Source organism: Salmo trutta, chromosome 18, assembly GCF_901001165.1.
Source record: "Salmo trutta chromosome 18, fSalTru1.1, whole genome shotgun sequence".
Taxonomy (NCBI): domain Eukaryota; kingdom Metazoa; phylum Chordata; class Actinopteri; order Salmoniformes; family Salmonidae; genus Salmo; species Salmo trutta.
This window is the reverse complement of record NC_042974.1, coordinates 15,042,648-15,297,607: the sequence shown is the minus strand read 5'-3', so window position 1 is coordinate 15,297,607 and position 254,960 is coordinate 15,042,648. Positions and strand designations below refer to the sequence as shown.

The 254,960-nt window shown below is 43.7% G+C and overlaps 1 long non-coding RNA gene across 1 annotated transcript; it reads right to left on the bottom strand.

Annotated features, from left to right (window-relative positions):
- Positions 1-113,618: 113,618 nt before the first annotated feature.
- On the bottom strand, positions 113,619-220,182 carry LOC115152877 (uncharacterized). The gene is made up of 3 exons (XR_003867594.1): positions 220,063-220,182; positions 140,895-140,934; positions 113,619-114,486 (listed from the first exon to the last, which is right to left on the bottom strand). It is a non-coding gene; the product is annotated as an uncharacterized LOC115152877 (long non-coding RNA).
- Positions 220,183-254,960: the final 34,778 nt, after the last annotated feature.

Here is a 254,960-nt window from a genome sequence, read left to right as displayed (position 1 = left end):
CCGTAAGAGGATGGGGTCCAGAATGTGACAGCGAGGCACCAAGCAGCGCTCCTCAGGCCCGTATCCTTCCCCAGTCCACCAGGTACTGCCAGCCACGACCCCGACGGTGCACGTCCAGAAGCCGTTTGACGGTATAGGCAGGATGGTCATTGATGAACCGAGGGGGTGTAGGAGCTGCTGCAGGAGGAGACAGGGGACTGGAGCAGACAGGTTTAAAGAAACAATCTTTGTCCAGTTCGAGGTGAGTAATTGTTGTTCTGATGTCCATAAGCTCTTTCGGTCATAAGAGACGGTAGCAGCAACATTATGTACAACATAAGTTACAAAAATTGTGAAAAAACACATAATAGTACAGTTGGTTAGGAGCTCGTAAAACGGCAGCCATCCCCTCGGCGCCATTATTATGTAGTGGCTTATTTTCAGTGGCTTTTAGGCTATGCGTGGAAGCTTGGAGATGCTAAATGTGCTCAAGTTAATTAACGATCAATTACCGTGAGACAAAATGTCATGACCGCCACAGCCTTAGTCCTACCAGCCCTACACCTACCTACCCCAGCCCTAGTCCTACCAGCCACAGCACTAGTCCTACCAGCCACAGCCCTAATCCTACCAGCCACAGCCCTAATCCTACCAGCCACAGCCCTAGTCCTACCAGCCACAGCACTAGTCCTACCAGACACAGCCCTAATCCTACCAGACACAGCCCTAATCCTACCAGCCATAGCCCTAGTCCTACCAGACACAGCGCTAGTCCTACCAGCCACAGCCCTAATCCTACCAGCCACAGCCCTAGTCCTACCAGCCACAGCCTTAGTCCTACCAGCCACAGCCCTAGTCCTACCAGCCACAGCCCAAGACCTACCAGCCACAGCCCTAGTCCTACCAGCCACAGCCCTAGTCCTACCAGCCACAGCCCTAGTCCTACCAGCAACAGCCCTAATCCTACCAGCCACAGCCCTAGTCCTACCAGACACAGCGCTAGTCCTACCAGCCACAGTCCTAATCCTACCAGCCACAGCACTAGTCCTACCAGCCACAGCCCTAGTCCTACCAGCCACAGCCCTAGTCCTACCAGCCACAACCCTACATCTGGAATGGTGCTTATTCAGCGGTTTCATTCCAGATGCCACTACTGCTTGCACACACACATTTTGTTTTTCTATCCTCGTGGGATTGATTTCGATTCAAATACCTATTTCTCTAACCTTAATCCTTACCCTAACCCTAATTCTAAGTCTAACCCTAATTGTAATACTAATCCTAAACTTTGTCCACATGGGGATGTTGGACATTTTCCCTTGTGGACACACACACAAACACACCACCTTCTTGCATGTGGGTGGGCTTCTTCTTCACCCTCCCATAACCCTAATCGTCCTAAATGAACTCCAGCTCACTGATCACTCCATGAAGCATAACCTTTCATTCTTAAGTGAGGCATGGTGCATAATGCACTCATCAGTTTCCCCATCCCTCCCCCACTCCCTCCCTCACCCTCCCTCCTCACTGAAATGGCAGCGAATCGCTTAGAGCTGGATGATTCTGAAGATGGGCGAGGTAAGGGAGCAAAGGTGAAAGGGGAAGAAGATGAATGAGAGGGGAGGTAGGGAGGCAGGGTGGCTTAAGTTGGATCTAGTGCAGGGGTGTGTGTAGGGAGGCACATGTGGACCAGGGTCAGGGTCAGGGTGGACTGACTGTGTCCCCCTAGCCTAGTTCTCTCCCCGGCAGTGACCAGGCTCCCAAAGTGGAGTGGGACGTGGAACACGAGGATATGAATGCAGAGCTTTGTCCAGCACACGGTCATCACATTCCACTGGAGCCACTGTGTGTGTGGACTCAGAGCGCAGCAGAGCGGAGGAGAGGGCTGGAGTGTACTTGCCAGGCTGGGCACAGAGCCACAATGTAGCACCAGGGATCCAGCCAGGGTCTCTCCGGTCATCTGTCCCCAAAACACATACTGTAGCAACATCACAGGCCTCTCTCTGACATAGTCGTTCTGTCCCTGAACAAGGCAGTTAACCCTAGGCCGTCATTGAAAATAAGAATTTGTTCTTAACTGACTTGCCTAGTTAAATAAAGGTAAAATAAAATAAGTCTGTTTTGGAAACAACTCTTAGTTATGAGGGAATAGTTATCAAAAGAGAAGTGAATTTAACGTTGTGGAAAAGTGAATTCAGCACTATGGTAAAGTTTTGTGAATAAGGGCCTAATCGGAACACCTATCTTGGAGTCAAAGGCCATACTGCATTATTGTTGATATTTACAGGGTGCCATGTTGAGAAACATGAACCCTCCTTGCCTCTTTGGGTCTGAAGCGCTCACAATTAATGTGATTTAGAATAGGACAGCGAACCCATAGGTCAGTATGTGGTAGTACATCGCAGTGCTGTTGAATGATGTGTGGTGTGGTGGGTTACAGTGTGGAGTAATAAAGTTCTTCATGTTTTAATCCCAGCCTGGGTCCGGACCAGCTATGGAAGAAATTAGGCATTGCTTAGCAGAGCGCTAAAGAGACAGAGGATTGGCTCTGGCTCTCTCTGCCAGTCTTCTGATGTAGCTACATATATCCGAAGAGTGGAATTCAGAACGAAGGAGTGATACAGTGGTCAACTTCAGTGTGTTTTATCTCTTGGATGGCTGTGTGAAAACATGCTTTCCCCATATCAAACTATTTAGTTGTCTTACAGACACCTCCACATTTTGCCCACACTCTCTTCTTGTATGATGTTTTGTGGAAATACAATAAAATAATATTTAATATATCCCTTCAATATTAAACACACTTTTGTATGAGTTGATATAATGGCTGTGGTCATTTCTGGACAAACAAGCAGTTTTATGATGCCCTGTGCTTGACTCAGTAGGATCAAACCATGCATGGGGGTGGTCGTGGAACACAGACATTTTACCTCAAATTTATGAAAACTGCTTTGTGACGGCACATCATGAAGGAACGAGGCAGGGCAAGTGAAAGACTGAGTCCCAAATGGCACCCTATTCCCTTTATAGTGCACATATACAGTACCAGTCAAAAGTTCGGACACACCTAATCATTCAAGGGTTTTTCTTTATTTTTAATATTTTCTACATTGTAGAATAATGGTGAAGACATCAGAACTATGAAATAACACATATGGAATCATGTAGTAAGCAATAAAGTGTTAAACAAATCAAAATATATTTTATTTTTCAGATTCTTCAAAGTAGCCACCCTTTGCCTTGATGACAGCTTTACACACTCTTGGCATTCTCTCAACCAGCTTCATCAGATAGTCACCTGGAATTCATTTCAATTAACAGGTGTGCCTTGTTAATTTGTGAAATGTCTTTCTTTCATAATGTGATTGAGCCAATCAGTTGTGTTGTGACAAGGTAGGGGAGGTATTCAGAAGATAGCCCTATTTGATAAAAGTACAAGTCCATAGTATGGCAAGAACAGCTCAAATAAGCAAAGATAAATGACAGTCCATCATTACTTTAAGACATGAAGATCAGTCAATGCGGAAAATGTCAAGAACTTTGCAGTCACAAAAACCATCAAGCTATGATGAAACTAGCTCTTATGAGGACCGCCACTGGAAAGGAAGACCCAGAGTTACCTCTACTGCAGAGGAAAAGTTCATTAGAGTTAACTGCACCTCAGATTGCAGCCCAAATAAATACTTCACAGAGTTAAAGTAACACACATCTCAACATCAACTGTTCAGAGGAAACTGTGTGTATCAGGGCTTCATGGTCAAATTGCTGCAAAGAAACCACTACTAAAGGACACCAATACGAAGAGGAGACTTGCTTGGGCCCAGAGATACGAGTAATGGACATTAGACCGATGGAAATCTGTCCTTTGGTCTGATGAGTCCAAATTTGAGATTTATATATTTTTGAGACCCTAAGTAGGTGAAGGGATGATCTCCGCATGTGTGGTTCCCACCGTGAAGCATGGAGGAGGAGGTGTGATGGTGTGGGGGTGCTTTGCCGGTGAAACTGTCAGTGATTGGTTACACTTAACAAGCATGGCTACCACAACATTCTGCAGCGATATGCCATCCCAACTGGTTTGTGCTTAGCGGGACTATCATTTGTATTTCAACAGGACAATGACCCAAAAACACACCTACAGGCTGTGTAAGGGCTATATGACCAAGAAGGAGAGTGATGGAGTGCTGCATCAGATGACCTGGCCTCCACTATCTTCCAACCTCAACCCAATTAAGATGGACAAAGGGTGGACACTTTAACGAATCTAAAATACAAAATATATTTTGATTTGTTTAATACTTTTTGGTTACTACATGATTCCATATGTGTTATTTCATAGTTTTGATGTCTTCACTATTACTGTACAATGTAGAAAATAGTAAAAATGAAGAAAAACCCTTGAATGAGCAGGTGTGTCCAAACTTTTGACTGGTACTGTAGATTTACAGTATTTGACATATAGTGTGTGCCCAATGGGCACTGGTTAAAAGTAGTACACTAAAAAGGGAGTAGGGTGCATTTGGCATAGGGACAATGAGTCAAGGTTCTAGAAGCCCCTGATCTGATGTTTGTATTGTGACTCATAATCATGGAAGTCATCGTCAGTCAGAAGAATATCTTCCGACTTCGTCATGAGGAAATACTATTCTTTTTTTCTCCAGAAGGGCAAGGGACTGGTTCAACATGTGTTGTGGTGGATCGCAGGTCGTCCACGACCAAACAGACAAATAAAGAGAGGAAGGAAAGGGGTAAATCGCTCTCTATGCCTCTCTCTCTGTCTATGCCTCTCTCTCTCTGTCTCTCTCTCTGCCTCCCTCTCTGTCTATGCCTCTCTCTCTCTGTCTCTCTCTCTGCCTCCCTCTCTGTCTATGCCTCTCTCTCTCCCTCACTCTGTCTCATGCTCTCTGTCTCTCTCTCTGTCTCTCTCTATGCCTCTCTCTCTATGCCTCTCTCTCTCCCTCACTCTGTCTCATGCTCTCTGTCTCTCTCTATGCCTCTCTCTCTATGCCTCTCTCTCTCCCTCACTCTGTCTCATGCTCTCTGTCTCTCTCTCTGTCTCTCTCTATGCCTCTCTCTCTATGCCTCTCTCTCTCCCTCACTCTGTCTCATGCTCTCTGTCTCTCTCTCTGTCTCTCTCTATGCCTCTCTCTCTATGCCTCTCTCTCTCCCTCACTCTGTCTCATGCTCTCTGTCTCTCTCTCTGTCTCTCTCTATGCCTCTCTCTCTCCCTCACTCTGTCTCATGCTCTCTGTCTCTCTCTCTGTCTCTCTCTCTGTCTCTCTCTGTCTCTCTCTCTCTCCCTCACTCTGTCTCATGCTCTCTGTCTCTCTCTCTGTCTCTCTCTCTGTCTCTCTCTCTGTCTCTCTCTCTCTCTGTCTCTCTCTCTGTCTCTCTCTCTGTCTCTCTCTCTGTCTCTCTCTCTGTCTCTCTCTCTGTCTCTCTCTCGGTCTCTCTCTCTCGCTCTGCTCCCCCATTTTCAATTGCTTGTTAAGTGTTCAATTTGCTAATTTCCCTCTATCCACTTTAAAGCCAGAGAGAGTCAGCCCATGTCCAACATACATTGAGGTGGCTATCAGAAGTTGGGCTGGATTGGGGCTGTTTGGTTGCTTCTGTCGGGACTGGACTGGTGCTGTATGGCTGCTGCTACTGGGGCTGGACTGGGGCTGCCAGGGTGGACTGGGGATGTCGGGGCTGGACTGGGGCTGTATGGCTGCTGCTGTCGGGGCGGGACTGGGGCTGTATGGCTGCTGCTACTGGGGCTGGACTGGGGCTGTATGGCTGCTGCTACTGGGGCTGGACTGGGGCTGTATGGCTGCTGCTACTGGGGCTGCATGGCTGTTGCTGTTGGGGCTGGACTGGGGATGTCGGGGCTGGACTGGGGCTGTATGGTGTCTGCTGTCGGGGCTGGACTGGGACTGTATGGCTGCTGCTACTGGGGCTGAGATTTGAGATCTCACATGTGGTGAAGTTTGAGGTTGTGTATGAATACTATGTTTACCCTCATACTGAGTTGATAGACAAAGCTTTTACTACAACAGCTGCTACTTTGTTTTGTGACCTTCCCAACGTTATGCAGAGAAGGATGGGCTTAAAGTAAAATTTTCAATTGTACTTTTCCTATATCAGGATAGGCCCTACGGTGTGTAATGGTCTGTAAAAAAGCTATTTTGTGTGAAGCGTAACGAATTTTGTGACTTTGGCTCTCTGCATTCCTCTCTCACAGATCACTCTGTATCCAAGCAAAAGGCCAACCCAATATCCAGTATAAACATTGAGGCGGAAAAAGAGGAATGCAGAAACATTCCTTTTTTGTTCGCCAACATTTTCCGCCCCCTGCCCCCTCTCTCTCTGTCCCAAATGCCGATGTCTGGTTGGGGAGAGCTCCTCACAAGCTTTCAAATTGTTCTCCCCAACTCAGCCAAATTGTACTGAAGTAGAATAGGGCTATTCTTCTCTTTCATGAAGGAAGGCAAGAGCGGAACTGCAAAGCAGCCATCTGCACAGCATTACAACCCAACAGAAATACACAGAGTAGGATGGTCAGCCATTTTGCAAAAGTCAAGTTTTAATGACCTTCCCTCCTTTTTGTGGACGTAGGTTGAGCTGATCGGAAAGTCATTCAGGTTGTTGGTATGCCGAGAGGTGCCAGGATGTAAGGGCGATGGTATGTGGCAAAGAGGGGCACTCAGCCCCTTATTTAGGTATTGAACAGATATCCAAGTAAAGAGCATTAATACCAACTTATTTTAGAGGAATTCCCAACAGCCAACACAGCACTTTACTTTAAACCCACCCTAAAGCCTTCCTCCCCACGATACTATTCCTGATCATAGTGATGGTGTGTGTGTGTGTACATGTCAGGTACTTGGGCCATGTCAGTAGTAGTGACATGCCCTTGTGTTTTAGTGGACCCTAGTGGCTTCAGAGCAGGCCCTAAAGGTGTGTGTGGACATGCCTTTGTGTGTTAGCTAGACCCAGGCAGGCTGTTGGCCCCTGGTGGCTTCGGAGCGGGCCTCATAGTATGTGTGTTAGTTAGCCCCAGGCAGGTTGTTGGCCCCTGGTGGCCTTGTGGTAGCTAGGGCCTCATGGTGTGTGGACAGTCTAAAGGATGCAACAGGAAATGCACCTTGACACTGACAGACCTCACTAGGAGGCAAGGTCACCACTTCATTCGGAGACAGTGATGCAGGGTGACCAACGGACACTGTGAACCCCAATGTTATGTCATTACTCAAAACTTTTCAGGAAACCCAATGCACTTAGTATATCTGAGTACAGTTACTTAAAGTGATTTCCAGGGATCTTCCAACCTGGGAAATTTCGCAGAATTTTGCAATCCTACCTGCAAGTCACATAATACTGTTTTGTAAAGTGATGTGTAATTCCTATTGGAATCCAGCCAAGGTTAGGATAACCAACAGTTCATTTTAGGAACAACCATTTCAGTAACGGGTGCAAAACAATTCTGCAGTGTTGAAGGTCCCCAAAAACACAGTGGCCTCAGTCAATCTTAAATGGAAGAAGTTTGTAACCACCAAGACTCTTCCTAGAGCTGGCTGCCTGGCTGAACTGAGCAATCTGCGGAAAGGGCTTTGGTCAGCGAGGTGACCAAGAAGCCGATGGTCAGTCTGACAGAGCTCTAGACTTCCTCTGTGGAGATGGGATAACCTTCCAGAAGGACAACCATCTCTGCAGCACTCCACCAATCAGGCCTTTCTGGTAAAGTGGCCAGACGGAAGCCACTCCTTGGTAAAAGGCACATAACATCCCACTTGGAGTTTGCCAAAACGCACCTAAGATTCTCAGACCACGAGAAACAAGATTCTCTGGTCTGATGAAACCAAGATTGATCTCTTTGGCTTGAATGCCAAGCGTCATTTCTATAGGAAACCTGGCACCATCCCTACGGTGAAGCACGGTGTTGGCATCATCATGCTGTGGGGATTTTTTGGGAGACTAGTCAGGATCGAGGGAAAGAGGAATGGAGCAAAGTACAGAGAGATACTTGATGAAAACCTCCAGAGCGCTCTGCACCTCAGACTGGGGCAAAGGTTCACCTTCCAACAGGACAACGACCCTAAGCACACAGCCAAGACAATGCAGGAGTGGTATCGGGACAAGTCTCTGAATGTCCTTGAGTGGCCCAGCCAGAGCCCGGTCGTGAACCCGATCGAAAATCTCTGGATAGACCTGCAAATAGCTGTGTAGCGACGCTCCCCATCCAACCTGACAGAGCTTGACAGGATTTACAGAGAAGAATGGGAGAAACTCCCCAAATACAGATGAGCCAAGCTTGTAGCACCATACCCAAGAAGACTCGAGACTGTAATAGCTGCCAAAGGTGCTTCAACAAAGTAATGAGTAAAGAGTCTGAATTCTTAGGTAAATGTGATATTTCAGTGTTATATTTTTAACAAAATTGCAAAAATTCTAAAATCCTGTTTTTGCTTTGTCATTATGGTGTATTGTATGTAGATTGTTGAGGGGAAAAAACTATGTGATACATTTTAGAATAAGGCTGAACAAAATGTGGAAATGTGGAAAAAGTCTAGGGGTCGGAATATTTTCTGAAGGCACTGTATATATGTTGAAGAAGGTGGGGCTTATGTTTTGTATTCAATTGTTTGTTTGTCAATTAGGGTGTGCAGGGTGAATACTTGATTTGTCGTACGGTAATTTGGCAAAAAGCCTATTTGACATTAACTCAGTACATTGTTTTCACTGAGGAAATGTATGAATCAGCTGTTAATGATAATGCAGAGGATTTTCCTAAGGTTGCTGTTGATGCATATCCCACAGTAGTTATTGGTGTCAACTTTGTCTCCACTTTTGTGGATTGGGGTGATTAGTCCTTGGTTCCACATGCTTGGGAAGATGCCAAAGCTAAGGATAGTGTAAAAGAGTTTAAGTACAGCTGATTGGAATTAGTGGTCTGTATATTTTATAATTTAATTTAGGATATCATCAACCCTTTTTGGGTTGGAGGTTTGGAATTTTGTCCTGTAGTTCATTCAATGTAATTGGAGAATCCAGTGGGCTCTTGTTGTCTATAATAGTTGATTTTAAGATTTGTATTTGATCATGTACGTGTTTTTGCTGTTTTCTTTGTTGTAGGGCCAAAAAGACAGGAGACGTGGTTTATCCATACAGCAACATTTTGGATAGATAACTTTTCGTGTTGTTTATTCAAATTTTCCCAGAAGTGGTTAGATTCTATGGATTCTTCAAATATATTGAGCTGATTTCTGACGTGCTTTTCCTTTTCTACTGCCAAGTTTACACCTTCACTATTATAGTGAAACGTTTTGTCCAGGAAGTTGTCTAAAAGGGATAGAATTTGTTATTGCCTAATAGTTTTTTAGTAGGTTTCTACACTACTTTCCTTCTCTCTCTCTCTCTCTTGCCCTCTATCCGTCCCTCCCCCTTGCTCTCTCTCTGCCCCTCCCCCTTGCTCTCTCTCTGTTGTTTCCCCCCTCTTCTCACTCGCTGAATTCAATTTCAATTCAAGGGGCTTTATAGGCCTGGGAAACATAAGTTTACATTGCCAAAGCAAATGAAATGGATAATTAACAAAAGTGAAATAAACAATAAAAATGTACACAAAACATTACAATCACAAAAGTTCCAAAATAATAAAAACAATTCAAATATCATATTATGTCTATATACAGTGTTGTAACGATGTGCAAATAGCCTCTCTCTCCGAGTAGAGGACTCACATGGGAACCTGAGGAGGCACTTTCCGCCTCTCACCCAGTGCATGCAGCGCCCCGGGCATCACATGTGCCCACAGTACAGTGTGCCACATTTGCCAGGGAGAACAGGGTGCAGTATCACCTCGGACTGGGTTTCACTCTCCTGGCTCAGGATGTTAGAACCACAGAAACAACCGTTTACCTCTCATCTCCCACCCTACACAGGGCAGCTGTAGCATCCTATAGCCTAGGCCTATCAAAGTGAAGGCTTCCACTCCATTGTTGGGGTCAGCTGCTGCTATGCTGGGTGCTTTCTGTATGGTTAAGTCTGTGCACATTTGTAAACTACAGCTGGTGCACGAAATCTGAGGAAGTCTCTAGATTTTGCTCACCTGAAGTAGAGTATATTGTGATAAATTGCAGGCCACACTACTTGCCTAGAGTTTTCAGCTATACTTTTCGTAAGCAAACAGGAAACCACTCACCCAGAGGCGGCGCTCCTAGTGGCCGGAGACTTTAATGAAGGGAAACAAATCAGTTCTACCAAATTTCTATCAACATGTTAAATGTGCAACCAGAGGGAAAAAAATTCTAGATCACCTGTACTCCACACACAGAGACGCGTACAAAGCTCTCCCTTGCCCTCCATTTGGTAAATCCGACCACAACTCTATCCTCCTGATTCCTGCTTACAAGCAAAAATTAAAGCAGGAAGTACCAGTGACTCAGCCTATAAAAAAGTGGTCAGATGAAGCAGATGCTAAACTACTGGACTGTTTTGCTATCACAGACTGGAACATGTTCCAGGATTCTTCCGATGGCACTGAAGAGTACACCATATCAGTCACTGGCTTTATCAATAAGTGCATCGAGGTCGTCGTCCCAACAGTGACTGTACGTACATACCCCAACCAGAAGCCATGGATTACAGGCAACATTCGCACTGAGCTAAAGGGCAGAGTTGCCGCTTTCAAGGTGCGGGACTCTAACCCGGAAGCTTACAAGAAATTTTGCTCTGCCCTGCAACGAACCATCAAACAGGCAAAGCGTCAATACAGGGCTAAGATTGAATCATACTACACCGGCTCCGACGCTCGTCTTATGTGGCAGGGCTTGCAAACTATTACAGACTACAAAGGGAAGCACAGCTGCGAGCGGCCCAGTGACACGAGCCAACCAGATGAGCTAAATCCCTTCTGTGCTTGCTTTGAGGTGTCATGACGTGGCCCTCATTGGGTACAGCGAGCACCATCCCCCTCTCTCTGCACCATCCCCCTCTCTCTCACCACCTCTCTCTCTTCCCCCAACACCTAGGCTCTGTTATGCAGGTCATAAATTCCAAGTGGAGCTTCTCTCCTCATGGCCAGAGTTTAGAGAGAGTGAGTTTCACAGGTGAACAAAGGAACCTCTTCCACATCACAGAACTTAAGAACTTAACAATGTCAATGTTTTGGAGAATGTGTACACGGTCGGGGGAGAATCCAGCTACGAACTGGTTCGTTTTGTACAATTTGTGAAACTCGTGAGAGACAATACAGCCACATTGCCATAACTCTGTTTATACAAGTCTCTGTTGTGAGGCTTGCATCTAATTGTTGTATAAAATGAAAGTAGTAAAGATGACACTATTTGTGAAATGATGTAATGTGATTTTAAACTGTTTAATGAAAGAGAATCCAATTCCCTTTAAAGTTTAACTAAATCATTGGCCCGACCCATGAGCACAGACATTGATCTGGCGTCATGGAACAGCCCCTTTCTACTGTTACAAATATAACCCCCACTTGGAGGAATTCCCTTCAGACCAGCTTACCTTGATTACCACGAGAGGGCTAAGGTTTGAGTAGAGACCAGTACCTCATCACAGAGGGAGCAAAGGTTTGAGTAGATTGCTGAATCTTTTAACCATACCACGTGGTTAAACTCTGAGACTATAGATACCGACAGAATAAGAGCAAATCTTTGATACTAATTACTAGTCTGCAGCTAGGAATTCTATACCATTGAATGCGAAGGCCGAAAACCGCCGAAACATCTATTCTATAACAACATTTCTGAATAGGACTCTGAATAGGACTCTCTGAATAGGAATAGAACTATCCATTCTATCCATGGAAGAGAGGGAGAGAGCGGACAAACTCTCCAACAGAAACAACATTTCCAATAGAGATCACGACAACACTCTGAGCGTAAATATATATATTGATTGCAATTATTCCCGAATGAGTGAGCGTTCATGTGCAAAGTATTAGCATTTCAATTGTTAGAATTATCAACTGTGTAGTGTCTTATCTTTCGCGCCCTTCTCAGTCCCTTTGTCTACCATGCCGCGATGCCGGTTTAGCCCACTAGGGCACATCCCCTATCATTTCCCTGTAACCATATCTGCTTTTTTTGTTTGTGTGTGCATTTCTGTGATTATTTAGTTAGTTAATAAATAAATGATTGAGACAATTGATGTACGGATGATTCATAGTGAAGACTGGGTTCGTGCAGATAACCAACAATTTACAACGTTTGGAATGAGACTAACGTTAGGTAAAGAATAATTCATTAATTAGAAGACTAATTGATCAGATATTAAAATATCTGAAAGTTATATTAGGTGTCATAATCTTCGTCGTCTGAGGAGGAAGAATCATCGGACCAAAATGCAGTGGATAAAGTGCTCATCTTCGTATTTATTAAAGAACCACACTTAAACACAAAAACAACGACGAAAAACAGTCCAATAAGGTGCACTGACTATACAAGGAAACAACTACCCACAAAACCCATGAAGAAAAACCCCTACTTAAATATGATCTCTAATCAGAGGCAACGAGGATCAGCTACCTCCAATTAGAGATCAACCCAAACATACACAACATAGAAATAGAAGAACTAGAAAGGAAAACATAGAAATAGATAACATAGATCAAACCCAAAATCCCAAAACACACAAAACAAACACCCCCTGCCACGCCCTGACCATACTATAATAACAAAATAACCTCTTTACTGGTCAGGATGTGACATTAGGAAAATTATAACTTTGTAATCTGAATATTTTTAATGGTGCCCCAACTTCCTAGTTAATTGCATTTAAATGATTAGTTAATCACGTAACAATAATTGCAGAGAATTGATTTGATAAACTAACAGTCTTCAGTTTAATGATACCAAAGACACGACAGAGGCAAGCAACACTGAGGCATGCATGAGAGCATCAGCTGTTCCGGACGACTGTGTGATCACGCTCTCCGTAGCCGACGTGAGTAAGAACTTTAAACATGTCAACATTCACAAAGCCAAGGGACCAGATGGATTACCGGGACGTGTGCTTCGGGCATGTGCTGACCAACTGGCAGGAGTCTTCACTGACATTTTCATGATGTCCCTGATTGAGTCTGTAATACCAACATGTTTCAAGCAGACCACCATAGTCCCTGTGCCCAAGAACACAAAGGCAACCTGCCCAAATGACTACAGACCCGTAGCACTCACGTCCATATCCATGAAGTGCTTTGAAAGGCTGGTCATGGCTCACATCAACATCATTATCGCAGAAACCCTAGACCCACTCCAATTTGCATACCGCCCAAACAGATCCACAGATGAATCAATCTCTATTGCACTCCACACTGCCCTTTCCCACCTGGACAAAAGGAACACTTATGTGAGAATGCCATTTATTGACTACAGCTCAGCGTTCAACACCATAGTACCCTCAAAGCTCATCACTAAGCTATACCATACCATCTACTGCATCTTGCCATCTTGACGTAATTAGATGTATCACTAGCCACTTTAAACAATGCCACTTTATATAATGTTTTCATAACCTACATGACTAATCTCATATATATATACTGTACTCCATACCATCTATTACATCTTGCCTATGCCGTTCGGCCATCACTCATTTATATATTTTTACGTACATATTCGTATTCATTCCTTTACACTTGTGTGTTCAAGGTAGTTGTTGTGGAATTGGTAGATTACTTGTTAGATATTACTGCATGGTCGGAACTACAAGCACAAGCATTTCACTACACTTGCATTAACACCTGCTAACCATGTGTATGTGACAAATAAATTTGATTTGATTTGATTTGACATCACCAATAAACTGGAATGGTCCAAAAACACCAAGACAGTAGTGAAGAGGTCACAACAAAGCCCATTCCCCCTCAGGAAACTAAAAATATTTGGCATGGGTCCTGAGATCCTCAAAAGGTTCTACAGCTGCAACATCGAGAGCATCCTGACTGGTTGCATCACTGCCTGGTATGGCAATTGCTCAGCCTCCAACCGCAAGGCACTACAGAGGGTAGTGTGTACGGCCCAGTACATCACTGGGGCTAAGCTGCCTGCCATCCAGGACCTCTACACCAGGCGTTGTCAGGGGAAGGCCCTAAAAATTGTCAAAGACCCCAGCCACCCCAGTTCTCTCTACTACCACATGGCAAGCGGTACTGGAGTGCCAAGTCTAGGAGAAAAAGGCTTCTCAACAGTTTTTACCCCAAGCCATAAGACTCCTGAACAGGTAATCAAATGGCTTCCCGGACTATTTGCATTGTGTGCCCCCAACCCGAACTCTCTTTTACACTGCTGCTGTTCTCTGTTTATCATATATGTACAGTCACTTTAACTATACATTCATGTACATACTACCTCAATTGGGCCGACCAACCAGTGCTCCCGCACATTGGCTAACCGGGCTATCTGCATTGTGTCCTGCCATCCACCACCCGCCAACCCCTCTTTACGCTACTGCTACTCTCTGTTCATCATATATGCATAGTCATTGTAACCATATCTACATGCACATACTACCTCAATCAGCCTGACTAACCAGTGTATGTATGTAGCCTCGCTACTTTTATAGCCTCGCCACTGTTTTTCACTGTCTTTTTACTGTTGTTTTTATTTCTTTACTTACCTATTGTTCCCCTCATACCTTTTTTGCACTATTGGTCAGAGCCTGTAAGTAAGCATTTCACTGTAAGGTCTACCTGTTGTATTCGGCGAACGTGACATATAAACTTTGATTTGATTTGACTCGTGTATGACTGGTGTGGTCTTAGAGAGATTTACTGTCAGACCTATGGCAATCAACATCTATAATAATACAATAATATATACCATTTAGCAGACTCCTTTTCCCTCACAATATGCATGGTTTAGGGTGTACAGGTGCATAGGATCTCTCTGATAGCAAGAACACTGATGGAAATAGTTCATTTTGGGCTTATATTGGTCCACTGTGGCATTTCCCCAAATACAGACAGCTGTTCATAGAAAGTGACATGTTAGTACAGTAAAGTTGCTTGCGAAAGTATTCACCCTCCTTAACAAAATAGGAAAAATGCTGCCTTACAACATCGAACTAAAATGTATTTTTTGGGGGGTTTGTCTCACTTGATTTACAACATTCCTACCACTTTGAAGATGCAAAATATTTTTTTTATTATGAAACAAGCAAGAAATAAGACAAAATAACAGAAGACTTGAGCGTGCATACCTATTCAACCCCACAAATTCAATACTTTGTCGAGCCACCTTTTGCAGCAATTACAGCTGCAAATTTCTTGGGGTACGTCTCCATAAGCTTGGCACATCTAGCCATTGGGATTTTTGCCCATTCTTCAAGGCAAAACTGCTCCAGCTTCTTCAAGTTGAATGGGTTCCGCTGGTGTACAGCAATCTTTAAGTCATACCACAGATTCTCAATTGGAATGAGATCTGGGCTTTGACTAGGCCATTCCAAGACATTTAAATGTTTCCCCTTAAAACCTGTTGAGGATCTTATCCCGATCTTATCCCGGTATTGGGATTCATTGTCATGTGACCATGGCGGGGAATTCAAAACTGCAAGAGTAATCATTTCAAATACTAAAATAATCAACTATTTTCCTCCATTTGAAAGATACACATCTAAACCTAACCACGCTGTCCGATTTTCAAAGAGGCTTTACGGAGAATGCATAAAGTTAGGTTATGTTAGGAGAGTACATTGACAATAGCTGTGTGTAATGTTTAGCCAATTCAAAGAAGGGCATCAACAGACAGAAAACTAGCTAGAATTATGCACTTACCTTTGACAATCTGCATCAGATGACACTCATAGGACATTATGTTATACAATACATGCATTTTTAGTTCCATCAAGTTCATATTTATATCCAAAAACAGCATTTACAGTCGCGGTGAAATTCAGAATTTTTTTCGGCTCGAATGCTCCCAGTGAATCCAGCATTACAAATCACGGAATTACTATTCGAAAACATTGGTAAATTATAATATTGTCATTCAAAGAATAATATATTATCATCTCGTAATTGCTACCGAATGGCCAGATCTCAAAATAACTTTACTGGGAAATCACATTTTGCAATAAACGGGGTACTATGCTAAGAACAATAAGCTAAGCTATAAGCTAAGCTATACAGTTAGCATCATCTAATATCGATAATAACATTGTAAATATCCCCTTACCTTTGATTATCTCCATCAGAAGGCACTGCCAGGAATCCCAGGTCCAGAACAAATGTGGTTTCTTTTGACAAAGTTCATAATTTATGTCCAAATAACACCAAATAGTTAGCGTTCAGTAGGCTCCCACAAAACCTGGTGGGGGGGTGTAAAGTCACGCCGAAAAGCTAAAAAAAACCTAGTAAATAATCTATTTACGTTCGTTCAAACATGTCAAACGTTGTTTAGCATTAATCTTTTGGTCCATTTTTAACGTGAAACATCAGTAATATTTTCACACAACCTATCAAGTGTCTAGATAAACGATTATGACGAACACACCCTTCTCAGATTTATGCGCAGGCGCAAAAAATGAAGTGATGACGTGTCAACTTCCCTGCATTCTAATTCGGTCTGTATTCATCACAGATGCTTCAAACAACTTTATAAAGATCGTTGACATCTAGTGGAAGCCGTAGGAGTTGCGAACTGAATCCTTTCTCACTATGGTATCTATAAAACAATGACACTAAATAGTACAGTCACAAAATTCATTTTTTTTTTAAATCTATTTTTCATAGGTTTTTGCCTGCAATATGAGTTTTGTTATACTTACAGACACCATTCAAACTGTTTTAGAAAATTCAGAGTGTTTTCTATCCAAACCTGAACAATAATATAAATATTCTAGCTTCTGAGTTGGTGTAGGAGGCAGTTAAAAATGGGCACATATTTTTTCCAAAATTCTCAATACTGCCCCCTAGCCCAACTCAAGTATTGCTTAAGCAGTATGCTTAGGGTCATTGTCCTGCTGGTAGGTGAACTTCCGTCCCAGTCTCAAATCTCTGGAAGACTGAAATAGGTTTCCCTCAAGAATTTCCCTGTATTTAGCGCTATCCATCATTCCTTCAATTCTGATCAGTGTCCCAGTCCCTGCCGATGAAAAACATCTCCACATCATGTTGCTGCCACCACCGCGCTTCACTGTGGGGATGGTTTTCTCGGGGTGATGAAAGGTGTTGGGTTTGTGCCAGACCTAGCGTTTTCCTTGATGGCCAAAAAGGAACATTTTAGTCTCATCTGACCAGAGTACCTTCTTCGATATGTTTGGAGAGTGTCAGACATGCATTTTGGTGAACACCAAAGATTTTTGCTTATTTTTTTCTTTAAGAAATGGCTTTTTTCTGGCCACTCTTCCATAAAACCCAGCTTTGTGGAGTGTACGACTTAAAGTGGTCCTATGGACATATACTCCAATCTCCGCTGTGGAGCTTTGCAGATCCTTCAGGGTTATCTTTGGTCTCTTTGAGCCCTAGGACCATGCCTCGGGACTACCTGGCATGATGATTCCTTGCTGTCCCCAGTCCACCTGGCCATGCTGCTGCTCCAGTTTCAACTGTTCTGCCTGCGGCTACGGAACCCTGACCTGTTCACCGGACGTGCTTGTTGCACCCTCGACAACTACTATGATTATTATTATTTGACCATGCTGGTCATTTATGAACATTTTAACATCTTGACCATGTTCTGTTATAATATCCACCCGGCACAGCCAGAAGAGGACTGGCCACCCCTCATAGCCTGGTTCCTCTCTAGGTTTCTTCCTAGGTTTTTGTCCTTTCTAGGGAGTTTTTCCTAGGGAGTTTTTCCTAGCCACCGTGATTCTTTCACATGCATTGCTTGCTGTTTGGGGTTTTAGGCTGGGTTTCTGTACAGCACTTTGAGATTTCAGCTGATATACGAAGGGCTATATAAATAAATTTGATTTGATTTTGATTTGATTTGTTGCCTCTCTGATTAATGACCTCATTGCCTGGTCTGCGAGTTTTTGTGGGCGTCCCTCTCTTGGCAGGTTTGTTGTGGTGCCATATTCTTTCAATTTTTTTATAATGGATTTAATGGTGCTCCGTGGGATGTTCAAAGTTGTGGATATTTTTTTACAACCCCACCCTGATCTGTACTTCACCACAACTTTGTCCCTGACCTGTTTGGAGATTTCCTTGGTCTTCATGGTGCTGCTTGCTTGATGGTGCCCTTGCTTAGTGTTGTTGCAGACTCTGGGGCCTTTCAGAACAGGTGTATACATACTGAGATCATGTGACAGATCATGTGACACTTAGATTGCACACAGGTGGACTTTAATATAACAAATATTTATTTGAATTGCGCGCCCTCCAATTTCACCGGATGTTGTCGGCTTGTGTCCATTAAAAAATGGAAAGAATATGGCACCGCAACAAACCTGCCAAGAGTGGGACGCCCACAAAAACTCACAGACCAGGCAATGAGAGAGGCAACAAAGAGAGCCCTAAGAGGATTTATTTAACTAATTATGTGACTTCTGAAGGTAATTGGTTGCACTAGATCTTATTTAGGGTATTCATAGCAAAGGGGGAGAATACATATGCACGTACCACTTTTCCATTTTTAACATGTTATTTTTTTCATTTCACTTCACCAATTTGGACTATTTTGTGTATGTCCATTACATGAATTCCAAATAAAAATCTATTTAAATTACAGGTTGTAATGCAACAAAATAGGAAAACGCCAAGGGGGATTAATACTTTTGCAAGGCACTGTAACTGTCATACTGGGTTAGAGCTGCTGAACCAAGGCCACATGGAAAAAAGCACGCGTCATTTTCTCTCATATCTCTATAATCTGAACAGATGCAAGATGGCTCACATTTGATTGATGATTATTTGCCCAACTTGGTTTATTACAGTAAAAATCTCCCTTTTGCTTATTTTGGCCCGTTCAGTGCAAGCATCCCTTCACAATATTATGAATGGTTTGTTTGAAATTTGGCAATCACAGATGATATTCCACTGGCATGGTAATACTGCACAGAGAGATCACAGCCTGTTCTTATGAGGTTCCAACTCCAAATCATGAAGGTCCTGCTGGAGATAGCCGAGAGACTAGGGAGAGATGGGTTTTCTTTATGCGGGTGTATATGGGTGTTCTTTATGGGGGTGTATATGGGTGTTCTTTATGGGGTGTATATGGGTTTTCTTTATGGGGGTGTATATGGGTGTTATTTATGGGTGTGTATGTGGGTGTTCTTTATGGGGGTGTATGTGGGTGTTCTTTGTAGATGGTGAGATCTGTTTCTGGCTGGGCAGCTCTGTTTGTATGTTGAAATAACAGATGTTCCTGTATGTCAGAAAACAGGGTTGTTAGACTGTATGACACATTGCTGGGTTTACCATCCTCAAACTCTCTCTCTCCCAGTCACAGTCTCAGTCTCTCACTCGCTCAGTCATTCACACACTCCCACACTCTCTCTCTCTTTCTTTTACATGTATGCACACGCGCACACACACACATGCACACACACAAACACACACACACACACACTCAAGCACACTGCCTCTTTTGGCATCTTCTATTTAGCTCCAGATGATGATGAATGCAGCAGATTGGTGTGAGAACAGACCTCAACAGTCCTGGTTTGAACTCTGACCTCAACCCTCCTGGTTTGAACTCTGCCTCGTGCATATAAGCAACTGTACAACGACAGGAAATAAATAAATAGTCAACTGGACAACATATTAAGTGTCACTCAGGGAGTTGGTTGTTAGCTTCTCACACACATCTCCAGAGTGTTTTCTGGGAAAGCCACACACACCTTTTCTCTCCTCCGGTCCTTGGCTGTGTGTCTGGGGCAGAGAGAGGAGGCGTGAGGAAGGCTGCCCAGTGCCCCTGTCTGTAGAGAGAGACAAAGAGCTGCACTGTAACACACACAGATCAAGAGTCTCTTCAGCACTCTCACCAATGCCCCCATCTCATTGTCTATGCTGTGTTATTATCCTACCCACCCTCCTCCCACCTCCTGCATAGACAGCATACCAGCATCCCACAACTGACAGTAATTGGTGTGTTTGAGAGAGAGAGAGAGAGAGAGAGACCCCAACCAGCTGAGACCACCCCCAAACAAACCCTGGCCACACCCTATTTAGGCCCCTCCAGATCAGACCTATTAACCCCCATGCCCCCCCGCCCTTAAAGCAAGGACCTCAACATGACAGCAGGACATATGTGACTCACCACCTTAATTCGGTCTTATATAGCAAAATCTGAAATTGTGTTTTTTAGAGCTACAAAATGGTATATCATACACTGCATTTGAGTAACAATAGGAAAGTAATTCTGCTTTGAAAGTTGATCAGCATGTAAACTCAGTTTTGAGAAAATCGCCTTTGAATGTTTTGGTATCTAGTGAAGAGCTCTTCTTTGTCTACACCCATTCAGCATCGTTCACACCCTCTTAAGCTTTAGCCCCCGCCATCTCGTTTCGCTCTCTGAGCGCACACTTGATGCTCTGGCCGATTAATTGTTTACCTCTGGATAACATGAAAACAGCCTAACCAGCTCTGCTGGCAACAATTTCATTACGCTTTTTTGCAGATGTTTACTGACACCGGCCATCTTCAACAGTTGTTGACCACACGTCACGTAACTTTAGCTAACAAGCCAGCCAGCTAACGTTAGCTAGTTAAACATCAATGAACAAAGTACCAACAATGCCACAGCGCTGGGAGCGAACCGACTAGGTCCAATGTTAGTTAGCTAACATTAGGCTCTAACTAGAAAAGCAAACAACTCTGCGAAACAAATAATGTCAGCTAGGTAAGTAGCCTGCTAACGTTAGCTAGCTAGCTAACAGTACAATTTAGCTTGAAATGAAACCCCTTTCTGTCAAAATTCGAAACATGTAATGTCTGAAAATGTAGCTAGCTAACACTAGACTATCTTACCTGTATACATCATCATGCAACCATGGTATGGAATACCATACCATGGTTGCCCTTGGTTTGAAGATGTAATCCGGAGACATCTCTTTAGCTATCATATTCTATTTCCACTGATTTCAAAACCTGATCCTCCAGAAAGTGGAGAGCAACAATTTTGCAGCTGCACTACACAATACATTTTGAAAAAAAGACCCGTTTGACAGGATTACCAACACAGACTGATGAGCTCAAATAGACCAAAGCCTTCAATTTGGCAGATCAATCCGAACTTCTCTCTCGGCATGTCCAGCCCACTCATTATCTCAGCCAATCATGGCTAGTGGGAAGGTTGCTAACTTTTTCTGTGGCTTAACCAACAGGGCTTGTAATTTAACAATTGTATTCGTATTTACAGATGGCATACAAGTTTGTTATTAAGGCACATGAAAGTTCACATGTTCGAGAAGGCATTTCTGCCCAAAAAAACTCATTTTGATAAAAAAAACATTTTTTATGTTCAAATGGCTCTCCTGTGAAGTCGTGACTTGCGACACACGCCAAGTTTCCTGGATCGGGTCACATTTGCCCAGGTCGTGAGCAGAGCAACAGGCCCAACCCCCACTATTGCACCCCCCCAAGCCCCATCCTGCGACCTAAGAGCTATGTATCAGATGCTCAACATGCTCTGCTCACACCTACTGTACTGGACCGGGACTAAACCACACGAAAACAACAATAGATACTATGGAACACAAAGCTTTAACTATCTCATCCTGTAATATATAAGGTCTGAGGACATCTGCCTTTAGTCTAAAGAGCAGGAACCCAGACTTCATCTAAGAAATTGGAAATACAGACATTGTCATCATACAAGAAACATGGTATAGAAGAGACGGACCCACTCATTGCCCTCTAGGTTACAGAGAGCTGGTAGTCCCTTCCATCAAACTACCAAATGTTAAACAGGGAAGAGACTGAGGGGGTATGCTAATTTGGTATAGAGCAGACCTAAAACAGTCTTTTAAATTAGTCAAAACAGGAACATTTTACATTAGGCTAGAAATCAATGAGCAAATTATCTCAACAAAGATGTTTTCCCCCCAGTGTGCTACTTATATAGCCCCAATAGAATCCCCCTACTTCAATGATGACAGCTTCTCCATCCTAGAGGGGGAGATCAACCATTTCCAGGTCCAGGGACATGTACTTGTCTGTGGCGACCTAAATGCCAGAACTGGACAAGAACCTGACACTCTCAAGATACAGGGGGACAAACACCTACCTGGAGGTGAAAGTATCCCCCCCAAATAAGCCCCCCTAGGCACAACTATGACAAAACAACCAACAAAAATGGGTCACAGCTCCGGCAGCTCTGTCACAGACTGGGTCTGTACATAGTTAATGGTAGGCTTTGAGGAGACCCCTACGGTAGATACACCTACAGCTCATCCCTTGGCAGTACTACTGTAGATTACTTTATCACTGTCCTCAACCCAGAGTCTCTCAGAGCGTTTACAGACAGTCCACTAACACCCCTATCAGATCACAGCAAAATCATTGTCTACCAAAACAGATCAATACTCAATCATACTCAAGGAACTGCACAATATTAATAAATGCTATAGGTGGAAGGAAAGTAGTGGAGAAACCGACCAAAAAACAATTAGGCAACAACAAATTCAATCCCTTTTAGACAACTTCCTGGACAAAACATTTCACTCTAATAGTGAAGCTGTAAACTTGGCAGTAAGTAGAAAACATAAACAGTATTTTTGGCCTCTCAGCTTCCCTATCAAATATAAACATTTCAAGCAGACAACCTAATAAAATAAAAAACAATGACATATGGTTTGATGTAGAATACAAAATCCTAAGAAAGAATTTGAAAAACCTATCCAACCAAAAACATAGAGACCCAGAAAACCTAAGCCTACGCCTTCACTATGGTGAATCACTAAAACAATACAGAAATACACTATGGATAAAGAAGAAATAGCAAGTCAAAAATCAGCTCAATGTAATTGAAGAATCCATAGACTATAACCACCATAGACTCTAAAACACTAAACAAACAACAACACAAAGAGTTTTCTATGCAAAATGGAGGCGTATGTGTAAACCAGTTCTCCAATCTTTTTGGTGCTATAACAAAGAACAAACAGCAAACACATATACATGAGCAAATACAAATCTTAGAATCAACTATTGAAGACTACCAGAACCCACTGGATCCCCCAATTACATTGAATGAACTACAGGACAAAATACAAACCCTCCTTCCCAAAAATGCCTGTGGTGTTGTTGGCATCCTCAATGAAATTCTAAAATATACAGACCACAAATTCCAATTGGCTATACTAAAACTATTTAACAGCATCCTTAGCTCTGGCATCTTCCCCAGTATTTGGAACCAAGGACGGATAACCCCAATCCACAAAAGTGGAGACAAATTTGACCCCAATAACTACTGTGGGATATGGGTCAACAGCAACCTCAAGAAAATCCTTTGCATTTTCATTAACAGCAGACTTGTACTTTTCCTTAGAGAAAACAATGTACTGATCAAATGTCAAATTGGCGTTTTACCAAATAACCATACGACAGACCACGTATTCACCCAGCAGACCCTAAATGACAAACAAACAAACCAAAACAAAGGCAAAGTCTTCAAAAAAGCTTTTCACTCAATTTAGCATGAGGGTCTGCTCTACAAATTGATGGAAGGTGGTGTTGGGGGAAAACCATACGACATTATAAAAACCATGTCCACAAACAACAAGTGTGCGTTTTAAAATTGACAAAAACACACACATTTCTTTCTACAGGGCCGTGGGGTGAAACAGGGATGCAGCTTAAGCCCCACCATCTTCAACATATATATATCAATGAATTGGCGAGGGCACTAGAACAGTCTGCAGCACCTGGCCTCACCCTACTAGAATCTGAAGTCAAATGTCTATTGTACCAATTAAGATCTGGCAAAAAATATTTTAATCAGTTATAGAACCCATTGCCCTTTATGGTTTTAAGGTCTGGGGTCCGCTCACCAACCAAGAATTCACAAAATGGGACAAACACCAAGCAGAGTCTCTGCATGCACAATTCTGCAAAAATATCCTTAGTGTACAACGTAAAACACCAAATAATGCATGCAGAGCAGAATTTGTCCGATAGCTTTTAATTATCAAAATCCAGAATATACACATTAAATTCTACAACCCCCTAAAAGGAAGCGTTTCTCAAATCTTCCATAACAAAGCTATCACCTACAGAGAAATGAACCTGGAGAAGTGTCCACTACGCAAGCTGATCATTGAGCTCTGTTCACAAAGCTGGATACTCATATCTCCCTCCCTAACTTTAAGCATCAGCTGTCAGAGCAGCTTACAGGTCATTGCACCTGTACATAGCCCATCTGTACATATCCCAGCAAATACCTCATCCCCATATTGTTATATTTTTTTCTCTCCTTTGCACCCCAGTATCTCTACTTGAACATTCATTTTCTGCACATGTTTCACTCCAGTGTTTAATTGCTAAATTGTAATTATTTCGCCACTACGGCCTATTTATTGCCTTACCTCCCAAATCTTACTTCATTTGCACACACTGTATATATACTTTTTCAATTGCGTTATTGACTGTATGTTTGTTTATTCCATGTTTAACTCTGTGTTGTTTGTGTCACACTGCTTCGCTTTATCTTGGCCAGGTTGCAGTTGTAAATGAGCACTTCTTCTCAACTGGCCTACCTGGTTAAATAAAGGTGGAAAAAAATAAAAAATAATGTAATATTGAGAAAGAGAGAGAGGGAAAGTGAAAGAACTGTGAGTCTGCAAGATAGGTGTACCACATAGCTAGTATGTACTGTACCTACAACATTAACCCCTACTCTCATACTCATACATTGCAGAACAGCCATGGACAACCTGGGAGGACTGAGAGGGTAGAGGAGAGACTGCAAAGAGCGGAGGGGAGGGAAGAGGAGGAGGGAGAGAAGGGAGAAGGGGCTGTCCTGAAAGAGAGTGGAGGAGGAGAAGAAAGGGAAAAGACAGGAGAGGAGTCTGGAGTGGGGAGAGGCTGGAGAGAGAGAGGAGAGGGGTCTGGAGTGGGGAGGGAGAGGCTGGAGAGAGAGTTGGGAGGAGTCTGGAGAGGGAAGAGGCTGAAAGAGAGAGAGGAGGAGTCTGAAGTGGTAAGAGGCTGGAGAGAAAGATGGGAGGAGTCTGGAGAGGGGAGGGAGAGGCTGGAGAGGAGTTTGGAAAGGGGAGAGGCTGGAGAGAGAGAGGAGCCTGGAGTGGGGAGGAACAGGCTGGAGAGAGAGATGGGAGGAGTCTGGAGAAGGGAGGTGTAGGCTGTAGAGAGAGAGGAGAGGAGGCTGGAGTAGTGAGAGTCTGGAGAAAGGAGTCTGGAGAGGGGAGGGAGAGGCTGGAGAGAGAGAGGAAAGGAGTTTGGAGAATGGAGAGGCTGGAGAGGAGTCTGGAGAGGGGAGAGGCTGGAGAGAGAAGAAAAGAGTGTAGAGAAGAGATAGGCTGGAGAGAGAGGAGAAGAGTCTAGAGAATGGAGGGGAGAGGCTGGAGAGAGAGAAGAGAGGAGGCAGGAGGAAGAGAATGGGCTGACCCAACAGGGAGAGGAGGAGAGGCAGAATATGGAGAGGTCAGAAGAGGGGACAAGGAACTAAAAGTGAGGGGGGATAGACAGTAAACTGGATGGAGGAAATGAAAGAAATCTTGTGTTGCTGTAAATGTCAAGCTCTGTGCAAGACGCTGGAGATGATTATTTATTCATCACTGAAAATGGAGATTTACCGTTGGTCCAGTCCCCATGGAAACAACCTCTAGGTTTTCACAGTGCGATGGTCTGCCACCCCTGTGACTTGTTAGCGGCTGGAAGTTGGGTGACTCCCTTGCGGTCTGAGTGACAATGGTAGTGTTCCCTCCTTTTCTCCTCTTGTCACTCTCCTGCTGGTCTCGGACTGTGTCAGACACATACAGTTGAAGTCGGAAATTTCCATACACTTTGGTTGGAGTCATTAAAACTCGTTTTGAACCACTCCCCAAATTTCTTGTTAGCAAACTATAGTTTTGGCAAGTCGGTTAGGACATCCTCTTTGTTCATGACACAAGTAATTTGTCCAACAATTGTTTACAGACAGATTATTTCACTGTATCACAATTCCAGAGGGTCAGAAGATAAAATACACTAAGTTGACTGTGCCTTTAAACAGCTTGAAAGACACATTCTGTCTCCTAGAAATGAACATACTTTTGTGCGAAAAGCGCAAATCAATCTCAGAACAACAGCAAAGGACCTTATGAAGATGCTGGAGGAAACAGGTACAAAAGTATCTATATCCACAGTAAAACAAGTCCTATATCGACATAGCCTGAAAGGCTGCTCAGCAAGGAAGAAGCAACTGCTCCAAAACTGCCATTAAAAAGCCAGACTACGGTTTACGGCACATGGGGAAAAAGATCGTACTTTTTGGAGAAATGTCCTCTGGTCTGATGAAACTAAAATAGAACTCTTTGACCATAATGGCCATTGTTATGTTTGGAGGAAAAAGTGGGAGACTTGCAAGCCGAAGAACATCATCCCAACCGTGAAGCACGAGGGTGGCAGCATCATGTTGTGGGGGTGCTTTGCTGAAGGAGGGACTGGTGCACTTCACAAAATAGATGGCATCATGAGGGAGGAACATTATGTGGATTTATTGAAGCAACATCTCAAGACATCAGTCAGGAAGTTAAAGCTTGTCGCAAATGGGTCTTCCAAATGGACAATAACCCCAAGCATACTTCCAAAGCTGTGGCAAATTGGCTAAAGGACAACAAAGTCAAGGTATTGGAGTGGCCATAACAAAGACCTGACCTCAATCCTATAGAAAATGTGTGGGCAGAACTAAAAAGCGTGTGCAAGCAAGGAGGCCTACAAACCTGACTCATTTACACTAGCTCTGTCAGGAGGAATTTACCAAAATTTACCCAACTTATTGTGGGAAGCTTGTGGAAGGCTACCCGAAACGTTTGACACAAGTTAATGAATTTAAATGGCAACGCTACCAAATACTAATTGAGTGTATGTAAACATCTGACCCACAGGGAATGTGATGAAAAAAATAAAAGCTGAAATAAACCATTCTCTCTACTACTATTCTGACATTTCACATTATTAAAATAAAATGGTGATCCTAACTGACCTAAGACAGGACATTGTTACTAGGATTAAATATCAGGGATTGCAAAATGTTTTTTTTTTAATGTATTTGGCTAAGGTGTATGTAAACTTCTGACTTCAACTGTAGGTGATGTTGGAAGGCCAGCTCTGGAGGTCAGGCAGGCAGCCACTGACCGGTGCAGCAAGAGTCTATAACACAGAGCACGGTCAGAGTCATCACATGGAAGAGCCTGGTACACAGAGCAGGGTCAGTCACCACATGGAAGAGCCTGGGACACAGAGCAGGGTCAAAGTCACGACATGGAAGAGCCTGGAACACAGAGCAGGGTCAGAGTCACCACATGGAAGAGCCTGGGACACAGAGCATGGTCAGAGTCACGACATGGAAGAGCCTGGGACACAGAGCAGGGTCAGAGTCACCACATGGAAGAGCCTGAGACACAGATCAGGGTCAGAGTCACCACATGGAAGAGCCTGAGACACAGAGCAGGGTCAGAGTCACCACATGGAAGAGCCTGGGACACAGAGCAGGGTCAGAGTCGCCACATGGAAGAGCCTGAGACACAGAGCAGGGTCAGAGTCACCACATGGAAGAGCCTGGGACACAGAGCAGGGTCAGAGTCACCACATGGAAGAGCCTGAGACACAGAGCAGGGTCAGAGTCACCACATGGAAGAGCCTGGGAAACAGAGCAGGGTCAGAGTCGCCACATGGAAGAGCCTGAGACACAGAGCAGGGTCAGAGTCACCACATGGAAGAGCCTGGGACACAGAGCAGTGTCAGTCACCCCATGGAAGAGCCTGGGACACAGAGCAGGGTCAGAGTCACCACATGGAAATGTCATAAATTGACTTTTCCACCTCACAGGCTTAGCTAAACCATCAACTCTATAAAGTCATCCATTAATACTTCTGCTACGCAACAAATTATTTTTGTTTTCTATCAGAATATGTAAATGAGTGCAGAATGTTTATTAACCTGTTCAGTGGTATTAGTGCATGTCAGTAGTCTGGGTCTGGCAGTTAACTCAGTAGTAGTCAGTAAAAGCCAGCATCTCTCTCAGCCGCCGAGCTAGGATTCTTTTTCACTATTGCTTTCATTCAACATGTTTTACCAAGAGTGGAGGGCAAGGGTTAAGAGCTGAATGTGTTCTACCTCTTAGTGTCTGTCAGTTCTTGTCAGAGGAGAGGATTCCAGGGATGTGGTTGGCTGTTCACAATTACTGACCAATCCGGGACTGTCTGGAGGTGACCTTTAGTTTTTAAACACAACCTCATGGTCATTATCATCCCTGTTACTAGCCTGGCCATCCTGCTCCTAGACTGCAGCTGCTGCGGAAAGAGGGAAGAGTTGCTTTGGGATGAACTGTTTGTTTTTCAGGTTGTTGCCATTTTAAAAACAGATTGAACTGTACGCTGTGTGTAAGTGTGAATAGAAGCACATTTAATCATCTCAGTGTGACGTGTAGTGTACAATAAGGGTGCTGTTGATCAGTGTAGTATAGCAGGCAGAGCAAGGCAGTCAGTTAAGTGATTATTATCATATAACTTAGATTGTATGAGAGAGTTACAGTGCATTCCTTATTCTAGCTATACGACACAGTACTGTAAATTTGCTTGTATTTGACTTTCATAAGAGGCCCCTCTCTTCCTGCCTCAACCAAAATAGGTTAAAAGTACTAAAACAGCACTGAAGGGACACTTTTATTTTTTCTTAATATCTAATTTCCTGACTCCAAGGCCCAGTCAAACACATTTTTCAACTGTGCTCATAAAACACTCTGTCAGAGAGGGGAAGTCAAGGGCATCTGGAGCTACACACACTGAAAACAAACCTACTATACCAGGACAAAAACAACCCACAACACACACTGAAAACAAACATACTATACCAGGACATAAACAACCCACACTGAAACAAACCTACTATAACCAGGACAAAAACACCCCAGAAAACACATCTCCACATGCAAGGAATGTTATGATCATAAACAGCCCTCTCTAACCCTTTAGGAACCATTTCCTCCCCACTGGGTTGGTGAAACTGAGAATTGAGGGTCATATTCATTAGGGCACATTGTAGCAAAAAGTTGTACAACATTAAAAGAAAATAACAAACAGAAAATCCTATTTTAAGAGATGTGGTAAAGAGGCAGAGGCGCCTACAATATTGATGGGCTTCATTAGGTTGACTTTCTGCTCCTTGTTACTATCATCCATGATGTCACTTCTCTGTCCTGCATGATGTCTCTTCTCTGTCCTGCATGATGTCTCTTCTCTGTCCTGCCTGATGTCCCTTCTCTGTCCTGCATGATGTCCCTTCTCTTTCCTGCATGATGTTTCTCATCCTCTCCACTATTCTCTCTCGTCCTCCATGCTATTCTCTCTCGTCCTCCACGCTATTCTCTCTCGTCCTCCACGCTATTCTCTCACGTCCTCCACGCTATTCTCTCTCGTACTCCACGCTATTCTCTCTCGTCCTCCACGCTATTCTCTCTCGTCCTCCACGCTATTCTCTCACGTCCTCCACGCTATTCTCTCTCGTCCTCCACGCTATTCTCTCTCGTCCTCCACGCTATTCTCTCTCGTCCTCCACGCTATTCTCTCTCGCCCTCTTCGCTATTCTCTCTCGTCCTCCACGCTATTCTCTCTCGTCCTCCACACTATTCTCTCTCGTAACACGCTATTCTCTCACTTCCTCCACGCTATTCTCTCTCGTCCTCCACACTATTCTCTCTCGCCCTCTTCGCTATTCTCTCTCGTCCTCCACGCTATTCTCTCTCGTACTCCACGCTATTCTCTCTCGTCCTCCACGCTATTCTCTCTCGTCCTCCACACTATTCTCTCTCGTACTCCACGCTATTCTCTCACGTCCTCCACGCTATTCTCTCTCGTACTCCACGCTATTCTCCCTCGTCCTCCACGCTATTCTCTCTCGTCCTCCACGCTATTCTCTCTTGTCCTCCACACTATTCTCTCTCGTCCTCCACGCTATTCTCTCTCGTCCTCCACGCTATTCGCTATTCTCTCTCGTCCTCCACGCTATTCTCTCTCGTCCTCCACGCTATTCTCTCTCGTCCTCCACGCTATTCTCCCTCGTCCTCCACGCTATTCTCTCTCGTCCTCCACGCTATTCTCTCTCGTCCTCCACGCTATTCTCTCTCGTCCTCCACGCTATTCTCTCTCGTCCTCCACGGTATTCTCTCTCGTCCTCCACGCTATTCTCTCTCGTCCTCCACGCTATTCTCTCTTGTCCTTCACACTATTGTCTCTTCTTATGCGTCTCTGTTGTCTGCTTTATATGAGAAAAGGAAGTTGAGAGGAGGATTGTTCTTCTTTCTCTCTCTCTTGGCACTGTGAATATCCCCTGAGCCTTTTATCTGGAAAAACTTCTTGCCTGGTCACACAACCCAATGGTTAAAGATCGGCTGGCTGTAAGGATGGGCTCCAGTGAATGGGACTGGAGGCCCCCGCATCTGCACAGGGCCACAGCCTGAGGAGGGGATTTTAACCACTGTCTCTGTCAATAATCTATTATTGCTTGCTGCATGTAAATGACAGAGAAAAGGCTACCAATATCCTCTTTTGCTTTGGCCGGGTGCTTCTTACTAAACTAATTGGAAACAGCCTTTTTTTTAGCTTTCTTCAGTCCTCTCCTAAACAGACCCCTTAGAACCCCTGGAACAATCACATTGAACCTCATCATGGCCCTCAGTCCAGCTGTAAGCCTACAGTATCTTTATGGGGGACCATTGAAAGGCAGGCATCTGCTAACCTTCAAAGTAGGTTTTAATAGCAGTATGTGCAACTCCCACTTCCCCACTACACCTTCCTCATCTATGCCAAAGATCTGCTTCTCATTCATCTGCTGACAGGGCAGGAAAGGCTGGGAGCTGGAATTCAGAGACCTTGACCGTGGTGGTATTCCTGGTCCTCGGTACTGTCAGGAGTTGGGAGTTCAGAGGGACTGTCTGGCTGTGAGTGACTGTGGTTCTCTGAAGGGCAGGAGAACATGAAGGTCCTGGGTTGAACCTGCTTCTTAAGCCCTCACACATGACTTATAGCCTTGTGGCTCAGTGGGCTAACACGGTCTTGTGGCCTAGCTAAAGGAGGTTTAAATTTCAATTGGTCACAGCTCTTCCCCTTTTATTCTCTCGGTTTGAGAAATGGAGATCCATGCCCTTGTCATGCATTAGTCTGACATTTTACTGCAGATTCTGAGGCTACAAATAAGCAGGCTGGATTGTTGGTTTTATTTGAAACAGGAGATGGACGAATGGAGGAATGGAAACTTAACATGAGGCAGGCTTCAGTAAGAGAAAGAGAGTGGGAGAGGTAGAGAGAGTTGGAGAGAAGGAAGGAGAGAGAGCAAAATAAGCTGTAGTTTTTCACCATGTGTCTTACTGTTGCCCCCATAAAGAGGAGGGCAGTGCCCCATGATCTGGCAACCTATCCCTGCCAGTCAGAATATCGTAGCAGACACACCCATCACTTACATGCCAGGAATCCAAACCCCAGCCTCCAATAGAAACCTTATTAAGACAACCTTGGCAACCTTCCATTAGGATCACTAGGACTTGTTTTTCTTTTTTTCCCCCCTTTTTCTCCCCAATTTCGTGGTATCCAATTGGTAGTTTTACAGTCTTGTCATATCGCTGCAACTCCCGTATGGATCCGGAAGAGGCGAAGGTCATCCGAAACACAACCCAGCCAAGCCGCAGCAATGTGTCAGGGGAAATACCATACACCTGGTGACCGTGTCAGCATGCGTTGCAACTGGCCCACCACAGGAGTCGCTAGTGCGCGATGGGACAAGAACATCCCTACCGGCCAAACCCTCCCCTAACCAGGACAATGCGGGGCCAATTGTTCACCGCCTCATGGGTCTCCTGGTCGCGGCCGTGCTTTTTTATTTTACCTTTATTTAACCAGGTAGGCTAGTTGAGAACAAGTTCTCATTTACATTTTACATTTACATTTTAGTCATTTAGCAGACGCTCTTATCCAGAGCGACTTACAGTAGTGAATGCACACATTTCATTTCATGCATTTTTTTTATTTTATTGCATTTATTTTGTATTTTTTTGTACTGGCCCCCCGTCAGAATCGAACCCACAACCCTGGCGTTGCACACACCATGCTCTACCAACTGCGACCTGGCCAAGATAAAGCAAAGCAGTGTGACACAGACAACAACACAGAGTTACACATGGAGTAAACAATAAACAAGCCAATAACACAATAAACAAGTCATTGACACAGTAGAAAAAAAGAAAGTCTATATACAGTGTGTGCAAAAGTCATGAGGAGGTAGGCAGTAAATAGGCCATAGGAGCAAATAATTACAACTTAGCAGATTAACACTGGAGTGATAAATGAGCATATGATGATGTGCAAGTAGAAATACTGGTGTGCAAAAGAGCAGAAAAGTTAAAATAAAACAGTATGGGGATGAGGTAGGTAGATTGGGTGGGCAATTTACAGATGGACTATGTACAGCTGCAGCGATCGGTTAGCAGCTCAGGTAGCTGATGTTTAAAGTTGGTGAGGGAAATAAAAGTCTCCAACTTCAGCAATTTTTGTAATTTGTTCCAGTCACTGGCAGCAGAGAACTGGAAGGAAAGGCGGCCAAATGAGGTGTTGGCTTTGGGGATGATCAGTGAGATATACCTGCTGGAACGTGTGCTACAGGTGGGTGTTGTTATCATGACCAGTGAACTGAGATAAGGCGGAGCTTTAGCTAGCATAGACTTATAGATGACCTGGAGCCAGTGGGTCTGGCGACGAATATGTAGCGAGGGCCAGCCGACTAGAGCATACAGGTCGCAGTGGTGGGTGGTATAAGGTGATTTGGTAACAAAACGGATGGCATTGTGATAGACTGCATCCAGTTTGCTGAGTAGAGTAATGGAAGCTATTTTGTAGATGACATTGCCGAAGTCGAGGATCGGTAGGATAGTCAGTTTTACCAGGGTAAGTTTGGCGGCGTGATTGAAGGAGGGTTTGTTGCGAAATAGAAATCCGATTCTAGATTTGATTTTGGATTGGAGATGTTTAATATGAGTCTGGAAAGAGAGTTTACAGTCTAACCAGACACCTAGGTATTTATAGTTGTCCACGTATTCTAGGTCGGAACCGTCCAGGGTGGTGATGCTTGCCGGGCGGGCAGGTGCGGGCAGCAAATGGTTGGAAAGCATGCATTTGGTTTTACTAGCATTTAAGAGCAGTTGGAGGCCACGGAAGGAGTGTTGTATGGCATTGAAGCTCGTTTGGAGGTTTGTTAGCACAGTGTCCAAGGAAGGGCCAGCAGTATACAGAATGGTGTGGTCTGCGTAGAGGTGGATCAGGGAATCGCCTGCAGTAAGAGCGACATTGATATATACAGAGAAAAGAGTCAGCCCGAGAATTGAACCCTGTGGTACTCCCATAGAGACTACCAGAGGTCCGGACAACATGCCCTCCGATTTGACACATTGAACTCCTTCTGCAAAGTAGTTGGTGAACCAGGCGAGGCAGTCATTAGAAAAACCAAGGCTATTGAGTCTGCCGATAAGAATACGGTGATTGACAGAGTCGAAAGCCTTGGCCAGGTTGATGAAGACGGCTGCACAGTACTGTCTTTTATCGATGGCGGTTATGATATCGTTTAGTACCTTGAGCGTGGCTGAGATGCATTCATGACCAGCTCGGAAACCGGATTGCACAGCGGAGAAGGTACGGTGGGATTCGAAATGGTCAGTGATCTGTTTAATAACTTGGCTTTCGAAGACTTTAGATAGGCAAGGCAGGATGGAAATAGGTCTGTAACAGTTTGGGTCTAGGGTGTCACCCCCTTTGAAGAGGGGGATGACCACGGCAGCTTTCCAATCTTTAGTGATCTCAGATGATCTGAAAGAGAGGTTGAACAGGCTGGTAATAGGGGTTGCATCAATGGCGGCGGATAGTTTTAGAAAGAGAGGGTCCAGATTGTCAAGCCCAGCTGATTTGTACGGGTCCAGCTTTTGCAGCTCTTTCAGAACATCTGCTATATGGATTTGGGTGAAGGAGAAGCTGGGGAGGCTTGGGCGAGTAGCTGCAGGGGGGGGGGGGGGCTGTTGGCCGGGGATGGAGTAGCCAGGAGGAAGGCATGGCCAGCTGTTGAGAAGTGCTTATTGAAATGTTCGATTATCATGGATTTATCGGTGCTGGGAGGAGGTGCTCTAGTTCTCCATGGACTTTAGTGTCCCAAAACATTTTGGAGTTAGAGTTACAGGATGCAAATTTCTGCTTGAAAAAGCTAGCCTTTGCTTTCCTGACTGACTGTGTGTATTGTTTCCTGACTTCCCTGAAAAGTTGCATATCGCGGGGACTTTCGATGCTATTGCAGTCCGCCACAGGATGTTTTTGTGCTGGTCAAGGGCAGTCAGGTCTGGAGTGAACCAAGGGCTATATCTGTTCTTAGTTCTGCATTTTTTGAACGGGGCATGCTTATCTAAGAGGAAATTACTTTTAAAGAATGACCAGGCATCCTCGACTGACGGGATGAGGTCAATATCCTTCCAGGATACCCGGGCCAGGTCGATTAGAAACGCCTGCTGGCAGAAGTGTTTTAGGGAGCATTTGACAGTGATGAGGGGTGGTCGTTTGACCTCAGACCCGTAGCGGATACAGGCAATGAGGCAGTGATCGCTGAGTTTCTGATTGAAAACAGCGGAGGTGTATTTCGAGGGCAAGTTGGTCAGGATAATGTCTATGAGAGTGCCCATGTTTACGGATTTAGGGTTGTACCTGGTGGGTTCCTTGATGATTTGTGTGAGATTGAGGGCATCTAGCTTAGATTGTAGGACTGCCGGGGTGTTAAGCATATCCCAGTCGAGGTCACCTAACAGAACGAACTCTGAGGCTAGATGGGGGCGATCAATTCACATATGGTGTCCAGGGCACAGCTGGAAGCGGAGGGGGGTTGATAGCAGGCGGCAACAGTGAGAGACTTATTTCTGAAGAGATTTATTTTTAAAATTAGAAGTTCGAACTGTTTGGGTATAGACCTGTCACGGTTGTCGTAAGGATTAGACCAAACTGCAGCGGGAATGTGTATACTCATCTTCTTTTTAATTGGCAGAAAGAAGGAAAAACCATAACAAAAAACACACGTATACAAAGATAACGACGATAACAGTCTTGTCAGGCACACAGCTAAACAAGAAACAACTACCCACAAAATCCCATAGAAAACACACCCCTCTTAAATAGGACCTGCAATTCGAAGCAACGAGGAGCAGCTGCTTCCAATTGAAATTCAACCCCAACTAGAACGAACATAGAAATATACTAACATAGAACATTAACCACAAACCCCGAAACACATAAAACAAACACCCCTCTTACTTAAGAACATAGCCCAACAAACCCCAAAACACTCTAAACAAACACCCCCTCTTACGTAAGAACATAGCCCAACAAACCCCGAAACACTCCAAACAAACATCCCAACCCCCTGCCACGTCCTGACCAAACTACAATAACAAATAACCCCTTTACTGGTCAGGACGTGACAAGACCTGGAAAGTATGACAGAACTTTGCAGGCTCTCTCTGCAGTAGATTGCAACTCCTCCCCCTTTGGCAGTTCTATCTTGACGGAAAAAGTTGTACTTGGGTATGGAAATCTCAGCATTTTTGTTGGCCTTCCTAAGCCAGGATTCAGACACGGTAAGGACACAGGGTTGGCGGAGTGTGCTAAAGCAGTGAGCAAAACAAACTTAGGGAGGAGGCTTCTGATGTTGACATGCATGAAACCAAGGCTTTTTCGATCACAGAAGTCAAAAAATGAGGGTGCCTGGGGACACGCAGGGCCTGGGTTTACCTCCGCATCACCAGAGGAACAGAGGAGGAGTAGGATGAGGGTATGGCTATCAAAACTGGTCGCCTAGAGCATTGGGGACAAAGAATAAAAGGAGGAGATTTCTGGGTGTGGTAGAATAGATTCAGGGCATAATGTGCATACAGGGGTATGGTGGGGTGCGGGTACAGCGGAGGTAAGCCCAGGGACTGAGTGATGTTAAGAGAGGTTGTATCTCTGGTCATGCTGGTTATAATGGGTGAGGTCACCGCATGTGTGGGAGGTGGGACCAAGGAGGCATCAGAGGTATGATGAGTGGAACTAGGGGCTCCATTTTAAACTAAAACAATGATAACTAACCTCAACAACAGTATACAAGGCATATTGATATTTGAGAGAGACATACAGCGAGGCATAAAGTAATCACAGGTGTTGATTGGGAGAGCTAGCTAGACAACAACAGGTGAGACAGCAACAGCTGATCAGCTAAAACAACAACAACAGGTAAAATGGCGATGACTGGGCAGAGAGGGTCGGTTAACTACACACAGAGCCTGAGTTCGCGGCTGGGGCCGACAGATAAACAAAAAATAAACATTGAGTACTGTGATTAATGGACAGTCTAGCAAGCATCAGCTATGTAGCCAAGTGATCATAGGGTCCAGGGGGCAGCAATAGAGGGAAGCCGCGGAGTAGTCTCTGCTACGCTAGCACGCGTGCGAAACGGGGTTTAAAGTTAGTAGCCCAGGGCTAGTAGAAGCGTCTGCTCTGACGTCCGACGGAGGCAGTTTGAAGGCACAGCGGATGGAGTATTCGTCGGCAGACCAGTCGTGGTGGTGCGGTGGGGAGCCGTGTCGACAAAGGATCCAAGCCAGATGGCGAAAGAGGTATTGTAGTTGTAGTAATTTAGTTTGCTAGCCGGGAGATGCGCCTGGCTCACTGCTAACTGGTGCTAGCTTCGGGGAAGGGGCATTAGCCACTATAGCCACTCGGTAGCAGTGGTGATCCGGTGCCAAGGTCCAGAGCTTACGGCGAGGATCCGGTGGAGTAGTGTGTTCTAGCCATGTTTGGGTGGAGTCCGGGTGAACAATTGAGTAGGCCGGGAGGTGGGCCTCAGGGATAGCTTCAGTACTATGTAACTCGGTGGGTGCTAGCTAGCTGTGAGGATCAGAAGTAATGGTCCTGGGATTACGGCAGGAATCCGGCGTGGTAGTGGAGAGACAGTCCGATACTGGTAGGCTGGTGAGTATTATCCAGGCAAAAAAAAAGGGCTGGTATCTGTGCAGAAGGTAAAGGCCGCTAGCAGTGGCTAACAATGACTAAATAGCTTGTAGCTAATTAGCTGGTTAGCTTCTGATGGCCAGGTGTTTCTTGCTATATGGTCTAAAAATAAAAATAATAGTGATTCCGTATCACATTGGGTGAGGCAGGTTACTGGAAAAGAGACTGAAAATAAAATTGAAATAAATACAAAAAATGACAAAAAATACAAAAGTACACGAGAGGACGAACAAAACACGTCTGCACTGCTACGCCATCTTAGACCACTGCAGCACTTGGGAGGCCAGGACTTGTTATTTCAGTTGAAGATATACCACATTGACATCAGCCTCAACAAGACGAGGACTAATGTATAGTGATGTGGATGGGAGAGGAGCTGACTGTGTTTCTCTATGGTACGTTATAACCATGTATCTAATGCAGAAGGCTTCAGGAATTTAGCTTGGCCTTTGGTGGCAGGTCTGATAACATCCCAACCATCTGTGGCAAGATAGGCTAGGCAGGCTTGGCTAGGCAGGCTTGGTTAGGCTAGGCATGCAAGGCTAAGCAGGCTAGGCAGGCTAGTCTAGGTAAGATAGTCTAGGCAAGCTATGCAAGGCAGGCTAGGCAAGGATAGGCAGGCTAGTCAAGGATAGGCAGGCAAGACACTTATAATTATACTCCTCTAGCACTAGAAAATCTGAGAAAGCCATGTGGACACAAAACAAATGTACTATACATTTTAATTACTCTGCTTTTAAAAGAAATCATGCTCTATTTCAAAAGGAGGGTGGGGGGGGAGGGTTAGAAGGATTACTTAATCCTATCCAAGGTATTCCTTAAAGAGGTGGGGTTTCAGGTATCTCCGGAAGGTGGTGATTGACTCCGCTGTCCTGGCGTCGTGAGGGAGCTTGTTCCACCATTGGGGTGCCAGAGCAGCAAACAGTTTTGACTGGGCTGAGCGGGAACTGTGCTTCCGCAGAGGTAGGGAGGCGAGCAGGCCAGAGGTGGATGAACGCAGTGCCCTTCTTTGGGTGTAGGGACTGATCAGAGCTTGAAGGTACGGAGGTGCCGTTCCCCTCACAGCTCCGTAGGCAAGCACCATGGTCTTGTAGCAGATGCGAGCTTCAACTGGAAGCCAGTGGAGTGTGCGGAGGAGCGGGGTGACTCCACACATGACCAGCTGCCAGCTGCGATGATCTAGGTGAAAAGGTTCAGAGCTTGAGGTCAGAGTCCGGAGATATAGAGAAAAATAAGTCTGATTTGCTCTGGTTTGAGTCGCGCTGTGAAGACTGGCGAGAGATGTCCGGGCTAAAGGTAGCTGATGACAGCTAGCAGTGGCTAGCTGACTACTAGCTAGTAGCTAGTTAGCTGACTAGCTTCTGTTGGGGGTTCCGGTTCAAAAGTTGCAAAAAATAGCAAAACCATACCACATTGGGTGAGGCGGATTGCAGGAGAGAATGTTGAAGTTGAGGTTAAGAAAAATATAAGCGAAGAAAAAATATAAAAAATATATATACACGGGACACGACAAGATTAGAACAAAAGACATCTGACTGCTACGCCATCTTGGACATAAATAATATACTTTTCATTAGTTTAAAACAAATATTTTCATCTTCTAATGTTACCTAAAACCTTCATAAACACAACCAAATAGATTTTTTCCCAATAGCATATATGAAATTGATTTATTAGACTGTTAGAATGTTGACGTTCAAAAGACATTCGCTCAAAGGTGGGGGGCTCCCGAGTGGTGCAGCGGTCTAAGGCACTGCATCTCCGTGCTAGAGGCGTCCCTACTGACCCTGGTTCAATTCCAGTCTGTATCACAACCGACCGTGATTGGGAGTCCCATAGGGTGGTACACAATTAATTCACTTGCCCAGTTAAATAAAGGTTAAAAAAAGGGGTCCCTCGAGGCCAGGCTTTTCTGGTGTTAGACATTAGATAAATTCACTGAGGTTTGCTTTAAAAAGCGTAGAGTTATAAGTGGTAATAAGTGTGTCTGTCTGTGTAGGCAGTCAGCCAGATATCTGTGTAAGATATCTGATGGGTCACAACTAGAGTACGTGTCATCTTGATGTGCAGCGCTCCATGCATGTATATTTATGGCAAGTGAGGAACGCTAACCCTAGCATGGACGTTATGCAACTCTACAACTTAAACTGACATGAGAGGATAATATGCACAAGCAGGCACACTTCTTCATCTCCCTCCATCTTATATTTAGGTCATGCACACAACTTAGCAACGACAACTCAATCATGACAGTCAACGCAGGAGCTTTGGTCCTATTCATAAGATCTTACACATTATGTTTGTCCAGTCTGTTTGTCCAGTGTTTTTGTCCAGTCTGTTTGTCCAGTCTAAGTATTCAAAGAGCTGCTTATTTATTTTTGTTGCGTTGTGTCCTAATGTACTGTGAGATAGAATTGGGACCTCCCTCTGTCTGACTGTGACAGGAGATGACTCCCAGGTAGACATCTGTAATGCATTTGAGGTTGGGAGAAATGAGAGCAGGGGGATAGAGCGTTGTAGGCCGGCAGGCAGGGTGGTGCTGGTAGGGGGGGAAATGCATTAACAGCAGATGCAGGGACCTGGGAGCCGCAGCTGCAACCCATTTCAGTGCCAAGATCATTGGTCTAGTGGGGGACCAATTCTGGTCCCTGCAAGTGTTCAAGGAACAGTCCCCCACTTACAGGCCTGGTGTTTTAACATTTCTAAAGAAGTCAGGACCCCTCCCAGGACCCCAAAACTTAACAGGACGACCGCAAAGTATGCCCACCCTGTTTGCAAGTCCAGAAAGAGATTAAGGGCTCTCTTCAATCTGAATCACTGAAATGTTACAGTGTGTGTGACATTTAACCCTTCATTTTTGTCACTAAACAGTCTCCATATGCTTCCATACATTTTTTCAACTGTTACCGGGGGGACCATCAAACAAGTCTTTATGGTAGTCCTGTTGCCTGTGGGCATCTTAGTCTCACCTTTCCACAGAGGGGTCATATTAGTGTCTAGCCCAAACTCTGGACGCTACAGACAGAAGTTGGCAGAACCAACTTCAGGCGAGTCATAAGACACTTGTGGTTGTCATAGAGCAAAATGGAGAACAGCATCATGTTTGTGAGAGTCCCATCTTTCCATAAAGGGGTCATAATAGCAGGCCAAACCATTCTGACGCTATAGATGATTTTGTGAGAAGATTGATTTTCGGGATGTCTCAAGGTCTGAGAAACACCACTCTAGCTCTGTTAGCTTTTACCACAGATGTGGAAATGGATTGAGATGCATCCAATGTGGACACAGACACAACCTTAGGGTCTGAACCCAGTAAGAGGATATATAGTTTCCAGTGGCTTTATGGTCATCCAGTGTGATAAATACTAGAGGCTTGCAGTTTCACACCCCCTAATGAAGGTTAGCACTGAACACCTCCAAAATAGCTGCTTTGTTTACACCAGAGGAATGACTAGCCTTTTGACCTACAGCCACACGCTAAGGATTGTGGACAGTACCTTAAAATGGCAGTTCCTATGCAGCTCAGTTGAATAAAGTCACTGTATTATGGTTAATGGAAAGAAATATAGGAGATTAGTTACACATTCAAAAAAGTATTTGTTCTAGGCTACACCATTTCAAATGTATTGCTCAAATGATGTTGCCTTAGCTTGATGGTGGCTAATCAACTGTGTCAATATGAGCGTTTGTTTTGTGTTTTTGGTTTTACTATCCTTGTGGGGACCAGAAACCTTCACCAGGAAAAATTTTTTTTTAGGCTTAAGGGTTAGGTTTAGGGTTAGGGTTACAATTAGACTTAGGGTTACAATTAGGGTTTAGGTTAGGAGTTAGGTTTATGGTTAAGGTTAGGGGTTTGGGGTTAAGGTTAGGCGTTTGGGGTTAAGGTTAGGGTTATACAGCACGTTTCATCTCTGTGTTTTAGTGAAACCACATAAACCTAAAAGTGTTTCAGGAGAAATACACATCCTAGGTTAAGACGGGCTGGCCGGCCGGGCTGGTGTGCATATGGAAAGAAATACACTCTTAATCAATCTGTGTGTGTGTCTGTGCAGCCTGGCCTCATAGACGTAACATAGTCAACTTAATTCTGTCACAGTCAGTATATGTACAGTATATAGTTACATAAAACAGAAGGTTACTTAAGCCTAAAACAAAAGGAAGGAGGTTGGTTGGGGCGGATGGGTAGGCGTATAATGTGAATGTCTAGCAACCCAAAGATTGCTTGTGCGGATCACATCACAGACAACTGTAGCATTTTATTTAATTAGCAACTACTTTGCAACCACTAACCCTAACTCCTGATTCTAACCTTAAACCCAAACCCTAACCCTTACCTTAACCACCTAGCTAACGTTAGCCACAACAAATTGGAATTCAGAATATTTAATACGTATTGCAAATTCGTAACATATTGTACGATTTGTAACTCATAACATATCATATGAATTGTCATTCATAACATATCAATACGAAATGGATTATGGACATCAACAAATTAATATATACCATACAAAACTTAACATAACATACTAATTTGAGTGTCACATATATATGTTTACTATGTTACCCCTGAGTCCAGGGTGGTGTGTGTGTGTGTGTGTGTGTGTGTGTGTGTGTGTGTGTGTGTGTGTGTGTGTGTGTGTGTGTGTGTGTGTGTGTGTGTATGTGTGTGTGTGTGTGTGTGTGTGTGTGTGTGTGTGTGTGTGTGTGTGTGTGTGTGAACGTATTTAACTATACTTGTGGGGACCAGAAATCCCCAAAATAATAGTAAATTAACAAAACATTTTTGTTAGTGGAAAGAGGTCATTTGACAAGGTCAAATGCTTGGGGGTTTAGGGTTAAGATTAAAATTAGTGTTAGGGTTAGAATTAGGTTTAGTGTTAGGCGCTAGGGCTAGGGCTAGTTCTAGGGTTAAGGTTAGGTTTTGGGGTTAGGGTTAGGCTTAAAATTAGGGTTAGGTTTAGGGTTAGCAATGCAGTTCTTGAGGTATCAGAAGTTTTAATGTCTAATTAAAAACATTCCCACTTTGTAACAACTTTGAAAATTATAAACTTCTACTCTTGTTACTTGAGCCACGAACTGAAACATTAAAATAGTAGTTTTCAGAAACATTCCCTGTTGAATTGAAGGGTAATGGTATACTATATAAACCCCTGCCCTCACCATCAAGTGGAGCTGTGAGGTTGGTCTGTGTGTGGTCGTTCTGCAGCACTCTTCCCCCTCTCACTAGAGAAAGAAAGATTTCTGGAATAGTGCACTAGATGATTGAGGTGGGTCATCACACCCTTTTTAGTTTTCTGTTGTGAAAACTAAATCCAGCATCATTCCCTTGGACATTCCGGACCTCCCACTACTGCACTCGTACAAGTTTGACCTGTCAGCGAGGGATAGCCTGGAGTACTTTGACCTGTCAGCAAGGGAGGGATAGCCAGGAGTAATATGACCTGTCAGCAAGTGAGGGATAGTCTGGAGTAGTTTAACCTGTCAGTGAGGGATAGACTGGAATAGTTTGACCTGTCAGTGAGGGATAGCCTTGAGTAGTTTGACCTGTCAGTGAGGGATAGCCTGGAGTGGTTTGACTTGTCAGCGAGCGAGGGATAGCCTGGAACAGTTTGACTTGTCAGCGAGTGAGCGATAGCTTGGAGTAATTTGATCTGTCAGCGAACGAGGGATAGCCTGGAGTAGTTTGACCTGTCAGCGAGCGAGGGATAGCCTGGAGTAGTTTGACCTGTCAGCGAGCGAGGGATAGCCTGGAGTAGTTTGACCTGTCAGTGAGGGATAGCCTGGAGTGATTTGACCTGTCAGCGAGAGAGGGATAGTCTGGAGGGGTTTGATCTGTCAGCGAGCGAGGGATAGCCTGGAGTAGTTTGACTTGTCAGCGAGGGATAGTCTGGATTAGTTTGACCTGTCAGCGAGCAAGGGATAGCCTGGAGTAGTTTGACCTGTCAGCGAGCGAGGGATAGCCTGGAGTAGTTTGACTTGTCAGCGAGGGATAGTCTGGATTAGTTTGACCTGTCAGCGAGCAAGGGATAGCCTGGAGTAGTTTGACCTGTCAGCGAGCGAGGGACAGCCTGGAGTAATTTGACCTGTCGGTGAGGGATAGTCTGGAGTAGTTTGACCTGTCAGCGAGTGAGGGATTGCCTTGAGTAGTTTGACCTGTCAGCGAGCGAGGGATAGCCTAGAGTAGTTTGACCTGTCAGCGAGTGAGGGATTGCCTTGAGTAGTTTGACCTGTCAGCGAGCGAGGGATAGTCTGGAGTAGTTTGACCTGTCAGCGAGTGAGGGATTGCCTTGAGTAGTTTGACCTGTCAGCGAGCGAGGGATAGCCTAGAGTAGTTTGACCTGTCAGCGAGGGATAGCCTAGTGCAGTTTGACCTGTCAGCGAGCGAGGGATAGCCTTGAGTAGTTTGACCTGTCAGCGAGCGAGGGATAACCTAGAGCAGTTTGACCTGTCAGCGAGCGAGGGTCAGCCTGGAGTAGTTTCACCTGTCAGCGAGGGATAGTCTGAAGTAGTTTGACCTGTCAGCGAGCGAGAGATAGCCTGGAGTAGTTTGACCTGTCAGTGTGGGATAGTCTGGATTAGTTTGACCTGTCAGCGAGCAAGGGATAGCCTGGAGTAGTTTGACCTGTCAGCGAGTGAGGGATAGCCTGGAGTAGTTTTACCTGTCAGCGAGGGATAGCCTAGAGTACTTTGACCAGTTAGCAAGCAAGGGATAGCCTGAAGTAGTTTGACCTGTCAGCGAGCGAGGGATAGCCTAGAGTGGTTTGACCTGTCATAGAGGCCTTGCCTAGAGTTGTTTGACCTGTCAGCTAGGGATAGCCTGGAGTAGTTTGACGTTTCAGCGAGCGAGGGATAGCCTGGAGTTGTTTTACCTGTCAGCGAGGGATAGCCTAGAGTAGTTTGACCTTTCAGCGAGCGAGGGATAGCCTTGAGTAGTTTGACCTGTCAGCGAGCGATAGCCTGAGGTAATTTAGCTACTCTACACTATAGAGCTACCAATACCTTTACAACAGAAACAACACAACAGTTTGTCAATGGAATATGCATCTGATTTGTGGAATCTCTCTCTTACACACCCAGTCTGAGCCAACAGTTGAGAGCTCACCTTTCCTGAGGCAGTGTGTCTGGGTTAGCTTTGTATCTGATATGGTCTGACTAATATACGTGGTGTCCTATCTGGTGCCGCTGCTCCTTTGAGAAAACTTTCCTACCCATCACAATAACTGTCAATGAAGTTCATTCAAATGCTTCTCTCTGTGTAGACAGACATCCTGCCAATGCCTCATCTCCTGGTCAAACTTCTACCCCAGCGCAAGCCTTCGATTCCACTAAGCCACCCTGTTCAAGTCTATGTTGTCATGGTGATTGTACAAAACAACTAGACCCTTCCTGGCAGCCACTGTTGGTGCGTGACCCTGGAGGCTGGCCAGCCCAGTGTTCCAGTGTTCCAGTGTTTGCAAATGGCTGGCTAAACGGCTCATTAATCCCCCAGTGGCTGTGACTGCTGTCAGTCAGCAGGGGCCTGCAGGTTGGCAGAATAAATGATAGGGGTTAAGGATTAAACACACAATGTTTACAAAGGCTAAGGACACAACGCAGCCTGGGATGGGAAGTTTATTATGCAAAGTAAGGAGAGTACAGGAGAGCCTAGGTAAACAGAAGTAAGGAGAGGCCAGGAGAGGCTAGGTAAACAGAAGGAGAGGCCAGGAGAGGATATATAAACAGGAGAGGCCAGGAAAGGATAGATGAACAGAAGGAGAGGCCAGGAAAGGATAGATGAACAGAAGGAGAGGCCAGGAGAGCCTAGGTAAATAGAAGGAAAGGCCAGGAGAGCCTATGGAAACAGAAGGAGAGGTCACTAGAGGCTAGGTAAACAGATGGAGAGGCTGGGTTAACAGGAGAGGCCAGGAGATGCTAGATGAACAGAACTCACTAGGGGCTGAAGAGATCAGGGAAACAGCTACATTGTAGTATACTTCCTCTTCCTGTCTGTCTTTAGAAGTACATAATAATGAAATAATCTATTTAATTCCCACATACAAACCCACTTAAAATGGTGCATTACTTAACAGTGTCATCAATGAGTTTGCTATGTGCTGTTGTACACTGTACTCCTTGTAATGAGGTAAAGCTGACACAACCACTTCTCCAACACAGACATACTGAACAAGGTAACACATATCGAATTGGTGGGGAGAGAAAGAAAACGGATTAAGTGAAACATCAACCACCCATGATGACAATCCACCCCTTAGATGAAATGACTGTTTGAGTGAACCCAAACACTCCGCCCCTCTAGAACGTTGCGTCTCATGGGAACTCTGTCTGCAGAGCGATGAGGACCCAAAGCCCAGGCCGCATTCTGGAGTGTTGGAGTCAGGTCACACGTGTGTTTGATTAACCAGAGAGGCTAAGGCATCGGATAGTGTGTGTGTGTCTGTCTGTATCATTTTCCAGCATTGGGAACATTGGATGTGTACCATGGGACAGGATGAACTGATTGATAAAGTGGGACCTAACTGCCCCTGCTGGGATGGGGAGAGTCCTCAAGGCCTTCAGTCTTTTAGGCCTGGAGCCTGGAGCCTCTGCCAAAGCCCTTCCTTAGGGAAGACACACACACACACACACACACACACACACGCACACACACACACACACACACACACACACACACACACACACACACACACACACACACACACACACACACACACACACACACACACACACACACACACACACACACACACACACATACACCTGCTGAAAATAACCACGTTAGAGGAAAAGGAGGAGCAGACAATGAAGTTGCAAGGTATGGTCCGTTTCCTCCTTTCTCTCTCTCTCTGGGTTTTGGGTTTTACAGTCTTATCTCTAGCCCACCTCTCCTCTCAGGGCTATGAGTGAAGGAGAGGGAAGGAATGTGCAGGCCGGGGCCAGGCGACATGCCTTTGTTTTCTGTAAACACTGTGTGTCTCCTTTTACAACACCACCACCACCCTCCCTAAACTGCTATTGCTCCCCGATACAGCCATGTACCTCCTCCCTCCCTCCCTCCCTCCATCCTCCATCCCTCCCTAAATGGGAAGGAAGCTAACCCATTCCACCCTGCTCGACTCAAAGCCTTTAAAAGAGGGTGGGTGGAGGAGAGGATGCCTTTCACGCAGACCGGGCCCGTACACTGACAGCAGGAAAACCAGGGAGGACAAATGAAGGGAATGGTGGGTCTACTTCTCCATGGCAACAGGCAGGATATGTAGTGTCAACAGTGTTGTCCCGGATGCTTGGCCATGCCAGGGGCTCTGTGCTCGCTGCTTCCATCAAAACAACCGTGCCACAGTCCGTCCACATAGTATCTCTATTGTGTTGAGTGTGGTGGTTAACAACTGGCATTCTAACAACAGCTTACTGGTGTGAATCTGTCTGGTCAGCCCTGGCATCAAGCCAGACATCAGTACATACAATACCTGTTGAAGTATTACTGAGTTCAGTCTAATGGCACAGACAGGGACCGTATCAGTCCACATATCTCTGAGACATTCACATCGGAGCACATCTTTGAGCGCTAACGCTTACCATGCTTTAGTGGCTTGTAATCAGCTGAATTTAGTGTAGTGTAATTTCTGCACAGATTGTGAAATATTAAAACATTTCTCTCTCCCTATCCCTCCCTCTCTCCCTAGATTTCTTACAATCTTACAGCTAAAAGCAGAAGTAGACTCATTAGACTGGGTTTGTACTATAGGTAAGTCTGACTCATTAGACTGGGTTGCACTAAAGGTCAGTCTGAGCCATTAGAATGACTCACCAAACAATGCTCATTATACCTGCAATTATGAGTCAGACTGACATCTAGTACAACCAAGACTAACAAGTCAGACTGACCTCTAGTACAAACCCAGTCTAATAAGTCAGACTGACCTATAGTACAAACCCAGTCTAATGAGTCAGACTGACTTCTAGTACGAACCCAGTCTAATAAGTCAGACTAACTTCTAGTACAAACCCAGTCTAATAAATCAGACTGACTTCTAGTACAAACCAATTCTAATACGTCAGACTGACCTCTAGTACAAACCCAGTCTAATAAGTGCACTTCTGGATGATTTTAATCCAAAGTCAATTATATGCTGGAAATCTACTTCAAATGTACAGTGCGCTCTAGGTGTGGGCATTATAATGACCTGGGAGGTGCCTCCATCTTGTGGATATAAGTAGTCATGACATATGCTAAATTCTGCCAAGTAGCATTGCGCACTTGCTGAAAGTTTACTATCTAACACTGTAGCCATGTGGTGAGATCTGAGTATGACAGACGAATGCTTGTCTATCAGGGCCTGTATTCATAAAGTGGTTTAGATAAGGATGCTGATATAGCCTCAGATTTGATCCTAGCTCAGGCTAAACTGATCCTAGCTCAGCACACCTACTCTGAGATGCTTGATGCATACGGCCCCAGAAATCCACCTCAGTCAAATACATATTGATCACAAGGAGACAGACAGAAGATGAGGAAGGGCGTGGTGGGGGGATGGAGGGTCTACGTCTAAATATCTTCCCAGAGCTTCACTGAGTGACCATTTTGTCTTATTGAACTGTGTGAGAGGCCATTAACTGTCTGTGTGCCAGACGATCATTAGTCTTTACATACATCCCAGCTTGTTTGCGAGGAGGGAAGGAACCCCACAGTCATTTACATGCAGTGTGTGTGTGTGTGTGTGTGTGTGTGTGTGTGTGTGTGTGTGTGTGTGTGTGTGTGTGTGTGTGTGTGTGTGTGTGTGGTGTAGCTGCGATGTCTGTCTTGCTAAAGGACAGTAATGTGTTCCGTGTTTTCTCTGTGTTTCTGGTCCCTATACCCTTCAGTCAAAGTAACGAATGATCCTCTATTGTCCAACTATGAGGCTATGTTGAAGTTTTATGGCACAACACATCATTGAGTAGAGTCAGGACAGTCAGGCCTGTGGTGACAAGACAAATGCTATGCAACACTTGGCAACATTTGGGACATGTTTCATATTTCCCTTACCCTAACCCTTTGTTGAGAGGTTCCTTAGAGCGTTTCTTGTGGTGTTAAAGACGTAAATTAGGAAACCTTAATTTTTTAAATCTGAATTAGGCCTACTAGATCAGTGGTGAAGGATTCTGTAGTACAAGCATAGAGGACAACACAAGAACAAGAGAGGTAAAAGGGAGGGGGGGTCTGGATTAAAGCAACATGGGAACCCCAAGCATCACTGATGTCTTTCTCACTCTGGGAGTGATTGATCTATAATCTGATCTGCCACCCCTACCCCCCTCTACAATCTGGGGTTAATTTTATTGAGTGAACCCCCAACACTCACTCACACATTTACAGACACACATCCACCCGATCCCCAGGCCTTCCATCAATCAAGCTTCAGGACACATTACTACGGATGTGTATTAGGACGGACGAGACAGACATCAGACAGATTAATCATTTCATAATAAACTAACATTTTGTTAGGGCTCGGCCAAATCAGATATACTCTTCAGATGAAGCATATGGTTCTGTTGAAATCATTGGAATTATACTCTCTCCAACACTGCTAAAAAACGCTGGTTCTTGGCTTCAACAGGTTAATTCAGTACTTTTTGCTCTGTCCGCTCGACAACGTCTATGAACTTGTTCGTCTTTCTAATACCCTACTCTTGAACGGCCATCATTTCTGAACATTAACAAATAGACTTTTAAAGCAAGTCAATACATTGATAATTATTACTCATGATGTTGATTGGCAATATTTTGTCAACACCTCAAGTGGTATCCTTGTCTCATTCATGGGGTCAAAGAAAAGACATTGAAATAAGCACTTTTTTTCCCATTCATTGTACCCCAACCTCCCCCAACGCCTTTTCCATGTTACCATGCCCAATATCATTATTACCCTGCAGCCCCCTTTTCGCTTAGGGTCTATGGGGAGATAATATTGTTTAATTTGTGTGTGTGACAGGCATAACTTCGCCAGGCTGGTGGGGTAGGGAGCGGGGCGTAGGGTGGGTTAGGGGACAACAGACGCAAAAGGCTTAAGGCTCATGAAATGGACATTTCGTTGTATATCTCTCTCTGCCTCATCTGGCCCTGTGACCATCTGCTTGATTTCACCCCAGTAAAGGCTCCTTGGGATGGAGGTAAATTGTAGCTTTAATCATTTTCTCTCTTAATTAAAAAATAGGGAAGGATATAGAGGGCTAAAGGGGGCAAAGACGTGCCAACAAGATCTGACACTGTAACTTCAGTATTCAATGTTTTTCTGTAAGATTCCAACTTGTTAAGGCAAGGGTTAAGGTTTGGGAAACCTGACCACGACTCCATTTTGTTGCTCCCAGCCTATAGACAGAAACTAAAACAGGAAACGCCCGTGCTCAGGTCTGTTCAATGCTGGTCCGACCAATCTGATTCCAAGCTTCAAGATTGCTTCGATCACATGGACTGGGATATGTTCCGGATAGCGTCGAGCAACAACATTGATGAATACGCTGATTCGGTGAGTGAGTTTATTAGCAAGTGCATCGGTAATGTTGTACCAACAGCGACTGTTAAAACCTTCCCAACCAGAAACTGTGGATTGATGGTAGCATTCGCGCAAAACCGAAAGCACGAACCACTGCTTTTAATCAGGGCAAGGCGACTGGAAACATGACCGAATACAAACAGTATAGCTATTCCTTCCGCAAGGCAATCAAACAAGCTAAGCATCAGTATAGAGAAAAAGTAGTCGCAATTAAACAGCTCAGACAGGAGAGAAATGGGACAGGGTCTACAGTCAATCACGGACGACAAAAAGAAAACCAGCCATGTCGCAGACCCAGATGTCTGGTTTAGTTGGCAGCAAGTTGCTGTCTGGCAGCAACTTCTTCGCCCGCTTTGAGGACAATACAGTGCCACCGACACAGCCCACTACCAAAACCTGAGGACTCTCCTTCACCGCAGCCAACGTGAGTAAAACATTTAAATGTGTTAACCCTCGCAAGTCTGCTGGCCCAGAAGGCATCCCTAGCTGAGTCCTCAGAGCATGTGCAGACCAGCTGGCTGGTGTGTTTACGGACATATTCAATCAATCCCTATCCCAGCCTGCTGTTCCCACATGCTTCAAGAGGGCCACCATTGTTCTTGTTCCCAAGAAAGCTAAGGTAACTGAGCTAAATGACTATCGCCCCGTAGCACTCACTCCTGTCATCATGAAGTGCTTTGAGAGACTAGACAAGGATCATTTCACCTCCACCCTACCTGACACCCTAGACACACTCCAATTTGCTTACCGCCCCAATTGGTCCACAGAAGACGCAATCGTAATCACACTGCCCTAACCCATCTGGACAAGAGGAATACCTATGTAAGAATGCTGTTCATCAACTACAGCTCAGCATTTAACACCATAGTACCCTCCAAACTCATCATTAAGCTCGAGACCCTGGGTCTTGACCCCGCCCTGTGCAACTGGGTCCAGGAATTTCTGACGGGCCACCCCCAGGTGGTGAGGGTAGGAAACCACATCTCCACCCCGCTGATTCTCAACACTGGGGCCCCACAAGGGTGCGTTCTCAGCCCTCTCCTGTTCTCCCTGTTCACCCATGACTGCGTGGCCATGCACGCCTCAAACTCAATCATCAAGTTTGCAGACAACACTGCAGTGGTAGGCTTGATTACCAACAACGACGAGACGGCCTACAGGGAGGAGATGAGAGTCCTCGAAGTGTGGTGTCAGGAAAACAACCTCACACTCAACATCAACAAAACAAAGGAGATGATTGTGGACTTCAGGAAACAGCAGAGTGAGCAGCCCCCTATCCTCATTGACGGGACAGTTGTGGAGAAGGTGGAAAGTTTTAACTTCCTTGGCGTACACATCACGGACAAACTGAAATGGTCCACCCACACAGACAGCATGATGAAGAAGGCGCAACAGCGCCTCTTCAATGTCAGGAGGCTGAAGAAATTTGGCTTGTCACCTAAAACCCTAACGTTTACATATGCACAATCGAGAGCATCCTGACGGGCTGTATCACCGCTTGTTACTGCAACTGCTCTGCCCACAACCGCAAGGCTCTCCAGAGGGTAGTGAGGTCTGCACAACGCATCACCGGGGGAAAACCACCTGCCCTCCAAGACACCTACACCACCCGATGTCACAGGAAGACCAAAAAGATCATCAAGAACAACAACCACCCGAGCCACTGCCTGTTCACCCCGCTATCATCAGGAAGGCGAGGTCAGTACAGGTGCATCAAAGCTGGGACTGAGAGACTGAAAAACAGCTTCTATCTCAAGGCCATCAGACTGTTAAACAGCCATCAATAACATTGAGTGGCTGCTGCCAATACTGACTCAAATCTCTAGCCACTTTAATGATACAAAATTGGATGTAATAAATGTAACACTAGTCACTTTAAACAACGGCACTTATATAATGTTTACATTCCCTACATTACTAATCTCATATGTATATACTGTACTCTATACCATCTACGGCATCTTGCCTATGCCGTTCGGCCATCGCTCATCCATATATTTACATGTACATATTCTTATTCATTCCTTTAAACTTGTGTATATAAGGTAGTTGTTGTGAAATTGTTAGATTACTTGTTAGATATTACTGCATGGTCGGTACTAGAAGCACAAGCATTTTGCTACACTCACATTAACATCTGCTAACCATGTGTATGTGATCAATACAATTTGATTTGGATAGGGTTAAGCTTTTCCTTTATCCCCAACCACAACACCCCAGTAAGCTGGTAAACTTCTTCGGGATTGGTGTCCCTTCCACCGGACGGTTGAGCTAACGTAGGCTAATGTGATTAGCATGAGGTTGTAAGTAAGAAGAACATTTCTCAAGACATAGACATATCTGAACTTTCCTCTATCCCCAACCACAATGCCCTAGCATGCTGGTTAATCGTTTCCTCTACCCCCAACCACAACACCCTAGCAAGCTGGTTAAGCCGTTCCTCTATCCCCAAACACAACACCCTAGCATGCTGGTTAATCCTTTCCTCTATCCCCAACCACAAAACCCTAGCAAGCTGGTTAAGCCGTTCCTCTATCCCCAAACACAACACCCTAGCATGCTGGTTAATCCTTTCCTCTATCCCCAACCACAAAACCCTAGCAAGCTGGTTAAGCCGTTCCTTTATCCCCAACCACAGTGCCCTAACATTCTGGTTAAACTTTTCCTCTATCCCCAACCACAATGCCCTAGCATGCTGGTTAAGCCTTTCCTCTATCCCCAACCACAACACTTTAGCAAGCTTCCAGCCTACTAGATGGTAATAGGCACTCACTATGCCCCTAGTGGGCGGTAGTGAAGGATTCTCCCGATGTCAAACGTTGAATCCTGAAGTCGTTCTGATGTGACTTGCCTGGACATGCAGCTGGGTGAGAATAGAAAGGTGGCTGTGATCTGAGATCTGACCTTGCTCACTTTAAACACACGCACACACACACACACACACACACACAGGCAGAGACACACAGACATATCACCCAACACACACATACACAGTTCTTGTGCTTTCACTTTGCCGTCCTCTTCAAAGGTGACCCTTGCTCAAGGTGCACCTCTTTCCCAAAGGGTCTATAAATCCATAAGGGTTGGAGTCTGAGGTCGGTGGTTGTTGAAGAACATGATCTCGGTCAGCTGTGGCTCTAGTCATCACGTGTAACCCAGGAACAGGTACATTTCATGGGCCCTGATAGACCTAACCCTGCCCTCCCCAGAGTGCTGTTTGAAGAGGTGGACAGGCTGGGTTTTTCCCCCATCTCTCCAGTGGCAGAGACAGTTATTCATCATGAAGGGGAAAAGCCCAGAGGCCCACGCTTTATTGGACCCACCTGGCCATTGAACCGCTTTTCTGGGGGGTATCAGGCTCTCCAAACTCTCTCCCCAAGGTTCCCCAAGGTCAAGACTGAGCCCAAGGTCATCGTCACACAGTTCTGACCTCTGACCTTTTAGGTGTCCATCATGTCCCGGCCATAAAGGAAACTCTCAGGGCTGATGCAGTGCCTGAACTAAATCAGCTAACCCCTTCTCCCCCTTCATCAATCATCAATCAACCTCACTTATGCAAACACACACTGTCTCGCAAGTTCTAATCATTTTATTGGCTGTGAAACAGGAAGGCAAGGAACTCTGCATGATTGACAACACAACACAGAAGAGCAGCTTTTGAGGCTGATTTTAACTGTGTCCAGTGGTGAGGAAATATAGGCATCTCAATACTCAATCTATACTGTCAACTGCATGACTTCAACATGGCTACAACAGATGGAAACAGATGGGGAACATCAGTGTTAACATGATATCTAACAACTGGGTTTCTGTCCATCTAGTGAGACATAAAGCAGAGCATTCAGGGTCGTTAAAACGATGACTGGTACTAAAGCTGAAAATACTCCCTTCGACACTAGTACATCTACAATGACGTCTGAACGATCTCACATACTTGTTGTAGTGGAAAAGATGGCACAGCATACATAAAGAGAAACAGAGGAAAGCACATGCCAGCCCAGCGAGCACATGCCAGCGAGCACATGCCAGCGAGCACATGCCAGCGAGCACATGCCAGCGAGCATATGCCAGCGAGCACATGCCAGCACATGCCAGCGAGCACATGCCAGCGAGTGGCTATTTGTAGCTTTTAAAAGATAACTTAGTTGATCAGGGACTGATGAGTCTGTTGCCTTCTTATGAGTAAATAATACTGGCACCATGCCAATGTAATTATAGAAACACACACGTGCATGCACACAATATGCACACGACATGCACACACACTGACATACACACACACCCACAAACACTGGCATACAGACACACACACACACACACACACCCACAAACACTTGCATACAGACAGACCCACACACACACACACACACACACACACACACACACACACACACAGTCAATCACGGATTACAAAAAAGAAAACCAGCCCCGTCGCAGACACCGAAGTCTGTGGGCTCTCCTTCACCGTGGCCAATGTGAGTAAAACATTTAAACGTGTTGACCCTCGCAAGGCTGTTGGCCCAGACTGCGTCCCTAGCCGCGTCTCAGAGCATGTGCAGACCAGCTGGCTGGTGTTTTTACGGACATATTCAATCAATCTCAAAGAAAGAAAGGTAAGTTCCAAATAAAGCTAAGGTAACTGAACTAAATGACTATCGCCTCGTAGCTCTCACTCCTGTCATCATAAAGTGCTTTGAGAGACTAGTCAAGGATCATTTCACCTCCACCCTACCTGATACCCTAGACCCACTCCAATTGCTTACCGCCCCAATAGGTCCACAGACGATACAATCGCCATCACACTGCACACTGCCCTATCCCATCTGGACAAGAGGAATACCTATGTAAGAATGCTGTTAATTGACTATAGCTCAGCATTTAACACCATAGTACCCTCCAAACTCATCACTAAGCTCGAGACCCTGGGTCTCGACCCCGTCCTGTGCAACTGGGTCCTGGAATTTCTGACAGGCCACCCCCAGGTGGTGAGGGTAGGAAACAACATCTCTACCTCGCTGATCCTCAACACTAGGGCCCCACAAGGGTGCGTTCTCAGCCCTCTCCTGTACTCCCTGTTCACCCATGACTGCGTGGCCATGCACGCCTCCAACTCAATCATCAAGTTTGCAGACGACTCTACAGTGGTAGGCTTGATTACCAACAGCGATGAGATGGCCTACAGGGAGGAGGTGTGGGCTCTCGGTGTGTGGTGTCAGGGAAATAACCTCTCACTCAATGTCAACAAAACAAAGGAGATGATCGTGGACTTCAGGAAACAGCAGAGGGAGCACCCCCCCACATCCCATCCACATTGACGGGACAGTAGTGGAGAAGGTGGAAAGTTAACTTTCTTGGCGTACACATCACGGACAAACAAATGGTCCACCCACAACAACAGTGTGGTGAAGAAGGCACAACAGGCTCTCCAGAGGGTAATGAGGTCTGCACAACGCATCACCGGGGGCAAACTACCTGCCTTCCAGGACACCTACACCACCTGATGTCACAGGAAGGCCAAAAAGATCATCAAGGACAACAACCACCCGAGCCACTGCCTGTTCACCCCGCTCTCATCCAGAAGGCGAGGTCAGTACAGGTGCATCAAAGCTGGGACCAAGAGACTGAAAAACAGCTTCTATATCAAGGCCATCAGACTGTTAAACAGCCATCACTAAAAGAGTGGCTGGTGCCAACACACAGACTCAAATCTCTGGCCACTTTAATAAATTTAATACATTGATTTAATAAAAGGTATTACTCGTCACTTTAATAATATTTACATATTCTACATTACTCATCTCATATGTATATATTGTGCTCTATACCATCTACTGCATCTTGCCTATGCCACACGGCCATCGCTCATCCATATATTTATATGTACATATTCATCCCTTTACATTTGTGTGTGTATAAGGTAGTCGTTGCGAATTTGTTAGATTACTTGATAGATATTACTGCATTGTCGGAACTAGAAGCACAAGCTTTTCGCTACACTCGCATTAACATCTGCTAACCATGTGTATGTGACCAATAACATTTGATATGATTTGACACCCACACACACCGGCATACACACACACACCCAAACATACACACGGTAGTGTAACGGTCTTCGTCATCCTCAGATGAATGGGAAGAGAAATCAGACCAAAATGCAGCGTGGTAAGTGTTCGTCATTTTTAATGATAAAACTGAACACTAAATCCGACAAGCAAAACAAAAGAACAACCCGTCCCGTCAGGTGCAAAACACTAAACAGAAATTATCTACCCACAAACCCCAAAGGAAAACAGACTGCTTAAGTTTGACTCCCAATCAGCGACAACGAATTACAGCTGTCCCTGATTGAGAGCCACACCAGGTCAAAACAAAGAAACACAAAGCATAGAAAAAAGGACATAGAATGCCCACCCCAACTCACGCCCTGACCAACCAAAATAGAGACATAAAAGGATCTCTTAAGGTCAGGGCGTGACAGGTAGACAGGCAAAGTTCTGAGAGTTGCAGTCTTGAGATGAACAAATATGAATTTGTTAATCACAGACATTAATTTTATGCCTCACAGGAATAAACAGACACAGAGAGAGAGAAAGATTGACAGACAGACAGGGCGAGAGGGAAAGATTGACAGACAGGGCGAGAGGGAAAGATTGACAGACAGGGCGAGAGGGAAAGAGATTAATGCAAATATAGATTTAGCTCTGTCAAAGGGATGGCATTTGTTAACAGGGTTATTCTTCATCCCTCTAGACAAGGCATTCAGAATGAGACTAAGTTTGTGTATCAAGTGGTACCTTTTTCCCTATATAGTGCACTACTTTTGATCAGGGTCCATAGGGCTCTAGTTAAAGGTAGTGCATTATATAGGGAATAAGGTGCCATTTGAGACGCCTCCCTAGTACTTGCTTGGCCCACACTTATGGAAAAACCACATGATTTCACATGTGGAAACTATTCTCATCTGACATTTACAGGTATTGCACAAGTGAAATCATGTGTTTTTGGTAGACTTCACATCTGATGATATTTCACATGAAGTTTCACATGTGGATTTTCACACGATCACATACATTTTCACATGAGATTTCAGAGGTGATGCTCTAAAAAAAAATGTATGATACACGCTGTGTTTTTAACATAGTGTTTTCAACTACATATTTGACAGACTTTGACTACATTTTGTATGTTTATTTATACAATAATGATTATTCAACATGTATTTACAGTACATTTGGAAGAATTCAGACCCCTTGACTTTTTCCACATTTTTTTAGGTTACAGCCTTATTCTAAAATTGATTAAATAGTTTTTCCCCCTCATCAATCTACACACAATTCCCCATAATGACAAAAAAGAAATGTTTGCAAATTTCCCAAAAATAAATAACTGAAGTATTACATTTACATTAGTATTCAGACACTTCATGCAGTACTTCGTTGAAGCACCTTTGGCAGCAATTAAAGCCTTGGGTATGACGCTACAAGCTTGGCACACCTGTATTTGGGGAGTTTCTCCCATTCTTCTCTCCAGATCCTCTCCAGCTCTGTCAGGTTCGATGGGGAGTGTCGCTGCACAGCTATTTTCAGGTCTCTTCAGAGATGTTAGATCCTGTTCAAGTCTGGGCATTGCTTGGCCACTCAAGGATGTTCAGAGACTTGTTCTGAAGCCACTCCTGCATTGTCTTGGCTTTGTGTTGAGTGAACCTTCACCACAGTCTGAGGTCCTAAGTGCTCTGGAGCAGGTTTTCATCAAGGATCTCTCTCTGTACTTTGCTCCATTCATCTTTGCCTCGATCCTGACTAGTCTCCCAGTCCCTGCCACTGAAAAACATCCCCACAGCATGATGCTGCCACCACCATGCTTCACCGTCAGGATGGTGGCATGATTCCTCCAGACGTGACACTTGGCATTCAGGCCAAAGAGTTAAATCTTGGTGTCATCAGACCATGGTCTGAATCCATTAGGTGCCTTTTGACAAACTCCAAGTGTACCTGTCATGTACCTTTTACAGAGGAGTGGCTTCCGTCTGGCCATTCTACAATAAAGGCCTGATTGGTGGAGTGCTGCAGAGATGTTTGTCCTTTTGGAAGGTTCTTCCATCTCCACGGAGGAACTGAAGCTCTGTCAGAGTGACCATTGAGTTCTTGGTCACCTCCCTGACCAAGGCCCTTCTCCACCAATTTCTCAGTTTGACCGGGCAGCCAGCTCTAGGGAGAGACTTGTTGGTCTCAAACTTCTTCCATTTAACTTCTTTGGGATAGGGGGCAGTATTCGGAAGTTTGGATGAATGAGGTGCCCAAAGCAAACTGCCTGTTACTCAGGCCCAGAGGCTAGGATATGCATATAATAGCATTCGATAGACAACACCCTGAAGTTTCTTAAACTGTTAACCTGTTATGGATAGGGGGCAGTATTTTCACGGCCGGATAAAAAACGTACCTATTTAATCTGATTATTACTCCTGCCCAGAAACTAGAATATGCATATAATTATTAGCTTCTAAAACTGTTTGAATGGTGTCTGTGAGTATAACAGAACTCATTTGGCAGGCCAAAACATGAGAAGATTCTGTTCAGGAAGTGCCCTGTCTGACCATTTCTTGCCCTTCTTGATTATCTCTATCCATTACAGAGGATCTCTGCTGTTACGTGACACTTCCTACGGCTCCCATGGGCTCTCAGAAGGCGGCAAAAAGCTGAATGACGTAATTCCAAGCCCTGGCTGAAACACACGAGCGCTTTTGCTAAGTGGTCTATCAGCGGACAAAGGGACTCATGCTCGTGCACGAGACGACACCATGTTTTTATTCTATCGTCTCTGAACGGATTCAACAACTCCCGGTCGGAATATTATCGCTTTTTTTACGAGAAAAGATTTTAAACAGCGGTTGACATGCTTCGAAGTAAGGTAATGGAATATTTAGAAATTTTTTGTCACGAAATGCGTCATGCGCATGACCCTTATTTACACTTCGGATAGTGTCTTGAACGCACGAACAAAACACCGCTGTTGGAACACAACTATGGATTATTTTGGACCAAACCAACATTTGTTATTGAAGTAGAAGTCCTGGGAGTACATTCTGACGAAGAACACCAAAGGTAATCAAACTTTTCTAATAGTAAATCGGAGTTTGGTGAAGGCTAAACTTGCTGGGTGTCTAAATAGCTAGCCCTGTGATGCCGGGCTATCTACTGAGAATATTGTAAAATGTGCTTTCACCGAAAAGCTATTTTAAAATCGGACATATCGAGTGCATAGAGGAGTTCTGTATCTATAATTCTTAAAATAATTGTTATGTTTTTTGTGAACGTTTATCGTGAGTAATTTAGTAAATTCACCGGAGGTTTGCGGGGGTATGCTAGTTTTGAACGTCACATGCTAATGTAAAAAAGCTGGTTTTTGATATAAATATGAACTTGATTTAACAAAACATGCATGCATTGTATAACACAATGTCCTAGGGTTGTCATCTGATGAAGATCAAAGGTTAGTGCTGCATTTAGCTGTGGTTTTGTTTTTTGTGACATTATATGCTAGCTTGAAAAATGGGTGTCTGATTATTTCTGGCTGGGTACTCTGCTGACATAATCTAATGTTTTGCTTTCGCTGTAAAGCCTTTTTGAAAACGGACAGTGTGGTTAGATTAACGAGTCTTGTCTTTAAAATGCTGTAAAATAGTCATATGTTTGAAAAATGGAAGAGTTCGGATTTTAGAGGAGTTTGTATTTCGCGCCACGCCCATCATTGGATATTGGAGCGGGTGTTCCGCTAGCGGAACGTCTAGATGTAAGAGGTTAAAGGGAACGCAACACCTTGCTACACTCAACTCCCCGTGGAGTGAAAGAGGTATGTGGGTAAGGATGACAGAGGCAGAGAATATTACAGTTTACTGGGAATTTATTTCCTTAAGACCTAGGGGGCAGTATTTTCACGTCCAGATGAAAATCGTGCCCAAAGTAAACTACCTTCTACTCAGGCCCAGATGCTAGGATATGCATATAATTGATAGATTTGGATAGAAAACACAAAAGTTTCTAAAACTGTTAGAATTATGTATGTGAGTATAACAGAACTTATTTGGCAGGCGAAACCCCGAGGACAAACATTCCAGGATTTTTTGTTGTTTTTGAGGTGACTGTTTTCAATTAGGTTTCTATGTGAATCTAGATTTCTGAGGCATCTGGTTGCAGTTCATATGGCTTCCACTAGAAGTCAACAGTCTTCAGAAATGTGTTGATGTTTTTCCTTTGAGAAATGAAGTAGCCGCCATTTCCTTTCTAGGTGTATAGCCAAGTGGACTGTTTTGTTTGGGGCGCGTGACCTGAAACTCGCTCCACTTTCACTTTATCTGCTATTGAACACAGTTTATCCCATCTTAAATTTTATCGATTATTTACATTTTGAAATACCTAAAGTTGGATTAGGAAAGTTGTTTGAAATGTTTGGACAAAGTTTACAGGTAACTTATTAGATATTTTGTTGTCATGTTGGGCGAGTTGGAACCGGTGTTTTTATGAATCAAATGCGCCAAATAAATGGACATTTGAGATATAACGACGGAATTAATCGAACAAAAGGACCGTTTGTGATGTTTATGGGACATATTGGAGTGCCAACAGTAGAAGCTCTTCAAAGGTCAGGCATGAATTATATCATTATTTCTGAGTTTTGTGTCGCGCCTGGTGGGTTGAAATATGATTGTCATGCGTTTGTTTGATGGGGGGGCTCTCCTCAGATAATCGCATGGTTTGCTTTCGCTGTAAAGCCTTTTTGAAATCTGACAGTGGCTGGATTAACAAGAAGTTAAGCTTTAATTTGGTGTATTGCACTTGTATGAAAGTTAAATATTTCTAATCATTTTTTTCTTAAATTTTTCGCGCTACGCAATTTCACCGGATATTGTCGAAACGTTACGCTAGCGGAACCCCCAGCCGTAACAGGTTAACACGGTAATGTGGGGAAAAGGAGCTGGATAGAACCAAAGCGAAGAAAGTAAAAGTTAGAGTCCCCTCTCCTACATACCCACTACTTACCTAACCTTAACGCCACCTGGGGCGCTAACCAAAATACAGGGGCTGTTCCACCCAGGTCTACTGTGCATTGACAGAGTACATACTATGGGTATATGTATGCCCGCAGGCCTCTTGCCTAACCACTCCCAAGATGCCTTCCGATTCCCCCCTGGAAACAAATGAAACAGAATACTACAAACTTAAAGTGAACAATTTCAATAATCAAAAACACAGTCCTTTTGACATAAACATACCTCAGCAAGACCAGCTACAAAATACATTACGACAAAATATACCAGACCAACAACCAACACAGGACATACCAAGAAACTCTCTCTCCTAACAAAGGAACACTGGCTTTTAAAGCTGCAGAAGGAATTGGTAATTGCAGACAGCTCTATCCCTTGATGAGAGGCCGGGGTCAGAGCTCCACTCATCGATGGGGCCGATCAATCAGCTGCTTAGAGTCCAGGAAGCCATCCTGAAACATATACACATCCAAACACATACACCACAGAAACTGGGGAACGTAACAAGTTCATGTTGAGATATGTCTGTAACTTGAACTCTGTGAAGCATTTATTTGGGCTTCAATCTGAGATGCAGTTAACTCTAATGAACTTATCATCTGCAGCAGAGGTAACTTTGGGTCTTCCTTTCCTGTGGCGGTCCTCATGGAAGCCAGTTTCATCATAGCGCTTGATGGTTTTTGCGATTGACTGACCTTCATGTCTTAAAGTAATGATGGACTGTCATTTCTCTTTGCTTATTTGAGCCGTTCTTGCCATAATATAGACTTGGTCTTTTACCAAATAGGGCTATTTTCTGTATACCACCCCTACCTTGTGACAGCACAACTGATTGGCTCAAACGCATTCAGGAAAGAAATTCCACAAATTACCTTTTAAAAAGGCACACCTGTTAATTTAAATGTATTCCCGGTGACTACCTCATGAAGCTGGTTGAGAGAATGCCAAGAGTGTGCAAAGCTGTCATCAAGACAAAGGGTGGCTACTTTGAAGAATCTAAAAAATAACATATTTTGATTTGTTTAACACTTTTCTGGTTACTAATTTACATGATTACATATGTGTTATTTTATAGTTTGATGTCTTCACTATTATTCTACAATGCATAAAATAGAAAAAATAAAGAAAAAACATTGAATTTGTAGGTGTGTCCAAACTTTTGACTGGTACTGTATAGAAGTTGTAGAAGAAGAGGCTGTACCAACTTCAGATGAGTCTTTTGAGGCTTGTCCTTGAGTGGCCCAGCCAGAGCCCGAAATAGCATTGATGCTCCCCATCCAACCTGACAAAGCTTGAGGGGAATGGGAGAAACTCCCCAAATACAGGTTTGCCAAGCTTGTTGTGTCATAACCAAGAAGACAATGTACTGAGTAAAGGGTCTAAATACTTATTTTCCGTTTTTTTATGTGTAATAAACGTGAAAAAATGTCTAAACATGTTTTTGCTTTGTCATTATGGGGTATTGTGTGTAGATTGACAAGGATACATTTTTTAAAATCCATTTTAGAATAAGGCTGTAACGTAACAAAGTGAGGGGGTCTGAATACTTTACGAATGCACTGTAAGTTCAAATCCCAGCTAAGGCTGAGTGCCAATTGTGGTCTCAGTACAATATTTTACAGTAATTTAAATCAGAATACAGCAGCATACTATAATTTTACAGACATAACACCAAGTTGCTATATATATTTACTTTATTTTCAACTTCAGGCAAAGTGCAGAAATGTATTCTTGCCAATCTCTCTTATGTCAACAGACCTGGTGGCACAGCTGGAACTTCAGGTAGCAACTAACCAAGAGGATGTGAGATCAAATCCTAAGGGAGGTTGAGTCCCAAGTTCTGGGTTGGCCCCCCCCCCCCCCTTGGGTTGTGCCATGGCGGAGATCTTTGTGGGCTATACTCGGCCTTGTCTTAGGACGGTAAGTTGGTGGTTGTAGACATCCCTCTAGTGGTGTGGGGGCTGTGCCTTGTCTTAGGACAGTAAGTTGGTGGTTGTAGACATCCCTCTAGTGGTGTGAGGGCTGTGCTTTGGCAAAGTGGGTGGGGTTATATCCTGCCTGTTTGGCCCTGTCCGGGGGTATCATCGGATGGGGCCACAGTGTCTTCTGATCCCTCCTGTCTCAGCCTCCAGTATTTATGCTGCAGTAGTTTATGTGTCGGGGGGCTAGGGTCAGTCTGTTACATCTGGAGTATTTCTCTTGTCTTATCCGGTGTCCTTTGTGAATTTAAATATGCTCTCTCTAATTCTCTCTTTCTCTCTTTCTTTCTTTCTCTCGGAGGACCTGAGCCCTAGGACCATGCCTCAGGACTACCTGGCATGATGACTCCTTGCTGTCCCCAGTCCACCTGGCCATGCTGCTTCTCCAGTTTCAACTGTTCTGCCTGCGGCTATGGAACCCTGATCTGTTCACCGGACGTGCTTGTTGCACCTTCGACAACTACTATGATTATTATTATTTGACCATGCTGGTCATTTATGAACATTTTAACATCTTGACCATGTTCTGTTATAATATCCACCCAGCACAGCCAGAAGAGGACTGGCCACCCCTCATAGCCTGGTTCCTCTCTAGGTTTCTTCCTAGGTTTTTGGCCTTTCTAGGGAGTTTTTCCTAGGGAGTTTTTCCTAGCCACCGTGCTTCTTTCACATGCATTGCTTGCTGTTTGGGGTTTTAGGCTGGGTTTCTGTACAGCACTTTGAGATTTCAATTGATGTACAAAGGGCTATATAAATACATTTGATTTGATTTGAAGTAATCAGCATAATGTCCATGAATGCTTTAATTTAGCTGTAAAAATACAGTAGCTAGTTGTAGATTTACCGTATTTTCACCACAAATAGACAAAAACCTCCAGGGGCCCATAACACAAGGTTCTGGAACAAACCAGGAAATGGGAAAAACTTTCAGGGGGCCATGACTGTTTCAAATTAATGTAATTTATGCCTTTCAATGTAACATTTTCGAAATTACATTTGACACGTGGGTTTTCACATGCTCAAATGTTGTCACGTGAAGTTTTATGTTGTCACATGTAAATATGTTGCATCCCCATGTTGTCAAATTTATTTCACATTAATTTCACAAATTACATGATCACATGAGATTGCTTGTTATCACGGGCAGTTTTATGTTATCACAATGCTTCCCATGTTGTCACATGTTATCACATTAAATCACAGGTGATCACGAGATCACATTTGTTCATGTGAAACTGATGTGTTTTTTCCGTAAGGGCAGTAAACTCCTGATCCCGGACGGACAGTAAAACCCACTGAAAAGCTAAGAAGCCTCATAATCTCTCCACTCAATTACACATACAGCCTTTTATGGGAATTAAATACTAAGCAGTCATGTTATTTGGGGCTTTGCCACATTTTTAACAGGAGGATTATCAAGATGCTTTTTATGATATATGCCACAGGAGGCTGGTGAGGGGAGGACAGCTCATCATAATGGCTGGAATTGAGTAAATGGGTTGGTATCAAACACATTCGTCTGATACCATTACATTCATTCCTTTCCAACCATTACTATGAGCACTTCCTCCCCAATTAAGTTGTCATCTGATATATTGGCCGACACCATCCCCTCTCTCGGAAGACACACCCAGACGAGAGAGACACACACACACACTGTAAATAATTCAAATGTATACTCATCTGTTTCTGTCCTGTCCTCTGTCCTGACCTGTCCTCTGTTAGGTTCTCTCTCCTGCCCTCTGTCCTGTCCTCTGTCTTTTGATTTTGCCAACTGGCCAGACGGTGGAAGTAAAAACCATATGATTGTTTTGCTTTAATGTTTCTCCCTTATTCTCCTCTAGGCTTTAGCTCAGTTGACTGACATAGTTTTGTGGCACACTGATGCCTGAGGTTCAAACCTAGATCGTCACACTTCCTTTGATTGGGTTTTAAAGTGGCAAGCTCATGAGGTATTAAAATATATATTCTTCAAGAATCAATCAATATACAGTATAATTAACTTAAAAGTCCAAAAATGTATGTACCAAACCCGGATAACCCTTTAATGCAGCTATTTTTCAGATGTTATTCTGAGCTGAATGGAACCCTTCAAGCAGCAGTGCATGCAGGAGCCATGACAGTTAGGCAGTTTAATTTGAACCTCTTATTATCCCTGATCCCAGATCTGTCTCCAATTTATCTCTGCTTCATATTCCTGTCTTTTCGTGTTCCTTTAGCCTGATTTAAAGCCTGTGGGTCTACTTACCAGTTAAGTCCAATGTTTTGGTTACGTAATGTCATTATCTTATTGCTCTCTCTCTGTGTGTGTGTGGGTGGGTGGGTGGGTTTTGCATATCACCACCACTAGATGTCAGTAAATGACCATATTTCATTCTGCATCAAAGCCATGAAGACATACCTTGGCCATATGACTTGAAGGTGACTTGTGGCTGTCACTTATACAGACTGAGTCACTCAATGCTTCAAACTGCTTCAAAATGCTTCAAACTGTCCCGCATCCAATACAGACTATAGGCTGTTTTTGTTTCATAAAATGATCATTATTTTATTTTATTTTTTTAACCTTTATTTAACCAGGTAGGCTAGTTGAGAACAAGTTCTCATTTGCAACTGCGACCTGGCCAAGATAAAGCATAGCAATTCGACACATACAACAACACAGAGTTACACATGGAATAAACAAAACATACAGTCAATAATACAGTAGAAAAAGTCTATATACAGTGAGTGCAAATGAGGTAAGATAAGGGAGTTAAGGCAATAAATAGGCCATGGTGGCGAAGTAATTACAATATAGCAATTAAACACTGGAATGGTAGATGTGCAGAAGATGAATGTGCAAGTAGAGATACTGGGGTGCAAAGGAGCAAGATAAATAAAATAAATACAGTATGGGGATGAGGTAGATAGATGGGCTGTTTACAGATGGGCTATGTACAGGTGCAGTGATCTGTGAGCTGCTCTGACAGCTGGTGCTTAAAGCTAGTGAGGGAGATATGCGTCTCCAGCCTCTGTGATTTTTGCAGTTCGTTCCAGCATGTGTGGAAAAATAATTACATGTTTGAATTCTTATCATTGAAAAGTATTTAATAATTTTCTTTTTTCATAATAATAAAAAAAGAAGTTCCCAAGGACACCCTGCAATTATGCCAACTGACATGTCATTCAACACAATGCTGCTCACCTCCTTCTTCAGTTGGGAGTAGGGCTGGTTCAGGGGTATGGGGATGGAGAGATAGGGCTGCTGAGACATGATACTCCACCGGCACTCCTCACTCACAATTCACTGCTAGCAAGTACCGTTCACGCCTGGTTTGCGGGCGTTTCATGTAAATAGGGGGGGGGGTGGTGCGGTGCAATACAGAGGCTCTGCTGACAGAGGCTCTGCTGGCTCTGCTGACGTTTTTTGCCAAAAACAAGAAAACAAAAATAACTTGTTTTATTATTACATTGTAAATAAAATGTTCTATTAATGATGATAGGTTAATAATTTAATATTGAAAAAAAATACCTAATGTTCTAATAATTTTTTAGGGCCACTGCCAGTCACAGGCCCGTAGAATTGTTCCTCTGCCAAGTTCTCTGAGGTGTGTCTCTTGCTGATCTCAAAGCAGTCCAGAAGACAGCTAGACATCGAAAAAAATTAAATAAATGACATGTAAGAAGTGGTTACCCTTGATGTCCAGCAGTCAGTGGTAAGGCAAACTGCAGTAGCTTTTTGGACTCTTTCCCGCTCTGAAGCCTGTGTGCTCTCGTACAGTTATGGAATAAGTGATTTTGAAAGGGTTTTCCTGCTTGGAATTGTGTTGATTGGATTTAGACTATTGCTATAATTTCTAAAACCTCTGTCCTCCATGATCAGAAATGGGGGATATTGGTGGCAATCATTTTAGCCAATGCATTATCAATTTGGCCTTCTTTTTCTGGAGACTCGGGGCTGCGGACCGTCGCTGGAGACTCGGGGCTGCGGACCGTCGCTGGAGTCTCGGGGCTGCGGACCGTCGCTGGAGGCTCCGGGCTGGGGAGCGTCACTGGAGGCTCCGGGCTGGGGAGCGTCCCTGTAAGTTCCGGACAGGGGACCGTCGCTGCAGGCTCCGCACCATGGATCCGTCTCTGGAGGCTTCCTGCCATGGATCATCACTGGAGGGTTCGTGCCATGGATCATCTTTACAGGTTCCCGGGCCATGGATCATCCCTACAGGATCCGGGCCATGGATCATCCCTACAGGCTCCGGGCCATGGATTATCACTGGAGGCTTCGTGCCATGGATCATCCCTACAGGCTCCGGGCCATGGATCATCACTGGAGGCTTTGTGCCATGGATCATCACTACAGGCTCCAGGCCATGGATCATCACTGGAGGCTTCGTGCCATGGATCATCCCTACAGGCTCTTGGCCATGGATCATCACTGGAGGCTTCGTGCCATGGCTTATCACTGGAGGCTTTGTGCCATGGATTATCACTGGAGGCTTCGGACCATTGATCATCACTGGAGGCTTCCTATGTGGAGGTGGAACCGGTCTCACCGGACTGGGGAGACGCACAGGAGACTGGGTGCGCAGAGCAGGCACAGGGTATACTGGGCCATGGAGGCGCACTGGAGGTCTGGAGCTCTGGGCTGGCACACCCCGTCCTGGCTGGATGGTTATTTTACGATGGTTATTTTACACTGTGCTGGTGAACGGGGGGTTCCGTGCGTAGAGCTGGCGCAGGATAACCTGGGCCGAAGAGACACACCAGAGACCAGGAACGCTGAGCAGGCACACTCCTTCCTGGCTGAGTGCCAACTCTAGCACGGCAACGGTGAGGAGCTTGCACCGAGCACACCGGGCTGTGAGTGCGCACTGGCGACACAGTGTGCATCACCGCATAACACGGTGCTTGCTTGGTCACTCACTCCCCACGGTAAGCACGGGGAGTTGGCTCAGGTCTCAACCCGACTTCGCCAATCTCCCCGTGTGCCCCCCCCAAAACATTTTTTTTTTGCCGCTGCCTCTCGGGCTTCCGTTGTTTCCTCCCAGTTTCGCCGTTCCGCTTTTGCTGCCTCTATCTCTTCTTCCGGACGGCGATACTCCCCAGGCCTTGTCCAGGGTCCTGCCCCATCCAGGATTTCCTCCCAGGTCCAGTCAATCGGCCCACGCTGCTTAGTCCTTTGGTGGTGGGTAGTTCTGTTACGGCCGTCGAAAGGAGGGGATCAAAGCGCAGCGTGATGAGTGTTCATAATATTTATATTTATACAATGAAAACACTATAACAAAGAAACAAACCGAAAACAGCCAAACAGTTCCGTCAGGTCACAGAATAACAAAACAGAAAATAACTACCCACAAAAAACATGTGGGAAAAGGCTGCCTAAGTATGGCTCCCAATCAGAGACAACAATAGACAGCTGCCTCTGATTGGAAACCATACCCGCCCAAAACATAGAAATAAAATTCATAGAATGCCCACCCCATATCACACCCTGACCTAACTAAACAGAGAAAAACGGCTCTCTCATGTCAGGGCGTGACACTGAGCAGATAGTCAGAACGAATATGTGTGCGCTTGAGCATTTAGGCCTATATTATTTTATTTATATAATTGGTTATTTGAATTACTTAATTCTATTCATTTAAATCTTTTGATTATTCATATCTTCATTTTTTAAATTTATTTTATCAATAGATTCAGCTCTTCTGATATGCGAGCCGGCTCCCAACGTTCACCTACAAGAACCAGCTTTTAGAGCTAACTCGCTCATGAACGACCCATCACTAATACGGCACGCCTGTGTATGTATGCCTTTTATTTCAATGCATGTGTAGGATTTATCTGTCAGAGTTTGCATTCCCAGTCAGCTGTTTGCATTCGCAACACCCCCAAATACTTCACCCCCACCCACAAACTACTTCCCGTGGCTATGGTTACCAGCAAAAATATTGTAATCAGAAAACAGATACTTATGAAAAAACTAGATCATTACTTCTAGGATTACTTAAGAAATCATTAAAAAAAATATTTGACACTTTTCTGTTTTCTCAATGACATTCAAATCCTCATTGAAAAAGCCCAAATTTTACATTTTTTGCTTGAGCGAGTCTGACTAGACCACTATGATGACATACCAAATTCATTTGATGGATCGTGGCAAAAGAGCAGAAATCGTATATATTTTTTTGCGTAATAAGTCCTTATGTTGGGTGATGCTCAGGTAAAAGTATTTGGTTAATCCATACTGCCATATTTCCAAGTCCTATTCTTTAAGATTAATATGATTTTTATTTAATTAGATTGACTAGAATGAGAGACTTTGGCTTTTAATGTAAATATATAGCCGTATTCTGTTGTCGTAGAAAGAAATGGTTTAGAAGAAGCCTGCATAACTAACCCATCAAGTAAATGCAACATCCCTTTATGGCCAGCCATGTAAACTCTAACATTGATTTATCCTGCAATAGATGTTGTTCAATTGGTAATTGCCTGCAATGACAACAAGCTCATTCCGATGATGCTGTGACACACCGCCCCAGACCATGATGGACCCTCCACCTCCAAATCGATCCCGCTCCAGAGTACAGGCCTTGGTGTAACGCTCATTCCTTCGACTATAAACGCGAATCCGACCATCACCCCTGGTGAGACAAAACTGTGACTCATCAGTGAAGAGCACTTTGTGCCAGTCCTGTCTGGTCCATTGACGGTGGGTTTGTGCCCATAGGCGACGTTGTTGCCGGTGATGTCTGGTGAGGACCTGCCTTACAACAGGCCTACAAGCCCTCAGTCCAGCCTCTCTCAGCCTATTGCGGACAGTCTGAGCATTGATGGAGGTATTGTGCATTCCTGGTGTAACTCGGGCAGTTGTTGTTGCCATCTTGTACCTGTCCCACAGGTGTGATGTTCGGATGTACCGATCCTGTGCAGGTGTTTTTGCACGTGGTCTGCCACTGCGAGGATGATCAGCTGTCCATCCTGTCTCCCTGTAGTGCTGTCTTAGGCATCTCACAGTACGGACATTGCAGTTTATTGCCCTGGCCACATCTGCAGTCCTCATGCCTCCTTGCAGCATGCCTAAGGCACATTCACACTGTTGAGCAGGATGCTGAGCATCTTTCTTTTGCTGTTTTTCAGAGTCAGTGAAAATACTTATTTTAGTGTCCTAAGTTTTCATAACTGTGACCTTAATTGCCTACCGTCTGTAAGCTGTTAGTGTCTTAAAACCCTTTACACTGAAGATCTGTGAAGTTTTGGTTTTTTTTACGAATTATCTTTGAAAGACATGGTCCTGAAAAAGGGACCTTTCTTTTTTTGCTGAGTTTATAAGTAGTTATTTATAAAACCTTACTTAGATGTGGAAATGATCTTATCCCTACGTAAAGTCTAGACTTGACGTAAGTGATCTTCCTGCTGGTTATGTAGGGGTATTGCAGTTTGTGGCGCATATGCGTCCAAGTCTGTGGTGAACTTTGCATTAGCTTTATGAACAATTTGTTAGGAATTATCAAAGGTGTGAGGAATTAATTGCCAGACGCAAAGTGTTTTGAATTAAAAACAGGATGCGATGTTCTATAAATAGTGTGTCAAATTAGAAAAAAGTAACCATGGCTGTTCCTGCGTTATTGGAAGACATTGAAAATCATGCTTTTAGAAGGGATAGAGTTTTCAGAGACCGGAATACATTCTTTTTTTCCCTTTTTTCTTTTTGCGCATGATGATCCATGGCTATTCCTGACTAAACCCTCATTTGTGCTAGCATTCTATAAGGGGAAATCGCTGATTGTAAGGCACGTTCAGGTCCTGTCAATTTTAAGTTAATATGAGATTTATAGATCACAGGTGCGTAAGTTACAAATGGGCTTCTTAGAACCTGCATAAGCAAGGTTTTTTTATGCTCAGTATCTTTTATGAATCGAACGTAAGCACCCCGTTGGAAATTATCTTACGGCTAAGTTCAAGTATAAATCGAAGAACATTTTTATAAATGAGGCCCCAGGGAACCAGCCCTTCATATTCTATTCATATCTATTTTTATAACTTGAAAATGTTTTCTTTATAAGGTTTTAAGGTATTTTTATAAAGTCAAAAAGTATACATTGGACATTGTACATGTTTCATTATATCAACCTAAATGAAAATTTTATATTTGAACTAAAGCTGTTTTCTTAAAATATTTGTAACTTTTATGTAATAAAACACTTTAAAACCTAACCCAGCCAAAGCTGACTCCATACTGTCCAAGTGATGGTATGTATGTAGGTTATACCCAAGGGCAGGTGAACTTGGATAGCCTTTAAACTATAAAAATATTTCCAAACATTACAACCACAACATCAGATCTGTGTCCACAACAGAGTAGGCTTTTGTATATCATGTGACTGTAACGAATAAAGCCGATAGCACACTCTGCTGTTTGTCTCCCTCCAGAGGTTTTCTTCAGGTATTATTATCAGTGGTAAGAGATTCCTGCATCTACTCCAGCTCAGTCATCTGAGCACCTTCATTACCAGTCAAAAGTTTGGACACACCTACTCACTCATTCCATGTTTTTTCTTATTTTTTTTACTATTTCTACATTGTAGAATAATAGTGAAGACAACACAACTATGAAATAACACAAATAGAATTATGTTGTAGCCAAAAAGTGTTAAACAAATCAAAATATATAGTGTATTTTAGATTCTTCAAAGTAGCCACCCTTTGCCTTGATGACAGCTTTGCTCACTCTTGGCATTCTCTCAACCAGCTTCAGGAGGTTGTCACCTGGAATGCATTTCAATTAAGAAATTAAGGTTTGTCAATCCAGAAAATGGCAAGAACTTTGAAAGTTTCTTTAAACATTTTTTTACTCAACTAGGCAAGTCAGTTAAGAACAAATTCTTATTAACAATGACGGCCTACACCGGCCAAACCCAGACGACACTGGGCCAATTTTGCGCCGCACTATGGGACTCCCAATCACGGCAGGTTGTGATCAAGACTGGATTCGAACGAGGGTGTCTGTAGTGATGCCTCTAGCACTGAGATGCAGTGCCTTAGACCGCTGTGCCACTCAGGATCCCGAGTGCAGTCGCAAAACTCATCAAGCACTATGATGAAACAGGCACTCATGAGAACACCCAAAGGAAAGGAAGACCCACAGTTACCTCTGCTGCAGAGGATAAGTTCATTAGAGTTACCAGCCTCAGAAACTGCAACCCAAATAACTGCTTCACAGAGTTCAAGTAACAGACACATCTCAACATCAGCCGATCCGGGGAGACTGCGTGAATCAGGCCTTCATGGTTCAATTACTGCAAAGAAACCACTACTAAAGGACAACAATAAGAAGATGAGACTTGCTTGGGCCAAGAAACATCAGCAATGGACATTAGACCGGTGGACATCTGTCCTTTGGTCTGATGAGTCCATATTTCAGATTTTTGGTTGTCAGTGATTTATTTTGATTTCAAGCACACTTAACCAGCATGACTACCATAGCATTCTGCAGCGATACGCCATCCCATCTGGTTTGCGCTTAGTCCCACTATCATTTTGTTTTTGAACAGGACAATGACCCAACACACCTCCAGGCTTTGTAAGGGCTTTTTGACCAAGAAGGAGAATGATGGCATGCTGCATCAGATGACCTGGCCTCCACAATCACCCAACCTCAATCCAAATGAGATGGTTTGGGATGAGTTGGACCGCAGAGTGAAGGAAAAGCAGTCAACAAGTGCTCAGCACATGTGGGATTTCCTTCAAGAATGTTGGAAAAGCATTCCAGGTGAAGCTGGTTGAGAGAATGCCAAGAGTGTTCAAAGCTGTTTTGATTTGCTTAACACTTTTTTGGTTACTACATGATTCCATATGTGTTATTTTATAGTTTTGATGTCTTAACTATTGTTCTACAATGTAGAAAATATTCAAAATAAAGGAAACTGGAATGAGTAGGTGTGTCAACTTTTTACTGGTACTGTATGTCAGTTACTGACTTCTCAAAAGTCTGTAACCCATACTCTCTGAACTTTCACATCAAGTTTGGGTTTAGCAAAATATTTGTTCAATAGACTTGTTTAGCGCCGCTTCAACTGCTTTTGTGATTGCTTCTTTTAATTCTCCGTCTCCTGCTTGAACATTGTAGATAGCCCAGTTGTGATCCTGGATGGTATACTACACAGCAGGATGAATGAGTATACCCCTCTGGTGTTCAGTGTTCTCTGTTTGTTCCTGAATGGTATACTACCTAACAGGATCAATGAGTATACCCCTCTGGGGTTCTCTCTGTTAGTTTGATAAATAGCTTGATGCGTCTGGTCTTGTTCTTCTCCTGTGTTTATATTTTAGGTCAGTGTTTGCTTTTATCTCATTGGGAAAAAATATCAATTGATATTTGCATGCCTCATTCCGTCACTCATCTGGAATTGGATAGCTCTATTAAAGTCACTGATTCTTGAAAAATATAGGCCTAACTTATAAATGCATCGTAAGGTGGCACCTTAAACATCCAATTAAAGCAAGTGGGATCATCTGGGTTTGAACCTGTGACGTCAGCTTGCCACAAGACTGCTAAAGCCCAGAGGAGAATAAAGAGGGAACTTGTGTACAGTACAAAAGACAGGGTTGCAGGTACCCCAATGCCTAACAATCATATGGGTTATACTGCCAGTATCTGACCCGTCAGTGAAATCACAACTAATAGTATCATATCTACGGTATGTTCTGTTACCCTTTTTTCAAACGGTTCAAAACAAAACAAGGAGCCCAATGTCCTAGACCTCTGGAGTGGATACTGTGTGACAGGCAGTGTCCCTGGGTTGCATTTACAGTGTTAAGATGCCCGTACAGAACTCATAAATAAATGATCCTTTGAACAACAGCGCTAAATATGCTCAATAAGAGCAATGACAGGTGGGTGCCATTACAGCCCCACATAGAGTCAGAGACGGAACGAGGCTGGACCTAGTCTGCTTCCCAAATGGCACCCTATATCCTAAGTAGTGCACTACTACCAATAGGGCTCCCATAGGGCTCCCATAAGGCTCTAGTCAAAAGTAGTGAACAGGGTGTCATTTGGGACACTGTCCTAAAGGCTAATGAAACAATGATAAGTAAACCTAATTATCCCCAGTACCTTCCATTCTAAAGCCTTTTGGATCACCATTAATCTACATGGTGTAGAGAGTGATTAGTGGAACCACATGCTGTAATCTCCTCTCAATGCTTTTCTCTTACTCTCTCTCATGGCCATCAGGAGTTGGCTGGCAGGCAGGCTGGGGGTGCATTCCAAATGACACCCTATTCCCTACATGGGCCTTGGTCAAAAGTAGTGCACTAGGGAATATGGTGCTATTTAGGATATACACTGGGCTGATGGTAGGGTAGCAATTGTTAAAATGCCCAGGTTAATCAGCATTTCCACTGGTACACTACTCTTCAGAGCCCACATAGCTTGGATGCTGTGGAATCACTCCCTGGACAAAGACCGCAGCATAGCAGAGTGGTAAGGCTATGGGGAGATAAGGAGGCACAGACAGGCAGAGACAGACAGACAGACATACTGAACATATCTGACACAAAGCACATGACACACACACAAGCTGACACACACACACACACACACACAAATGCATAGCCTTTCATACTCAATGGTTAAGGGTAGACCATAAGTCATAATCACAGATTGTGATAGGTAGCGGTCAGACATGTGACCCTGTGTGATTAGTCTGACTGGTTAGAACAATCAGTAGGCAGCGGTCAGACATGTGACCCTGTGTGATTAGTCTGACTGGTTAGAACAATCAGTAGGCAGCGGTCAGACATGTGACCCTGTGTGATTAGTCTGACTGGTTAGAACAATCAGTAGGCAGTGGTCAGACATGTGACCCTGTGTGATTAGTCTGACTGGTTAGAACAATCAGTAGGCAGCGGTCAGACATGTGACCATGTGTGATTAGTCTGACTGGTTAGAACAATGGTGTTGTACAGAGCATAGAAATATGATGACTAGAAGGGAAATTTCGTATTCAAAATAATGCCATAATGGGTAGATTGCATTTCTATGGTACTGAGCTACTGGTTTGTGTAACCAACCGTTGGACAAGTCCTCGGAGGAAGAGATCTCGTCTTCACAAGAACTGTTGCACATACAGGTCACTGCACTAAATCACACACACACACACACACACACACACACACACACACACACACACACACACACACTCCGTCCATCTGGATAATGTTCAGACTGCCGCCATTCATAGGCCCCTCGCGGCATCAGGGGAATTCGGGGTCCCCCCTTACCTCCACACCCCTTTATACCTTCTCTCTCCCTCTCTCCTATTTCTCTGCGTAACAATCAAACACCATATGGAAAATATATTCCTATGGTTCATTGGCTTGTATAGCTGTTAATTAGAGAATGGGCCTTGGCAGTGGGGGGTGTTCCGGCAGGAGTCTGAAGAAGTAAATAATATAGCATGTCAATGTTGGCCATTAAACACACTAAAATTCTATTAGCCCAGTTATCCGCCGCTCGGGGACTATTGAAACCACGGTGGTTAATTAGGAAAGAAAAACAGAACTACGTTACATGTCTTTAAATGAGTCTGACTCAAGTTATGCATCTACACAGCAGCATTTGTTCACTTGACAGACGGATTGGTCACTTCTGCTATGTAGTCCAATTGATTTAGTCAGTTTACTGCACAGTGGAGTGTTTTCATTGGGAGAGTCGGCAGTATGTCTGGATGGATAAACAATAACTTGATATAGTCTGCTTTGGTTATACTTTGCAGGATAAAGGTGACACTTCGGTCATGTTTTATGTATGCATAAAGCCAAACCCATCTCCACTTGTCAATGGTTTGTACTGCGTTGTTTCCAGGAGCTGTGCTAGTACATGGCAATTGTTGTTCACACTCATATAAATGTTTTCTTGTTCTCTTTGGAAGCTTTTGGAAACTCTGCCCTCTACATTGAGTTAGAACACCTAGTGACATTACTTGTCTCAGAATAACGTGTTGAGTTTACCACCGGTGACATCATAAAAAACAGACCAAGCACAACCTCAGAAGAAAAGGCTGAATTTCGGAACTCCGGAAATAAAATCTTAAACTCCAGAATTCAATCTTTCTGTGATTTCATGCCCATTCGGCTCATTCTGCTAGGTGGGGTATAGAGTTCGGCCCTCTCCTTTCCATTGAGGGTTTTAACGATGGGCCGTAAATCAGTCGGACAGAGGCCTGCACCCCGTCACTGACCCGCATCTGGACAGCATCTGGGGTCACAGGGTCACTCTGACAAGTGCTAAACCATCTGGAGACTTCCTGCTCTCCCTGGAGTGGACAGAGAGGAGAGAGGGATGGAGGGGATTAGGATGGGAGAAGGAAATAAAGGGGAAATATATGAATGTGAAAAGCGACAATAACAAATATAGTATATTAATTCAAGTCTATCATCAATTTGTCATATACACTTTTGTTTTGAAATACTCTGAAAGTTTGGCTCCACCACATATGTTGTACCAAAGCAGCCCTTCACATACGGGTCTGCTCCCTTTACCTCAGACTCCAGCAGCCTTTTATATAAGGGTCTGCTCCATTTACCTCAGACTCCAGCAGCCTTAAATATATGGGTCGGTTCCCATATTCTACAGACTCCAACATGCAGCTGCTAATAAAGAAATGATTAGATCTAATTATTGGGCACCCACTGGCATCCTCCTCTCTCTAAACACACTCTCTCTCTCCTTCTCTCTCTCTCTGTCTGTCTGTCTCTCTCACTCTCTCTCTCTGTCTCTGTCTGTCTCTGTCGGTCTCTCTCTCTCTCTCTCTCTCTCACTCTCTCTCTGAAGACACCTTCTACAGTATATTGATCCTAGCCCTCTCTGTTACCAGTGACAACTGTTCAGCTCTGATGAAGAGGCTTCATGATCAACTGTTCGTTAACTCGCTCTCATGCTGCTCTGGCCAATGTGAAAACTGTGTGTGTTTATGCTTGTGTGTTTGCATGCATATGTATGTATGTGCATGTTTGTGTGTATGCATTTTTGTGTGTGTATTCCAGCTGAATCCAGCTTCAACACCTCTACACATCAAAGCCTTTCACCCTCATGTTTGAGCTAAATATTTCAATATTCAACATTTCTATTCATATTAATCTACCCACTGGACTTTGACAAATCAACAAACCCCATTCTCAGATGCTGCCTGTCTTTGTCTCCTTGGATTATTATATTATAATGGTCTAATGGCCAGGCTGTCTGGAGATGGAACCCTGGAGTCTGTCCCGAATGACACGCTTTTTCATTACATACTGCGCTACTTTTGACCAAAATCAATGGGTCCTGGTCAAAAGTAGTGTAGGGCCATCCTTGACCAATGGCATCCTTGACCAATGGCCCTCATACTGAGTGGGGATTGGTTACCCCAGAGCTCCGCTAGACAAAGCCTTTCAAGTGTCTCAAGCAACTTGGGGCATCGGGTGCTTTGTGCCCTCCTGAGAGCTATCTCTCTCCTCTCCCTTCTCTCCCTTCTCTTGTGTTCCTGGGATGTTTTTCACCTGTTTTCTTTTGCCCGACACCCGTTCACCCAACGGCCAGTCATCTTAAAGCCACTTGTTTTCTGGAAAACAGTTTGACACCAGTATGAATGGATAACATTATGAATGGATAACTGTATGACAGTATAACAGGATAACTGTATGACTGGGTAACTGTATGACTGGATAACAGCATGACTGGATAACAGCATGACTGGATAACAGCATGACTGGATAACAGCATGACTGGATAACAGCATGACTGAATAACAGTATGACTGGATAACTGTATGACAGTATAACTGTATAACCGGAACACTGTATGACTAAATAACAGTTTGACTGGATAACAGTTTGACTGGATAATAGTTTGACTGGATAACAGTTTGACTGGATAACAGTTTGACTGGATAACAGTTTGACTGGATAAAAGTTTGACTGGATAACAGTTTGACTGGATAACAGTTTGACTGGAAAACAGTTTGACTGGATAAAAGTTTGACTGGATAACAGTTTGACTGGATAACAGTTTGACTGGAAAACAGTTTGACTGGATAAAAGTTTGACTGGATAACAGTTTGACTGGATAACAGTTTGACTGGATAAAAGTATGACTGGATAACAGTTTGACTGGATAACAGTTTGACTGGATAAAAGTTTGACTGGATAACAGTTTGACTGGATAACAGTATGACTGGATAACAGTATGACTGGATAACAGTTTGACTGGATAACAGTTTGACTTGATAACTGAATGACAGAATAACTGGATAACTGTATGACTGGGTAACTGTATGACTGGGTAACTGTTTGACTGGGTAACTGTATGACTGGGTAACTGTATGACTGGATAACTGTATGACTGGATAACTGTATGACTGGATAACAGCATGACTGGATAACAGCATGACTGGATAACAGCATGACTGGATAACAGCATGACTGGATAACAGCATGACTGGATAACAGCATGACTGGATAACAGCATGACTGAATAACAGTATGACTGGATAACTGTATGACTGGATAACAGCATGACTGGATAACAGCATGACTGGATAACATCATGACTGGATAACAGCATGACTGGATAACAGCATGACTGGATAACAGCATGACTGGATAACAGCATGACTGGATAACAGTATGACTGGATAACTGTATGACTGGATAACTGTATGACTGGATAACAGTTTGACTGGAAAACAGTTTGACTGGATAACAGTTTGACTGGATAACAGTTTGACTGGATAAAAGTTTGACTGGATAACAGTTTGACTGGATAACAGTATGACTGGATAACAGTATGACTGGATAACAGTTTGACTGGATAACAGTTTGACTTGATAACAATTTGACTGGATAACAGTTTGACTGAATAACAGTTTGACTGGATAACGATACGACTGGATAAGTGAATGACAGAATAACTGGATAACTGTACGACTGGGTAACTGTATGACTGGGTAACTGTTTGACTGGGTAACTGTATGACTGGGTAACTGTATGACTGGATAACTGTATGACTGGATAACTGTATGACTGGATAACAGCATGACTGGATAACAGCATGACTGGATAACAGCATGACTGAATAACAGTATGACTGGATAACATCATGACTGGATAACAGCATGACTGGATAACAGCATGACTGGATAACAGCATGACTGGATAACAGCATGACTGGATAACAGTATGACTGGATAACTGTATGACTGGATAACTGTATGACAGTATAACTGTATAACCGGAACACTGTATGACTAAATAACAGTTTGACTGGATAAAAGTTTGACTGGATTACAGTTTGACTGGATAACAGTTTGACTGGATAACAGTTTGACTGGATAACAGTTTGACTGAATAACAGTTTGACTGGATAACAGTTTGACTGAATAACAGTTTGACTGGATAACAGTTTGACTCGATAACAGTATGACTGGATAACAGTTTAACTGGATAACTGTATGACTGGATAACGATACGACTGGATAACTGAATGACAGAATAACTGGATAACTGTATGACTGGGTAACTGTATGACTGGATAACTGTATGAATGGATAACTGTATGACTGGATAACAGCATGACTGGATAACAGCATGACTGGATAACAGCATGACTGGATAACAGCATGACTGGATAACTGTATGACCGGAAAACTGTATGACTAAATAACAGAGTTACGGGATAACTATGTATGGATAACTGTGTGACTGGATAACTGTATGAATGGATAACGTTATGACTGTATACCAGTGTGACTGGATAACAGCATGACTGGATAACTGTATGATTGGATAGCTGTATGAATGGATAACATTATGACTGTATAACTGTAAGACTGGACAACTGTATGACAGTATAACAGGATAACTGTATGACTGGATAACTGTGTGACTGGGTAACTGTATGACAGTATAACTGGATAACTGTATGAATGGATAACTGTATTACTGGATAACTGTATGACTGGGTAACTGTATGACTGGATAACAGCATGACTGGATAACAGCATGACTGGATAACAGCATGACTGGATAACAGCATGACTGAATAAATGTATGACTGGATAACAGTATGACTGGATAACTGTATGACCGGAAAACTGTATGACTAAATAACAGTGTGACTGGATAACAGTATGACTGGATAACTGTATGACTGGAGAACTGTATGACAGGATAACTGTATGGCTGGATAACAGTATGACTGGATAACAGTATGACTGGAAAACAGTATGACTGGAAAACAGTATGACTGGATAACAGTTTGACTGGATAACAGTTTAACTGGTTAAAAGTTTGACTGGATAACAGTATGACTGGAAAACAGTATGACTGGAAAACAGTATGACTGGATAACAGTTTGACTGGATAACAGTTTGATTGGATAACAGTTTGACTGGATAACAGTTTGACTGGATAACAGTATGACTGGATAACTGTATGACTGGAGAACTGTATGACCGGAAAACTGTATGACTAAATAACAGTGTGACTGGATAACAGCATGACAGGAAAACAGTATGACTGGATAACAGTTTGACTGGATAACAGTTTGATTGGATAACAGTTTGACTGGATAACAGTTTGACTGGATAACAGTTTGACTGGATAACAGTTTGACTGGATAACAGTTTGACTGGATAACAGTTTGACTAGATAACAGTATGACTGGATAACAGTTTGACTAGATAACAGTTTGACTGGATAACAGTTTGACTGGATAATAGTTTGATAACAGTATGACTGGATAACAGTTTGACTGGATAACAGTTTGACTGGATAACAGTTTGACTGGATAATAGTTTGATAACAGTATGACTGGAGTTTGATAACAGTATGACAACAGCTTGACAGGATAACTGTATGGCTGGATAACTGTATGACTGGTCGGCAGCGTAGCCTAGTGGTTAGAGTGTTGGACTAGTAACTGAAAGGTTTCAAGTTTGAATCCCCGAGCTGAAAAGATACAAATCTGTCATTCTGCCCCTGAACAAGGCAGTTAACCCACTGTTCATAGGCCGTCATTGAAAACAAGAATTTGTTCTTAACTGACTTGCCTAGTTAAATAAAGGTCAAAAAATAAAATGTACTTTCTTTTTTTAATTACCGGAAAACTGTATGACTAAATAACAGTGTGACTGGATAACTGTTTGACTGGATAACAGTATGAATGGATAACTTTATGACTGGGTAACTGTATGACTGGGTAACTGTATGACTGGATAACAGCATGACTGGATAACAGCATGACTGGAAAACAGCATGACTGAATAACAGCATGACTGGATAACAGTATGACTGGATAACAGCATGACTGGATAACAGTATGACTGGATAACTGTATGACTGGATAACTGTATGACAGTATAACTGTATAACCGGAACACTGTATGACTAAATAACAGTTTGACTGGATAAAAGTTTGACTGGATTACAGTTTGACTAAATAACAGTATGACTGGATAACAGTTTGACTGAATAACAGTTTGACTGGATAACAGTTTGACTCGATAACAGTATGACTGGATAACAGTTTAACTGGATAACTGTATCACTGGATAACGATACGACTGGATAACTGAATGACAGAATAACTGCATAACTGTATGACTGGGTAACTGTATGACTGGGTAACTGTATGACTGGATAACTGTATGAATGGATAACTGTATGACTGGATAACAGCATGACTGGATAACAGCATGACTGGATAACAGCATGACTGGATAACAGCATGACTGGATAACTGTATGACTGGATAACTGTATGACCGGAAAACTGTATGACTAAATAACAGAGTTACGGGATAACTATGTATGGATAACTGTGTGACTGGATAACTGTATGAATGGATAACGTTATGACTGTATACCAGTGTGACTGGATAACAGCATGACTGGATAACTGTATGATTGGATAGCTGTATGAATGGATAACATTATGACTGTATAACTGTAAGACTGGACAACTGTATGACAGTATAACAGGATAACTGTATGACTGGATAACTGTGTGACTGGGTAACTGTATGACAGTATAACTGGATAACTGTATGAATGGATAACTGTATTACTGGATAACTGTATGACTGGGTAACTGTATGACTGGATAACAGCATGACTGGATAACAGCATGACTGGATAACAGCATGACTGGATAACAGCATGACTGAATAACTGTATGATTGGATAACTGTATGACTGGATAACTGTATGACCGGAAAACTGTATGACTAAATAACAGAGTTACTGGATAACTATGTATGGATAACTTTGTGACTGGATAACTGTATGAATGGATAACGTTATGACTGTATAACAGTGTGACTGGATAACAGCATGACTGGATAACTGTATGATTGGATAGCTGTATGAATGGATAACATTATGACTGTATAACTGTAAGACTGGACAACTGTATGACAGTATAACAGGATAACTGTATGACTGGATAACTGTGTGACTGGGTAACTGTATGACAGTATAACTGGATAACTGTATGAATGGATAACTGTATTACTGGATAACTGTATGACTGGATAACAGCATGACTGAATAAATGTATGACTGGATAACTGTATGACTGGAGAACTGTATGACCGGAAAACTGTATAACTAAATAACAGTGTGACTGGATAACTATGTATGGATAACTGTGTGACTGGATAACTATGAATGGATAACAGTATGACTGGAAAACAGTATGACTGGAAAACAGTATGACTGGATAACAGTTTGACTGGATAACAATTTGACTGGATAACAGTTTGACTGGATAACAGTTTGACTAGATAACAGTTTGACTGGATAACAGTTTGACTGGATAATAGTTTGATAACAGTTTGACTGGATAACAGTTTGACTGGATAATAGTTTGATAACAGTATGACTGGATAACAGTTTGACTGGATAACAGTTTGACTGGATAACAGTTTGACTGGATAACAGTTTGACTGGATAATAGTTTGATAACAGTATGACTGGAGTTTGATAACAGTATGACAACAGCATGACAGGATAACTGTATGGCTGGATAACTGTATGACTGGGGCGGCAACGTAGCCTAGTGGTTAGAGTGTTGGACTAGTAACTGAGAGGTTGCAAGTTTGAATCCCCGAGCTGAAAAGGTACAAATATGTCATTCTGCCCCTGAACAAGGCAGTTAACCCACTGTTCATAGGCCGTCGTTGAAAACAAGAATTTGTTCTTAACTGACTTGCCTGGTTAAATAAAGGTCAAAAAATAAAATGTACTTTTTGTTTTTAATTATCGGAAAACTGTATGACTAAATAACAGTGTGACTGGATAACTGTTTGACTGGATAACAGTATGAATGGATAACTTTATGACTGGGTAACTGTATGACTGGGTAACTGTATGAATGAATAACTGTGTGAATGGATAACTGTATGAATGGATAACAGTATGGCTGGATAACAGTATGGCTGGATAACTGTATGACTGGATATCAGTATGAATGGATAACATTATGAATGGATAACAGTATGACTGGATAACTTTATGTGCTCTATTTTGACAGACCTAAAGCAATAGTACATCTAAACACAGGCGGTAGCGTTATAGTTTCAGTGGTATGTCCGAAATATTTTTGTTATTTTCATTATTACAATTATTGTTTTTTTTTAATGAATAAACAAGTTGTGGGCGTGTCTAGGCTTGGCCCCTCACTGGCTAATCAGATTGTGCTCCATGGCCAAATATGTCGTTGCAACAAGTTGTTTATATATGGTATTTTATGTATTGCCGTGGAATCAACTCCAATTCCATTGTTAGTCCATTATAGTTTGTTAAATGGTTTACAGAAACAAAATATCAAAATGCAGTGCTATCTTTGCTAAATATGTTAACTTCAATCTATTTGCATTCCACATTGATCTAAGTAATTCCATGGCTTCAATATCATTCACACTGATATAGGGGCATGGCCTACTGTAAATTGCGTTATGGCTAAGCATATACATGCCAAACATTGTCAATAAGCAAGATTTAATTAATTATTGATAAGGCCTAAAAGGAGAATGAATAAGAGAATAAAATAACCACTTGTTTTAAATACGTTACGTCACACTTACAGGCAACTTCATTTCTCCCCGTGGGCATATGATATTAAAACAACGCAGACCATGGAGGGTTTTACACACATCCACATTTTTCACATTTGCTGGATAAAGATCCAATATAAAGAGACAGGGAGAATGTCCACTCACCGTTATACTGCCCCCCAATATGTTTTATGAACATAATCAGAACCATCTTACAGGTCAGATTGCATTCACACATCTCCAGAAGTTGCATTCCAAGCACGCCACGGACGTTGTCACAATAATTCCAAGAATGTGAATCATTCTAATAAGTTTGGTTGTAATATCATTACACGAAAAAACAAGCAATACGCTTTTTTAAAACAACTACAACAATAAATACATGTAAAATGTAATGATATCATAAAATGGCAAAGATAAATAAAGACAACCAATGCGGCTGATCCAGCATTCGTTATAGTAGGCCTAAGGGAGGGCTTGGGTTTTGAACGTAAATATGAAACAGAAAACAACCCATTTTTACAGGTTACAGATCATTTGTAAATTCAAGGTTCACTGGTATTCAGCTAAGGTACTCACATCTCATTTCATGATGGGCATGAACACAGCCTACATAATGGCCCATATTGGGCCTGCCTACAATGCATAGAAAGCAAGGGAATGTCAGCTCACTGTTTTACTCCTCTCAAAGTTTATATTTTAAATAAAGCTTTGGTGATTAATACGTCTCAGGAGCCAAAATGTTTATTGACAGTCTTGACTACTTCTCAATAAAAAAAGCCTTAATTGAGATGAGGGGAGGCTTGGTTTTTAATCAAATTAAACTAAATTGGAAAATAAAACATTAGTTTATGTTTCTAAATAGAAAGCATACAGGCCCCAAAATCTCATTACTATTGTTTCACATTAGGCTACTCTTGTTCCAAATTAGGCTACTCTTGCTCCACATTAGACTCTTGTTCCATGTGCATATTATTGGCAGTACACTTCACGGATGGATAGGCTACATTTCTGCTGCCTAAATTCATACCATAACCAACTGCTTTACCACTAAAACCAGCTTTTGATGTGTCTTAAATATTCCTATCAGCGCTGCCTGAAATTGGCACTTTGGTTTATGTTTTTAAGGACACACCAAAGATATATCCACCCAGCCCATCTGAGTGCAAGATAGCTGATATAAGATAGGTAAATTGCCAAACCTCGCGTTTGGGCTGTAAACCCCAGTGTGTCAGTTTTTACATGATTCAATTACAAACTAACGTGCATTTGCTACCTTAACACGAAAATAGATGACTGGATAACTGTATAACTGGATAACTGTATGACTAGATAACTCTATGACTGAATTGTCCTAATGCACAATAGAGGGCCTAACAGAGTTCAAACTACAGGGCAAACATACACACAGTTCTTGTAACATTAAGGCCATTGTGCCAGGCTAGTGTCCTGTCTAGGTGGTGTCCTTGTATGTACATTAAGCTGCCTCACGCTATAGAAACAGGATATAGGCTTCTACCATATGGGGCCTTCTTGCTCGGACAAGGCTATACTTTATCATGTTAGACTTCATCAGATGAAATCAAGATTGACAGATTGGGAGCGTCTGATTGCTCTGATGTTCTTTACTCTGCTCCGAACCCTCTGGATCAATAACCACTGGCAATCAGATTCACCGAGAGTAGATCTATTGAGCCGGCTTTAAATGTACTGGGACCACTAGATGTACATCTCGTTAACACAAACAACCTTTTAATTATGTCTGTTCTCATTAAAACTAATGATAAGAATTGATCTTGTGGATGTCCAGTGGTATGTATTGATTGACTGTTGTTTGATTTCAGTTTGCCTGGTTACAGTGGTTAAACTGTAAGCTTGCCTTAAGGTGTGACTAATGACCTTAGATGTGTTGTCACGATATTAGCTACCATACAAAGAGAATGGTCATGACGGTGATGGGGATGATGATAATGCTGATGGTGATGATGATGGTGATGATGATGATGATGGTGAACCATCAGATCCTCCTCTCCACCCTCTCCGAGTTGGGCATCTCCGGCGCGGCTCACTCTTGGATTGCGTCCTACCTGACAGGTCGCTCCTACCAGGCGGCATGGCGAGAATCCGTCTCCGCAGCACGTGCTCTCACCACTGGTGTCCCCCAGGGTTCAGTTCTAGGCCCTCTCCTATTCTCGCTATACACCAAGTCACTTGGCTCTGTCATATCCTCACATGGTCTCTCCTATCATTGCTACGCAGACGACACACAATTAATCTTCCCCTTTCCCCCTTCTGATAACCAGGTGGCGAATCGCATCTCTGCATGTCTGGCAGACATATCAGTGTGGATGACGGATCACCACCTCAAGCTGAACCTCGGCAAGACGGAGCTGCTCTTCCTCCCGGGGAAGGACTGCCCGTTCCATGATCTCGCCATCACGGTTGACAACTCCATTGTGTCCTCCTCCCAGAGTGCTAAGAGCCTTGGTGTGACCCTGGACAACACCCTGACGTTCTCCGCTAACATGCTCTACAACATTCGGTTCATGCTCTACAACATTCGCATAGTATGACCCTGCCTCACACAGGAAGCGGCGCAGTTCCTAATCCAGGCACTTGTCATCTCCCGTCTGGATTACTGCAACTCTCTGTTGGCGGGGCTCCCTGCCTGTGCCATCAAACCCCTACAACTCATCCAGAATGCCACAGCCCGTCTGGTGTTCAACCTTCCCAAGTTCTCTCACGTCACCCCGCTCCTCCGCACACTCCACTGGCTTCCAGTTGAAGCTCGCATCTGCTACAAGTGCTTGCCTACGGTGCTTGCCTACGGAGCTGTGAGGGGAACGGCACCTCCGTACCTTCAGGCTCTGATCAGTCCCTACACCCAAAGAAGGGCACTGCGTTCATCCACCTCTGGCCTGCTCGCCTCCCTACCTCTGCGGAAGCACAGTTCCCGCTCAGCCCAGTCAAAACTGTTCTCTGCTCTGGCACCCCAATGGTGGAACAAGCTCCCTCACGACGCCAGGACAGCGGAGTCAATCACCACCTTCCGGAGACACCTGAAACCCCACCTCTTTATGGAATACCTGGGATAGGATTAAGTAATCCTTCTAACACCCCCCACCCTCCCCCCCAAAAAGATATAGATGTACTATTGTAAAGTGGTTGTTCCACTGGATATAATAAGGTGAATGCACCCATTTGTAAGTCGCTCTGGATAAGAGCATCTGCTAAATGAATTAAATGTAAATGTAATAGTGATGGAATGATGTTGATGGTGGTGAGAGTGATACTGATGATGATGTGATGATGATGATGATGATAATAATGATGGTGGTGATGTATTTTTCGGGCACCCCACGTTTTCTGAGCAAAAAAATTTGTATTTAGATATTTTTCTTTTATTTTCATTGTTGGACATGAAAGACTGTTAGAACACCAGGAAACAAGCTCCAATTGAGCCAATTGTGATTTTCTGAGGTCCCTCTTTGTGGCACCTGCCCACATGGCTGAATAGCAGTCCAGATGCGACAAAACTAGAGCCTGTGGGACCTGCCTTCTTGATAGTGTCTTTATTAAGGGCAGACTTCTCCCGATCTTAGATACTGTTGTATCAACATGTCTAGACTATGACCGTTTTACAATCCAGGGTTACTCCAAGCAGTTTAGTCACCTCAACTTGCTCAATTTCCACATTATTTATTGCACGATTTAGTTGAGGTTTAGCGTTTAGTGAATTATTTGTCCCAAATGCAATGCTTTTAGTGTTTATGACTAACTTATTCCTTGCCACCTATTCTGAAACTAACTGCAGCTCTTTGTTAAGTGTTACAGTGATTTCATTCGCTGTAGTAGCTGACGTGTATAGCGTTGAGTCATCCGCATACATAGACTCATTGGCTTAACTCAAAGCAAGTGGCATGTCATTAGTAAAGACTGAAAAAAGTAAGGTGCCTAAACAGCTGCCCTGGGGAATTCCTTTTCCTCTCTGGATTATGTTGGATAGGCATCCATTAAAGGACACACTCTGCATTCTGTTAGACAGGTAACTCTTTATCCACAATATAGCAGCGGGTGTAAAGCCATAACACATACAGTGGCTTGCGAAATAATTCCCCCCCTTGGCATTTTCCCTATTCTGTTGCTTTACAACCTGTAATTAAGATGGATTTTTTGGGTGGTTTGTAAAATTTGATATACACAACATGCCTACCACCTTAAAGATGCAAAAAAACAATATTGTGAAACAAACAACAAATAAAACAAAAAATTGTGCATAACTATTAACCTCCCCAAAGTCAATACTTTGTAAAGCCACCTTTTGCAGCAATTACAGCTGCAAGTCTCTTGGGGTATGTCTCTGTAAGCTTGGTACATCTAGCCACTGGGATATTTGCCCATTCTTCAAGGCAAAACTGCTTTAGCTCCTTCAAGTTGGATGGGTTCCGCTAGTGTACAGCAATCTTTAAGTCATACCACATATTCTCAATTGGATTGAGGTCTGAGCTTTGACTAGGCCATTACAAGACATTTAAATGTTTCCCCTTAAACCATTTGAGTGTTGCTTTAGCAGTATGCTTAGGGTCATTGTCCACTGGAAGACTGAAACAGGTTTCCCTCAAGAATTTCCCTGTATTTAGCTCCATCCATCATTCCTTCAATTCTGACCAGTTTCCCAGTCCCTGCTGATGGAAAAACATCCCCACAGCATAATGCTGCCACCACCATGCTTCACTGTGGGGATGGTGTTCTCAGGGTGATGAAAGGTGTTGGGATTGCACCAGAGACATAGTGTTTTCCTTGATGGCCAAAAAGCTACATTTAGTCTCATCTGACCAGAGTGCCTTCTTCCATATGTTTGGGGAGTCTCCAACATGCCTTTTGGCAAACACCAAACGTGTTTGCTTATTTTTTTCTTTAAGCAATGGCTTTTTTTCTGGCCACACTTCCGTAAAGCCCAGGTCTGTGGAGTGTATAGCTTAAAGTGGTCCTATGGACAGACACTCCAATCTCCGCTGTGGAGCTTTGCAGCTCCTTCAGGGTTATCTTTGATCTCTTGTTACCTCTCTGATTAATGCCCTCCTTGCCTGGTCTGTGAGTTTTGGTGGGCGGCCCTATCTTGGCAGGTTTGTAGTGGTGCCATACTCTTTCAATTTTTTAATAATGGATTTAATGGTGCTCCGTGGAACATTCAAAGTTTCTGATATTTCTTTAGAACCCAACTGTGATCTGTACTTCTCCACAACTTTGTCCTTGACCTGTTTGGAGAGCTCCTTGGTCTTCATGGTGCCGCTTACTTGGTGGTGGCTGGGGACTTTCAGAACAGGTGTATATATATACTGAGATCAAGTGACAGTTCATGTGACACTTAGATTGCACACAGCTGGGCTTTATTTCTCTAATTATGTGACTTCTGAAGGTAATTTGTTGCACCAGATCATATTTAGAGGCTTCATAGCAAAGGGGGTGAATACATTTGCACGCACCACTTTTCCGTTTCCATTTACTTTTTTGAAACAAGTAATTTTTTTTATTTCACTTCACCAATTTCAACTATTAAGTGTATGTCCATTTCATGAAATCCAAATAAAAATATATTTAAATTACAGGTTGTAATGCAACAAAATAGGAAAAGGCCCAGGAAGGCCCTGCATTTGGAACTTCGATTTTCCTAGATATGGCTACTATATTGTGATCACTAAAGCCAAGGGGTTCAGATACTGTTTTAAAGCAAATTTCTGCAGCATTAGTGAAGATGTGATCAATACATTTTGATGATTTCATTTCTGAACTATTTGTAACTACTCTGGTAGGTTGACTGACTGAACCAGGTTGCAGGCATTGACCTGAACTACACCATATCTGTCTCCCAGCTGTGGCCCCTGTCTTTGCCTCACCCCTCCCAATAGCCTGCAGGTAGAGACTGAATAAACTGACAGGACAGAGTCTGGGGTCCTGACACCTCATTAGCTGCCTGCATGTGTTCAGGGACCCTGTGGCCCCTCAGCAATCGTTACAAAGGGCCCAGGGCACTGTAGGATGTCCCCAAATGATCTCCCTTCTGTCTGGAGCTCTGGTCAAAAGTAGTGCACTATATGGATAATAGGTTGCTGTTAGGGACACAGCCTCTGCATCTCTTGATATGCTAGTGACTGTGTTTATGAAGATGTCTAATGTCTATGTCTTATTTGTAACAGATTTGGCCAATCAATGGAGGTTCTTTGGTTGCTATGGCATTTCTCAGCAGGAAGTATCTGGTATCAGGGAGGTGGAGATGTGTTCTAGAGGCGGCAGGTGGACGGAGGCGGCAGGTGGATGGCAGAGGCAGGGTCATATGTGTCTGTTGTGTGTTCTCCTCATTCCTTCCTCCTATACCGTGTGGAGCAAACAGCTGCCACACCAAGAACCACGGAGAGGTCAATGCACCCACATTCACTTTACTCCTTTGGAGACAGCCTTAGTTTTGAGCAAAGAACAGCTAGTGCACAGCTAACTAAGTAAGTTAATAGTTTCGTCCACAGTTAGCCAGTATGTTTTTCTAGCTAGCTAAGGTTGTGTACAGTTAGTTAGTGATCACTCCTACCCTCTTTTGCTAGCCACGGTAGTGCTGGCGTGTCAGACACCGGTCTTTGCAAATGACAATGTCTACAGTTGTGTTTACATTTAGCGATTGTGACGCACCTTCAATGCATATGCACTTTACATGTGTAAAATAACAATGTTGTAATGTATGCTATTCATCTTTAGCTACATAAAGCTACCCAATAGCTGTGTAAAATGTTACATGAGAACATGTTACAAATACAGAATAGAAAACTGCCCTTCTTTAGTTGTGTGCCTTTGTTTCTAAATGCTCCTGTATATTCAGATTGAAGTTAAAAACCGCAATGCATGCAATAATATCTCTAACAGACAACTGAGAAAAATAACTAAGATGCCTTTGAATGAGAATGTAAGGAAAGCAGAATAAAAGAGAGAATGTAAGGAAAGCAGAATAAAAGACCCCCTTGTCTCTCTTTCTCTCTGAGAGGCCATAAGTACCTTAGTACCTACCCAACGACCTCTTGAGAGCTCAACCTACCACTTTCTCTTTTTTAACTGTGGCCTGACAATGGGCTCGCACCTCTTTTCACCGGCCGATCAAATCAGTCATTATTCCTGTAAAAACACATTGTCTTTAAGAAAGGGGAGCGGTGGGGAGGGAGCGGTGGGGAGGAGGCATTCATCTCAATAGAACGTTTCAGGGTGTAGAGAATTACCTTCATATGGCCAGAGGAACGCCTGGGCCTCAATTAGATGGATAACAGAGAGAGAGGGAACAATTTGGCTGGTCCCTATTAGCAGATGAAAGGGCTATTCTCTATTCTTCCTCTGGTCCTGGTGGTGGTTTAAGTTGTGGGAAACCTCTGGGTTCCTTCAGCAGGAGGAGTGACTTGGTCTGCTTCCCAATTAGAACCCTATTCCCTATATAGTGCCCTACTTTTCAACAGAGCCCTATGGACACCGGTCAAAAGTAATGCACTACATAGATAACAGGGTGCCCTTTGGGATGCAGATAGCTGGGAAATGGGGGTAGAGGAGAGGCAATGGGTTTAGATATCTCCTCTCACTAAGTCCTACACTATAGAGAAGGTAATGGGAGAACGACTAGAATGGACTTACTACTATAATTTTTGTTGTTGTAATTTTTACCACCTTTTTCTCCCCAATTTCATAATTACCATCCTGTCTCATCACTGCAACTCCACAATGGGCTCGGGAGATGTGAAGGTCGAGTCCTGCGTCCTCTGAAACATGACCCGCCAAGCCACTCGCTACTTAACAACCAGTAGCTTAACCCGGAAGCAAGCTGCACCAATGTGTTGGAGGAAACACAGTTCAACTGACGACCAAAGTCAGCCTGCAGGCGGGACTTATGGTCATGGGATCAAACCACAGGCTGTAGTGATGCTGCAACACTGCGATGCAGTGCCTTAGACTGCTGCACCACTCGGGAGGCCCCCTAATGGACTTATTCTATAGCTAATTTCATTTATCCTACCATTTTCTGTCCTCGAGCAGAGGAAAAGTACTTTCTCATGCTGTAAATCAAACATTGTGGAGATCATTGGCTATTTGAGAGTCTCTCACACAGATACCGTCGGGGTTCACAGTGCACTTTTGTTTCAGAGAAACTCTACTGAAATGTTGGACAAAAACATCAAAACAATATGGTCAAATGCAATAGCTCCGTCCTTAACCCTAGGAACAAGGCACAGATGCTCCCCAAAAAAAGCAAGGTGGTCTTTATACTGTACTGTAATCAGAATGTTTGTCATCTTTACCCCAAACCAGTGTAACAGTCGTCTAGGGATCCCACTTAGAATGTTGTGGTGTTCCAGAGGTTCTAGAGTGGGGATTCCCAAACTTGGTCCTGGGCCCCCCTGGGTGTACTTTTTTCCCCCTAGCACTACACAGCTGATTCAAATAACTAACTCATCAAACGTTGATTATTTGAATCCGTTCTAGAGCCTCATCAAACAATCATTCTTGCCATGGCTTGCTGTGACAAGTCAGTCCAAACACTGGAATCTTGGAACCATCATATAAAACGATAATAAAAAGCCACATACAATTTCCACTTATTAGAAATGAAAAGGTGCAGTAGTTAAATGTTAAATGTCATGGAATTTAAGCACTCTGTGGGTGATAGACGTAGGCACAAAATAAAATGAAATGAGCATCATTAAACGAAAATAAAAAGCTACAGAGGCAGGGGGTACCTGCCATACAAAGGAGGCACTTCTTTCTGGCTGGTTCTATATTGTGTGTGAGTTATTACCCCTAGACTGAGTCAAATAAGGTCCTAAACAATTAGCCTTGTTTAAGGGACCATGACCATGATGCATAGACCGAAAGGTCCTCAATTACTCAGTCTTACCCATAGAGATCCTTTTAAATTACTAGAGGGACTATGTCATAAACCCTCAAAGTTCCACAATGTGGTCAAAATGGTAGCTATATTGGTCAGGGAGAAATCCAAACCAGAAATGAATGGCAGTAGAGGCATAATCCAGATTTTATTTATGCAGGAAAATAAAAGTAAGGCATGTGATATGTGTAACGAGTGCGTTGAGAGTCAGGAAGCAAGTTCAGGGAGTGAGTGTTTTAATAAATAAACACAACTAAATACAAAACAAGAAACACAAACAAAGCACAGACATCACGCTGGAACAGAAACAATGATGCCTGGGGAAGGGACCAAAAGGAGAGACATATATATAGTGCAGGTAATCAAGGAGGTGATGGAGTCCAGGTGTGTCCGAAGGTGACAGGTGTGTGCCATAACGAGCAGCCTAGTGACCTGGAGGCCGGAGAGGGAGCACACTTGACAATATGTCAGAAATTGTGTAATATAATTAATTATTGTCAACCTAAAATAAATAAAATTTTTACAGGTTTTACGAAAACTGTCTTTATACTGTAAATATTCTCTAAAATATGTGTAAACAGATCATACATGTCTACATTTTGGTTTTCTTGGAAAGCTGTAATTCCTTTTATATCATACAATATCAGTACTTGTTGCATTTGCAACTTTTCTAAGTCCTATCATCAACTGATGTTAGTCAGTGTATGGCTGTGGATTGACTGTATTGTTTGAATGAAATGTTGGCATATTGGCAGTTCATTTAAAAAAACTGTCTGGCTAGCTAACTCACAAAGATACAGTGTGGATAAATTCTATTAATAAATACAAATATAGAACTGGCAAATTATGGTTGACCAACTTCCTGACCAAAATGGCAGACGTATCCCATCATAAAAGGTTCATGTCCACTCTAGTATTCAAATTACTAATTCTATGGGCTCAACTCACCTCTGCCTAGACTTCACCCCCCAACCCTGCGCCAACCCAACTACCCTATGCCACTCATGATTTGTAGTTGCCAAATTAGGACCCAATTAGAAGCAGTCTGCCTTGCACTGTAACATTTATTACCATCAGGATTTGATTAAGCACCAACAAGGTTTACTCTGATTGTTCTGTCAGTGGGTAAAGCCTAGCTCTTATGGTTGTTAACTGTTTCTACACATGACAGAAACCTTCAGGAACCAGCCAGCATAAGGTTTACTTCATTGACTTATTTTGTTTTGGACAAACTGTTGTGTAGAAATGTATAGTGTAGAAAATGGAGATAAATTCTATGGAGCTTGTGCGTTACGGCTCGCAAAAGCCAAGTCTTGTACAAGGCTACCTACTTAATTGGTGAGTTGCGTCTGATCCTCGGTCAAAGTTCAGCTATGTTTGGTGTCACACACACACTTGAACACAAAAGGCAATTTTCCTTTAAATCAGCCCAGTTGAGTGTAGTTGTGTCTGTAATCATTACAGCTGTTCTGAATATGTTATTCATAATTTGATTAAAGGTGAATTTCACTCTGGCTCTGCCACGGCATATAGTCATTACTATATTAACAACGTTACATTTTTATCATAAACATCACAATTATCCAAACCACAAGCTAGAATTAGCACATTTTAATTTCAATGGTAGAATCAGGAAGTTTCAACTCCCTGTGTAATTGTCTGCTCATAGTGAACCACAAAGTCCGGCATTCATAGCGAATGCTTATCTCGCCCACTAGGTAAAGGGGGAAGTGCCCACAAATTTGAAAAATGGCATTGTTTACTTCGAAAGACCAACACACAGTGATCTCAGAACTTCTCTAGGCACGATTTGTTTGAAAACATTTGTTTTTCACTGTTTGTCATCATGCCCGTGTGGTGTTCTGTGCCTGGCTGTGGTAATTACAAACAAGTGCAAAAATGTGTTATTTCACCATTCTACCTACCAAAGATTCAACCCGATTCTGCTAGAGGCTTGCTGCAATCAAAATTGATGCTGTGACCAAAGATAATCAGAGGGATTTTCAGGCTGAACTGAACTTTCTAACCACAGTTAGAAAGTGATGTGATACCATCAATGTGATACGTGATGTGTGATACCCAGGGCAGCTGTGATACCATTGATGTGATACCATCAATTTTCCTTCACAACAAAACAGAAGATTCTTAATTAGAGAACCTAACATTAGCTAGCTCGATAGCCTAGCTGGGTAGGTATTGAACCAGCTATCTTTTGGTATACACACTGTCAATCAATTTCTTCTACGCCATAGTAGTCACTGCCAAACTGGTAGCTAATTTCAGTAGAGTAAACATGTTTGTTTGTTTGTTCTTTTTATGACTGACATTAGCTAACATAAGCTAGCTAACATTACTCTTATTTGTTATCTCAATTTGGTTGCCATCTATTCCACCCTTGTCTGGAAAACACTGTTACTAAAAATATAATTGTCAATATAGCTAACTCACTCTGTTTGTGATGAATGTGTATAAATCGTCTGTGGTTGGTTAGTTGATACTCAGCCAGTTAGCTGGCTAGAAATCTTGCTACCAATTTAGTGATGTTAGTTAGCTAACAGCAAGCTGACAATACTGAAATGTCCATGTTAAGTATGCTTAGATAGCCAGTCTAATGGAGATCAATACAATTTGTGGGGTGGTTAAATTGTGCATACTTGCGAATTTTGTTGTAGGTGGTACATAATCTGATTCCACCAACATGTGCTTCCAACCCCTAGCTCTGAACAAGGTGAACCTAAGTAGGCCAAAATATTTACAAGCTGATGGCTAAGATTGCTCAATTTACGGTAAGTGTGGCATACACATGAATTTGGTAATGTTTGTATGGTTTGTGTTTCTGTTATGGGGTTACAGGTGGTTAGAATTAGCCTGAGGGCCACAGAGTACCTCCCAGACAATGTAATCAATTTAGTGTACTTCTCTTTTTTTACTTTTATTTTAGTTAAAAGTTATCAATAGTCATTCCACAGTGCCCTGCTGAAAAATACCCCAAAGCGGGGGCATTTTGGGTACACAAGCATCAGGGAGCGGACATACCTTGCGGTTATGGAGCACAACAAGATTGTGGGACAGAAACCAGCAAGGGACACTGAAAGTTATAAAATCAAGACTACAACAGTAATGACACAACCACCTCAATATTCTCTCTGCAGATTCTCAAAACACAATACGAAGACTGTGAAGGGCTTTGAAGTACTTTGAGATGAGGAAAGTGGTTTAGTTTTGCAGGGTTGTGCTCAGACAGTAAATGTATTGTTGTGTATGAGAGCAATTGCGGTGCCATTTCTCCTCAATCTCCCATACACAATAAATCATACTGTGTAAGAACTGCCCTCCAGCCCATTCACTTTGTTGACTGATCTTCACTCTAAAAAGCAGCACCCAATGTCTCCTCCTTGTCCCTAAACAATACGCTAGCCGGTTGCTTTCGGTTGATAGCTTTACCAACAATGGCATGTTGTACTTCTACAAAAAGTGTAAAATGCGAAGACCACAACCATGTATTTCCAGGAGACGTGCAGTACCAGACAGTCTTCTGCAACAGAACCAAATACTTGGTGGTTAAAAAGCTCTACACCAGTCTTATCCATCTGGCCATTCACCACAGACAGGCCAAGCCCATCGCTATAAGCACAAAGAGTCTCAGCTTCCCAAGTCCACCATGCCGAACACAATTGCCAGTGTACCGGAGCCGGATAAAGGACTATGGCTGCGTTTTCACAGGCAGCCCAATTCTGATTTTTTTTTGTTCATTAATGGGTGTGTCGTGTCTTTGGCATCATTAAACTGAAGACTGTTATTTTATCAAATCAATTCTCTATAATTATTATTACATGATTAAACTAATCATGTAAATGTAATTAACTAGGAAGTCGGGGCACCAAGGAAAATATTCAGATCAAAGTTAGATTTTTCCTAATATAACTTTCAGATATTTTAATATCTGATCAATTAGTCTTCTAATTTTTAGTGGCTGTTTATTTACCACCATAGACGGATGATGACACTAAGACCGCACTCAGTCAGCTGTATAAGGAAATGAGGAAACAGGAAACCTCTCACTCGGAGGCGGCGCTCCTTGTGGACGGGGACTTTAATGCAGGGAAACTTAAATCACTTTTACCTAGTTTCTATCAACATGTTAAATGCGCAACCAGAGAGAAAAAAAATCTAGATCACCTGTACTCCACACACAGAAACGCATACAAATCTCTCCCTCGCCCTCCATTTGGTAAATTTAACCACAATTCTATCCTACCGATTCCTGCTTAAAAGCAAAAACTAAAGCAGGAAGCACCAGTCACTCGGTCTATAGAAAAGTGGTCAGATGAAGCAGATGCTAAACTACAGGACTGCTTTGCTAGCACAGACTGGAACATTTTCCAGGATTCTTCCAATGGAATTGAGGAGTACACCACATCAGTCACTGGCTTTATGAATAAGTGCATCTCGGACGTTGTCCCCACAGTGACTGTACGTACCCCAACCAGAAGCCATGGATTACAGTCAAAATTCACACTGAGCTAAAGGGTAGACGTGCCGCTTTCAAGGTGTGGGACTCTAACCCGGAAGCTTATAAGAAATCCTGCTATGCCCCACGATGAACATTCAAACAGACAAAGCTCCAAAACAGGGCTAAGATTAAATCACACTACACCGGCTCTGACGCTCGTCTTACTGTATGTGGCAAGGCTTGCAAACCATTACAGACTACAAAGGGAAGCACAGCTGCGTGCTGCCCAGTGACACGAGCCTTCCAGACAAGCTAAATCACTTCTATGCTCGATTCCAGGCAAGCAACAGTGAGGCATGCATGAGAGCATCAGCCGTGTGATAACACTCTCTGTAGCCGAAGTGAGTAAGTCAACATTCACAAGGCCGCGGGGCCAGACGGATTACCAGGACGTGTGCTCCGGGCATGTGCTGGCCAACTGGCAGGTGTGTTCACTGACATTTTCAACCTCTCCCTGATTGAGTCTGAAATACCAACATGTTTCAAGCAGACCACCATAGTCCCTGTGCCCAAGAACACTAAGTCAACCTGCCTAAATGACTGCAGACCTGTTGCACTCACGTCCATAGCCATGAAGTGCTTTGAAAGGCTGGTAATGGCTCACATTAACACCATTATCCCAGAAACGCTTGACCCACTACAATTTGCATTCTGCCCAAAAAGATCCACAGATGATGCAATCTCTATTGCACTCCACGCTGCCCTTTCCCACCTGGACAAAAGGAACACCTACATGAAAATGCTTTTCATTGACTACAGCTCAGCGTTCAACATCATAGTACCCTCAAAGCTCATCACTAAGCTAAGGATCCTGGGACTAAACACCTCCCTCTGCAACTGGATCCTTGACTTCCTGACAGGCGGTGTGAGTAGGTAACAACAGATCCGTCATGCTGATCCTCAACACTGGGGCCCCACAGGGGTGTGTGTTCAGTCCCCTCCTGTACTCTCTGTTCACCCACAACTGCGTGGCTAGGCACGACACCAACACCATCATTAAGTTTGCAGACAACACAACAGTGGTAGGCCTGATCACAGACAATGATGAGACAGCCTATAGGTAGGAAGTCAGAGACCTGGCCGGGTGGTGCCAGAATAACAACCTATCCATCAACGTAATCAAGATATTGGAGATGATAGTGGACTACAAGAAAATGAGGACCCAGCACGGCCCTGTTCTAATCGATGGGGCTGTAGTAGAACAGGTTGAGAGCTTCAAGTTCCTTGGTGTCCACATCACCAACAAACTAGAATGGTCCAAACACTCCAAGACAGATGTGAGGAGGGCATGACAAAGCCTATTCCCCCTCATGAAACTAAAACGATTTGGCATTGGTTCTCAGATACTCAAAAGGTTTTATAGCTGCAACATCGAGAGCATCCTGACTGGTTGCATCACTGCCTGGTACGGTAATTGCTCGGCCTCTGAACGCAAGGGACTACAGCGGGTAGTGTGTACGGCCCAGTACATCACTGGGGCTAAGCTGCCTGCCATCCAGGCCCTAAAAATGGCCGAAGACACCACCCACCCCAGTCATAGACTGTTCTCTCTACTACCACATGGCAAGCAGTACCGGAGTGCCAAGTCTAGGACCAAAAGGCTTCTCAACAGATTTTACCCCCAAGCCATAAGACTCCTGAACTTGTAGTCACATGGCTACCCAGACTATGTGCATTGTCCCACCCCCCAATCCCTCTTTTACGCTGCTGCTACTTTCAGTTTATCATATATGCATAGTCACTTTAACTATACTGTGCATTCATGTACATACTACCTCAATTAGCCTGACTAGCCGGTGCCCCCGCACATTGGCTACCCGGACTATCTGCATTGTGTCCCGCCACCCACCACCCGCCAACCCCTCTTTTACGCTACTGCTGCTCTCAGTTTATCATATATGCATAGTGACTTTGACCATACCTACACGTACATACTACCTCAATTAGCCTAACTAAGCGGTGCCTGTATACAGCCTCGCTACTGTTATGGCCTTGCTACTGTATATTCGGCGCATGTGACAAAACAACTGACTTGATAAACTTACCTGAATTTGTCCAATAAAAACTCTCATTTGCAACTGTTGGACTAATAATTACACCCTAGATCAGCTAGATACAGACATGTATGTGCAGGCGGTATTGATTGTGTCACTGTCTGTCCATGTGTCACTGTCTGTCACTGTAACGCCCTGGCCATAGAGAGGGGTTTTTTGTTCTTTATTTTGGTTAGGCCAGGGTGTTACATTGGGTGGGCGTTCTATGTTCTTTTTCTATGTTTTTGTATTTCTTTGTTTTGGGCCGTGTGTGGCTCCCAATCAGGCACAGCTGAAGTTCGTTGTTGTTGATTGGGAGTCACACATAAGTGCATGTTTTTCCGTTGGGGTTTTGTGGGTAATTGTTTCTGTTCAGTGTTTCACCTGACAGGACTGTTAGCTGTCAGTTTCTTATTTTGTATTTGTATAGTGTTCCATTTTATAATTAAATATGATGAAGACTAACTCCGCTGCGTTTTGGTCCACTCTCTCTTCAGACAGCCCTTACAGTCACCTCAAATTTTTCTCTCGACCTTTGTGCATTTACGTTAATTTATGGGCTAGGTTTTAGCAACCTCATGATGGGTATAGGGAAAATTTGAGAATCATATTGTAGCCTAAACCTATCGATAGTACATTGACCTGGGTGGATGGAAAATGAATAACAGTCATCTAATATGCTGTAATAGAAATAAGGCTATGCTCATGAAAAAAAATTATCACCATCCCTCATCACAAACAACACCAACCACCACTGCATTAGACATGGAGAAACCAGTTGGAGATCACATGGCCTGCATACAGACCAAGTATACATTGCGCTTTTCATTGTGCCTTACAGTAAATAGTTTAATAAAAAAACTCTAAGCAATAATATCCTGCAGGTGATAAGATGGGTTTGAAAAGGAATGTCAGTGGAGAGGAAGGGAAGCAAAATGACGGCAGTGGACAGGAAGGAAAGAATAAAAATACAGAGGAATAGAATGAAAAGGAAGGGAAAGAGAGGGCAGTGGAGAGGAAGTGAAGGAAAAGAGAGGAGTGGAGAGGAAGGGAAAGAGAGAGGATTGGAGAGTAAGAGAATGGAAAGAGAGAGGAATCGAAGACTTAAAAGAGGGAAGAGTGGAATGAAGAGGAAGGGAAGGGAAAGAGAGAGGAGAGGAAGTGAGAAATAAAAAGAGAGACAGTGCATCTCCATATAAGAGCATTAGACTTGTTCAGTGCATCTCTACATCGGGCATTACACTTGTTCGAGCATTTCCATATCAGAGCATTAGACTTGTTCAGCGCATCTCCACATCAGAGCATTACACTTGTTCAGCGCATCTCCACATCAGAGCATTAGACTTGTTCAGTGCATCTCTACATCGGGCATTACACTTGTTCAGCGCATCTCCACATCAGAGCATTAGACTTGTTCAGCGCATCTCCATATCAGAGCATTAGACTTGTTCAGCGCATCTCCATATCAGAGCATTAGACTTGTTCAGCGCATCTCCATATCAGAGCATTAGACTTGTTCAGCGCATCTCCATATCAGAGCATTAGACTTGTTCAGCGCGTCTCCATATCAGAGCATTAGACTTGTTCAGCGCATCTCCATTGCAGAGCATTAGACTTGTTCAGCGCATCTCCATAGCAGAGCATTAGACTTGTTCAGTGCATCTCCATATCAGAGCATTAGACTTGTTCAGCGCATCTCCATTTCAGAGCATTAGACTTGTTCAGTGCATCTCCATATCAGAGCATTGGACTTGCTCAGCGCATCTCCATTTCAGAGCATTAGATTTGTTTGTGTCATCAAAGAGCCATCAGACTTCCAGCTGTCCACCCTCAGGGCTCTAGACGTCTTTACACACATAACTACATTCATTGATTCACCCCTTGCGCTTAATCAAAGCAATGGACCTTGGATGTTCATGGGTCCAATCATTACTCTGTCCACAGACACAGACCCTCTCCCTTTTTCTTTTTTAAGCATTGTGGTTTTTCCCCATGCCACTCCTTCATAGTCCCTTCTCACCCCTCCTTCTCTGTCTCCTTTTAAATAGCATAGTCACCACCTGGTCTCCATTCAATTATTGATTGCTGCAGGCTATGGTGATCAGCTGTTCCAGAATCAGTATTTAGCATTTATAATGCCCTATACCTTCAAAAGAACCCACACGAAAAATCTAGATCAGCCCTCCCTTTGGACCTCCTCACCTCTCTGATCCGTGTTCTGTTGCTTCACCGTATGAACAATCCCTGGCCTTCTATTCTCCTCCTCTCTTCTCCTCTTCTCCTCCCCCCGTCGTCTCCTCCTATCCTCTCTCTGCTTTTATTCATTACAGTCCTAGATCTGTCATCAGAGAAAAGATGAATCAAGACTTTTTCATCATTATGATTATATCAGTGGTCAGCCTTGACCTCTTCCTTTTAGGACTGGCTTCTTTCAGAAGTACCCTTGTTATTAGGCCAGGCCCGGTCTTTTTATGAAGTACCCTTGTTATTAGGCCAGGCCCGGTCTTTTTATGAAGTTGCCTTTTTATGAAGTACCCTTGTATTTAGGCCAGGCCCCGTGTTGACAGGTTGAGGAGCCGAGTTGCCAATCAACCACTCAACCCCGGACCCTTCTGTGATTCCATTTTTCCTTCTTGTCCTCTGTTAACAGAATCCATCACACTGAGGACAATTGGACAAAAGGGTGCTGGTCTGTTGCAGGAGGTGTTGGGGGGGGGGGTCCTCTAATGGATCCCACTAGAGTAATGAATGCTGTAAATTACAATGTGTAAAGTATAGGCCTAATAGTTTTACTAACAATTAAATACTCCATGTTTAGTTACAAGTGTGTAAGAATCCATTCATTTACTTTCCCAATTTAACTCGACATTAATATCACCCTTAGATTACAAATTTTTTATGAAGTTAACATATAGGATTAATTAAAGAGTAATTTTCACAAATCAAGTGTTAATGTTGCTTGTTCTCTCTTAACCATGTTTCCCTGTCTTACTTTAATTACAGTGGTGTAGCAAGGCCTCTTGCTGCATTCGTTAATGTAACCAATTATTTAAGAACATTAATTTGATTATAGAGACCCAAGTATGTCTTCATAGTGCACTCCTATATGCCCGGGTCAAATGCAGTGCACTATATAGGGAATACGGTGCCATTTGGGATGCAGAAGGGTGTCAGACAAAAGGATGCTGGCGCTGCAATAGGCTGCTAATAAGGTTATTACTTCCTTGATTATGTGTTAATAACCTCTGGATTCAATAAAGCGTGTAGGGGAGCTCTTTTCTCTTTATCCGCTCACTTCAGTGAGGGTGTTTATGGGAACAGAGAGGGTGGTTATGGGAAGGCTTAAAACACCACTACACTACACTACAGGGAAGATGGACCTTAGTGGAAATATATGATGCTTAATGGTCTTATACGGTAGTCTTATAGTTTTGAGTGTAACAATTATAGATGTTCTTTTAGGCGGGTTGGCTGACAACGTCACAATGTGGTCGAAAGGCATGCGTTGTTATGATTCTGAATGGTCCTATAACTAGCAACAATGATAATAAGCTGTCATGTAGGGAATTGCAGGTGGCTTGTTTCAGCTCGTTGAGGAATTGTTAGATACTGCTGGACTGTCGGCTCTAGAAGCATAAGCATTTCGTTACACTCGCAATAACATCTGCTAACCATGTGTATGTGACCAATAAAATTTGACTTGATTTGATTGATACCATGTCTTGTTTTGAGCTGTTTTGACCGATGTCATGTCTATGCTAATATCATTAAAATATTTAATAAACTTTGGAGACGATATATATGTTGTCAACAGTCTAAGGCAACCCTGTCTGTTTTGCCCCATACTTCTGCTAAACAACCAACCCATCTTTATGCAGGAGGTAAGCAGCACAACAGGGAAGACATAGCAGAGTCAGAGCAGATTATTGTTGGCACGATGCTCATACAGGACATTAATGACACTTCATGTATGGCTCAGTTGGTAGAGCATGGTGCTTGCAATGCCAGGATTGTGGGATCAATTCCCAGGGCCACCCTTAAAGTACAATGTATTCCCGCATGACTGTAAGTTGATTTGGATAAAAGCTAAATGGTGCTTATTTTCAAATCAGATCCTCACTACACTGATGCCATGTTGTCACGAAGTGACCTTGATTGAAAATAAGTTTGCGTGTGAATTGCAACTTGAAAGTGGGTCGATTGCATTAAGTCCTCATCTTCCTTCCTACAACTCAATTATCAGTTTCCTTTGTGCTGTTTAGCCAAACTAACTCAACTTTAATACAACATATATACAATATTTATTTATATAATTTAACCTTAATTTAACTACAGGGTAAGTCAGTTAAGAACAAATTGTTATTTATTATGACGGCCTACCAAAAGGCAAAAAGCCTCCTGCGGGGACGGGGGCTGGGATTAAAAAAATAAATATATACACTACCGTTCAAAAGTTTGGACTCAATTAGAAATGTCCTTGTTTTTGAAAGAAAAACATTATTTTTTTGTCCATTAAAATTACATCAAATTGATCAGAAATACATCGTAGACATTGTTAATGTTGTAAATGACTATTGTAGCTGGAAACAGCAGATTTTTTTTATGGAATATCTACAGAGGCGCACAGAGGCCCATTATCAGCAAGCATCACTGCCGTGTTCCAATGGCACGTTGTGTTATCTAATCCAAGTTTTTAATTTTAAAAGGCTATTTGATTGTTAGAAACACTTTTGCAATTACGTTAGCACAGCTGAAAACTGTCGTGCTGATTACAGAAGCAATAAAACTGGCCTTCTTTAGACTAGATATCTTGAGCATAAGCATTTGTGGGTTCGATTACAGGCTGAAAATGGCCAGAAACAAAGCCCTTTCTTCTGAAACTTGTCAGTCTATTCTTGTTCAGAGAAATGAAGGCTATTCTATGTGAGAAATTGCCAAAAAACTGAAGATCGCGTGCAGCGCTGTGTACTACTACCTTCATAGAACCTCGCAAACTGTCTCTTACCAGAATAGAAAGAGGAGTGGGAGGCCCCAGTACACAACTGAGCAAGAGGACAAGTACATTAGAGTGTCTAGTTTGAGAAACAGATGCCTCACAAGTCCTCAACTGGCAGCTTCATTAAATAGGACCCGCAAAACACCAGTCTCAATGTCAAAAGTGAAGAGGCGACTCCGGGATGCTGGTCTTCTAGGCAGAGTTCCTCTGTCCAGTGTCTGTGTTCATTTGCCCGTCTTAGTCTTTTCTTTTTATTGGCCAGTCTGAGATATGGCTTTTTCTTTGCAACTCTGCCTAGAAGGCCAGCTTCCCAGAGTCGCCTCTTCACTGTTGTCATTGAGACTGTTGTCATTCAGTCTAATAGGGATTCACAAAGCTTAGTTAATGTATCTACCCCGCCTGGCTAGAAGTGGAAGTAACTAGAGCACAAATCAAGGTGGCTCTTCAGAACTGAAGATCATCTTTAGCTAAATCAGGTTGAACTTTGAAGTTGTGGAGAGGAGGAATGAGGAGAAGGCTGATCTAGCTAAAGCTCCCCCAGTGTGAGGGAAATTAAAACCCTCTGAGGTCTCATCCACAGTCAGGGCCACGTGACAGGGTCCACGTCCCAAATGGCATCCAATTCCCTATTTAGTGCACTCCTTTTGACCGGAGCCCTAAGGGGTAAATAGGGAAATATGGTGCCATTTGGGCCACTGCCAGAGTTAAGGGCCAGCATTTAGATAATCTCTCATTTACCTTCCTGGAAACTGGGCTCATTCGACATGAGATAGGCCCTTTCATATCATTGAGAGGAGAAGGAGAGAGTAAGGGGAGGGATGGAGGGAGAAATGGATGCAAGTGTTGATTGTAGAAGTGCCTTGTTATCTTCAGTCCCATTCAATATTTCAGTTTTTTCCCTGTTCTCTTCCTTCTTCCTTTAGAATGTTAATGGCATTTGGCTTGGTTTGAAACCTTTAGATTTGCATTGCAAAGCATGTATCTTTCTCTAAACAAAGTGGCCATGCTCATAGCGGAGGATTTTAAACCAACAGCAGAAAAGATCAAGAGATGCTATTCTTCTTTTTGTCTGGGAGATAAATAATTATTCTCTACTGGCTTTTGTATGGACCCTTGTACTTCTCTCTGCCATATTAAACACTTATATGGATCCCCTCTACTTATCTATAACACATTAAACACTTGTACGGACCCCTCTACTTCTCTCCGCCTCATTAAACACTCGTATGGACCCTCTACTTCTCTCTGCCTCATGTAACACTCGTATGGACACCTCTACTTTTCTCTGCCATATTAAACACTTGTATGCACCCCTATACTTCTATCTGCCACATTAAACACTCATATGGACACCTCTGCTTCTCTCTGCCTCATTAAACACTCGTGTGGACCCCTCTACTTCTCCCTGCCTCATTAAACACTCATATGGACCCTCTACCTCTCTCTGCCACATTAATCCCTCGTATGCACCCCTCTACTTCTCTCTGCCTCATTAAACACTCGTATGGACCCCTCTAATTCTCTCTGCCTCATTAAACACTCATATGGACCCCTCTACTTCTCTCTGCCACAAGTTTGTGGAGAAAGATGACGTCAGATGTCAACAAGTGAAGACAACACAAAAGGCTTTGATTGTTGACTGTCTCCTTTCCTTCAAAGAATCACAGTGCTCTCTCTGTCAAGACATAATTTTACAAGGGGAGTACCCCACTGTTTATGTCTACTGTAGATAACTGGGGCTTGGAGGGGATGTGACAATGACAGAGAGAGAGAGATAGCGAGGCAGAGAGAAAGAGAGAGATAAATAGACATGGATGGAATATCAAATATCTCCACAACTCCTCCTCTCCTCTCCTCTCCTCTCCTCTCCTCTCCTCTCCTCTCCTCTCCTCTCCTCTCCTCTCCTCTCCTCTCCTCTCCTCTCCTCTCCTCTCCTCTCCTCTCCTCTCCTCTCCTCTCCCCTCCTCCAAGGCTGTGGTGGTTATCTATCTGTTGAATGTTTGGTCCTTGATGTGTTTGAGGGGATTTGAGGCTTGAGATTAAGTAATCCCAATTTTGAACATGAATCAGTATCCAGGAAGTCATTCTTATGATAATGCCATCGAGCTTATCATACTGGGGCAGCTTGTGTGTGTCTATGTGTGAGAGAGAGACACTTAAAGAGCATGACCGAAAGAGAGAGTGATTGAACAGGTGCCCGTGGGTGGGAGGTACAAGGGGTCTGCACTCTGTGAGCTACATCATGTGAGCAATACTCTGGGCAGAGCTGTGTGTGTGTGTGTGTGTGTGTGTGTGTGTGTGTGTGTGTGTGTGTGTGTGTGTGTGTGTGTGTGTGTGTGTGTGTGTGTGTGTGTGTGTGTGTGTGTGTGTGTGTCAGTCTCTGTCCATGCTGACTATGATAAGGACTTGATACAAGTATACCGGATGAATATGTCAACAGCATGGGGGACAAGGTGGAAAGCATCCAGTTTGAGGGGGTTAGGAGTGTATTTCATCCCCCTCCTCACAGTATCTGTCTGCATCCCAAATGGCCCCCATATTCCTTATACAGTGCACTACTTTTGACCAAGGTCCTAGGGCTCTGGTCCAAATTATTTCACGACATATGTGATACTCCAAATGGCACCCTTTCCTTATCTGTATTTCTTTCTACTAGGCCATCTCTGTAGAGTACATGGAGTATCACTATAGTACTATACAGTATCTTCTGAAAAAGTCTGAAATAATATTTCTTCAAAGACTTCATAAACCCTACTTCTTCAAAGGCAACTGAAACCCTACTTTTTCAAAGACGTCTGAAACCCTACCTCTTCAAAGACATCTGAAACTCTACCCCTTCAAAGCTGTTTGAAACCCTACATCTTCAAAGACATCTGAAACTCTACCCCTTCAAAGACATCTGGAACTCTACCTCCTCAAAGACATCTGGAACTCTACCCCTTCAAAGCTGTTTGAAACCCTACCTCTTCAAAGACATCTGAAACTCTACCCCTTCATAGCTGTTTGAAACCCTACATCTTCAAAGACATCTGAAACTCTACCCCTTCAAAGACATCTGAAACCTCACCTCTTCAAAGATGTTTTAAACCCTACCTCTTGAAAAACATTTATAACCCTACCTCAGTGTGTGATCACTATATATTGCAGTCAGTATGTGATCACATATTATTTCCAGTCAGTGTGTGATCCCTATATTTCTTCCAGTCAGTGTGTGATCACTATATATTCCAGTCAGTATGGGATCACATATTACTTCCAGTCAGTTTGTTTCACTACATCTTCCATTCAGAGTGTGATCACCAGATCTTCCAGTCAGTGTGTGATCACTATATCTTCCAGTCAGTATGTGATCACTTATTACTTCCAGTCAGTATGTGATCCCTATATATCTTCCAGCCAGAGTGTGATCACTATTTAACCTTTTAGGGTATAGGGGCAGTATTTTAATTTTCGGATGAAAAGCGTGCCCAGAGTAAACTGCCTGACCTGCCTAATACTCGGGCCCAGAGTCAAATATTTGCATATTATTAGTAAGTTTCTAAAACTGTTTGAATGATGTCTGTGAGTATAACATAACTCATATGGCAGGCAAAAACCTGAGAAAAATCCAACCAGGAAGTGTGGAAATCTGAGAATTGTAGTTCTTCTTTTGAATCCCTATCGAAACTACAGTGTCTGTGGGGTCACGATGCACTTCCTAAGGCTTCCATTCAGAAGCCTTCAGAAAGTTTTTCCATCACTCTCCTGTTACTGGGCAGAGAATAGTAGCTCAGTCAATGAGTGGACTGCCTGAGGACAAAGGGCTTGACAGCGAGCCCCTCCTTCTTTTTCTTCTTGAATGAACACGCTATTGTCCGGTTGGAATATTATCAACGTTTTATGTTAAAAATACCCTAAGGATTGATTGTAAACAACGTTTGACATGTTTCTACGAACGGTAATGGAACTATTTGACTTTTCGTCTCTGGTACTGCGCTCGCGCGTTATGCCTTTGGATAGTGATCTGAACGCACGAACAAAACTGAGGTATTTGGACATAAATATGGAGTATTTCGAACAAAACAAACATTTCTTGTGGAAGTAGGAGTCCTCGAAGTGCATTATGACGAAGATCAGCAAAGGTAAGAGAATATTTGTAATACTAATTCAGAGTTTTGTTGATGCCAGAACTTGGCGGGTAGCTGTATAACTTGCTTTGATGGCTGAGCTATGTACTCAGAATATTGAACAATGTGCTTTCTCCGTAAAGTTATTTTGAAATCTGACAAAGTGGTTGCGTCAAGGAGTAGTGTATCTATAATTCTTTAAAAAACTGTTGTAAATTTTATCAACGTTTATGATCAGTATTTTTGTAAATTGATGTGCATATTCACCGGATGTTTTGGTTGGAATACATTTTCTGAACATCATGCAACAATGTAAAATTCTGTTTTTGGATATAAATATGAACTTTATCGAGCAAAACATACATGTATTGTATAACATGAAGTCCTATGAGTGCCATCTGATGAAGATCATCAAAGGTTAGTGAATATTTTAGCTGTACTTTTGGTTTTTGTGATGCATGTCCTTGCTGGGAAAATGGCTGTGTGGTTTTTCTTGTGAAGTTTATGTCCTAACATAATCTAATTTTATGCTTTCGCCGTAAAGCCTTTTTGAAATCGGACAATGTGGTTAGATTAACGAGAGTCTTATCTTTAAAGTGGTGTAAAATAGTTGATTGTTTGAGAAAATGAAATAATGAGATATTTGCTGTTTTGTATTTCTGTTGAATAGTGTGTCCTGCAGGTGGGATGGTGGCGTCCCACGTAGCCCTGACCTCCAGTGTCACGTCCTGACCAGTAAAGGGGTTATTTGTTATTATACTTTGGTCAGGACATGGCAGGGGGTATTTTTTTCATATGGTTTTGAGTGTGTGTTTATGTAGAGGGGCGTTTAATTTATGTATTCCGGGGTTTTGGTTTAGTTCTATATTGTATATTTCTATGTCGATTCTAGGGTGTTTATTTCTATGTTTTGGTATTGGGATTGGGGCCTTCAATTGGAGGCAGCTGTTTATCGTTGCCTCTGATTGAAGGTCCTATAATTAGGAGTATGTTTGTTTTGGGAATTGTGGGAGGTTGTTCTTAGCACTGCTGTATTTAGCATGCAAGACTGTTAGTTCATACGTTTCTTGTTTTGTTTATTGAAGTGTTCACTAATAAAGTTAAGATGAGCACTCGACCCGCTGCGCCTTGGTCCACTTACTACGACGAACGTGACATCCAGTCAGTATGTAATCATTATATCTTCCAGTCAGTGTTATAACTATACTGCTCAAAAAAATAAAGGGAACACTTAAACAACACAATGTAACTCCAAGTCAATCACACTTCTGTGAAATCAAACTGTCCAGTTAGGAAGCAACACTGATTGACAATAAATTTCACATGCTGTTGTGCAAATGGAAAAGACAACAGGTGGAAATTATAGGCAATTAGCAAGACACCCCCAATAAAGGAGTGGTTCTGCAGGTGGTAACCACAGACCACTTCTCAGTTCCTATGCTTCCTGGCTGATGTTATGGTCACTTTTGAATGTTGGCGGTGCTTTCAATCTAGTGGTAACATGAAACGGAGTCTACAACCCACACAAGGGGCTCAGGTAGTGCAGCTCATCCAGGATGGCACATCAATGCGAGCTGTGGCAAGAAGGTTTGCTGTGTCTGTCAGCGTAGTGTTCAGAGCATGGAGGCGCTACCAGGAGACAGGCCAGTACATCAGGAGACGTGGAGGAGGCGGTAGGAGGGCAACAACCCAGCAGCAGGACCGCTACCTCCGCCTTTGTGCAAGGAGGAGCAGGCGGAGCACTGCCAGAGCCCTGCAAAATGACCTCCAGCAGGCCACAAATGTGCATGTGTCTGCTCAAACGGTCAGAAACAGACTCCATGAGGGTGGTATGAGGGCCCGATGTCCACAGGTGGGGGTTGTGCTTACAGCCCAACACCGTGCAGGACGTTTGGCATTTGCCAGAGAACACCAAGATTGGCAAATTCGCCACTGGCGCCCTGTGCTCTTCACAGATGAAAGCAGGTTCACACTGAGCACATGTGACAGACGTGACAGTCTGGAGACGCCATGGAGAACGTTCTGCTGCCTGCAACATCCTCCAGCATGACCGGTTTGGTGATGGGTCAGTCATGATGTGGGGTGGCATTTCTTTGGGGGGCCGCACAGCCCTCCATGTGCTCGCAAGAGGTAGCCTGACTGCCATTAGGTACCGAGATGAGATCCTCAGACCCCTTGTGAGACCATATGCTGGTGCGGTTGGCCCTGGGTTCCTCCTAATGCAAGACAATGCTAGACCTCATGTGGCTAGAGTGTGTCAGCAGTTCCTGCAAGAGGAAGGCATTGATGCTATGGACTGGCCTTCCCATTCCCCAGACCTGAATCCAATTGAGCACATCTGGGACATCATGTCTCGCTCCATCCACCAACGCCACGTTGCACCACAGACTGTCCAGGAGTTGGTGGATGCTTTAGTCCAGGTCTGGGAGGAGATCCCTCAGGAGACCATCCACCACCTCATCAGGAGCATGCCCAGGCGTTGTTGGGAGGTCATACAGGCACGTGGAGGCCACACACACTACTGAGCCTCATTTTGACTTGTTTTAAGGACGTTACATCAAAGTTGGATCAGCCTGTAGTGTGGTTTTCCACTTTAATTTTGAGTGTGACTCCAAATCCAGACCTCCATTGGTTGATAAATTGGATTTCCATTGATTATTTTTGTGTGATTTTGTTGTCAGCACATTCAACTATGTAAAGATAAAAGTATTTAATAAGATTATTTCATTCATTCAGATCTAGGATGTGTTATTTTAGTGTTCCCTTTATTTTTTGAGCAGTGTATATACTCTAGTCAGTGTGTGGTCACTACAGTGGTTCCTCCTTTAAAAGATACGAGCTAACACAGCAGGACTTAGAGGTACCCAGCGTCATGGCTTCATTGCTCCAGACCACCGTAAAGGGGAGTTAGAGCACTCATTATGCATTTGTGTCCCAAGGTTTTTATATGACCAATCATATCTAGTGGTTCCAATGACAAATTTGACACAAGCCATCCGTCTCTGGTGACTTTCTTCAGCAAAGATGGCTGACAAAACATGACAGTGGAAGCAAATGTAAGAAATGATAACGTCATAACGAGTCAAGCAAAACATATACAATTGAGAGGAATATGTTAGTTAATGTAGAGACAAATGATTGTGCATATTCTTTTGTCATGAAGTTAATTTGCGAAAATCGCTATTTAGCAAGTTAGCTGACTAGCTAACATTAGCCAGCTAGCTAGCTAGTGTTATGACATGAGTATGAAATTGTAATTTGTGTTGTTTAATGTTTTAGGGACTCCTGAGAAAACTAGCAAACCAGGCTGTCATCTTGTGAAACAGTGGATGTAAAGAATCTAGCTACCTAAAGCATTTACTGCAAATTGAATGTACAATTATGTAAGCTTGCCTTGCTTATATTTGCCATGCAATGCATCTGAAGTAACATATTTATTTTCTTATTGTGTAGTGGAGGATAAAAATAACTGTATGCCTATGGATGTGTAGCTATCTACAGTATGTAGCTGTTCTGTGTATGGACCCTAAAACGTTTGGTATGAATATTAGTTCAGAATCTATGTACCTCAGCTATCATATTTGTTGTATCGAGTTCAAGTCTGAATGACATTAACGAAGCCTATGGATTGAGTAGAATATAATTACTTTATTGTGCCAAGGATGCAAGTCCTATGTACATGTACTGTAGTTATTACCATGCATGAGATCCCCACATTGTAGCCTGTACATTGAATATATTCACTGATCATGTACTCTTCCTTGGCAAATAAAGGTGCGGTTTGGGTATGAAACCCTTTGAGACATTTTTTTTCAGTAATTTACAATACCAGGTGTATCAAAATCCATTCTTTGAATGATGCTGTGTCTGCATGTATGTATTACAATTATACACTTCAACAGTGTCTACCACTCCTGCTCCTTGGACATCAATGATTACACATTGTAACTATGCACTAGACTAGAAACATGATTTAAGTAAAGGCTGATTTGTAATTCATATATTCAGAAGAAAAACACTACAATTCATATATTCAGAAGAAAAACACTACAATTCCTATGCATATCTACCTCCCTTCATCTGCATTAATCTGAGGACACAGGATAGGTGTAGTATTCCAATGAGATACTTAATTTCAACCAGTGGAGAATGCGAAATGAATCATTGAAAGTGCATTATCCAGGTGTTATAAATACAAAAAACATGCATTATAAACATTATAATTGTAATATTATATTATAAATACAAGTTCAATCTGTACTTCAATGCACATATGGTGTGCATTATAAAAAAAGAGTAAGAAAGAAGAGGTGGGAAGAGAGGTGTAGAAGACAGAAAAGGAAAGAGGTAAAACAGAGGAGCAGGGAAGACAGCATATGATTAATGAATTACTGTGCTGCCCTAATATTCTCTCAGTTCATCACAATTACATAGTGTCTCTAACCAGCCTTGGGCACCCAGTCGGCCTGAAGGTTATCTCAAGAGCGGGTGAGGTGGCGATGACGGGACTGGCTTCCTCTCTCACATCAAAACATACCTGCAGACGAGAGACAGATGGATAGAAAGAGAGCATGATTAAGCAAACATCTCCCCATAAGCGTTCCACTCTAACAGAGAGAAAGAAAATATTTTGTGGGGGGAAGGAACTTAATCTATGTGGTCCTGTGGTCTTCCTCCATGAAAAGTGAACACTGAGGTGGGTCTGAGGTTATAGAAATGCAAGTTGTGTGTGCCTCTGTGAGTGGTTACTGACTGTATGTGACGCAGACACCTATCTGAGTGTACCTGAAACATATAGAGGGCTATGTGTCTCACCACTTGGTTATTGTAAGGCTAACCCCCAGGGAAATCATGACGGAGCAGCAACAGGGGCTTGATAGTCCAGTGAAAATGGCTAAGTGTTTATGTTGTGTAAATCTGAAAATTAGCAGCTGACATTTTAATAAGGGTTTTTAATGAATGCATGTGAGACAGGTTCCATGTACAACAAGACATGCAGGGAGGAAGAGAGAAAAAGAACACAGAACAGTTTAATTACCTCTGGTCATGGACACTTTTGCCAGCAATAAAGCTTCCTCAGACAGTGAACATACATCTGGCAATATCTACATTTTCTAACCCTTGATCATCTCGCACTCTGAAAGTAAAGAAAACAGCTTAATTTTTGTAGATTTGAAACAAATAACTTAGATATGACTGTTAAATCTAAAGCAGCAGATGTCATTTACAGGATACGTCAATACAGCACAGAAAGCTTAACACCAGACTGGTATTGTGGTTGTTCATTAGGTGATAGGAAATATGCAATAGGCATACAAAATAATATACTTACCTTCCTTGAAAATCCATCTACACCACCAAAGAGTGGTATCTTGAAAAATTGCATTGGAATTAAAAGTGAAGTGTTTAACCTATTAACCTGCTTCATTATTTATGTATTACCAGTTGAAGAAGAACATCTCCAATTTAATACACCTTAGTACCTTATCAATTTATGATTTGTATCAATGTTTATGAGAGACATGGGAGCAGGAACAGAGTATTTTTGCCAAGCAATGCAAGGAAGCCGGATCATTCTGTCAATGATATCTGCACCATCTACATATTGCAAAGACTCCCTAACTCTTCGCCATTGTACACGATAGCCCATTGCTTGGAGACTTTCTTTGACCATTCTAAAGCCCGCATGGGGCCTCCTTGCCTTAATTGCCCTGACTTTCTGGTCTAACTCTTCATCTGACATATCAGAATAGCATTCCTTGACAGACACATTGTGTTCTTTCATCCTTCTGTAAAGAAAGCTAACCATTACACTGTCATGAAATATGATTATATATCGACTATGAAACAAATAGGACATGGCCTGCTTATCAGTTCCCATGAAAGAAAGTTAGATGAATTTAACTGATATTGGCGAGAACAGGCGTCCATAGTTAAATGTTTTTGGTTAGCTTGAGAATAATAATTGCATGATTTACCATTCTATGGTAAGTATGTATGTAATATAATAGAACGTTATGAACCAACACTGAGTCATAGGAGCTAACTACTAGCAATGTAGAAGTTGGACGGGAGAACGACCAGTGCTGCTTACCTGAGATTCCATCATCACACAGTCCTTCGTAGGTGTTTGTTATGACTTGCTTTGTGTCGGAAAGAAAGGTTGAACAGTATTAGTTGTAGCTGACACTCAAAAAATGGCCAAAATGGAGAGTGGTTGATAGCGAAATTAAATTTGAGTTTTGCTTTCAAATACATAAAAATATGTTTGGGGAATAAACTGCATAAAGTTTTGAGCTCTATTACAACATTTTTGATTGAAAAACATTTTTGTTTGTTACTTTGAAGCCTTGTTTTTGCTTTCAGAACAATTATTTTTGATTGAAAAAAGTTTTGCTCTTGACAAAAAGACACAAATATACATCCATAGCATATACCTATTCCCCCCCCTCCTATCACTGACCAGATTTGTCCTAACGACCAAAGGGGAGTTAGACCACTGATTTATGCTTTTGGGTCCCAATGCACTACTGTGTCTCTAACTGACAATGAATGGGCAATATAAACCAAATAATAAACTGATAATTGTGCACGACTTCAAATGAAACAAGCAGAGAGCAGGTTTCGAACCCTCAACCTTCTTGCCTGAAGTCCAGCACGCAATCGACTGGGCACCAAAAGCATGCTCAAGCCACAGAGTTGATATAGTGCGTCCTAACGGTTGCTTGCTACTCAATGTAATAAAGTAATGACTTTTCAAATAAGTTACCTAACACGTTATGTTGGCTGACAATTTGTTAGCTACGCTGTCCTTACGAACCACATAGCATATCATTACAGGAGTATGTAGCGTTATGTTAGCTATCTACCTAACGTTAGTAGTTATACATCAAATTTGACAGTATTTATACTATAGACTGTCTAACTAACCAATGTTTATTGACTTGATTAATCCTGTCATTCTTAGCTTAACTAAATGGTATAGTCATTGTGCATTCTCAATGGACATTCAGGTGCTTTTGTAAATTCACCATTTACAAAAGCACAACGACTATACCAATCTATTACGATTTCAGAGCACTCTTGTCTGAGTGTACCAGAGCACAGAATAATGAATTTACGAGTGCTCAACACCTGTTGAATATGGCCGGTGTCAGTAAACGTCGGCAAAAAGCGTAGTTAAATTGTTTCAGTCACCAACAGTTACAGTCACCAACGCTCTGGTTAACACGAAAACTGCCTAACCAGCTCTGCTAGGGCGAGTAAAATGGTCAGAGTGGTCTCATTTGTGTCTGGAAGTAGCTAACTAGCTAGCCAACGTTAGCTTGGGTGCTTGATTGCCGTTGTACGGCCAGAACGTTCAAATCAACCCTACTCCTCGGCCCAAACATCTAGTGTGCGCTCCGAGAATGAAACGGTCTGAATTTACAACTGACAATCTGACAACGCTCTGAATTTACGAGTGCAGGCACTCCAGATTGAATATAAGAACACACCCAAAGTCAAAAAATGTCTAACTAGTCATTTGTTATGCTAACTAGCTAGCAAGAGGTTGCATAGCAACAGCATCAACTTCCGGTAGAGAAGTAGAGAAGGCAAGTACGCTCAACTGAAAGATCGGTTACAATACAATTAGGGAGTGGAAATTTTATGCCCCTTAGATATTAATTTAGAATCCTCCAATCCTCTTAGGCTGTAGCCTACTCCCGGCCGTCATGTTGTACAGCGCCATATTTTCCATTCCATCCTAACGGAAACCCTGAGGTTTTCTTTTTTCATTTTTCTCAGAATAGAAACACCATAATATTAATCAAATTAATTAAGCCGAATTTATTAAAATCAATCCCATATACTATATTATTACAAAAAAGGTTTTACATTCTCTGGTAATGCCAATGTGGAAGACTATCAAATGCTTCTCAAAGATGCCCTCTGGTAGTCAAACTAACACTAACTCGCATTAACAGAAACAAATGGCTGACAAATATAATACATGACACAGAATGCTGCAGCAGCCCACAAGGTGTGCTGCAGTATGACACAACTTTTAAAGGAGGAACCACTGTATATCTTCCAGTCAGTGTTTGATCACGATATCTTCCAGTCAGTGTGTGATCACGATATCTTCCAGTCAGTGTGTGATCACGATATCTTCCAGTCAGTGTGTGATCACAATATCTTCCAGTCAGTGTGTGATCACGATATCTTCCAGTCAGTGTGTGTTCACGATATCTTCCAGTCAGTGTGTGTTCACGATATCTTCCAGTCAGTGTGTGATCACGATATCTTCCAGTCATTGTGTGATCACTATATATTCCAGTCATTGTATGATCACGATATCTTCCAGTCAGTGTGTGACCACGATATCTTCCAGTCATTGTGTGATCACTATATATTACAGTCATTGTATGATCACTATATCTTCGTCATTGTGTGATCACTATATCTTCCAGTCAGTTTGTGATCACTAAATCTTCCTTTCCACCCTCCCTTGCTGAGCAACAGAGATGCTCCTTCCTAATGTGACTATCAGAGCTACTATACAGTTGCTAACCTATACCAGCCCTCCCTGGCTGCCTCCCTGTGTCTGGGCTCAGTCCTAATGTAAGGCTTTTATCACTGAGGAGAGAAGGGGATTGAGAAGAGGACTAAGGGCTGGACTGCATGGAGATAAGAGCAGCCCAGCAGAGCTGCCAAAAGTAGGCTTGCAAAATTCTGGTAACCTTTCCAAAATTCCCCGATTTTCAAAAAATCCTGCTTGAACGATTTCCTGCTTATTTCCTCCTGTTTCCAGGAATCTTCCAACTGGGATCTCTGGAAATCCTGGGAAATTTACCAACATTTTGCAACCCTACCTGCAAGTAGTGACGTTATGTTTGATAGCTGAGCTCTGAGGCATATGTTGAAATCACTACGCAGTTTACTTGGAAGCAGTGTGCCGATGCCTGTATCACTTTATCAGAAGCACTGTGCGCACTCAGTACAGCTTGTGGGGCGTCATCTATAATAACCCGCAACCTGCATTCAAATTGACTGTCAGGGTTAGGGACATTGTGAGGAGACTACCTAAACCATTTAAACTGGAAAAACCATTCCATCAGGAGTTTCCTGGCTGCAGGCCGTATCAGGAGGTTCCGGGCTGCAGGCCGTATCAGGAGGTTCCGGGCTGCAGGCCGTATCAGGAGGTTCCGGGCTGCAGGCCGTCTCAGGAGGTTCCGGGCTGCAGGCCGTCTCAGGAGGTTCCGGGCTGCAGGCCGTCTCAGGAGGTTCCGGACTGGGAACTGTCGCCGAAAGCTCCGGACTGGGAACTGTCGCCGGAAGCTCTGGACTGGGAACTGTCGCCGGAAGCTCTGGACTGGGAATGCACACTGGAGGCCTGATGCGTGGGGCTGGCACAGGTGACGCCAGACTAGTAACACGCACCTCAGGGCGAGTGCAGGGAGTAGGAACAGGACACCCCTGACTGGGCAGGCGCACTGGAGGCCTGATGCATGGGGGTGGCACAGGTGGCGCAAGACTGGTGACACGCACCTCAGGGCAAGTGCGAGGAGCAGGCACAGGACGTACCAGGCTGGATAGACTCACTGGATGCCGCGTATGTGGGGCAGGCACAGGATATACTGGGCCGTGGAGACGAACCGGAGGTCTCCAGCGCATAGCTGTCACAACCCGTCCTGGCTGGATGCTTATTTTCACCTGGCAAACGCGGGGAGCTGGCACAGGACAAACTGGGCTGTGATCTCCAATTAGAGACAAAGAGGACCAGCTGCCTCTAATTGGAGATCATCCCAAACAAAACCCCAACATAGAAATACAAAACTAGAACTTAAACATAGAAATAGAAAACTTAGAAAAATAAACCCTGTCACGCCCTGACCTACTCTACCATAGAAAATAACATCTTTCTATGGTCAGGATGTGACAATCATCAAAGGTAAGTGATTAATTTTATCGCTATTTCTGACTTTTGTTACTCCTCTACTAGGCTGGTTACTGTTTGTAATGTTTTGTGTGCTGGGCGCTGTCCTCAGATAATCTCATGGCATGCTTTTGCCGTAAAGCCTTTTTGAAATCTGACACAACGGTTGGATTAAAAAGAAGTTAATCTTTAAACCGATGTATAACACTTGTATGTTATATGAATTTTTATTATGAGTATTTCTGTTTTTGAATTTGGCACTCTGCAATTTCATCGGATGTTGGCCAGGTGGGACGGTAGCGTCCCACACCCCCTAGCGAGGTTAAACAATTTGTCAGCCGTGTAGGCACCTCTGCACGCTGTCTGGTCTAACGGCCTATAGAATTGTAGCATTCCAATGCGGGGACTCCGTCCCGGGGTTCTCTGACTTAATGTACATTTTGTAGGAAGTGGGTTTTACACTGTGAGGAAGAAGGGGGTCTTCCATGACGCCGACGTAATGTCTGTGCTCACGTGGGTGTGGTCACTAACTAGGTCAATACTTCACATGTAAGACAATTCTCTCATTTTAAAGGTTAAGATCACATTACATAATTTCACAAATAGTTTCATCTGTAATCATTGATTTTATCCAACAATCAGGTAGAAAACGGATAACTGAGAAATATATACTTCCAGTGCTATAGTTATCTTGTCCTACTGCCCCTCCCTGATGTCACATAATTAAACAGGTCAACATTCACAAAGCCGCGGGGCTAGATGGATTACCAGGATGTGTACTCCGAGCATGCGCTGATCAACTGGCAAGTGTCTTCATTGACAATTTCAACCTGTCCCTGACTGAGTCTGTAATACCAACATGTCTCAAGCGGACCACCATAGTCCCTGTGCACAAGAACACTAAGGTAACCTGCCTAAATGACTACTGACCGGTTGCACTAACATCTGCAGCCATGAAGTGCTTTGAAAGGCTGGTCATGGTTCACGTCAACACCATTATCCCAGAAACACTAGATACACTCCAATTTGCAAACCACCTCAACAGATCCATAGACGATGCAATCTCTATTGCACTCCACACTGCACTGTCCCACCTGGACAAAAGGAACACCCACGCGAGAATGCTATTCAACGTCTACAGCTCTGCGTTAAACACCATAGTGCCCTCAAAGCTCATCACTAAGCTAAGGACCCTGGGACTAAACACCTCCCTCTACAACTGGATCCTGGACTTCCTGACGGGCCACCCCCAGGTGGTAAGGGTAGGTAATAACACATCTGCCACACTGATCCTCAACACGGGGGCCCCTCAGGGACATGTGCTCAGTCCCCTCCTTTAATCCTTGTTCACCTATGACTGCATGGCCAGGCACAAATCAAACACCATCATTAAGTTTACAGACGACACAACAGTGGTAGGCCTGATCACCAGCAACGATGAGACAGCCTACAGGGAGGAGGTCAGAGACCTGGCCGTGTGGTGCCGGGGTAACAACCTCTCCCTCAACGTCATCAAGACATAGGATATGATTGTGGACTATAGGAAAAGGAGGACCGAGCACACCCTCATTCTCATCGGTGGGGCTGTAGTGGAGCAGGTTGAGAGCTTCAAGTTCCTTGATGTCCACATCACCAACAAATTATCATGGTCCAAACACACAAAGACAGATTTAGCATGGGTACCTCAGATCCTCAAAAAGTTCTACAGCTGCACCATCGAGAGCATCCTGACTGGTTGTATCACTGCCTGGTATGGCAACTGCCCATCCTCTGACCGCAAGGCAGGACTAAGGGTAGTGCGTACAGCCCAGTACATCACTGCGGCCAAGCTTCCTGCCATCCAGGACCTCCATACCAGGCGGTGTCAGAGGAAGGCCCTAAAAATTGCCACCCTAGCTCTAGACTTTTCTCTCTGCTACCGCAGTACCGGAGCACCAAGTCTAGGTCCAAAAAGCTTCTTAACTTCCCTGGGCTTGCGTCCCATCTAGTCAACAGCCAGTGGAATCGCGTGGCGCGAAATACAAATACCTAAAAAATGCTATAACTTCAATTAGCCCCAACAGGTTTTAAACCTCAAATTTTAGGAATTACGAGTTTGGTAAGAGAATAATGTTGTCACGTGCGCTCCCTCTCCGGCCTCTAGGTCACCAGGCTGTTTGCTATGGTGCACACCTGTTACCAGCCTTTACGCACAACTGCGCATAATGACACTAACCTGGACTGCATCACCTCCTTGATTACCTGCTCTATATATGTCACTCCCTTTGGTTTCTTCCGGAGTCGTCATTGAACCTGTTCTATGTTTGTGCGCTGTTCGTGTTTCTTGTTTAGTTCATTTATTATTAAATGTAATCACGCCCTGAACTTGCTTCCCGACTCTCAGTGTACATCCTACAGCTACAGCATACAATGACATTCTAGATGATTCTGTGCTTCCAACATTGTGGCAACAGTTTGTGGAAGGTCCTTTCTTGTTTCAGCATGACAATGCTCCCTTGCACAAAGCGAGGTTCATACAGAAATAGTTTTTAGAGATCGGTGTGGAAGAACTGGACTGGCTTGCAGAGATCCCTGACCTCAACCCCATCAAACACCTTTGGGAGGAATTAGAACGTCGACTAGTAGCCAGGCCTAATCAACAAACCTCAGTGCCTGACATCACTAATGCTCATGGCTGAATGGAAGCAAGTCCCCACAGCAATGTTCCAACATCTAGTGGAAAGCCTTCCCAGAAGAGTGGAGGCTGTTATATCAGCAAATTGGGGACCAACTCCATGTTAATGCCCATGATTTTGGAATGAGATTTTCGACAAGCATGTGTCCACATACTTTGGTCATGTAGTGTAAGTCAGGCATGGATTCGCCATGTCATAAGGTTTTTCCCCAGAATATTTACAGCAATTTCGATGAGAGCCAATGGCCAAATGCACAAGACAGGCTTGATGCAAACTAGTGCCTGCTAAACATGTTTTTTTAAGTTATTTAATTTGATTACATTGTGAAAGATGTCTTCAATGATCACACCTTTCATCACACATGGGATAGAAATTATGAAAAAGGATGTTCAGTCAATTTTTAATGGGTAGTGGAAGTGTATTGCCTAATGTGAAAACAGTGTAATGTACTGTAGTTTACAGTGCTGTAGCATACTACATTTAAAGGGCAATTTTGAAACATGTATCTTAAATTGTTGCTATTAGATTAACTGGTTGTTAATTAAACTACATTGAGAAGATATCATTATGCTGTGTTTTGGTGATTAAACCAATGTACAACTTTTCTGTCTGCGGCTATGGAACCCTGACCTGTTCACCGGACGTGCTACCTGTCCCAGACCTGCTGTTTTCAACTCTCTAGAGACAGCAGGAGCAGTAGAGATACTCTCAATGATCAGCTATGAAAAGCCAACTGACATTTACTCTTGAGGTGCTGACTTGTTACACCCTCGACAACTGTGATTATTATTATTTGACCATGCTGGGCATTTATGAACATTTGAACATCTTGGCCATGTTCTGTTTTAATCTCCACCTGGCACAGCCAGAAGAGGACTGGCCACCCCTCATAGCCTGGTCCCTCTCTAGGTTTCTTCCTAGGTTTTGGCCTTTCTAGGGAGTTTTTCCTAGCCACCGTGCTTCTACACCTGCATTGCTTGCTGTTTGGGGTTTTAGGCTGGGTTTCTGTACAGCACTTTGAGAAATCAGCTGATGTAAGAAGGGCTATATAAAAACATTTGATTTGATTTTATACTCATTATATTTCACAGTAAACTTACATGTTGTATCAATGGTGTGCTGAAACAAAAGCAATGCTCAATGAAAGGTTTTGAATGTAAGACTGGCTGTGTTACAAGTGTTACCTGTTTGGAGTGTTGCATCAAAATTTCAACACGTACGTGTGAAAAAAGTTACCAAAGCGAGGAAACAAAATCTGTAATTTTGTTACAAACGTGCCTTTTTAGGGAACCACCCCAGTGACAAAGCCGTTAGTTCCTTTTAGTGGGCAAAAATGTATCATTGTACCTTATGGTGGGTATTAAAGGTATTGAAGGTTCACAAAATATGTTTGTACCCTGGGAAACAGAACTGTACCTTCAAATTGTACCAATTTGTTTGAGTGAGAGTATGATGATTATACCTTTATATTCAACATATGGGGTACAAAAAATGTACCATTATTTTTTATTTATTTTATTTCACCTTTATTTAACCAGGTAGGCTAGTTGAGAACACGTTTTCATTTGCAACTGCGACCTGGCCAAGATAAAGCGTAGCAATTTGACACATACAGCAACACAGAGTTACACATGGAATAAACAAAACATACAGTCAATAATACAGTAGAACAAAAGAAAACAAAAAGTCTATATACAGTGAGTGCAAATGAGGTGAGGTAAGGTAAGACAATAAATAGGCCATGGTGGCGAAGTAATTACAATATAGCAATTAAACACTGGAATGGTAGATGTGCAGAAGATGAATGTGCAAGTAGAGATTCTGGGGTGCAAAGGAGCATGATAGGCCACACAAAAACACAGGCCACACAAGCCACACAAACGCTTCACACCGCATGGCCGCTGTCACTCTAACATGGAGGTCCCAGCGCGCACGACCCACGTGGAGTTCCAGGTCTGTGGCAGCCTCTGGAACTGCCGGTCTGCAGCCAACAAGGCAGAGTTCATCTCAGCCTATGCTACCCTCCAGTCCCTCGACTTCTTGGCGCTGACGGAAACATGGATTACCACAGAAAACACTGCTACTCCTACTGCTCTCTCCTCGTCTGACCACGTGTTCTCGCATACCCCGAGAGCATCTGGTCAGCGGGGTGGAGGGACTGGAATCCTCATCTCTCCCAAGTGGACATTCTCTCTTTCTCCCCTGACCCATCTGTCTATCTCCTCCTTTGAATTCCATGCTGTCACAATCACTAGCCCATTCAAGCTTAACATCCTTATCATTTATCGCCGTCCAGGTTCCCTTGGAGAGTTCATCAATGAGCTTGACGCCTTGACAAGTTCCTTTCCTGAGGATGGCTCACCCCTCACAATTCTGGGTGACGTTAACCTCCCTACGTCTACCTTTGACTCATTTCTCTGTGCCTCCTTCTTTCCACTCGTCTCCTCTTTTGGCCTCACCCTCTCACCGTCACCCCCTACTCACAAGGCAGGCAATACGCTTGACCTCATCTTTACTAGATGCTGCTCTTCTACCAATCTCACTGCAACTCCCCTCCAAGTCTCCGACCACTACCTTGTATCCTTTTCCCTCTCGCTCTCCTCCAACACTACTCACTCTGCCCCTACTCAGATGGTATTGCGCCGTCGCAACCGTCGCTCTCTCTCTCCTGCTACTCTCTCCTCTTCCATCCTATCATCTCTTCCCTCTGCTCAATCCTTCTCAAACCAATCTCCTGATTCTGCCTACTCAACCCTCCTCTCCTCCCTTTCTGCATCCTTTGACTCTCTATGTCCCCTATCGTCCCGGCCGGCTCGGTCCTCCCCTCCTGCTCCGTGGCTTGACGACTCATTGCGAGCTCACAGAACAGGGCTCCGGGCAGCCGAGCGGAAATGGAGGAAAACTAGCCTCCCTGCGGACTTGGCATCTTTTCACTCCCTCCTCTCCACATTTTCTTCCTCTGTTTCTGCTGCTAAAGCCACTTTCTACCACTCTAAATTCCAAGCATCTGCCTCTAACCCTAGGAAGCTCTTTGCCACCTTCTCCTCCCTCCTGAATCCTCCTCCCCCTACCCCCCTCCTCCCTCTCTGCGGACGAATTTGTCAACCATTTTGAAAAGAAGGTTGACGACATCCGATTCTCGTTTGTTAAGTCAAACGACACCGCTGGTCCTCCTCACATTGCCCTACCCTATGCTTTGACCTCTTTCTCCCCTCTCTCTCCAGATGAAATCTTGCGACTTGTGACGGCCGGCCGCCCAACAACCTGCCCGCTTGACCCTATCCCCTCCTCTCTTCTCCAGACCATTTCCGGAGACCTTCTCCCTTACCTCACCTCGCTCATCAACTCATCCTTGACCGCTGGCTACGTCCCTTCCGTCTTCAAGAGAGCGAGAGTTGCACCCCTTCTCAAAAAACCTACACTCGATCCCTCCGATGTCAACAACTACAGACCAGTATCCCTTCTTTCTTTCCTCTCCAAAACTCTTGAGTGTGCCGTCCTTGGCCTGCTCTCTTGCTATCTCTCTCAGAATAACCTTCTTGATCCAAATCAATCAGGTTTCAAGACTGGTCATTCAACTGAGACTGCTCTTCTTTGCGTCACGGAGGCTCTCCGCACTGCTAAAGCTAACTCTCTCTCCTCTGCTCTCATCCTTCTAGACCTATCTGCTGCATTTGATACTGTGAACCATCAGATCCTCCTCTCCACCCTCTCCGAGTTGGGCATCTCTGACACGGCTCACTCTTGGATTGCGTCCTACCTGACAGGTCGCTCCTACCAGGTGGCATGGCGAGAATCCGTCTCCACACCACGTGCTCTCACCACTGGTGTCCCCCAGGGCTCAGTTCTAGGCCCTCTCCTATTCTCGCTATACACCAAGTTACTTGGCTCTGTCATATCCTCACATGGTCTCTCCTATCATTGCTACGCAGACGACACACAATTAATCTTCTCCTTTCCCCCTTCTGATAACCAGATGGCGAATCGCATCTCTGCATGTCTGGCAGACATATCAGTGTGGATGATGGATCACCACCTCAAGCTGAACCTCGGCAAGACGGAGCTGCTCTTCCTCCCGGGGAAGGACTGCCCGTTCCATGATCTCACCATCACGGTTGACAACTCCATTGTGTCCTCCTCCCAGAGTGCTAAGAGCCTTGGCGTGACCCTGGACAACACCCTGTCGTTCTCCGCTAACATCAAGGTGGTGACCCGATCCTGTAGGTTCATGCTCTACAACATTCGCAGAGTACAACCCTGCCTCACACAGGAAGCGGCGCAGGTCCTAATCCAGGCACTTGTCATCTCCCGTCTGGATTACTGCAACTCGCTGTTGGCGGGGCTCCCTGCCTGTGCCATCAAACCCCTACAACTCATCAAGAACGCCGCAGCCCGTCTGGTGTTCAACCTTCCCAAGTTCTCTCACGTCACCCCACTCCTCCGCACACTCCACTGGCTTCCAGTTGAAGCTCGCATCTGCTACAAGACCATGGTGCTTGCCTACGGAGCTGTGAGGGGCACGGCACCTCCGTACCTTCATGCTTTGACCTCTTTCTCCCCTCTCTCTCCAGATGAAATCTTGCGACTTGTGACGGCCGGCCGCCCAACAACCTGCCCGCTTGACCCTATCCCCTCCTCTCTTCTCCAGACCATTTCCGGAGACCTTCTCCCTTACCTCACCTCGCTCATCAACTCATCCTTGACCGCTGGCTATGTCCCTTCCGTCTTCAAGAGAGCGAGAGTTGCACCCCTTCTCAAAAAACCTACACTCGATCCCTCCGATGTCAACAAATACAGACCAGTATCCCTTCTTTCTTTCCTCTCCAAAACTCTTGTGTGCCGTCCTTGGCCTGCTCTCTTGCTATCTCTCTCAGAATGACCTTCTTGATCCAAATCAATCAGGTTTCAAGACTGGTCATTCAACTGAGACTGCTCTTCTTTGCGTCACGGAGGCTCTCCGCACTGCTAAAGCTAACTCTCTCTCCTCTGCTCTCATCCTTCTAGACCTATCTGCTGCATTTGATACTGTGAACCATCAGATCCTCCTCTCCACCCTCTCCGAGTTGGGCATCTCCGACACGGCTCACTCTTGGATTGCGTCCTACCTGACAGGTCGCTCCTACCAGGTGGCATGGCGAGAATCCGTCTCCACACCACGTGCTCTCATCACTGGTGTCCCCCAGGGCTCAGTTCTAGGCCCTCTCCTATTCTCGCTATACACCAAGTTACTTGGCTCTGTCATATCCTCACATGGTCTCTCCTATCATTGCTACGCAGACAACACACAATTAATCTTCTCCTTTCCCCCTTCTGATAACCAGATGGCGAATCGCATCTCTGCATGTCTGGCAGACATATCAGTGTGGATGATGGATCACCACCTCAAGCTGAACCTCGGCAAGACGGAGCTGCTCTTCCTCCCGGGGAAGGACTGCCCGTTCCATGATCTCACCATCACGGTTGACAACTCCATTGTGTCCTCCTCCCAGAGTGCTAAGAGCCTTGGCGTGACCCTGGACAACACCCTGTCGTTCTCCGCTAACATCAAGGTGGTGACCCGATCCTGTAGGTTCATGCTCTACAACATTCGCAGAGTACAACCCTGCCTCACACAGGAAGCGGCGCAGGTCCTAATCCAGGAACTTGTCATCTCCCGTCTGGATTACTGCAACTCGCTGATGGCGGGGCTCCCTGCCTGTGCCATCAAACCACTACAACTCATCAAGAACGCCGCAGCCCGTCTGGTGTTCAACCTTCCCAAGTTCTCTCACGTCACCCCACTCCTCCGCACACTCCACTGGCTTCCAGTTGAAGCTCGCATCTGCTACAAGACCATGGTGCTTGCCTACGGAGCTGTGAGGGGCACGGCACCTCCGTACCTTCAGGCTCTGATCAGTCCCTACACCCAAAGAAGGGCACTGCGTTCATCCACCTCTGGCCTGCTCACCTCCCTACCTCTGCGGAAGCACAGTTCCCGCTCAGCCCAGTCAAATCTGTTCGCTGCTCTGGCACCCCAATGGTGGAACAAGCTCCCTCACGACGCCAGGACAGCGGAGTCAATCACCATCTTCCGGAGACACCTGAAACCCCACATCTTTAAGGAATACCTGGGATAGGATTAAGTAATCCTTCTAACCCCCCTTCCCTCCCCCAAAAAAGATATAGATGTACTATTGTAAAGTGGTTGTTCCACTGGATATCATAAGGTGAATGCACCAATTTGTATGTCGCTCTGGATAAGAGCGTCTGCTAAATGACGTAAATGTAAATGTAAATGTAAAATAAATACAGTATGGGGATGAGGTAGGTAGATAGATTGGCTGTTTACAGATCGGCTATGTACAGGTGCAGTGATCTGTGAGCTGCTCTGACAGCTAGTGCTTAAAGCTAGTGAGGGAGATATGAGTCTCCAGCTTTAGAGATTTTTGCATTTCGTTCCAGTCAGTGGCAGCAGAGAACTGGAAGGAAAGACAGCTACAGCTGGGATGGCGGGAGGAGTAGTGTGTCCCTGTGTTCCTGTTCAGGCTATGGGGCCCATCATCATTATTCTTTATCCGCACATGTACCCTAAAAGGTACCGAACAGTCCCATTTGAGATTATAATATAATGTGTACCTCTGAAGGTACAATGTGTATTTTTATATTTTTGTACACATTTTGTACACATTTTTGTACACCAAGAATACTGTACCCTTATTTCTAAGAGTGCAGATATCACTTCCCCCCTCATCGCATTGGAATGGCATGTGGACCGTACCAACACAGCAGGAATCCATGCATGCACTCACTTCTGTGTGCGTGCGTGCATGTGTCTGTGCGTGTGTGTTTGCGTACATGTGTCTGTGTGTGTGTGCATGTGTCTGTGCGTGTGTGCGTGCATGCATCTGTGCATGCGTCTGTGTGTGTGTGCGTGCATGTGTCTGTGCTTGTGTACGTGCATGCATCTGTGCGTGTGTGCGTGCATGTGTCTGTGCGTAGGTGCGTACAATGAAACATGATCTCCATACTTCATACTCAAAGACGAGATACATGCATTATATTTAGGACCCTGGGATCGATTTACATGGTGTGTGACATATTATTGTGACAATAACACACCACGTCATTTTCCCATTGAAAGGAGAATATTAAAGGCAAAAAGTTGCTAGGGTAAATGGTTGTTGGTAGCATGTTGCTAGGGTAATGGTTGTTGGTATCAGGTGCTAGGGGAAATGGTTGTTGGCATTAGAATGTCACTTATTGGACTTCTGTAGCTATGATCAAGGCCAAGACATGAGATTGAAGCCCTCCTCCTAACTCTAGAGGATAATGGATGATTAATTTGTGTAGGAATGGACATGGATAAAGCTTGATCTCTTTATCTACAGGAAAGGTTCTGTTACCAAGTACTTCTGCAGTGAATGGACACTAGAGCAGCTACTTTAGAGCAGAGCTCTGAGCTCACTTCAACTACATATAGCTCTTTTCTTATTCTCCCACTCTTTAATTATCCACTTCTCTTCAGAGCGTTTCTGAACTTTACATTCCCTTCTTCATTTTACAGACTGAAAAGAGAGAGAGAGAGAGATGGATAGAGAGATAGTTTTAGCAATTGAGCGAGAAAAGACAATGCAAGAGAGAGAAAAAGAGAGTGAAAGAGAGAGAGTTACAGCGAGAGAGAGTGAAATAATTTACGTTGGTGACTTTCATTTGTCCTGTCAGTTAATTTGCATAGGCTAAATTTTACAACACTGTTAATAGCTATCACAGTGGGGATAATTATTCTGGAAGAACTTTATAAAGTGGATGGAAGGAGAGCCACGCATGGTGCTGAACTCCACTGAACAGTCTCTCTCCCGTCTTATTGCTGTTATCAGTAGAACTCTGGCTGGGGCTCAACACTGGAGTAAAGGTGTCTTTACCCACACGTGCACATAGTAGCATTTACATTGTGTGTGTGTGTGTGTGTGTGTGTGTGTGTGTGTGTGTGTGTGTGTAACTGTTCACATGACTCAGACAGTTGGCTCCAATTAGGATCAAGCCCAGATGAAAGTGCAGTTTTGTTTCGATGCTTCATGATTAGTCTGATAGATAAATTGATGTCAGCTGAAGCTGTTGTTTCTGTCCTTACAGAAAACAGCCATTAAAACCATAGCTCCTCTCCATCAACGTCCCCTCACACACACACACCACCGTCCGCCTCACCCTGACAACTCAGGGCATCAACGCATTGGGATATTCCTCATCAATCATCAATTACCTCAGATCTTATTTTTTCAAGTCAAACAAACTTTTGTTGACTTTTACTCACCCCCTTTTCTTTTCTGCTTTAATTAGGGACGCTTCTCTGTGGTGCCGGCAAATTTAACAGTGCAGATGTACGGATCAGCGAGAGAGAGAGAGACAGAGATAGAGAGTGTGACTTCCTACAGCGTGATCCAGGACCGGTGTAAAAACAGGCCAGGTTTGGAGGGAGGGATGGAGGGAGGAGGAGTGTGTCCCTGTGTTCCTGTTCAGGCTATGGGGCCCAGGATGTAACTACTTCATGCTAGAAAAGCCAATTAATCATATCCATCCATCCATCCCTGGAAGCAGGGATCTTACTGCTAACCTACAAAGCATTACATGGGCTTGCTCCTACCTATCTTTCTGATTTGGTCCTGCCGTACATACCTACACGTACGCTACGGTCACAAGAAGCAGGCCTCCTAATTGTCCCTAGAATTTCTAAGCAAACGGCTGGAGGTAGGGCTTTCTCCTATAGAGCTCCATTTTTATGGAATGGTCTGCCTACCCATGTGAGAGACGCAGACTCAGTCTCAACCTTTAAGTCTTTACTGAAGACTTATCTCTTCAGTAGGTCCTATGATTAAGTATAGTCTGGCCCAGGAGTGTGAAGGTGAACGGAAAGGCTGGAGCAACGAACCGCCCTTGCTGTCTCTGCCTTGCCGGTTCCCCTCTTTCCACTGGGATTCTCTGCCTCTAACCCTATTACAGGGGCTGAGTCACTGGCTTACTGGTGTTCTTCCATGCCGTCCATGGGAGGGGTGCGTCACTTGAGTGGGTTGAGTCACTGACGTGGTCTTCCTGTCTGGGTTGGCGCCCCCCCTTGGGTTGTGCCATGGCGGAGATCTTTGTGGGCTATACTCGGTCTTGTCTTAGGACGGTAAGTTGGTGGTTGTAGACATCCCTCTAGTGGTGTGGGGGCTGTGCTTTGGCAAAGTGGGTGGGGTTATATCCTGCCTGTTTGGCCCTGTCCAGGGGTATCATCGGATGGGGCCACAGTGTCTTCTGATCCCTCCTGTCTCAGCCTCCAGTATTTATGCTGCAGTAGTTTATGTGTCGGGGGGCTAGGGTCAGTCTGTTACATCTGGAGTATTTCTCTGGTCTTATCCGGTGTCCTGTGTGAATTTAAATATGCTCTCTCTAATTCTCTCTTTCTTTCTCTCTTTCTTTCTTTCTCTCGGAGGACCTGAGCCCTAGGACAATGCCTCAGGACTACCTGGCATGATGACTCCTTGCTGTCCCCAGTCCACCTGGCCATGCTGCTGCTCCAGTTTCAACTGTTCTGCCTGCGGCTATGGAACCCTGACCTGTTCACCGGACGTGCTTGTTGCACCCTCGACAACTACTATGATTATTATTATTTGACCATGCTGGTCATTTATGAACATTTTGACATCTTGACCATGTTCTGTTATAATATCCACCCGGCACAGCCAGAAGAGGACTGGCCACCCCTCATAGCCTGGTTCCTCCTTTTTGGCCTTTCTAGGGAGTTTTTCCTAGGGAGTTTTTCCTAGCCACCGTGCTTCTTTCACATGCATTGCTTGCTGTTTGGGGTTTTAGGCTGGGTTTCTGTACAGCACTTTGAGATTTCAGCTGATGTACGAAGGGCTATATAAATACATTTGATTTGATCTTTTATGGCCTTCACATGAGTCTTTCTTTAGAGATGTTAATTTTACATTATTAATAGGAAAAAATCCATACAATTAGCTTCGGTTAGTGGAGATGGAGGGGACTGAAACAAAAACATATTCTTAAAGTACTCTTTCAAAATATCGGTGAATCATGAGTGACTCCTTCATTTGTAACAAGTTTCAATAAAACATTTTTGGTAGCATTTCTATGTTGAAGATTGAAAAATAATTTTCTGCATTTTTCCCCATATTCCATCCAGTTCTCTTTATTTTTATAATATAATACACTGGATCTTTCTTGAATAAGTTCCTCCATTTCTTTTAGTTTTTCCTCTAACTTATTCTGTGCCTCTTTGGTACAGTTTTTATTGCTATCTAACTGTACTGTTAGTCCTTTAATTTCCTTTGTTAATTTGGACTCTTTTGATCTAAATTGCATTTGTTTTATAGAGTACTGAAATGCATGGCCTCTAATGGCACATTTAAAAGTGTCCCATACAATCTGCTGTAACTATGTTATGTCGGAAAAAGTCAGTTATAAATTATTCTGTACTAGTTATAAACAAGTTATCATCCAGTAGTCTTTGATTCAATTTCTAATATCCTAATGTGTTTTTGTTACATTGGATAAAAGTAGAGACTTTTTGTATATTGGATAAATGTAGAGCGCTAGAAAATTGTATATCATACACTACAGTTTGTATTTTTGTATTTGTATTTATTATGGATTGTTTGGAGAGCCCTGTCCTATGGTATTTCTATTTAATGGGGATCCCCATTAGCAGCTGCTTCCTGGGGTCCAGCAAAATTAAGGCAGTTATACACACTTAATATTTTGTGAAATCTGAATATATTGTACTGTTTTAAAAAATCTATAACTGCCTTAATTTTGCTGGATGATAACTTGTTTATAACTAGTACAGAATAATTTATAACTGACTTTTTCCGACATAACATAGTTACAGCAGATTGTATGGGACACTTTTAAATGTGCCATTAGAGGCCATGCATTTCAGTACTCTATAAAACAGCCCTCAGGCCCCTACTCTACTACCACCTATCTACAACATAAAATCCATGTGAACGTGTATGCATAGTGCGTATGTTATCGTGTGTTTGTTTGCATGTGTCTGTTCCTATGTTTGTGTTGCTTCACAGTTCCCACTGTTCCTTAAGGTGTATTTTATCTGTTTATAAAATCTAATTTTACTGCTTGCATGGGTAACTTGATGCAAAATAGAGCTCCATGTAGTCATGCCTCTATGTAATACTGTGCTCCTCCCATAGTCTTTTCTGGACTTGGGTGTGGTGAAGAGACCTCTGGTGGCATGTCTTGTGGGGTATGCATGGGTGTCCGAGCTGTGTGCCAGTATTCAAACAGACAGTTCGGTGAATTCAACATGTCAATACCTCTCACAAATACAAATAGTGATGAAGTCAATCTCTCCTCCACTTTGAGCCAGGAGAGATTGACATGCATTTTATTAATGTTAGCTCTCTGTGTACATACAAGGGCCAGCCATGCTTCCCTGTTCTGAGCCAATTGCAATTTCCCTAAGTCCCACTTGTGGCACCTGACCACACGACTGAACAGAAGTCTAGGTGAGACAAAACCAGAGCCTGTAGGACCTGCTTTGTTGATAGTGCTGTTAAGAATGCAGAGCAGAGCTTTAGTATGGAGAGACCTCCCCATCTTAGCTACTGTTGTATCAATATTTTTTGACCATGACAGTTTACAATCTAGGGTTATTCCAAGCAGTTTACTCTCCTCAATTTGCTCAATTACCACATTATTTGTTACAAGATTTAGTTGAGGTTTAGGGTTTGGTGAATGATATGTCCTGAATGCAATGCTTTTATTTTTTGAAATATTTAGGACTAACTTATTCCTTGCCACCCATTCTGAAACTAACTGCAGCTCTTTGTTAAGTGTTGCAGACATTTCAGTTGCTATGGTAGCTGATGTGTACACAAAGCCAGTGGCATGTCAAAGCCAGTGGCATGTTGTTAGTAAAGATGGAAAAAAGTAAGGGGCCAAGACAGCTGCCCGGGGAATTCCTGATTCTACCTGGATTTTGTTGGTGAAGCTTCCATTAAAGAACACCCTCTGTGTTCTGTTAGACAGGTAACTCTTCATTCACAATATAGCAGGGGTGTAAAGCAATAACACATATGTTTTTCCAACAACAGACAGTGATGAAGCAGATGCTAAGCTACAGGACTGTTTTGATAGCACAGACTGGAATATGTTCTACGATTCTTCCGATGGCATTGAAGAGTGCACCACATCAGTCACTGGCTTCATCGATTGATGATGTCGTCCCCACAGTGACTGTACGTACACAAACCACCCAGAAGCTTTGAATTACAGGCAAAATCCACACTGAGATGAAGGGTAGAGCTGCTACTTTCAAGGAGTGGGACTCTAACCCGGGAGCTTATCCTGTTAGGGATAGGGGGCAGGATTTTCACGGCCGGATAGAAAACGTACACAATTCAATCTGGTTATTACTCCTGCCCAGAAACTAGAATATGCATATAATTATTTTAACCTGTTGGGGATAGGGGGCAGTATTTGCACGGCGGATAAAAAACGTACCCGATTTAATCTGGTTACTACTCCTGCCCAGTAACTAGAATATGCATATAATTGTTTGATTTGGATAGAAAACATCCTAAAGTTTCTAAAACTGTTTGAATGGTGTCTGTGAGTATAACAGAACTCATATGGCATATGGCAGCCCTGTGATGCCGGGCTATCTACTTAGAATATTGCAAAATGTGCTTTCACCAAAAAGCTATTTTAAAATCGGACATATCGAGTGCATAGAGGAGTTCTGTATCTATAATTCTTAAAATAATTGTTATGCTTTTTGTGAACGTTTATCGTGAATAATTTAGTAAATTGTTAGTAAATTCGCCGGAAGTTTGCGGGGGGTATGCTAGTTCTGAACGTCACATGCTAATGTAAAAAGCTGGTTTTTGATATAAATATGAACTTGATTGAACCAAACATGCATGTATTGTATAACATAATGTCCTCGGTGTGTCATCTGATGAAGATCATCAAAGGTTAGTGCTGCATTTAGCTGTCTTCTGGTTTTTGTGACATTATATGCTAGCTTGAAAAATGGGTGTCTGATTATTTCTGGCTGGGTACTCTGCTGACATAATATAATGTTTTGTTTTCGTTGTAAAGCCTTTTTGAAATTGGACAGTGTGGTTAGATTAACGAGAGTCTTGTCTTTAAAATGCTGTAAAATAGTCATATGTTTGAGAAATTGAAGTAATAGCATTTCTAAGGTATTTGAATATCGCGCCACGGGATTACACTGGCTGTTGAGTAGGTTAAGAATTATAGATACAGAACTCCTTTATGCAATCGCGGTGTCCGATTTTAAAATAGCTTTTCGGTGAAAGCACATTTTGCAATATTCTGAGTATATTGCCCGGCCATCACGGCTAGCTATTTTGACACCCACCAAGTTTGGCACTCACCAAAGTCAGATTTACTATAAGAAAAATGTTATTACCTTTGCTGTTCTTCGTCAGAATGCACTCCCAGGACTTCTACTTCAACAACAAATGTTGTTTTGGTTCCAAATAATCCATAGTTATATCCAAATACCTCCGTTTTGTTCGTGCGTTCAAGTCACTATCCGAAGGGTGACGCGCCGGCGCATTTCGTGACAAAACAATTCAAAATATTCCATTACCGTACTTCGAAGCATGTCAAACGCTGTTTAAAATCAAATTTTATGTGATTTTTCTCCTAAACTAGCGATAATATTCCAACCGGGAGACGTTGTATCCGTTCAAACACTGATATAAGAAAATGGAGTCGTCACACGCACGCGCGCGCCAGTGTCATTGTTCTCAGAAGTACCACTCTCCAAAACCCCTACTGTTTTTTGCCCAGAGACTGCAGAGTTATCATTCAACGTTCTGGCGCCTTCTGAGAGCCATTGAAAGCCTTAGAAAATGTCACGTTACAGCAGAGATCCTGTATTTTCGATAAAGAGGCTACAGAAGGCCAAGAAATGGTCAGACAGGGCACTTTCCATATAGAATCTTCTCAGGTTTTGGCCTGCCATATGAGTTCTGTTATACTCACAGACACCATTCAAATAGTTTTAGAAAATTTAGAGTGTTTAAACTTTAGGGTGTTTTCTATCCAAATCTACTAATTATATACATATTCTAGTTTCTGGGACGGAGTAATAATCAGATTAAATCGGGTACATTTTTTATCCGGCCGTGCAAATACTGCCCCCTATCCCTAACAGGTTAATGTTTGCAACAAAAATAGGTTGGACAGGGTGGTTAAGGTCGCCAGAATGGTCATCGGGGTGCAACAGACACATCTTTCCGTGACATTCAGAAAGCATGTGGTGAGGAGAGCTAACAGTATCCTAGACTGTCCTGATCACCCTCTCCTTGACCATTTTGCACTTCTCCCCTCAGGTCGTTGTTTTAGACTTCCCAAACTCAATAGCAACAGATACAATAACTATTTTATCCCACAGGCCATAAACCTTCTGTTTCTGCACATGAAAGAAAATGTCTATTTATTGCTGCACTTGTGCACAATGATTACTCTTTTTTATCCATCTCACTGTTTCATGTTATGAGTCTCCAGACTATGATCCTTGCTCAGCGTCATTCAATCTGATTCCCAGAAATATGGCAATACCCCTGACGATAACTCTTTCCCAACATATGTCCTCCCATTCCCATAGCCTCATTGCCACACCTTGGCATCTCTATAGCGACCCCAGTTCAGCTGGGATATTCTGCCACACAACACTCCTTCTGTATCTCTGTCCCTTTCCCTTCTGTTTGGTTCCCCCTCATTCTCTCACTCTCAACATTATCCTGCATGTGATTTGAATATAAATGTTAAATGTACAGGACACTCCAAAATATTGATATTGAGGTATATTGATTATGGAACAGGGTATCATTTCACAGTGCAAGACTACTGGCTTCTTTTCATGTGTAATACTGTATTTCTGATAAAACTTAAACAACTGAAATACTTATTTCAAGGCAACTAAATGCATGCTCTTCAACCGATCGCTGCCTGCACCTGCCCGCCTGTCCAGCATCACTACTCTGGACGGTTCTGACTTAGAATATGTGGACAACTACAAATACCTAGGTGTGTAGTTAGACTGTAAACTTTCCTTCCAGACTCACATCAAACATCTCCAATCCAAAGTTAAATCTAGAATTGGCTTCCTATTTCGCAACAAAGCATCTTTCACTCATGCTGCCAAACATACCCTCGTAAAACTGACCATCCTGCTGATCCTCGACTTCGGCGATGTCATTTACAAAATAGCCTCCAATACCCTACTCAACAAATTGGATGCAGTCTATCACAGTGCCATCCGTTTTGTCACCAAAGCCCCATATACTACCCACCACTGTGACCTGTACGCTCTCGTTGGCTGGCCCTCGCTTCATACTCGTCGCCAAACCCACTGGCTCCAGGTCATCTTCAAGACCCTGCTAGGTAAAGTTTCCCCTTATCTCAGCTCGCTGGTCACCATAGCAGCACCCACCTGTAGCACGCGCTCCAGCAGGTATATCTCTGTGGTCACCCCCAAAGCCAATTCCTCCTTCGGCCGCCTCTCCTTCCAGTTCTCTGCTGCCAATGACTGGAACGAACTACAAAAATCTCTAAAACTGGAAACACTTATCTCCCTCACTAGCTTTAAGCACCAGCTATCAGAGCAGCTCACAGATTACTGCACCTGTACATAGCCCATCTATAATTTAGCCCAAACAACTACCTCTTCCCCTACTGTATTTATTTATTTATTTTGCTCCTTTGCACCATATTATTTCTTTTTCTACTTTGCACTTGCTATATTGTATTTACCTCGCCACCATGGCCTTTTCTGCCTTTACCTCCCTTATCTCACCTCATTTGTTCACTTTGTATATAGACTTATTTTTCTACTATATTATTGACTGTATGTTTGTTTTACTCCATGTGTAACTCTGTGTTGTTGTATGTGTCAAACTGCTTGCTTTATCTTGGCCAGGTCGCAATTGTAAATGAGAACTTGTTCTCAACTTGCCTACCTGGTTAAATAAAGGTGAAATAAAATGTAAAAAAATAATATCGATGGAAATTACACATTGCCTTTTTTCAGAGGTCAGACACCAAGAGGCCAAATGAAAAGCAAACAATGGGGGCTGTAGCTGTATAATCTTGGAGGGTCCTGTAGATACAGAAGCTACCACTAGGGAGGCTCTACTCCACAGGATTCTTCTCTTGCGTCAATAACCAAATACTTCCATCACAGTATGTAAACAGTTAGTAAATTGAAGCCAGAGCCAGAATAGAAAGGATTACATAATGAGTTGTATTATTTATATTGTATGTATTCTACTGATAGATCACTCATGTCTTGACAGGATGACAAAAGAAAGGATGAGAGCAGGGAAGAGAGAGAGAGAGAAACATATTGAAGTCAAGGCAGAGCAACCCAACATTAATCAGACATGTGCCATTGGGCTGGTTCTCATTTGAGAAGAGGGAATGTCTTTTTTTTTACTCTCAAAGAAAATATGATGATTGCTGTACAGAACTGTCTGCTGAAACAATAAATAAAATGTAATGTCTTACTCAATGAGAAGATGATGATTGTTGTACAGAACTGTCTGCTGAAACAATAAATAAAATGTAATGTGTTCTTAATCTCAAAGAGAAGATGATGATTGCTGTATAGAACTGTCTGCTGAAACAATAAATAAAATGTAATGTAATGTCTTACTCTCAATGAGAAGATGACGATTGTTGTAGAGAACTGTCTGCTTAAACAATAAATAGAATGTATGCTGTTTTATGAATTGAACTGACTGTAAAAACTACATGATAATGTACAGGTCACATAGGTAAGATGTGTTTCTTCATCTTCTCTTCTATATGAAGCTAGAAGTAGCTTTGTTGTTGTTAAAACTCTGTACCTGGGGCATATCTTATGTAAACAACATCTAGAGGAGGAGACATGGCACTGTGACATCATCGACATTACAGTTTCAGAGTTTAATGTAAACAACATCTAGAGGAGGAGACATGGCACTGTGACATCATCAACATTATAGTTTCAGAGTTTAATGTAAACAACATCTAGAGGAGGAGACATGGCACTGTGACATCATCGATGGTAACAGGGTTGCTGTTTGTTGATTTTATAATCTAACATGGCACTGTGCCTTTCTGGGAGATGAGGCCACGTCCTCCAGGATCTCTCGATCAATGTCACACATTTATTTAACTGAGTCTGTGTCAGGAAGGGAGGGAGCTCATAATAAGAAAGGGTGAAGAGGGGATAGATTCACAGAGAGGAAAAGAGAGGAAGAGAGATACAGTTGAAGTCGGAAGTTCACATACACTGGGGTGGCAGGTAGCCTAGTGGTTAGAACGTTGGCCTAGCAACCGAAAGGTTGCTAGATCTAATCCCCGAGGTAAAAATCTGTAGTTTTGCCTGTGAACAAGGCAGTTAACCCACTGTTCCTAGGCTGTCATTGAAAATAAGAATTTGTTCTTAACTGACTTGGCTAGTTAAATAAAGGTTAAATAAAATAAAAAACACTTAGGTTGGAGTCATTAAAACAAATTTTTCAACCAATCCACAAATCTTTTGTTAACAAACTATAGTTTGACAAGTCAGTTAGGACATCTACTTTGTGAATGACACAAGTAATTTTTCCAACAATTGTTTACAGACAGATTACTTCACTTATAATTCATGACAATTCCAGTGGGTCAGAAGTTTACATAGCCTAAGTTGACTGCGCCTTTAAACAGCTTGGAAAATTCCAGAAAATGATGTCATGGCTATAGAAGCTTCTGATAGGCTAATTGACATAATTTGAGTCAATTGGTGGTGTACCTGTGGATGTATTTCAAAGCCTACCTTCAAACTCAGTGCCTCTTTGCTTGACATCATGGGAAAATCAAAAGAATTCAGCCAAGACCTCAAAAATTGTAGACCTCCACAAGTCTGGTTCACCCTAGGGAGCAATTTCCAAACACCTGAAGGTACCACGTTCATCTGTACAAACAATAGTATGCAAGTATAAACATCATGGGACCACACAGCCGTCATACCGCTCAGGAAGGAGACGCGTTCTGTCTCCTAGAGATGAACGTGCCTTGGTGCGAAAAGTGCAAATCAATCCCAGAACAACAGCAAAGGACCTTGTGAAGATGCTGGAGGAAACAGGTACAAAAGTATCTATATCCACAGTAAAACGAGTACTAAATCGAGTTAACCTGAAAGGACTCAGAAAGGAAGAAGACTACGGTTTGCAACTGCACATGGGGATAAAGATGGTACTTTTTGGAGAAATGTCCTCTGGTCTGATGAAACAAAAATAGAACTGTTTGGCCATAATGATCGTCATTATGTTTGGAGGAAAAAGGGGAAGGCTTGGAAGCCGAAGAACACCATCCCAACCGTGAAGCACAGGGGTGGCAGCATCATGTTCTGGGGGTGCTTTGCTGCACTTCACAAAATAGATGGCATCATGAGGTAGGACAATTATTGGGATATATTGAAGCAACATCTCAAGACATCAGTCAGGAAGTTAAAGCTTGGTTGCAAATGGGTCTTCCAAATGGACAATGACCCCAAGCATACTTCTAAAGTTCTGGCAAAAAGTTTTGAGGACAACAAAGTCAAGGTATTGGAGTGGCCATCACAAAGCCCTGACCTCCAATCCTAATTAAAATGTGTGGGCAGAACTGAAAAAGCGTGTGCGAGCAAGAAGGCCTACAAATCTGACTCAGTTACACCAGCTCTGTCAGGAGGAATTGGCCAAAGTTCACCCACCTTATTGTGGGAAGCTTGTGGAAGGCAATGCTACCAAATACTAATTGAGTGTATGTAAACTTCTGACCCACTTGGAATGTTATGAAAGAAGTAAAAGCTGAAATAAATCATTCTCTCTACTATTATTCTGACATTTCACATTCTTAAAATAAAGTGGTGATCCTAACTGACCTAAAACAGCGAATTTTAACTTGGATTAAATGTCAGGAATTGTGAAAAACTGAGTTAAAATGTATTTGGCTAAGGTGTATGTAAACTTCCGACTTCAACTGTATGGGATAAAGAGGAAGTCGGAATGAAAGAAGGGGAGAGTGATCTAAAAAAAAACAAGAGAGGGAGAACAGGAGAGAGAGTTATCTCATAACAAGAGAGAGACACAACAGGAGAGAGAGAGAGAATGTGTGAGCGAGAACAGGAGAGAGAGAGAGAGAGAGGGAGAGAGAGAGAGAGAGAGAGAGAGAGAGATCAGGAGAGTTAGAGAGAACAGTGAAGAACAAACACCATTGTAAATACAACCCATATTTATTTATTTTCCCTTTTGTACTTGAGCTATTTGCACATTGTTACAACACTGTATATAGACACTATGACATTTGAAATGTCTTTATTGTTTTGGAACTTTTGTAAGTGTAATGTTTAATGTTCATTTTTATTGTTTATTTCACTTTTATTTATTATCTGCTTCACTTGATTTGGCAATGTTAATTAACATATGTTTCCCATGCCAATAAATCCCTTACATTGATATTGAAATGAATTGAGAGAACAGGAGAGAGAGAGAGTTATCTCATAACAAGAGAGAGAGAGAACAGGAGAGAGAGATAGAGACTATCCACATGAAATATGCAGAGCTGTGTCTTTGTGTAGCAGAAATCAACAAATACATAAGTAAGGCATAGGGAATCTATTCCATTTGATATGATCTGCACTCAGCATGCCTTGTCTGTCTGAGAGAGTGAGTACTAGATTCTGAAGTCAAATGTCTGCTGTTTGCTGATGATCAGGTGCTTCTGTTCCAAACCAAGGAGGGCATACAGCAGCACCTTGATCTTTTGCACAGGTTCTGTCAGACCTGGCCCATGACAGTGAATATCAGTAAGGCAAAAATAATGGTGTTCCAAAAAAGGTCTAGTAGCCAGGACCACAAATACAAATTCCATCTAGACACTGTTGCCCTAGAGCACACACAAAAATGATACATACCTTGGCCTGAACATCCGCCCCACAGGAAACTTCCTCAAAGCTGTGAACATTTGAGAGAAAAGGCAAGAAGGGAAATCTATGTCATCAAAAGGAACATAAAATATAACATCCCAATGAGGATATGTCTAAAAATACTTGAGTCGGTTATAGAACCCACTGCCCTTTATGGCTGTGAGATCTGGGGTACGCTCACCAACCAAGAATTCACAAAATGGGACCAACAACAATTTGAGATATCCTCTGTGTACAACGTAAAACACCAAATAATGCATGCAAGCAGAATTAGGTCGCTCCCCACTAATGATCAAAATCCAGAAAAGAGACGTTAAATTCTACAACCACCTAAAAGGAAGTGATTCCCAAACCTTACATAAGAAAGCCAACACCTACAGAGAGATAAACCTAGAGAAGAGTCCACTAAGCAAGCTGGTCCTGGGGCTCTGTTCACAAACACAAACAGATCCCACAGATTCCCAGGAAAGCAACAGCAACACAATTAGACCCAACCAAATCATGAGAAAACCAAAAGACAATTACTTGACACATTGGAATGGATTGACCAAAAAACTGAGCAGACTAGAATGCTATGTGGCCCTATACACAGAGTACACAGTGGCAGAATACCTGACCACTGTGACTAACCCAAAATTAACTGAAGCCTTTGCTATGTATAGACTCAGTGAGCATAGCCTTGCTATTGAGAGAGGCTGCCATATGCAGACCTGGCTCTCAAGAGAAGACAGGTTATGTCCACACTACCCACAAAATGCTGCACTTCCTAACCTCCTGCCAAATGTATGACCATATTAGAGACACATATTTCTCTCAGAGAATTCCAGAACAAATTCAATTTTGATAAACTCCTATATATATTGGGTGAAAGACCACAGTCTGCCATCACAGCGGCAAGATTTGTGACCTGTTGCCACAAGAAAATGGCACCCAGTGAAGAACAAACACCATTGTAAATACAATCCATATTCATGTTAATTTATTTTCCATTTTGTACTTTAACTATTTGCACATTGTTATAACACTCACTAGACATAATATGACATTTGAAATGTTTTCATTATTTTGGAGCTTTTGTGAGTGTGATGTTTACTGTTCATTTATTATTGTTTATTTCACTTTTGTTTTCCATGCCAATAAAGCCCTTTAATTTGAGAGAGAGAGATATTTACACACAGAGACAGAGAAGGGGGAGTGTGATGATGACCTTCATCATCACACTCCCCTTCATTATCCTCCTGGTTTGTTGTCAAATTCCTAGGATACTGAGTTGACACAGGCGTTGACACAGGCAGCAGAAACACAATGAACAGATGTGTTGAGTTTTTCATAATTGGTTTGCCCGGCAAAGCAGTCTCCTGTCTGTCAGTGTGAGTCCTGAGAGTCATGTACTGTAACTGCCGGTTTAAAAAATAAAGAGAAATATACAGAGATATTCTTGTTCACTGTTATTTGGAGTGAGATGGTAGAATTTATAGTAGGGTAAAGTAGGGCTAAAAGAGGGCTTCCTTCCACTTAGAGACAACATCTGCCATTTATCTCATACTCCTTACTGGGGCACTAGGGTAGAGGAGGGGGGCGAGCATTATGCAGTGGGAGGTAGGCCTCTGGGAGGCGCTGTGAGAGGGGGGCACATATTTGGCTGGAGGGAAGGCTTTCCGGAGGCACTGTATGGGAGGCGGTCAACCTGCATCAGGTTGGGAGATCCGGGGGTTCCACCATGCCCGGGAGGGACACTAACTGTCACTAATTGTTTCCCACTTAAGTGAATCAAAGCGGCTGTCCCGGAGGCAGCGAAGGCCCCAGTCGGGAATATAATTTGGCTGTCAGATGCGATATGATATTTGTCACTCCTAAGGCCTGCTAGATGACTGAGCCCTCAGCGAGCTACATGTCTAGCCTGTCCCTGGGATCCATTTTGATTTCCTTTCTGTGAGTTAGTGTAGTGCTGAGCTACAGTTCAGGCCTATTCAAAGGGGAAGCTAATCCATTCACACATGGATTGGTTCAGAGAGATGGATCGGTAACTCTTTCTCCCTTCTCTCTCTCTCTCAAACAGCGTGTCGTGAAAAACACATTTGAATAACAATACAAGCAGTATTATAGTTTGGATAGAACCCGAGCAGATCCATAATTATGATTTAGTTAATTATAATCAACTGAAATCAGAGCTGATAAGGATTAATCAACAGCATCACAACATGCTTACTGAAAAATGAAGGGAGACAAATCAGAAACCATGCAAACAGAACCAAAATAGAAAATGATGAATTGGTAATTAATGCGTCAACATATGTAACGAGACACAGAGAGAGGGTAAAAAATACCCCACAAGTTTAAACTGATTTCTCTTTTTTCAATGTTATTACATTCGCAAAATTCACCATAAAACTGGATTATGGGAATAGGATTGCACTCATTGCCTTTGATCTGCCAGATAACAGTAAATCTACCATGGCACTCCGCAAAATTAAAAGTTTGAAGGAAACTCAGAAGGGGCCCTATATCCATGCCATTCCAGGACTAAGCCGAATTCTTCCCCTCTCTCCTCGAGCTTCTAAATGATTTGGTGTGGCTGAGATGTCTTAGAGCGGGATGAAGACACAATCAGGACGCTCTCTCGCTAATATGGCAGGCCAAGGATAGGCGAGAGAGAAAAACATAGAGTGAGAGAGAGAGAGCAAGACAGAGAGAGAAAGATCAAAAAGAGAGCAAAGAAACATATTACTCAACTGCTAAATCTATTCCATGTCCATACGGCTGTTAAACACAGTCCAATGTGGTAAAGCTACGTCTCTGTAATACAAGATCCCCAGAGTAGCAGATAAAGTACATGGTGGATACAGCCAGAGGGAGAATGAGATTAAAGCCTGTCTGTTCATCTAAGAACAGAGGCCCACCACTTCTCTAGATAATAACAGCTAATTAAGTAGGGAACAGTGGAGGGGCTGAGAGCACTCACTGTGCTAATCACAGAACAAATACATCTCGCTCTCTCGCTCTCTCTGCCTTTCTCTTTCTCTCTGCCTCTCTCTCTCTTTCTCTCTCTTTCTCTCTCTCTCTCTCTACCCCTCTCTCTCTGCCCCTCTCTCTCTGCCCCTCTCTCTGCCTATGTTCCCCCACTTGACAGCAAGTTCACTTTGCCCAACCACTCCCTCTCGCTTGCTTAGCAGAACAAAACTATTTTCTCTCTCTCTTCACTCTCTCTCTCTCTCTCTCTCCCTTGCCACTGTATTGAGGCCTAAGCATGAGTATCCCATCAACTGTCAAGAGCCTTGGAAAACCTTCAAATGAACCTCTCTCTGGTGTAGGCCATGGATTAAGCTTAGAGGAAAGAGAGAGAGAGAGACTTAAGGAAAGGAAAGCTTTGACTATGTACAGACTCAGTGAGCATAGCCTTGCTATTGAGAAAGGCCGCCATAGACAGACCTGGCTCTCAAGAGAAGATAGGCTATGTGCACACTGCCCACAAAATAAGGTGGAAACTGAGCTGCACTTCCTAACCTCCTGCTCAATGTATGACCATATTAGAGACTCAAATTTCCCTCAGACTACACAGATCCACAAAGAATTCAAAAACAAACCCAATTTTGATGAACTCCCACATCTACTGCATGAAATACCACAGTGTGAAATCACAGCAGCAAGATTTGTGACCTGCTGCCACAAGAAAAGGTCAACCAGTGAAGAACAAACACCATTGTAAATACAATCCAAAATGTATGCTTAGTTATGTTCCCTTTTGTACTTTAACCATTTGTACATCGTTACAACACTGTATATATACAAAATATGACAGTTGTAACGTCTTTATTCTTTTGGAACTTCTGTGAGTGTAATGTTTACTGTTCACTGTTATTGTTTATTTCACTTTTGTATATTATCTACTTCACCTGCTTTGGCAATATTAACATATGCTTCCCATGCCAACAAAGCCACTTGAACTGAAATTGAATTGCGAGAGAGAGAGAGAGAGAGAGAGAGAGAGAAGGAGGTTGTTGCCAGTGCCAAAGAAGTGAGTGAGTTCTATAGCTGGAGAGTTCAATAACTACTCACTGCCACATCAACACACACAAAACACACATAGTCCCCTAAATATAACATGAGTTATACTATTACAAGCTACTACATCATTTATTCTCTATATTACCTAACAACCAGGAGAAAACAGAACAGACACTAACGATCCTTTGAAGACAGGAGCAGGACATCTGGAGCAGGACATCTGGAGCAGGACATCTGGAGCAGGACATCTGGAGCAGGACATCTGGAGCAGGACATCTGGAGCAGGACATCTGGAGCAGGACATCCGGAGCAGGACATCCGGAGCAGGACATCCGGAGCAGGACATCCGGAGCAGGACATCCGGAGCAGGACATCTGGCCTGAGGAATTGCTGCTGATTGACCTCGATCTTAATCATTACCTGAAGTCCCCTCTGTCTCTCTCTCTCTTCCTCTCTCTTTCTTTTTTATATTGCACCTTCTCTGCCTCTGTTTCTCCTTCTCTCTTTATATTGCTCCCTCTCTCTCTCCTTCTCCTTCCTCTCTCCGTCTCAGGGTGAAACACAGTGTTGTGGCTTGGTCAGTGTGAAACATGGTGCTGTGGCATGGTCAGGGTGAAACACGTTGTTGTGGCTTGGTCAGGGTGAAACACAGTGTTGTGGCTTGGTCAGGGTGAAACACGTTGTTGTGGCATGGTCAGGGTGAAACACGTTGTTGTGGCTTGGTCAGAGTGAAACACAGTGTTGTGGCTTGGTCAGAGTGAAACACAGTGTTGTGGCTTGGTCAGAGTGAAACACAGTGTTGTGGCTTGGTCAGAGTGAAACACAGTGTTGTGGCTTGGTCAGAGTGAAACACAGTGTTGTGGCTTGGTCAGAGTGAAACACAGTGTTGTGGCTTGGTCAGAGTGAAACACAGTGTTGTGGCTTGGTCAGAGTGAAACACAGTGTTGTGGCTTGGTCAGAGTGAAACACAGTGTTGTGGCTTGGTCAGAGTGAAACACAGTGTTGTGGCATGGTCAGAGTGAAACACAGTGTTGTGGCTTGGTCAGAGTGAAACACAGTGTTGTGGCATGGTCAGAGTGAAACACAGTGTTGTGGCATGGTCAGAGTGAAACACAGTGTTGTGGCTTGGTCAGAGTGAAACACAGTGTTGTGGCTTGGTCAGAGTGAAACACAGTGTTGTGGCTTGGTCAGAGTGAAACACAGTGTTGTGGCTTGGTCAGAGTGAAACACAGTGTTGTGGCTTGGTCAGAGTGAAACACAGTGTTGTGGCATGGTCAGAGTGAAACACAGTGTTGTGGCTTGGTCAGAGTGAAACACAGTGTTGTGGCTTGGTCAGAGTGAAACACAGTGTTGTGGCTTGGTCAGAGTGAAACACAGTGTTGTGGCTTGGTCAGAGTGAAACACAGTGTTGTGGCATTGGTCAGAGTGAAACACAGTGTTGTGGCTTGGTCAGAGTGAAACACAGTGTTGTGGCTTGGTCAGAGTGAAACACAGTGTTGTGGCTTGGTCAGAGTGAAACACAGTGTTGTGGCTTGGTCAGAGTGAAACACAGTGTTGTGGCATGGTCAGAGTGAAACACAGTGTTGTGGCTTGGTCAGAGTGAAACACAGTGTTGTGGCTTGGTCAGGGTGAACAATGAAGGAGCTGGGACCATTCAGAGATGAATCATTGTGTCCAATTGGTGACATCACAGGAATGTTGGATAAACACACAAGTCTTTCCAACAGCATGAAGTCGTCCCAGCCCCAGTGTTGTTATTGCTGCAGGATAAACAGGTAATCAGTCTCAGGGTACACTAATTGGCACCCCCTTCCTCAAACACACACACACAAAACACACACTCACCCGGCATTGAGTGTGTACGGTGATGGTCGGAGGCGAGCAGCAAACGGCAGGATCGTGTAATGACCACATCAGTTACCTCATGGTGCTGACGGTAGGAAAACGGCTGGCAAAGCCAAAAGCCACTTGGAACTGTGGCAGTATGTCTGTCTGAGAACACACCTTTACTAGAAGACATACTGTATATTCAGGACATGAACATAAAGCCAGGTGGAACTGTGGCACTATGTCTGTCTGGGAACACACACCTTTACTAGAAGACAAAAAAAAAATCCTAGACCACCTTTACTCCACACACAGAGATGCATACAAAGCTCTCCCTCGGCCTCCATTTGGCAAATCTGACAATAATTCTATCCTCGAGATTACTGCTTACTAACAAAAACTAAAGCAGGAAGTACCAGTGTCTCGTTCAATACGGAAGTATGATTTATTTCAGCTTTTATTTCTTTCATCACATTCCCATTGGGTCAGAATTTTACATACACTTAATTAGTATTTGGTAGCATTGCCTTTAAATTGTTTGACTTTTCAAACATTTCGGGTAGCCTTCCACAAGCTTCCCACAATAAGGTGGGTGAATTTTGGCCCATTCCTCGTGACAGAGCTGGTGTAACTGAGTCAGATTTGTGGGCCTCCTTGCTCGCACACACTTTTTCAGTTCTGCCCACAAATTTTCTATAGGATTGGAGGTCAGGGCTTTGTGATGGCCACTCCAATACCATAAATTTGTTGTCCTCAAACCATTTTGCCACAACTTTAGAAGTATGCTTGGAGTCATTGTTCATTTGGAAGACCCATTTGCAACCAAGCTTTAACTTCCTGACTGATGTCTTGAGATGTTGCTTCAATATATCCACATAATTGTCCTACCTCATGAAGCCATCTATTTTGTGAAGTGCACCAGTCCCTCCTGCAGCAAAGCACCCAAACAACATGATGCTGACACCCCTGTGCTTCACGGTTGGAATTGTGTTCTACGGTTTGCAAGCCTCCCCCTTTTTCCTCCAAACATAACAATGGTTATTAAAGCCAAACAGTTCTATTTTTGTTTCATCAGACCAGAGGACATTTCTCAAAAAATTACAATCTTTATCCCCATGTACAGTTGCAAACCGTAATCTGGCTTTTTTATTAGGTTTTGGAGCAGTGGTTTCTTCCTTGCTGAGAGACATTTCAAGTTATGTCGATATAGGACTCGTTTTACTGTGGATATAGATACTTTTGTACCTGTTTCCTCCAGCATCTTCACAAGGTCGTTTTGCTGTTGTTCTGGGATTGATTTGCACTTTTCGCACCAAAGTACGTTCATCTCTAGGACACAGAATGCGTCTCCTTCCTGAGCGGTATGACGGCTGTGTGGTCCCATGGTGTTTATACTTGCGTACTATTGTTTGTACAGATGAACGTGGTACCTTCAGGCATTTGGAAATTGCCCCCAAGGATGAACCAGACTTCTTTCTGATGTCTTGGCTGATTTCTTTTGATTTTCCCATGATGTCAAGCAAAGAGGCACTGAGTTTGAAGCTAGGCCTTGGAATACATCCACAGGTACACCTCCAATTGACTCAAATGATGTCAATTTGCCTATCAGAAGCTTCTTACACCACAACATACATTGTATGTGAAAATATCTGTATGTAAACAATTGTTGGAAATTGTTGGAAAAATTACTTGTGTCATGCACAAAGTAGATGTCCTAACCAACTTTCCAAAACTATAGTTTGTTAACAAGAAATTTGTTGAGTGGTTGAAAAATTAGCTTTAATGACTCCAACCTAAGTGTATGTAAACTTCCGACTTCAACGGTATGTGAGAATGCTGTTCATTGACTACAGCTCAGCATTCAACACCATAGCCCCCACGAAGCTCATTACTAAGCCAAGGACTCTGGGACTAAACACCTCCCTCTGCAACTGGTTCCTGGACGTCCTGACAGCACAGCTGCCATGCTTATCCTTAACACTATGCCCCCTCAGGGTTTTGTACTTAGTTCCCTCCTGTATTCCCTGTTCACCCACGATTGCGTGGCCAAACACGACTCCAACACCATCATTAAGTTTGCTGACGACACAACAGTGGTAGGCCTGATCACCGACAACGATGAGATGGCCTATAGGGAGGAGGTCAGAGAACTGGTAGTGTGATGCCAGGACAACAACCTCTCCCTCAATGTGAGAAAGACAAAGAAGCTGATTGTGGACTCCAGGAAAAGGCGGGCTGAACAGGCCCCCATTAACATCGACGTGCTGTAGTGGAGCGGGTCGAGAGCTTCAAGTTCCTTTGTGTCCACATCACCAACTAACTATCATGGTACAAACATACCAAGACAGTCATGAAGAGGGCACAACAAAACATTTTCCCCCTCAGGAGACTGAAAATATTTGGCATGGGTACCTTGATCCTCAAAAGGTTCTACAGCTGCACCATCGAGAGCATCCTGATTGGTTGCATCACAGCTTGGTATGGCAACTGCTCGGCATCTGACCGTAAGGCACTACAGAGGGTAGTGTGAGCTGCCTAGTGCATCACTGGGGCCAAGCTTCCTGCCATCCAGGACCAATGCCACGTCCTGACCAGTAAAAGGCGTTATTAGTTATTGTAGTTTGGTCAGGGCGTGGCATGGGGTGTTTGTTTTGTGTGTTTTGGGGTTTTGATGTATGTTCTATATTTTCTATTTCTAGGTTTATTCTAGGTTTCTCTTTCTATGTTGTGTTTTTTCAATTACCTCCAATTAGAGGCAGCTGGTGGTTGTTGTCTCTAATTGGAGGCCATATTTAGTGTGTTCGTTTTCACTTGTGTTTGTGTGTGGTTGTTTCCGGTTTAGTCTGTGCACCTTACTGGACTGTTATCATTGTTATTTTGTTTAAGTGTGTTTACCTTCAATAAATACGAAGATGAGCAATATACCCGCTGCATATTGGTCCGATTATTTCTCCTTTTCAGACGATGAAGATTATGACAACCAATATAATAGGCAATGTCAGAGGAAAGCCCATAAAATTGTCAGAGACTCCAGTCACCAAATTTGTAGACTGTTTTCTCTCTTACTGCACAGCAAGCAGTACTGGAGCGCCAAGTCTAGGACCAAAAGGATCCTCAACAGCTTCTACCCCCAAGCCATTAGAATGCTGAACAATTCATAAAAAGCCTACATGGTAAATATTGTCTTCTTCTTGAACTGCACTGTTGGTTAAGGGCTTGTAAGTAAGCATTTCACGGCAAAGTCTACACTTGTTGTATTCGGAGCATGTGGCAAATAAAGCTTGATTTGATTTGACATACTGTATATTCAGGACATGAACATGAAGCCAGGTTGAACTGTGGCACTATGTCTGTCTGAGAACAGACCTTTACTAGAAGACATACTGTATATTCAGGACATGAACATAAAGCCAGGTGGAGCACTTACTGTACCTTGGACAGCTAAACCCACTCATCTGCAAACACTAACACATATGCACGCACACACACACACACATTAACAGAGAGTGTCAGTAGGCTGACGTGGTAAAGGCAAGGCTGTGTGTTGAAGAAAGGCTGCTTTGGTCCCCACAACTCACCTCCCCTCGCTTGCCTGGTGAGCCGTCAAGGGATTATTTCATAGCAGATTACGAGATGTAAAATTTAGGGAGCAGACAGCACCTCGGCTGTACCTCAGAATCCCCAGCGGACCCCTTTTAGAGGCTCCCATCGACTCGCTGAGACTCAGAGAAGAACAGAGCAGAGCTAGATTAGTGTGCCTCATTTTCCATGCACACAGACACACAGACACACACACCGCTCTTCCTCCCTCTCTCTCTCTATTCGCAGAACATGGAAAAAAGCCCAGATGAAGGTCATGTTTTGGCTCTCCTTCCTTTTAACGTTCTCTAACTGCACAATCCATGAATTGTCTTCCTCCCCTCTGCTCATAACATCTGTATTACCTATGGCATCAATCTTCCCACATCGTCATGCAGCAGCAGGCTGGCTTCTTATATGCCATACATCATGACAATCGGACCAAAACAGTCCCTTTTTGGAGCTTGGCATCCCTTTTCTTTCAGAGATAGCTTCTGTATGTGTGTGTGTGTGTGTGTGTGTGTGTGTGTGTGTGTGTGTGTGTGTTGTGGAGGGAGTTTGAGCTATAGACATAGAGGGCCCTACACAGCTTCTATAGGCTAAATATATAGCACACGCTGTATACCTAAGCATTAGTAAATGGTACACACGGTCAGACTGTCACAACCTACCACAGTATGAACAGCCATCTAAAGGACAATGCCCTCAGGAAACTTACATGTGTGGAGCATTACACATTTACAATACATGTCACACTGTATGAGGACAATACCCAGCATTTGTTTTCTTTTAACATCAATCTCTGTCCATGTCAAATCACATTGCATGAAGATTTACTTAGTTGACTGTGCAATCATAGACAACGGCCACAGAAAAGGATTTTGCTTTGAACGGGGACAATGTTTACAGCTATTTAAAGTGCAAATATGGGTTATTAGTGCTGAACACCTGTATGACATGTAAATGCATGTGAATGTGTGTGTGTGTGTGTGTGTGTGTGTGTGTGTGTCTGTGCGTGCGGCTTATTGTGTGTGTGTTTCTCTATTCTTATTTATGTGTGAAAAAGACATTAGTAGCAACAGAGAATTCCATGAGCTTCTAGCTAAAAATGGGTGTCTGGCTAAAATGCATGCATCCCCCTAACTCATCCATCCCCCTAACTCATCCACCCCCCAAATTCATCCATTCCCCTAATTCATCCATTCCATTAACTCATCCATCCGCCTAGCTCATCCATCACGCTAACTTATCTATTACCCTAACTTATCCATTAACCTAACTCATCCATCCCCCTAATTCATCCATCCCCCTAACTCATCCATGCACCTAACTCATCCACGCCCTTAACTCATAATTTCCCCAAACTCATGCATCCCGCTAACTCATCCATTCCCCTAACTCATCCATCCCCCTAACTCATCCATCCTCCTAACTCATCCATCCCCCTAACTCATCCATCCCTCTAACTCATCCATCCTCCTAACTCATCCATCCCCGTAACTCATACATTCCCCTAACTCATCCATCCGCCTAAATCAACTGTTCCCCTAACTCAACCATCCCCTTAACTCAACCATCCCCCTAACTCAACCATCCCCCTAACTCAACCATCCCCCTAACTCATCCATCCCCCTAACTCATCCATCCCCCTAACTCAACCATCCCCCTAACTCAACCATCCCCTTAACTCAACCATCCCCCTAACTCATCCATCCCCCTAACTCATCCATTCCCCTAACTCATCCATCCCCCTAACTCATCCATCCCCCTAACTCATCCATCCCCCTAACTCATCCATTCCCCTAACTCATCCATTCCCCTAACTCATCCATTCCCCTAACTCATCCATCCCCCTAACTCATCCATCCTCCTAACTCATCCATTCCCCTAACTCAACCATCCCCCTAACTCATCCATCCCATTCCCCTAACTCATCCATCCCCCTAACTCTACAGGAATGATGGAGTCCATCCAAATCATCTTGGCTCCTGGACTGTCCACACATTTCAAGGCTGCGTTGAAACAATGGCTGTTAAATGATCCAAGACCAGCTCAGTTAATCCCTACCATTGTGACAATGAGTGACATCCCCCTAACTCATATATCCCCCTTCTCATCCATTCCCTAACTAATCTATTCCTCTAGCTCGTGATGTTGAGAGTGAGTGATAAAAAAAATAATATATATATATATATATATATATATATATTTATTTATTTATATATACACTGCTCAAAAAAATAAAGGGAGCACTTAAACAACACAATGTAACTCCAAGTCAATCACACTTCTGTGAAATCAAACTGTCCACTTAGGAAGCAACACTGATTGACAATACATTTAACATGCTGTTGTGCAAATGGAGAAGACAACAGGTGGAAATTATAGGCAATTAGCAAGACACCCCCAATAAAGGAGTGGTTCTGCAGGTGGGGACCACAGACCACTTCTCAGTTCCTATGCTTCCTGGCTGATGTTTTGGTCACTTTTGAATGCTGGCGGTGCTTTCACTCTAGTGGTAGCATGAGACGGAGTCTACAACCCACACAAGTGGCTCAGGTAGTGCAGCTCATCCAGGATGGCACATCAATGCGAGCTGTGGCAAGAAGGTTTGCTTTGTCTGTCAGCGTAGTGTCCAGAGCATGGAGGCGCTACCAGGAGACAGGCCAGTACATCAGGAGACGTGGAGGAGGCCGTAGGAGGGCAACAACCCAGCAGCAGGACCGCTACCTCCGCCTTTGTGCAAGGAGGAGCAGGAGAAGCACTGCCAGAGCCGTGCAAAATGACCTCCAGCAGGCCACAAATGTGCATGTGTCTGCTCAAACGGTCAGAAACAGACTCCATGAGGGGGGTATGAGGGCCCCACATCCACAGGTGGGGGTTGTGCTTACAGCCCAACACCGTGCAGGGCGTTTGGCATTTGCCAGAGAACACCAATATTGGCAAATTCGCCACTGGCGCCCTGTGCTCTTCACAGATGAAAGCAGGTTCACACTGAGCACGTGACAGACGTGACAGAGTCTGGAGACACCGTGGAGAACGTTCTGCTGCCTGCAACATCCTCCAGCATGACCGGTTTGGCGGTGGGTCAGTCATGGTGTGGGGTGGCATTTCTTTGGGGGGCCGCACAGCCCTCCATGTGCTCGCCAGAGGTAGCCTGACTGCCATTAGGTACCGAGATGAGATCCTCAGACCCCTTGTGAGACCATATGCTGATGCGGTTGGCCCTGGGTTCCTCCTAATGCAAGACAATGCTAGACCTCATTTGGCTGGAGTGTGTCAGCAGTTCCTGCAAGAGGAAGGCATTGATGCTATGGACTGGCCGGCCCATTCCCCAGACCTGAATCCAATTGAGCACATCTGGGACATCATGTCTCGCTCCATCCACCAACGCCACGTTGCACCACAGACTGTCCAGGAGTTGGCGGATACTTTAGTCCAGGTCTGGGAGGAGATCCTTCAGGAGACCATCCGCTACCTCATCAGGAGCATGCCCAGGCATTGTAGGGAGGTCATACAGGCACGTGGAGGCCACACACACTACTGAGCCTCATTTTGACTTGTTTTAAGGACATTACATCAAAGTTGGATCAGCCTGTAGTGTGGTTTTCCACTTTAATTTTGAGTGTGACTCCAAATCCAGACCTCAATTTCCATTGATTATTTTAGTGTGATTTTGTTGTCAGCACATTCAACTATGTAAAGAAAAATGTATTTAATAAGATTATTTCTTTTAAGTCAGATCTAGGATGTGTTGTTTAAGTGTTCCTTTTATTTTTTTGAGCAGTATATATATATACTGTGTCTGGCAGGCTGTGTGTTTAGGGCCTTAATCCGAGGAAGGCGGAACAGCCAAGTCCCTCATAAGGGTTCTTTTCATTCCACTGTGGGGCCCGGTGTTTTCTGGTGGCCCAAGATGAGGTGACGCGGGGTGGGGCTGCACATCCCCCAGCCTTATTATCCCCTGGCACCCCTTGGTGGGGCTTCTCCACTTTGATTTCATGTTTCAGCAGAGACATTCCACGAAGCTCAAAGCCCCGTGTAGGCCAATACACATGCACACACACATGTACACACACAGATACACACACACACACCTCATTACACCCCCACCCCCACATCAGCTTGGTAAAGGAAAATAGAAGCTTGTTCCAGTTCCCCTGGAACAATGGCCTTATTCTGTGGTGGTCCGTGTTCTGGGGGCGATCAGGGCTTTTCTGGGGGGCTAAGGAACTGTTACAATCTGAGGGACCTGTTGGTTAACCTGTCATTGTTGTCCCTTGTTCAGGGGAGGAGAGGAAAGAGAGGAAGAAGGGGATGGTTGGGTGGGAGTGGGGAGGTTACAGTGGGTGCTATATGAAACATTAACTCGCTCCCTGTCCTCTCCCAAGCAGATGACATCCAGCAAGCCAGACATCCATCCACCCTTGTGGGCTCTCCCTCCCCGGTCTCCCCCAGCCCTGTGCCTGTTCCCAGGTTGGGTGTCCCTTGCGGTCTCCCTGGGGAGCTCCAGAGCTCCGGGTGTTGGTGTGGCCACTGAGGATTATAGACTCCCTACTGAGAGCATCTCCTTAATGCAGACAATGGGGTGCATTTATCGGCAGCCTGACCGTGCTGATCCCCTAAAGTCACTCCTCTCTGCTAGGGAACCAGCCTGGCGGCTCTTTTCACAGAGCTCAGCTGGCTGCACAAAGCAGCTTGGCCCACAAGCAAGCAGGCCTCACTCACTCACTCAGTCACTCACTCACTCACTCACTCACTCACTCACTCACTCACTCACTCACTCAGGGCCGTGCACAGAGCTTTTGGGGGGCGTGTTATCAAACAAAAAATTGTGCCCAACCGCGCTCATAGACTACTTGAACAATGATTAGAAGAAGAGGAGAAAGCAGCCCAATCTGACGAGGAAAGTATTCAGCTAAACTATTTTAAAATGGAGTGAATGCTACACTTATCGACAATGACCAACACAATTCCAGTCAAAATAGAAGATAGTAAGAAATACTGTAGTCTACCATGACTATATCCAACCTAACTCCGTTTGTTGCCACGATCAAGAATTCCAGGGGGTTTCAAACTTTTTTACCTGTGACCCCCAAAAATGAGTGGTACCAAACTTGCGACCCCAGGGCGTGCACATGCAGATGTGCACACGCGATCACGCACACACAATCGCTGCGCAAATGTAGCCTCCTTACAGCAATAAACTGTGATGCATTTTCAAAATGAAAGATAGGCTACAGAAATAAACTGCATTTTACATCTGCATTTGGAGCTGAAAGTCATTCATTTCAGCAGCCAATATCATCTAGGAATGGATGTATCATGTCACTTGTCTGGAGTCCAGAGCGAGCAAAATCACATGGCCTAGGCTACTTGCAGTGTAGGTTGCAGGATTGGATGGAAAGCACGTTCTGTCTTGAACCAGAATCTGGTCTTACTGGAGATGTTGATCTGGCGAATCTTCTTTAAGCTCAGGAAGCCGCATTTTAACTTGCCATTCACCAGCTTTTCACACTTAATAATGTCAAAATGTATGATTGTTGCTAATCGAAACTCCATATTTGGTGAGTAACAACGTATTTCTAGTGTTCTTCTTATTTCTTATATTTATTTTTCTTTATCTACTACTGCCTCATCTTCACCAGAACAATAGGCTACCTGGCGATTTGATTGATCAGTTTCATATTTCAGATAGGTGTAACACCCTTTGTCTGTTGCCAGTTCGTCTTGTTTGTCAAGTTAACCAGCGTTTTTATGTCTCAGCTCCTGCTTTTCCCAGTCTCTCTTTTTCTTGCCCAATTGGTTTTGACCCTTGCCTGTCCTGACTCTGAGCCCGCCTGCCTGACCACTCTGCCTGCCCCTGACCATGAGCCTGCCTGCCATCCGGTACCATTGCCCCACCTCTGGTTTACTGACCCCTGCCTGCCTTGACCTGTCTATTGCCTGCCCCTGTTGGATTATTAAACCATTGTTAATTCGACGTTGTCTGCATCTGGGTCTTACCTGCATACCTGATAATAGGCCTAGTTTGGATGGCTAAGATAAGCAGCTGTAACATCGAACTGCCTTCAATATTATTGGATGAAGATGTAACATGTTCTGGCCAATTTCACGTTTTAATGTCACATGCACAAGTACAGTGAAATGCCTTTCTTGTAGCGCTAACCCCAACAATGCAGGAATCAATAACAATCTAATACTAAAAAAAACATAAGGTACAACAAAAATTACTAAACTGTTTTTTATATGGATGATAAACATAGGCTACTATGTTTGTGCCAATTAAAACTGGAACCACCCCCTCTCCTCTACTAACTAGCTCGGATTGCCCTCTGTTGTCACTTGTTGCTGACAAAACTCCAAGGGTGAATTCCAGAAATGGGTGAGGGGATCAATAAACCCTTCAACTTCGGGACACACAAGTGACTTCAATGAGGAAATGAATGTTCAACATTTGAATAATAAAACAAACGTGAAATTCAAACAAACATTTCCTTGTCTATTTGCAAGTTCCAAACCAATGTTACAGTTAGACATTACATTTGGGAGGGGTTCCATTTGTTACAAGCTTTGAAATCACATACAAACACATGTACGTGACATGTACATATTTTTGTATTAAATTGCACAAATTCCAAAAATATCGTGGTGCTTGTCGGGATAGCACTTTGCTCTGGGGCCTGCATCCATGCTGGCTCAGTGGAAGTGGCTATCAGAGGGTCTAATTAACCCCTACACCCTGGATCATTTTCACTCCCTCAGCTTTGGGACACTTCTGCAAATCGCAGAGGCGAGCATGAAAGTGCAAATGGAATGCCAAGGGGCAAGAAGGGGGGGAAGGGGGTGATTTGGGATTCAACCAAGTTCTGTCTGGTCACTAATCTGGATATGTGCTCCAGCCTTTTCTGCACCAATGATGATGACTGGTCATTGGTCAACAATCAAGACTCATAACTTTTTGGTTCTCAAGCAATGATGAGAATTCAATGCCGATTAACGTTTTTGGAAGAATTATGCCACCAGTGAAAAGGGCACTTTGGAGACTGGGATGGCAAGGGGCATGTGCTCTACACAGGTAGAGCCCTATCCTATTACAATCACACATGTTGATGTTTATTGTCATGAGTTTTGACTTGGAGGCAGAACTTCACGATTTCCTATTAGATAGGCCAGCTGCAAAGTCAAAGTATGTTGTAAAAATGTATCAAAACTAAAATTAGCTTTTTGGTCTTAAATTAAGGTTAGGGTTAGGCATTAGGGTTAGCAGTGTGGTTACGGTTAACTTAAAATGTTGGTTTAAAATCAGATTATGCTTAATTATTTTCTTGTGTTCTTGAAATGTCTTATTTTTATATCTTGTGTGTTTTTGTTCTACATTATGTTATTTTTAGTATTACATTGATCTTGATTACTGCATTGTTGAGGTTAGATCTTGCAAGAAAGGCATTTCCCTGTACTTATGCATGTGACATTACAACTTTGAACTTGGCATCCTCACAATTTTGGAAACACATATGTCTATGCTTTCACACATGTAGCCTACATCATTGACCAAAAACAGGGCTAGCTTTAACACATGTAGCCTCCAACATGGACCAGAAACAGGGCTAAGCTTTCACACATGTAGCCTACAACATGGACTAGAAACAGGGCTAAGCTTTCACACATGTAGCCAAGAACATGGACCAGAAACAGGGCTAAGCTTTTACACATGTAGCCTACAACATGGACCAGAAACAAGGCTAAGCTTTCACACATGTAGCCAAGAACATGGACCAGAAACAAGGCTAAGCTTTCACACATGTAGCCTACAACATGGACCAGAAACAGAGATGACATTGGTTTACATCATTATGTAGATACAGTATGCAAAAATGTATTAAATTCATTCCCAAAGAAAGGTATGTGCTCACACTTCACAGACATGCAAATCCTTAATATCACACTCAGTCACACACACATAGCACTCTGTTTTCATCAAAACACATTCAATTTCCATCCTCTTCATTTGTGTCCTCTTTTCTCATCCTCCATGCTCTTCCCATCCCCTAACCTTGTTCTCTCCAACACTCCTACCTCTTTTATTCTCACTTCCAGTTTCTATTGTTCTTTTCTTTCCCTCATTCCTCCTCTTGTCTTTCATTCCCTGGAGCTATTTCTATTGGTGTGTGTTTGCGTTTGTTCATGCATGCATGTGTGTGTGTGCGTGTGTGTATATGTGCGGCGTGCATGTGTTTGCGTGTGTCTTTGAGTTCGCGCGTGCATGTGTGTGCATGTGTCTTTGAGTTTGCGCGTGCATGTGTGTGCATGTGTCTTTGAGTTCGCGCGTGCATGTGTGTGCATGTGTCTTTGAGTTCGCGCGTGCATGTGTGTGCATGTGTCTTTGAGTTCGCGCGTGCATGTGTGTGCATGTGTCTTTGCGTTCGTGCGTGCACGTGTGTGTGATTGAGCGAGTGAAAGGGGCTCCCCTTTCTACTTTAGTTTATGGGGGGCTTTATCCTTTCCAGGTCCCCTGCCGTGAGGAAGAACCTTCTTTTCATCCCTTTTTGCATTCCAATGCATCCTATAGACTCTCTAAAACCCTGTTAAATGTGGAGAAAATTGAGAAAATAAAATGAGTGAGTGATAGACGTCTCTGTTCTCCAGCTTTAGCACTCTTTCTTTCTATGGCCTATTTATTTGTGTCTTTTTTCCACTGAAAAGAAACACTATCTCTGTTTTTGAGAATGTGGCATGTCGAGGTGGGGTAAATAAATCCAAACAGTCACAGTCAGTTAAGGACTCAGTCAGCTGGAGATTTAAAGCTAAACGGATGGATTTATTTTTAACGGGATACTACATATCAACAATGTATATAATAGTCTAAGTAAAGGCCTACATAAGTTATGCTGAATAGACATCAAATTCATAGAGCTTCTCTACCTACTCATAGAATATTTATTATATGTGTACATACTGTATTTTGTAAAAAAAAACACAGAATTCATAAATAGCTAACTAGAGACCAGCCTTCATTCATAGTAGTTCTCCAACACTATTCATGGTGCAAGAAAACCTTTAAAGTTGTAAATGATCAATATTCCTCGCCAGTCACCAACTTCATTAAATGTAATTCGATTAAATGAGGCAATATAAAACTGAAAGAAAAAAATAATCTACTTTGGGCTGGATATTCAGTCTCCTAAACAAGTGTAAGTTGCTGATGAAAAAGCAACTACAGAATCTCATCTTATAGGTTTCAACATGTTTCTTTCTATAAATTGACAACATTTCTCAGAAGAGGCATTGCTCAATACCCAAATGGGTGTTTACGTTTCACAAATGTAAACACGCAAAATCAAATCTGTTTTGTCCTGGTAAGAAAATGTGTTGCAAGATGCTTTTTACTTTGAAGTGTTTTAGCTTTTCTCAGCAGTGCTGAAGAGACACAGTTCACACAGACACAGAACAAATATGTGCAATAGACCAGGGAGCGCACAGACTGACCCACGCTGATGATAGTACTGCCAGATTGCCACATTAGTAAATATGAAAACTGCACACACCCCTCCCACCATGTTTGTTTACTCCGTCAGATGAGAGGCTCAGTCCTGATCAACCAACACAACAGGTGCCCACTCCCCAGAGAAACCTTGATAACGTTATGAAGACTATGTTTATACCTGATCTATTACAAAGTGGTATAAAAAATATGTTTAAATTAAAATCTTAAATGTAACTGATCCTGTGTTCCACTAGCTTTCAATCAATATTGTTGTAATGTTGTGTAAGAAGAAGGTCGAATTCTAACCTCTAATTAGGATCCTGGATATATTTGGTCAGACTGACACTCAGAAATCCTGATTTATGGAGCTAAAGGGACAGAAAAGAGTCAGCTATTTGGAGATTTTTCAGCTGCTGCTCTTCAGCATTTAAAGGTTAGACAAACTGAACTATGAGCTACAGCTTTCACAAACTGATAAGACATTGTCAAAGTCAAGCAGAAACACAAATCTTTTTTTCTACTTTATCAACTTCAGAAGTATTTAACCTCTGGGGCTGTTTGTATTAGCATACTACTTTGAGGTTAACCTTTATTGCAAACAGAGGTAGATAACAGGGCTATGTCCCACATGGTACCCTATTCATTATGAACCTTAATCAAAAGAAGGTCACTACATATGGAATATGGTGCCATTTGGAATACATTCCAGCTCTGGTTGGTCCCCAGTTTGTATACAGAGCCCAGACCTAGCTGCACATGTGGCAGACTATCTATACCTGTGGCCCTGTTTGCATGTTATCCAGGGCCCAGACCTCTCTACACCTGTGGCCCTGTTGGCATGTTAACCAGTGACAAAACCTATCTGCATCTGTGGCCCTGTTGGCATGTTATCCAGTGACAAACCTATCTGCATCTGTGACCTCATTGGCATGTTAACCAGTGACAAAACCTATCTGCACTTGTGGTCCTGTTGGCATGTTATCCAGGGTCAAAGAGCTACTACAGGGAGAACAGCGACACACACCGGGTACACACTGGGTATACACTTTGGAGTGCAGAAAATGTGGAGCAGGTTGTTAAGGATAGAAGGGTTTTGGATAAGAAGGGTTCAAGTTGGAGCAGGTTCGTGAATGTGTGCATATGCATGTGGAATGCAGTGGGCCGTAGGGTCAGTGTTAAAGTTTGTTATTCTAACCCTATGAGTTGATCTGAAATCTAGCTGTAGTCCAAAGTTCACCAAACGTTACCACATGCCATGAATCTTCAAATACACCTCCAGAAATGCTGAGTATGGACTGACAGCGATTTTAACTCTGATAACCCCAATTTAGTTACATAGCAGGTGTGAGGCTACCATGCTATATTTGCTAATCATGAATGGTTTGGCCCCCACTAAAATAAATACAATTGACTCTTGTACCAAAGTCGAAGTGGTATTAGTCAGTCTCCAGGTTTATTATTTGTCCTAATACCACTAAACTCTCCAGCCTTATACCTCCACTCTGTTGCCTCAACCAACCAGGAAAGCCCTGCATTCTGGAATAATACCACCACTGTTGCCTCAACCAACCAGGAAAGCCCTGCATTCTGGAATTATACCTCCACTCTGTTGCCTCAACCAACCAGGAAAGCCCTACATTCTGGAATAATACCTCCACTCTGTTGCCTCAATCAACCCTGACAGCCCTGCATTCTGGAATTATACCTCCACTCTGTTGCCTCAACCAACCAGGAAAGCCCTGCATTCAGGAATTATACCTCCACTCTGTTGCCTCAACCAACCAGGAAAGCCCTGCATTCTGGAATTATACCTCCACTATGTTGCCTCAACCAACCAGGAAAGCCCTGCATTCAGGAATTATACCACCACGCTGCTGCCTCAACCAACCAGGGAAACCCTGCATTCTGGAATTACGGGGGGGGGAAAGAAGGGGGAAAAAAATATCCGGCTGACTACGAAAGAAGGGAGTGGTCTAACAAACCGCACACAAAGGCCTCCTGTGTTCACATGAAGGAAACATCTTCATCATGTGAATCAGAAGTGACAATTCTCTTCCCCTTCCATCAGAGTGGTCAACATTGATGTAGCGGAACCACAATGCCCTGAGCCCAGAATAAATACATCATCAAGACCCCCATTCACAATGTCCCTTCCCAATGCAGTCTGAAGAGCTAAAGGGCCTGAATGGAATTCCTACATTTCCATATTTCCACATTTCCCTCCACCACGCGACGGTCAACATACCCTCCAACCCTTTTACCCCTCCTTCGGTGCCCTAAACACCTCCCTCCTGCTGCACGAAAACCATATGATTTGTTGCATGTTAATTCTAAACGATTACCTCTCGCAACTAAACCTATCTCTTTAGATGTGAACCAAATGAGAGGAAAAATGGTGCCTGGGAGTGTTGGAGCGCGGGCCCCTAGGTTTCCTATGTGTGCTGATAAATCTTGACTAAATTAAAGCCTATCCCAGGAGCTCTTTGTGTTGCTAATACACATTAGGCCTGGCTGGCTGCCTGCTTTGACCACTGCAGAGGTAACTCCGCTACAAAGCTGCAGATGTGGACCTCGCTGGCACTCCTGACCCAGCCTAAAACAAAAAAATGTGCTTAGCAACAGAAACTCATCCTGTTATACACACACACATGCAAATACGTACAAACACACACACACACACACACACTCAAACACACATATTTGCACACACTCAAACACACATATTTGCATGCAAACACACGCTCAAGCGCTCACACCAACCATCCATTGTAGCATATTGAGGATGGTAGAGGGAGAGTAACCTCTCTCACCCTGTAACATCTGATTTTCTTCTCACACTTGAAAGGTTTTTTTCTGTTTCTGGGAAGGAGTGTGCACACACACACACGGATATGAATGCATTTGAGGTTGATAATGACTGTGTTAGGAGATTTTCAGACGCAGTAAAAAATGGATCATGCACGCTCTGCCCTCCTCAGTCAAGGAAACACTTGAAAGATTTCTGAAAGACAATAAAGAGAAGAGAAAGAAAGAGAAAGAGAGGAAGAAAGGAAGAGAGAAAGAGAGGAAGAGAGGAAGGGGCCTTTGCCAACACAACACATTCAGGCTCTTCAAACCATGAGGGAAATTAATCTCACTTTGCCCGTGAAAGTTCACTTTATTATTTACAAAGCACTGTAGAATTCTGCAGGCTGTAGACAAGAGCTCTGATGCTGTTTGACCTCCCAGGATTAAGAGTGGCATTGGAGCATTATCATGTTAAAGAGCCAAACCTAGAATATCAGTTTACGACGCTACACTGATGAGGCTCGTTAAAAATAGAACCAGGTACTTTCTTTGTCAACAATGGTTAAATAAATGGAATTACTTAAGTAAATGCTTGTGTATGTTGCTCTGAGGGATAATGGATTAACGATCACGCTTCAGCAACTTGTTCATGTGGTTAGAAAACACCAGTGATGAGTGATGAACTGATTAAAAAAAATAATGGATGAATGGTATGTAACCTGGGGAGTTAATGAGAAATATGAATATATTATCCTGCCAACTACACCAAATGTAACCTCCATTTCTTTCCTTGTCGGGTATCAGGGAAGTACTACAGTTGGGAGAAGCTGAACTGAACCAACAAACTTATCAAAACTTCATTTCTCTAAAAAACATCTTCATCTTTTGCACCCCATGTTTACAACCAAGGAACCATAAAACTGTATTTAATTAAAGATATTGCATTCCATATTCCAACCTGATAATATAAACACAACCACAGCATCTAAAGTATGCATGTGTGTGTGTGTGTGTGTGTGTGTGTGTGTGTGAGTGTGTGTGTGTGTGTGAGGGTGTGTGTGTGTGTGTGTGTGTGTGTGTGTGTGTGTGTGTGTGTGTGTGTGTGTGTGTGTGTGTGTGTGTGCCTATGTGTGTGTATGCGTGTGTGTGTGTGTGTCTGTGTGTGTGTGTGTGTTTGGGCATGCCTGTGTGTGTGTGTGTGTGTGTGTGTGTGTGTGTGTGTGTGTGTGTGTGTGTGTGTGTGTGTGTGTGTGTGTGTGTGTGTGTGTGCGTGCGTGCGTGCATGTGTGTGTGTGTGCCAGTCCAGTCAGATTCTCTGGTGTTTCCTGTATAGGCTAGCTCAGGCCCAGGAGAAGTCACCCTGTCATTCTATCACACACAGCTCCCTATAAGCTCGAACACATACTTCTCTCCTAACTGGTCTTGTTTAACTTGATAAACTTAGAGACAAGTCAATGAAACATAAAATACCCAAAATAATAACTTTTCATGACAAGGAAGGAACGGGAGCTGCTGAACATGCCATTGAAATGTTCTGAGCCTGTTGGATGGTGATGGTCACGTGGATTCAATAAATTCAGAACACTGGAACTGCCATGGTGTTCAAAGTTTTTAAAGTCTTGATCTGGCTCTCTATTCCATGCAGCCTCAACTCTTCTCATGTTGGTCATTGAGGGTTCCTGTTCTCATGTTGGTCATTGAGGGTTTCTGTTCTCATGTTGGTCATTGAGGGTTCCTGTTCTCATGTTGGTCATTGAGGGTTCCTGTTCTCATGTTGGTCATTGAGGGTTCCTGTTCTTATGTTGGTCATTGAGGGTTCCTGTTCTCATGTTGGTTATTGAGGGTTCCTGTTCTCATGTTGGTCATTGAGGGTTCCTGTTCTCATTTTGGTCATTGAGGGTTCCTGTTCTCATGTTGGTCATTGAAGGTTCCTGTTCTCATGTTGGTCATTGAGGGTTCCTGTTCTCATGTTGGTCATTGAGGGTTCCTGTTCTCATGTTGGTCATTGAGGGTTCCTGTTCTCATTTTGGTCATTGAGGGTTCCTGTTCTCATTTTGGTCATTGAGGGTTCCTGTTCTCATTTTGGAGAAGGCCTGACTTTTTATCCTTTAATTATGGAAGCACATAATATTTATTTCCTCCCCTCTGCCGTTCAATGTGTGAAGGGTGTGTTGGGCGCTGCACATGTGGAGGAATGTATTTCTGTTTAAGACAGTTTTCTACTCTCAACTGGCTATAGTGGTACTACCATTGTACTTAATAAAATTAATAATATAGATAATAATATCATGGCAAATAAACTTTGAAACAAACTATATTATTTTTCTTTTAACTTGATGTCCAGATGCAGAATAATAGGAAATCATGAATGCTCATCTGAATTCACTTTTTCTCCCCTTAGAGCCGATCCCTTACAGAAAATATAGAAACAGATCAACAGATGAACCCTATCTTTCATTTGAAGGCAAAGCAACCCACACCGTACAGCTCAATTTTCCAACCCATTCAGCGAGGAAACAAGCGAGTTTAATTATAGATCTATTTTTCTGATTACACATTAAACTGCTCTAAACAGCTTTCCTTTTCCATGGAAAAAATGCTCCATGTCATGAAAGCAGATAAAAATCCGGCAACAATAACAACCGGTGCCAAACAAACACGAACAAGAAAAATAAAAGCTAAGCACGTCCGATTGTAGCATTATCGGGATTTGGACTAATAGAATAAACCATCTAAATCGTTTTAGGCAACTTTTCCAACTCCTAACAGATTACGCCTGTGGTAATGATTTTTTAGGTGGCCCAATTTTGAGGTAAATCGGGCAAATTGCATTCTGCTTGATGTGAACTTGATGGAAATATGAGAACGTGATATGAAAGTTAGGCTGAGAGCATGACGGTGCTGTTGTAGTAACAGTGTTGGTGGGACTTTTAGGTCTGAATACAGGTAAGCAGCAAGGCAACACAGCAGAAACAGAGACAGCACAACGCTCTCAACACACCAGCATCAATGATAACCATTACTGCACATTATCCAGCCTCTCTCCCTCTTCCTGTGTTCCTCCCCTCTCAACGTAATCAGGTTCCCCTTGCACCTCAGGCGAGCTAGAGCTGTGTGTGTGTGTGTGTGTGTGTGTGTGTGTGTGTGTGTGTGTGTGTGTGTGTGTGTGTGTGTGTGTGTGTGTGTGTGTGTGTGTGTGTGTGTGTGTGTGTGTGTGTGTGTGCGTGTGTCACACAGGGGTAATACATAATCTCAGCTTGAAAGGCCAGTTCAGTCTGAGCAGAAGACAGTAGTTTATGAAGTGATTGAGACTTATTAGCTAAAATCCTTTAAAGTCACTGACAAGGCAGGCAGGCAGGCAGCAGTCAGGCAGGCAGAGAGGGAGTGAGGCAGCAGGCAGGGAGGCAAAGAGGGAGGCAGAGAGGGAAAGAGGGAGGGAGGGAGGGAGGTAGGTAGACAAGCAGCAGGTTGCAGGGAGGGAGGGAGGGAGGGAGGGAGGGAGGGAGGGAGGGAGGGAAAAAGCATGCACGGAGGCATGCAAGCAGGGAGGCAGGCAGAGAGGGAAGCAGGCAGAGAGGGAGGAAGGCAGTATTTTCTCCTTCTTTCTCAGGCAGGTACAGACTCAGTCAGGCAGGTACAGGCAGGCAGGTACAGCCTCAGCAGGTAGATACAGGCACGCAGGTACAGCCTCAGCAGGTAGATACAGGCAGGCAGGTACAGACTAAGCAGGCAGGTACAGGCAGGCAGGTACAGCCTCAGCAGGTAGATACAGGCAGGCAGGTACAGCCTCAGCAGGTAGATACAGGCAGGCAGGTACAGACTAAGCAGGTAGGTACAGGCAGGCAGGTACAGCCTCAGCAGGTAGATACAGGCACGCAGGTACAGCCTCAGCAGGTAGATACAGGCAGGCAGGTACAGCCTCAGCAGGTAGATACAGGCAGGCAGGTACAGACTCAGCAGGTAGGTACAGGCAGGCAGGTACAGCCTCAGCAGGTAGATACAGGCAGGCAGGTACAGCCTCAGCAGGTAGATACAGGCAGGCAGGTACAGCCTCAGCAGGTAGATACAGGCACGCAGGTACAGCCTCAGCAGGTAGATACAGGCAGGCAGGTACAGACTAAGCAGGTAGGTACAGGCAGGCAGGTACAGCCTCAGCAGGTAGATACAGGCAGGCAGGTACAGCCTCAGCAGGTAGATACAGGCAGGCAGGTACAGCCTCAGCAGGTAGATACAGGCAGGCAGGTACAGACTAAGCAGGTAGGTACAGGCACGCAGGTACAGCCTCAGCAGGTAGATACAGGCAGGCAGGAACAAACTAAGCAGGTAGGTACAGGCAGGCAGGTACAGCCTCAGCAGGTAGACACAGGCAGGCAGGTACAGACTCAGCAGGTAGAAAAAGGCAGGCAGGTACAGACTCAGCAGGTATGCACAGGCAGGCACATACAGCCTCAGCAGGCTTCCCCCTGCCCTTTCGCTGGCCCACTCTAGAGCTCCTGAGGTGGGTTGACATGAGGGCTGGCTGGTCCTGTTATCAATCCACCCGTGTTAGTGCACGTTTCTCAATGGATGTGTTTGTAAGCGAGCCTGTGGCCTGGTTCGGCTAAGCCAGGTAATACTGGGGCTAATTGGGCAGGAATTTCTGGATAGAGTAGGATAGAGGGCCTGATTACTGCCACTTCTCATCAGGTAATGCCTTCTCAACAGGGTGCCCGTTTATCACATGATTAACTGACTAACTGCATGGGTAATGGCTGCAGGCCCCTGTGGACGTTGGCGGAGACTGATGGCTGATCTGAGGTCAGCTAGCGGACATGGACACTTTCCTCATTGTCATCAGCATGGGTTTGTGCCATCCTAATAAAATAACAGACTGTTTGTTTAAGTGTGCGTGTGTGTGTGTGCGTGTGTGTGTGTGCGTGTGTGTGTGTGTGTGTGTGTGTGTGTGTGTGTGTGTGTGTGTGTGTGTGTGTGTGTGTGTGTGTGTGTGCGCGCATGCATGTGTGTCTTATGCCGGTATCTTTGAACGAGTGTGTGTATGTGTGTACGTATCTGTGTGGCGTTTCTTCTCCTCTCTATCTTTGTGAAAGACGGCCCCAGGCTGGCTGGGTGGCTACTAATAAAGATAAATGAAGGGATCAGGTTTCACCACCACAACCACCCCTTCACAGAACTCTGACCTCTCTGTTCACTCTGTTCTGGAAGCTTTGAAGCAGCTTCATACATCTGGCTGCCTCTGACTGAGGCTGAGGTCACACACTAGGATACCAGGTTCGGGTGAGGTCAGAAAGGCAAGGTTGCCAGGTTGAACTAAATAAACCCAACCTGCTCTTAGCTAGTATCTCCAGCCTCTGTCTCAAATCTCTTCTGACCCCTGATCTGAAGGTCACCCAGCTAACATGGCTCCAACCCTCGGGAGGGACAGGGCAGCTGGACAGCATGTGAGGAAGGCAACCTCTGCCCAAACACATGGGACTGCCCATGGATCAGAGAAACAGACAAGGGTTAAGTCTACCTTGTAGGAAATTGGATGTGACACTGGAGAGGTTGCTGCTTGGCCAAATGCCCAGGACTGATGTTGGGACTGACCCTGATACAGCAGCATGCTTGACCAGTGCTGTTGAAAGATTCAGCTATGGATAAACATCTAGACATGATCTCACATTTCTTTTAGACTAACTATTAGATTTCAACAGTGGAGATTTGTATAAACCTTGCTGTCTGTCTCTGACATTTGCAACATTGTTCCAATATTCAAATTCTATCTCCAACTGTCCCATTCAGTAATCTTGCTCTGATTTGTCATCCTGAGGATCCCAGAGATAAAATATAGCATTGTTTTGTTTAATAAAATACATCTTTATAATCAAATTTAGGAACTTGATTCTACAGTTTGAACCCTGCTGTCTCTGGCTCCACACCCACCCCGACCGGCCATCTAGATGTGTGTGAAAGTTTGTGTATAAGCTATGACATTCCTGGGAGTATGTAAACTTAAATGTTATATTGCCATATCATTTTTGTATGTTCTCCATAGTTATGTACTTGGAAATGTATCAATTGACCAATTCAGCAAACTTGATAAAACATACTGTGCAGTATTGCAATGCTCCACTGGATCAATCTGAAACTTTGCACACACACTGCTGCCATCTAGTGGCCAAAATCTAAATTGTGCCTAAACTGCAGTATTATATTATGGCCTATCTCTTGCATTTCAAAGATGATAAAACATTTTTTTTTTACACTTTTTTTGTTTGTATTATCTTTTACCAAATCTGATGTGTTGTATTCACCTACATTAATTTCACATTTCCACAAACTTAAAAGTGTTTCCTTTCAAATGGTAATATGCATATCTTTGCTTCAGGTCCTGAGCTACAGGCAGTTAGATTTGGGGATGTCATTTTAGGCGAAAATTTAAAAAAAGGTCAGATCCTTAAGAGCATACATACAAAGAAATGTCAAATGAACAAAGGTCAAATGAAATGAAGTGCAGCTAGTTTGCAGTCTTTCCAGCTTGAGTTTGAAGTGATTGTGTTAGCTGTGTTGTTGGCTAGCTCTCGAACAAGTGTCCTGACGAGAAAGCACAGTTCTATGCCAGGTGAAATCGCGGCTCATTAGCTCATTGTTATGGATTTATCCAAATAAATATCACTAGAAAACAGCTTAAACAAATGCAAATGCACATACTGTTGTTATTCCAGCTGCACTGTTTGAAGTGACTGTAAATTAGCCGTAGTTGGCTAGCTAACAAGCAAGGGATAAGAACGTTGCCAGCCAGTATGGCAATGGAATATTTAGAATGAACGACTGTGTCGCGTCCATAGATATGGAACAAAAGGACTGTACGACTGGGTCACATCTCTGGCAACGGAGCCAATAGAACAAACGACCAGCCGGCTTGGGTAGCAACCCTAGATTTGTGTCGGGACTATATCTTGTGTAAGGATGAAATAGTATCAATAAATTCATCAAAATAACATTTTAAATGAGAATATATCAACTGAATGCATAACCTTTATTTAACTAGGCAAGTCATTTTATTTACAATGACGGCATACCGGAGAACGACAGATTTTTACCTTGTCAGCTCGGGGATTTGATCCAGCAACCTTTCAGTTACTAGCCCAACGCTCTAACCACAAGGCTACATGCCACACCAATATGTCGGTAACACATTGTATAAAAGTGATAATGCCCTCAAATCCAATGTTCGGAGAAGGTATTGGCACAGTTTGCTGGCCCACGACTTCGTCTCGGGCCTAAAAACACCCATGCCAATGTAACAGAACAGCTTCCGTCTCTCTCCTCGCCCCTACCTGGGCTCGAACCAGGGACCCTCTGCACACATCAACAACTGACACCCACGAAGCATCGTTACCCATCACGCCAAAAAAGCCGCGGCCCTTGCAGATCAAGGGGAACAACTACTTCAAGGTCTCAGAGCGAGTGACGTCACCGATTGAAACGCTATTAGGGCGCACCACCACTAATTAGCGAGCCATTTCACATTGGTTACACCAATACATCCTCCAAACACCGGCTTCTCAGGCATTATCACTTAAATAAGCCCTTAAACTCTGCTGAATAGATACTGAACATGTAGGATCTATCAGCCACAATCAGTCCAGCACCTTATCATTTTGTTTCATACCAAAGTGCAATATCACAGCCATGCAGCTCAAGGTAAATTCATAATTGAGACAATGACATTCATTTGGCCAATCACTTCGACCGTCCAGCACCCATTTGATGTAAAGCCCCTGAAATGACGTAATCAATTTTTTTTCATTTTTAAATGGCGGCCTACTTCTGAAAATGGACAGCGCTCCAGTGGGCAAATAAGGACCTCAACCTATTATAGACAGTGCTTCAGTCCTCCAGTGGGCATATAATAGAATAAAACCCATTATCGACAGTGCTCTAGTGGGCATATACAGTTCGGCGAACAAGTATTTGATACACTGCCGATTTTGCAGGTTTTTCTACTTACAAAGCATGTAGAGGTCTGTAATTTTTATCATAGGTACACTTCAACTGTGAGAGACAGAATCTAAAACAAAAATCTAGAAAATCACATCATATGATTTTTAAGTACTTAATTAGCATTTTATTGCATGACATAAGTATTTGATCACCTACCAACCAGTAAGAATTCCGGCTCTCACAGACCTGTTAGTTTTTTCCTTAAGAAGCCCTCCTGTTCTCCACTCATTACCTGTGTTAACTGCACCTGTTTGAACTCGTTACCTGTATAAAGGACACCTGTCCACATACTCAATCAAACAGACTCCAACCTCTCCACAATGGCCAAGACCAGAGAGCTGTGTAAGGACATCAGGGATAAAATTATAGACCTGCACAAGGCTGGGATGGGCTACAGGACAATAGGCAAGCAGCTTGGTGAGAAGGCAACAACTGTTGGCACAATTATTAGAAAATGGAAGAAGTTCAAGATGACGGTCAATCAACCTCGGTCTGGGGCTCCATGCAAGATCTCACCTCGTGGGGCATCAATGATCATGAGGAAGATGAGGGATCAGCCCAGAACTACACGGCAGGACCTGGTCAATGACCTGAAGAGAGCTGGGACCACAGTCTCAAAGAAAACCATTAGTAACACACTACGCCGTCATGGATTAAAATCCTGCAGCACACGCAAGGTCCCCCTGCTCAAGCCAGCGCATGTCCAGGCCCGTCTGAAGTTTGCCAATGACCATCTGGATTATCCAGAGGAGGAATGGGAGAAGGTCATTTGGTCTGATGAGACAGAAATAGAGCTTTTTGGTCTAAACTCTACTCGCCGTGTTTGGAGGAAGAAGAAGGATGAGTACAACCCCAAGAACACCATCCCAACCGTGAAGCATGGAAGTGGAAACATCATTCTTTGGGGATGCTTTTCTGCAAAGGGGACAGGACGACTGCACCGTATTGAGGGGAGGATGGATGGGGCCATGTATCGCGAGATCTTGGCCAACAACCTCCTTCCCTCAGTAAGAGCATTGAAGATGGGTCGTGGCTGGGTCTTCCAGCATGACAACGACCCGAAACAGACAGCCAGGGCAACTAAGGAGTGGCTCCGTAAGAAGCATCTCAAGGTCCTGGAGTGGCCAGTCTCCAGTCTCCAGACCTGAACCCAATAGAACATCTTTGGAGGGAGCTGAAAGTCCGTATGGCCCAGTGACAGCCCCGAAACCTGAAGGATCTGGAGAAGGTCTGTATGGAGGAGTGGGCCAAAATCCCTGCTGCAGTGTGTGCAAACCTGGTCAAGAACTACAGGAAACATATGATCTCTGTAATTGCAAACAAAGGTTTCTGTACCAAATATTAAGTTCTGCTTTTCTGATGTATCAAATACTTTTGTCATGCAATAAAATGCAAATGAATTATTTAAAAATCATACAATGTGATTTTCTGGATTTTTGTTTTAGATTCCGTCTCTCACAGTTGAAGTGTGCCTTTGATAAAAATTACAAACCTCTACATGCTTTGTAAGTAGGAAAATCGGCATTGTATCAAATACATGTTCTCCCCACTGTAATATCCTCAACCCATTATAGACAGTGTTCCAGCGCTCCACTGTTCACATAAAAGCCTCAACACATTATAGACAGACTCCAGTGGGCATATAATAGCCTCAACCTATTATAGACAGTGTTCCTGTGGGTGTATAATAGCCTCATCCCATTATAGACAATGCTCCAGTGATCCAGTGAGCATATAAGAGACTCAACCCATTATAGACAGTGCTCCAGTGGGCATATAATAGCCACAACCCACTATAGACAGTGCTCCAATGCTCCAGTAATAGCCAGCTAGAGAAAAAAACTGAATGTGTTAAAAAGAGACACACCCACTTTTATATTTTCCATTTTCATCAGTGCACCTTCATTACTCTCCAGTCAAAAAAAGCATATTCTTCCCTTTAGCACCCAGTTCCCATTATTATAAATGATTAATCATTGTGAAGAAATAAATAACTTACCGACGCAATTGTACAGAGAACTGACCTAGATTTTATTCAATCCATTCATTTATCTCTCATCTTTGTCTTCTTCTGTTGATCCCGAGTACCGTGCAGGGACAGAGAGAACACATGGAACAGAGGGTGAAACATGGAACACAGGGTACAATTTGGAACAGGGCGCCGTTTGGAACACAGAGTAACACATGGAACACAGGGGAACACACGGAACACAGGGTAACACACGGAACACAGGGCATCATTTGGAACATAGCTGCCTCCATCTCTCACTGCCCACCATAACCAGTTATATATCCTAGCTATAGCTGCCTCCATCTCCCACTGCCCATCATAAACAGTTATATATACTAGTTATAGCTGCCTCCCTCTCTCCCTGCCCACCATAACCAGTTACATATCCTAGCTATAGCTGCCTCCATCTCTCCCTGCCCACCATAATCAATTATATATACTAGCTATAGCTGCCTCCCTCTCTCCCTGCCCACCATAACCAGTTACATATCCTAGCTATAGCTGCCTCCATCTCTCCCTGCCCATCATAACCAGTTATATATACTAGCTATAGCTGCCTCCCTCTCTCCCTGCCCACCATAACCAGTTACATATCCTAGCTATAGCTGCCTCCATCTCTCCCTGCCCACCATAACCAGTTATATATACTAGCTATAGCTGCCTCCATCTCCCACTGCCCACCATAACCAGTTATATATACTAGCTATAGCTTCCTCCATCTCTCACTGTCTACCATAACCAGTTATATATCCTAGCTATAGCTGCCTCCATCTCCCAACGCCCACCAAAACCAGTTATACAGTAGGGCAAAAAAGTATTTAGTGAGCCACCAATTGTGCAAGTTCTCCCACTTAAAAAGATGATAGAGGCCTGTAATTTTCATCATAGGTACACGTCAACTATGACAGACAAAATGAGAAAAAAAATCCAGAAATTCACATTGTATGATTTTTTATGAATTTATTTGCAAATTATGGTGGGAAATAAGTATTTGGTCACCTACAAACAAGCAAGATTTCTGGCTCTCACAGACCTGTAACTTCTTCTTTAAGAGGCTCCTCTGTCCTCCACTTGTTACCTGTATTAATGGCACCTGTTTGTACTTGTTATCAGTATAAAAGACACCTGTCCACAACCTCAAACAGTCACACTCCAAACTCCACTATGGCCAAGACCAAAGAGCTGTCAAAGGACACCAGAAACAAAATTGTAGACCTGCACCAGGCTGGGAAGACTGAATCTGCAATAGGTAAGCAGCTTGGTTTGAAGATATCAACTTTGGGAGCAATTATTAGGAAATGGAAGACATACAAGACCACTGATAATCTCCCTCGATCTGGGGCTCCACGCAAGATCTCACCCCGTGGGGTCAAAATGATCACAAGAACGGTGAGCAAAAATCCCAGAACCACACGGGGGGACCTAGTGAATGACCTGCAAAGAGCTGGGACCAAAGTAACAAAGCCTACCATCAGTAACACACTACGCCGCCAGGGACTCAAATCCTGCAGTGCCAGACGTGTCCCCCTGCTTAAGCCAGTACATGTCCAGGTCCGTCTGAAGTTTGCTAGAGAGCATTTGGATGATCCAGAAGAGGATTTGGAGAATGTCATATGGTCATTGGTAAAAACCTGGTTGGTAAAAACTCAACTCTTCGTGTTTGGAGGACAAAGAATGCTGAGTTGCATCCAAAGAACACCATACCTACTGTGAAGCATGGGGGTGGAAACATCATGCTTTGGGGCTGTTTTTCTGCAAGGGGACCAGGACGACTGATCCGTGTAAAGGAAAGAATGAATGGGGCCATGTATCGTGAGATTTTGAGTGAAAACCTCCCATCAGCAAGGGCATTGAAGATGAAACGTGGCTGGGTCTTTCAGCATGACAATGATCCCAAACACACCGACCGGGCAACGAAGGAGTGCCTCCATCTCTCACTGCCCACCATAACCAGTTATATATCCTAGCTATAGCTGCCTCCATCTCTCACTGCCCACCATAACCAGTTATATATCATAGCTATAGCTGCCTTCATCTCTCCCCGCCCACCATAACCAGTTATATATACTAGCTATAGCTGCCTCCATCTCTCACTGTCCACCATAACCAGCTATATATACTAGCTATAGCTGCCTCCATCTCTCACTGCCCACCATAACCAGTTATATATACTAGCTATTGCTGCCTCCATCTCTCACTGCCCACCATAACCAATTATATATACAAGCTATAGCTGCCTCCCTCTCTCACTGCCCACCATAACCAGTTATATATCCTAGCTATTGCTGCCTCCATCTCTCACTGCCCACCCGGACATGCTAGAAGCTAGAAGCCCTGTAGCCATATGGGGGTCTGTGTGTGAAACATCCTCAAGGAGACAGCAAAGACAGCATAAAGCCAGCATCCGAGTATGGCAGCCACGTCGCAAATCGTCTGGGATTTGGAGGTGGAGTAGGGGAGAAGTGGCGCATCTGAGAAGGATGAGTGCTCTGGAGTGAGGCTCTGAGGGATGAGGAGAGGCTGGGTTTACACAGACCTCTGGGACCATGCAGGCCTTAGATAACTGTGTGTGGGGGGGGGGGGCTTATCTGCTGCTGTCCCCTCCTGCTGGGGGTCTTTTTACCCTGATAACAGAGAGCCGCTGAGACCCCCATTATATAGTCTGCATGAGCCCCCCGTTATACCCCACACATACACGCACACACACCCACAGCCCAAGCACAAGAGCAAACCCAGAATCCCAGACACACATGACACACACTGTTCAAATCAAACGTTATTTGTCACATGCTTTGTAAACAACAGGTGTAGACTAACAGTGAAATGCTTACTTACAAGCACTTCCCAACAATGCAGAGAGGACAGAGGACTATAGGGGGAAGCATAGATCTGAGACTGGACTAAGACTAAGGGTAGAGGGAGCAGGGAGGCCTCAGAGCCTATTTAGGAGTGAGGGTCGAAGTAGAGGGATGAATGTCAGAGTTCCCATAAATTCACAGATCCACAAGGGGGGGGGGGAGACAGGGAGGGAGAGAGATGGAGAGGGAGAGAGAGGGACAGAGAGCAAGACAAAGGAGCTGATCGTGGACTACAGGAAAAAGTGGCCATGAACGCCACCATTCACATTGACGGTGCTGTAGTGGAGCGAGTCGAGACCTTCAAGGTCCTTGGTTTCCACATCACTAACAAACTATCATGGTCCAAACACACCAAGACAGTTGTGAAGAGGGCACGACAATGCCTATTTCCCTTCAGGAGATTTGGCCTGGGTCCTCAGATCATCAAAAAGTTCTACAGCTGCACCATCGAGAGCATCCTGACTGGTTGCATCACCGCTTGGTATGGCAACTGCTCAGCATCCTACTGCAAGGTGCTGCAGAGGGTTGTGCGTATGTCCCAGTTCATTACTGGGGCCAAGCTTCCTGCCATCCAGGACCTCTATACCAAGCGGTGTCAAAGGAAGTCCCTAACAATTGTCAGACTCCAGTCACCCAAGTCATTTTCTCTGCTATCGCACAGCAAGCGGTAACGGAGCACCAAGTCTAGGTCCAAAAGGCTCCTTAATCGCTTCTACCCCCAAGCCATTAGACTGCTAAACAGTTAATCAAACGGCTACCCCGACTATTTATAATGACCCCTTTTTAACTCTGCTGCTACTCTCTGTTTATTATCTATGCATAGTCACCTTACCCCAAACTACATGTACATATCGCCTCAATTACCTCGACTATCCAGTAGCCCTACACATTGACTCGGTACCGGTACCCCTGTATATAGCCTCATTATTGGTATTTTATTGTGTTCCTTTATATTACATTTGTTCTTGTATTTGAATTTTTTTAAAGTTTGCAAAGAAGGGTCTTGTAAGCAACCTTTTCATGGTAAGGTTTACACCTGTTGTATTCAGCGCATGTGACAAATAACATTTGGTTTGATTTGATAGAGAGAAGGACGGAGACCAGAGTCATACATCCCCAGGCCCATTTGATCTATCACTGCCAGACACTAATTGCTTGGATCAGGTTGAGATCCTTATCAGCCTGTCTGTCGCTCTGTCTGTTTCCTCCCACTCCTAAACAAGTTTCCTGCAGTGGTTAAAATGAAAGGCAGGCCTGTCAGGTCCCATCAGATTACAGATTACTCACTGTTTCTGGTTTCACTGATTGGCATACTTAAACCCTCTAACATTGTGACCTATACATTCTCTATCCACTACCCACTACCCACCTCTCTCATGACCTTCTGTCTCCCAAATGGCCCCTTTATTCCTTATGTAGTGCTCTTCTTTTGGTCAACAGCAGCACGTCATATAGGGAATATGGCATTTTGGACTCTTCTTATCTCGTGACCTTTAAATCCTTCTATTATAATTCACTATTAATGGAAAACTGATAAAAAGCAGTTTAAAGACACTTTCATTATCCGATTTAATGGGAAACGTTTATATTTGAATTAGTTACTTGGTTGCATCGTAAGTTGAAGTGGGCTTGGAGTGTTTTTCCAAATATTTCAACATTACCCGTTTTGCCACTATTGTTTCAAAGCATATAATGTTGCATTACTTCATTTTTTTGCTTTCTATAGCCAATGGAGTTATTTATTGAAAAAGAGAGAATGAGAAAGAGGGATACAGGAGAGAGAGAGAGAGGGATACAGGAGAGAGAGAGAAAGATGGATACAGGGGAGAGAGAGAAAGAGGGATACAGGAGAGAGAGAAAATATATAGACACAATTTGCCATTTTAAATGTTTTTATTCTTTTTGAACTTTTGTGAGTGTAATGTTTACTGTTAATTATTTTTAGTTTGTTTCACTTTTGTTTGTTATCTATTTCATCTGCTTTGGCAATGTAAACATATGTTTGCCATGCCAATAAAGCCCCCTTAAATGTACATTGAAATCAGAGAGAGAGAGATAAAGAGTGAGGGAGGGAGGGCAACCAGTGAAGAACCACAAGAAAAGGGCACCCAGTGAAGAACAAACACCATTGTAAATACAACCATATGTATGTTCATTTATTTTCCCTTTTGTACTTTAACTATGTGCACATAATATGACATTTGTAATGTCTATATACTTTTGGGACTTTCCTGAGTCTAATGTTTAATGTTCATTTTTATAGTTTATTTTACTTTTGTTTATGATCTACTTCACTTGCTTTGGCAATGTAAACATATGTTTCCCATGCCAATAAAGCCCTTGAAAATGAATTGAGAGAGAGAGAGATAGAGGGAGAGAGACCTTCAGGGCTGAACTAATGACCATTTTGGGATGGGAGTAATAATGGCTTCCTCTTGATGTCAGCAGAATAAATATTGGTGCTGATATTGTGGAAGGTGGTCTAATGGCTTCTGGTTTATATGACCCCCTCCAGAGGGACAGGCAGACCCCGTGGAGATGCCCCTCCAGACCCCTCCTCTCCCTGGGTCCAGAGAGGATCAAAGAGGGTGGTCTCCAGAGGGCCATAGCTCATCCAGGGGAGACGCTCCTCATTGCAAGCCTGATTAGGTTTAGTAGTGCCTCGGGCCGGGAGAAGATAGTGGAGATATATCAACGCAGAGCTACCAGAACCTGGTCGTAGAGGCTTTATTGCTTTGGCCTGGGAGGCACTGTAGCAATGTCTGTCTACATTTCATTTAGAGTTAGAAACACCACAGGAGGATGACGGTGGAGAGAGAGGAGGATGGACAGGGGGACACACTGATTCAGTAGACAGAGAGAGACGGAGGGTGGCCCTTTGTCCTCTGTTGTTTTCTCCTTTATCTGATAGATCCCAAAACAAGCAAGAGAAAAGCATCTGTTTTAAGTCTAATTTACAACAGCATCATATTCTCAGTGGGTTTGCAGCATCTTTATTTTATCAGCGCTATAAAAAACTATGTGTCAATCTTACTGGTTGGCTTGTTAGCTCATGTGTGGTTACTGTGTGTGGCTTGATTTGAAGTTGAGTAAGTGTGTTGTTATTATTCAGCCAATAGGATCCCTGTGTGTGGAGCGTCAGTGTCTGCTTCAGACAGAGGCCCAGATCTCATTAGCTGCTAAGGCCTACTATTCGTGTATGAGACTGTGAGACAGCATTGTGGCTGGAGCTCCCAGCAGCCTACGGCATCTAGTAGTTCACTCTGTCACTCAGGGTGACAGACAGACATGGTAACACACACATCGAGAGGCACCCACTGATCTGTGTGTGAGTGTGAGTCAAGAGGCACCCCCTGCTCTTTGGAGTATGGGGAGGGGAGGGATCACAGCCCTGTCACTCCAGCTTTGTCCCCAGTCAAGCTTTAACGCAGGCAGGGGGAAACCCTGTCACACAGGGTGACACAGTGACAGGTGACAGGTGAAGAGATCCAGGGAACAGACACATTGCTCCTGGCACAGACCTTATAGGCCTACCTCATTCTCCTATTGCCTGACGACTCACCCTGAATTTAATTCCTCTGCTCTATTGATCACTACATACATTCAGTCTGAATCTGCCATTCCAGGCGTTGTTTGTGTGAATTCAAAATGAGGGGCGTTGCACAAAACAAATTAATCAGCGATTGGGTCGACTCTAACCAATCAGAGTATCAAAGTTGATAACATCATCATGTAGGCTGGCTCTGGCCCAACCCAGCGGTTTCTGGGACCAATCAGAATGGGAAAATGTGTTCTCATTTTCGTGGATTGGTGGAGAAGAATCGTCAGTTGGCCGGAGCGATGTAGATGGGCAGCCAGGCAAATTCTCCCCTGCTAACCTGCTGCTGGGGTTAAAACCTAACCTGCTGGGGTTACAACCTAACCTTCTGAGTTTAAAACCTAACCTGCTGTTAGTTAAAACCTAACCTGCTGGGGTTAAAGCCTAATCTGCTGGGATTACAACTTAATCTGCTGGGGTTAAAACCTATCCCTGCCAGGGTTACAACCTAACTTGCCGGGGTTAAAACCTATCACTGCCGGGGTTAGAACCTAACTTGCCGGGGTTAAAACCTATCCCTGCCAGGGTTACAACCTAACCTGCCGGGGTTAAAACCTATCCCTGCCAGGGTTACAACCTAACCTGCCGGGGTTAGAACCTATCCCTGCCAGGGTTACAACCTAACCTGCCGGGGTTTTATTTATTTATTATTTTACCTTTATTTAACTAGGCAAGTCAGTTAAGAAAAAAAATCTTATTTTCAATGACGGCCTAGGAACAGTGGACAGGAACTGCTTTCTTCAGGGGCAGAACGACAGATTTGACCCTGTCAGCTCGGGGATTCGATCTTGCAACATTTCGGTTACTAGTCCAACACTCTAGGCTACCTGCCGCCCCGGTTACAATCTTACCTGCTGGGATAACAACCTGATTAAAACAGACTCATTATTTCTTTGTAACTCTACATGTATGTCACTGCCAGAGCAAGATAGAGACCCAGACAAAGAGATGTGTTTGATGTTTGAAGACAGTTCTCATACTAGATGGTGAAATTTTAGATTCTTTCATTTCCTGTATTTACTGACAACTCTCTAGAGAAGCAATCCATTTTGTTGTGATTTTAAATGGATTTTCCCTGACAACAGAAAATGGAGAGAAATTATCTTAGTGAGTATAAGAAATTGAGGAGGGACACCACAATTCAGTGTAATTAAATTACAGCCAACATATGTGGAGAGACAGAGACCCGATATCTGATGAGATTTATGACTTCTTTTGTCACTCAATTGGATTTTAATGGTCATTATTGCAGTCCCCCTTCTTCTCTCCCTCCCGGTCCCAAAACGAGCATCTAAACAACACTCTCATCTAACCGACACTTGTCCCCATGGCGGAGGTTGCTTCCCAAATCCTTCCATTTGACTTGGGTCTCCCATTCTGTGTGTGTGTTAGTGTGTGTGTGCGTACACATGCTCATGCATGTGCGTGTTTGTCTATGTGCGTGTGTGTGCGTGTGTGTGTGTGTGTGTGTGTGTGTGTGTGTGTGTGTGTGTGTGTGTGTGTGTGTGTGTGTGTGTGTGTGTGCATGTGTTCCCATTTCACCTGGCTCTCCCATTCTATTACCTTACACTCCCAGTGGGGACAGTGATGTTTATAGATGACCATCCATGGCTGTTTTATTGAAAACTACATCATCTGTATACTTCTCTATGATCAAATCCCTTTTTACTTCAGGCCAGCCAGCCCAGCCAGCCAACACTTCCTATAAAGACCTCATAGTAAATTAAGCTCAAAACCCCCATCATCAACCTCAGGTCAGAGGGGCCTGCTACAGAGGGGCCTGCACATAGGGGCCTCTACAGAGGGTCCTGCTACAGAGGGACCTGCTACAGAGGGGCCTGCTAAAGAGAGTTGGTGAGGAGAGCCTTACTGGGGGTCTCCAGCGTTCCACCAAGGTGAAATAGAAGACCTCTTCCACCTTGAAGACCAACCTGGACTCGAAGGTAGACGTAAAATAGTAAACGTAAATCTGCCTCCCCCTATTTTGTATGATATGTTACGTTTTGTATGGTGTGTAATAATTTATGGATGTCCGTCATCCATTTCACATGATATGTTACGAATTTGCAATACGTATGATATGTTAGGAATTCCAATTTGTGGTTGCCAATGTTAGTTAGGCACTAGGTGGCTAAACGCTAACCCTAGCTAGGTTGCTAATGTTAGCTAGGTTAGGGTTAGGATTAGGGTTAAAGTTAGGGTTAGGAGTTAGGTTAAAGGGTTAAGGTTAGGGTAAGGGTTAGCTAACATGCTAAGTAGCTAAAAAGTAGTAAGCAGTTGCTAATTAGTTAAAATGCTAAAGTTGTCTGTGATGAGATTCAAACATGCAACCTTTGGGTTGCTAGATGTTTGCGTTATACGCCTACCCATGCACTATGACCAACCAACCTCCTTTTGTTTTTGCCTTAAGTAACCTTCCATCTTATGTAACCATACCAAGCATTAAATATCATACTAATTTGAGTGTCACGGATTTACATTTACTATGTTAAGTCTTGTCTATGAGACCAGTCTGTGAAGACAAAAAAAAATATTTAACCGATGCCACAGTGATTAATAGTGACACACCGGCATTAACTGACTTTACCATCAAGGACCACTTTGGAAACAAGCATTTTAAATAATACTTTCAAGTGATATCCTCTGGGTCCACATTGTACATTTTGTTGTAATGTCTGTTGCCCAAAATAAATTCAATTCAACGGAGGCTGAAGCATAGTATTTTGGAAATGTATTAGTGAGATTTAAACAGATTATTCTGTAGTTAGACTCTGTCTCTGTTTTTGTGAATTTGTTTATCAAATTCCTGATGAGATCCAGGGAATGTAAAGAGCCAAGATTTGGCTGATTTACCGGCGGCTTTGCTAGGAGATTGCTAGGCAAAATACCTCGGTAGATCCCGTTTGGCTTCAAGCAACCACATATCAGCACGCACACACGCACCCTGACACACACACACACACACACACACACACACACACACACACACACACACACACACACATCCATACCCGTATCCACACACTGACATAGACTCTTGACAAACAAAAGTAATCCTCTATTCGACTTAAAAAAATAGAAAATTGAGGGGTGTGAGAAAAAAGAAAGAACCTTTAGATATACACACGCTGCTGTCTTGCTTGGGAATTCCAGGAGCTGTTGCCTGTATTAAAGCATGATTGTGTTACAGCCTGGAGAATAAAGGAAAGGCACAAAGCGAGGGAGGAATGAAAAAGAAAACAGAAGAGGGGGAGAGGAAAGTGAGAGAGGGACGAGGGTTTTAACAGTTCAGTGAAGCCTGGCTGGACCGGTGAGATTGGCAAAGGACTGGTTAGTTGGTTGGTAGATGTCAGAGGAACACTTGAGAGACACAGTCAGGAGTTTAAGATGTTCCGAGACAGTTAGCAGTCCCCTGCTCTTTCTCTCTCCTCCCATGTCTCTGTCTCTGAGAGCACTGACATGAAAAGAAGTACAGAATCCTCTGAATTCTAATTTATGGTTTTATATGTCAATGTCAGATAAGCTCTCTTTCTATTCCTGTTCTCATTCATGTCATTGCTCTCCTTCAGAGGATTTGCTTCTAGTTCTGGTTGAGGCGGAAAAAGAAAAGGGGGTTTGAAGAGATTCCACTAAGATGACTGTGCTTTTAAGTCACTATGTCCACCCTTCTGATCGTCAAGTCTCTATGTTGTTTAGCCTCAAGCCCTCAGCCTCCATACCATGTTTGTATGTGACTGTGGCCTACTATGCCAGGCTCTGATTAGCATGGATCAATAGACTGCTGTGGAGTGGATTCAGGACCAAAAGAACAAGCCAATTAGACCACAGCCTGGTGCTATGATCAGAGGAGCATCAACCCATACCTCAGTGTGACACCATGATATATGGTGCTGCTTCAATAGCATGACAACCCTCAGTGGAGTAGCCATGGAGTTACAAAAACTGAAATATATTTTTTGTGTTTTTTCCCTATTGAACTTCACAATGGAGAGTCCACGGAGAGCAGGTAAAAGTCCATATTTGACCCTCCTGTCCTTCAGTGAGGGGCCCCTGAATAAAGAGCCCTGAAAAGAGAAGAGAGAGTGAGTAACTACAGAGGGCTTTTCAATACTATGTCTTTCTAGTGTTTACTATGAAAACCCTCGTACCTACAGTTGCAAGCATTTCAGAAAGGAAACACTACGTACAAATATGTTTATCCATTTATTAATAAATAAATAATGCAAGTCTTGGCCATATAGAATCTGCACCTTCAGGGTAGCTCACTGCCCAAGCAAAGCATCAATATAAAATGGCCTACAGACGTTTACATATGATGAAATAGACCAGCTAAGGTCAGCACCATTACAAGACGGTATACTATAGACCAGCTAAAATCATCTTACCATTACAAGACTGTATACAATAGACCAGCTAAAGTCATCCTGCCATTACAAGACTGTATACAATAGACCAACTAAAGTCATCCTACCATTACAAGACTGTATACCATGGACCGGCTAAGGTCATCCTACCTTTACAAGACTGTATACAATAGACCAACTAAAGTTATCCTACCATTATAAGACTGTAAACTATAGACCAGCTAAAGTCATCCTACCATTACAAGACTGTATACTATGTGTCAATATTAACCATATGTAGCATGAGCTGTGCAATGTATGTCTTACATTTCTCATTTGATGCACCACCAGGTAGCCTCTCTTGAGACAAGATGAGCTGTCATCTTGGTGTATGGGAATATTCTACCTAACTAGTAAATGTAAACAATAAAGACCCAGCTGCCCTCGAGATGCACCACCGGGTGCTCACACTGAAACTAAATGGGTCTACACAAAATATATTCTTATCTTGGTATTTTCTTATTAGGATCCCCATTAGCTGTTGCAAAAGCAGCAGCTATTCTTCATGGGGACCACACAAAACATGAAACATAATACAGAATCATATAATACAGAACATCATTAGACAAGAACAGCTCAAGGACAGAACTACCTATTTTTTTTTAAATGGCACACGTAGCCTACATATCAATGCATACACACAAACTATCTAGGTCAAATAGGGGACAGGCGTTGTGCCACGAGGTGTTGCTGTATCTGTTTTTCGAAACCAGGTTTGCTGTTTATTGGAGTTTGAGTTTATTGAGTTTATTTTATTTTTACAGGGACAGTGCACATTAATCAACGTTTCAGTAAAAGTGCCGGTTTTAGTCAGCCGGCTAATTTTCAACCGCAGTCCCTGGGCAGGTTACTAAAAACAATTACAATATAGACAATCATAGAACAGAGAGCACACGCAGAGTAACATAGGACAAGCAAGACATAGCATACAGACAGAGCAACATAGGACAAGCAAGATGTAGCATACAGACAGAGCAACATAGAACAAAAAGCAACAAGACAAAATCCATAAAAACAAAGTGTTTCCACACCTCACAAGCTACAGACAACAGACAACATGGAAAGCGGCAATACACAGCTAGGGATTATGTTCACAAATCTGATTGACCTTTACCCATGTCTTCATGCATTTTGTGAAAGTGTGATATGTGGTGCAGTTATGTGTGTCTGATGGCAGTGTATTCCAGACATGGGACGCTCTCACAGAGAAAGCGGATTTACTAAAGGTGCTTTTCCTTAAGGGAACTATACAGTCACCTCTCATGGCAGACCTTGTGGATCTGCTGCCATATGTTTGGATTTTCTGTTTAACAAAAATACTGAGTGGAGGGGGAGCTAGGCCATTTAGGATCTTGAATAAAAGACATGCGTCGGTGTATTGCACCAGATTTTCCCAACTCAGGAGCTCATGCTTTCTGAGGATGTAACAGTGATGATGGCTATTGGGCTTCCTATCGAGCACTTTGAGAGCCTGTTTGTAGACAGACTGAATAGGTTTTAATGTTGTATAGCAAGCTTGGGTCCAACTAGTCAAGCAGTATGTTAAGTGGGGGAGTATCATCGATTTGAAGTACAGTCTTGCTACCTCTGTGGTCAAACAATTTCGTATAAATCGGAAATTAGCTAGGTTGAATTTGGTTATTTGAATTACCTTTTTCACATGCTTTTTAAAAGAGAGGTTGGAATCAAGTATGATTCCAAGGTACTTAAAATCAGATACCACCTGGAGCTTCTCCCCTGACACATAGACATCTGGCTCAGTAGCATCTGTTGCCCTCTTTGTGAAGAACATGCAAACAGTTTTTTTCACATTGAGATGCAAACACGAGTCACTGAGCCACTTTGTAACCTGGACCATTACAGTAGTGAGTTCTTGTGCAGCTTGTTGTTTGCTCTTTGCATGCACATATATCACTGTATCATCTGCATACATTTGAACTTCAGACCCAGTGCAGACGGAAGGCAGATCATTAATGTACAGGCTGAACAAGAGGGGCCCCAGTATTGACCCTTGGGGCACGCCCACATCATAGCTAAGAGTGGGCGACAGCTCATTGCTCACTCTGACGCACTGAGTTCTGCCTTCAAGGTATGATTTCATCCATCTCAAGGCATCGGGGGAAAAGTTGAACTTGGACAATTTTGTGATGAGAATCTCATGGTTAACAGTATCGAAAGCCTTCCTTAGGTCCAGAAACACAGCCCCAACAACGCCCCCTTTGTCCATCTTGGACTTCACATTTTCCAGAAGAAAGCAGTTGGCCGTTTCTGTGGAGTGTTTCGCTCTGAAGCCAAACTGCATGGAGTTTAATGTGAAGGGGCTGTTGTTGAGGTGGGAAATCAGTTGTTCTGCTACACACTTTTCAACAACCTTCGACACTACAGGTAGTATACTAATGGGCCTGTAGTTACTCACGTCAGCAGGGTCGCCCGATTTAAAGATGGCCGTTATTATGGCTGACTTCCATACCCTTGGAAACACTCCCAGACCAATAGATGTGTTGGTGACCTTAGTAATGCGGCCAATGAGTGACTCTTTGTAGTTTTTAAGAAAGGTAGAGTCCAGCCCAAACACATCTTTGGATTCAGAGTTCTTTAGTGAGCTAATCACCTTGTTCACCTTTGACTCAGAAACCTCCCTTATGATGAAGACAGGTTGAGCGTCATTCACTAGCACTGAGCCCAATAAACCAGTGGAGGGGTTCTGTGTCAGTACCTTGACAGAGTCAATAAAGTAGGAATTGAAGGCTATTGAGTAATATGAGATGGAAGGAAGTTCCATGCAATAAGGGCTCTATATAATACTGTATTTTTTATTGAGTTTGTTCTGGATTTGGGGACTATGAAATGACAAGCGACCTTAAACAAGTGACCTTAAACAATATGACCTAGCCAATCATTTGTAGCTATATGCAAGTAGCCAGCAAAGACGGCAACATGCATTCTATTGACCATGGCTGACGCCATCATAGCAATCTTAATGAGTATGGTACTGGCAGGTAAACTCATCACCGTTTAGGAGCTCTCAATAGACCAGTGAAGGTCATTCTATCATTACATGACTGTCTACTAGGCCTGTGAATACTAACTATGCGTAGCATGAGCTAATGCAGCCATATGTCTATTTCCCATATTGCGCACTGCCGGGTACCCTCGATGAGGCAAGATGAGCTGTGATCTTGGTACATAGGAGATATTCTACCTATCTAACAAGGCCAACCATAAGAAGAATGAACCACACTGCCATGAACCTAGACAACCGCATGAAATATAGATGCACTGGCTGGTGGCTCACTGAGGCAGGATGAGCTGTCATGTTGGTATATGAGGATTTTGGTGCCGATAGACAAGGATGCCCTGTTCCAGGCTTCTAAGAAACTTTGCAGTATTTTTTTTCTGTGTTATTTCTCACATTATTAGCTTGTTGTTATTACAGACAGCCGTGAATAACTTTTGGATATTAGAGCGACGGTAACTCACCAGCTTTTCCTCCATAAATACAACTTTCCTGAATTGAATCCTTCGTTCATAGCCCCAAGGCGATACCACTTATCCCAGAGCTTGCTTCAAGACGCCACCCGGCGTAGGTATTAGGAATGGACTTTTAGTCCAACTCAGGAGGCGTGCTTACCATCCACCGCTTCCGTGTATATTGCTCGCTAATGTTCAGTCCCAGTACAATCATGTAGACAAACTTAGGGCGAGTATCTCCTTCCAATCATGGACTGCAACATCATGGACTGTAACATACTCTGTTTCGTGGAATAAGGCTGTCTCTGGATATACTGTTGCCGTTCATACAGCCAGCTGGGTTCTCAGAACATCGCACAGACAAGAATAAAGAACTCCCTGGGAAAAAGAGAGAAGAAGGTGTATGTGTCATGTGACTGTGGTAACATACTGGAACTCAAGTCCTTTTGTTCGCCTGACCTAGAATATCTCACAATCAAATGCCGACCACATTACCTACTGAGAGAATTCTCTTCGGTCATCGTCACAGCTGTGTATATTCCCCCTCAAGCCGATACCACTAAGGCTCTCCAGGAACTACACTGAACTTTGTGCTAACTGGAAACCGCATGTCCTTTTTTTTTTTTTTTTATTTAGCAGACGCTCTTATCCAGAGCAACTTACAGTAGTGAATGCATACATTTCATACATTTCCTGAGGACGCATTTATTGTAGCTGGGGACTTTAATAAGGCAATCTGAGGAAAATGCTACCAAACCTGTATCAATACATTGCCTGCACTACACGCACATCAAAAACTCTCAACCATTGCTACTCTCCCTTTCGGGACGGCTACAAAGCCCTCTCCTGCCCTCCCTTCGGCAAACAAGATCACGCCTCCATTCTGCTCTTCCCTTTCTATAGGCAGAAATTGAAACAGGAAGAACTCATGGTAAGGATTGTTCAACGCTGATCTGACCAATCGGAATCTACAGTGCTTTTGGAAAGTATTCACACCCCTTGACTTTTTCCACATGTTGTTATGTTACAGCCTTATTCTACAATTGATCAATCTACACACAATACCCGTAATGACAAAACAAAAACAAGCTAAAGAAAATAAAAACAAATACAAACGGAAATATCACATTTACATAAGTATTCAGACCCTTTACTTAGTACTTTCTTGAAGCACATTTGGCAGTGATTACAGCCTTGAGTCTTCTTGTGTATGACGCTAGTAGCTTGGCACAACTGTATTTGGGGAGTTTCTCCCATTCTTCATCTCAAGCTCTGTCAATTTGGATGGGGATTGTCACTGCAAAGCTATTTTCAGGTCCCTTCAGAGATATTTGATTGGGTTCAAGTCCGGGCTCTGGCTGGGCCACTCAAGGACAATCAGAGTCTTGTCCCAAAGCCACTCCTGTGTTGTCTTGGCTGTGTGTTTAGGGTCATTCTCCTGTTAGAAGGTAAACCTGTACCCGGTCTGAGGTCTGAGCACTCTGGAGCAGGTTTTCATCAAGGTTCTCTCTGTACTTTGATCCGTTTATCATTCCCTCAACTGACTAGTCTCCCAGTCCCTGCCGCTGAAAAACATCCCCACAGCATGATGCTGCCACCACCGTGCTTCACCATAGGGTTGCTAATAGGTTTCCTCCAGACATAACACTTGGCATTCAGGCCAAAGAGATCAATCTTGGTTTCATCAAACCACAGAATCTTGTTTCTCATGTTCTGAGAGTCTTTAGGTGCCTTTTGGCAAACTCCAAGCGGGCTGTCATGTGCCTTTTACTGAGGAGTGGCTTCTGTCTGGCCACTTTACCATAAAGGTCTGATTGGTGAAGTGCTGCGGAGATGGTTGTTCTTCTGGAAGGTTCTCCCAGCTCCACAGAGGAACTCTGGAGCTCTGTCAGAGTGACCATCGAGTTCTTGGTGACCTCCCTGACCAATGCCCTTCTCCCCCGATTGCTCAGTTAAGCTGGGCGGCCAGCTCTAGGAATTGTTTTATTTTATTTTTAATTTAACTTTTATTTAACTGATAGGAAGTTTAGGAACAGTCTTAGTGGTTCCAAACTTCATCCATTTAAGAATGATGGAGGCCACTGTCATCTTGGGGACCTTCAATGCTGCAGACATTTTTTGGTACCCTTCCCCAGATCTGTGCCTCGACACAATCCTGTCTCGCAGCTCTACGGACAGTTCCTTCGACCTCATGGCTTGGTTTTTGCTCTGACATGCCCTGTCAACTGTGGAAACTTATATAGACAGGTGTGTGCCTTTCCAAATCATGTCCAATCAATTGAATTTACCACAGGTGGACCACAGGTGGAAACATCTCAAGGATGATCAATGGAATCAGGATTGACCGGAGCTCAATTTTTATGTCCTTGAGTGGCCCAGCCAGAGCCCGGACTGGAACCCGGTCGATCATCTCTGGAGAGACCTGAAATTAGCTGTGTAGTGACTCTCCCCATCCAACCTGACAGAGCTTCAGAGGATCTGCAGAGAACTCCCCAAATACAGGTGTGCCAATCTTGTCGAGTGATACCCAAGAAGACTCAAGGCTGTAGTCACTGCCAAAGGTTCTTCAACAAAGTACTGAATAAAGGGTATGAATACTTATGAAAATGTGATTTTCAGTTTATTTATATTTTATAAATTAGCAAAAAAAAATAAGGTTTTTGCTTTGTCATTATGGAGTATTGTGTGTTGATTGATGAGGGGGAAAATTATGTAATGCATTTTAGAATAAGGCTGTAATGTAACAAAATGTGGAAAAAGTCAAGGGGTCTGAATACCTTTTGAAGGTACTTTATATAGTCATGGAACACTGGTCACTTTAATAATGGAACACTGGTCACATGAATAATTATTACATACTGTTTTGCCCACTTCATATGTTAATGCTGTAAAGTATTCTAGTCAAGGTCTATCCTATTTGACTATTGATGTACATACAGAATACTATTATATCCATGTATTCTACAGATATACAACATATTATATCCATACGTATGTATTTATATACACCAACCTTGCTCGTCCTAATATTCCTATATTTCTTAATTCCATTTTTTTTTTTGATTTGTGTGTATTGTTAGATATTTCTGCACTGTTAATAATATTAATAATAATACATGGGACGTATATAGTGCTTTTCCAGGAACAAAAGTTGTTTTACAATTATAGAAATGAAAAAGAAAAGCATTTCGCTACACCTGCAATAACATCTGCTAAAACTGTGTATGTGACCAATAACATTTTACATTTTTATTTGATTTGATGCTGCTGGACCATGGGGATGACACAATCATATAGCAATACTGCTGGAACTCATGTAAGCTCCACAAACTCAGAATCAATCAAATGTAACATCAAAGCAAGAGAGGATCATGGGCTGTTATCTTGAGGTTGAAGTCGGGAATCAATAGCAGCAAAGAGACAGTTGCCTGCAGCATCTAGGAGCAACAACAGTTAAGTCACGAAGTGGTAGGCCACACAAGCTCACAGAACGGGACCACCGAGTGCTGAAGCACGCAGTGCGTAAAAATCGTCACTCACTACCAAGTTCCAAACTGCCTCTGGAAGCAACGTGGCATCCTGGCATCAGCCAAACCCAAATTACTCCGTCCGACAGCCAGATAGTAAGGCATGATTCATCACTCCAGAAAGTGCATTTAAACTGCTCTAGAGTCCAATGACGGCTAGCTTTACACCACTCCAGCCAACGCTTGGCACTGCGCATGGTGATCATAGGCTTGTGTGCGGCTGCTCGGCCATGGAAACCCATCTCATGAAGCTCCCAACAAACAGTTTTTGTGCTGAGGTTGCTTCCAGAGGCAGTTTGGAACTCGGTAGTGAGAGTCGCAGCCGAGGAAAGAAGATTTTTACGCATTAAGCGCTTCACCACTCGGCGGTCCCATTCTGTGCACTTGTGTGGCCTTCCACTTCGTGGCTTAACCGTTGTTGCTCCTAGACGTTTCCACTTCACAGTAATAGCACTTACAATTGACCGGAGCAGCTCGAGCAGGGCAGAAATTTGACGAGCTGACTTGTTGGAAAGGTGGCATCCTATGACAGTGCCATGTTGAAAGTCACTGGCCATTCCACTGACAATATTTGTCCATAGAGATTGTAAGGCTGTGTGCTCGATTTTATAAACCTGTCACCAACGTGTATGGCTGAAATAGCCGAATCCAATCATTTGAAGGGTAGTCCACATACTTTTGTATATATAGTGTACCTAGTTGCCACATGAGCATATTGATCAACTTGACAAGCTTCAAACACAGCTAACGAGCATTCACAAATAAAATGTTATATCATAAAACAGCAGGATAGCGAGTGACAGCTACTTACAGGAGCAGTGTTAATGCAGCAAAATAAGCAAATGCATACTATGAGTAGCAGCAAGCAGCAGCAAGATATGTGAGCAGAACCGGTCAGCTTCATAGACCGCCAAATAAGTTAGGCGTAATTGTAACTAGCATTCTAATTGGTGCAATCTCAGCTAAGCAAATGGGGGAAAAATAAGAAAAAGTTCCTCCTTTTCACTCTCACAGGGCTCTTTCATAACCATTAGATATGTGATGACACCGGCAGATGTTCAGATTGATTTACCGTTTTCCAGGCAACGCTTGGCCTGCAAGAAAGTCCTCCATACTAAAAATTAATTCAGGTTGTGAATGAAGGCTTTCCTGCCCCAACATTTCACCCAACCAAAATCCACCCTTTGATTGGCTATGATGGCCTTATATATGAGGGTCACATTCAAACGGAGCACTGATCTAAAGCACTGCAGCCTAAGAGTCAGACATTTAGGTATAGAGTGGGGTTGGGAATTAACACAAAAATCTTCAGATCATGCTCTAATTTTTTTTAAAGTAGCAACGGCACCACTGAAATCAATGAATGAGTTAAGAAAATGCCAAACCGCAGGCAAGATAAAGCACAATTTGTCTGGAAAGCCTTGGCAAAGCCCCTCAGGGGAGTAAAAATACCCAGACATACTTCAGAAGAATGAGATTTAGTCTGAGACCAACGCTCCTTAGTATGAAATGACCGGGCGCTGAGAAAACAGCAACATCAAAAAAACTAAAACTTCAAGAAATGATATATCCAACCCAACCTCCAAAGAAAATTGACACATTTGACATAGCTGCAGGCAACAGAGATATTGTGTATCTTGTCCTTTTTAAAAACCTCTTGACGTGACAGACATTTTATTCATCCATCTGGCAAGAAGGCAATATTTTGAATAATGTAGTGGTGCCTCACCCTTGGATTTCATCTGGAATTGTTTATTTATGTCTGAGAAAAAACACTTTTCAACCCATATAATGTAGTACATAATAATAGTGTAATAAACTATACACATATGATGTCATAGTGAATTCATAACATGTGAATGAAAAAGCCTTTTCATAATTTATCATTTGTGTATATACAGTTAATCAGTTTTAGGAACATCTACCAAAAATAATTCACCTTCTTTATTACTTTAGCCAAAATATCATGAAATTAGTGATAGTCATAGTTTTTTGTTGTTGTTGTGAACATCTAAATCAAAATGTTGTCCATTTAAACAGCGTTCGTCCACCCTATCAACAAGGGGAGATGTGCTGTAAAAATTGCACTTTTTCTTGGTTCTACTGAAAGTTTTTGACTTCCACAAAATGACTTCTTTACTTATTTTAGGTTCAACCTTTTACTGCAGTGGGCTAAATCAGGGTCACACAAAGTGTTTCTTAGTTTCTTAGTAGTCTTAAACAAATCTTCTTTGAAATAAAAGTATACACCTCACACTTAAAAAAGTGAAAATGTATTACATTCTGAGTTTGCATCCCAATATTACATCACAGAAGAATGGAATATAACAAAACCATTTGACATAGACACACCAGATTTTCTGTGGGATACATGCAATAATGTTTATTAATTATGAAATTACATTTGGTCATTTGACTGCAGAAAAGGGGCACGAAAGTGTGTAGGCCGCATGCTTTATTGTGCAGATATGAAAGTTATATATTTAGAACTGTCTGCTCGATAGGAATCCAGCGACGTCTTTGTCTATGTCTGTGTTGCAGGCGAGTCGACCTAAAAAGCTGCTTTTCTAAGGACCTCTCTTTTGATGTGACATTACAAAAAGCTAACAAAATGGCTATTAATGGAACAGCCGACCACTGAATGGAGCCAGAGACACGTTTTTTCGACAGAGAAGACTACTTGTTCTGGAACTGTCTAGTTGTTTGTGTTCTGACTTATAAAACGGTAGGAAAAAAACAAAATAAGTTGTAAATAAAATAACATATTATCAGTGACAACCAGTAAAACTGGTGCCCGGAATCGGGGACTGTAGTCTTAAGAGTTTGATATTTTTTTGTATTTTGACATATGTTAGCTGTCATTAATTCCGAGTGTAACGGTTGTCCAAATGAGTAGACCAAGGTGCAGCGTGGTATGTGTTCATCTTGATGTTTATTTTAAATCTGAGCACTTAAACTAAATAATAAACAATGGAAAACCAACCGTCACGTCTTGCAGGCTTAACAAAGCAGTACAAAAATAAGATCCCACAACTCAAGGAGGGAAAAGGACTGCCTAAGTATGGTTCCCAATCAGAGACAACGATAGGCAGCTGCCTCTGATTGGAAACCATACCTGGCCAAAACATAGAAATATAAACCATAGAATGCTCACCCCACACCCTGACCTAACATAGAGAAATAAATAGTCTCTTTCAGGTCAGGGCGTGACACCGAGTGGTTAAGGTATGATGGAAAATGTTATATTTGTGCTTTTCTAATACCCAATTTCTGTGTTCATGCAAATGACTGATTGAACGAATCCTCACTATGAATATCTGCAATTTGGCAGTATGCCAGGAACCTTGTTTTGAAACTGAAAGGATATCTCAGTTTCAAGGTCTCAGCTTGGAAAGAAGACGCCTCGTGAGGTATTGGTCTGTCACATGCATGAACCAAACGTTAATAATTAATTAATTATGAATAATGAATAAGCTAAGATAACTTGTCTATGTAAGCAGTATATAAGAGAACTAATGGGACTGCCCTCGGGGAGCTCACTTCAGACAGGTAATTCATGCATCTAAGTTCGACTGTGACTTCTCCAACTTGCTGCTAATAAACAATGATTTATTTAAGATTGACTTTGAGTGTCCCGATGTAGAACTTCCACATCAAAGGTTAGGATTAAGGTTTGGCATAGGGTTAAAACAGAACAACTAAAATTACAAATCGAGTGCCTAGAACTAGGATTAGCCCATTCTCAACCCCATCCCCAACACCCTAGCTTGTCGTGAGCCAACAGGCTCTCCAACCCGGATGCTGTAACTTTTCACTCCAACCCTAAACTAGCTCACCTGATTCAAATAACCAGCTTGTTCATAAACTGAATCAGGTTAGTAACAACTGGTTTTGGATTGAAAACCTACAGGAGGGTAGCTGTCTGGGAATAGGGTTGAAGTGAAAACCTACAGGAGGGTAGCTTTCCAGGAACAGGGTTTGAGCAAATCAAATCAATCAAATTTTCATGGTCACATACACATGGTTAGAAGATGTTAATGTGAGTGTAGCAAAATGCTTGTGCTTCTAGTTCCGACTGTGCAGTAATATCTAACAAGTAATCTAACAATTTCACAACAACTACCTTATACACACAAGTGTAAAGGAATCATTAAGAATATGTACATATAAATATATGGATGAGCGATGGCCGAACGGCATAGGCAAGATGCAGTAGATGGTATGGAGTACAGTATATACATATGAGATGAGTATGTAGGGTATGTAAACATTATATAAAGTGCAATTTTTTAAGTGACTAGTGATACATTTATTACATCCAAATGTTAATTATAAAAGTGGCTAGAGATTGAGTCAGTATGTTGGCAGCAGCCACACAATGTTAGTGATGGCTGTTTAACAGTCTGATGGCCTTGAGATAGAAGCTGTTTTTCAGTCTCTCGGTCCCCGCTTTGATGCACCTGTACTGACCTCGCCTTCTGGATGGTAGCGGGGTGAACAGGCATTGGCTCGGGTAGTTGTTGTCCTTGAAGATCCGTTTGGCCTTCCTGTGACATCGGGTGGTGTAGGTGTCCTGGAGGGCAGGTAGTTTTCCCCCGGTGATGCATTGTGCAGACCTCACTACCCTCTGGAGAGCCTTACGGTTGTGGGTGGAGCAGTTGCCATACCAGGCGGTGATACAGCCCGACAGGATGCTCTCGATTGTGCATCTGTAAAAGTTTGTGAGTGTTTTTGGTGACAAGCCAAATTTCTTCAGCCTCCTGAGGTTGAAGAGGTGGTGCTGCGCCTTCTTCACCACACTGTTTGTGTGGGTGGACCATTTCAGTTTGTCCGTGATGTGTATGCCGAGGAACTTAAAACTTTCCACCTTCTCCACTACTGTCCCGTCGATGTGGAATGGGGGGTGCTCCCTCTGCCGTTTCCTGTCCACGATCATCTCCTTTGTTTTGTTGACATTGAGTGTGAGGTTATTTTCCTGACACCACACTCCAAGGGCCCTCACCTCCTCCCTGTAGGCCGTCTCGTTGTTGTTGGTAATCAAGCCTACCACTGTAGTGTCGTCTGCATACTTGATGATTGAGTTGGAGTTGGTAAAAGTTGTTGTTGGCAAAAGTTGTCAAAAGTTGTTGTTTGCAAAAACCTACAGAAGGGTAGCTCTCCAGGAACACGGTTGGAGTGAAAACCTACAGGAGGGTAGCTCTCCAGGATCAAGGTTGAAATGAAAACCTACAGGGGAGTTTCCTCCCCAGGACAAGGGTTGGAGTGAAAACCTACTGGAGGGTAGTTCTCCAGGAACATGGTTGGAGAGTCCTGGACTAGATGATAACAGGCAATCACATTGTCCCTGGTGGGCGGTTGGAAATTGCCATGGAAATAAAATGCCATGCCATAATTTCAACATTGTAAATATGGTTTGACAGCACATAAACCACTGGAGTTTGGGCCGGTTATATCCCCCTAAGAGGTCATTTCTTACCACAAGAGTGCTGTAAAGTCTTTAAAGAAAAGTGGCTACCTATAACCAGGTAGGGTTATTCGGCTATGCCTGTAGCAGAACTCTTTTTATATCTAGGTAGACTAGAGTGTATTAAGTTGTTACCGTCCTGGGGCTCCCCCTGTGGTGCAGCAGGCATTTATTTATTTTTATTTCACCTTTATTTAAACAGGTAGACAAGTTGAGAACAAGTTTTCATTTACAATTACAACCTGGCCAAGATAAAGCAAAGCAGTTCGACACAGACAACAACACAGAGTTATACATGGAGTAAAACAAACATACAGTCAATAATGTAGTCGAAAAATAAGTCTATATACAATGTGAGCAAAATGAGGTGAAATAAGGGAGGTAAAGGCAAAAAAGGCCATGGTGGCAAAGTAAATACAATATAGCAAGTAAAACACTGGAATGGTAGATTTGTAGTGGAAGAAAGTGCAAAGTAGAAATATAAATAATGGGGTGCAAAGGAGCAAAATAAATAAATACAGTAGGGGAAGAGGTAGTTGTTTGGGCTAAATTATAGATGGGCTATGTACAGGTGCAGTGATCTGTGAGCTGCTCTGACAGTTGGTGCTTAAAGCTAGTGAGGGAGATAAGTGTTTCCAGTTTTAGAGATTTTTGTAGTTCGTTCCACTCATTGGCAGCAGAGAACTGGAAGGAGAGAGACGGCCAAATGAGGAATTGGCTTTGGGGGTGACCAGAGAGATATACCTGCTGGAGTGCGGGCTACAGGTGGGTGCCGCTACGGTGACCAGTGAGCTGAGATAAGGGGGGACTTTACCTAGCAGGGTCTTGTAGATGACCTGGAGCCAGTGGGTTTGGCGACGAGTATGAAGCGAGGGCCAGCCAACGAGAGCATACAGGTCGCAGTGGTGGGTAGTATATGGGGCTTTGATGACAAAACGGATGGCACTGTGATAGACTGCATCCAGTTTATTGAGTAGGGTATTGGAGGCTATTTTGTAAATGACATCGCTGAAGTCGAGGATCGGTAGGATGGTCAGTTTTACGAGGGTATGTTTGGCAGCAAGAGTGAAGGATGCTTTGTTGCGAAATAGGAAGCCAATTCTAGATTTAACTTTGGATTGGAGATGTTTGATGTGAGTCTGGAAGGAGAGCTTACAGTCTAATCAGACACCTAGGTATTTGTAGTTGTCCACTTATTCTAAGTAAGAACCGTCCAGAGTAGTGATGCTGGATGGGCGGGCAGGTGCAGGCAGCGATTGGTTGAAGAGCATGCATTTAGTTTTACTTGTATTTAGGAGCAGTTGGAGGCCACGGAAGGAGAGTTGTATGGCATTGAAGCTCGTCTGGAGGGTTGTTAACACAGTGTCCAAAGAAGGGCCAGAAGTATACAGAATGGTGTCGTCTGTGTAGAGATGGATCAGAGACTCACCAGCAGCAAGAGTGACATCATTGATGTATACAGAGAAAAGAGTTGGCCCAAGAATTAAACCCAGTGGCACCCCCATAGAGACTACCAGAGGTCCGGACAACAGGCCATCCGATTTGACACATTGAACTCTATCAGAGAAGTAGTTGGTGAACCAGGCGAGGCAATCATTTGAGAAACCAAGGCTATTGAGTCTGCCGATGAGGATGTGGTGATTGACAGAGTCTAAAGCCTTGGCCAAGTCAATGAATACGGCAGCACAGTATTGTTTCTTATCGATGGCGGTTACAATATCGTTTAGGACCTTGAGCGTGGCAGAGGTGCACCAATGACCAGCTCTGAAACCAGATTGCATAGCGGAAAAGGTGTGGTGGGATTCGAAATGGTCGGTAATTTGTTTGTTGAATTGGCTTACGAAGACCTTAGAAAGGCAGGGTAGGATAGATATAGGTCTGTAGCAGTTTGGGTCAAGAGTGTCCCCTCCTTTGAAGAGGGGGATGACAGCAGCTGCTTTCCAATCTTTTGGAATCTCAGATGACACAAAAGAGAGGTTAAACAGGCTAGTAATAGGGGTTGCAACAATTTTGGCAGATAATTTTAGAAAGAAAGGGTCCAGATATTCAAGCCAGGCTGATTTGTAGGGGTCCAGATTTTGCATCTCTTTCAGAACATCAGCTGACTGAATTTGGGTGAAGGAGAAACTGGGAAGGCTTTGGCGAGTAGCTGTGGGGGGTGCAGTGCTGTTGACCGCGGTAGGGGTAGCCATGTGGAAAACATGGCCAGCCGTAGAAAAATGCTTACTGAAATTCTCAATTATAGTGGATTTATTGGAGGTGACAGAGTTTCCTATCCTCAGTGCAGTGGGCAGCTGGGAGGAAGTGTTCTTATTCTCCATGGACTTTACAGTGTCCCAGAACTGTTTTGAGTTTGTGTTGCAGGAATCAAATTTCTGCTTGAAAAAGCTAGCCTTGGCTTTTCTAACTGCCTGTCTATATTGGTTTCTAACTTCCCTGAAAAGTTGCATATCACGAGGGCTGTTCGATGCTAATGCAGAATGCCACAGGATGTTTTTGTGTTGGTTAAGGGCAGTCAGGTCTGGAGAGAACCAAGGGCTATATCTGTTCCTGGTTCTACATTTTTTGAATGGGGCATGCTTATTTAAGATGGTGAGGAAGGTATTTAAAAAAAATAACCAGGCATCCTCTACTGACGGGATGAGGTCAATATCGTTCCAGGATACCCGGGCCAGATCGATTACAAAGGCTTGCTCGCTGAAATGTTTCAGGGAGTGTTTGACAGTGATGAGTGGAGGTCATTTTACCGCTGACCCATTACGGATGCAGGCAATGAGGAAGTGATCACTGAGATCTTGGATGAAAACTGCAGAGGTGTATTTAAAGGGCAAGTTGGTTAGAATGATATCTATGAGGATGCCCGTTTTTACAGCTTTGGGGTGGTACCTGGTAGGTTCATTGATAATTTGTGTGAGATTGAGGGCATCAAGCTTCGATTGTAGGATGGCTGGGGTGTTAAAACCTGTTAAGGACAGACGTTCCGCCTGCGGAACCCCTAGCCAACAGCCAATGGCATCGCACGACGCAAAATACAAAACCAACTAAAATACCACAATTCAATTTTCTCAAACAATCAACTATTTTACACCATTTTAAAGATAAGACTCTCGTTAATCTAACCACATTGTCCGATTTCAAAAAGTCTTTACAGCGAAATCAAAACATTAGATTATATTAGGAGAGTACATAGACACAAATAATCACACAGCCATTTTCCAAGCAAGCATATATGTCACATAAACCCAAACCACAACTAAATGCAGCACTAACCTTTGATGATCTTCATCAGATGACACTCCTAGGACATTATGTTATACAATACATGCATGTTTTATATCAAATTTATATCAAAAACCAGCTTTTTACATTAGCATGTGATGTTCAGAACTAGCATACCAACCGAAAACTTACGGTGATTTTACTAAATTACTCATGATAAACGTTGACAAAATAAATAACAATTATTTTAAGAATTATCGTTACAGAACTCCTTTTTGCAATCTCTATGTCCGATTTTAAAATAGCTTTTCGGCGAAAGCACATTTTGCAATATTCTGAGTACATAGCTCGGCCATCACAGGCTAGCTAATTTGACAGCCACCAAGTTTGGGGCTCACTAAACTCAGAATTACTATTAGAAAAATTGGATTACCTTTGCTGTTCTTCATCAGAATGCACTCCCAGGACTTCTACTTCAACAACAAATGTTGTTTTGTTTCCAAATAATCCATAGTTATATCCAAATACCTCAGTTTTGTTTGTGCGTTCAGGTCACTATCCGAAGGGTGACGCGCGAGCGCATTTCGTGACAAAAAAAATCAAAATATTCCATTACCGTATTTAGAAGCATGTCAAATGCTGTTTAAAATCAATTTTTATGCTATTTTTTACGAGCATCATTTTTATGCTCGTAAAATAGTGATAATATTCCAACCGGGCAACATTGTATTCATTCAAAGGCTGAAAGAAAAAAATTGAGAATTCTCGTGACCGCGCATCTCCAGTCTCACTGTCCCCAGGCTGACCACTTACAAACTCTGCTGCTGTTCTTTTCCCAGAGACAGCAGACACCCCATTCCACTTTCTGGCATCTTTAAAGAGCCAATGGAAGCCTTAGAAAGTGTCACGTTACAGCACAGATGCTGTAATGTCGATAGAGATGCAACAGAAGGACAACAAATTGTCAGACAGGGCACTTCCTGTATGGAATCTTCTCAGGTTTTGGCCTGCCATTTGAGTTCTGTTATACTCAGACACCATTCAAACAGTCCCAGTTTAGGTCACCTAGCAGCACGAGCTCTGAAGATAGATGGGGGGCAATCAGTTCACATATGGTGTCCAGAGCACAGCTGGGGGCAGAGGGTGGTCAATAGCAGGCGGCAACCGTGAGAGACATGTTTTTAGAGAGATGGATTTTTAAAAGTAGAAGTTCAAATTGTTTGGGTACAGACCTGGATAGTAGGACAGAACTCTGCAGGCTATCTCTGCAGTAGATTGCAACACCGCCCCCTTTGGCCATTCTATCTTGTCTGAAAATGTTGTAGTTAGGGATGAAGATTTCAGAGTTTTTGGTGGACTTCCTAAGCCAGGATTCAGACGCGGCTAGGACATCCGGGTTGGCAGAGTGTGCTAAAGCAGTGAATAAAACACATTTAGGGAGAAGGCTTCTAATGATTACATGCATGAAACCAAGGCTATTACGGTTACAGAAGTCATCAAAAGAGAGCGCCCGGGGAATAGGAGTGGAGCTAGGCACCGCAGGGCTGTCAACAGCCTTTAGAAACGTGTTTCATCCTTCCCCTGTTTCTGGGCAGAAAATAGGAGCTCAGTCAATGAGTGGACTGCCTGAGGACAAAGGACTTGGTTATGTGCGAGCCCGCCAGCGCGCCGTCCATTCTTTTTCTTCTTGAATGAATACACTATTGTCTGGTTGGAATATTATCCCCTTGACGGGCTCGTCCCGTATGCGGGACGGACATCCAGCGAAAAATCCTATTGCCATTAGCATAACGAAATGTAATATATATATTTTTTCAAATATAGGACTATGTTATATCGGTTTATAGATACACCTCTCCTGAATCAAACCACGTTGTCCGCTTTCAAAAAGGCTTTACAGCAAAAGCAAAACGTTAGATTATGTTAGAGGAGTATATCGTAAAAGTAGCCACATAGCCATTTTCCGACCAACCACATGCATCACAAATAACCAAAAACAGCTAAATGCAGCACTAACCTTTGACAATCTTCATCAGATGACACTCCAAGGACATGATTTTACACAATACATGCATTCTTTTGTTCGATAAAGTTCATATTTATATATAAAAACAGCATTTTACATCGGCGCGTAATGTTGACTAACTATTTTCCCTGAAATGCATCCAGTGAAACAACGCTACAATTTACTAAATTACTATTCAAAAACATTTTTAAAATGAAATATTGTCATTCTAAGATTTATAGATGAATATCTCTTGAAAGCACCTGTAATGCCAGATTTAAAAATAACTTTACTGGGTAATCACACTTTGCGATAAAAGGGGATGCGATACTCAGAAAATAGGCTAGCAATACAGGTCAGCGCCATCTTGGAACAATCGGATATCAAATCTAGTCTTGTATACTATTGTCAATAATCCCTTACCTTTGATTGTCTTCATCAGAAAGCACTTCCAGGAATCCCAGGTCCACAACAAATGTATTTTCGTTCGAAAAAGTTAATCCTTTATGTTCCAATAGCTTGTTCTTGTTAGCGCGTTCTGAAGGCTGCACCAAAAGTTCCGTCGTGCGCGGGACTCCTCTTTCAAAAAAATTCATTTTTTTTTTATTTAGGTTCATTCAAACATGTCAAACGTTGTATAACATAAATCTTTAGGACCTTTTTCAACCAGAGCTCCAATAAGATTTAAGGGGGACGATTGCATTGTCTTTCAAAACGTTTCGAAAGGGGAGGGTAGCCAGGGGCGCCGGCGTCATAATGGTGATGGCCCTCTCCATGTGACCACTTTCCACAGCGTCTCATTCAGTCAGTTTTCACAGTAGAAGGCTCAAATCACTTTATAAAGACTGGGGACATCTAGTGGAAGCAATAGGAAGTGCTCAATGAACCATTGCTCACTGTGTGATTTACAGGCAAAGTGGTGAAGTTGAGTCCGCAATTCAGAATTCCACATCCTGTTACGATCTGTCTCGGAGTTTTGACTGCCATATGAGTTCTGTTATACTCACAGACACCATTCAAACAGTTTTGTAAACTTTAGGGTGTTTCTATCTATCCACAAGTATTAATTATATGCATATCCTAGCTTCTGAGTTTGAGTAGGAGGCCGTTTAAAATGGGCACACATTTTTTTCAAAAATCGCTGTAGCGCCCCCTATCCTAGGCGAACGACAAGAGGTTAACACATTTTTATGTTTAAAAGACCCTAAGGATTGATTGTAAACAACATTTGACATGTTTCTACGAACGGTAATGGAACTATTTGACTTTTCTTGTCTGGATTTACACTCGCGCGTTATGCCTTTGGATAGTGATCTGAACACACGAACAAAACGGAGGTATTTGGACGTAAATATGGAGTATTTCGAACAAAAATAATATTTCTTGTGGAAGTAGGAGTCCTGGGAGTGCATTCTGACGAAGATCAGCAAAGGTTAGAGAATATTTATAATACTAATTCTGAGTTCAGTTGACCCCAGAACTTGGTGGGTATCTGTATAGCTTGCTTTGATGGCTGAGCTATGTACTCAGAATATTGAAAAATGTGCTTTCTCTGGAAAGCTATTTTAAAATCTGACACAGCGGTTGCATTAATCTTGCGCATATCATCCCGTTAGCGGGATCATTTTCCAGCGAAAACTCCTAGCGACATTAGCATAACGAAATTCAATATTTTTTTTTTTTCAAATATAGGGCTGTCTCATATCGTTTTATAGATACACCTCTCTTGAATCGACCCTCGTTGTCCGATTTCAAAAAGGTTTTACAGGAAAAGCACAATATTAGATTATGTTAGAGGAGTACATGTAAAAATTGCATCATATCAATTTTCCAACCAAGCACATGCATCACATATAACCAAAAAACAGCTAAATGCAGCACTAACCTTTTACAAACTTCATCAGATGACACACCTAGGACATCATGTTACACACAGCATGCAATCTTTTGTTCAATAAAGGTCATATTTCTATATAAAAACAGCATTTTACATCGGCACCTGACGTTGACTAACTATTTTCCCATAAAATGCGTCCCGGGAAACAGTGCTACAATTTTATAAATTACTATTCGAAAACGATTTTTTTTTTTATATTGTCAATCTAAGATTTATAGATGAATATCTCTTGAAAACACCCGTCATAACAGATTTTAAATTAACTTTACAGGGTAATCACACTTTGAGATCAAAGGGGATGCGATACCCAGAAAATGAGCTCGAAAGCCTAGCTCGGCGCCATCTTTGAACAATTGCAAATCACATCTGATATTGTATAATATTGCCAATAATCCCTCACCTTTAGTTGTCTTCATCAGAAAGCACTTCCACGGATCCCTTGTCCACGACAAATGTATTTTCGGTCGAAAAAGTCCATGCTTTATGTTCCATTAGCTTCCTGTTGTTAGCGCGTCCTAAGGCTGTAATCAAATGTTGATCCGTGGGCGGCAGCTGGCTAACGAAAAATGACTGTTTACTATCAGTTAGGTTCGTTCAAACATGTCAAACGTTGTATAAAATAATCGTCAGGGCCTGTTTCAACAAGAGAGCCAATCAGATTCGAGTGGGACGATTTCATTGTGTTTCAAAAGGTTTCCAAAGGTGGGGGCAGACACGGCTGCCGACGTCACAATGCTGATGGCCCTACTACAGTGACCAATTGCCACATCGTCTCTTTCACTGAGTTTCGACTGTAGAACCCTCAAAACACTTTGTAAAGACTGGGGACATCTAGTGGAAGCACTGGAAAGTGCTCAATTATCATTTTTTCACGTTGTGAATTATAGGTAAGGCTGTGAAGTCGAGTCCACAATTCAGATTCCCACTTCCTGGTTCAATCGGGCTCGGGGTTTTGACTGCCATACGAGTTCTGTTATACTCACAGACACCATTCAAACAGTTTTAGAAAATGTAGGGTGTTTTCTATCCATATAAAATAAGTATATGCATGTCCTAGCTTCTGAGTTTGATTAGTAGGCTGTTGAAAATGGGAACGATTTTTTTTCAAAATGCGCTGTGGCGCCCCCTATCCTAGGGTAACGTCAAGAGGTTATTAAGGAGAAGTATATCTATAATTCTTTCAATAACTGTTGTAAATTTTATCAATGTTTATGATGAGTATTTTTGTAAATTAATATGCTCATTCATCGGGAGTTTTTCTGAACATCACGCGCCAATTTAAAATGGGGTTTTTGGATATAAATATGAACTTTATCGACAAAACATACATGTATTGTGTAACATGAAGTCCTATGAGTGTCATCTGATGAAGATCATCAAAGGTTAGTGAATATTTTAGCTGTATTTTTGTTTTTTGTGATGCATGTCCTTGCTTGGAAAATGGCTGTGTGGTTTTTCTTGTGAAGTTTATGTCCTAACATAATCAAATGTAATGCTTTCGCCGTAAAGCCTTTTTGAAATCGGACAATGTGGTTAGATTAACGAGAAGTTTATCTTTAAAATGGTGTAAAATAGTTGATTGTTTGAGAAAATGAAATTATGAGATTTTTGCTGTTTTGTATTTCGCACCATGCTATTTCACTGGCTGTTGAATAGTGTGTCCCGCCCAGAGAAGATAATGAGCAGGGCTAGAGGCTCTACAGTGAAATAAGCCAATAAACACTAACCAGAACAGCAATGGACAAGGCATATTGACATTAAGGAGAGGCATGCTTAGGCGAAAGATCATAAGGGACCCGTGAGATTCAGACAGCTAGCAGGGCCATAGGTAGCAATCTGGCAGAAGATGGAGGGAGGTCTATTTTTAGCCACCTCGTGCGTTTCCGTCTGTAGATTAGTGGGGTTCCGTGTGGTAGGGGGGACCAGTCCAATTGGCAAAATATTTATAGTTATAGTGGCCCAAGAAAATTGTCCGATAGACCTATTCAGATAGCAGCCGATAAGACAGCTAACGATTAGCAGGCCGCAGATGGGCATTCAGGTTACATTGCGACGGAGGGGCCAGTTGGATAACTCCCACGGGCAGATAACATCGGTAGTCCAGTCGTGAAGGCCCGATGGGGCTCCGCATCGGCAGTAAAACGGGTCCGGATAGGTGATAGTGGCCCAGGAGTGGCTGATGGAACTCTTCAGCTGGCTAGCTCCGGAATAATTTATGTTAGCACCGGGACCGGGATGTTAGGTTTCTAATCCTAACTAGAGGGGAACCGGGTGGATAGGTGGCAGTGGAAGTCTGAGTGGTTCCCCCAGTGGGTTGGTTGCTACTCCCCTGAGCATCCCATCAAAATTACCTGTATTTTCCCACAGTGATTAATTTCCTCATCCTGAAACACCCCAGCTCCCGAAACCACGGAAATGGTGCCCCTTCTCATCCGATCAAGATGGGGAGCACAGGTAACCCTGGACAGGCCTATTTAGAGGTGACCTTGGACAGGCAACCGGTGAGGATTGAGACCAGTGGAGATGATGGGGGTAGGTGGAGGGACGTGGAGGAAAAATAATCACCACCTGCATCTGGGCTCAGAGTAAGAATGTCTTGGGGGCAATCAGAAGCAGAGAGAACCCCAAGGACATGCGACGTGAAGGAACTGCTTGGAACTACATATACGCCCTGGCTTTAGAGAGAAATGGCTAAATTAATTCTCTCACCCTCTTTCTAGACATGTGATATCCTCCACTGTCATAAACTTGGTCGTGGTTAGATTTACAATAGCTTTTCTCTGCTCTTTCTCCCATGGTTACCCCTCCTCTAATCACTTCATTGTCCAAGACCTTGACCAGTTCTTCTCTTCTTCTTCTTTCTTTTTTTGGCTAGCCCAAGTTCCACAGATTGACTACCAGCTAGCATACCCTATTAATAAAAAACTCTTCACCCGGCCTCAGTCGGTTTATTAAGGAAAGAGAAGGACTTTGCTCTGAAAGTTGGACTTGGATGACACGGCAGAAAGTAATTAGATAATTTCCTACAGAATCACAATTTTCAGAGGACCAGATTAACTAGCGTAAACAGGGAGGTTAGCTGTAGTATATGTTACTATGAAATAAATTAAACATACGCCAAGCATATTTTGCTTTTGAAACTCAACATGGAAAAAGATGGAAGAAGCTCTGAGATCTTAGAGTGACTGATGACAAGCAGAATAGTCATCAGTTGATGTCGGCTGAAAGATGTCCGGATCTGGACAGAACTGGTTGAGGTTTACCATCCACTTATGTGTCACATCTGGGAACAGCCACCGTCCTCCTAAGCAGTGTGTAAATGGATATATGAGGATGTGACTAGCTGGGGTTATGAACCTGAGGATGCTAGCGTCCTTGAAGATAGCAGACTAATGTGTCCTTGGCGCAGCACTGCTTACTGCCTCTACACAACTGACCAGCTACCTGAGCTTGCTACGATAATACAACGACATGCACTCAGGCTCAGTCCCAAATGGCACCCTATTCCCAATATACTGTAGTGCATTACTTTTGAACACACTCAAAAAAATGCTGGGTTAAAAACAACCTAGCGCTGGGTAAATAGTGGACAGAACACACGTTGATTTATTTTGACCCAGCCAGTGGGGTCACTCACTTAGTTGGGTTATTTTCTTGAGGCGTGGCTTAGCAGGGGCATGGCTTTCAGATAGTTATTTTTGACCACCCGTGAGAGTAAATGTCATTCTGGTTCATCTGTTCCGTTGTACTGTCATCACATGTTAAGGTTGAGCACTGACACTTCTGTACCTTTAATTAGGTGTATAGAAGAGTATGAGTTCCTCAAGTGCCTGTGCATATCCCAATGTTGGGAGAGTTACCACTGTTATCATAATTAAATAATAATGCTATTCAATTCAAATAAAAATATGTAAAGTGCAAAAATCTTGAAGGAAAATATATAGTGTACGAACTGAATATGATGAACAGGAATGACATTTACTCTCACAGGTAGCCAAAAAATAACGATCTGAAAGCCATACCCTTGAAAATAACCTATGGATTACATTAAAAAACACCCAGCTGCTGGGTCTAACCAGTATGAAAGTGAAAAAACGCAACTGAAGGTTACATTCACCCATGTTTGAGTAATATGGGGTATTTTCTGGAGGCGTGGCTTTCAGATAGTTATTTTTGGCCACCCGTGAGCGTAAATGTCATTGTAACATCATTATTTAAATATGATAACAAAGTGGCGCTTGAGGAACTCATACTCTTGTGTACACCTAATTTAAACTACAAAGGTGTCAGTGCTCCACCTTAACAGTAAGGAGAGTTGGGGTGTTACAACAGAACATGAACCGGAATGACATTTACTATCACGGGTGGCCAAAAATAACTATTTGAAAGCCATGCCTAAAGTCTTCTGATCTGACCCAGTGGGTCATAGCTCAATAACCTAACATCAATAACCCAACAACCCAACTAAGCGACCAAACAGGGAGGGTCAAAACAACCCAATGTATGTTCTGTCCAAAACTTGTTTTTAACCCTTAAGAGAGAAGAATGTGAACAAAAATAAAAGCAATCAAAGAAAAAGCTTAGACAATTTTGCTCTTCTTTTTTTCACAAAGAGTCATTACTTTTAATAAAGACTGAAGACAGTACTGGCTGCTCGCCTCGTCGAATAGATTATATTATTACCCTTTTTCATTCCATATTGTTTTCTGAGATTTCATTTCAGCTCTGAAATAAGGGGTTAGGGAGTGGGAGTAGGAGTAGGAGGAGAGAAGGTGGAGGAGGCAGATGAGGAGGGAGGAGGAGAAGAGAAGGTAGTTACTTCCAATGGAACTAAGCAGTGGGTTGAAATACACAGAGTGTACAAAACATTAAGAACATCTGGCCTTGCCATGACATAGACTGACCAGGTGAATCCAGGTGAAAGCTATGATCCCTTATTGATGTCACTTATTAAACCCACTTCAATCAGTGTAGATGAAGGGGAGGAGACAGGTTAAATAAGGATTTTTAAGCCTTGAGACAATTGAGACATGTATTGTGTATGTGTACCATTCAGAGGTTTAATGGGAAAGACAAAATATTTAAGTGCCTTTGAACAGAGAATGGTAGTAGGTGCCAGGTGCATCGGTTTGTGTCAAGTCTTTCACACTCAACAGTTTCCAATATGTATCAAAAATGGTCCACCACACAAATTGCATCCAGCCAACTTGACACAATGGTGGGAAACATAGGAGTCATCATGGGGCAGCATCCCTGTGGAATGCTTTCGACACCTTATAGAGTCCATTCCCCGATGAATTGAGGCTGTTCTGATGGAAAAAGGGTTGCAATTAAAAATTAGGAAGGTGTTCATAATGTTTTGTACACTCAGTGTATGTCTTAAGCTCATTTCTGGTGGACTCCATCTCACTGCTCAGTGTATGTCTCAAGTTCATCTCTGGTGGACTCCATTTCATCTCTCAGTGTATGTCTCAAGCTCATCTCTGGTGGACTCCATCTCACTGCTCAGTGTATGTCTTAGAAACTCATCTCTGGTGGATTCCATTTCATCTCTCAGTGTATGTTATGTATCTGGCTTATCTCTGGTGGACTCCATTTTATCTCTTAGTGTATGTCTCAAGTTCATCTCTGGTGGACTCCATTTCATCTCTCAGTGAATGTCTCTAGCTCATCTCTGGTGGACTCCATCTCACCTCTGTCCACACAGGTTGTATTGGTAGTGTGGGACCACAGGTAAAGAGGCAAGAGGGATGTCGTATGTGTCCCAAATGGCATCCTATGCATTGCACTAGTTTTCACCAGGGCCAATAGGACTCTACACTTTATTGGGAATAGGGTGCCATTTGGGACGGGTCCAAAACAAAAACCAAGTGATGAGACTGCTCCTGTGTTATATGAGGAACCACCTTGGGATTCTGGTCGGACGTCAATGATCGATAGACATTAAGACACATCCAGTACTGTAACATTCTCCACACACACATCTAGCCTACAGACTGTAAGTATTGAACCACGCAAAATCACACTGTACCATAAGTGGAAAATAATGAACTGTCAGTTTATCCCCAATAACCCTTAAAAAAATCAAACAGAAACATCCATTTTGTAACAATGAGACACTAATGCTGAACAGCGTAACGGTTGGTTTGGTGCCAATAGTTGATGTCTTCCAGAGAAGAGAAGAGAACAGGAGAGGAGAAGGGAGGAGAAGAGGAGAGGAAAGGAAAAATAAAAGAGAAGTCTTCCCCTCAGGCATGGAGTTCCGTAATTTGGCTGATTAGGAGAACTATCCTGGTTTTTGTAGGGGATTGTGACAGCTTAAATACATAATACCTGGATAGGGGGGGGTAGAAAAAGCTTCCAGACGAGGGGAGGGAAGGGATAGAGGGAGAGAGAGAGAGAGAGAGAGAGAGAGAGAGAGAGAGAGAGAGAGAGAGAGAGAGAGAGAGAGAGAGAGAGAGAGAGAGAGGTTGAACTCCAAATTGGACAGTGGGTATAGCTGATAGGGTATAATAACTCAGGGACTAAACTCATGACAGGCCTCCACCATTACATGGACAATAAACTAATGATCAGCCTTTTCTTTCCTCTCCTCTCTCTCTCTTGCAGTGCTTGCTGGGAGTTTTTTGGAGTTTGAGTGTTTTGTGTGGAGGGCTCTGTCCTAACTAACTTTCTAGATTATTTTCTTGGTCTTTTCTTTACGTTTTATTTTCTATGGTGTACGGTTAGTGCAATATTTGTTTTAGCGATATCCACAGTTTTTTTTCAAAGTTAGGGTGGAAGAGGACAGAGTAAGTTTCCTGGGGTTTGCAAGGTGTGGTATGCGCGATGGCTTCTCACATTGCGCGGAGGAGACCCTGTCGATACGGCATGGATTCAGGTGTGTTCCTGAGAATGGAGTTAGTGTGGAGGAGGTTCTGCTCGCGATCGGTGAACAGGTAGGAGCTGAATTTATACATTATGCTTCTAGAATGAACAAAGCTGTGGTGGTGTTCATGAAAAGAGAAAATTTGGTTGGTAGGCTAATTTCTAGCGGAATATTTGTAAGGGATGTATTGGTGCCAGTTTTACCTCTCTCTACCCATTCGACAAGAGTAGTTGTTGCAAATTTGCCTCCGTTTATTATGAATGATCAAATCAGGAAAGAGCTGAGTCGTTTTGGTAAGTTTGCTAGCGGTTTTCGTGTACTGTTGGCAGGTTTTCAGGCAGATGCCGTTAGGCACGTTGTTTCGTTCCGGAGGCAAGTGTTTTATGTTTCTGAACAACAATGAGCAACAGCTAAATGTGCAGTTTAAAGTGAGGCATGGGGAGGGGCTCTATGCAGGGTTTGCCATCAACAGACAGTCTACGGTGTTTTGAGTGTGGGGATTTGGGGCATAAGAGCTTTGCGTGCCCACATAAAGGCCGTAGACAAGGTGAGGGTACAAGCGCAAGTGGGGGAAATCGAGGTCAAAGTGCAGGGGGTAGTGAGATGCAGAGGCTGGGCCTAGTCATGCCAGGGATGGTGGGGTAGCTGAGGCTGGGTCTAGTAAGGCTAGAGATGGTGGGGTAGAGGAGGCTGGGTCTAGTCAGACTAGAGATGGCGGGGTAGCGGAGGCTGGGTCTAGTCAGGCTAGAGACGGTGGTGTAGCGGAGGCTTAGTCTAGTCAGGCTAGAGATGGTGGGGTAGTGGAGGCTGGGTCTAGTCAGGCTAGAGATGGTGGGGTAGCGGAGGCTGGGTCTAGTCAGGCTAGAGATGGTGGGGTAGTGGAGGCTGGGCCTAGTCATGCTATGGAGGGTGGTGTAGAGGATGCAAGGTCTAGTCAGGTTATGCTAGTGGATGAGGAGAGTATAGTGGGGAAGTGTAAGAGACTAGGGGGGAGGAGGAGGGTGTCAAGCGGAAAAGGAAAAAGGGTGTGGTTAAAGGCACAATGGAAACTTTGCCTGTTGCTGTGGGGGATGCCCTGACCAGAGAGGAAGAGCAGGTGTTCAGGGTGGGAGATAGAGATGAGGAGGAAAGTGAGTCTGAGGAAGAGGATGAGGAGTTATTTTTTTCAGACTCCTCTTCAATGGGCCCGGAGCTGACAGCCAGTCAAGCAGAGGGGTCTAAGTACACGTTGAGAGAACTGACAAGGTTCCTGAATGAGACCAAGGGGAAAAAAGTTAATATTTTTCTCTGATCCAAGAAAGTTTGTACAATCAGTAGACCATGCTATGAAAAATGAGGGGCACGGTGTCCTCTCACCCAGGAAACGGTTTAGGTTGAGGAAGTGGGTCACAACAGTGCGTAAATGTTTACCTTCAGACACTGTTTAGATGTATATTTTCTTTCTGACACTGGGGCTTTTTGATCTTTGCTATTGGTCTTTTTCTCTGCTGGCTTTTCTCCCACTTCTTATGGAGACTCTTCAGGTAGGCTCGCTCAATATAAATGGTGCCAGGGATGCGGGAAAGAGGAGTGTGTTGGGTGAATATGTAAAACAAAAAAAAGTACAGGTGTTGTTTCTGCAGGAGACACATAGCGATGTGTTGAATGAAGTCGATTGGGGGCTCTGGTGGAAAGGGGCAAGTGTGTTGAGCCATGGGACAAATCTTAGTGCAGGAGTGGCAGTCCTTTTTGCACCGGGACTGTCTGTAAAAATATGCTCCTCAAAGGAGGTGTGTAGTGGTAGGCTCCTTGTTGTTAAAGCAGAAATCAACAACATGGGTTTTGTCTTTATAAATGTGTATGCGCCTAATACAGAGAGAGAAAGAGGGGTTCTATTTTGGAGTCTTAGACATTAACTCTCACAGGTAGCGCCTGAGGAGACACTGGTGGTCGGAGGGGACTGGAACTGTACAATGGATTTTTACAAAAGACAGAAATGGGGAAGAGCCTCATTCAGTGGGAGTGTTAAGGGACATCATTAATCAGTTCGACCTAGTGGATGTTTGGAGAACTAAACATCCAAACACAAGACAGTATACATGGGTGAAGGTTTTTGGAGCTAGGGTGAGTGCAGCCCGACTTGATCGGTTTTACATGTCTAGGAATCGGAGCAATAGGTTGTTGGGCGCTACCATTCTCCCGGTGGGGTTTTTGGATCATCACATAACCATCGCTCGGCTGTCTATTTCACCAGGGCCCCATCAGGCATCTTATTGGACGTTCAATGTAAAGCTCTTACAAGATGCCACTTTTTGCTCAGGTTTCCAGATCTTTTGGGAAAGGTGGGGGCAGCGAAGATAGGAGTATGAGTCTCTGAGCCAATGGTGGGATGTGGGGAAAGTCCAAATTTGGCTTTTCTGTCAACAGTACACAGCTCTCTCATCCTCAGAGGCTAGGAGAGTATTGGGGGAACTAGAGCGGTGTATTAGCGAGATGGAGGCAGAGATGGTGGGGCAAGGCAATGTAGGCCTCCAGGCTAATTTAGCTGAATTACGTAGGGACCTGGGCAGTATTTTCCAGGTTAAAGCAAAGGGAGCACTTGTAAGAGCTAGGTTCTCCATGCTCAAGGAGATGGATGCTCCCAGCTCCTTCTTCTTTGGTTTGGAAAGACAGAGCAGTGAAGCCAAGGGTATGCATTGTCTACGGCTGTCTGATGGGCGGGTGACCTCTGTGGTGGGTGAGATGCGGGAGCGGACTGTAGAGTTTTATACTGAATTGTATAGGGCAGAAGTGTGTGATCCTTTGTGTGCTCAGGTCTTGTTCGCAGGACTCCCTAAGCTCTCTCTGGCACAGAGGGATGAAATGGACATTCCTCTGTTGTCCCATGAACTGGCAGAGGCCGTAACCCAGATGTCCCCCGGTCATGCACCTGGGGTTGATGGACTCCCAGTGGAGTTTTATAAACAATTCTGGGGAATAATTGGACAGGACTTCTTTTGCGTGTTGTGTGAATGTATTGGGGTAGGAGAGTTGCCGATGAGCTGCCGTCGGGCGGCTCTGACTCTCCTGCCCAAAAAGGGGACTTGTGTGAACTTAAGAACTGGAGGCCTGTCGCATTACTCTGTGCGGACTACAAGATATTTGCCAAGGTCCTCTCTAACAGACTGAAGTCCCATTTGGACTCAATAGTACATAAGGACCAAACATATTGTGTACCGGGACGCTCAATCACGGACAACTTGTTCTTAATTAGGGACATGTTGGACTTGTCGAGAGGTTCTAATGTGAACTTTGGACTGGTCTCTTTAGATCAAGAGAAGGCTTTTGATAGAGTGGACCATGAGTCTCTGTTTAATGTGATGTCTGTGTTTGGGTTTGGGAAGAGTTTTCTGACATGTGTGAAGCTGTTGTATGCCGGGGCATCATGTATGGTTAAGGTGGGAGAGGGGCTCAGTAGGCCAGTCTGGGTGAGACGGGGCATTAGACAAGGATGCCCTCTATCTGGGCAGTTGTACACACTAGCCATTGAGCCTTTTTTAGGACTGCTATGCAGGAGACTGCAGGGAGTGTGCTGGACAGGCATGGAAATGGTGACAGGAATAGCATTATCAGCATATGCAGATGATGTTTCTGTGATGGTCAGGATGGTCAAGATATGCAGGCACTAGAGACCAGTCTGAAGGTGTACGAGGGAGCTTCATCAGCAAAGGTAAACTGGGGCAAGAGCAAGCTCTGTTATGTGGGGCATGGGGGGATAGGGCTCCTCCTCTGCTTCCAGAGAATTTACAGTGGGGTTGTGAAGGGCTTAAAGTGTTGGGGGTGTACCTGAGCTCGGAGAAGTGTGTCAGGGAGAACTGGGAGGGGCTGTCACAGGCAGTGGTGTCAAGACTGGCCAGGTGAAGGTGGCTCCTGTCCCAAGAGTCATATAGAGGGAGGGTGCTGATAATTAACAACCTGGTGGCATTTTCCCTGTGGCATAAACTGGCTGTCAGACCTGCAACGCAAGCTGGTGGACTTCTTCTGGTCGGGCCATCACTGGCTGAGGGCGGCAGTGTTGTAGATGAACGTCCACGAAGGAGGACAGGGCCTGGTGGAACTGGAGAGCAGGATGGCTGCTTTCCGGCTAAAGGCGGTGCAGAGACTGCTGTACCATACTGATGTTGGCTGGAGGGAACCAGCATGCGCGCTGCTGAGGAGAGCTGGCGGATTAGGGTTGGACCGGCAGCTGTTCCTCATGAAGATGGACAGGCTGAATACAGCAGGTCTCAGATTTTTACTCTGCAATGCTGAGGGCCTGGCAGCTGCTAAGGCACACACGAGAAGGGGGTGTGGAGCCTGGGCTGTGGGTGTGGGAGGAGCCTATCTTCCACAGCCCAGCCATTCCTTTGAGATCGGTCCAGTCGGCCACCCTGCAGAGGCAACTGATGGCAGGGGGTGTACAAAGGCTGGTTGACCTGAGACTGCTGGGAGAGGAGGGGTGGAAAAGCCCGGAAGTCTTGGCACAACAAACAGGAATAACGTCTCTTAGGCTGCTGGAGAGATTCCTGGAGGAGGTCCAGGAGGCACTGTCTGAGCCGGTTAGGGGGATGTTTGAGCAGCCAAAGGGAGTGGGGCCACCAAGTTTTCCGCCACTGCAGGTGACGGCAGAGACTGGAGACTGGCAAGGGGGTCTGGAGGACTTGTTAGATTTTAACACTCCGAGCCTGGGAGAGTTTGAAGGGGTGGGAGGTAAAGCCCTCTACAACCTCTGCGCTAAGGTTAGGAATATTAGGAGCCTAACAGAGTGAGGGCACATCAGTGGCAGGGGGTTTGTGGGGCAGAGAGTATGGTGGGTTTTAGATGGAGGGGGCACTACAAACCCCCAGTACCAAAGAGGTCAGGGGACCTCCAGTGGAGGGTTCTTCATGGAGCCCTGGCCACTAACTGCTGGCTGGGACGGGTTGAACCGGGAGTCAGGCAGGGGAGTCCTTTCTGTAAAATGAAAGAAACTGTGATTCATGTGTTTTCTGTGTGCACCAGGTTAATGTCACTAATGTCTCTGTTGGAATGTCTGTGTGAGAGGTTGGGGGTGGTTTTTACTGTTGGGGTGTTTATAATGGGATACAGGTATTCGAGCAAGGAGAAGGCCAAATTTGTTTTGTTGAATTTTCTGTTTGCTCAGGCAAAGTTATCTATTTGGCTAACAAGGAGGAACAGGGTCAAGGGTGGGGGGATAACAGACCCTTCATTATTGTTTAATGGGATGGTCTCTGCGCGCCTTAGGGTTGAGTTTGAGTTCTACAAAATGATAAAAAGTGTGGAGATGTTTCAGGAGATATGGTGTGTTGGGGTGCTGTCTGTATAGCTGGGGAAGATGTTTTGGATATACGGTTGTAGTTGTGGGTATTGTTTTGAGTATTGTGATGTTGGTTTGTATCATGTGGTAGCTGGAAAGGTGAGTATGGTACATGTATGCATTACAGGATATATTTAGGGTTTTATTTTTAAAGGGGGGGTTTAAATGAAATTAGAATGTTTCAGTAAATAAAGGCAAAAAGTCAACAGTCTCTCCCTCTCTCCCTCTCTCTCTCTCTCTCTCTCTCTCTCCCTTCCTCACATGTTTTCATTGCATGGTTTAAGGATATCACTATGATATTGGTTGTGCAATTGTGACCTTTGTGTTTTGTACTTCACCATGTCTGTGAACATAGGTGACCACTGCCTATGTTACACTACCTATGTTACACTATCTATGTTATGACTACCTATGTTACACTACCTATGTTACACTACCTATGTTACACTATCTATGTTATGACTACCTATGTTACACTACCTATGTTACACTACCTATGTTACACTACCTATGTTGCATTACCTATGTTACACTATCTACATTACAGTACCTATGTTACAGTACCTATGTTACAGTACCTATGTTCCGCCTACCTATGTTATACTACCTATGTTTCCCTTCCTATGTTACACTACCTACTGTATGTTACAGTAGGTGTGTGTCAGCTAACCCCTGCTTACAACCAGTCTAGCAGAACCACAGATACACTATATATACAGCAGTATGTGGACTCCCTTCTAATTAGTGGATTCTATTTATAAGATGCCATTTTCCAACAAGTCAGTTCGTCAAATTTCTGCCCCTCTGCCCCGATAGAGCTGCCCCGGTCAACTGTAAGTGCTGTTGTTGTGAAGTGGAAACATCTAGGAGCAACAATGGCTCAGCCGCGAAGTAGGCCACACAAGCTCACAGAAAGGAGGGACAAATCACACTTCACCATCTGGCAGTCCAATGGACAAATATGGGTTTGGCGGATACCAGGAGAACGCTACCTGCCCCAATGCATAGTGCCAACTGTAAAGTTTGGTGGAGGAGGAATAACGATCTGGGGCTGTTTTTCATGGTTCGGGCTACACCCTTAGTTCCAGTGAAGGGAAGTCTCAACGCTACAGCATACAATTACATTCTAGACGATTCTGTGCTTCCAACTTTGTGGCAACCGTTTGGGGAACGCTCTTTCCTGATTCATCATGGCATTGCCCCTGGGCACGAAGCGAGGTCCACACAGAAATGGCTTGTCGAGATCAGTGTGGAAGAACTTGACTGGCCTGTACAGAGCACTGACCTCAACCTCAACGAACACCTTTGGGATGAATTGGAAAGATGACTGCGAGCCAGGCCTAATGGCTCAACATCAGTGCCTGACATCACTAATGCTCCAGTGGCTGAATGGAAGCAAGTCCCCTAGCAATGTTTCAACATCTACTGGAAAGCCTTCCCAAAAGAGTGTTATAGCAGCAATGTTATAGCAGTAAAAGGGAACCAACTCCATATTAATGCCCATGATTATGGAATGTGATGTTCAACAAGCGGGTGTCCAAATACTTTTGGTCATGTAATGTATGTAGGAAGACCTTTCACCATGGTCCCAACGCCATGTCTAACTCTTAAACCCCTAACCCTTCTCCCAGACACATTTTCCATCTTCTCAGGAGCAAAAGACCTCCCATCTAACAGTATACAATAAAAGCCAGACATTTAATAAACAACATGTGTCTAATATTGAACCCCCCAAGCCATTTATGAAGCATAAATAAGTCTTGAAACCACCATTAATTAAACTTAAGCAATGAGACTGGCTTCTCAGCAGCCCATCTCCACCACTGTGGGGTAATGGTTTAAGGGAAGAGGTAGTTAAAACATGGATGCCTGTGGGGAAGGATTATGAAACCAGACCTGGGTTCAAACAGTATTTGTTATCTTTAAAACACGTTGACTGTTCAATCAGCCTGACCTGCAGTACCATATGGCAGAGTTACACTTTTGGCACTATTGCACTGGTTCTATCGCACAGGGCAAGTTCAATCGAGCTCAGCTGAAGCATTTGAAATAAAACAAATGTCACTTGAACCCAGGTATAGTATGAGACAGACAGAGGGCTTCCAGTGAGGTCAATGAATGATGATGGGGCCCACACAAGCTGCTGCAGGGTTTCCCCCCACACACCCAAGGGCAGTGAAGAGCATCACAGGGTGGAATTGTTTATGGGCATTCCTTAGTGGACAGAGCTGGGTGCTCTGTTGGACACCATGCAAGCCCCCCATGTAATACCTCAGCCAAGGCTAGAGTGGTGGAACGTAACCTGTACCACAGAAAATTCACAGTATGACTCACAGACTCTTTCCCTCTCCCTCTCTTGGTTTGTTTCTCTCTCGTCTCTTCTCCACATGGTTTGTTTCTCTCTCGTCTCTTCTCCATATGGTTTGTTTCTCTCTCGTCTCTTCTCCATATGGTTTGTTTCTCTCTCGTCTCTTCTCCATATGGTTTGTTTCTCTCTCGTCTCTTCCCCATATGGTTTGTTTCCCTCTCTCTCGTCTCTTCTCCATGTGGTTTGTTTCTCTCTCGTCTCTTCTCCATGTGGTTTGTTTCTCTCTCATCTCTTCTCCATATGGTTTGCAGCATCTTTCAAATGTTAAGACACACAACATGCATCTCTGCTCTACATCCAAAGGGCATGATTAGCATGTTTAGTGGCATTTGCCCACTCAGCTCCAAATAGCCTCCATCCGTCATGGCTGAATGGGGTTTGTGGGGAAGAATTGAATGAATACCAGCCCAGTCAGTCACTAGTAAACATAGAGTGATGAGTCATTTTGGCCAAACTCCACTGTTATGGCCTAGACTTCCAAGATCACACATCTTGCCTTTTAGGAAGGCCTCTGGACAGAGCAAAGAGCTACCAGACTGCCCTTTAAGCATACATTACTGGCTGACGGATCCTACCAGAGATAGCTCTGATTCCACATGTTTGGTTGTCAAAATAAGCACCTGTATCGTAAATGAAAGTCATATTCTTCAAGTACACGCAGTGACAAGTTTAGCTACCTACGTCTCTGACTGAGAATAATGAGTTTAGTTACAAAAGTCTCTGACTGAGAATAATGAGTTTAGTTACCCACGTGTCTGACTGAGAATAATGGAGATTCAGGTTCAGCAAATGATCAGTATTGAACTTTTTGGATGTGTAGCTAAATAAGCCAGCACCATCTAGTCTTAAACACCACAAATCCCTTACTGTGACATAGCCAATACTGTTCCCAAATGGCTCAGTACCAACAGCCATTTAGGTGCTACCCCCCCACACACGCAATTTTGCGATATCCAATTGGTAGTTACAGTCTTGTCCCATCGCTGCAAATCCCGTACGGACTCGGGAGAGGCAAAGGTAGAGAGCCATGCGTCCTCTGAAACACGACTCTGCCAAGCCACACTGCTTCTTGACACACTGCTTGCTTAACCCGGAAGCCAGCCGCACCAATGTGTCGGGGGAAACACCATACAACTGGCAACCGTGTCAGCATGCATGCGAACGGCCCACCACAGGAGTCACTAGAGCGCGATGGGACAAGGACATTCCAGCTGGCCAAACCCTCCCCTAACCCGGATGATGCTAGGCCAATTGTGTGCCGTCTCTTGGGTCTCCCGGTCGTGGCCGGCTGCGACACAGCCTGGGATCAAACCCAGAACTGTAGTGATGCCTAAAGCACTGCGATGCAGTGCCTTAGACCGCTGCTCCACTCGGGAGGCCATATGCTAACATTCTATCTGTAAAAACAAACAGGACCCTTTTACTCTGCCCTGATCTTCAGAGGGTTTGATACAAGCAAATCCTGCCATTAACTCCTCATGAAGTAATGTGCCGGGAGACGGGAATGCTTGGTGGAGACAGACTTACACCTAAACATCCAACACACCGGAAACAAATAGGCTTTTACTGCAGTTTTGTCCAGTTCGCCTGTTGGATGACTGCGTTGACAGATTGGGGACCTGTGAACCACTAGGTGGTAAGGTGATGCAAGGGTGGCCTGCTGAAATGGAAACTGTGTTCTGAAGAAACATTGACACAGGGCTGATGAGACCTCTAGTCATCCGGCACACCGGCTGAGCAATATATTCCAATCATGATTCGAGCTCGGAACTCTCTGCCACTGTACTAAAGTCAGTGCTGCTGCCTGATGTGCTGACACTCACTTTGGCACAACGTCACCCATTCAATGGAAATGGAGTGAAACGTTAAAATGTTTAACTGCTGCGGCAAACGTAACAAAATACGACCTGGAGGTTGTTGGGAAAAAAAAGAGGAAGGGGAAAGGAAAGAAGAAGAGAAGCTCTCTCCAATATATCTGTCTTTTTAAGTGGGAGAAGGTTAATCGCTTGTAATTGTTTAATCATAGGGACGGGAAGGACTGAAGGCCATTTGGCTGCCAACGAGTGACAGACGCTGTAATGGTAGGAGGGGGCGTCATCAGGAGGGAACGGTGTGTGCGTCACGGAAATTTGGAAAAGACACTTCAGATTGTATAACAATAAATAATTTCCAGGAACATATATTTATTTCCCTGTCTTTAAGATGCTTTATGAAAAACTAAATGTATGCAGCAGACTGGCTGCTCTGCTCATAGTGTAGGGCAAATGTGTCTGTTTATTTTAGGTTGTTCATTAACTGTAAGCAGGGAGAGAGGGTGGGTGGAAAGAGAGAGAGAAGGGGAGAGAGAATAAACTTTTTTTCAGGAGAATAAACAATTCTGTAGACACAAAACGAGAAAGGTGTGGTGCCCAACAACGCAGAGTGCATTGGAGCTGCTTGATAAGGCCCAGCTCGGGCCGCCTAGCCACATAAACATACATACCAAAAGCAACGACCTGCATGCTCAGCAGGAGAGGATGGCAACTTCACTAAGGGAGTGATTGAGAAGGACTCCTCAATCTTTCCAAACTCAAGAATCGTGGCGTCCACCCTTCTACAGAGGAAGGACTTCCACCCTGCTAAAATCCAAAGAATAAGAGAAAGACAAGGGGAGGGAGAGAGAGAGAGAGAGAGAGAGGACTTCAATTTAATCCACCAGAAATGACAGAAAAAAGAATACAACAAAAATTGTGGTTATACTAAAATATTGTAATCGATAAAAAAAATATTTCTGGGGAAAATTTAAAAAATATATATAATCTTCGTAAATTATATCATAAATAGGACTGATGGAGTTATGTCACACATGCAGCTAACAAAAACATATGGAAATGTCTGCTCTATCCAAAATTACACCCAACTATTTGCAGCATTACCACAAAAATGGAAGAGGAATGTGGAAGGGGGAAAAAGTAGGGAACTTGCCCTGCATTAAAGACCATAATTTTTTAAAGAAAATGATGATAAATAAAAAAGTATACCAGTTTCATTGAAGAACCAGAAAATTAACAGTGGTGAAATATAGTTGTGAAGAGATTTTTAATGAACCGATTCCATGACATATGGTTTTAACTGATACGCAAAAAGAGGTTAGTTTCAACTTAAATTATTAGTATGTATATATTTTTTTGCATTGTTTGCTGTTTTCTTCTGTATTTTTATTTTTTCTCTTTAGTTCATTCTCTTGGTTGTTGGTGCATTGGGGGGGTTCTTGGTGGTGGGGAATGGAAATAATTGTATTTTTTATTTTTATTTTTCTTCTGGGGGGGGGCTGTGGGAGGGGTCTCGAATGATTGAGGGACAGCTATTGTGGAGGGATCTTGGAGGGTTCGGGTTCACGTTGTTTGGCCTGGTGGGAGATCTGTCAACGTGCCCTTGAGCAGTGCATTGACCCTGGATGCTTCTGTGTGTCGCTCTGAATGGGAGTCTGTTGGATGACTGGTGTGATGTAGTTGTTGAGCGGCTTCGCTGCAAGTATATTGCATGTTTAGGATATTCAATAAAAAAAATAAAAATAATAATAATTAAGAAAATATTTAAGTGCCTTTGAACAGGGTATGGTAGTAGGTGCCAGGCGCACCGGTTTGAGTGAATCGAGAACTGCAACGCAGCTGGGTTTTTCACGTTCAACATTTTCCTGTGTGTATCAAGAATGGTCCACCACCCAAAGGACATCCAGCCAACTTGACACAACTGTGGGAAGCATTGGAGTCATCATGGGCCAGCATCTCTATGGAACACTTTCAACACCTTGTAGTCCATGCCCCGATGAATTGAGGCTATTCTGAGGGCAAAAGGAGTTCCAACTCAATATTAGGAAGGTGTTCCTAATGTTTTGAACACTTAGTGTATAGCCAACAAATACGGTGTCCATATGAGGAAATTTACATACCCTCGTAAAACTGACTATCCTACTGATCCTTGACTTTGGCGATGTCATTTACAAAATAGTCTCCAAATAGTCTCCAAAACTCTACTGAGCAAATTGGATGTAGTCTATCACAGTGCCATCCGTTTTGTCACCAAAGCCCCATATACTACCCACCACTGAGATCTGTATGCTCTCGTTGGCTGGCCCTTGCTTCACATTCGTCGCCAAACCGACTGGCTCCAGGTCATCTATACGTCTTTGCTAGGTAAAGCCCCGCCTTATCTCAGCTCACTGGTCACCATAGCAATACCCACCCGTAGCACGTGCCCCAGCAGGTATATTTCACTGGTCACCCCCCCAAAGCCAACTCCTCTTTTGGCTGCCTTTCCTTCCAGTTCTCTGCTGACAATGACTGGAAAGAACTGCAAAAATCACTGAAGCTGGAGACTTATATCTCCCTCACTAACTTTAAGCATCAGCTGTCAGAGCAGCTTACCGATCATTGCACCTGTACATAACCCATCTGTAAATAGCCCACCCAACTACCTCATCCCCATGTTGTTGTTTTTTTCTTTCCCCTTTGCACCCCAGTATCTCTACTTCCACATTCATCTTCTGCAAATCTATCTCTCAAGTGTTTAAATGCTAAATATGAATTATTTCGCCACTATGGCCTATTTTTTGCCTTACCTCCCTAATCTTTCTACATTTGCACACACTGTATATAGACTTTTCTATTGTATTATTGACTGTGCGTTTGTTTGTCCCATGTGTAACTCTGTGTTGTTTGTGTCGCACTGCTTTGCTCTATCTTGGCCAGGTCACAGTTGTAAATGAGAACTTTTTCTCAATAAAAACAAAAAACATTTAACAAGTGGAATCGTTTGGTTATTTGTGTGTTTAATTCAAAGAGTTAAAGATGGGTGTTTAAATAAGGATTGAAGCTATGGACTTTCTCCTCTCTACACATCTCTCTCCTCTCTACCCCTCTCTCTACCCTCTCTCTCTCCCTCTCTACCTCTCTCTCTACCCCTCTCTCCTCTCTACGCCTCTCCCTCCTCTCTACCCCTCTCTCTTACCCCTCTCTCTAACCCCCTCTCTCTACCTCTCAACCCCTCTCTCTACACCTCTCTGTCCTCTCTCTCTCCACCCCTCTCTCTCTATTGTTCTCTCTCATATCTACTCCTCCCTACCCCTCTCTCTCCTCTCTACCTCTCTCTCTCTCCTCTCTACCCCTTTCACTCCTCCCTACCTCTCTCTCTCTCTCTCCTCTCTACCCCTTTCACTCCTCCCTACCGCTCTCTCTCTCCTCTCTACCCCTCTCTCTCCTCTCTACCTCTCTCTCTCCTCTCTACCACTCTCTCGCCCTTTCTCTCCTCTCTACCCCTTTCTCCTCTCTACCCCTCTCTACCCCTTTAGGTTGTTTGACTGTCACAGGCCCAGTGAGGCACCTGCCCGTTTATTCTAATGTGCATTTAAGTGTAATCCAGACTGGCCTTTGATATGTGATAAAGAAGCAGAGTGGCTGTGGGATTGGAGGCCATCTGGGTCAGATCTATGCTGTCTGCCCTTCTGCAATCTAGATGTTGGTATAGTTCCTTCACACCGGCATGATCTCTCTCTCTCAATTCAATTCAAGGGGCTTTATTGGCATGGAAAACATATGTTAATATTGCCAAAGCAAGTGAAGTAGATAATATACAAAAGTGAAATAAACAATCAAAATGAACTGTATACATTACACTCACAGAAGTTCCAAAAATAATAAAGACATTACAAATGTCATATTATGTTTATATACAGTGTTGTAACAATGTGCAAATGGTTAAAGTATAAAAGGGAAAATAAATAAACATAAATATTGGTTGTAATTACAATGGTGTTTTTCTTCACTGGTTGCCCTTTTCTTGTGGCAACAGGTCACAAATATTGCTGCTGTGATGGCACGCTGTGGTATTTCACCCAGTAGATATGGGAGTTTGTCAAAATCGGGTTTGTTTTCGAATTCTTTGTGGATCTGTGTAATCTGAGGGAAATATCTGTCTCTAATACGGTCTTACATTTGGCAGGAGGTTAAGAAGTAATGCTCAGTTTCCACCTCGTTTTGTGGGCAGTGTGCACATAACCTGTCTTCTCTTGAGAGCCAGGTCTGCCTACGACCGCCTTTCTCAATAGCAAGGCTAGGCCCACTGAGTCTGTAAATAGTCAAAGCTGTCCTTAAGTTTGGGTCAGTCACAGTGATCAGGTAGTCTGCCACTGTGTACTCTCTGTTTAGGGCCAAATAGCATTCTCTCTCTATCTCTCTCTCTCTCTCTCTCTCTTTCTCTCTCTCCATCACACTCTCTCTCCCTGTCACTCTCTCTATCTCTGTTTCTTATAATGATGCCACTAGTGATTAAACCATTAGCCAGTATGTAATTAATGTATCTCTCTTCGATCAGAGCTTTAATCAGTCTGATTACAGCTCTGCTCATTTTCGGGTAAGGGTGTGCGTGCATATCTCCCTGCTGTTGGCGTAGTGGTAAACACATTGTCTACCAATCAACCATCTCCACACATCCCAAATGTCGTTGATGGTAATGGACCCAAAGTGTTAGAAATAGATGGACAAATGACACATGCAGAGGGGAAAAATGGTATAGAAGAAAGAGAGAAAGATCAGAGAGAGGGAGACCAGAGGGAGAGACCAGAGAGCAATTTGTTTCCCCTCTGTGAATTATAGGCCCAAGCCAGCTAACAGACCTGTAATGGTAACCAGCCCAGTTCCATACCCAGTTCCAGCCCTAATTCCAGACCCAGTTCCAGCCTCAGTTCCAGTTCCAGCCCCAGTTCCAGCCCCAGACCCAGTTCCAGCCCTAATTCCAGCCCCAGTTCCAGCCCCAGCCCCAGTTCCAGTTCCAGCCCCAGCCTCAGTTCCAGCCCCAGCCCCAGTTCCAGCCCCAGTTCCAGCCCCAGTTCCAGTTCCAGTTCCAGCCCCAGCCCCAGTTCCAGCCTCAGTTCCAGTTCCAGCCCCAGTTCCAGCCCCAGTTCCAGTTCCAGTTCCAGCCCCAGCCCCAGTTCCAGCCCCAGTTCCAGCCTCAGTTCCAGTTCCAGCCCCAGTTCCAGCCCCAGTTCCAGCCCCAGTTCCAGCCCCAGTTCCAGAGCCAGTTCCAGTTCCAGCCCCAGCCCCAGTTCCAGACACATTAGCTGAAACAGAGCCAAAACCAAACGTCTTCTCAGTGGTTTGGTGAGACAGAGTTCTGAGCTGAGAAATACTGGGTGTTCCTTTAATAATGGGCTCCTTGAAAGGTTTATAGAAATGTTCAGTGGAAAGTTCTAACGCTGTGTCAACCCTCCTAAGCATAGCTGCTTTGTTATATTAGTACAATATTATGATGTCTCGGCGTCATTCCTGATTATTCGGCATCGTCAGACCTGCGACCAGACTCTACTCTTCTCATGACATTACTGATGATGTCATTCTGCATCTTCAGACCTATGACCAGACTCTACTCTTCTCATGACATTACTGATGATGTCATTCTGCATCGTCAGACCTGTGACCAGACTCTACTCTTCTCATGACATTATTGATGATGTCATTACGCATGTTTTTTGTCTTTATGTTTTAAAGGATTCCTGGCACTGCCCGCATGTCTTCAGGGGGATGATGTGGCGTGGCCAGCGATTAAAAGTGGGCCAAGCCTCTCGCAATGCGCACACACACACACACAGACACACACAGACACACAGACACACAGACACACACACACACACACACACACACACACACACACAACGAATAAAGGTGGGCCAAGCCCCTCAGAACGCAGCCCATATGCTCCCCTTCTCCTACCCAGCAGCCACATCCCTACCCCAGCCAACACTCACAATCTGTCCCCATTACCCTCCCTCCCATCTCCATATTTTATAGAGAGCCCATCTAAACTATACACGTCTCATTGCCACTCTGCTAACATAACTCAGCCTCTAAAAAAACATGTATTATGAAGCCAAGTCTGTCCAGCAGCTTTGAAGCAGCTCTCATCTCCTTGCCCTTTGGCTTGTCAGTTAGTGAAGAATCCATGTGGAGCTTCATATTTGAAGTCACATTTACAGGGCGGGGGTAGGGAGTTTTATCAAAGGGGGCTATGTTGTGGTTGGGGTCTTTGTATAGCCTATAGGGAGGCTGTGTGAATGCCCTCGCTCTTCAAATCTCAAACAGATCCTGCCATGTTGTTGTAGCTGTCCCTTCATGGATCATACAGTGGGGGGGTAACACCAGAGACCTTGTCTATGTCCAAAATGGCACCCTATTCCATATGCAGGCCCAGGTCAAAAGTAGAGCACTATATATGGAATAGCCTGTCATTTGAGACGCACCCCTTGGTCATGGCAGGGCCATGCAGGGCCAGGGAGGGCCAGGGAGGGCAGGGAGCGCAGCAGCTGCTCTCTATAGTGGCCTGTAGCTTTGTTTCCATGTGACTCTTGGCTTTGGCACTGGGGTGTATGTATGTTTTGTGTGTGTGTGTGTGTGTGTAGGCCTCTAGCCCACAGCATGGTATTGATGGCTGTTTATTCAGTTAGAATGCCCCACTAATGTCTGGGCACATAGAAACGAGAGGAGCCAGCCTCCTGCTGCCCCTGACACCCTGCACCACAAATACTGACACATACACTACATTTTAATCCACAAAACACACAGAGACACACAAAATCCTCCCTTCCTTGCCATCCCATAGTAGTTAGTTGATAAATAAATAGATTTTATTGCTGAGTGATAGGATAAGTCCCTTAGAGACCCAGGACAGGTGAAACAGCTTGGTGATTAAGCTCATATTTATCTTCAAATGCAAACAGACAAAAGAGAATATCATTCATCTGACATGCTTAGTTAGGCTTTAAAAAGTCAGAGCTCTGTTCTGTTTAGTCAGTTAGTGGTTGTTAGCCTTCCTGCACACTGAGATACTGCAAGACAAACATAGTGAAATATAGGGTTAGCAAGGCCTAGAGAGGGAGACACACACAATGCACCACTCTGCACACACACTCTGCGCGCACACTCTGCGCGGACACTCTGCGCGGACACTCTGCGCGCACACTCTGCGCGCACACTCTGCGCGCACACTCTGCGCGCACACCCTGCGCGCACACTCTGCACGCACACTCTGCACGCACACTCTGCACCACTCTGCACGCACAATTTGCACCACTCTGAACGCACACTCGGCACCACTCTGCACGCACACTCGGCACCACTCTGCACGCACACTCGGCACCACTCTGCACGCACACTCTGCACCACTCTGCACGCACACTCTGCACCACTCTGCACGCACACTCTGCACCACTCTGCACGCACACTCTGCACCACTCTGCACGCACACTCTGCACCACTCTGCACGCACACTCTGCACCACTCTGCACGCACACTCGGCACCACTCTGCACGCACACTCGGCACCACTCTGCACGCACACTCGGCACCACTCTGCACGCACACTCTGCACCACTCTGCACGCACACTCTGCACCACTCTGCACGCACACTCTGCACCACTCTGCACGCACACTCTGCACCACTCTGCACCCACACTCGGCACCACTCTGCACCACTCTTCACACCCACTCGACACCACTCGGCACCACTCTGCACCACTCTTCACACCCACTCGACACCACTCTGCACCACACTGCACGCACACTCTGCACCACTCTGTATGCACAATACGCACCACTCTGAATGCACACTCGGCACCACTCTGCACGCACACTCGGCACCACTCTGCACCACTTTGCAAGCACACGCTGTACAACTCTGCGTGCACACGCTGTACAACTCTGCGTGCACACTCTGCACCACACTGCACCACTCTGCACGCGCAAACGGCACCACTCTTCACGCACACTCAGCACCACTCCGCACCCCTCTGTACGCACACTCTGCACCACTCTGTACAACTCTGCATGCACTCTGCACCACTCTGCACGCACACTCAGCACCACACTGCACCACTCTCCACATACACTCTGCACGAGTCTGCACGCACACTCTGCACGCACACTCGGCACCACTCAGCACCCCTCTGCACGCACACTCGGCACCACTCTGTACGCACACTCTGCAACCCTCTGCACGCACACTCGGCACTCACACTCAGCACCCCTCTGCATCACTCTGCACGCACACCCGGCTCCACTCTGCACACAGACTCTGCACCAGTCTGCACGCACACTTGGCATCACTCTGCACGCACACTCTGCACCACTCTACACGCACACTCTGCACCACTCAATTCGCACACTCTGCATGCACACACTGCACGAGTCTGCATGCACACTAGGCACCACTCCTCTGCACGCACGCTCTGCACGCTCACTCGGCACCACTCTGCACGCACACTCGACACTACTCTGCACCACTCTTCACATACACTCTGCACCACTCTCCACATACACTCTGCACGAGTCTGCACGCACACTCGGCACCACATTGCACACACACTCGGCACCACTCTGCACGCACACTCGGCACTACTCTGCACCACTCTTCACATACACTCTGCACCACTCTCCACATACACTCTGCACGAGTCTGCACGCACACTCGGCACCACTCTGCACGCACACTCGGCACCACTCTGCACGCACACTCTGCACTACTCTGCATGCACACACTGCACGAGTCTGCATGCACACTAGGCACGACTCCTCTGCACGCACGCTCTGCACGCTCACTCGGCACCACTCTGCACGCACACTCGGCACTACTCTGCACCACTCTTCACATACACTCTGCACCACTCTGCACGCACACTCTGCACCACTCTGCACGCACACTCGGCACCACTCTGCACGCACACTCGGCACCACTCTGCACGCACACTCGGCACCACTCTGCACGCACACTCTGCACCACTCTGCACGCACACTCTGCACCACTCTGCACGCACACTCTGCACCACTCTGCACGCACACTCTGCACCACTCTGCACCCACACTCGGCACCACTCTGCACCACTCTTCACACCCACTCGACACCACTCGGCACCACTCTGCACCACTCTTCACACCCACTCGACACCACTCTGCACCACACTGCACGCACACTCTGCACCACTCTGTATGCACAATACGCACCACTCTGAATGCACACTCGGCACCACTCTGCACGCACACTCGGCACCACTCTGCACCACTTTGCAAGCACACGCTGTACAACTCTGCGTGCACACGCTGTACAACTCTGCGTGCACACTCTGCACCACACTGCACCACTCTGCACGCGCAAACGGCACCACTCTTCACGCACACTCAGCACCACTCCGCACCCCTCTGTACGCACACTCTGCACCACTCTGTACAACTCTGCATGCACTCTGCACCACTCTGCACGCACACTCAGCACCACACTGCACCACTCTCCACATACACTCTGCACGAGTCTGCACGCACACTCTGCACGCACACTCGGCACCACTCAGCACCCCTCTGCACGCACACTCGGCACCACTCTGTACGCACACTCTGCAACCCTCTGCACGCACACTCGGCACTCACACTCAGCACCCCTCTGCATCACTCTGCACGCACACCCGGCTCCACTCTGCACACAGACTCTGCACCAGTCTGCACGCACACTTGGCATCACTCTGCACGCACACTCTGCACCACTCTACACGCACACTCTGCACCACTCAATTCGCACACTCTGCATGCACACACTGCACGAGTCTGCATGCACACTAGGCACCACTCCTCTGCACGCACGCTCTGCACGCTCACTCGGCACCACTCTGCACGCACACTCGACACTACTCTGCACCACTCTTCACATACACTCTGCACCACTCTCCACATACACTCTGCACGAGTCTGCACGCACACTCGGCACCACATTGCACACACACTCGGCACCACTCTGCACGCACACTCGGCACTACTCTGCACCACTCTTCACATACACTCTGCACCACTCTCCACATACACTCTGCACGAGTCTGCACGCACACTCGGCACCACTCTGCACGCACACTCGGCACCACTCTGCACGCACACTCTGCACTACTCTGCATGCACACACTGCACGAGTCTGCATGCACACTAGGCACGACTCCTCTGCACGCACGCTCTGCACGCTCACTCGGCACCACTCTGCACGCACACTCGGCACTACTCTGCACCACTCTTCACATACACTCTGCACCACTCTCCACATACACTCTGCACGAGTCTGCACGCACACTCGGCACCACACTGCACACACACTCTACACCACTCTATACGCACACTCGGCACCACTCTGCGTGCACACTCTGCACCACTCTGCACACACAGTCGGCACCACTCTGCACGCACACTCTGCATCACTCTGCATGCACACTCTGCACGCACACTCGGCACCACTCTGCAACACTCTGCACACCCATCGGCACCACTCTGCACGCACACTCGGCACCACTCTGCACGCACACTCGGCACCACTCTGCACGCACATTCGGCATCACTCAGCACACACACTCTGCACCACTCAGCATGCATACTCTGCACCACTCAGCATGCACACTCTGCACCACTCAGCACGCACACTCTGCACCACTCAGCACGCACACTCTGCACCACTCTGCACGCACACTCTGCACCACTCTGCACGCACACTCTGTACCACTCTGCACGCACACCAGTCTGTATGCACACACTGCACCAGACTGCACTCAAACTCTACACACTGCACACACACTCTGCACCACTCTGTACGCACACTCTACACAAGTCTGCACGCACACTCTGCACGCACAGTCTGCACGCACAGTCTGCACGCACACCCACACATGCACGCACACAAACACTCACAGAAAACACAAGTCCTCAAACACGTGCATTTGCATGTACAGTCTGCACGCACACTCTGCACGCACACTCTGCATGCACACACACACACACACACACACACACACACACACACACACACACACACACACACACACACACACACACACACGCCTTACTGTAGTTGTGGGGACCAACAATCGATTCCCATTCAAAATCCTATTTTCCCTGACCCCTAACCTTAAACCTAAATCTAACCTTTACCTTAAGCCTATGCCTAAACATAAGCCTAAACCGAAACCGAAACCACCTACACCTACACCTTAACCTAACCCTAACCTAACCTTAACCCCTAAACCTACCCCTAACTCTAACCGTAACCCTATTTCTAAGCATAAACCTAACCCCAAAGCCTAAAATAGGCTTTTTACAAGTGAGGACAGGAAAAATGTCAACACTGAATATTAGTTGGTTTACTATTCCTGTGAAGACTACTGGTACTCACAAGTATAGTAAAACATGTAGACACACACATGACTGTTTACCAAACCTACTGTATTTAACTGTTATCAGTAAAGAAAATAAGGTGTGGGTTGTAGTTCCTGTCTGCTCTGAACATCCGACCATCTTATCTGTTCTGACAGGTCTGGCTTTCATTGGGAAATTCCAACACATTTCAAACTCTGTACCCAAATATGAAAGCAAACCGCTCAAAAAGACATAATCATCAGTCAAAGGAACATGAGCTGCTTCCTTAATGGCACCCTATTCACCACATAGTGCACTACTTTTGACTAGGGCCCATTAGGGAATATGGTGCCATTTTGGAAGCTTGCAGGGGAAACAGAGATGTGATCTATTTTTCCGGGCAGAAGTGAGATAGCATGGCTCTACAGTTCATTTAATGCTAATCTTAATTTACAAAAGCATAATAGCCTCTGAAAGCTTCAACATCTCGATATATATACAACATCAATTTTTTCAAAGAAAAGGAAAGAGATACATCATTGTAATAAGACAGGAGTCTGTACAGTGAGTCCACCTGTGATCCTGACACCCATGCAGTCATGCTGTTCAACTTCAAATAACACATTATTCAATATAAAAATGACAATTCATTCACTTTAATTCATTCTGGCTCAGTTTTCAAAATACTCCATTACAGTAGAAGAGAGTTGGTTAAGTTGAGACATTTTTTATATTCAGCATCACTCCATCAAGGGAAATGTAGTATTATTTTAAATAAAGATATTTACAGTATATTTCAGGATGTTGTGTATCCCTGGAAATATTCTGAATGAATATAAACACCACAGTTTTTAAAACATAGCTTGTCCTAAAAAGTGGTCTCTTGGCACAACTCACCTTGGGTATGAGGTAAGTTGAGCCACGGAACAGCGTAAGTTAAGCCACCTACAAATTTCGGTAATTAATGAAATATTATCACAACTTTTTTATTTCCCAAACACAATTCAACACGATCACTTTTTTTTTATCATGTTAAGCATCTTTTAACACAGACTTAACACCTAACAAATACTTTTAAAACACTTTTAACATAGGCCATGCCCTGTTGTTACCTCATATCCCAGCGATAATGCCTTACATTATGCCAGGGAAGAAATCACTTCAATATGCTCAACTTGCTATTGGCTCAAACATTGGCTCAACTTACCCCATGGCGACCATTTTAGCCCACACAGCTAGAAGGGTGCACTTAAATGCTATGTGTAAGACCTCATATTGAAGTTTATAGAGACCCCAACTGATGTATAGAAACAATCTTAAAATGATCAACTTTGGTTAAGATACAAGCATCATGAAACCTCTAACACAATATATTAATTTGGCTTGATGAAAATCAGTTTTATGGACCTAACTTGTGTATCACGATTTCCATGTGGTTTCTTCCTTCACAGACTCCATGAAATGATGACCTCTTCCTAAGTGTTTGGTCACATGATACATTTTGTGTATGGTTTCCTTGAGACAAGGGTGGCTCAACTTACCCCTTTGGCTCAACTAACCAGTGGTGGAAAAAGTACTAAATTCTCATACTTGAGTAAAAGTAAAGATACCTTAATAGAAAATTACTCAAGTAAAAGTGAAAGTCACCCAGTCAAATACTACTTGAGTAAAAGTGTACAAGTATTTGGTTTAAATATACTCAGACATAAATTTACAAATGAAGCATGTGTGTTTAGTGAGTTTGCCAGATCAGAGGCAGTAGGGATGACCAGGGTTGTTCTCTTGATAAGCATTCAAAATGTAACGAGTACTTTGTTTGTCTGGGAAAATGAGTGGAGTAAAAATCACAATATTCTCTTTAGGAATGTAGTAAAGTAAAAGTGAAAGCTGTCAAACATCTAAATAGTAAAGTACAGATACCCCCAAAAACGACTTAGTAGTACTTTAAAGTATTTTTACTTAAGTACTTTACAACACTGCAACTTACCCCACTCTCCCCTACAGTACGTCTGATCTCAATGCCAATATACAGACATTGAAGTCTCTTCAGCTGCAATCATTTGGGCCATTTGTCCCCCAGGCAAAAGCATGTCCATCATCATTTTACAGGAAGAAGTGTATGTGTGTGTGTGCGCGTGTGTGTGCATGCGTGCCTGTGAGCATGTAGTTGTAATGAACACAAGGGGAGAGAGAGGGCTAGTTTCAAGCGCAGGACACAGCAGGTGTTTATTGTAAAGGACCACAGGAGGAGGCAGGTAGCTGGGTCCTGGGGCCGGCAGAAGGTCATACACAGGGTGTCCAAAAGGGCAACAGTACAGGCAGGGATAAGGCTAGTAACGTAGTCCGGGATATCAGGCAATAGGTAGATAACAGGAAATCCGAGGCAGGGAATAGGCGTCGTTAGTGAGGCAGGCAAAAACTATCACACACGGGAGGAGTAAATCACGGGAAAAAAAACAGAGCTCTGAAAGAAGTGTGTCACAAAACAAACAATACCTCACAGCGATGGGGTGCAAAGAATAGTGTGTGATCATGACATACAGGTGTGTGAACAGGTGATTAGAATTCAGGTGATTGGGATCTGGAGAGTGAGCTGCGTTCACGGGATCTAGTTGTTTGAGAGTGTGAGCTGGAAAGTGGGACGGAAAGTGAGCTGCGTTCAGGGGATCTACATGTTTGAGGGTGTGAGTTGGAAGCAGACATTACAGTAGTGTCCCATCCCATTGGACTGACTGCAAGTAACAATTCCAACTCATTAAGTCAGGAGCTTTAGAGAGATGAGAGTGGGCCAGGGGAGGGCCAGAGAACTCCATAGTCAGTTAGACAGAACATATCACACGACATCAATCCAGAGGAAACCCAGTCTCAAGACCTTAATGTCTCTCACCTCATTTATCCACACCATCATTTTTCACTCCGACTTGGGCTCCATGACAACGCACAAAACAGGACCCATACACACTCTCATACACGATGACACACAATCACTGTGGAGATATAAAATCAATCAAACACACATTAATATAAGGATACACACAAATACAGTAGATAACCCCCATTTGTATTTGTATGGAAAATATTTCTGTTAAGCCTCTTGAAAATGAAAACACACATGAAACGCACGACTATGACCGATCCGATCTCTCTTGAAAATGAGAAGGCCATACATGTGGGCCAGAGGAAGAAAAAGGAGTTCACATTCCACATCAAGAATTCACCAGAGAAACCATAACCATCCTTAATGTTCCCCAACCATTAAAAGCTGAAGAGGAAATAAATTGCAGAAGCTTTTGAAAGGAATTTCAAAATGGAAGCCAGAGTTGAAAAGAATACTCCATTGTTCCATTTTAAACACTACATTTCTTCCATCAGAATGGAGAAATAACATATTTATCATGATGTAGATTCTAGAATAAAATGTTCTCTGAGGACCTGTTAAGACACCCGTAGTGCATTCCTCACCTTTCAGCACTCTGTCTCCTGTCACATAACCTGACCCCACTCAACCCTGTACCTTGTACCCATATGTCGCATGCTAGCGTTTATAGAATATCTCCAACCAATGGAACAGTTCAAAATTACTAATGAAGAGAAGTGTGATAATGTCTCTAATAAAGTGTCAAAACGGATGACCTTAGGTTGGGGTCAGGGTAAAGCTAGAGCTAGGGTAGGCTAGAGTTAGGGTTAGGGTAAAGATAGATTTAGGGTAAAGATAGAGTTAGAGTTATGGTAAAGATAGAGTTGGGTAATGATACAATTAGGGTAAAGATAGAGCTAGGGTAATGCTAGAGCTAGGGTAATGATAGAGCTAGGGTAAAGATAGACTAGGGTAATGATAGAGTTAGGGTTAATGATAGAGTTAGGCTAAAGATAGAGTTAGGGTTAATGATACAGTTAGGGTTAATGATAGAGTTAGGGTTAATGATAGAGTTAGGGTTAATGATAGAGTTAGGGTAAAGATAGAGTTCAGGTTAATGATAGAGCTAGGGTAAAGATAGAGCTAGGGTAAAGATAGAGCTAGGGTAAAGATAGAGCTAGGTTAAAGATAGCCTAGGGTAATGATAGAGTTAGGGTTAGGCTAAAGATAGAGTTAGGGTACTGATAGAGTTAGGGTAAAGATAGAGTTCAGGTTAATGATAGAGTTCAGGTTAATGATAGAGTTCAGGTTAATGATAGCGTTCAGGGTAAAGATAGAGTTCAGGGTAAAGAGAGCAGGTACCCACATGCCATCTCCTCATTGGTCATACCCATGTGGGTGACTGAAAGACGAACAAGGTCAGTGGCGGTAATGCATCTAATTTATGAAAGTTGCCAATCGCAATATAAAGTCAAGTGAAGAAAATTCTGGAAGGAAGAGAGATGACTAGAAACGATTCGGTATTATTTGTGGAATAATTGGCGGAGTAGAGGACGTTGTTCATTTCAGGTAAAATAACAACTCAATGTTTATATCCCAGGACAAATTAGCTAGCAACAGCTAGCAACAGCTAACTAGCTAAATTTCCGTAAATGTTTAATGCTTTTCGATCTGTCCCCAAAATAATATAATTGGTTCAGAGTTTGTTTTGATATTTTAACCTGCGTGTCGTGATCGCGTTTGGTGTGGGGGGACAAAATAAATGTATGCAAGAGGGCGCACAATTTATATTTAAAAAAAATCACCTTTATTTAACCAGGTAAGCTAGTTGAGTACAAGTTCTCAATGACACCTGCGACCTGGCCAAGATGAAGCAAAGCAGTGTGACACAAACAACAACACAGAGTTACACATGGAATAAACAAGCGTACAGTCAATAACACAATAGAAAAAAAAGAAAGTCTATATACAAGGCAATAAGGCAATAAATAGGCCATAGTAGCAAAGTAATTACAAATGATGGCACACGCACCCAGCCGGTTTGGGTTCCGTGTTAGGGTAAAGATAGAGTTAGGGTAAAGATAGAATTACGTTTTTTTTAAGAGAAGGTAAAGAGAAGGTTAAAGTTAAGAATGACCAAACCGGCAGTGCACTCTAAAAATTAGGGATTCAACAAGGGTTCGGCTTCAGTCTAAGATGTATGTGTTTGGAGAATACTTGCCACAGCCAAAAGAGAGCTGTCTGTCTGTTGAAGCCCCAGGAAGACATGAAGATGTTGGGGAAGGAATCTGTGAAGCATCAGTGGTGAACTACAAGTATGGGAGTTGACTCACAATCTATCACTATTAAGACATTTGATCCTTTTCTTTTTAAAGGTTGTGTGTGTGCGTGCGAGCGTGCGTGCGTGCATGCGTGAGTGTGTGTTAAAGTGTGGGTGTGAATTAACGTTATGGGTGTGAATTCAGTAGGCTCTCTGTGTGTGATTGATCTAATATACATTCTGTAGCTCTATTCTAAACTGCCAGACTCATGTACTCTGAGATATAATGTGGTGGGTAGTGAAGTGTGAGGGCTTCTGATGTGTTGCCTGTGAACCATAATGTTCTCTATCCCCCAAAGGCCACTGAAGAGGAGCCTAATGATCTCAGGGACCAGATGAAACCCACACCTTAACCTCCAGTGTCTCAGACAGAACACACACTCTATGGTACACACACAGACACACACTGCATGATACAGACACTGTATGGTATAAACAGACACCAAGTATTTTCCAAGAACTATCACTGAACCCGTTCCAATATGATGCTGTGCAAAAACACTTGAGTGTTGTGTTGCCTATGGGGGATGGCAATAATATGGTGTTTCACTTCGGTCATGCAATGCATTGAGCCCCAGTAATTTAATCTGAATATGTTAGTACATTATGTAATGATGGCTCAGGTTGGATACTCCCTGATCGACCATTGGCACATTGGCAGGGAGTCTATGATATGCTGATATCTGGTATGGTAAGAATGTGCAGTGAAGAGGGGTTAGTGATGTGAGATGGAGAGTTTTGTGGGGTTGTGGTGGTGGAAGAGTGGATACTAACAACCCCAGACAGTGTCTGCTCATCTGTTCAACATTATGTCACTGCATCCATTATCTTCCTGCACTCGCACGAACACACGCACGCACAGACACGCACACACTTGGCCACATACTTTTGTTACAATCAGGCTTTCATAGCGTTCGTCTGATGACAAAGCCAGACAGTAGTTGTTCAGTTTCTCTAAAAGACAGATGAGAGTGAGGAGGGTCTCTGAAGAAGAAGGGTGACATCCAATCCATGTCTTTATCTGCTATAATCTACTACTTATCTAACGTTACAGAGAAAGAAGGTAATGATATCAGAATGTCCATTCTCTGGCCATAAAGAACCTGCTGAGATTCTTCCTATTTCACAGAGTAAAAGGAGAAGGTGTGGGCTGAAGCTTCTATTTGGGCCCGGCTTCACAAGTTTTATATCCCCGAGTAAAATAGCAAAAAAAAGTGCCAGGTTGGCGCAAAATCTTTATCTCTGCTGAACAGTGTCAGCACAATGGTCAAAGCGTACCGCGGTGTGTGTAGGGGGGCTATGAAAGGCCACTGGGGTGGTTAGGTATGACTCCTTCGGGTTTCCATAAAAAAGCAGAAGTGAATAACGTTATTCACTTAGTAGGCTAAGTGAATAATGTGGTAAACCTCCGCTTGTAATATTTTATTTTGATTTATAGGGACGGGGTCAGGTTTACCGTTGTATCTCTGTCACCCAACTCTGCCTCACACCCCACCAGTACAGAGTTTAGTTAGCTTCTTAACTAGCTGTAAAACACATTCGTGTTATTAGCCTTTGCCTATTTAGCTAGCTGAAACCAGCTAATCTGCCACGATGGAGATCAGAAATTGGCTTCCCCAAAGTACCCAAACAACAGAGAAGGAGAGCGATGAGCAGCAGCAAAAACTACCGAGGCCGGCACCCAGCAGCAATGACGCTAGAGTCCCGCACCTTGAAAGCGGCAGCTCTGCCCTTTAGCTCAGTGTGAATGTTGCCTGTAATCAATGGCTTCTGGTTGGGGTATGTACGTACAGTCACTGTGGGGGACGATGTCCTCGATGCACTTATTGATAAAGCCAGTGACTCAATGCAATCGGAAGAATCCCGGAAAATGTCCGTCTGTTATAGCAAAACAGTCCTGACAGTATGTTTCATCACAGAAATGTATCCATTCTATTGTGGTTTTCTTGATAGCCTATTGGTTTTTGTGGTTGTAAATGGAGCTGTACATATTGGAAACGTGTTTATGGTGGGCTGGCATTGCTTGATTGATTATGTGGGTCAAATTTGATTTACTTAAGTGTATTGTGCCATATCACAACGTGCTGCTGAACTCATGTTTGAAGCCTATTGGCCCGGAGGAGAAGGCCTCTGTTTTACGGTCTCCTAACCAATTGTGCTATTATGTGTTTTTTTCCGTGATATTTGTAAATTATTTTGTACATAATGTTTCTGCAACTGTATCTTACGGCAGAAAAGATCTTCTAGTTATCAGGACAGTGATCACTCACCTCGGATTAGACAAAGATTTTTTCAACAACAAAAACAGCAGCAAGCAGGACTCACACGATATTCTCCAAACATCCCACAGGGCAGACATCCCAATTATTCGCAAAAGATAGCGACACAGAGGAAGAAAAGCCTCATCCGGACCCGCAGAAGGTAACTAGGAAAGCTGCCGTTACTGTCAATATTACTCGCCAACGTGCAATCATTGGACAATAAACTAGACGAGGTACGTTCACGAATATCCTACCAACGGGACATCAAAAACGTTAATATCCTATGTTTCACAGAATCGTGGCTGAATGACGACATGGATATTCAGCTAGTGGGATACACGCTGCACCGGCAGGATAGAACAGCACACTCCGGTAAGACAAGGGGGGCAGTCTGTGCATATTTGTAAACAACAGCTGGTGCACGAAATCTAAGTAAGTCTCTAGATTTTGCTCGCCTGAAGTAGAGTATATTATGATAAATTTGCAGGCCACACTACTTGCCTAGAGAGTTCTCAGCTATACTTTCCGTGGCTGTTTATTTACCACCACAGACAGATGCCGGGACTAAGACAGCACTCAGCCAGCTGTATAAGGAAATAAGCAAACAGGAAACCACTCACACAGAGGCGGCGCTCCTAGTGGCCGGAGACTTTAATGCAGGGAAACTTAAATCAGCTCTACCAAATCTCTATCAACATGTTAAATGTGCAACCAGGGGGAAAAAAATTCGAGATCACCTGTACTCCACACACAGAGACGTACAAAGCTCTCCCTCGCCCTCCATTTGGTAAATCCTACCACAACTCTATCCTCCTGATTCCTGCTAACAAGCAAAAATTAAAGCAGGAAGCACCAGTGACTCGGTCTATAAAAAAATGGTCAGATGAAGCAGATGCTAAATTACAGGACTGATTTGCTTTCACAGACTGGAACATGTTCCGGGATTCTTGTGATGACATTGAGGAATACACCACATCAGTCACTGGCTTTATCAATAAGTGCATTGAGGACTTCGTCACCACAACCAGAAGCCATGGATTACAGGCAACATTCACACTGAGCTAAAGGGTAGAGCTGCCGCTTCAGGGTGCGGAACTCTAACCTGGAAGCTTACAAGAAATCCCGCTATGCCCTGCGACAAACCATCAAACAGGCAAAGCGTCAATACAGGGCTAAGATTGAATCATACTACACCGGCTCCGACGCTCGTCGGATGTGGCAGGGCTTGCAAACTATTACAGACTACAAAGGGAAGCACAGCCGCGAGCTGCCCAGTGACACAAGTCTACCAGAAGAGCTAAATCACTTCTATGCTCGCTTCGAGGCAAGCAACACTGAGGCATGCATGAGAGCATCAGCTGTTCCGGATGACTGTGTGATCACGCTTTCCGTAGCTGACGTGAGAAAGACCTTTAAACAGGTCAACATTCACAAGGCTGCGGGGCCAGATGGATTACCAGGACGTGTGCTCCGGGCATGTGCTGACCAACTGGCATGTGACTTCACTGACATTTTCAACATGTCCCTGATTGATTCTGTAAAACCAACATGCTTCAAGCAGACCACCATAGTCCCTGTGCACAAGAACACAAAGGCAACCTGCCTAAATGACTACAGACCCGTAGCACTAACGTCCGTAGCCATGAAGTGCTTTGAAAGGCTGGTAATGGCTCACATCAACACCATTATCCCAGAAACCCCAGACCCACTCCAATTTGCATACCACCCAAACAGATCCACAGATGATGCAATCTCTATTGCACTCCACACTGGCTTTTCCCACCTGGACAAAAGGAACACCTATGTGAGAATGCTATTCATTGACTACAGCTCAGCATTCAACACGATGGTACCCTCAAAGCTCATCACTAAGCTAAGGAACCTGGGACTAAACACCTCCCTCTGCAACTGGATCCTGGACTTCCTGACGGGCCGCCCCAGGTGGTGAGGGTAGGTAGCAACATATCTGCCATGCTGATCCTCAACACTGGAGCTCCCCAGGGGTGCATGCTCAGTCCCCTCCTGTACTCCTGTTCACCCATGACTGCATGGCCAGGCACGACTCCAACACCATCATTAAGTCTGCTGACGACACAACAGTGGTAGGCCTGATCACCGACAACGACGAGACAGCCTATAGGGAGGAGGTCAGAGACCTGGCCGGGTGGTGCCAGAATAACAACCTATCCCTCAATGTAACCAAGACTAAGGAGATGATTATGGACTACAGGAAAAAGAGCACTGAGCACGTCCCCATTCTCGTCGATGGGGCTGTAGTGGAGCATGTTGAGAGCTTCAATTTCCTTGGTGTCCACATCAACATCAAACTAGAATGTTCCAAACACATCAAGACATTTGTGAAGAGGGCACAACAAAGCCTATTCCCCCTCAGGAAACTAAAAAGATTTGGCATGGGTCCTGAGATCCTCAAAAGGTTCTACAGCTGCAACATCGAGAGCATCCTGACCAGTTGCATCACTGCCTGGTACGGCAATTGCTCGGCCTCCGACCACAAGGCACTTCAGAGGGTAGTGCGTACGGCCCAGTACATCACCTCTTTTACGCTGCTGCTACTCTCTGTTTATCTTATATGCATAATCACTTTAACTATACATTCATGTACATACTACCTCAATTGGCCCGACCAACCAGTGCTCCCGCACATTGGCTATACGGGTTATCTGCATTGTGTCCCACCACCCGCCAACCCCTCTTTTAACGCTACTGCTACTCTCTGTTCATCATATATGCATAGTCACTTTAACCATACCCACATGTACATACTACCTCAATAAGCCTGACTAACCGGTGTCTGTATATAGCCTTGCAACTCTTATTTTCAAATGTCTTTTTACTGTTGTTTTATTTCTTTACTTACACACACACACACACACACACACACACATACCTTTTTTTTCGCACTATTGGTTAGAGCCTGTAATTAAGCATTTCACTGTAAGGTCTACACCTGTTGTATTTGGTGCACGTGACAAATACACTTTGATTTGATTTGACAAGACAGCTGTGCATGGCTGCATCTCACTGTCGTAGGCTGTAGACTGCATCTCAGTGTAGTAGGATGTAGACTGGAACTCACTGTAGTAGGCTGTAGGTTACGTTTTGGTTATCTGGATCTCCATTTGCCTTTTGTTTACTGCGTTTGTAGACTGTTAATGTAACTAGCCTAAACATAGATGGTGTCATGCCTTGATATTGATATTTTGTTTACTAAGCCTACTTGGTACAGCTGTTTTGTTCGGTTTGCATTATTTTGTTCACATTCCCAGTGTTGTCTGTATTCTAAGCCAAGCTGCTATTCAATATCTTTGTTTGCATGTATGAATAACTAGGCTACTACTTTCAGCATTTATCTTGCATTATTTTTGGTAAGACAGCTGTGTCTAAGGCTGCATTCACATATTCAACTATTACAAACAGACTAGCTATCTTGTAGCCTATATTCATAACCAAAATGTCCTTGCTTTAGAGTGCAGCGCGATGTCCATTGTGCTAATACAGCGCAGCAGAGACGTCGTGTCAACCTGTCACTTCAAAAGCTCTCAGTCAATGGTCTTGGAGTCGCTGCATTTTAACTTTATGTTTATTGTGGTGTAGCGTGATATAAGCAGAATTCAATATAATGCTCCCCCTTTCTCTCTCCCTTCTCCCTCTGTATATCTCCATTTCCTTCTGTGTCTCTCATAATGTGATTAATAACTCAAAAGGGAGCGAGCCTCCTCTTCCTAAGACAGCTCCAAACCCAAACGAGGTAGATTTATAGATACGCTGGCAGGAAGAGCGAGATTTCACTGGAGGAGTAGAAAGGAGGAGAGGAGATTACTTCACTCGAAAGTGATGTAGAGATTAGACAAAGAGGTCTGGTTTTGAAGTTTCACACTGTGATGCAGCTCTGATATGCCATGTGTCTCCATCTCTTCTGTATGAAGTAATATGAAGTCTTCACAGACAAGGCAGTGGGGGGATGCAATGCACAGTATTGAATGAGCCATGATTATATGGAACTACATTTCCATCTCAAATTACACAAGCAAACCGCAAAATTTGCTTTCAAAAACAACTAAAACAACACCTAACGGCACAACGCCCCTCCCCTATCTGACCTAAATAACTTGTAAATATAGCCTATGTTAACTGATATGTACGGTGCCTTCAGAAAGTATTCACACCTCTTGACTTTTTCCACATGTTGTTGTTACAAAGTGGGATTAAAATTGATTTAATTGTCATTTTTTGATCTACACAAAATACTCTTTAATGTCAAAGTGGAAGAATTATTATATATATTTTTTCTATTCATGGAAAATAAAACACTCATATATTTTGATTAGATAAGTACTCAACCCCCATGTTAGAATCACATTTGGCAGTGATTACAGCTGTGAGTCTTTCTGGGTAAGCCTCTAATAGCTTTGCATACCTGAATTGTGCAATATTTGGCAAAATTTTTTTTTAAGTATTCAAACTCCGTCAAGTTGGTTGTTGATCGTTGCTAGACAGCCATAGATTCTCAAGACAATTTAAGTCAAAACTGTAAAAAGGCCACTCAGGAACATTCAATGTCATCTTGGTAAGTAACTCCAGTGTATATTTGGCTTTTTATTTTAAGTTATTGTCCTGCTGAAAGGTGTATTTGTCTCCCAGTGTCTGTTGGAAAGCAGACTGAACCAGGTTTTCCTCTAGGACTTTGCCTGTGCTTAGCTCTATTCCATTTATTTTTATTCTAAAACACTCCCTAGTCCTTGCCGATGCCAAGCATACCCATAATATGATGCAGCCACCACCATGCTGGAAAATATGAAGAGTGATACTCAGTGATATGACGAAATTGGGGAGAAAAAGACGGTAAAAATGTGAATAATAATAAAATAATAATAACTTCACCATGCTCAAAGGGATATTCAATTTCAGCTTTTTTTTTACCCATCTACCAACAGGTGCCCTTTCTTGCTAGGCATTGGAAAACTCCCTGGTCTTTGTGGTTGAATCTGTGTTTGAAATTAACTGCCCGACTGAGGGGGGCACAGAGATGAGGTAGTCATTCAGAAATCATGTTCAACACTATTATTGCACACAGAGTGAGTCCATGCAACTTATGTGACTTATTAAGCGTTTTACTCCTGGGCTTAGTTAGGCTTGCCATAACAAAGGGGTTGAGTTATTATTGTCTCAAGACATTTCAGCTTTTAAATTTATATATATTTTTTTTTTATTATTCACAATTCCATGATGACGTTATGGGATATTATGTATAGATCAGTGACACAACATCTGAATTTAATCCATTTTAAATTCAGGCTGTAACAGAACAACATGTAGAAAAAGTGAAGGGGTGTGACTGCTTTCTGAAGGCACCTTTAGCTGCATTTCTCTGATGGAAGGGAGAGGTCTTTAAGGACTATGATATGTTTCATCTGCTATTAAATGACTGATAATATGTTGGAATCAGAGTCAGTTAGAAATGTCTTTATTATGAGCTGCTCTGAAAAGGTAATCTCTCTCTCACCATGGTAACCAGCACCACGTGATCTGTCTCCCTGGTAACCAGCACCATGCCATCTGTCTCCCTGATAACTAGCACCATGTCATCTGTCTCCCTGGTAACCAGCACCATGTCATATGTCTCCCTGATAACCAGCACCATGCCATCTGTCTCCTTGGTAACCAGCACCATGTCATCTGTCTCCTTGGTAACCAGCACCATGTCATCTGTCTCCCTGGTAACCAGCACCATGTCATATGTCTCGCTGTTAATGTCTTTATTTTGAGCTGCATGCTTCTTGGTCCTAGGCTTTGGGATAGTTAAAAGTCCAGTGCCTGAGGAGCTGAGGGATCTACTGGGTACATAACTTAAATGCATGTCTGACATGTATTGAGGTGAAATATTGTGGATTGATTAAAAAAACTATAGAATAATCTTATTCTAATATTCCAAAACTCCCAGGCAGCCAGTGCAGAGACCTCAAAACCAGTGTAATGTGTGCTCTCCATCTGGTCTTGGTCAGTACCCTTGCTGCAGCATTCTGTATTTTTAGCAGCTGACCAATGGCTTTCTCGGGTAGACCAGACAGGAGAGGATTACAGTAGTCAAGCCTTCTTTTAATAAAGGATGGATAAGTGTCTATCAGCCTGAGAGAGAAACGGCTGCAACTTGGCAACTTTCTGAAGGTGCAGTATTTATATGAGCATGACATTAATAGGTGACTGAATGTAGGCCTATAGTATTGGTCTCTCTGTCTTCAGTGTTCTGTCACTACAGGACCTTTTGTATTTCAGTATTCATATTTTAAATGTATGTAGTTCTGTCTTTGAGCTGTTCTTATTAATGTTCTGTATTATGTAATGTTTTGTGTGGAGCCCAGGAAGAGTAGCTTCTGATAACCTGAAAATGCCAAGAATTGTTCCTGGTCAGATCACTTGCCCTGTTCATGCAGTATTAGTTGATATAATTTAAATATAGCTGTCCGTAAATCTATGAGGACTGTTCTGAATAATACGTTTAAAAAACTTTCACAAGAGCCCTCATCTCTTAGCATTAAGAGTCCTAAATAAAAAACAGATGTGCTGCTATGATAAAAGTCACTGAGGGCTAAGTTACACAATGTGGAATGTGTAATGAGGTGTGAGAGGGAGAGAGAGGGAGAAATGAACTGATAGCGGGAGGGAGGGGAGGGATTTTGCAGGAACATGGAGAGAAAGTAAGGGGGGATTCAACATTTTAAAAAAATGGAAACCCTGCCTAGCTTTCATCCCCCTGATGGTAAACTTTGCTAGGGGCAGTTCGGTTTAGGATGTGGAGGTGGGTTAGAGACACCAGGGAACTAAAAACACTACAGGGCTTCAGAAGCAGCCTCTGGAACTGACACAATATTTTAAAATAAATGACACATTTTCAGATGTGGGAAGAAAGGCTGGATTTTGGGAAGAGTGGGAGGTGGGTTATGAGGTGAGTTAGGGCTGAGTGCTTAAGAATTGGGGAACAGAGACTGATAATGTGACTTGATCACTGGAAATGACTAACAACAAAACATAATGAAAGGATTTACATCTGAGAGGAGGTTGAGTAGAGGAGGACTATCGCTAGGAAAGAACCACAGGGAGCGGGTTGGAACATTGGAAAGCTTTTAGCCTAAGACAGAGCTGTGGACATCACTACTCCCACTACACAACAGGGCTAGAATAGTCTTCCAGATAATAATCATTCACATGATTATTATTATTATTAATCATTCACATGTCCTGTTATTTTCCTGCTGTAGCAAACTGGCTCAAATTAAGATTCTACATCTGTAGAGGTACACTACAACTGCTCTTTATCTCTCCTTCCTCCCACCTCTCCTTCCTCTCCACTCCCTCCTCCCTCCCATCCTCCCTCCCCACTCCCTATCCCCCCTCCTCTCCTCCTTCCCCCTCTCCTCCCTCCCACATCTCCTCCTTCCCTCCCCTCCTCCATCCCACATCTCCTCCCTCCCACATCTCCTTCCACCATCCCTCCCTTCCTCCCTTCCTTCCTTCCTTCCTTGCCTTTTGCTCCCCTTCCATTCCTCCCTCTCCCTCACCAGGAGTGTCTATGTCTTGTTCCAGGGAGGAGAGGAACGCTTTCTCAAAGTGATGTTAACCCTGTGACAGCTACTAATATGATGATTTATCAGAGCTAAACATCTGTAAGGGTGTATGGGTATGTAGTATGGACCAATACATTGGCCATGGGCCCACATCCAGAAACAGCTCTATTTACAGGACAGTACATACAAGGAAAGAGACAGTCCATGAAGGAAATCCATACCTTCTGGATTGTTGTACTGAGCTCGACAATGGCACCCTGTTCTCTTTAAAGTGCACTACTTTTGACCAGGCCTATAGAGAATTTGGCGTCATTCTGGAAATAGACATAGTCTAGATGTGTTCATAAGGTCTCTACTCTAAGGGCCATAAACTGCTCTCGAAAAATGAGCACCATCGCTCTGGTATGTGCTGTTGACACAATGACATAAACCCAGAATGCTAACAGTGTACCAAGTATTCATCTTTGTTTTACCCAGCTTTGCCACTCTCTCAGCTGGTGAAAGAATCTCCCTCTGTCCTTCTCTGTGCCCATTGTACAACAACCAATGACGTTTCTCCTTCCTGTTCTCCTGGGACTAGGAGCCAGTGTTTCCTGTGTCCCTTATCTCCCTGATAAGACCCCAGCCCTCGGTGCCTCCTGCCTCCCTGGCCCCTACCTCCATGGCCCTCTGGGGCTGTGGGAAAGACCGAGCCTGCCTCTTCCTCTGCCACTCCAGGCTTATCTGCATTCCCTTCCTCCCAGCAGTGTGGCCCAAGTCAAGGCCAGCCAGGTGGTCCTCCCCATGGGGCATGTAGGCCCCTTGCCAGCTCCCCCATCTCTCAGTTCCCCCCTTTACTTTACCCAGCCAAGGTCAGTATGACCGATAGGAAACCTGATGGACTCGAGCTCTATGTGAGAGCATCATTGTAATGTTACTGAAGACATGCTAAGACTCTGGACCTCCCTTTGCACCTGCCAATGTTAATATATTGAATAATATTAGTAACCAGACAGGAAACAATGCTAATGTTTTTCCCATTGATAACCTGAATGACAATGAACCTAACTCTCGCCCTGAGGACATGACAAGGGAAAATACATATTTTAAGAGGGAAAGCATATTTTTATCACCCAAAATAAATCCCTTTCCTGAAACATATTTCCGCCTAGTTGAGAAAGACGTACATAATCTCCTGGCTAAGACAAAATAATACAAGTTATTCCACAATAAGTCCAAATGTCATGGTTGTCGTATGAAGGAGACCAAGGCGCAGCATGTGTATCGTTCCACATATTTATTTATCTGTGAAACTATGCAAGACATACAATAAACTATAAACAAAGCAATAACAAACCATGACGAAGCGGTGCAACATACACTAACTCAAAATAATCTCCCACAAACACTAGTGGGAAAAACAACAACTTAAATATGATCCCCAATTAGAGACAACAATGACCAGCTGCCTCTAATTGGGAATCATACGAAAACCCCAACCTAGAAAAAATAACCTAGAACACAACAGAACATTTTAACTAGACAAAAACCCCATCATAGAAAAAAGAAACTAGAACCAAACATAGAAATAAATAAACTAGACAAAACCCCCCAGTCACGCCCTGACCTACTCTACCATAGAAAAATACAAGCCCTCTATGGTCAGGACGTGACACCAAAGCAGAGAAAGAATCTGTTATGGAACTGAAAAATGACTCCAGTATCATTATAAAACCTGCTGACAAAGGAGGTGCAAAAGTGATACTAAAAGCAACAGACTAAAAAAAGGAAAATCTGAGACAACAGTGAATTTTACAAAAGAATCCCAAAAGACCCTGCTAATCAATTCAAGTCTCTTCAAATCCATGATAGATTGTCAACATTTTTGAATGAAGGGGAAATTAGAAAGACAGAATATGAGTTTATGAAAGTTGACTGCTGAATCACACCTGTCATATATGCTCTACCCAAAATTCACAAGAGCATGACACCACCTATACCAGGCAGGCCCATTGTGAGTAGTAATGGATCTCTGACAGAGAATATCTCTACCTTCGTAGACCATTTGTGAAACCCTGGGCGATCTCCCTCCCCACGTATACTGGTGACCCTATTGATTTTATACATTTTTTTTAATCTTTGGACCATACAGTTGTGGCCAAAGGTTTTGAGAATGATACAAATATTAATTTCCACAAAGTTTGCTGCTTCAGTGTCTTTAAATATTTTTGTCAGATGTTACTATGGAATACTGAAGTATAATTACAAGCATTTCATAAGTGTCAAAGGCTTTTATTGACAATTACATGAAGTTGATGCAAAGAGTCAATATTTGCATTGTTGACCCTTCTTTTTCAAGACCTCTGCAATTCGCCCTGGCATGCTGTCAATTAACTTCTGGGCCACATCCTGACTGATGGCAGCCCATTCTTGCATAATCAATGATTGGAGTTTGTCAGAATTTGTGGGTTTTTGTTTGTCCACAAGTTCTCAATGGGATTAAGGTCTAGGGAGTTTCCTGGCCATGGCCCCAAAATATCGATGTTTTCTTCCCTGAGCCACTTAGTTATCACTTTTGCCTTATGGCAAGGTTCTCCATCATGCTGGAAAAGACATTGTTTGTCACCAAACTGTTCCTGGATGGTTGGGAGAAGTTGCTCTCGGAGGATGTGTTGGTACCATTCTTTATTCATGGCTGTGTTCTTAGGCAGAATTGTGAGTGAGCCCACTCCCTTGGCTGAGAAGCAACCCCACACATGAATGGTCTCAGGATGCTTTACTGTTGGCATGACACATGACTGATGGTAGCGCTCACCTTGTCTTCTCCGGATAAGCTTTTTTCCAGATGCCCCAAAAAATCTGAAAGCGGATTCATCAGAGACAATGACTTTAACCCAGTCCTCAGTAGTCCAATCCCTGTACCTTTTGCAGAATAACAGTCTGTCCTTGATGTTTTTCCTGGAGAGAAGAGGCTTCTTTGCTGCCCTTCTTGACCCCAGGCCATCCTCCAAAAGTCTTTGACTCACTGTGCGTGCAGATGCACTCACACCTGCCTGCTGCCATTCCTGAGAAAGCACTGTACTGGTGGTGCCCCGATCCCGCAGCTGAATCAACTTAAGGAGACGGTCCTGGCGCTTGCTGGACTTCCTTGGGCTCCCTGAAGCCTTATTCACAACAATTGAACCACTCTCTTTGAAGTTCTTGATGATCCGATAAATGGTTGATTTAGGTGCAATCTTACTGGCAGCAATATCCTTGCCTGTGAAGCACTTTTTGTGCAAAGCAATGATGACGGCACGTGTTTCCTTGCAGGTAACCATGATTGACAGAGGAAGAACGATGATCCCAAGCACCACCCTCCTTTTGAAGCTTCCAGTCTGTTATTCAAACTCAATCAGCATGACAGAGTGATCTCCAGCCTTGTCCTCGTCAACACTCACACCTGTGTTAACGAGAGAATCACTGACATGATGTCAGCTGGTCCTTTTGTGGCAGGGCTGAAATGCAGTGGAGATGTTTTTTGGGGATTCAGTTAATTTGCATGGCAAAGAGGAACTTTGCAATGAATTGCAATTCATCTGATCACTCTTCATAACATTCTGGAGTATATGCAAATTGCCATCATACAAACTGAGGCAGCAGACTTTGAAAATTAATATTTGTGTCATTCTCAAAACTTTTGGCCACGACTGTAAATCTGAAAAGGCTATTCTGTGTACTTTTGATGTTACCAGTCTATATACTAACATCCCCCATCTGGGCGGCCTAGAGGCCCTCAAGTTCTACTTCAATGAACATCCCCCTAATGCTCTTCCCAGCACCAATTATATTGTGTAATTGGCTGAACTGCTGCTAACCTCCAACTATTTTCTCTTCAGAGGAGACTTCTTCCTCCAGACCAAAGGGACAGTGATGGGGAACACTATGATACTGAATCCAGACCTTAACCATTTTTTCTCCAGTATTCTCATAATTCAGAGGTATTTTGATGACGTTCTCGTGATCTATACAGGCACCCAGGACGAACTTTTGGAATTCCATGCTTATCTAAACTCTATGAATGAACACCTTCACTTTATCATTAACTATGACATATCACAAATTTCCATTTTCTTGATGTGATTGTTATTAATAAGGACATTCCTCCCTACCTATAGATCTCTATAGGAAACACATGGACAGGAATACCCTCCTTAGAGTTGACAGCTTTCATCCACGTCGTCCACTTATTAAAAGTCTCCCTATAAGTAAATTCAGTCGTATCAGAAGAATATGCAGCTCTGATGCTTCTTATTAGAGACAGACCACGGACCTCACACAAAGGTGGAAAGGGGGTACAAAGACAATTGGGTAGAACATGCCAATGATCATTTTGAAGGACTAACACAGTTGGAAAGCCTTCAACCAAAAGTAAAAAAAAAAGCAAAACATGTCCCATCATGCTTCACCCAATACTCACCATTGGAGAAAGCATTTAAGGACATTATCAGGATGCACTGGTAAATTATTGATACTGACACACAATTGAAACCCATTTTTAAATATCCCCCACGTATGGTTTTTAAAAGACCCCCAAATGTGAGAGATACTGTGGTTAAATCTGATTACCCACCAGAGAAAAGGGAAACTTTTTTGGACAAGGTTCCGGAGGGTAATTACAAATGTGGCCAATGTGCTCAATGCAGCTTTACGTACAAATGCAACTAATTTACCAACCCCCGCACAGGACAAAGATTTAAGATCAAGGGCCTGATTACCCACATGTCCACTAATGGTATTTACATGTTGAAATGTCCTTCTGGTCTGTCTTACATAGGGAAAACCCATAGAAGCCTTAAGACACGGATCAGTGAGCACCGCATCAATATAAGGTAAGACAAAAAATCTGGTTGCTGCTCATTTTGTACAAGCTGGACATCCTATTAGTTCTCTGAGATACATTGGAATAGAAATGGTCAAGATGTCATGCAGGGGAGGGGACATTGAAAGGAAACTTCTTCAAAGGGAATCTTTTTAGATCCACAGGCTCAACACACTGTCTCCTCTTGGCCTTAACGAGGAGTTTGACTAAATTGTGTTTTTTTTAATCCTAATTGAATATTGTATGTGTATGCATATTACTGTAAATATTGATCACATTCCCTGTGTATGATCATATATTTTGATACATTGAATGTTAATATTGTGAAACTATGTTATACATTTTTTTTTACCTCCTGTTTCATGAAGTGACGTCACTGAGTACTGCCCCTATATATACTGCTAAAAAAAATAAAGGGAACACTTAAACAACACAATGTAACTCCAAGTCAATCACACTTCTGTGAAATCAAACTGTCCACTTAGGAAGCAACACTGATTGACAATACATTTCACATGCTGTTGTGCAAATGGAATAGACAACAGGTGGAAATTATAGGCAATTAGCAAGACACCCCCAATAAAGGAGTGGTTATGCAGGTGGAGACCACAGACCACTTCTCAGTTCCTATGCTTTCTGGCTGATGTTTTGGTCACTTTTGAATGCTGGCGGTGCTTTCACTCTAGTGGTAGCATGAGACGGAGTCTACAACCCACACAAGTGGCTCAGGTAGTGCAGCTCATCCAGGATGGCACATCAATGCGAGCTGTGGCAAGAAGGTTTGCTGTGTCTGTCAGCGTAGTGTCCAGAGCATGGAGGTGCTACCAGGAGACAGGCCAGTACATCAGGAGACGTGGAGGAGGCCGTAAGAGGGCAACAACCCAGCAGCAGGACCGCTACCTCCGCCTTTGTGCAAGGAGGAGCAGGAGGAGCACTGCCAGAGCCCTGCAAAATGACCTCCAGCAGGCCACAAATGTGCATGTGTCTGCTCAAATGGTCAGAAACAGACTCCATGAGGGTGGTATGAGGGCCCGACGTCCACAGGTGGGGGTTGTGCTTACAGCCCAACACCGTGCAGGACGTTTGGCATTTGCCAGAGAACCCAAATTCGCCACTGGCGCCCTGTGCTCTTCACAGATGAAGCAGGTTCACACTGAGCACATGTGACAGACGTGACAGAGTCTGGAGTTGCCATGGAGAACGTTTTGCTGCCTGCAACATCCTCCAGCATGACCGGTTTGGCGGTGGGTCAGTCATGGTGTGGGGTGGCATTTATTTGGGGGGCCGCACAGCCCTCCATGTGCTCGCCAGAGGTAGCCTGACTGCCATTAGGTACCGAGATGAGATTCTCAGACCCCTTGTGAGACCATATGCTGGTGCGGTTGGCCCTGGGTTCCTCCTAATGCAAGACAATGCTAGACCTCATGTGGCTGGAGTGTGTCAGCAGTTCCTGCAAGAGGAAGGCATTGATGCTATGGACTGGCCCACCCGTTCCCCAGACCTGAATCCAATTGAGCACATCTGGGACAACATGTCTCGCTCCATCCACCAACGCCACGTTGCACCACAGACTGTCCAGGAGTTGGCGAATGCTTTAGTCCAGGTCTGGGAGGAGATCCCTCAGGAGACCATCCGCCACCTCATCAGGAGCATGCCCAGGCATTGTAGGGAGGTCATACAGGCACGTGGAGGCCACACACACTACTGAGCCACATTTTGACTTGTTTTAAGGACATTACATCAAAGTTGGATCAGCCTGTAGTGTGGTTTTCCACTTTAATTTTAAAGTGTGACTCCAAATCCAGACCTCCATGGGTTGATAAATTGGATTTCCAATTCCTGGAACTCAATTTAACCTTGCGCAATACCATAGATGCAGTTGCACTCCTAAAAATTAAAAACATCTGTCATAAGAAACTATCTCCCTGGTATACAGAAAATACACGAGCTCTGAAGCAAGCTTCCAGAAAATTGGAACAGAAATGGCGCCACACCAAACTGGAAGTCTTCCGACTAGCTTGGAAAGACAGTACCGTGCAGTATCGAAGAGCCCTCACTGCTGCTCGATCATCCTATTTTTCCAACTTAATTGAGGAAAATAAGAACAATCCGAAATTTCTTTTTGATACTGTCGCAAAGCTAACTAAAAAGCAGCATTCGCAAATGGAGGATGTCTTTCACTTCAGCAGTAATAAATTTATGAACTTCTTTGAGGAAAAGATCATGATCATTAGAAAGCAAATTACGGACTCCTCTTTAAATCTGGGTATTCCTCCAAAGCTCCATTGTCCTGAGTCTGCACAACTCTGCCAGGACCTTGGATCAAGGGAGATACTAAAGTGTTTTAGTACTATATCTCTTGACACAATGATTAAAATAATCATGGCCTCCAAACCCTCAAGCTGCATACTGGACCCTATTCCAACTAAACTACTGAAAGAGCTGCTTCCTGTGCTTGGCCCTCCTATGTTGAACATAATAAACGGCTCTCTATCCACCGGATGTGTACCAAGCTCACTAAAAGTGGCAGTAATAAAGCCTCTCTTGAAAAAGCCGAATCTTGACCCAGAAATTATAAAAAACTATCGGCCTATATCGAATCTTCCATTCCTCTCAAAATTTTTGAAAAAGCTGTTTCACAGCAACTCACTGCCTTCCTGAAGACAAACAATGTATACGAAACGCTTCAGTCTGGTTTTAGACCCCATCATAGCACTGAGACTGCACTTGTGAAGGTGGTAAATGACCTTTTAATGACGTCAGATTGAGGCTCTGCATCTGTCCTCGTGCTCCTAGATCTTAGTGCAGCTTTTGATACCATCGATCACCACATTCTTTTGGAGAGATTGGAAACCCAAATTGGTCTACATGGACAAGTTCTGGCCTGGTTTAGATCTTATCTGTCGGAAAGATATCAGTTTGTCTCTGTGAATGGTTTGTCCTCTGACAAATCAATTGTAAATTTCGGTGTTCCTCAAGGTTCCGTTTTAGGACCACTATTGTTTTCATTATATATTTTACCTCTTGGGGATGTCATTCGAAAACATAATGTTAAATTTCACTGTTATGCGGACGACACACAGCTGTACATTTCAATGAAACATGGTGAAGCCCCAAAATTGCCCTCGCTAGAAGCCTGTGTTTCAGACATAAGGAAGTGGATGGCTGCAAACTTTCTACTTTTAAACTCAGACAAAACAGAGATGCATGTTCTAGGTCCCAAGAAACAAAGAGATCTTCTGTTCAATCTGCCAATTAATCTGGATGGTTGTAGTCGTCTCAAATAAAACTGTGAAGGACCTCGGTGTTACTCTGGACCCTGATCTCTCTTTTGAAGAACATATCAAGACTGTTTCAAGGACAGCTTTTTTCCATCTACGTAACATTGCAAAAATCAGAAACTTTCTGTCCAAAAATGATGCAGAAAAATTAATCCATGCTTTTGTTACTTCTAGGCTGGACTACTGCAATGCTCTACTTTCCGGCTACCCGGATAAAGCACTAAACAAACTTCAGTTAGTGCTAAATACGGCTGCTAGAATCCTGACTAGAACCAAAAAATTTGACCATATTACTCCAGTGCTAGCCTCCCTACACTGGCTTCCTGTTAAGGCAAGGGCTGATTTCAAGGTTTTACTGCTAACCTACAAAGCATTACATGGGCTTGCTCCTACCTATCTTTCCGATTTGGTCCTGCCGTACATACCTACACGTACGCTACGGTCACAAGACGCAGGCCTCCTAATTGTCCCTAGAATTTCTAAGCAAACGGCTGGAGGTAGGGCTTTCTCCTATAGAGCTCCATTTTTATGGAATGGTCTGCCTACCCACGTGAGAGACGCAGACTCAGTCTCAACCTTTAAGTCTTTACTGAAGACTTATCTCTTCAGTAGGTCCTATGATTAAGTATAGTCTGGCCCAGGAGTGTGAAGGTGAACGGAAAGGCTGGAGCAACGAACCGCCCTTGCTGTCTCTGCCTTGCCGGTTCCCCTCTTTCCACTGGGATTCTCTGCCTCTAACCCTATTACAGGGGCTGAGTCACTGACTTACTGGTGTTCTTCCATGCCGTCCATGGGAGGGGTGCATCACTTGAGTGGGTTGAGTCACTGACGTGGTCTTCCTGTCTGGGTTGGCGCCCCCCCCCCTTGGGTTGTGCCATGGCGGAGATTTTTGTGGGCTATACTCGGCCTTGTCTTCGGACGGTAAGTTGGTGGTTGTAGACATCCCTCTAGTGGTGTGGGTGCTGTGCTTTGGCAAAGTGGGTGGGGTTATATCCTGCCTGTTTGGCCCTGTCCGGGGGTATCATCGGATGGGGCCACAGTGTCTTCTGATCCC